The 285,624-nt window shown below is 49.3% G+C and overlaps 2 protein-coding genes across 2 annotated transcripts; both read left to right on the top strand.

Moving 5' to 3' along the window:
- Window positions 1–69,874: 69,874 nt before the first annotated feature.
- Window positions 69,875–223,296, top strand: CTNNBL1 (catenin beta like 1). Its single transcript, XM_040981486.1, has 16 exons — window positions 69,875–69,975; window positions 107,980–108,168; window positions 110,955–111,061; window positions 119,567–119,706; window positions 129,856–129,953; window positions 136,865–136,958; window positions 139,819–139,910; window positions 148,525–148,597; window positions 148,844–148,902; window positions 150,224–150,372; window positions 170,891–171,072; window positions 201,645–201,742; window positions 203,766–203,846; window positions 214,998–215,135; window positions 215,346–215,418; window positions 223,109–223,296. Exons 1-16 carry the CDS (start codon window positions 69,946–69,948, stop codon window positions 223,195–223,197), a joined length of 1,692 nt encoding a protein of 563 aa, XP_040837420.1. The 5' UTR covers window positions 69,875–69,945; the 3' UTR covers window positions 223,198–223,296.
- A 16,223-nt stretch (window positions 223,297–239,519) lies between these two features.
- Window positions 239,520–269,811, top strand: VSTM2L (V-set and transmembrane domain containing 2 like). The gene is made up of 4 exons (XM_040981109.1): window positions 239,520–239,708; window positions 261,899–262,068; window positions 263,124–263,174; window positions 268,580–269,811. Exons 1-4 carry the CDS (start codon window positions 239,588–239,590, stop codon window positions 268,850–268,852), a joined length of 615 nt encoding a protein of 204 aa, XP_040837043.1. The 5' UTR covers window positions 239,520–239,587; the 3' UTR covers window positions 268,853–269,811.
- The last annotated feature ends 15,813 nt before the right edge of the window (window positions 269,812–285,624 follow it).

Below are 285,624 nucleotides of genomic sequence, written 5' to 3'. Positions count from 1 at the left end.
GGTGAGCAGCTAATGCTTTTATCAGCAATGAGTGCCAACCTCAGCAAGGAGCAGCAGAGGTTGGGGATCCTAATGAGGCCCTCCCTGGGGATGCTGGCAGGGGCGAGTCCTGGATGGGTCCCACCCTCCCTCCCTGCTCCCTCTCTGTGCCCAGCCCTGCTCTGGAACTTTGGCTTACAAAGGCAAAGATGAAAGAGGCTGCAGGGACGTGAACTGCATGATCTCACCCTCTAAATGCCCCGTGCTTCCCCAGGGAGCGCCTGTGCCTCTTTGTGTCAGAGATCAAAGTCTGAGCCAGAAGCCCGAGGGCTTGAGCTCCCTGTGCTTTCCCCAGCCTCCTGCCCTCCTTCTGGGCACCTTCTTCCTCCGCTGTTCCATTCCTCCCATTCCCGTCCCCCTCTTTCTCATTTCTCTCATTTCTGAATGTTTCTCTGTGACCATCTTTTCTCCAATGCTCTGATACTGCTTCTTCCCCTGCCCCTTTTGCTCCTTTCCCTCCTTCTGTCTCCTGACCTCAACTCCCTCCTCCCCTCTCTCCCTCACTCCTTCATCATCCTCTAAAGCATCACCGCCTCCAGGAAGCCCTCTCAGACCACCGTCTCCCCAGGCCCAGCCTCTGCCCCTGTGTCTTGAGAGCCCCCTCTCCTGAGTGAATGCACACTGATTGTTGAATACGTGCCTTCCACAAGTCTTGCTTGCTGTTGTCATCTCGAGTCCTGGTATACAGCAGGTGCTCAATAGATGTTCCTGCTGTAACTGCCTTTTTCCTTCTGCCTTGTTTATATCTATCCAGATTGTCTGGTGGTGGGGGTCTCCCAGCCCGAGGCTCCCCTGTGTCTCCCTCCTGCCCCTCACTGTCCCGGGTGGGCCTTGTGGCCACTGTGGATGGGTCTGGGGGATTCAGCTAGCTATCCTGGGACCATCACAGCTTTGGAGTGGGGAGCACATCCTGGAGGTGGCTCCAGAGTCCTAGGCTGGATCCAGAGGTGCCCATTAAATTTTGGTTGATGGAATGAATGACACAGGAGAAGGAGTCAGGATGCTCCCCTACAGTCACCCCTGCTTGGCACACCTGCTGTCTCTGGGCGGATCTACCATCTTGTATATTTCCTTCTCGCTCTGTGAGCTTGACTGAGGGCCACTCCTTGGTGGGAGTGCATTCCAGATGCCGTGGGATGCCTCGGAGGTGACACTGACCACTGGATACTAACAGAATACCTGCTTTTGTGTCTCCACACCAAGGGTACAGGGATTCAGGTGCAGGTGTGGAGGTCTCTGCAGCGAGGACGGGGTATACGAGAGGGGCTGGAGGCTGGGGCTGTTCCATTAGGGGAGCTTGGGGTGGGTAGGAAGAGGCAGCCAATGTTGGAAACAAAATCCATTCCTGTATGACTTGCTGTGTGCCAGGCTCTGTTGCAGGCAGACAAAGTGGACCTCTGCTGCTAGCCTCCAGCACGGCCATTCTACCAGCCATGTGTGCAACAGGTCTACAATGAAAATTTGCTGTGTGCTGGGCATGGTGAAAGGCAGAGCCTGGACAGGAGCAGTGGGCATGAGTCCTGCCAACCCACCAAGCTGGGGCACCACTGCTCGAGCAGTTTGCTTTTGGTCTGACTGAGCAGACAGAATGGCTGCCGAGTTCTGTTTGGTGAAGAGACTGCCCAAGGTCAGGTGCGCTGGGCTGCACTCGCCCAGTCTGCTCTGACGCCAGGGTCTTACTTCCCTGGGCACCTCTCTGTCCTCTGGGGACTTGGAGCGCACCCAGTAGGGTGGGTCAGGGGCTGGGGGTGGAGCGCAGGTCAGCAGGGATTGGGCAGCGGTGCCCAGGCTGGCTGCTGTCTTGTCTCCGCCTCCACAGAGCTGCCCCTGTTTCGAGTCTGATTATCAGTGCCAGATGACTTTTGCATCCATTTGTTGGCCCGGATTTCGATTTTGCATTCAATTTCCTGTCCATTCATGGTGGCTGCAGTGCCTGGGGCATACGAAACTGCGGCAAGCCAGGGGGGTGCAGTTCGGGCATGCCTGACCACACATTGCTGCCATGCCTCCGGAGACCTCTGCAACTGAGGAGCCTGGGATCTGCGGGTTGCCCCGGTGCCGCCACTGCTCTGGCTTTAGCCAGAGTCTGATGGATGGACTTTTGCCCTAAACCTGGACACCTCTGCCTTTCCTGCCCCCTACTCACGAGATGCATCTGTGATGATGAAATGCCCCCCCACTCCCCCACCCCATGCTGGGAAACTAGCCCACACCGGGCTCTGGGTCGTATAAAGGACTTGACCTTCTGCTGGGACCTGCAGCTTGACCATCACCTGCCCGCCCCCAGCCTCCTCTCTCTGGTGCTGTCACTAGGGTAACCTTGCATCTCCCTGGCTCCAGGCCTGGCTGCCCCAAGCCCTGGGCACACTCCCTTGCTGCCCCAGCCTCCTCTCTTAGTGTTCCCTGAGTACCAGCAGCTCCTGATCTTGCATGCCCAACCCGGCACAGGCTGGTCCTCTGCCCACACCACTTGCGCTCATCTTGAGCTCTAGGCAGACGACTGAACCTTCCAGAAATCCTGAGAATGTCGCCAACCACTTATGCCCAGGGTGGCACTTAGCTCCAGATGCCCCTGATTCTCTTGTCACTCACGGCTCCCGCCTGATACCAGGCGTGGGGGTGGCACCAAATTGTTTCTCATTAGGTGTCCCTGCAGAGATATGACAAAAGCATGCAGGGCTCCTGGGTTGAAACTATTGCGCTGAGAGGTGCCAGGAGGTGCCAGAGCTTCACGGCAAACCTGGGCACAAACACCATCTGCGGAGTCTGGTTTTGCCCCTGCATTCCCAGCTCCCGGCCTCAGGGACTTTGGGGGAGCAGGGAGGGTGTGGGCTGGGGAAGGGGGCCCTGACGGGGAGCCATAGATCACACTGGCAGCTGAGGCCGAGAGACGCCAGTGAGCTTTCTTCATGGCTGCAGACAAATGAGGCAGACAGAAAATGGATGGCAACCTTCATAGTGAGAGGCGCAGGGCCCTGGGGCACTGGCCGTCCGATCCTCGCCACCCTGCAGCTCCCCCCTGGTGGTTCTGCCCTTGGTGGGGGTGGAGGAGCAAGCAGCATAGGTGGGGAAAACAGGTGGGGGGGGCAGAGAAGGAAGAGTGGGTGCTACCGCTGTGCGATCAGGGCACAGTCCACCTCCCTCAGGCTTCCACCTTCCCCCCTCCCACAACCCCAGAGTCAGTGAATGACTGGGGGTTCCCCAAAAGCTGGTAGAATCTCAGCTACCCTGAGTCACAGGGGGCCCTATCCAAGGCGAGTTAACCCCTCTCCATCCTCCTGTACTCTGTGGGGACCAGGGACGCCCAGGAAAATGGATGGCACCCTGGCAGGGGTCTCAGTGGCGTGGCCCCAAAGCTGGGCTTTTTTTTTTTTCTTCTCTTGGGAAACTTTGGGATTTGCAGGGGTTGGGGGTGGGAGGAGAGGAGAGGAGAATCCCAGGACCCAGATGTCCTATTTTGCCCAAAACTAATTCGAGTTTTGGGAGAGACAGTGAGAAAGATATTCAACTGTTGATTCACCCAAGTGGCCACAATGGCTGCAGCTAAGCTGATCCGAAAGCAGGAACCGGGAACTTCTTCCTCTTCTTCCATGTGGTTACAGGACCCCAAGGCTTTGGACCATGTTCCACTGCTAGGCCACAAACAGGGAGCTGGATGGGAAGTGGAGCAGCTAGAATAGGAACTGGTGCCCATATGAGGTCTCGGCACTTGGAGGGGGAGGATTAGCCAATTGAGCCATTGTACTGGGCCCATGTGCATGTGTTTGTGTAAGTTGTATGTAAAGTTTCTTAAAACATGGTGCGGTCAAGAGCAGGCCTTCAACCTAATGATTAGGACTGTTGTGTCCCATATCCAAGTACCTGGGATAGGCTCCTAAGGCTTTAGGCCATTCTCCACTGCTTTCCCAGGCTACAAGCAAGGAGCTGGGTGCGAAGCAGGGCCACTGGAACATGAACCGCCAACCCAGACGTTTGGGATCCCAGACATGCAAGGTGAGGACTTTAGCCACTAGGCTACTGCACCAGGCCCAAAGTTGCCCTTCTTTTTTTATTTTTAAAAGATGTGTTATTTATTTTTATTGGAAAGGCAGATATACAGAGAGGAAGACAGACAGAGAAGAAGATCTTCTGTCCATTGAATCACTCCTCAAGCAGCCTCAATGGCCAGAGCTGAGCCAATCTGAAGCCAGGAGCCTCTTCTGGGTCTCCCACCACAGGTGCAGGGTCCCGAGGCTTTGGGCCATCCTCTATTGCTTTCCCAGGCTACAAGCAGGGAGCTGGATGGGAAGTGGGGCTGCTGGGATCAGAACCGGTGCCCACATGGGATCCAGCGCGTGCAAGGTGAGGACTTTAGCCACTAGGCTATTGTACCAGGCCCAATGTTGGCCTTCTTGACCACATACAGTCCTTATGACTGGCCACAGGTCTGGCATAAGGGTAAGGAAAGCAGCTCCAAACAACTGCAGGCTTCGCGTAGTGTCCAGCAGTGAGGATGCAGCACCGGGGGGATGACTCCAGCGTCGCATGATTTCTCTGACACCGTGACTACATGGCTGTCAGAGAACGAAGTTGGAGCCCATGGGACTGGGTTTGGGAGGGCTGTTTGCCCATCCATGCAGGAAGCAATGCGGAACCACCAGAGGTGACAGAGCAGCGGTGCAGCAGGTCACCGCCACATCTTCCAAAGATGAACCTCGCTAATAGATGGGGTGGAGCTGAGAAAGGCAGAGAGTCCCATCAGGAGAGAGCAGCCGGTGAGGCTGCCATTAGGTGACAAGTGATGGGGACAGAGTGGCCCTCTGCTGGGCTGGGCAAACAGAGAACTTCCTGGTGAGAAACGACTAGGGGCAAGACTATTAGCTTTTATCAAAGGGCTGACTGCTCTTAGCAAAGTGTTTAATACGATTTCCTGCTATTAGGGCCCAAACTTGGCCTAGCAAGATATTAATTCTAAAGATAATCATTAGCTGCACGGATGGTGTTCTAATATGTGGCAGTAGGCGAGCTATTGTCATTTTTCCCCGTCTATCTTGATTGCAGGTCACCCAATTAGGGCCCCCTCCAAATGCCCCTTCCTGGAGGCGGTGCGATAAGGCGTAATGTCCCTCCAACAAGCGCTATCGGCTGTGACGGGAGGGCCCTAAATATTAATACAGCTATAATTAGTCCCGTGAAAAGGGGGATCAATCCAGGAGCAGTCCCACCCATGCCGACTGGGAGCCTCTTCTGCTGGGAAAGTGAGAGTTTGCTGTTCCAAATGCCAGGCTGTTCTTTGTTCTGAGAATAGCGACTGCACTGGACCCAGCAGTCGGCACTCTGAATCCGCTGGCGCTATGAGGGCATTGAGTCGGGGCAGGGAGAGAACCTGTGTGGTGGTGTTGTGTGGGGGAGTGGGGGCTTTCCAGAGGGTGGGGACACCTCCATAGTCTTTAATTATGGTCATCGTCAACTTACTAAAGTTAAGGCATTTCAGCATTACGAGGAAGACAAGTGTCCCTTATGGCGACATCTGAACAGGATAGCTGGCTACGCAAAGGGGCTTGGAGAGCTTAGGGGAACCTGGAGCTTTGGCTGTCTACTGTTTGTATGTAAGCATTTTGATTGAAGTATTGCTCACATTTGGTCAAGTATACCCGTTGTTAAGTGCACAGCTCAATGGCTTTTGTGTTCCTATCCACCTGTGTAAGCAGCACCCAGAAACACAGAATGCTTGTACCAATCCCCAGAAGACCCCCTCGTACCAGTCCCAGTCCTTGCCCATGCCCCACCTGGGGAACCCATTCTTCTGATTTCTAACACCATAGACACAGCTTGACCCATTCTTGAGCCTCTTGACGAAGGATTTAACTTCAGTCATTATTATCTCCCCAAATCACAGGTGAGTTACCTGTTCTAGAATGATGGCTGTGGGGGGCTGGCACTGTGGTTCTGCAGATTAAGCTGCAGCCTGTGATGGATGCCGGTTCGAGTCCCAGCTGTTTCACTTCTGACCTATCTTCCTGCTAATGTGCCTGGGAGGGCAAGGGAAGATGGCTCAATGCGGGGCTACTTCTGCTCACGGGAAAGATCCAGACGGAGCTCCAGGCTCCTGGATTTGGCCTGGCCCATCCCTGGCTGCCAGCACCCCTTTCAACTATCTCCTCTGAGAATCTTCCTCCACGGCGGCCAGGGTCACCCCAGTACAAGTGCCCATGAGCTCAGCCTGCTGAGGCCAGGTGCCTGTCGTTCCACCCATTCCTATGGACATTAGCTGGGGTCTCTGCTGCTCATGGGAGCTATGGTGGAGGCCCTCCACAGCTGGGGAGTTGGGCAGCTGCTTCCCAAAGGTGTCAGGCAAGGTGGCAGGATGCGCCATGCACATGCCCTGAGTGAGGAGAGTAGGGATGGTGTGTGGCCCCTCGAGGGGCAGGGGTGCATTCCTCAAAGACAGAGGCCAGAGCATGCTGTCTCGCTGGGGCTCTCTTCCCCACTGCCCCATTCCGTTTACTCCCCTTTTGTGTCTCTTCTTTGTCTTATTCCAAATCAAAGAGCTTGAAAAAAACTGAAGGCTCCTGCAGAGAAGACAACCCTTCACCACCTAGTGAAAACTAGCAGCTGGCTGCCTGTGTGCAACCAGCCCAGCCTGGCAGAAATGGGGACCTCAAGTGTTGGCTCCATGGATGGGCAGAGCTGGGACCAGCACGGATGGAGCACTCATTGCTGTAAAACCCACCACTACTCTGGGGACGCCTTGCATACCCCCACGACTTTCATCCAGGATGTCATCTGGGTCCCCGGGATAATGATTTATTTCTTAAAAAATTATGACACCATTTTCTAGGGTGTACTCCATGAGGGAAACAAAATTCCCCCCCCCCCATGTCGTTTACGGTCAAATGGGTAGGGAAACTGAGGCACACACAGACGTGGAGCCGAACTGGGCCTGGGGAGATGGGGAGGTAGCGGTCCTTTGAATTTAGGAGGAGCCCCAGGGATGAGAGCGACCCCCGGCGACTCAGCAGCCAGCAGCACCAGACCTGCACCGGTTTCAGCCAGTCTGAGGCTGCAGGGCTGCTCCAGTTTGCCCCCTCTCCCCCATCCCTCCTCCCCAATGCCGCGCGTGCAGTGATTGACGCGGTAATTGGCGCGCGTAGGCACGGGGCTAATTGAGGTCGGGCTGTAGATTGCCGCAGCAGCCAGGCGGAGGCGGTGGGCGCGGGGGCTGCTCGCTCCCGCCTCTTCCCTGGCCTGGTGTGAAGGCTGAGCGGCAGTAGAGGGAGTGCACCCCACCCTTTTTCCATGGGGAGCACGTGTTGCAAGGGCAGAGGGTGTGAAGAGGAACCCCTGGGCCCTCCTATTTAACGGGGCTGAGTAGGAGAGAGATTTGTTGGAGCGGGGTGGGGTGGGTACCAAGGACGCCCCTCAATACAGGTGGGACCCATTTGGTGCCTGCACTATGGAAGAAGGGGAGAAGAAAGAGCATAACCCAGGTCTCAGCCACCTGCAGTAGCCAAAGGCCTTAGCAGGCAACTCCTCTGTGAGAGCAGCTCTCATCCATTCATTCAACATTCATTGAGTGACAGTGATGCCCCAGGACCTGGAGATTAAGTGGCTACCTGACTGCCATGATCGGCCTGGAGAAGCCAGCAGCCAGTGGGGAAACAAACGGCCGGCTGTGTAGGTTTGTGCGCAGGTGCTGTGGAGGCAGAGCTGCGGAGAGCTCTATCAGGTGGGTCCTTAGGAAGGGCGCACAGCTGGAGCCCTGCTCCTAAGAACACAGTGAGCATGGGCAGACAAAGAGCAAGGTTCTCCGCCAGTGCCCGCCACGCCGCAGCTCACAGGCTTGGGCTGTGTGTGCCTGTGATGGAGCCGTGTTGGTACACGCGGTCGGACAAGCAGGTAACACTCTGTCGTTTTCAAGCTGAGCGGCTGCTAAGCAGGCAGAAGCAGGTGCAGGAGGGTTATTGCAGCCACTGTTGGGTGGTGATTTTCCAACCTGCTGGGCAGTAGGTGTGGCTTGGCAGGGACCTGGGCAAGAACACTGGGCAGGGCTGAAGGCTGAATGCGGACAACTGGCACCAGAGGAACAGGGCAAGGGGATGAGGTGAGCAGGAGCCATGACCCAACCTTGCAGATGCTGGGTGAGGCTTCCCAGGCTGAAGGAAGCAGGGAATGGGGCTCAGGCGGGGAGACAAAAGACATCTCAAGTTCTCCTGGCAACTTAAGCTCAGTGGGAAGCTTTGGGACAGTAGCTGTTGCCTTCATAGCTTTGCCACCTGTGAAATGGGCAGGTGTGGAAAGGGAAGACAAAGGCAGTGGTTTCCAGCTGGAGCACTCTGTCCCCTCAGCCACCACTCTCCCCGGTGCTCCTTGTAAGGTGCTCCCTCAGGGCTCCTGAGAGACAAGGGGCTCCAAAGCAAGGTTCTCCAGACCCTGAGCCCTCCCTGGACCATCTCCATATTCTCTCGTGCACCTACAAACTCCTGAACATCCTTATTCTGCCTCCCAAAAAGTGTCTCTCGGGATTGTGCCTTGGTTTTCATTAAGCTCCTTGGGGGTGGGACCGCAGCTTTGCCCCTGGACTTCATAGTTGCAGCACACGGAGTAAATGCGTGAAGACCCATGGACTAGAAGGCCAGGAGACATCCTTGGCAGAAGATGGCCATGGAGGTCTTGAAGGGCACAGTGAGAAGAGAGCCTGGCACCTTGCCTGGTTCTGCTTGGCCTTGGCCTTGGCATCCTATCCTCCCTGCTGGCTCCTCTGGCCTGTCCGCACTGTTTGACTGCACCCTTGAGCCAGCTGAATTTCACCTGTGGGTTCAGGTGGGCCGTGACTTCATTCCCCAGGACTCCATCTCCTCCCTGGTAGACTGGTCTGATCTTTGCTTTCTCTTCCCCCACCCGCGCCCTTGGGTGAGGGGTGGGGGTCATGACAGTTAGTTCTCGAAGGTTATCCACACAGAGACAAAGCTCAGGCTGTGGGCAGTGCTCCAGGGTCATCAGTACCGTGACCGGGTATCCAGCAGGGCTGGGAGTTCCTTCTCAAACCTGCCCGAGGTAATTCCCATGCTTGCCAACACTCAGGGTCAGCGGCTATTATAAAAAAAACCAAACCAAAACCTCAAACTAGAAATTCCGAACTGATCTTACAAGTACATATGATAAAGCACGGAATCCCACCTAGTGGGGAGAATTTGCACTCAGTCTGCCTGGGGTCAGTGGCTGTCTGCGGAGGCTCTGTCCCGGTCCATCTCTCCCCGCAACACACCCCTCCCGGAATCTACGCTCCCCATCCTTGCTTCTCCCAGTGCCACCTAAAAAACCTAATATGGGTGATTCTTATAAGAAAATGTGTCTGACAGCTTCAAATCCTGGTGCTTCCTCCACCCCATCCCACCCCATCCCACGGGCTCCTTGCCCGTGTGGGGTTGGGATGACTGACTCACCTTGGGAACACCTGGAGCCAGCCTGCACCAACACAGAGCAGGAGCTAACCCAACCTGAAGTCCGCCTGGACCCATGGCAGACTCTGCCTCTCCCCTTCTCCCTGCCAAGGGGCGGCCCACTATTTTTGTACATTTTTAAATTATATTGTTGACAATCTTTACGTAGTTAATTAGGGCACAAAGGTTCAAGGGCTACAGGAAAGTGGGTAAGACTATCATTTCCACACATTTTTTTTTCTATATCTGGGGTGAAGGGGGAGGTAAAGGGAGAAGCCCCACCCAGTTTCCCACCCACCCCAGGTCTCCGACGTGGGGCATGCGCCGAGGGTCTTGCTCAGGTGGTTTTGATAGTTCAACAGTAATGAATTGCTGCCAATCTCGCCATTCCAAGCATGAAGAAAAAGCTGCAGAATCAATCCACTGATGACATAGTCCATCTTAGAGTCTCTGTTTGCCCTGTTCTTCACTGCCAACATATGGCTTGGGTAGTTGATTGATTTGTTCTGTTGTCTTTTCATGGCTAGGGATCTGAGTCCGGCAGTTCAATTGAGGGGATTCCTAAAGAAACTTTGTCTGAGGTGAACCCAGACCAGATTCTTGTGTATACTTGGTTAGTACAGGGCCCGGCACGGTCCATCACCCCAATCAGCTGGTGGTTGCAATTGCTGGGTCGGTTCTGTTTCCAATCCTGTCTTCCACTGGAACCAATAGGTGCCGCAGTCCAGCCTGATTCTGCCCAGCACACACTTGGCCCTCACATAAACCAGTGAGAGCTGCAGCCTAGTTGTGGAGCGACCCACAATAACCCCCACCAGACCCACCCCCTATCCTGGTTCCCGTGCTTGTCATTATATGCAACAGACTAGTACAGTCTGTCCCACATCCCATTTAGCTCTCATACATGTCAATGGTCATTGAAACCTAGTTCAACCCAACCAACTCCAATATCCAGCCCACATACATGCTATTGGGTGTCTTTCTGTCTAGCCACCCCTGCCCCTGTCCTGGTTTCCATGCCCTCCAGTGGGAGTGGTAACCCAAGAGGGAGGAGCCCACTATTTCCCTACTAAGCCACTCTCACTCCCGGATTATGCACTCTCCAGGTGGTTCTGCAGTTTAACTTGACAGAATTTAGCCCCCAATGCCAGCTTCTGCCAGCTGATGGGCAGCCCACTATTTCTACCTCCACTGGCCTCACAGCCTCCATCTCTCTCTCTCCTTCTCTCTCCCCACTGCTGTAGATTTCCATCACACTCTATTGCGTGTGTCTGTTTTCCTATCTGCCTCTCCAGTTGACTTGCGAGTCCTCAGAGGCTTCTCTGTATCTTGTTGATCGCTCTATCCACGCTCAGCCCCAGCGCAGTACCTGTTACAGAGTGCATGCTAATAAATGTTTGTTGAATGGATGAATGAATTAATTACTTAATACCTGTATCCCCAGGTCCCTGACAGGAAAGACATAGGAACTGGTATTCAAGTCTTTGAATTGTGAGTGACAGATACCCAGCTCATGTAGGTGTAAGTGAAAGAAGGAATGTATTGGCTAGGTTGCCCAAGTGGAATTCAGATATTGCTGGGTCCAGAAACCAGCACAGTCAGCTAATCAGGCTCATTTTCTGTAGCTTCTCTCCCTGTGAGCTCTGCTTCTCTGAAATTCGACCTCATCCTCCACCACCATGTGGCTAGTAGAATTGAAAGACGGCCATGTTTTCCCTCTGGGCCTTGTTGTTTCTCATCTGTAAAATGGAAAGGCGGTTCAAACTTATGACCTCTAGGCATTCTTCATGGCTATGCAGTAAAAGTGGGTGCAAAGCAACATTCCTATTTTTCTAATTAGGAAAACCTGGGACAAGTGATTTATTCAAGGTCACACTGAAATTAGGGTTGGGGCTCATATCTCTGATTTCATGGAAGAGGACAATGTCATTTTGGTCCCCACTTAGATGGGCCCTGATGTTACTGGGGTGCCACGCCTCCTCTATGGCTTCCTACTAGCCTGCTTTCAGGTCAGGTAACTATACTTCCAACACCACAAATCTGAAGATGGGAACATCCACTTCCCCACATGCCAGCTGTGGCCCTGAAAGTCATTCCCCACTGAGTCTCTGCTTTGTCATCTGGAAAAGGGGACAGTAATGACTACAGTGAGTTCTTGCTTCTGGGATGCTGGGAGGATCCTAGCAGGACATGAGAGTGTCTGCCTTAGCACAGCTTTAGCCTGGTGTGATGTAGCAGGTGATGACCTGGGAGCATCCCTTTTGCCTGGGATGCTCGGGTGTTAAGGCTTCAAGCTCACATCCTGGGAGCCTGACCATACATCATCCCCAGTGACGTAGCAGGTATTGACCTGGCCCCATTCACCTGGGATGCTCGGGTGTTAAGGCATCACAGTTCACATCCTGGGAGCCCGATGGTGCAGCATCCCCAGCATGGCTGATGTCACAGGTGTTTTTAGTGGAAACTTGCAGTTTACACTCTCGCTGAGGGAGCCCAGTGAAGGATGTCCTTATGGCACAGGCTCAGAGCTTAGCTCTCCCAGCCAGACTTGCCCAGGGAGCCTCTTCCAGGCCTCAGTGACCATCTGTGAAATGGAGATGATAATCGTGCTTGGGGTCACTTAGGGGCTGTGGCTGAGTGATGGAGAGCACGGGACATGTTAGCCCTTGTGTGGCTGGCAGGACAGAAAAGGCCTCCGAGGCTTCTTTGCAATTTCTGAACTCTTGTTGGTCCCAGCACTACCCTTTAGCTAATCACCTGCACTATTAGCTCTTTAGCATGTTTTGTTTTTGTTTTGAAGGTAACTTGCTTGCAGAAAAAACATGAATAAGGAAACAACACATTGCTTGTTTGATGTATTTGTTATGTTAGTTTATTTATTTTTTAACATCACTTAAAGTAAATTCAAAGCAATTCAAATAAATAACCCTGAGGGGTGTTGTGGCTTTGGCCTGGCCCAGCCTAGCCCTGGCTGTGGTGGCCATTTGGAGAGTGAGCCAGTAGATGGAATATTCTCTCTCTCACTAACTCTCTCCCCTTGGAGACAAAACCAGGTTGGATTCATCTCTGCCCTGACTGTGCACCCAGGAGACTCAGGGCAGCACTGCCCAATTAGAAGAGACTGTTGGGAGTTGAGGCCCAGCACGCTGAGCTAGTCCTGTCTGGATACCAGGAGGGACAAGGCCACTAGGCTGACAACTGATCCTAGGTGATGAAATTGTTCAGTCAGGGCCTCCATCACTACACCAAATACATTTCAGCTGCTAAGAAAGAAGTTCAAGGGCTCACCTGGGTCTGTTGCTTAGCAACAGGAGGCTGTAAATGACATTGCTCCTGACACTTTAAGTAACCCCTCCATGGCAGGCAGAGGATAATGAAGGCAAAAGCAGACAGTGAAACGGAATTAAAAGCCAGACCCAAGAAGGAGCAGGGGCGGGTGCTGGGGCAAATGAGGGCATGCAGTAGGCACTTGTGGGCCTGGGTGTGTAGGAGGCATCTCTGGCTCACTGGATGACTGCGCTGGCCATGGATGCCCAGGGCCAGAAGTCCTAGGCATGTGCCCAGCAAACCATAGGTGTGTGCCCACTGGGTTCTTTGAACAGTGTACTGTGCCTGCAATTCTAGCAGCTACCGCTAGGAGGGCAGCAACTCCCAGGCATAATGCTTCTATTTAGAGATCCCCACAAGCTTGATCAGTCGCCAAGCATCCAGGTGGAACAGGGGTGAGATGGTGAGGGTGTTTGTTAAGCATTGCTTTCATTTTATGAACTCTGGCAATCCTCATAGCAACTATGTGCTTGTGGGGAGATTTCCACGTTGCCCATGGAGGGACTGAAAGCTACTCTTTCAACAATGTTGATTGAGCATCTTCTGTGGGTCAGGCACCCTGACTTCTGTGCTTGTAACAATGGGAAAGACAGACAAGGCCCCCTGCCCTCGTGGGGCTGGCATTCGAGTTGAGGTGATTCATCTGGACAAGAAAAATAAGTGCACATGGTTCCCGCCTAGCATGGTTTGCCTTTGAGTTTTTTGATTTCATGATGGCATGAAGCAGTAGCATTCAGTAGACACCACTGGATTTGGGCAGTGATACAGGGTGTGGTACTTTCTTTTTTAAAAAAGATTTGTTTATTTTTATTGCAAAGTCAGATATACAGAGGAGAGGAGAGACAGAGAGGAAGATCTTCCATCCAATGATTCACTCCCCAATTGACCGCAATGGCGGCCAGTGCTACACTGCGCCAAAGCCAGGAGCCAGGAGCCTCTTCCTGGTCTCCCACACAGGTGCAGGGTCCCAAGGCTTTCGGCTATCCTCGACTGCTTTCCCAGGCCACAAGCAGGGAGCTGGATGGGAAGTGGAGCTGCCAGGATTAGAACCAGTGCCCACATGGGATCCCAGCATGTTTAAGGCTAGGACTTTAGCTGCTAGGCCACACGCCGGGCCCGGGTATAGTACTTGCTTACCATGTCTCACTGTAGACTAATGGGAGGTTTCTTACTTAAAAAAAAAAAAAGATTTATTTTATTTGTATTAGAAAGGCAGGATTACAGAGAAAAAGAAGGATAGAGAAATCTTCCATCTGCTGGTTCACTCTTTGAATTGCCACAACGGCCAGATCTGGGCTGATCCAAAGCTGGAAGCCATGAGCTTCCTCCAGGTATCCCACATGCGTGTAGAGATCCAAGCACTTAGACCATTCTCCGCTGTTTGCCCAGGCCATCAGCTGCGAGCTCATGTAAGTGTGCATGGTGAATACTTATGATAAAAAAAAAATGTTTTGCTGTCTGTGTAAATCTCAAATTGGCATGCATGTGACTGGCACCCCAGCATGGGAGGGACGGCAGAGTCAATCACGTGGTTTACTCTGGTGTTTAAGTGGGGCAGGACTGCGGGGTATCAAAAGGCAGGCCACGACCCAGCAAGGAGCCTGATACAAGTAAATGACCAAGTGACAGATGACAGGATCTTGGGCCAGGGTGGTGGGAGAGACGGGACAGATGAGAGTTCAGTCACCTGTAGTCTGCTGGTGGAGCAGGCAAGGCTGCTCACAGGAGGAGGTGTGGGGATTCAGAGGCCACTTAAAGTGCTGGACTCCAATGGCCAGAAGGATGCGTTCAACACCCAGAGAGCCGAGGATGCTAAGGAAGATGTGTGTCTAGGAAAAAAGAGGGAAGACCAGGGCTTCAGGTCCTAGCATTTTCTCTCTCTTTTTTAGTTTTTATTTATTTAAAAGATGGAGTTGCAGAGAGGGGGAGAGAGAGAGAGAGTATGTGGGCAAACAAGCTTCCCTTCCTTGGTTAGCTTCCCAAATGGCCCTGACAGGACTGGGCCAGGCCAAACCCAGGAGCCAGGAGCTTCTTCCAGGTCTGCCACATGTGTGCAGGGGGTCAAGCACCTGGATCATTGTCTGCTGCTTTCCCAGGCCGTTAGCCTGGAGCAGGAGCAGAAGTGGAGCAGCCAGGACATGAACTTGTGTCCACAGGGGATGCTGGTGCTGCAGGCAGTCACTTAACCTACTGGTCTGAACATCTTCAGTTTGAAATGATGTGAGGCATTTCACAGAGAGGCACTAGAGGGAACAGTATCTCTCTCAAGACTGTGTTTGTCTGGCATCTGCGAAAGTGACTTTGTTTGGAAATAGGGCCTTGGCAAATGCCCTCCCTTTAAGATGAAGTCCCTGTTAGAAGAGGGGAATTTGAATACAGAGAAGTACACAGAGGGACGATGGTGTGAGGACACTCTGGGAAGACAGGAAAAGATCAGGGTAACAGGGGCCGACATGGCATAGCCAGTAGATACACCACCTGCAATGCCAGCATCCTGTGTGGGCACTGGTTTGCATCCCAACTGCTCCACTCCCAGTCCAACTTCTTGTGAATGGCCTGGGGAAGCAGTGAAGAATGTCCCACCCCCATGGGAGACTTGGATGAAGCTCCCGCCTTCAGCCTGACCTAAGCCTGGCTATTGCTGCCATTGGGGAACGAACCAGCAGATGGAAGATCTCTCTGTGTTTCTCTGTATCTGTTACTCTGATTCCGAATGAATAGTTGAATCTGCAGAAAGAGAAAAGATCAGAGTGATGCAGCTGCAGGTGGAGGGCAGAGGACAGGGATGGCCTCTTCTGCAGGGTCCCCAGATGGGACTGACTGTTAGCATCTCCTTCTGGAAGATTCTCAGAGCCCTGGGAGGGTCACTTGCTCTTACTTAAAGCCACCCAGCTGGTGGTCATTGGTTAAGGCAGCCCCAGGAAATCAGCACATGGGGAGAGAGAGGAATGGGAGACACGAAGGTGCAGGTGCTGTTTAAAGCTGTGAACCTGTGTGAGATCAGCAAGTGGGCAAAGCTGATGGAAGAGCCAGGGAGAAAGGGTTTGCAGAGCAGAATGTCCATTTATGTGTTGCCATGCTTGGGGTAAGTGCAATGAGAAACAAGAGATGCGCTCTGATTCGGCAGTCCGCAGGTCACTGAACCCGTGTGCGGCATGGGGGTGGGAGGGAGAGGCCTGATCGGAGGGGGATTCTTGAGAGAGCCTAGAGGAGTCTTCCCCTTCCTCTTTCCTCCTGCCTTGCCCCCCAGCCTGCTCCTTTTCTCTTGCCTTCTCTTTTCCAGGACCAAGAAAGCCTTGGCAGGACTGGAGAGCAAGAGTGTTGCAGGACCAAGGACAAGGTCAACATGGCTCAGGGCACCATTAACATATGAACAGATTCATCCATAGACGATAATAGAGCCAGATTGGGTTTTCCTCCAGTCAGAAACTTGAAGTAATGCTTTGGGCTTGGAGGTGCTGAGAACAACGGACAGTTCTAGGTGGATTTAGGCATTGAGGCAAGTATAGGTTTGCATGTTTTTTGTACTCATATGCACATGGTTATGCATATTGATCTCCTAACTGTGTACGCCCAGAAGCAGTGTCACCCAGCAGCAGTTAGCACAAGTGCCCAGATCTTGGTTTTTAAGTCTTGTCTTCCACTAAAGCAACAAACCATCTAGTTTGAAAGGCCTCCCATTGGCCAGATTTGGACCAAATTGAATCACAAAATGAGTAGCAAGAGTAAGAAAGGAGAACTCCTAGGATAAAACAGAAATCCATTGGCCCCTATTAATTAGAGAAATCCATCAGCCCATATTAATTAGAGATGGCAAAGGTCTTCGTTTGCAGGAATGGCAGCTAATTAACAGAGAAGAGATGATGAGAAGGGACTCTATCTTGGCTACCTTGGTAGTGGTGGCTGCTCTAGGTGGGCCTCATGGTGGAGACGAAGCCTACATCCCCAGGAGAGGTCAAGGAGATGGGCAGGGGCTGAGGGACTGCTACAGACACTAGGAAACTGCAGGCATGATCCCGAGTGGAACCCTAGAGCAGAAAGGAAATGAGACACTGTGAGGCCTGTGGATCGGATGGTGACATTGGCTGCCAGAGGTAGATGGCTGGACTGTGGGCAAATAACAGAGTGCCTTTGTTAGGTAGATGTGCCCAGTATTTAGGGGTAATCATGTCTCTAAATTGCTCTAAGAATTCTAAAGAAAGGTGTGTGTGTGTGTGTGTGTGCGCGCGCTTGTGTACATGTGTATGTGTATGTGTGTGTGTGCATGTGCACCTCGTACACAGAAATAGAATGCTGCAGTGAACTGTTAATTTTGGTGAATGTTGCCCAGGGGTATTTAATTTTTCATGCTGCAGTGGCTGAATCTCATCTGTGTGGGGGGGTGAGGTGGGAGGTGTTTCAGGACCTCCAGGGAAAGCCTGATGCCACAGGTAGTACTTAGCCCTGTGCACACAGCGATTCCTGCTGAGTGTGTAGATGGTGTCAGTCATACACTCTGGTCAAAGGGACGGGTCCTTGCCTGGGCAGGACGGAGCTGGGGGAGCACACAGTCCCATCATACTACTCAGAACAGCATGCAACTCTAAACCTATGAATTGTTTATTTTTCTGGAATTTTCCACTTCATGTTTCAGACTTGCTGGCCACAGGTCGCTGAGAATGTGGAAAGAGAAACGGCAGGCCAGGCTAGGGGGCACGACTGTATTTTTGGAAGCTGGAAGCTGTTTCTAAATGAGAAAGCAAGAATGTGGGAGGGGAGCAACTGGAGACCACAGGCATGGCCTGGTACAGTTCCAGCTGGGGTCCAAGGGCCCATGCTCATCTTGCAAGCTCCTTTTGTCCTAGGCCTGATATAAGCACACAGGAGTGAAAGTAGGTGTCCAGACGCGTGGACAGGGCTGTGCTGTTGCCAGGACAGCCAGTATGAAGGTGGGATGAAGGTGCGATCAGCATTGTCTGCAACAGACTGGGAAATGAGGCCCCGGTTCTTCAGTATAGGGAGTATAGGAAACACAGGAGTGATACCAAGAGAATTTGGGCCATCCTCCACTGTTTTCCCAGGCCACAGGCAGGGAGCTGGATAGCAAGTAGAGCTGCTGGGATTAGAACCAGCACCCATATGAGATCCCAGTGTGTTCAAGGAGAGGACTTTTAGCTGCTAGGCTACTGAGCCGGGCCCTGATTTTTTATTTTAAAATGAGGCTAAGTTGGGGCCAAAGCCAGAACCCAGGAACTCAATCTAGGTTTTCCCATGTAGTCATGACTGTAGCTTCCTAGGGTGTGTCGTGGCAGGAAGCTGCAGTCAGGAGCTAGGGGTGCATGTTGAACCTAAATGCTCCCACACAGGACTCAGCCACTTGGCCAGACGCGCACTCTGAGAAGGTGATTTCTGAAGCGAAACCGGATGGAAGGTGAGAATTATCTAGGCAGAGAGTCAGAGGCCAACATGGCTGACCCTGTGTACTGGTGTCATGACTGAAAACCACAGACTGGGTAATTCCTGAAGGAAGAAGTTTCCTTACGTCTTCCCTGCCCTCCTCTCCCTTCCTTCTCCTCTCCTCTCTTCTCCCCTCTCTTCCTTCCGTCCTTTCTTCCATTCTCTTTTTCTCTTTCTTCCTTCCTTTCAGCAAATATTTATTCGACATTTACCCTGTGGAAGGCCCTGTCCGTGGTATAGCAGCACATCCACTCCCCCATGGTGCTCACCATCCTGAGAGAGGCGAGATTCAAACATGCATTAATATGCAGCTGCAAACAGAGATAAGAACAGTGAAGTAAAGAAGCCAAAAGCAGTGGCTCAGAATAGCAGGAGGCTCAGAGGGAGTGGCCAGGAAAGGCATCTCCAGGGGGAAATGAAGCAGTTAGGCAAGAAGGGGTGAAGAGGCAGAGGGCACAGCGTGAGCAAAGGTCCTGTGGTGGGGAAGTCAGCAGAGAGCTTGGCCAGCTGCAGCCATGGTGCAGCTAGCAAGGTGTGGCCAGGAGTGTGTCAAAAGGAAGTGGCCTTGAACTTGATGTGTACGGTCAAGAAACTCTGCTGGCCTTCTTCCACCCCTCTGGTGACAAATGGACATCGGAGGGCGGAAAAGGAGCCTGGGGGGGGGCTGGATTATCCCTCCATGGGGTGTCCCAAGTGATAAGACTGTGTCCTTGGCCATGTAGTGGATACTTTATGGTGTTTTTCTTCTGTGACTTTGACTTGGCCTTGCTCGGCCCTGTGACTTAGGCGCCACAGCATGTGACTTCTGGACTCGTCATCTTACCTGTTGCAGCTCTGAGCCTTTGCACCTGCTATACTCTCTGTTGCCAGCACATGCCACTGCATTTCTTTGCATTGCAAATTGCTACATATGAACTGTATCTAACAAGCATCCCTTGAGCTCTTACTGTATGCTAGACATGATGCCAAACCAACATGGCAATCTATATTCTAATTATGTCATCCCAATGGCATATATTACCATCTCCACTTAAAATATGACTACACAGAAGCTCAGAAAAGTCAGTTCACTGGTCCACACTTGATCTTAGCCAAAAGGCTGAGAAGTGATTCAGTTCACTGGTCCAAGTTCACACAGCCAGTAGGTAGCAGAGCCAGAGCACAGACACAGGCCGTTGAACTCTTTGGCAACAGGGAAGCAGATCACGTTTGACCACAGGTCTGTGTTCCCAGAGCTGATGTCCATAGGCTCCCTCAGTGCTGCCTCTGCTGGCGAGTGTATGAACTACACTCACCCAACCCACACACATCCTGTTGGCGTGCCAGGCACTGTGAGCAATCTCTTAACAGCCCCAAGAGCTCATCACTTCTCATTTGACCCCATTTTCCTGATGAAGACAACTGAGGCCCAGAAAAGTGAAGAAACCAGCTATGCCATGCATCCTGTAAGAGGGGGAGCTGGGACACAACCCCAGACAGGCCCCAATCTACACCCCTTGGCCACATGGACTCAGTTGCCCCAAACTTCAAAATCTGGCTCAAGAATTACTCCCAGTATTCTAAACTGCTGAAATGACAAAGCCTAGGGGATTCCTGTCCCTTGCCTGCCCATCAGCCCCTATCAGAGAGGCTTCTGGGCTGACAACCCGGACGTCCTGTGGTTTGGAGCAGTCCAAAGCTCAGCTGTTGGCAGCCTTGTCCACCACTCCCCTCCCCTCCTGGGTTTCCTGCTGATGCGCCGACCCCAACCCCCACCCGCTCCTTGGGCCTCAGGCTCTGAATCCAAACAAACACAAAGCCAAATGACTTTCACTTCGTCCCTTCCAACTCGGTGATTTTGGAGGAGAATAAATACTGAAGCCACCGGCATGAATAGAAATTAATATAGAACCATGCTAACTTGCACGGGGATGTTTTTTAAAAAGAAAAAAAATTCTCCATTTAAAATCTCAACACAAATAGACTCGTATAAGGTCAAATGAAAGATAAATGCCTCAGGAAAGCAAAGAAGTCATCATTGGGGCTGAATTCTCTCTCCTAGTTCCTCAGCCTTTCTCTCATTTTTGTCCTCCGCTGAGGTTTCTATCCCTGCCCCCATCTTGGCATCTTTTCTGTCACGTGTTCTTTCTGTCCTTGTGTCCCTCCATGTTCGAGTGGCAGAATGTCAACCTCAGAAAGCAGCGTGACCTTGGTCAAGTCATCTCCCAGCTTTGTGCTTCTCTTTTCCAGCTTTCTCCAAAGAAACCTGAATTCCTTCTTGCAGAGGGACACTGAGCGCAGAAAGATCGTCCTTCATAAAGGCAAATGATGCTTCCAGTCAGCACTAGCCAGTCTCACCCACCCTCATGGTTCAGGCCCGCACAGTGGGCAGAGATCAGGAGCAGGCACCATCTGGTCACTGAGAGATGCCAATGAGTGAACACAGTGAACAGTATTCTGACCTTGATCTCTTTACTCATCGTAAAGAGTGCTTAGGATGACATTGATTTGAAAAAAAAAAAAAGGTGGTGGTAGTGGTGCGGGAGTAGGGGAGCTGAGAAGCATGTAAGGACTGGTGGGTGGGAGGTACGTCACAGGTGCCCTGTTGGATGGGAAAACAATCTCACTACACATTTAAAGAGGAGTTGTGATTGCTAGAAGGAAGAATTCCTTGACAATCAAGGGGGAACAAAATTCTGGGAAGGAGCCCCCCAGCTGGGAGGTATGTGGCTGTGGTCTTTGGCCAGAATGACATTGTTCTTGCCCGAGGGTGCAATAGAAGGCCTGGCTCCACGAATCCTAGTTGGATGACTGATGGAGTGAAGGAGGGTATCTTCTCCCAGAGCCCCCTGGGGTGAGCCTGGACACCATTCCCCCAGAGCCCAGGGCCTCCCCAGGTGCTTATCAGCCACTGACAGGCAGATATTGCTACTCTGTAGTCCCCTCTTGAGGACCAAGTAGGTAGTGGAGGGTAGGGGGCATCTCCTGGGAGGAGCAGGAATGGGGGTGCTTTGTCAAGTAGCACAGGCATCCCTGCTTGGTCATTTGAAGCCTGCTGCTGCTGCCTGGAGGCAGAGGTTGGACTGAAAGAATCACAGTAGCCCAAGTATCGTCTCCTTTCAAGGGTCACTAAGAGAACTGGGAAAGACTGCAACTAACAGCCTTTTGGCCCAGTGAAACGTGTAATTGGGAGTCATGAGTCCTGCTTCCTAAACTTAAACCACAGGAATACCAGGAAGACACCCAGAGCCTTCTCAATAAGAGTGACTGCTCTAGATGCGTCTCACAGATGAGACTGCCTGGGAGGCAGGCTCAAAGATGGAGATGGGTATGCAGGGTGCCTGGCAGGGTGTGCTCTTCGGGCCAACACCTGTGAGTGAGATGGCAAAGGAGAGGGATTGGGCAGAGGGAGAAGTGGAGCTGTGATGTGGCCCCAACAGGATCTTGGATAACCCTATTGATGTTTCTGAAGCTAGGGTGATATTTCACTTGTCCAAAATGGGGGTGTCCCCTTCTCCTGCCATGTCAATCATTCTCTGAATACAGGTTCCCCTGGTAGAGGAGCGACTGTGAGTGAAGCAGCACTTCAGGTGAGGCAGCTTCTACAGGGGATTAGCTACTGCCAAGCTGATGGCTTCCTGCCAATGACACCCCCAACTAACTGGGGAAATAAGTCCTCCCATCCTTTTTTTGAAGATTTATTTTTATTTGAAAGGTATATTTACAGAGAAAAGGAGAGACAGAGAGAAAGATCTTCCATCTGCTGGTTTATTCCCAAAGTGGCCACAAAGGCTGGAACTGAGCTGATCTAAAGCCAGCAGCCAGGAGCTTCTTCCAGGTCACTCCCATGGGTGCAGCATCCCAAGGCTTTGGGACATCCTTTGCTGCTTTCCCAGGCCACAAACAGGGAGCTGACGGGAAGTACAGCAGTTGGGGCACAAACTGGTGCCCATACAGGATCCAGGCCCTTGCAAGGGGAGGATTCAGCCAATTGAGCCATCTCCCCAGGTCCCATCCTTTCATTCTGGAGGGAAGTCTGGGTATATATGTCAACACCCACTAAAGTGTATGATACCCAGGAACATTAATCCTTCTTACAAATCTATAAATTAATTATTATTTGCCAATTGAGAACATTTTAGAGAGTGTATTAACTTGCCTCAAGCCAGGCAACTAGCAACTGCTAGTTTGGGGGCTGATTCTAACGCAGGTCTTCCTAGCTGTTCAAGCATTCCTTATCCAATTCTTGCTTTAGAGTTCCTCATTGCTCCCCTCCCCAATTCTACCTCCTCACCCTGCAGATGGCACTGGATGCCCTCCCTTCTGTGAGGTGCAGAGCCTCTCCATTTGTAAAAGGAGGCTGGATTATGCCTGACCTTCTTAACCAGGGCTCCACAAATCTCATTTAGTAGTATGTGAGTTTTTGGTACAAAGGAACAACGCTTAGGGTTCTCTATATTTTTCTGGGTAGGAGATCAGTGAGATTGTTTATATTCTAGATTGTTTATGACTTTCAATTTTTTTTTTTTTTTTTTGCCACATACCAGGCTTGAGGCTCTAAGGTCTTCTCTAGTACACACCTGCTTTCGGTCTGCATCCGCATCAGGAGCCGATAGACTATGAACAGCACCAAAATCATTCAGAACCGTGGATAGAGCCCTGGCCTGCCACCTTCTGCCACCCATCGACATTTTTTTTTTAAGATTTATTTTGTTGTTGATGTTGTTGGAAAGGCAGATTTACAGAGAGAAGGAGAGACACAGAGAGATCTTTCATTTGTTAATTCTGCCCAAATGGCCACAATGGCTGGAGCACAGCTGTTCTGAACCAGGATCCTCTTCTGGGTCTTCCGCGCGAGTGCAGAGTCTAAAGGTTTTGGGCTATCTTCTACTGCTTTTCCAGGCAATAAGTAGGGCACTGGATGGGAAGTGAAGTAGCTGGGACATGAACTATTGCCCATATGGTATGCCAATGCTGAAAGTGGAGGAATTAGCTTGCTGTGCTACTGCGCCAGTCCCAGTCCCATCAGTTTTGAAATTGACCTAAAGAATGCATGATGGGGCCCCGGCACAGTAGCCTAGTGGCTAAAGTCCTTGCCTTGCATGTGCCAGGATCCCATATGGATGCCAGTTTGTGTCCCAGTTGTTCCACTTCCCTTCCAGCTCCTGCTTGTGGCCTGGGAAAGCAGTAGAGGATGGGCTAAAGTCTTGGGACCCTGCAATCTCATAGGAAGCCTGGAGGAGGCTCCTGGCTCCTGTCTTCAGATTGACTTAGCTCTGGTTGTTGTGGTCCCCGGGGGAGTGAACCAGCAGATGGACGATCTTTTTCTCTGTCTCTCCTCTGTAGATCTGCCTTTCCAACAAAATAAATAAATCTTAAAAAAAAAAAAATAGAATGGATGCTGGGGTCACTCCTGACTGCCCAGAATTAGTGGGCTAGCAAGTCACACTCTGCAGCAGGCACAGGTGGCTATCTCTCCCTGCCCGTTTTTTTTTTTTTTCTGGTGAGAGTCCCAAATGTTGCAATTGTCCTCACAGTGACATTTCCCCCATCCTGGGGGCCTCCCATTTCTCTCCCCCCAACAGTGACGAAGAGGGTATCGGGCCAGGCAGTGGAGTACCCTAGTGACAGATTAGCGCTGCCAACTACCGACACAAAACCATTTGGTGTGGGGAAATGATAGATGCTAACACTCATTTTAAACACAGGCAACTGAATTCCTGCAGACAGGCGCCACGGCTGGAATTTAGGGCACAGCTGCTAGGTTCAGATAAGGTGCAGAATCAGCCCAGCATACCGCGATGTTACTTAATAATGAAAATGTGGTGATTGATGCTGCTGTCTCGAGGATATAACCTCCCCATTTGGAGGTTTTCAGCTCCCAAATCATCCATTTCACCGTCTTTTTCTTTCCTTTTTTTTTTTTTTTTTTTTAAGAAAGGCTGTGTGTGTGTGTGTGTGTGTGTGTGTGTGTGTTGGGAGTGGTGGAAGTTGGATAAAGAGTGGGGGGACATCAGGAAACTCATGATCTTAAAGAATTTGAAAAAGTCCAAAGAGCTCTCTTTGAAAGAATTCAATTCCAGCAGCTTGCCTGGGATAGCAAGTTCAACATGAAAAAGTAGGTTACAGTTACCTCAATATTTTTATGATGGAGGGCTTTGTTTACTGCCCCCTCCTCATGTCTATGATGTCACAAAGAACCAATTGGAGTCTTTGTTGCAAGATTTCAACTTTTGGCTTCATCTGACCTCCAAAAGCCGGGGATCATTTCTCTACTGCCTCTTCAACAGCGCCCCCTGGAGAAAACTTTGGGTTCCACATGTCAAAAACTAAGAAAAGTTAGAGTAGCCAAGCCTACCTCCTTTGTTCACTTAGTAACTCAAGACCGACACCTGGAATTAGCCCCAAATCCCTTTTCCTCACTTCTCATGTCCAGCGCCTCAAACGTGCCATTTACATCTCCCCAAATCATCTTCTCTTGTGTCTTCCTACTTTTATTTTTTAATTCTCACAGCCTCAAAATACAGCCTCACCCTTTCCCCTGCTAAGAGCCTGCTGGAGGCCAGTCTCTGCCAAGTCCATTGCAGCTGTCAGAACTCTCATTCCTGTGCTTAAATTCCACAAGTGGCATTTACCCAAAGCCCTTTGGGACCTGGCCCAGAGCATCCTTCAATGTTCTCCACTCTATTTCTTGGTACTGTATGAAAAAAAGCACGTATTTCTGCCTCCTTGCCTTGGTACATGCTGTCCCGTGTCCCTGTCTCCTGCAGCTTTATCTCTCTGAAAGGCATTCAGTTCTTCAAGATTCTTCTTGAAGATTCAGCGGCTTCCTCCTTTGGAGAAGACTTCCTTACTACCCACCCTGGTTCCTGGTCATGCAAGTTTTTTTCTCCTGGGATTTCTCAGACACGGGTAGTGGCCTCTGAGGACAGGCTTCTGCCACAGATGCACTTGTGGTCCCAGCCACATTCCCACCACCTTTCAACCTGATGACCTTGAGCCAGTCATGTGCCCTCTCGGATGCTCAGCTGCTGCTTCTCTGACAGTGGTACCCCTCTCACTTCAGCTGAGCCCTAAACTGACAGGCCTAAAGCACGGACCCACACCAGAAGGAGCTTAGTTCTCTAGGGTAGCGTGGGGGCGGGGTTGTTAACTTAGAGCCCATGGAAGACTTTGAACATGCTTGTCTCAGATCAGAGTACTGGAAATAGAGTCTGAGAGGGAGTCTCCGTGAGAAATTTATTGAAGGGGCCCGTGAGAAAGCCAGCAAAGGAGAGAGGGAAATGAGGGCCAAGTTTTTCCTGATCCACAGGGGGCTCTGGAGGGTGACCCATACCCCAGAGTTGTAGGCTCATTCTTTATACCCCATTGTTGGTCACCACTCCTGGTAGGCTGCTCCAGGGCTAGGGGAGGATAGGGACCTCAATTCTGCAGGGAAGGGGCAACTATGGTCTGGGGAAGGGGCCTGGCAGGAGGGCCAGCAGGACCCCAAAGGCATGGAGAGCCACTATTCTAGGGCCAGAGAAGTGTTTCTGCATGGGATGAAAGCAGAGCCCAGAGGATGGCCCGAGGTCAAGGTTCACCCAGTGGGTATTTGTAAAGCATCTGCTGTGTTCTGGAGACTTTTATAAACCCTGGAGCTGCTGTAGACACTCTACTGGGACAGATGTCCTGCAAAATGATGTGTCCTGCAAGACAGCCGGCTTAGAAGAAAAGCAGCTGAGTTCTGTGAGGCTGTGTGATAGAAGGATCCATCAACCTGGAGGTTCAGAGGGGCTTCCTGGAGGAAGACACCCTTGGGGGAGGATCTGAAGGAAACACATTAACTGGTGAGAGGGGGGTTGTAATTAGGTAAAGATGGCGAGCATGTGGCTCTCTCTTCCTGTGGGTGGTGTTTTTTAATATTGTTTATTTTTGAAAGGGAGAGAGAGATAGCTCTCATCCACTGGTTCATTCTCCTAGATATCCACACAAAAGCTGCTGCAGGGCTGGGCCAGGCTCAACTCAGGTCTCCCTCGTGGGTGGTGGGTGTGCCTTCGGAGGCAGCTGGGGTCAGGAGTGGAACCAGGACTCCATCACATACTCTTCCACCCCAGATGTGGGTTACCATGGGGCCTCTTAGCCAGACTACTTCCTGTCTCCTCCTGTTTCCTGAAGTCTCACTATGAATGTGACTCGAATTGTTTTCTGCTAAGAGAGTTTGTTGAAGGTCAATGACTGAAAAGGGCTGGCAGCACCGGATGTGTTGGAGAAAAGCCACGCACAGGCAGGACAGACAAGTTGGGCAGCCAAGGAAGGCAGGGGCTTTGAGACAAGGCTGCTGATCTTGCATCTTGCAACTACTGCTTCTCTCTTGCTCAGGCCTCGGAACCTGGCGGAAAGAGGTTTGGCTTGGAGCCACCCATGCCCAGGGTCTGCTTTGCTTTATGCTTGAGGTGGCAGACACCTATACAACATGACTTAAAATCCTACACTCTGCCAATACCACTGGCACCTGCCTTTGAAACCCCAGCTATTAGCATCTCAAAATCTAGGCTGGGCTGAGCGTCTTGTCCCTAGTCCTAGGAGCTCATTCTCCATCTGGCTTCTTCTGACCTTGAACCTGCTCCCATCTAGCTCTTGACCCGGGGTGGAGGGTTGGGGACTGCAGGAGTATTCAACTCCTGGGGATCTCTGCAGCCCCAGCTGTCTGCATGCTTCGTCCTCATCACTGTTACATGAGAAAGTTCTCAAACTCAAGGTGATGGGTCTGCAGATCCTCCCCACCAAGCGATCAGGTGTGGGGGAGTTTCTAAGCACCTGCAACCCAGGCTGAGCCCTTGTCAGCCCTCAGGCTGATAAGGGCCAGGGCTCAGGAACTAGGGGAGCAAAGAGCCCAGGAGGAGGCCCTAAGCCCTCTGACGACCCTTTAAATGCTGCCCAGAAGCCACAGGCTCCTCAGATTGCTCCCAGCGGCTGTCAGACACGCGTCAAGGTCAGGGGTGTGCCTCTGCCCCAGACATTGCAATAATGGCTTCTAATGGACTGTAAACAGGTGAAGTTGCTGCAGAAGATGCTGCCACTGGAACAGAAAAGCTGTTTTTTCCTTAACCCTTACCTGGCTGTTTATGGTGTGGTAACTACTCTCTCACCAAGCATGGCCTGGGCCCAAGACTTCTTGCCTGGCATCTCATACACTCTGGCCAAAGAGAAGGTGACTATAGATGGGGAAACTGAGGCCCAGGGTGAGAAGGGGACTGACTGGGGGGGGGGGCTCTCAGAGCTGTGACAGTGCCCAGCCGGGTCTGGTCGTAAAGCCCCAGTGGCTAACCCCTGCTCTACCTAGTCTGCAGCACACTGTTGATTTCCACTAGGTGCTGGAGCCCATGGGCAGGAGGAGCGTGTGGAGGTTCTAATATATGTTGGTCTGGGGGCAGATCCTAATCTCCCTTTGACTTGCTGTGTGGTCTTAGGTTCCTTCATTAACCTCTCCATTTCCTCATCCTCAAATGGACTTGTGGGATGCCTGAGGGGCCCGAGGGTGGGTGCATGGCACAGAGGTTTCATTGTGGGACAGGACCTCCCCCAGATACCTTGAGCCAATCTGGGGATTCCTGGAAGAGGCAAACTTGATCCTGGGGGTGCTGAGTAAAAAGCAGTGACCCAAGTTCCTGAGCTGGCCCCTTCTAGGGGAGCCCTCAGGGATGTGTCCCCAAGGTCATCTTGTACCCAGCAGGCAGGCAGCAGTCCCTCCCCCTGCCTCAGCCCTAGGCTAAGGGTGGAGGGAAGAGCACCGTGGGGGACCATAAATAAGGCCAACAAGGAGCTGTGAGCCTGGCCATTTCCCGTCACGCTGCTGCTTTTACTGGCACTGCTGCCCATCATGGTGGGGGTAGGGCCTGGCTCCTCTGTAGCCACAGGTCCTGAGCTTATTAAGATGCCAGGCAGGGACTGTTCCAGCTAGGACAGGAGGTGAACTAAGTAGGGCTGGCCCATGGGCCCACCGGTGTGTGTGAGATCTGGCATTGGGAGAGGTTCTGATGGAGGAGCTTGAGGAACTCCTCTGTCTGGACACAGTCCCTCTTGGGTTGCCACTCCCACTGGTGAGACTGAGAACCAGGAATAGGGGTAGGCATGGCTAGACAGAGAGTGGCACCCACTGGCACCAGGGTGGACTGGATTGTGGGGCTGGTTGGATTGAACTAGGCTTCAATGCCCATTGACATGTGCAAGAACTGAATGGGATCTGGGACAGACAGGACTAGTCTGCTGTACATACTGACAAACATGTGAGCCAGGCCAGGGACAGGTATGGTGGGGGTTATTGTGAATCATTCTGACTAGGGTTGCAGCTCACACTGGTTTACATGAAAGCCAAGTGTGTGGTGGGTGGGATCAGGCTGGAATGCAACACACATTGTTTTGCACAGAAGACAGGGCTGGAAACAGAACTCACCCAGCAACTGCAACCACCTGTGTGTGCGTAGGCTGAATTGGGTGATGGACTGTGCCAGACCCTTTATTGGGTGTCTCTGGAGATGCCTCCAATTTAACCACTGGACTCAGAACTCCAAAAATGGAGAAAATTGCAGGTTCCGTGGTCTGATCATGGTGTGCATGTGTCAGAACTGGGCCTCCTCAGTAGCTTAGATGGAGCAGAGGACAGCATATCCAGATGCACATGGAGGATATGGCAGTATGTTGGAGCCTGCAGAGGACACCTGGTACCACAACAGAGGATGGAGGACAGAACAAATGTGCCTCTCATCTTGGGCTGAGTTTTCATCTCAGCTATACAGTTTGCTGCTGTGACCCAGGGCAAGTCGCTTCCCTCCTCTGAGCCTCAGAATTGAGGGTTGCTGCACAGTCAAGAAAATTCTAAGTCCATGCCCCAATGTCCCTATGCCCGTCAGGCAACAGGTGCACAGTGAAGCAGCAGCACCAGCTCTCCTCTGATCCTCAGCTCCCAGGAGAGCTGCTGAGGTTGATGGGCAAGCTCAGGTGTCCCCCAACCACACGGGGCAGGTTCCTGGCTTCATCTCTCTGGAGGCCAGCAGTCTGCAAAAAGAGGGGGAAGTTTTCAGAAGGTGGTTGAGGAGAAATAGAAGGGATATTGGGCCCTGTGTGTAGGGCAGGCCTCTTGGGACAGTCAACTCTGGAAGGCTTGAGTCCCTGCAAGGAAGCTCAGATCCCAAGGAAGGTAAAGGATGCAATGACCAAACCTCAGTTGCTCCCAGGAGCAGACATGAGAGCCCGGGCTCTGCAGGAGTAATGCTTGGCCCCTGAGTTCCTAAGGAGCGTCGGCCCACAAACTCAAGTGCATTGGTGCATTGGCTAGAATCAGACAGAGCCCCAAGTACAAATACAAACAAGACTGGGGAGCTCTAAGAGTGGTGCCAAGACCCAGTGCTGTGCCCCGGCCCCTGCATCTGTTGAAAGCCTCGTCTATGGTGCTACTCCTGAGAAGAAAGATCTTGGTGGGGTAGTCAGGTGATGAGAATGTACTGCCTGTTTCTTACTGCCTGGTAAGAAGTGTGTGGAGGAGGCTGGTGAGATGTGCAGAGAAGTTGGCAGTCTGTAACCCAGGCCAGGCCCGCCCCAGGAGCCAGCCCTGCGGCCACCTCACCCCAATCTTGAACTTGCTGCCTCTTGGAACGCTGGAAAACAAACCTGTATTCCAGTTCAGAAGCTACCCAGCCTGTGTGCTTGGTTACAGCACCTAGACAGAGTTAGTCAATGTCCTGGTTATGAAATTCTAGTTTCGTAAGGCTGGGACCACTAGGCAGGAATGCGCCCTGACTAGAGATGCCTGTAGCCCTTGGGTGCTTGTGGGTGGTGTATGTAACCCAGAGCTCCCTCATCTTTGGAAACAGTCCTGTTCTTGGCAGTGGCTCCCTCTCCTGGTGCTCAGTGTTCCCAGATTGCTCGGAGGGGTGCAGTTTTCTCGGTGTCTCCTGGGAAGCTGACTGTGCCCCAAGCGTGGTGCTTTCTCTAAACATCAGAGTGCTGGGACAAAAGCCAGCACCTGCCTTCATCAGATGGAGTTGGGCCTGGGTGTTGGCAGCGGCACCTTAGCAGACTGGAGGTCGTACTGAGGGCTGGTCCACACCTAGAGAGACCAAGGCAGCGGAGGTAGCAGATGAGTCCATGGCAGAGGGAGGCTGTCTGTGGACCACGTGGGGACCTGTGTGATTGAGTCTGGGATGATACGTGACCGGAACCTGGTGCCCCAGGGCTGTCAGATTCAGGAATTTTCATCCAAGTCAAAGTGGGGTCTCACTGGCTGCCAATGGGGGTCGCTATCTTTGGGACACTGGGGAGCCAGGGGGATGCTCTGCACATGGGAGAATGGTCTTACCAGCAGGTGGGGTCCTTGGTCACTTCCAAACACGTGGGGCCAGGCAGGGAACTGCCTGCCTCCCCCGCCCCACTCGGGGTGCCCCTCCCCTGGGTCCAGCTGCGGGCTGCTGGGCGCTCCCTGGGACGGCTGCAGTACACATCCTTCAGCGTGACATTGGAACATCACTGGGGGAGTGGAGGGTGACGGAGCGCCATCCCAGGCAGTAATGGCTCCAGTGCCGGGAGGAAAATGACATAAATAATATCCCATTAGAGGCACCGAGCTGCTCTGCCGAGCGCCTTGTTTTGCTGGCAACATTATGGGCTTCATAAACAGACTCATTCATTTTCCAGTCTTTGCACTGGCTGAGGTGGGAGGTGCCAGGGAAGGTGACTGGGGGCTGCAGGGGCAGAGGGAGGGGCAGGAGGGGCCCAAGGACTCCAGAGTCTGCTCTTTCAGGCCTCCCCTCACACAGGTGCCTCTCGGATACCAGGCCTGCTGCCCCGTCCCATCTCTGAACTCATGCCTGAACTAACTCCTCCTGCCCCCCTGAACCCCTCCACCTGCAACACTCTCCCCAGTTCACTTCCTTTCAACATACCTCAGCAGCCACCTTCTCTGTGCAGCCTTCCATGATGTCCCATTCTTCTGTCCCTTAGCTCTGGGAAGGCAGACTGGTGACAGCCACATCTGGATCGGAACCCTGGTGACCTTGCATCAAACCCTGTGACCTCTCCAAGCCTGTGTCCCCTTGGGAGCAGCAGGAAGGTCAGCCTCTAACAGCTGGTGCTCAGAAGAGTCTTCTAGAAGTGTGAGATGCGTGAGGTCTCTGTTGTGCCGGATTTTGAAATCCCCAGATAATCATCAAGTCTGAAGTCGGTGCTAAGGCATAAAGGTGGTTTATTCAGGTTAACCTAGGTCTCCCAGCCACCTCCCCCAGCCCAATCACAGGGAGGGGATGTAGGCCCCACCCCTCCTTGGAAGGAGTGGCAAGGTTTTCTTTCATGGGAAGAATGTGGGATGAGACATATTGCTATAAAGCTCTGCAGAAGATACAACCTTCCTTGGATGTGATGGATGAAGAAGGGAAGAATGGAGTTAGGAGTGCTCCACCCGCAGTGAGGGGCAGCCGGGGTGGAAAGAGGAGGCACTCGGGGACACAGAGGTGAATAAAACAAAAATCCAGGTTATTTCTTACTGACATTCTAGCGGGAGAGACAGACAAGGCATGGGCAGGTGCAGGGGTTTAAGTGCTGCTTGGGAAGTGTACATCTCATAACCAACTGACTGGATGGGAGTTCCAGCTCCACTCTTGAATCCAGCTTCCTGCTTATGCACAACTCGTGGGGAATAGGGGATGGCTCTAGTGACTGGGTCCCAGCCACCCATATGGGAGCTCTGGCTCCTGGCTTTGGCCTGGTTCAGTCTGGGTGGTTGTAGGCATGTAGGGAATGAACTGGTATATGGAAGAGCTCTGGCTTTTTTTAAAAAAAAAAAATTATTTATTTTATTTGAAAGGCTGAGCAGTGACTTTAGACCTTCCTGAGGAGTGGGCATGAGAGCTGAGCTTAGCAGCTGGGGGAGAGCCAGCTGGCCATGCAATGGCCTGGGGAGAGAGCGTTCCAGTGGGTGAGGCAGCATATGCAATGCCCCGGAGGTGGGGACAGCAGGGAGGCATGAGTATGGGCAACAGGTATGGCCTGGTAACAGACAAGCAGAGAGAGACCAGCTTTTGCAGATTCCCGGTAAGAAAGTTAGCTTTAATTCTAAGCATTTAATCCTGTTGGCAGGGTTTAGGTGGTGGGCTGGTGGCATTTCCCTGATTCCTGAGGCAATGATTTTTGGGCATGATGCCTGCTTCTATTCCAGGATACGACAGATATGCTGTGTGAGCAAGGGCAGGTCACTTGATCTCTCTGTGCTATCAGATGTCGAGTGTAGGAGCTCAGGAAGGAGGCTGGAGCATCATTCCAGGAAGAGATATGGGTGGCCCACACCAGGTAGAGATGGTGGGGAGACATGGACAGGAATGTGGCAGACTGGGCAGGAGAACTGACAGCGCTAAGCAAGTGGACGTGGAGCAGGAACAGGAGGAGGAGGAGAAAACGAGATTCCCAGGTTTGGCAAAGCCGAACCTCATTTTACAGCTCAGAGAAGTGATGAGTGTGTGGTCACATTGGGAAGAGGAGCCAGCTATCCTGTCTAGAAGACAGTGCCAGTCTTGGACCAATCCTAGGCCTGGGGATGCCACTGCATCTGGCCCTGCCTCCTCCGCATTCCCCCCTCCCCACTGTTGTCTTCCATGCCCCATTCCTTCCTGAAATTTCCTTCCCAATTTCTTCCTAGGATGCTGGAGGTTCAGGCTGCTGCAGGCCCAGCAGGTATGCCTGGGCAAGCTGTCGGTGTGATGAACAGCTTCCCGTGGCCGAGCAGATAACAGAACACATACAGGTCAGGGGGGGCCGTGTAGCCCATCCATCAGAGCTGGGAGCGGGTGGAGGGCCGGCACACCCTGGTGCCTGTTATCTGCCACAAATGTGTTTTTCCCTCAAGGTTAACAGGAAGAGTGACGGCCAGACGCCTGACATCAGCAGGGCGGCTGCTCGTAGGATCTGGCTGGGTACTCCCATCCTCCTTCAGCTCCGGAAGGCTCTTTGCAGAAGTAGGGCTGGCCTCTCTCCCAGCTGTGGGGATGCCAGGAGCCGCCACACCAAAGCTCTTGGGACCTTGAGGGCTGGGTGTCAAAAACAGTCGTTCAGACTTCTCAGTTCCTGGAGGAGGAGCTACCAGCATTCCAGTTCTGTCCTTCCTATACGATCCTTGTCCCCCACTGTGAGGCCAGCAGTGACAGCATCGACCCCCCAGTGGCTGTGAAGGCTGAAGGAGCTCCTCTTGTTAAAAGGACCAAGAACAGGGCTTTGTGCAATGTGCTGTTTGCATTTGCAGCTATGGAGAGTTCTGGAAGTCTGAGTCTTAGAGAAGCAGCACCAAAAAACCTTTGACTCTGCTTAGGGCCAAAGGCTTCAGCATCTTGCTCTTTGGATGGCAGTCCCATTTGCCACAGAAGTGCTGAGGGGTGACATAGTGGGGCTTGATTGTGCATCCCTCCTCCACATCAGTCACACAGGCAGCTGACAGATCCTCAAGCTTATGGCAAGGGTTCTGAAAACAGCATACCAAGCCTGCCTTCCATCTAGATTGGTGACATCCCATGGAGACTTCAGCATCCATTGCATAGCCCCTCATAGCTTTCATAAACCTGCTTATCCAATGGTCCATCCAGTCTGTTCACCTGTGCATCCAGGCATGCATATGCAAACATCCATCCATCTTCCCATCCACCCACCCTTTCAGCCAGCTAGCCATCTATCGATCGATCCAGCATGCATCCATCTATTCATTCAGTTCACCACATCCTCACATTCTTTAATCAAACCACTGTCTATCCACCTGAATCCATGGTTTTGTCTACCCACCCATCCATCCATTCCTCTATTCATCCATCCTTTCATTCTTCCATTGATCCACATTCCCATCGCTCATCTTTTCCCAACCTTTTCCCCCTTCCTTCCTTCTTTCCTTTCTTCCATCATTCCTTCCTCCCTTCCTTCCTCTCTTCCTTCCTTCTTCCCTTCCTCCCTATCCCCTTCCCTTTCTTATTTCTTTTCTCTTCCACCCAACTTTCTGTTCATTCACCCAACACTTAATGAGCATGTACTACATAGAAGGCAACACTGGGCTATAAAAAGGGGTCTTTCTCTCAGCTCTGCCTTTCAAATAAATACGTAAGATATCTATAAGAATTGTCTATATTTCATGTCAGCACTAACTCTGGAGGGTGGGCAGTGGACTTCACTTCAAAGTTGGGACTCATTAATTTATTCATCTACTCACTGCACTTCCATCAGCTTCCTCCATTCCTTGCACATGCCTAGCACACACACGCCTGCCCTGTAGAGAGATTATTTGAACGCAGCACGTTGGATCAGGATACGCCCTGTGTGTTTAGCAGCCCAGAGAGAAGCTGTCTAGGACCATCTGGGAAGGCTTCCAGGAAGAGGTGATGCCAGAGCAGAGTCTGAGAAGTAGACTAAAAGCCAAGAAAGGGTTGGCGGGGGGTGCCTGTCGCCATGGAGGTTCTGAGAGGCAGCCTGGTCTTACTCCCACCTGCTTGGCACCACAGTCATTCTGAAACCTTAAAAGTGATTACCTGGGTGATTAGTCTGGGTGTCTGAGGGCCAGAGAGGAGCATTGGGCTCAGAATCCACTACTTCTGGGGCAAGCTCAGCAGCCCCCTCTCCCAGCATGTGACCTTGAATAACTTGCTCTCCCTCCCCCAGCCTCCAGCTCCCCCTTGGCACAGTGGGGAGAGCAAAGCTTACAGCATGGGGCTGACTTGATGTGCAAGGGCAATGACAGGTGACCAAGTGCATTGTAAACTGCTGGGTGCAGCAAATGCTGGAGAGCTTGATGCACAGGCTGTTTGCCATGTGTCTTTGCCAGCGGGTTTAGCTTACAACTCGGGCAACAAGGACTATAGTCCAAATGATCCTGCCACCTTCTACACCTTATTCCTCTGGCTCCCAAACTCGTGTGGGGCTTCCTGAGGTTTCTTATTAATATGCCAACACCCTGAGAGGTGTTAATCCACATTAGCTAATACCTTAGTTAGTGCTGACACTTTCATTAGCAGTTAACACCTTTAGTCAGCAGCTAACTCCTTAATGGGAGTCAGCTGGCATTCATCTGAGACAAGAACCTTCCAGAATGGGGCCAGGAGGGAAACAAATGTAGGCCCCAGTCTCCCAAGGGTTAACTCCTCAGTTTAGCTTGTTTTTCAAGGTGTAACAGAAAGGGCAATGTTAGCCTGATACATTGAGCCCCTGGCTTGACTGCAATTTCCCTCCTTCCTGCTTCCCCTTTTTGCATGCCCTCGGGGGAGCTTAGGTGTTGCTTAAGCATTGGGAAAGTGCTGGTAGGGGCCAAGCAGACTATATAAGAGCAGTTCGACTTTGAATAAAGGGCTTCACTTCACAAGAATGAGCCACTGTGTGTTGTCTGTTTTGTCTGTCTCATAACCCTAGTCCCTCCGCTCAGCTCGGGGTATGCGGCGATGTGGGCGTTGCCAACAAACAAAAAGGCATGAAGGGGCAAAGAAGGGGACTTAGAGATGAGAGGAGACGGTTTGGGGGAGACACTTCCTCTGGCACTGCTTGGGCAAAGGCAATCTTTCTGCTACATGCCCATACCCCCATCCCTTGGGGGGCAGAGCCCTGAACCCTGCTGTGTTCTCTGACAAGAGGCCTTGGGCAAAATCCTTAACTGTGGAGCCTCAGTGTCCCAATCTGCTTAATGGGACTATTCCACCAAAGCTTTCAGAGTCCCTGTAGCTAACACTGCTTAAGTATGATGAGCTGCTTAAGTATGATGTGTTGTCCGCACAGGGTATATAGCAATCTGCATTTTAATGGCGAGTCTTTTGTAGCCAGCAACTCAAATAAAGGCATGTGGTGCCGACAGACCACCTGCCCTGCTGCCTCCTCTTTTGCTCATGGAGGCTGCCCATCGTGGCCTTCGACAGGACAGGGACATCCAGCTGATGTTCAGGACACACTGCTTACCTGGCAGCACAAAGGACACTGGTTCCTCAAGTTTTGGTTCAGAGGTGGTACTGGCACTTCTGCTCATGTTTCATTGGCCAAAATAAGTCACATGGCCCATTGCCAGTGGTAAGATAGGGAGCAGACTTCTCTGCAGGCAGGCTCCGGGCAAGGGGAGTGGGGTACAGGTATTTCTGAGCAGTAACACAACCTAGTGCAGTATTTATACTCACCTGCGTTAGAGAACCAGTAAAATGTGACAGAGGATGATCAAGCAGATGATTCAGAATGTACAGAGCTTGTGGATTTGGGTAAAGAGATGAGTAAAGCCATTCTTTGCAATGTTTCTGTAATGTTTGAAGATTACTAAGTAGTAGCAGCTGGGTAGGACATGTGGGAAAACAGCTCGGCAGAGAGACATTTGGGAAACCATCCGAGCATGTGTCCTAGGCATGTCATACCTCAGCAGAGGGTGTGTTGGCTGGCAGCTCCCTTCTCAGTAACATTCATTTGCAGCAGGTGGAGCTGCTGCGTGGGACACCTGCATCCTGTGTCTGAGAATCTGGATTCAAGCCCTGACTCTGCTGCCAATCCAGCTCCCTGCTCTCACACACCGTGGGAGGCAGCTGATGGTGGCCCAAGGACTTGGGTCTCTGCCACCAGGTGGGACACCCGGATAGAGTTCCAGGCTCCTGGCTTCAGCCTGGCCCAGTCCCAATTGTTGCAGGTATTTGGGGAGTGAACCAGCAGATGGAAAACTCTCTGTCTCTCTCTGCCTTTCAAATATATAAAAATGCAACACAATATAATTCCACTTAGCAACTGAGCACCCTCTGGGGGTCTGGCCCTGCAGGGCACTGATATCATCACAGGGAATGGTACTGGGCAGACACAGCCCCTCCCTGGCACAGCTCACAGACTATTGGAGGTGGCACAGGGTGAGTGGCCTGGGAGCCCAGCTGGAGTCCTTGGTGGAGAGAGAGGCTGGTTGTCCAGTGACTCCCTCTGGGCAGTCTGGAGGAACCGCCTCGCATATTGGGTTCTAGAAAAAAACCATGTACCTTGTGTCTACCCAGCAGCCTCTGCATGTGAGAGCATGGGAGTAGGGAGCAAACGGGCCAGTCCCAAAATGAACCCCACGTCTCCCTGGAAGGCTCATTGGATGCCAAGATTTGTTATCGTGGGGTTTTGAGAACCAATTATTCTGATATTAAAAACAACAGAAGAATCAGGAAGGGGCACGGGCCAACTTTCTCAGATGACAAAAAAATGCTCATTAACTTGATCACTGTGGTGGTTTCATGGGTGTATAAATTTCAAAACTCATCAAAATGTATGCTTAAAATGAGTGTGTTTTATCATACGTAAATTATATCTCAATAAAGTCTGATTTGCAAAAAAAAAAAAAAAAAAAATTAAAACCCAGCCCTGGGAAATGGTATATGATTTCAGAGGCTCGGAGAGGTTGGGCGACATGCCAGGGAGGGCCTGGTGTGGAGGAGCAGCAAAGATACCCGGATGGACCTGCTCCTGCCCTTGGTGCCATTCACTCTGATTCATGTTGACCCTTTATTTTCATGCAAAAGCGCTTGGAAAGCAACATTGAGAAACAGCATGAAGTTCACTGCAGGCACAAAGAGTCCAGAATCAGAAAGCAATTCACTGGTCCCAGAGTTCTGCCTCCTGCCTCGTTTGCCCCTTGATACATGAGAGGTCCTTGATTTTGACGTTCTGTGACCTCTGACTCCTGGAGAGTCACCTTGGACAATAATGTCTGTTGTCAGCCCCGGCAAGTGTCCTTCATCCTCAGCCATCTTCCTGCCTATCTTGCTGAGGCTCTGTCACCTTGTTCAAGGCCAGGGAAACTTTATTCCACATGGCAAGGGGCCACTTGGAGGGTTTGCCATTGGCCACGAACTTTAGGTGAAGCAAGAAGACTCAGAGAGGTAAGGGACCTGCCCAAGGTCATGGACAGTGGTTTGTCCTATCCAAGATCTGTGGCTGTCTCTCTGCAGAATGGAAGGGGCCGAGCTGTGGGACCCAACCAGGGGGAGTTTGGGGAGGGGGAGGCGAGGTCCCTTCTCATTCTCCTCGCGCCAGGCCCTGCAGGGATGAGGCCCCCTGGGTTCCTGCCGGGTGCCTGCAGACCACATTTTTCTTAATCTAAATTGAAAACTGCTCAACTAGAAAAATCATTTCACTGCTCCATCTCAGAAAGGAAAAGAAGAAGGGAGAAGGGAGGGGCCTGGGGGTGCGGCTCTAAGGGGCTGAGTTCCTGAGAGGCTGGGCACAGAGGGCAGCTGATGTGGGTACTCAGCAGGCACTGAGTGTCTGCTGGCTGCCAGGCAGACCTGGCCTGGGCTCCTGGGGAATCAAGGATGCAGCTTTTGGGGTTGCAGTGAATGAAGCTGCTGCCCGCAGCACCAGCGTAACATAGGAGTGCAAAAATCATACCCTGCCACTCAACTTCTGATCCAGTTCCCTGCTAATGTGCCTGGGAAAGTAGCAGATGACCCAGGTGCTTGCACCCCTGCACTCACATGGGAGACCTGGATGGAATGCCTGGGTCCTGGCTTCAGTCTGATCCGATCCTGGCTGTTGTGGCCATTTGTTGAATGAACCAACTCATGGGAGATCTCCTCTGTCTCTCTCTTTCTGCTTATCTTTTAAATAAATAAATAATTTTGGGGGAACTACTTACTTATTTTAATTGGAAAGGCAGATTCACAGAGAGAAGGAGAGACAGAAAAAGATCTTCCATCTGCTAGTTCATTCCCCAAATGGCTGAAATGGCCAATGCAGAACTGTTCCAAAGCCAGGAGCCAGGAGTTTCATCTGGATCTCCCAAGCAGATACAGGTTCCCAAGGTTATGGGCCATCCTCCACTGCTTTCCCAGACCATAAGCAGGGAGCTGGATGGGAAATGGAGCAATTGACTCATGAGCCATATGGGATGTCAGCCCTTGAAGGTGGAGAATTAACCTACTGAGTCATCACATCAGGCCCATACATTGTTTTAAATGCAGTTCTTGTCCTTAAGAAACTTCTAGTTCTTCCCTTCCCCCTCCTTCCTCCCACCGATTCCCTCAAACAGAACTGGACTTGGATTGAGACCAGAATGGAGAAAAGATTGTTCTCTAGGTAGCACTGTGAAATGTGGCTTTGGCTAGATAGTCAAGGAGGGCCTCCTGAAGGAGGTGCTGGTTCAGCAAAGCTGTGGAGGATACCAAGAGCTACACAGGAAAGGTGGGAACAGGCCAGTGCCTTCAGACCCTGTGACCGCAAGCTTCAGGAAGGCTGTATCTCTTCTGGAAGATTCCTGCTGCATGCCATGTGATAGAGGGTGGTGATGCCAAGCAAGCCTGTCCGAGAGAGCTCCCCAGGTAACCCAATCCCTTCTAGACACCTGCCGTTAACTCGCGAATTTGGGCTTCCAGTTTCTTTCTTTTTCCTTTTAAAATATTTACTTATCTTTACTGGAAAGGCAGGTTTATAGAAAGAAGGAGAGACAGAGAAAAAGATCTTCTATCCACGGATTCACTCCTCAAGTAGCCACAATGACCAGAGCTGAGCCAAACTGAAGCCAGGAGCTAGGAGCTTTCAGGTGTCCCATGCTGGTGCAGGGTCCCAAGGCTTTGGGTTATCCTCTACTGCTTTCCCAAGCCACAAGCAGGGAGATGGATGGGAAGTGGATCAGCTGGGACACAAGCCAGCTCCCATATGGGATCTCGGTGGGTACAGGGTGAGGATTTAGCCTACGCTGTGTCGGGTCCTGGGCTTTCAGTTTCTAACCCTGACTGGGTGGGGAGCAGGGGATGAGTTTAACCCAAACCAGGACTCAAGTCAGCCCCAGCGGGAGGAAAGACTTTCAAGAATACAGAGACAGCCCTGGTTGGGTACCCAAGGTCTCTGACTTCTTTTCCCCACATGGGTGTCGTGGTACCTAACCTCCTGGAGCTGTGAAGATGAAAGCAGACAGGGCACAGAGTCCCTGGCTCCAGAGAGGCTCCCTGTGACCCCTGTGGCCGCTGGGCCTCTTGATCCATCTCTGGCTTTCTCCCTGCACTCCTGTTACTCCTTTTAGCTCCCAGGTCTGGTCTGCTGTGTGTCCTTGGGAGAGTCCCTCCCCGTCTCTGAGCCTACTCTTCCACATCCTGCCAGAAGGCACTGATGAGGCTGCCGGGGACCCCTCTCCCCCTTCCTCTGTTGGTCAGCCCTCCTGGCCCGCATTCCCTCCCCAGACTCATTTTCCAGGTCAGTTCCCTTTAATTAGTGGGGCTCGGAGCCTTTCCCCTCACAAAATGGAAACTGCAGGTTCATCAAAATCCCATTAACCTCCACTCTCTCAGTGGCCCCGCTGGGGTCAGGCCCAGCTCAGGCTGGGGGTGCCACCTCCCAGTGGGCTGGGGTCCAGGTCTGTCTGGGGCTGCAGGAAGGGTGGGGGTGTTGGTTGGCTAGGTCTTGCAGTGGCACCCAGACATGCCTGCGATGGCCACTGCGAGGTCAGAGAAAAGGAGCCTTCGGCACTTTAATTTGAAAACTTGCCAGGGGACCGAGGGACGTGGGGCGGAGGGGGAATGGCTGGCTTCAAATGAATTAATACTTTGCTCGTAGCTGGCAATTTCCTCTGGCTTTCATGTCACCTGGCTCGTTTTCCTTCTTCCGATTTCATTATTTTTTTACTTGCAGGGGGAACACGGTTGGACGCTGTTTCCTCCCTCATTTGCAATCTGGGACTTGACTGAGCCTGGCATTGGGCACATCAAGGCTCCCTGGCTGGCCGTGCTCACCACAGCCAACTCAGGAGGAGGTGAAGGTCACCTGCCAGGTTCTGCGACACCATGGGCAACTTGTGTGGACTTCCTGATTCTCACGTCCTCATGTGCTCTGAGACTAAGACAAAGGGATGTATTCAGTGCCCGACACACACTTTGTAAAACGCAATGGGCGGGGCTGGTGTCGTGGCATAGCATGTAAAGCCACTGCCTGGCAGGCTGGCATCCCTTTGGGCACCGGTTTGTGTCCTATCTGCTCATCTAGCTCTCTGCTAATGCACCAGGGAAAAATAGTGGAAGATATTCCAAGTGTTTGAATCCTGCCCCCACTTTGGAGACCCGGAAAAAGCTTCTGGCTCCCAGCTTCAATCATGTTCAGCCCTGGCTGTTGGAACCATCTGGAGAATGAGTCAGAGGATGGAAGATCTCTCTCAGTCTCTCTCTCTCCCTTTCTGTCTGTGCTCTAGCTTTCAAAATAAGTATTCTTTTTGTTTGTTCGTTTAATAAAAACACAATAGCCATTTCTTACACTGTTTATCACTCACATATTATAAATCCCAACAACCCGCACTAACATTTTATTCAAGAGAATTGAGAACATGTGTCTGTCAAAGGCCTTTGTGCAAATATTCCAGCAGCTTCTTCCATAGCTACCACAGACAAGAAGGCACTCAAACACCTGCCAGCTGGTGAATGGGTCCATAAAACATGGGGCTTCCTGCGGTCCACATATCAGCAGCGAAAGAAACAGACTGTTGACATTCCCAACACGGCGGGATGGCGGACACCATCGGCTCAGAGGACAGCAGCAGCTTCTGGGAGCCTGAACCTGGACATGCCCTGGAAAAGACCAGCTCAGAGACATACTCATCCAGTCAGTGGGTCATGGAGGCCTAAGGCAACTTTTTGGGGAGATGGAAATATTGTCTATCTCAACTGTAATGGTGGAGATGTGGCTGTCTGTGTCTTTCAAAATCTGCTCAGTGTATCCAGTCCTATAGCTCAACGACGTAGTCCTTACCTTGCAAGTACCAGGATCCCATATGGGTGCTGGCTCACGTCCCAGCTGCCACATTTCCCATCCAGCTCCTTGCTTATGACCTGGGAAAAAAGCAGAAGATGACCCCAAAGCCTTGGAATCCTGCACCCATGTGGGAGACCCTGAGGACATTCCTAGCTCCTGGGTTCAAATCAGCTCAGCTCTGGTTGTTGCAGCCGGTTGGGGAGTGAACTAGCAGATGGCAGATCTGTCTCTTTTGCTCTGTGAATCTGTCTTTTCAATAAAATAAAATAAATCCTAAAACAACAATAACAAAGCCACCTAGCCACAGGCTTTGAATGGTGCTGTACGGAGATTGGGGGAATGTTGTACAAACAATGCCTCATCCCATCAGCTGCCCCATCCCTTGTGTCCACCTGACTACCATCACAGGTCAACAATACCAGACCCCCAAAAGCCCTCATTCCCGCTCCAACACCACACCATCAGAGTTCAATGCTATTTTGAGATCTCTCCCCACAGGTTCGTTCATTTGTTTAGTGAAAGACAATTACCCAGAATGTCGTTTGCGTGTGTGTGTGTGTGTGTGTGTGTGTGTGTGTGTGTCTGACTATTAGCTCATTATTAAAGTCATTCTTCAAAACCAAATGTCAGACTGTGCCGCTACTGGAACCAAAGCCTTCTAGGGTCTTCCCCAGAGGCGTTAAGTAGAATCCTGAGTTCTTGCCCTGCCCACCAGAGCCCCACAGCAGGTACCCTAGCAGAACCCCAGGCTCATGCTGACGCATTGCCCTCAGCCATGGGGCCCTCACTTAAGTTCTCCGCAGCCGCCAGCTCCCTGTCCTGGCAGCAGTGTCCATCCCCAGGCCTAGCGTTTCGTGTTCTAAGAGGCCAGGGTGTTTCCTGCTTCCCCTGCTCAGCTGCTTGCCATCTCCATGCCCGTCACCTCCCAGGGGACCCTCTCACCATTCTCATTTGTTGGCTTGCTTAAGGGTCGATTCTCTTTCCTTATGTCTGCCAGGGTAAGGGCTTGATCTAACCCATCTGTGTGACCAAGGTGCTCAGTCCACTGTGTGGCACCTGCATGCTCTTGATACGTGCTGGCTAAATCCAGGGATTCCCTGGATTTAGAAGCTGACTTCTCCCGGAACCAGCACTGTGATTCAGCCAGATAAGCCCCAGCTTCACGTGCAACCATACCATATTGATGCCAGTTTAAGTCTCAGCTGTTCTCCCTCAGATTCAACTCCTTACTAATGCACCTGGGAAAGCAGCAAAGGATGACCCAAGCGCTTGGGTCCCTGCACTCACTGGAAGACTTGAATGAAGCTCAACCCCAGTTAGGGTTATCTAGGAGATGAACCAGTGGAAGACAGACAGATAATCTATCTATCTATCACCTGAAAAGAACGAAAGAAGAAACCCCTCCTAATGAACCCCTTCAGGTCAGTACCACCTGCCTCCAGGGAGAACTTTACTTTTAGTTCTCTCGGAGAAGGTTAACATTGCCTGTTTCCGCACTTCACAGAAATGGGCTCCTTTAGTTTGACCTCCAGCCCTTCACACAAGGCCTGCAGAATCATAAAGTGGCTGCACACAGTGTTTGCTGTAGTGTCCCAGTTGCTGGGTAGTATCCCACTGTGTGGCTGCATGGCCACAGATGACATTGTCCTGTCTGGCCAGTGAGCGGTTTCTAGGTTTGGGCAACTGTCTGGACATTGTCTGGGTAGACATGGGCACTTGTTCCTGGGAGCTGGAATGGTCAAGTCACTGAGCGGGCATGCAGTCAGCCTCCATGCCCAACAGCTCTCCAGAAGGCTGGAGTTCATACATCTTATGAACTCAGTGGCCAGAAGGGCTCCCCTGCCTTGCGGGATAGAGGAGCTCTCTGTGGCCACTCCTGGGCCATGCACTGGGACCCCGAGCCTCGTTGTGCTATTAGCCATCAGGGCAGGAGGAGTGGTAGAGTCAGTGACCATGCAGGTTTTCTTCAGAGAGACAGAGACACTTGCTGAGCCCAGCAAAGTTCAGGCTGCCTTGCATTTCCCACTCCATCTGTCTCGGCTCTTAGGGGCAATTAGCTGACGGGGGGGGGGGTGCGGGGGGGCGGGCAGGGTATGCACATTACTAACCACATCTGGTCTGTCCTGGGGAGCCCTCATTCACCCCAACCCTTGCAGAAGGTGTGCCTGAGTGGAGGCTGGGAAGATCGAAGTATTTCGTTCATTTTCTTTGGTGGGGAGACAGGAACAGCATTAGGTGTTTCTCTGCATGCCTCCAGGGGTGGAAAGCTCAGCCCTGCTTCTGGCTGCCTCTTTATTCTCCCAGTGACTGCCGCCATCACACTGTCCTTTGTTGTAACAGTGTTCACCACAGCCCTCAGTTGAAAATAAGTTCCTGGGCCATTGGAGGGGCCACTGGAGGGTAATTTACATTTTAATCTTGTTCAGTATATAATGGACACACTTCCATGCACAGGAATAGACCCATTGAATCCATGAGGCGGGCCTTCAGCATAGTGGGTCAGACACTGCTTGGGATGCCCGCACTCCATGTCTGGCTTCAAGGCTTTGCTCCACTTGAGATGCAGCCTCCTGCTGATGTGCATCCTTGAGGCAGCAGGCGCTGGCTCAAGTACATGGGTCCCTGCCACCCACCTGGGACACCCAGAGGGATTCCTGGCTCTTGGCTTCAGCTTGGCACAGCTTTGGCTGTTACAAGCAGTTAGCAAATGAATCAGTGGATAGAGGATCTTTCAATGTCTGTCTTTCTGCCTTCCAAATACAATTAAAGCAAAATTTTTAAAAAAACACACATTTTTAAAAAGAAGGCTACCTAGAGACTGGCACACATGTTCTTGTACATGTTGTTTTCAAAGTGTTGATCTAATTTATGTTGTTTATAATGAAGCTTTGAAGGGTGTGTGTGCTCTGTGAGATTCAAGGGGACAGATTCTAAGGGCACATGGGGGTGTTACCTACAGACAAAGGTTCAGCCTGGGATGAAGAGATATGTTCTTCTTTGTTTTAAAAATATTTCATTTTTTTTCCAAAAGACATGTTTATGTAAAACAATTAGGAAGCACAGATAAGCAAAAAGCATCAGAAACAATCACCCTATAGCCAGCGTGGTGGAATAGCAAGGTAATCCTGTGCCTATGGCACCAGCATCCCATATGGTCACTGGTTCCTGTCCCAGCTGCTCCACTTCTGATCCAGCTTCCTGCTAATGTGCCTGGGAAAGCAGCAGAGGATGACTCAAGTTGTTGGGTCCCTACATCCTCATGGGAAACCTGGAAGAAGCTCCTGACTCCTGGCTCCGGATCAACTCAACTCCTGTCATTGTGGTCATTTAACGGAGTGAGCCAGAGGATGAAATTTCTCTCTCTCTCTCTCTCTGTGGTTCTGCCTCTTAAATAAAAATAAGTAAATCTTTTTTTTAAAAAGTAATCACCCTACATTTTGCTTCAAGTTGTTGCTTGTGTGTAGTTGCCGTGGCCTGGGCAAGCAAAAGTCAAGTCTGTGTCATCGTTACCTTCCCAGAATGCAGCTGAAGGGCACTGATGGAGGGATACACGTCGAATGAATACACAATGGGCACATACATGTGGACATTTCTAATTTACAAAAATGGAATCCTATGCTACATATTGCTTTACAGTCTGCCTTTCCTTCATTACTAATATATTACGGGCTTCTTTCCAGTCCAGTAAATACACATTTACATCAGGGAGGTAATAGATACCGCCAGCCTGCAAATAGAATTCAGAGGGTCCGTGAACTCCGAGGGGTAAAAAAATTAGATCCTTATTTTCTCTAACCTCTGGCTGAAATTTCTCATTTGGTTTGACTGAATGTGGGTGCCTTGCTACCGTAGCATTAGCAGTAACCGTGGCTTTCCTACCGTAGCAACGGGAGATATTTTCATATCAAATTACCATTGCCGCAGACACTTCAAAACAGCATGTGTGTTCATCACAACCTTGAAATTACAGTGGCTCTTCCACCTGCCAGGGATCTTGTTAGCACATATGTTGCCGTATCAGAAATTTACCTTTTCCTACCTGTGTTATAAAAGCATTCGCCATCCTGGAACTCTTAAAGAGGCTTATTTGATTTGTTTGAAACCACTCTTCTGAGACAGGAACTGTAGGCCTCACCCAAAAGGTTCATGGCCCAGGGACAATTTGGAAGCCGTGGCCTTTTTACATCATCTCATTTTGTAAACTCTTTAGCTTGCCATATTTTAAATTTACAGAGAACCTGCAGAAAACAGAGCTGAGGATTCCTGAATATTTTTCACTTTGCCTCCTTTAATTTCAGAACATTCCATAGCCAGCTGTTAATACCTGAATAGAGAAAATTCACAAAGATACGATATTGATGCAATCCTATGATGTAATCTTTAGATTTAATTTGAATGCTGCTAGTTTTCCCACAAACGCTCTGCTTGTGGGCCAACCCAAGTCCCTCATCGGCTTCCTGTCATCTGTGGTAATTCCTCAGGTATTTCCTTGTCACTCATGACTTGACCTCTTCGGAAAGTTCTGATCTGTTCATTCCTAGACTACCTATCAACTTTGGGTTATCTGACATTTTGTCACAATTAGATAGAGGCCATTTATTTTTAGTAAGAATAACACAAGAGGAGTATTTTACACATCTCAAGGTGTCATGTTGGGGTACAGGACATGAGTATGTCTTTTTTTATTTTTATCTATGAATTTATTTGACTTACTTGAAAAATAGAGTATGCTCGCACCCGTGTGAAAGATACCTACCATCTCTGTTCACTCTGTAAATTCCTGCAGCAGCTGAGTGTGGGCCAGGTCAGAGACACAAGCCATAACTTCTCTCCAGGTCTCCCCCACAGGTGGCAGAGATTCATGTGCCTGACTCATTGCCCTCTGCCTCTTAGGATGCCCTTTGGCAGAAGGCTGAGGAGCCAGGACTCCCTAAGTCACTGTGGTACAGGATGTGGCTGTCCCTGTTGTTATTCCAAGCCGCCACCTGCTAAGGGATCTTCCTACAATGCAGAGAGTAATTCAGTAGTCTGGGGAGGGTCTTAAGATTCTGCATTTCTGCCAAACTCTTGGGGGATGGAGCCCACACTGAGGACCAAAGAACTGACATCTTGTTTGCCATGCTTCACTTACGTTAGCAGGAGCTTGCACCTCCACCCAGGCTTCCCATACAGTTAGTGGGGGCCCAAGCATTTAGGCCATCTTCCACTGCTTTGCTAAAACATCAGTAGGGTACTGGATCAGAAATGCAGCAGTCACTGCTTGAACTAGTATCCACATGGGATGCTGGTATTTCAGGCAGTGCCTTAACCCTTTACGCTACAGAATCAGCCCCTGTGTGTTTTCTCTTTCTTGACCAGCAATTTAGATTCATTCTAGGCAATAGTGTATATAAAGTCAAATATTTATGTGCCTGTTACATTTTTTTTTCTCATACATGTTAAAAACACCTCTTCAAGCTTGTCCCAATTCTATGACCTCAGACAGCACTGGTCAAAGTTTGTGTGCGAACTTCCCAGGTGCTTGCCATCACATACGAATTGGACACTTTTGATTTGCATCTCATGATTTTGCCCCATTTTTCTCGGCTGCAATTTGGCCAGCAAGTTCTGTCTCTCCCTCTATTATCCTCTCTGATTAACTTAGCTGCACCTGTCAGCCTCTATTCCTGCGAGCGGGTGGAGCAAGGCGTGCATGGAGGAAGCTGTTAAAATACATGAGTCTGACCATGTTCACTCTTTCCTGTCCACAGAGCAGGGGCCAAGTCCCTGGGACGCCTCCCAGCTTTGTACAGCAGGTCTGAGGTTCTTGGTGCTGGACCAGGAAAGCAGTGGGCCGCACCTGCTGGACACTGCTGGGGTCCCTAGGAGTTTCCTCTGGTATGCCTGACATCTTGGACAGCTGGAAACAGGGACTTTCACCTGGATTTTCCAGAGCAGGTGCTCGAGAAGCTGGAGAAAGGCTGACTTACAGACTTGCAATCACCCCTGTGTTTGTTCATTTCCTTCCTTCTGGGACTTGTACAACCTGCCGTGTAACCACCCTGAGCCTCCTGGTGTGCATCCATCGAATGGGTGTCATAGTAACTTTCCACACAAAGCATGGGAGAGCAGAAGAGGTTGGATGGGTCCAGCATGGTAGCCTAGTGGTTAAGGGCCTTGCCTTGCATGCTCTGGAATCCCAGTGGGCACCGGTTCTAATCCTGAAGGCCAAGCTTCCCATCCAGCTCCCTGCTTGTGGCCTGGGAAAGCAGTCGAGAATGGCCCAAAGCTTCCGGACCCTGCACTCATGTGGGATACCTGGAAGAGGCTGCGGGCTCCTGGCTTTGGATTGGCGCAGCTCCGGATGTTTCAGCCACTTGCACAGTGAATCAGCGAATGGAAGATCTTCCTCTCTACCTCTTTTCCTCTGGTTCCAGTCCTTGCTGCTCCACTTCAAGTTCAGTTCCCTGCTTATGGCCTGGGAAGGTAGTGGAGCATGGTACAAGGGCTTGAGCCAGTGCACCCATGTGGGAGACCTGGAAGAAGCTCCTAGTTCCTGGCTTTCTTCTGGCCCAGCCCTGGCTGCTGCAAGCGTTTGTGGGAGTGAACCAGCAGATGGAAGATCTCTCACTCTCTCTGTAACTTTTCCTTTCAAATAAAAACAACATACATATTTTTGAAAGAGGTTGGTTGAGAGTATCTGGGTTGGACTCCAGCTTCCTGCTAAGGCAGGCTTGGCTCCAGGGTTGGCACTGCCTCAACACTCCTAACCAGGGCTGGCAATGGTGGAACAGTGAGCTAAGTAAGCCTCCCCTGGAACACCAGCATCTCGTGTTGCAGAAACAGTTCTGGTCTTGGCTCTGCTTCTGATCCAGCTGCCAGCGATGGTGCTTGAAGAGGCACCAGATGATGATTCAAGTGCTTGAGTCCCAGCCGCTACGCCCGCCCCATGTGGGAGACACAGACTGAGTTTCTGGCTCCAGGTTTCAGCCCGATATGAACTTGACTGCTTGCAGGCATCTCAGGAGTGAACCAATAGATGGAAAAACGTTCTCCACCTTTCAAATAAACAAAAATCTTTATTTTTTTAAAAAGTTAGTCATTGCCATAATTCTCATTAGAGCATTTAGCAAATCTGGCATATCTTCTTCTTCTTTTTTTTTTAACATTTATTTATTTTTATTGGAAAGGCAGATTTACAGAGAGGAGAGAGACAGAGATCTTCCAACTGCTGATTCATTCCCCAAATGCCCACAACAGCCAGAGCTGAACTATTTTGAAGCTGGGAGATTCTTCCATGTCTCCCACGCAGGTACAGGGTCCCAAGGCCCTGGGCCATCCTCGACTGCTTTCCCAGGCTACAGGCAGGGAGCTGGATGGGAAGTGAAGCTGCCCGGACATGAATCAGCACCCGTATGGGATCCTGGCACTTGCAAGAAGAGGATTAACTGATTGAACCATTTTGCCAGCCCTGAAACTGGCATATTTTCATCCTTAACATTCATCTCCTCTCTCTCCTTCCTTCCCTCTCCTCCTTCCCCCTTTCTCCCCTGTTTTCCCACTTTCCCTCCTTCTCACCTGCTTAGCTCCTTGAAAGCGTGAAGCTGAGACAAGTAGCGAAAGCTGAACATGACCGATGGAGCCTGCTGAGGATGGGGAGCCTTTGATTGTTGGGGAGGGGCCTGATCTTTCCTAAGGGAGATCACTGAGAAGCCAGTGAAGGCTGCAGATCCAAGGCGAGGCAGAGAAGGTGGGAAAATCAAGCTTGTCTGTGAGGAGCAGCCCCAATCTGGGCTTTCGCCCTGTCCACAAATCCCAGCCGGAGTGCTCTGCCAGGCGCTATGGCCTCAGCCCACAGCCTAGCGCCTCCAAGTGGCAGTGGGGGCCCCTCATGGTACCTGCTGGCCTCCCCGCAAAGCCACCCCCAGATTTCCAGGGCTTCCATCATCTCACAGGCCGTTCCCGCTGAGAGATGAATGTGTTTACTCCCCGGGCTGGAGATGAACTGAGAGAACCAGTCGTCCATCAGCCCCTGCTTCCCCCACCTCGCCCTGCCCCGCCCTGCATGTCCATTTTCTGGCAAAATATGTCCTCGCCTCCACCAAAGCTGCCTGGAAAATGCTAATTTTCTCTGCGAATTAAAATTTGTTCCCTTGCCCTCGTGTTAATAAAAGCGATGCCTCCAGAAGCAGTGCCACGGTGCAGAAGAGAAAGATCTGACATAATTTCCAAAAGGCCGTCGTCCCTCACTGCACCGCCTTCCGAATGGGGTGGGCCTCACCCCGACCCCTTCCCTGGCTCCCCAACCCCCTGTGGCAGCATTTACATTGTTTAATAACCCCTTATTAATATTCATGAGAAGGGGCGGGTAATAATGGCTGAGCGCACTGCACTAATTCAATTTCCACCCGCCTTGGCGTGTTTACTTAATCACCAAGGGACCCGGGTTACTCAGTACAATTATTTATTCGGAATTAGATCCTGGAGACATCTGGACTGGAAGCAGGCAACAGCAGCAAAAATGGAAATCGAATTCTCTTTGTCCTGTCCTTCCAGCCGCCTCCTCCTGAACGCCTGCCAAGGCTTGGCAGGGCCAGCGGGGGCTGCAAGACAAGCTCAGGGCCTGTCGGGCAGCTCCTGAAGGACCCGGCTTGGGCTAGAGCTGAACGGGCTCCATGTGGCCTGGTCTGTGAAAGAACCTCTCATGGGTGGAGGCCTGGGAAGTGTGGCCAGGCCCTGGGGTGAGGGTCAAGTGAGCTGGCCAGAGTTGGAGTTTCGGGAGATTGCTGGGGGGAACTGGGCCAACCTGGGCATACAGCGATTGTGGAGACACTTGCTGTAAGCCCCATAAAGGTGAGAGGCTAAGCAATGACTGCCCGTCACGAGCCTGGAGTCTGTCACCTCCTCCAGGAAGCCTGCTCTAGTCCCTAATAAGTTGGTGTTAGATACCTTGTCTTACAGCCAGGGCGGGCATGAACCCAGCACCTTACCACTGTGGATGCTTCTGCCAGCATTGCTAGGCTGTTGCCCCCTCTAAGCTGCTAGTCCTGTGGGAGCAGCTTCATTGTCTGAACTGGTCACCCTGGTGGGCGCAGCAGCCAATGACACCCAGCACAGAGACTGACACATCCTCGTCGACTTGCTTGCCTGCTGTCCCCTCACCTGCAAAGGAAGATGTCGGTTTCCACCGATCGAGTCACTCAACACGGAGGAGTCTGTGGTTTCAGTCCTGAGAAGACACAGAGCTTCCCGCTGTAAGGGGTGCAGGTGCAACACCCCATGCCTGACCCTGCAAGAACCATCAGCGTCAGATGTTGTTCTCGCATCTGATTGAGGTAGAGGTGCACAGACCCCAGGCAGGTCCCCGAGGAGCCTGGCAGTCAGAGTGCCTTTCCCAAGGTCACACAGTTCCTGGCATGGCCTCTCAGGAGAGGGATGCTCTTGGCCAGTCATTCAACTTTCCTGAGCCCCAGTTTCCTTCTTTGTAGATGGGAACAAAAATGGTGGTCGTCTATTGAATTTGGAAGGGGGTATTCAAGGAGTTCCCCTAGCAGCTAAGCATAGGAGCTAATTCCTACACCTGATGCTAAGGGAGGAGAGTATGAGGATATTTTATTCGCTTGCTTATTAATCCATGCAACCTGTTTTCATTAGACCCCGGTCAGGTGTCCAATCCAGACAGGGTCTGACCCAGGTAGGCAGCTATTGAGTGACAGAAAAGAAGCAGGAAGGGGAGTTGTGGACACATCTGTAAGTGTCAAGGCCACAAGGGTCCGTGAGAATGGTGGCTTCCAGCTATGCCATGTAGAGAGCAATGACAGGACAGGCTCTGGAGGGGAAGGAGCCAGGGTAGTGCGGGCCTACTGAAGGGATTTTCTGTCTCTGCCAGAGCATCCTTCACTGATACCTGCCCACCCTGACTTCTCTGCATTCAGCAAGCTCCTGCACATCCCACAAAGCCCAGCTCCTGCGAGCCCATTCATTGTCTAGTGTTCTGGTCTCTCCTGGCAAGGCCACAGCCCTTCCCCTATGTTCTCCGGCACATTGTGTTCCCCCTTCCTCATATTCCTAGGGCAGGACAGCCTGCTTGCCTGTCTGCATCCGGATCTCGCCCCTCTGCTGCCTGCCCTAATGCTGCAGGGCCATGGTGGGAGACAGCCAGCATCCTGTGTCTCTCGGTGGCCTTGGGTAGCAGTTCCCATAGTGGCTGTACCTCGTCTGTGTCGTCAGCTCCCTGGGACTCACATGGTTCCGTGTTCCACCCTGGCACCCTGTCTTGAGCTGCCTGCCAGGTCTAATGGTGGTCCCAGGTTCCTGCTGGGAAGCGTCTTCCGGCTTGATTCAATGTTTCCATTGGCATCTCTGCTCTTGCATCTCGTCCCTCGGTCTAGATCCAAGCTCCTTTGCAAATCCTGCTAACCAAGGCACTGCACTCCTAGCTGTGGACTGAGGGTTACAGGTGGGATGGGCTCCAGGTTGGATGCCCAGAGCATGGACACAAAGAAGCTGTCCAGAGGTGAATGAACAAAGCGAAGAATGCTGATTATGTGACCTTCCTGGTCAGGCTGCATTCTGACTTAGCCAGAGGAAGGAGGCCTGAGGGGAAGGAATTTCTCCCTGCTGTTAATAAGTGTTTGAGCATTGAAATAGCAACATGAGGGTCAGTATTGTTAAACCCTTGCTTGCAAAGCTGGTATCCCATAGGAATCCTGGTTTAGTCCTGGCTACTCCACTTTCAGTCCAGTTCCCTGCTGATGCACCTGAGTAGACAATGCAAGATGGCCCAAATGCTCGGGCCCCTGCTATCCATGTGGGAAACCCAGATGGAGCTCTCGGCTCCTGCTTTGGCCTGGCCCATTCTTGGCCATTACAGCTTTTTGGGGAGTGAACCAGTGAATGAAGATTTCTCTCTTTTTCTTGATGTGTGTCTCCCTCTCTTCTGACGCTCTGTCTTTCAAATACAATAGGTCTTTAGAAAATCACAATAAAATAATAGAACAACAACAGCAGCAAGGCCTTAAAAGTGGCTCTCATCCAGGGGCCCTGTGAAACTCCACACCCACACTGGGCGTCCTGCTCTGGGCGGCTCAGTGCTTCTGTGCAGCTGCTGTAGCGTGAGGAGGCAGGGGAGAGAGAGAATGGATTGACAGTGAGAACAAAAGGCAAGGAGGGGCACAAGGGAGAGCAGATGATTCAATCATCACAGACTCATTTAGTGCAGTCCCTACCCTCCCTCCCCGCCTCCAAAGCACCTGGCCCCTCCAGTGCCCAGCCAAGTTTCCTCATTAGACGTTTCTCGTTCCTGGCACTGGGTTGGCAGAGAGTCAAGAGCTGCAGTTCATCTACCTGATGAGGTGAGGGGCAGGGAGGGCGGGCCTGGGGATTCAGAGAGGAGAACGGGCCAGGACAGAGGGATCGCAGGGACATGGTGGGGCCTGTCATAGCTTGAGTTCCCCTGGCAAGCAGAGCCTGAAACAAGGGCTAGAGTATGAGTTCCATGTGGGGCAGGGAGAGGCATGGGCAGTAGGAGCAGGGAACTGGGAGAGCTGGGGCTGCAAGAGGAGGAGGAGGGGAGCTGACCCCGTATCTTGTGCATGGCATAGCTCTGAAGAGTTCACCAGGGAACTGGAGGCTGGGGCAGCAACACACCAACACCAAGATTGAAACAAAAAGCTTATGGTGCCTTACAAAAAACAAAGGATTGTTTTACTGTTTTACTTGAGAGGCAGAGAATCAGAAGCATGCAGAGAGAGAGAAACGAGAGAGACTCCTATCAGCTGGTTTGCCTCCCACATGCCCACAGTGAAGCTAGGGGGTTAAGAATTCAATCCATTGATCTCCCATGTGAGTGGCAGGAAATCAGCTGCTTGCTTGGGTCCTCACTGCTGCCTCGCAGAGCATGCTTTAGCAGGAAGCTGGAGTCAGGGGCAGATCCTGGGATTGAACCCAGCGCTGTGATGTGGGACATAGGCATCTAACAGATGCGTTGACTGCTAGGCCTGCCTCATGCTACCTCCTATTGCTCCAGCCTTGAGCATTGCTGACGAAGGTGAGGGGCGGTCATTCCTTTGCACCTTAGGACTGTGCCTATGTGTTTCCCCCAGGACTTCCCAAACTAGAGGTGGGACCCCAGCCCTGAGCCCAGGAATTGTGTGCCCTGAGCTGGAATGAGGGGAATGGGGACACTGAGAGCCTCTCCCCAACAAGACACCCCCTGCTCCTCTCCAGCCAGAGCCCTCAGGGTCATCCCTTCATTCACTCCTCTGAGCATTTCTGAGTGCCAAGACCTGCGGGAGACACAGGGCAAAGTGTGTGAACGTGACCTCTGACTTCTGACCACATGCTGATTGCATTCAAAATCAGAAGCAGGTGATAAATCAGCAGAAATGGCAATGAACAATGTTCCTTTCAGGCAGTAACTATTTGTTTGTTTGTTTGTTTTTAAGATTTATTTTATTTTTTTAATTGGAAAGGCGGATATATAGAGAGGAGAGACAGAGAGGAAGATCTTCCATCCGATGATTCACTCCCCAAGTGAGCGCAATGGCCGATGCTATGCTGATCCGAAGCCAGGAGCCTCTTCCGGGTCTCCCACACAGGTGCAGGGTCCCAAAGCTTTGGGCCGTCCTCGACTGCTTTCCCGGGCCACAGGCAGGGAGCTGGATGGGAAGCGGGGCCACCGGTATTAGAACCGGTGCCCATATGGGATCCCGGGCATGCAAGGCGAGGACCTTAACCACTGCGCCACCACGCCGGGCCCCAGGCAGTAACTGTTGAGAGTGGGAGTTGGAATGGAGAGGGGGGCAGTGCCACTATGGGGGGGGTCCTGTGGTTAGGGTGGTCTTCAGAATTCAGGGAGGCCAGAAATCTCCACTGAACCCCCATCCAGGCTCCTTGTGGCCCGAGAACACCAAGGCCCTGCAGATCGGAGACATGCTTGCTATGGCCTCCAGACTGGCCCTAGAATATGAATCCTTCCCTGCCCAGATCCCAGCAGGATTCTCCAGACAGGTAAGAACCTGCTGCCTTAGGATTTGGGTCACCTCTCTTACCTCTCTAGGGGCTGCCTGGTCTCAGGACCCCAGCCAGACCCAGAGAGCTGGGATGTATCAGGAGGTAGAAGGCTTACCACTGTGCTCAGATCAGCTGCAAAGCATGAGGCCTCATTACTCTGCAGGCTGGGGGTTGCAGGTGCAAGGGTGCGACCTGGAGGGAGGCAGCTATGGGTACCAGTCTGTGGGCCCCTTCCCCTACATCAGGTACTAAACATGGGGTAGACCACCCCAGCCTCCCTTGCCTTCCCGTGCTGTTTCTTTTTTCTTACTCTCCTGACCCCTCGGTTTCTGACCCCAATTTCTGCTAGGCAACTTTTCCCCAACTGCCAACTATGTGCCAAGTACTGGATAAGGATCTAACAAGCATTGAAGATGGAGATCTCCTAAGTGAGGTTCAGGCTGCCTGGTGACAGAGGGGAGTCAGCAGGCCCCCATGGGGAGCTCTGGAATGCTTCCCACCTGGTGGAGAGCTCCATATCAGGGTAAAACTCTGATGACCATCTGAGCCCGTTGGCTCAGTTGCCAGCTCCAGGCTGCCCTGGCAAGGACACACCTTGAGCCAGGTGGCTCTTAGCAGCTGTAACAGATCTGAGAGCCAAGAACTGGAAGTGTCTGAGTGCTGTCCTCACACCAGATAGCAAGTCCTTCTGTGAAGGGGGCTTGGTCATCTCCCCTCTCTTCACCAACCACAACAGCTATGATCTGATTTGTCCCCTCCAAGACCTATCAGGGTAAGAAAATCCACCTTACAGGTGAGTTCATAGAGTAAGGAGCTTGACCAATGCAGCTTCCAAAAACAAAGTTAGAGTTAGAGCCAAAACTTGGACCTAGGTTTGCCCATGGCCCAGGTTCTACAGTTTGCCTCTCCAAGACAGTCACAGAGGTCCTCTGCACGGGGGTCCACTACTGTGCAAATGATAGCTGGATGGGGAACAGCAGCAGTTGGTTTCTTGGAGTTTCACTGACACAAATAGCCATTGCATCCAGTCTCTTTTCTCCCCATTGCCCTTTTGGAATTCACCCTCCCATCGCTTTTGGTCCCTGGGATCTAAGGAAGGCTCCACTGCCTGTTCCACTTCCTGCTCCAGGAGAAAGCATACTGTTGGACACATGACCTGAGGAGACCCAATCAGAATGTACTCCAGGGCATTTACAGGAACTGGCGGAAGAGAAGAAAGCTGCCACAGTTAGAACTGGAGCTCAAGTTGGGAGCAGTCCTGGAAATGAAGACAGCACTGCACCCAAGAAGCCAGGGGCCTGCACCCACAGCTGGTGCCCCTGGATCCAGCAGAGCCTGCAACACACCTATGCCTGTGTTTCTGAGATACAGGAGCCCATAAATTCTCTTTTTCTGTCTCTTTCAACCAAAAGGTCCCCAACTTACATCCTGTCCTTGAGGAGCTGGTCCTTTTATGGGGTGATGACATTACTCTCACCAGAGTCCTGCAAGGCCAGGGAGCAGGTGTGCATCGCAGGGGAACAAACTGAGGCTTGGTGATACTGGGGACTTGGTTCAGGAGAAGGTGTGTGCCAATGACCCCACTCGGTGCTGCTTCCACAATCAGATGTCCTGTGCATTGGGGCTGTCCTCAGCCCCTGCCCTATGGGCTATCACGGCCTCACCTGTGCTGGCATTGCGGATGGACGTGGCCTGCTCTCTGCTGCCTCCCTTGGGCTGGGCACTGGCATAAGTAAGGGCTGGCTTTGCCCTGGGGCTGCAACTGCACCTCACCTGGCTGCAGACAGCAGGGGCCCAAAGTATTCCTTTAGGTTCTGCATCTTCAAGACCCTGCCTTCCCAGGGGACAGCCCCTTTCCAAGAGGGCAAGAGAAGTCCCCCCAGGGTGAGGGTTGGGGTCCTGGCGGGGACCCCTCCCTGCCAATGCCTTCGCCCAGCCCTGTGGCCCACTGCCGAGGTCCTGTCAGAGGCGTGACAAACAGCTTGTGACGGCTTCTAATGTCAGGGATGATGGAAACAGGGAGGCAACGGCTGAAAGAATGGGTTGGGGACGCTTGTCATAACTTTATTTGTGGGAGGTGAGTTCCTGTCATGCAGGTGATGGATGGCAGCGGGGAGGCACAATACAGACCCTGCCACCGCGTCTCTCCCCTCTCTCAGCCAAATGACTTTGGAGATGAAAAATGACTTTCTTAGAGAAGCAGGGGGAGGGAACCCTCAGGGCGAGGGGGCTGTGTGGTCGGCACCTTGCAACGACTTTTGCATTTTCCTTCCCGAGAGTTGAGTTTTGCTGACTCCAGTTCCCTCCGTCTCTCCTCACCGTCTTTCCAAGAGGATCATTAATAAACATCCCAGACACACTGTTTACATTAATTCTCAAAATGGCCGTAAAAAAGAACGCGCACTTCAGAGCCAGCGCTGTGGTGCAGTGGGTTAAGCCACAGCTTGCAACACCAGATTCCTCTACTACAGAACTGGTTCCATTCCTGGCTGCTCCACTTCCAACCCAGTTCCCTGCACCCGGGAAAGCAGTGGAGGAGGGCCTAAGTCCCTGGGATCCTGAATTCAGCCTGTTCCAGCCCCAGCTGTTGCAGCCACTGGGGTTGTGAATCTGCGGATGAAAGATCTCTTTCTCTTGCTGTCTGGTTCCACTCCAATCCTCTGTAACTGCCTTTCAAATAAATAAAATAAATCTTCAAAACAAAAGTTTGTTTTTTGTAGACAAGGAAACTGAGGCTTGAAGAGGAGAAATAACGTGCCCAAAGCTTCCAGTGAGGAAGTAGAAGACCTGAGATTTGAACCCTGGTCCCAAGTACTCCAAAGCCTGCCCTCACTCTACAACCAGATAAGAAAAGCCACAGTAATAGCATATGCCAAGTTGATTGGAAGTACTGTGAAGAGAGCAATGAACCTGCTGGGAGAAAATTGGGAAAGATTATCCAGAAGAGATGCTATTCAAGCCGATCCTTGAAGGATGAGTGAAATATTAACTGATGGAGAAAAAAGGCCACTATTAGAAAAAGAAGGGCTTAGGCTGATGTTGTGGCATAGCACACTGAGCTGTGATACCAGCATTCCATACGTGCTCCAGTTCAAGTGCTGGCTACTCCACTTCCAATCCAGCTCCCTATTAATGTGCCTGGGAGGGCAGTGAAGGATGGCTCACATGTCTGAGTTCCTGAACCGATGTGGAAAACCCAGAGGAAGCTCCTGGTTCCTTGCTTTGTCCTAACCCAGCCCTAGCCATTTCGATCATTTGGGGGGCAAACCAGTACATAGAAGATTCTCTCTCTCCATCTCTCCCCCTCTGTCTGTAACTCTGCCTTTCACATAAAACTTTTTTTAAAAAAAGATTTATTTATCTTTACTTGTATTAGAAAATCAGATTTACAGAGAGGAGTGACAGAAAGATCCTCCATCTGCTGGTTCACTCCCCAAGTGTCCATGTAAATGACTGGAGACAAGCTATCTGAAACCAGGAGCCAGGAGCCTCCTCCAAGTCTCCCATGTGGATGCAGAGTTTCAAGGCTTGTGCTATGCTCTACTGCTTTCCCAGGCCACAGGCAGGGAGCAGGATGGGAAGTGGAGCTGCTAGGATATGAATGGGTGCCCACATGCATTCCTGACACATGCAAGGCAAGGACTTTAGCCACTAGGCTATCGAGCTGGGCCTCAAATAATTTTTTTAAATTCTTTTTAAAAAGAAAGGGAGATTTTGGGGGATGAAAAAAAGAGAGGATTTGCATACATGTTGGGCAGTCTGTGTTTCCCACAGCAGTCATCGCAGCTTCTCTCCTAAGCAAGCGGATTGGAAACAGGAGCAGGAACACATTTTTCCAAATGAGCTCTGAGGTGTGTTTGCTCAAGGGTTTCTGGAAGATACATTTAAAATAGAAAAGAGAGCAAGAAAGAGATCTCCCATCTGTTAGCTTGCTCCCCACAGGCTTGCGACAGTTGCAACTATGCCAGGCAAACTCAAAATGAGAGCGCTCAATTTGAATCGTCCGCCTGGGTGGTGGCGACCCAACTATTTGGTCTGACCCCTGCTGCCTCCCAGGGTGTCTTCCAGGAAGCTGGAGTTGGGAGAGAAGCTGGGTTTTGGTGTGGGTTTCCTGGGCAGTCTCTTAAACACTATGCCAAACACTTGCCTCAGGAAAACATACTTTTTAATCCCACGAAGAAAACATCTTTCCCCCTTTGCAGGACACAATCGCATCTCTATGCGATGCAGCCATGTGGTGATCTTGTAGATGGGGCTAGCACTGATAAGGATGCTGTAAGAAGACAGAGACGATCTCATTGAACTGCTGAGTTAATGATTCCTGGAGCCACAGCACTTCAGAACTTAAACTCTGGGTTGATGTGTGCTTCTTATTGTTAACCAGCTAAGTTCTCAGTCTCATTTTTGCACCCAGGCATTCTGACTGATACAAGTGGTAACGAGGTTGCCAAGACTCCCAAATACCTCCCTCTCTCCTGTTATCATCCCATTGGGCATTTGGATTAAACACAAACATGTTTGGGAGAACCCCAACATCCAGGCCAACACAGAGGGGGTGTGCTGGGCTCATATCTGCCTTGGTCTGAAATCTGGCTATTGTAACACTTGGCTGTGTGACCCTGGGCAAGTTACCTAACTCCTCCAAGCCTTGGCTCTACCCTTTGTAAGATGGGAATTAGTGGTTGGTAGGATTAAGCAGATACTAAGTAAGTGCAGTGCTAGCACGTTCTTGAAGAACAACAATAAAAAAATAAGGTTTAGAAAGTCTAAGGAGCAAAAGTCAACCAATGGGACGAGGGCAGGTGGTATCCCACCAGAAGCCTGTGTGTTATCTACTGTGCCTCTGGCCTCTAGAAATCAGCTTTCCAGTCAGCACCAAGGCTGGTTTCCAGAGCCCAGGGCTGGCTTTGCAGTCCCCGAGTCTGTGCTCTGCTCCTGGGTGCCGGCTCAGCCAACTGAGGTTAGGAGTTGACTTTGCCTCCTCCCCTCCTGCCCGCCTGCCCTTTCTCCTGTCTCCTGGACAGTATTTCCCTGGGGCTCCCTTTAGCAATTTGCAGAGCGAAGGCACGCGCAGGCAGTTCAAGGGTGGCACAGGCTCAGCGGCTCTGGTATTGTTTTTAATTCAATATTGTGTCCCTGCGCGCCAGCTTCCTTTATTGCATGAGAACAGTGTTATTGGATCCTGCCCTGCAGGAGCAAACGGGGGCTTCCCGCAACGATGGCAGCTGGGTTGTTCTAGAGTCTGATGAGTCAAGGCAGGGCAAGGAGACAGCAGAGAGTTCCAGAAAATCTGGTGGTTACAAGCTGTTCTGCGACATGCACAAAAATATTAACATATGTATTTCTGAACTTTCGCCGTGACCTCCCTTCTCAGGAGGACAGAAGCCCAGGAGGCCGCCTTCGTGCCGCCCTCTCTCTCCCTATGCGTATCTACTGCCTCACTGGGTCCCACCAATTTTTCCTGCTCAGGGCTGTGATCCCACCTGGACAACTGGTCCACCATATTCTCCCCTGGTGCTATCAAACCATTTGCCCTTGTTACAGTCGATCTGATACAGGAATTCCTGAAAGGCTAAAGTAAGGATTCATATGCAATGGGGTTCCTTGGGTGGTGTGATCCCCAGCAAAAACTAAAAAGTAGAGGAGCAGAAGAGCAGCAAGTCAAAGGGTTAGGGGTCTCATGCACATTACGTTGTGGGTAGCTTGGGTGCTGAGTGTGTGAGTATCCACCACACCCCCAAAACTCAGGGAGCCAGGGAACAATGTGTGCCTCTGGGAGTACCCACCTGCGGGAAGGGGAGCTCTCAGTCCCATCAGGGCGATGGAAAGGAATGGCAGAACAGTGTGGGGCAGCTGGGGAGAGGGCCCTATTCTATATCACCTCTGGCAGAGCCCCAGGCAAGCAAAAGGTGCTCCACCTGCTGGAGAAAGTCCTTGGGTAGGGAGCTAGGGCTGTAATGGGAAGTCACTGAGATCACTCAGATGAATGGCTGAGTGTAAAGGGTGGAGCTGACACATGCATTGCCTTAGAGCCCCAGTCGGCTCTGGTCCACGCAGTGGGACAAATCCCCTCCACTCCACCAGCCTGCAGTGGAATGGCTCCTGCCCACCATTGTTTTTTCACCCCACCCTACTCTCCCCATCATTCCTCACCATACCTGGGCAAAAGCACTAAAAAATTAACTACACACACACACAAAATAAAATTAATTACAGGTACTGGACCAGCACAATAGCTCAGCTATTCCTTTGTCTGCAAGGACGGGGAGCCCATATAGGTGCCGACTCATATCCTGGCTGCTTCACTTCCCATCCGACTCTCTGCTTGTGGCCTGGGAAAGCAGTGGAGGATGTCCCAAGTCCTTGAAATCCTGTGGGAGACCAGAAAGAAGCTCCTGGCTTAGGATGGGCTCAACATCTGGACATTGTGGCCATTTGGGGAGTGAATCAGCAGATGGGAGATCTTTCTGTCTCTCCTTCTGTCTATAAATCTGTCATTTGAATAAAAACAAATCTTTAAAAGAAATTGCAGGGGCCGCTGTGTAGTTAAGCTACCTGCAATGCCAGCATCCCATATCAGAACACTGGTTCAAGTCCTAGCTGCTCTGCTTCTGATCCACTTCCTGTTAATGCACCTAGGACAGCAGTGAAAGATGGCCCAAGTCTGTGGGCCTTGTCCTTCAGATGGGGGAGACCAGCTGTATTTCCTGGCTCCCAGCTTCACCCTGGACCAATTCTGGCCATTGCAGCAATTTGGGGAGTGAACCAGTGAAAGGAAGATCTTTCTCCCTGCCTCCCTCCTTCTTTCCTTCTCTTCCTCCCTTCCCTCTCTCTTCCTGCTGCTTCGTCTTTCTAATTAATTAATTTTTAAAAAAAATCACAGTGATTTCCACACCCCCCAACCTCTATGGTTCTCTACTAAGTTTAAAGTTTTTAGAAGGCATATGCTCTCCTGTACTCATTTTTATGTCTTCCATTGCGTCTTCCAGTGCTTGCTACACTGTGGGCATCTGGATGTGGCTGCTCAAGTGAATTCTTTTTTTTTTTTTAAGGACTTTAAAAAGAAATTATTTGAAAGTCGAAGTCAAAAAAAAAAAAAAAGAAGAAGAAGAAAGTCAAAGTCACAGAAAGAGGAAAAATGAGAAGTGAGAAGGAGTTAGTGGGAGAGATCTTTCATCTGCTGATTCATTCCCCACATGGCTGTGATGGTCCAGCCATGGACCAAGGTGAAGTTGAAACCAGGATCCATGATGTTCATCCAGGTCTCCCACATCGGTGGGATCTTCTGCTTCCCTGCACCCCACCTCAAGCAATTAGTAGGGAGCTGGATTGGAAGTGAAGACATGACTCAAATCGATGTCCCTATGGGATGCTGGCATTGCAAGCAGTAGCTTTACCTACTACACCACAAGGCCAGCCCCCATTCAAGTAAATTCTTACACAGACAGCAGGGAATGTGTGTTCACCATTTCTTCTGACAGTGGTGAAGTACCTCGAAACTGTGTCTCTTTTTTTGCGGCACACCAGCATGGAGGGAGAATTAATTTAAAAATGAAGACATGGTTTTATGTGAAATTTTGTATCATCTTATACCAGCCCCCATCATCAAAAGTTTAAACAAGTGCCAAAGTGGGGGAACAGTATCAAAGGCAGGTCAGTCTCTTCATTCCCCCCTCCCACACAGCTGTCCTCCACAGCTGTGTCCGTTTCCACAGTGTGCTGTGCGTGTGTGCTCTGAGGACCGGAGAAGCTGGCCAGGGCGGGGGGAGCACGCTGCTCTCCTCGTACTTGCTAGTTAGCAGCTCCAAACCACCCCGTGGCTTCACCCATCCTGGCCAATAGCATCTGCGGTTGCCATTTGGGGTTGGCTTCGTTTCTATCTCTGTTTCCTGCTGTTCTTTAAGTTCTTCTTTTTTTTCCCCCAGCTACTTACTTTTAATTTATGCTATCTTGCTGTGTTTTATGTATCTTTGTAAATCATCTTAAATCCTTTCTGGAATCTGGTGGTGTTGTAAATAAAAACATGTAACATAAATATAAAAGTAACAAGCACTATAAAAATCCATTCCTAAAATATCAACATTGGTTGTTTATTGTGGAGAAAAATAGGATGATTTGGGGAGAACGAGAAGTGGCTATGGGGCTCAATTGTGCACAATTTTACAAAGCCCCAGGACTGGACATTGTAAATAACAACAACAACAACAAAAAGCCAATAAAGATATAAGTTGATTCTATTATTTGCCTTTATAGGAATTTACATATTCTCATAGCTACTTTCTAACTCTCTTCTGTAATATTTGATCAAGATAGAAATTGAGAAACTATAAATAAGCAAATAGAAATCACTTAGGAGTCACCACGAGAACAGCGCTCAGACAGCATTGCCACTAACAGGCCGTGGCAAGGGCTTTTTGTCCTTTTCTGGGCAGATTTGAAGAGGAAAGACATCCTCAGATCTCCAACAGGGAAAAGAATGAGAGGAGCAGAAGGGGGACAGAAGAGAACGAAGACAAGCAAGAGGAGGAGGGAGCCATGAGAAAAGAATCGCAGAAGTTCTGCATGTACTCCTAAGGGAAGAGACAGGCCTGGGAGAAAACAGGTCTGACTCAAGCATAAGATCCTGTGCAACGCGTTAAGGCGCCACCTGCAACATTGGTATCGCATATGAGCCCTGGTTTGAGTCACAGTTGTTGTAGTTCTGTTCCACTCTCTGCTAATGCAGCTGGGAAAGCATTGGAAGATGCCCCAAGGACCCAGCACGGTGGCCTAGCAGTTAAAGTCCTCGCCTTGAATGCACCGGGATCCCATATGGGCACTGGTTCTAATCCTGCGGCCCTGCTTCCCATTCAGCTCCCTGGGAAAGCAATTGAGGACGCCTCAAAACTTGGGCCCCTGCACCCATGTGGGAGACCCGGAAGAGCTCCTGGCTCCTGTCTTCGGATCAGTGCAGCTCCGGCCGTTGCGGTCATTTGGGGAATGAATCATTGGATGGAAGATCTTCGTCTCTGTCTCTCCTCCTTTCTATATACCTGCCTTTCCAATAAAAATAAGTGAATCTTAAAAAAAAAAAAAATTGCCCATGTGCTTGAGCTCCTGTTAGCCATGCAGGAGACCCAGATGAAGTTCCAGGCTCTTGGTTTGGCATGGTGCAGCCTGGACTGTGGTGGCTATTTGGAGAGTAAACCAATGGACATAAGACAGCTTTATGTCTGTAACTCTACCTCTCAAAGAAATAAAAAAGTCTTTTACAAAATACATACTCAAGGGCCTGGCATGGTATCCTAGCGGCAAAAGTCCTCACCTTGCTTGCGCTAGGATCCCATATGGGTGCCAGTTCATATCCAGCTGCTCCACTTCCCTTCCAGCTTCCTGCTTGTGGCTTGGGAAAGCAGTTGAGGATGGCTGAAAGCCTTGGCACTCCGTATCCATGTGGGCAGCCAGAAGCAGCTGATCCTGGCTTCAGATCAGCTCAGCTGCGGCCATTGTGGCTTCTTATGGAATGAATCCATGGCTGAAAGAGCTTTCTCTCTCTCCTTTAAATCTGATTTTCTAATAAAACTAAATCTTTGAACACATGGGTTCAGGAGCCAAAGGACTTGAGCCATCTTCTGCTGCCTTCCTGGGCCATTATCAGGGAATTAGATCAGAAGTGGAACAGTCAGGAATCGAACCATGTCCATATGGGATGTGGGTGCTGCAGGTGGAAGCTTACACTACTACACCATGGCACTGGCCCTAAGTTTAAAAAATTTTTTTTTTTAATTTATTAGAAAGGGAGATAGAGAGGGAAAGAAAGGGAGAAAGAAAGAGAGAGCTCTTTTATCTCCTGGTTCACTTACCAATTGCTTGCATTGGTTGAGGCTGGGCCTGGGCTGGAACCAGGTGCTGGGAATACAATCTAGATCTCCCATGTAAGTAGTCAGAACCCAATTACTTGAACCATGACTTTGGGCTTCAGAGCCTGCAGGTACATTTACTCTAGCATTCAGTAATCTCCTGTGCCTGGATCACGTGTTGTCATGAGTTAAAGGGGTCACCGAGCTCAGTTCCTGGCTGTGAGCTAGAAATACAAGAAGCCTTGGGTAAGAGTCTCGCCAGCTGCTGTTTGTGAGCCTGTTTCTAAACCCAGTGTCTCCAGCTCAGCTTTCACAACTATTTAAAGACACTAAAGCCAGAGAATCCGTGTCCTTGATTTTGGAAACCAGAGACAGAGGGATCAAAGACTCTTCCTGACTCTGAGAAATTACATTTTGCTCCCCAGAAAACACACATCCCTTTCCACCACTCACTCTGCAACTACCCTCTGCACACAAGCCCTACAATGAGGAGTCAGAATTTCACTGGCAGGGTTGTATATTTCATATCAGCCCAAATTGCCTGATGGGAACTCAGTGACTGTGATAAATATCCTCATTCTTTAAGAAGGTTTTTTTTTTTGGATGATATTTTCATAAAAGCTTTTCCAATAAATAATTTACTGGGGCAATAAAAGCAGGAGAACGTGACTCTGATCTCATCTTGGAACACCTAAGGCTTGACATGAAGCAGTCCGCTGTTATTTAAAAACCTTCGGGGAGGGGTAATTCCATATGATGTCTTTTAGAAAGGCTACAGGGGCAGACACCTGGCTTGGTGGGTAAGTTCCTGCTTAGGATGCCTGTATCCCAGGCAGAAGTGCACAGTTCCAGTCCCAGCTCCTCCACTTTGGATCTAGGAAGGCCAAAGAACATGACTCAAGTAGCTGGGTCTCTGCAGTCTGCGTGAAATGCCGAGACGATGTTCTGGCCTCCAGCCCTAGCTGTGGCAGCTGTCTGAGGAGTGCATCAGCTCACTTCTCTCTTTTTCAAATAAAATGAAAATAAAATTTGAAAGAGTCAACTAAAATAAAAAAAAATTAGGAAGGGGACACTCCAAAACTGACCTCCTGGGTCGTTTCTCTTCTCTGCCACCCTAGGGTGTCATTCCGAAGCCATTGTTGTCACTTCTGCTGGCTGGGGGAAACCAAACACAGATCTTTGCACCTACATTTTTTTTTTATCATTAGCATTTGGGGAGTCACATTTTTAGGATTTAATATGGAAATGTGAAGGCATTGGATAATGTTATGGCTAGGAATGAATGAACCAATCAGTTGGCTGATAACATTATGACCAGGAATCAATGAACCAATCAGTAGGCTGTTAACAGTATGGTCAGTAATGCATGAGCCAGTCCTTCACCTACTACATGTGATGTGGTGACATTAAGCCAACACCTGAAGGGTGAGTGCTCTAAGCCTTACCATGGGGGAGGTTTCTAAAGAGTGATTAATGGATTCCCTCATCAAGATAAGACCGAAATCTCTTAATACAAATACAGTTTTTGAAACCTGCATGATTAGGCATGTCAGGTAACAAAACCTGGTGCCCCTTTAAATCTAAATTTCATAGAAACAACAAAAAGTTTTTAATATGCTATAAATATTAGGTGGCCTAGGGCTGTTGTGGCACAGTGGGCAAAGCCACTGCCTGTGATTCCAGCATCCCAAATGGGTGCTGGTTTGTGTCTCAGCTGCTCCCCTTCTGCCCCAGCTCCCTGCTAATGCACCTGGGAAAAGCAGGAAGGAGGGTCCGAGTGTTTGGGTCCCTGCTATTCATGTGGGAGACCAGAATGAAGCTCTTGGCTTTTGGCTCAGTGCTGGCCGTTGTGGCTTTTGGGGATGTGAACCAGCAGATGGAAGATCTCTTTCTTTGACTCTCTTACTCTCTAACTCTGATTTTCAAATAACTAAATTGATCTTTTAAAAAAAATTACATGGGATGTATTTATGCTAAAAAATCCATTGTTGACCTGAAGTGCAGATTGAACTGGATGTCCTGGACTGTTAGGTGAATCTGCTACCCTATCCATGGTCTTCCAGCGGCCCTCTCTTGCCCACTTACCCTAATTCCTCCACCCACCTACAGCCTATCTACAAGCAACAGCACCCCTCCCACATCTCTGTGCTGTTTTCCTGCCTGGGTCACCATCCTATTCCCATGTCCTCTTGACAAACTCTTCCCACCCTCTCTCCCCTGGTACAGGGCACCTCCTCTGGCCACCCTGCTTTGGCAGGGCACATTTTTCTCTTTCCAGGGTGCTCACCAACCCTGGTTCTCACTGTATTTGGCTTTATAACTCTATCTCTCAAAGCCTGCTTTCTTTAAAAAGCCACAGGGGGTAACAGCTTAAGCTGCTATTTTAGGCACCTACATTTTCTGGTTCAAATCCTAGCTACTCAGCTTCCAATCCAGTTTCCTGCTAATGTACCTGGGAAAGCAGTACAAGATGGCCTTACTACGCATGTGGGAGACTGGATGGAGCTTTATCTCCTGGCTTTGGTTTGGTCCAGTCTCAGACATTGAGGCAATTTGCAGGATAAACCAGCAGATGGAAGATCTCTCTCTGTCAGTCTCTTTTTGTCACTTTGTCTTTCAAATAATAAAAAAAAAATTAATGTATTTATTTTTAAAGTTGTATTTATTTTGATTGGAAAGTCAGATCTACAGAGAGAAGGAGAGACAAAGATCTTCCATCTGCTGGTTCACTCCTCAAGTGGCTTCAATGGCCAGAGCTGAGTTAATCCAAAGCCAGGAGTCAGGAGCTTCTTCCAGGTCTTTCAGGTTAGTGCAAGGTTGCAAGGCTTTGGGCCATCCTCTACTGCTTTCCCAGGCCACAAGTAGGGAGCTGGATGGGAAGTGGAGCAGTGGGAATATCAAGTGGCACACATGGAAGGTGAGGACTTCAGCCACTAGGCCTCACGCCATGCCCTCAAATAGATAAAGCTTTTAAAAATGCATATATAAGATTCAATTTCAGAAAAGGAAAAAGAATAAAGAGTGCCTGCATCCCTCCTGTCTTCTCTCCTGTCCCATCCCTCCTCAACTGCTGCTGATAGTCACATCAAACACTGAGTGTTTTCTAAGCCAGGCACCTTACTAAGTGCTTTGTGTGTAGCCTCACAAGGAAGCCCTCCATTGTTTATGAGACAGATACTGCTGAATGTCCTCTCGCCTACCATGTGATGGGGGGAAGTCGCTTGCCACTGTCACCACCCAAAGCTGAATGCAGCTCCCTCAAAGGCAGGAACCCTGTTTTATAAACAGATCTGTCCTGGGAGCCCAGGACCCCGTCTGGCACTGAGTAGCTCTCGCTAAACACGTATTGGATGAATGAATGACTCTCCAAATTCGAGAAAGTGCAATTTAAAGAGAGAAAGGAGCTGGCCTCAGGGCATACAGCTAGATGTAGCAAAACGTGGACTGGAACCAGAAGTAGCGGTGTGTTTTAAGGTGTTTAACAACCAGCTCTCTGAGAAGGCAACAGCGGCAGCAGTCACCCTAATGGGCAACATTCCCTGATTGATGCAAACACTCATGCCAGTGAGGTGAGGCAGAGAGGAAGATCTTCCATCCCCTGATTCACTCCCCAGTGGCCACCATGTTGGATTTGAACCAATTGGAAGCCTGGAGCTTCTTCTGGGTCTCTCACATGGATACAGGGTCCCAAGGCTTTGGGCCATCTGTGACTGCTTTCCCAGGCCACATGCAGGAAGCTGTATGGGAAGCGGGGCAGCCAGGACACAAACTGGCACCCAAAAGGGATATGGGCGTATTCAAGGTGAGAATTTAGACACTAGGCTACTGTGCCAGGCTCATGCCAGTGATTTCAAACTACCAACCTGATCTTAATCCATCTGCAAGCTTCCTGGACATACAGCCACAGGTTTTTTCCAAGCCTGTGCATCTAAGCTGGTTCCAGCACATCAGACCAGGGTTCATGTCCACGCATTTCATTCTATCCCACATAAGAGAAAGGGCAGCCAAAGCAAACTCAGTTCTAAGCAGACACTGTATAGATGATCCTAAATTACAAACTCAATCACAAAACTCCCAACAGTTTCCAGAATTGTTCCTAAGGCTCCCGAGACCCTGTGAGGCAGGTGTTATCCTGGGCTTTGGAGAGGCATGGAGATTCATGGAAACTAGGATGCACACAGCTCCTGCTGTCACAAAGCCTTCACTCCAGGAAATGGAGTGCAAGATTACAGATCGGAGACAGACTCTGCGGTGGAGACCTAGGAGGAGCCCTCGCTCGCGTGGAGTGGTGTGAGTTGAGGCTGCCACTTTTAGAAGAAAACATTTGAGAACAGAAGGGCAAGAGAGAGCTAGGTGAGGCATAGTGCTACCAGGAGAGGATTCGAGGAATAAAACCAATTTTGGTTTCATTGGAGCTGGTGGAGATGGGATTCTAAACATGAATGTGAAGGGCACGTCTTGCAGCATGAGATACACTGGTGTGCATCAGTTACCACCTGGTGCAAACAGACGCAAGCTCTGAGAACAACCTGGGCCATCAGCTGTGGCTCTGTGGTCACAGCCGCATGCCCCAGACGACGAGCCACCTTTTGGGCTAGCCCCATTCAACGGAAAAACGGTGGGGATAACCCATGAGACCCATAGATGGAATGAAAGATCTTCTAGGCACACTGAAGGAGTCAAAACATATCCCGTTTTTTCACACTTCACTTGACCTAATATATTCTACAATGCTATTTCAACATATCCGTGTCAAGTCTCGGACATCCCGTTTGCATTTTATTGATGCTTAAGGCATCTCAATCAAATCGCCTGGTCCCCTCCAGACGCGTGGGAGTACCCAGGAAGCCCCCCAGCTCACGACCCCACACTTGGGCCACGCGCCATAACCCCAGGTTCCGCCAGCTCCCTGGCTCTCACCGCGCCTTCCTCCTCCGAGTCTCCGCCCCTTTTCCCACCCCCTTCAGGCTCCAGGCGGAAGCAGTAGGCATCGGTGCGGCGCGCTTTACGGTAGCTCTGCCTTTTTACCGCAGTGTGGCGGCTCGCCTGTCTCAAGCGCGTTTACCCTATTGGCTCTGCGGCCCGGCACAGGACGCTTTTCGGCAGTGTGGCTGGAGGAGCGTCTGGGCGGCCCGTGGTGCGGGTTTGAGTGGAGAGAACCGGCGGCTCGAGTGGTACTAGGAGCAGCAACCATGGACGTGGGCGAACTTCTGAGCTACCAGGTATGAGGGCCGGGGAAGAACTGCTGGCTGCTCCTCAGACGGACAGAGATCAGCGAGCTCTCGTCCCTTCCTCTCACATTCTCTCATCTCATTCTGGGCCCCCGCACCCTACCCCCGACTTCTCCTGACACCCGGAGCTCTGACCCCTCATTTCACTTCCCTCCTGCAAACTCGACTGGTCCTTTCCTATTCATCCTCCATGCGTGCTCCCCTTCGCCTCCTCTCAGCCCATGCTGGGACCAGGCTCACCATCCTTCCCTCCCAGCTGCTTTCCCGCCCCCGCCGTGTCGCCGAATCTGTTCTGGGAGCCTCAGTTTTGGTGTCTGTACAGTGGAGACATTGGTGCCGCTTAGGGATCTGGGGAGCGTGCAGGCTGCTATTAGAGCGTGGGAAGCTGTGCTCGCTGCAGCTGTAGGGAGATGCTCGGAGCTCACCCATGGCCTGGGACCCAGGGCACCCTCTTGTTCCCTTTACATGGGATACTTGTCGGGGAAAACGAGAGGCCCACAAGGCCCAGGAAGAGCTGGGGTCCGAGCTCAGGTGTCCTGACTTTAGCCTAAAGTTTCCTTTCCTGTTTGACTCCCTCTGAGGAGGCTGGGAGTGAGAGGCAGTTGAAGGGCACTGCCCGGTGTCTGTGTGGTCTGCAGCCGCTCATTGTTGCTAAGCCCTACAGCTGGGGCTAGTCAGAGTCCAGAGTGCTGTGGGTTTGAGATCGTGCAGGATTCTGAAAACTCAGAAAAAAAAAATGTTTCTGTGGAATTTTATGGTCATGCCAAATGCAGCCACATTAGGTATTGATCACATTGATGGAATGGTCCTGCTTTGAAGAAAGGTGACATACAATACATCTAGAACCAAATGTTACCTGTTTCTGTTGACTTTGTAAAATACTTATTGATTTATTTGAAAGGCAGAGCAGGGGCAAGACCTGTGAAGCTGGACCATAAGACCATCTGGAAAGTGCCAGATCCGGGGCTGTGAGTGGGCCTAGTAGGGAAATTGTGGGTACCCCTCTGATGGGCCAAATGGGATGTGGGACAGACTGGACAAGTCTGCTGCACATACTGGCATGCATAGGAACCCTGGCTGGGGGCAGGCCTGTGTAGGGTGGGCAGGGTTGGGCAGAGAAGCAGCATCCGTTGGTTTGAGTATGAGACGGAACTGGGGACAGAACTGACCAGGTGACTGCAGCCACCAGTGTGTGTGTAGGCTGATGGGTGATGGACTAAACTGGACCCCACCCTGGCTGGCACACACGGGAGTCAGGTTGGGCTCACAGTGTGACCCTCCCAACTTGATCAGAACTCCCAACCGTGGTGAAAATTGCAGGATCTGTGGCCTGGCTGTGTGGAGCGTGTGTCAGTACTGTGTCTTCACAGTTGATTAGGCTTGTACAATGGATTGAATGCCCAGATGCACATGGGGGACATGACAACCAGTTCATTGAAGCCTGCAGAGGACTTCTAGTTCCATGGGCAGCTCTCCTGGTCAAGCTTTGACAGCGAGTATCTGGGTGAAGAGAGACTCTAAGGTGGACTGTGTCAGCAAATGGACCTTGGAAGGCTTTTCTCAACCTTGAAGAATGAAATCAGCAGCATCTCAGAACTATAGAAACCACTGAAACAGTACGCTTAGAGCATGCTCCATCTCGGGCACCCTGGGATAACGTTGGGTGGCCATCCCCTGTCCTTGGGTACTGATGTGGTTGGGCTGCTGGTAGCGGCCCTTCCCCTTCTCTCTCCACTTCCCCCAGATACTAGAAGAAAAAAAGGAGATTGTAGACAGTTATCTCATTCACTTTCTCCCGTTCCTTGACCATCCTCACTGTAATCAGTGGGTCACATGGGCATGCATCCTTTTTTTTTTTAAGATTTATTTTATTTTTATTTTAAAGTTAGATATACAAAGAGGAAGAGAGGCAGGAAAATCTTCTGTCCGATGATTCACTCCCCAAGTGACCCCAACGACCAGAGGTTCTTGCCTTCTGAAAGGCAAGTCTGGTCGGGGAGTCAGGATAGTGGGTACGTAAGCAAGTGAGAAACTCCGGCCCTGAGAAGTGCCTTGCGATGAATTGATCACAGTGCTGGGCAGTTGGAACATGGCTAGTCTGGATTGAAACACAACTGAATTTCAAGGAGTTAGTATGTGAAAAATGAGTTTGAAGTATCTTGGGTTTTATGTTGACCCCATATTGAAATTGGGTTAATGAAAAATGTCATTGGGGCTGGTGTGTGTCATTGCTTGCAGCGCCAGTGTTCTACATTGGTGCATTGGTTCAAGTTGCAGCTGCTCTGCTTCTGAGTGAGTTTCCTGTCCATGTGCCTGGGAAAGCAGTGAACGATGCCCAGAGTATTTGAATCCCTGTCACCCATGTGGGACCCTAGGTTGGAGTTCTGGTTCCCCCTGGTGAGGCCTGACCCAGACCTGGGTGGTTGTGGCCATTTGGAAGTGAATCGGTAAATGGTGGACCACTCTTTCCTTTTCCCTCGCTGCCTTCCAACTAAATAAATAAGCAAGCAAATAAATAAATAAATGCTTTATAAAATTACTAAACTAAATAAACCTGGTGTGGTAGCCTAGTGGCTAAAGTCCTTGCCTTGCATGTGCCAGGATCCCATGTGGGCACTGGTTTGTGTCCTGGCAGTCCTGGTTGCCATCCAGCTCCCTGCTCTGGCCTGAGAAAGCCAGTAGAGGATGGGCCAAAGCCTTGGGACCCTGCACTTGCGTGGGATACCTGGAAGAGGAAGTTCTTGGTCCCTGGCTTTGGATTAGCTTAACTCTGCCTTTCCAATAAAAAAGAATAAAGTCTTTAGAGAAAAATTACTAAACTAAATAACACTTTTAAAAAACTTTTGGGCCTGGCCTGATGGCTCAAAGGTGAATCCTCTTCTTGCAAACACATGGATCCCATATGGGCACTGGTTCATGTCCCTGCCAGTTTCTTGCTTATGGCTTAGGAAAGCAGTTGAGAATAACCCAAAGCCTTAGAACCCTGCGCCCGTGTGGGAGACCCGGCAGAAGCTCCTGGCTCCTGGCTTCAAATGAGTTCAGCTACAACTGATATGGCCATCTGGGGAGTGAACCAGCAGACAGAAGATCTTTCTGTGTCTCCTTCTCCCAATAAATCTGCCCTTCCAATAAAAATAAATCCTAAACAAAACAGACTAACTTTCATGATATATGACTACTGGAAATTTAAAATGAAAAACGAGGCTCGTTTGTGCCTATCTTTTTATTTTTTTGGACAGTAGTGTTATAGGAAATAACCCTTGGGGGTAAGGACAAGATTTATTCCTTTAGATGATATGGTCAAGGGAAGACTGAAGAACTGATGTTAAGGAATGCAGGCTGAGGAGAAGCCAGGCGTGGGTATGAACTGAATGCTGGAGGCAGAGGGCATGGCAAGTGTGTACAGAGGCTGTGTGCAGCCTGGTCGGGACAGATGGGCAATGGAGCAGGACCTGAACGAGCAGGGGACAGCTGGAGACAGAGTCAGAAGTGTGGGTAGAGATGACGGACAATGTTAGCTTCCGTGTAGGCCATGACAGGAAGCTTGCATCGTGTTTAGAGGGATGTTTTAGATGGATTCATTCAGCCCACTTGTTGACAGATGGAAGGCGAATTCCAGTCTGATGAAGGGCGTTACCTGAGGTTGTAGGCCCAGGCAGTGGGAACCACGGTCCTGGGTTCAGCACTGTTTCTGTGGGTTCCTTTCTGCAAGCCCTGCGTCTGCTCCTCCCGCTGCAGAAGATGGTGTGGACAGTCCATCAAATGTGCCCTGCCCCTAGTGTATGCTCATAAGGAACAGAGGAGTTTATGTATGCTAGCACTCTTTGAAAATAGTGACTTTTCATAAGCATGAAAGATTTGTCTATTTTTGTTTATCCCCCAAATGGATCTAACAGCCTGTGCCAGGCCAAGTTCAGGAGGCAAGAACTCTATTCTGTTCTTGTGGATGGCAGGGGTCCAAGCTTTTGGACCAGTTTCCAATGCCTTGTGAGGCACCTTCACAGGGACCTGGGTCAGAAGAGGAACACCTGCCATTTTGATAAAGGATGCGTAATCTGCTGCACCAAAATGTTGGCCCTGAAAAATGCATTACTTATTTGCCTGTTCTCTCAAAATCCTGGTGACAGCCCTATGAGGAAGTAATTTTTTAAAATAAAAATTCACATATCTTTATTAGAAATGCAGATTTACTGAGAGAAGGTATTAACAGAGAGGAAGCTCTTCTATCCACTGGCTCATTCCCCAAAATATCTGCAAAGGCTGGAGCTGAGCCAATCCAAAGCCAGGAGTCAGAAGCCTCCTCTGGGTCTCCCACGTGGGTGCAGGGTCCCAAGGCTTTGGACCATCCTTCACTGCTTTCCCAGGCCACAAGTAGGGAGCTGGATGGGAAGTGAAGCAGTAGGGATACAAACTGGCACAAATGCAAGGTGAGGATTTAACCACTGAACCATTGTGCTGGATGATTTTTTTAAAAACATTTATTTTTATTGGGAAGGCAGATCAGACTTATGAAAAGAAGGAGACGAAGAGGTCTACCATCTGCTGGCTTACTCCCTAAGTGGCCATAGTGGCTGGAGCTGAGTTGATCTGAACCAATCTGAAGCCAGGAGCCTCCTCTGTGTTGGCCACTCGGGTGCAGAGTCCCAAGGCCTTTGGCCATCCTCTGCTGCTTTTCTAGGCCACAATTAGCGGGGTGGAAAGGAAGTAGAGCAGCTCAGACATGAACCAGCAGCCATATGGGATCCTAGAGCGTACAAGATGAGGATTTAGCCATTGAGCCATTGCACTGGCGCAGAAGTTACTGTTTTTAAACTGGCTCGTATTAAAGGGGAGAGAGAAGTACGGAAGTGGGCCCACTTGCAGATGGTTAGCTTAGGGAGGTAGTGGCAAAATCAGGGCACTCAGCTGATCTTTTTTCATAGCTGGAGCTCCTAATCACTTTGCTATCTTGCCGTGTGCCAGATGACGAGCTAAAGTACTTTCAGAATAGTTGTTGCATATAATTCTGCACTTGTACTCTAAGCTAGGGGGCATGCTTAGTCGTTAGAAAAGGGAACTCAGAATAACAGAGTCAAAGCTATGCCCAAAGTCAAATAACAGGAGGAAGCATAGCCAGAACTGGAACACGCTGAGCCTCCGAATGCAGGGTCACACTTTGTTTTCAGATTTTAACACACTTGGCATTGATGTGTAGTACAGGTCAGCCTGGAGCACTTGTTGGTAGGCATCATTCCATAGGGTGGGCTTCAGATGACCACTGGGCTCATGTCTTAGCAGTGTAAGGGGGTAAAGCGGTCTGCTTTGAGCGTGCCCACCCTCGGTCTCCAGGTCGGGATTGTAGAGTCTGCCTTTCTGTGCAGCTCTCAGGTGATGCTGAAGCCGCTGGCCCCAGAGCCAGATGTTAAGATCTGAAGTCTGGAAATATCTACATTCCTTTTAAGATGTTCCCCTGCTAAATGGCCCTTTCTTCTCATGAGCATTGGTTTGTAGATTTTTTTGAGCTTAAGTTCTACTTTTTCCCTGCCATTCAAGATGCCGAGAGCAAATCACTTACTCTTTCTGGGCCTCAGTTTCCTCATAATGCCTAATGAGGGGATTAGCTAAGAAGGTCTCTCTGAGTCGTGTTCCACGTTGGAAATTCAGTGATACTAATTATTTAGGCTAGGGGCTCTTGAGATTCCAAGGGATAAAAAGGGGGAAAAAAAAGCTTGATGTAGTTGAATGTATCTGGGTTGAAAAACCGGGTGGTTTGGGTTTTAATCCCACCTTTATAAGTACTTCTCTGAGTGACTCAGGATAAGTCACTTCCCACCCTCCGTGTGTCTTTTTTGTTAATAACATGTAAAATAGGCTCTAGGACTTATGATTCTTTGGCCTGGGAACAGTAGCCTGGTGGCTAACGTCCTTGCCTTGCACACTCTAGTATCCCATACAGGCACCATTCTGGTCCTGGCGACCCAGTTTACCATATAGTTCCCTGCTTGTGGCCTGGGAAAGCAGTGAAGGATGGTCCAAAGCCTTGTGAACCCATACCCACACAGGAGACCTGGAGGAGGCTCCGGGCTTCTGGCCTTGGATCAGCTCAGCACCGGCTGTTGCGACCACTTGGGGAATGAATCAGTGGATGGAAGAGCTTCCTCTTTGTCTCTCCGCCTCTCTGTATATCTGACTTTCCAATAAAAATAAATAAATCTTTGAGAAAAAAAGAAAAAAAAAACAGACTTACAGTTCTTTCCATTCCTGACATTCTAAGACCATGGTAAATGTGTAGGAAGGAGATCATTAAGTCAAACATGTTTATTAAACATGTTTAACTCTCTTTTTTGGGGGGTGCTTAGTAAATTACACTTTTTGGGGCAACTTAATGGGAAGATTCCAGTTTTCGGCTGCATCCGGGTCTTGTGCTAATAGCATTAGACACCGGGCGCTTGGGAGTGGGCCCTGTATTTTTGACATATGTTAAGTGGTCATTAAAGGAGACAGGCAAATGGCAATGTGGACAGGGGGGCGGCTTGAAGAGGAAGCCATGTTCCCGATATGGAAATGTACTTTTCTGATGCCTTCAGCTGCAGCCAGCTCATCAAGACGGGCCACGTCTCTGTGGCAGAGGCTCCCACGTGAGCTCCAGGGCTCTCTCGTTAAGACTCATTCCGCAGATGTCTGGGGCAAGTTCTTGCCTCTCAAGTTCGGCAATAAAGAATTCACAGTGCAGCGCTGCTCGAGGGAATGACTTACTTTGTGCCTGGGAGAGGTTTTCTTGCCGAGGCAGATTGGGGTCAGAGACCCTTGGTTTTGGCAGTACTGCAGACACCCCCTCTTCTTGCTGCTGGCCAGTGATACTGTCGTATTTCCTGAGGTTGTAGGGGCTTATCAGAATCTTTAACCAGGCTCCTTTCCCACCCTACTCTGTCTGTCTTTTGTAATTAAAGAATTTTAGTGATGATAACGTGATTGGAATGATATTAAAGAAAGTTATTTGAGAACATGAAAACTACTATCCTAACCCAATAAATATTTTTCCTATTCTAAAAATTTATAATTGATGCTTAATTGAATTTACATATTTATGGCATACAGTATAACATAATACATCTAAAGAGGTATAATGATCAAATCAGGATAATTGGCATATCTCGCTGGAAGCACCATTTCTTTGTGTTGGGAACATTCAAAATGCTCTCTACCAGCTATTGTGAAAGAATTAATCATTGTGTATATGTTTTTTTTTTAAAGATTTATTTTTATTATTTTTTTATTGGAAAGGCGGATATACAGAGAGGAGAGACAGAGAGGAAGATCTTCCGTCCGATAATTCACTCCCCAAGTGAGTGCAACGGCCGAAGCCAGGAGCCTCTTCCGGGTCTCCCACGCGGTTGCAGGGTCCCAAAGCTTTGGGCCGTCCTCGGCTGCTTCCCCGGACCACAGGCAGGGAGCTGGAAGGGAAGCGGGGCTGCCGGGGATAGAACCGGCGCCCATGTGGGATCCCGGGCGTGCAAGGCGAGGACCTTAACCACTGCGCCACCGCGCCGGGCCCGTGTATATGTGTTTTAAAGATTTAGTTTATTTATTTGAAAGGCAGAGAGTGTGTGAGAGAAAGAGAGGGGAGAGAGAGAGCTCTTCCACCTGCTGGTGGAGTGCGAAAGCTCACACAGTTGGGTCATCCTCTGCTGCTCTCCCAGGCACATTAGCAGGGAGCCAGATCAGGAGTGGAGCAGCTTAGACTTGCACTGATTCCCATATGGGGCGCTGGCTCTTCAGGAAACAGCTTCACCAGCTGTGACACAGTGCCAGCCCCAGCATTAGTTTTATTGTGAACCATAGCTGTCCTATGTAGAGAACCCTAGAGGCTTTTCCTCTACTCAGCTGCACTCCATACCTATTCCAATATGTTCTGACAGTCCTTATGTATGTTATGTGGCCATAGCCACTGCGTGTATATATTGTTCTGTGGTTAAAAAACAAACAAACAAGCAAACAAACAAACACATTTATTTGAGAGAGAGGGGAGACAGGCAGCTCCCACCTGCTGTTTTGCTGTTCAGATGTTTACAACCCCTTCAATGCAGGTGTTCCACTTTAGTGGCGTAAACTCAGCTGCTTGAGCCACTGCCTGTTGCCTCCCAGAGCATGCAGCAGATGAAGTTGGAGCGGGAGGCTTCACTGCAAGGCAGAATGCCTGTCCTGTGTTGTATGTTTTCAACTTTACGTTGTCAAGAATATTTTCAAAGTTTCTACATAGCCTTTTTAAAAAAAATGTTTAATATTTGCATACTTTTTCTTTAATGATAGTCCTTTTTTGTTACTGTTAAATTGCTTCCTTGTAATTGGATATCTAGGTGGTTTCCATGTTTTTGTTCTTGGAGATAATATTGTAGTGTAGTGAACTTTCCTGTTCCTGTGGTACTTTTTGCCCTCCCATCTGTCATTAGTAATCAAGTGCTGCCTTTCCGGCTGAAGGACTGCTTGCTGTCAAGTTATTAAGGCATGTTCCCTGGCTCTAAAAAAGTCATTTAACCCGAAGAACAAGACAGGCGTTTACACAGTTTCACTGTATAAATAAAAGTATTGTGGCAATGTAATGGAAGAAATGATTGGATATGGCTGGACAAGGGATGTGTTGATGGATATGGATTTGGTTTGGTCATGGAGAAGAAGGGAGGTAACACTGGACTCCTAACCGTGATGAATGAATCGGTGGGTGACGTAGCAGGCTGGGGAGTCCTTGCTCACTGCGGTTAGTCACAGCCAAGGCACACGAGTGAAATGCTCATTGCTTTGAGCAAATGGAGGGGCGTGGCAGGGGATGCCAGGGTCAGCTCAGATGCCGCTAAGTATGCTAAGCACTGCACGTGCGATGTGGAATTAATCCTTTACTGGTCTGCTGTCCTGCCGGCAGTGTGTGTGTATTCCCACTCTCATGCGGTCTTGGGAATACTAATAGTGGTCATGATTTTTTTTTTTTCCATGAATGTAGAAGATATGTTAAATATTAGCTTAACGTTTTTTTAATAAACATTCTTTTCTTGTGTATGTTTATCATTTGTATTTCTTGTTATTTGCCTCTCGAGGTAGTAGTTGCGTGTAGTTGTAACTGAATCCTTTTGTTGTGTTTGTGGCTGTCGAGTGTGTAAGAAACACTGAAAGCCTGGACACTTGTGTCCACTAACTCTGGTGACTTTGGTCTTACCCCAGCCTAGGAATATTACCCTTAGCATGATGTCAGTTTCCAGCATTGTGAGGTAAGCCCTTTTTGCATGACATTGAGCGCTTCTGGAACTGACTTGTTAGGCACGTGTCTAGAAGTAACTGACGAACGGTCGGTCTAGTTGATTCTGCCAGTTCAGGGTGATTTCTGTATCATCTCCTGGGTGACTGTCTCCCTAAGTTACTTTCCTCCCTTTGTCACCTTTTCTTTACCTATCCTTCTGGAAACCAGAAAATACAGTAGATTTGTGTGCTCCCCTGCACCCCTTTCTGCCCAGACTGTAAATCTGAGTTGGGACAGACCAGCAGGTGGCCGTCTGGGGACTGAGTGAACGGGCCAGCGCAGGCGTTCCGGTAGGCGCAGACACTCTGTCCTCTTGGAAAGCCTTCGCCCCACTCTGCTCGCCGGTCGCTTTGCTGGCTTGTGTCTTCTGGGTTTCATGGCAAATCCCTGCAGCTTCTCAATCATTTCCTTTTTCCTTTACCATAATAAAAGCTACATTCATTGTTGTTTCTTTTTATTCCAAATTAATTGTAAAAAGAGATTTGCTTATTTTTGTTGGAAAGTCAGATATACAGAGAAGAGGAGACACAGAGAGGAAGATCCTCTGATGATTCACTCCCCAAATGGCTGCAGCAGCTGAAGCTGCCCTGATCTGAAGCCAGGACCTAGAAGCCTCTTCCAGGTCTCCCACGTGGACAGGATCCCAAGGCTTTGGCCCATCCTCGACTGCTTGCCCAGGCCATAAGCACGGAGCTGAATGGGAAGTGGGGCTGCCAGCAGATGAACTGGAGTACTTATGGGATCCTGGCACATTCAAGGCAAGGACTTTAGCTGCTTGGCTACTGCTCTGGGCCCCCAAATTAATTTTAATCTTAGAGAAAATTTGCAAAAATAGTAGTTTCAATTTACTCCACATCCAGCATCCCCTAAAGGTAACATTTCATACTCATGTAACTATAGTGTAATCATTAAGACAGGAAAGTAACGCTCATATAATCGGAGTAACTAAACTGCACACTTAATTTCCATGTGAAAATGACTCTGTTGCCTCCAGCTTTTTTTTTTTTTTCCTACTAATGGTCTATTTTCTGTTCCAGGATTCTGTCTTGGATCTCACATTTCATTCAGTTGTCATATCTCCTTAGTCTTGCGTTAATAATAATAATTAAAAAAAAAAGTTTGAGAGGCAGAAAGACAGTGAGCTCCCATTGCCAGTTTACTCCTCAAGCACCCCAGGTGGAATTATCTCCCGTGAGAGTGGAAGGAGCCCATGTATTTGAGCCGTCAGTGCCAGTCCTCAAGGCCTGCATGGCCAGGAAGCTGGGGCCAGGATTGAACCTGTGTATTCCTACACAGAACGTGGGATCTTAACTCAAGTCTTAACTTTTAGGCTCAACGCTGACCCAGCTGGAGCACTGCTCATGTGTAGAAGATCAAATGTACTCATGGAAGATTGCTGATTTTTTTTTTTTTTTTTTTTTGCTAATTATTTTCCTTGGATCTCATTATTCTTGATTCTTATCGAATTTGACTCTTTAACCAAATCAAAACCATGGCTTTTTTTTTTTTTTTAAGATTTTACTTATGTATTTATTTATTTATTTATATTGGAAAGCCGGATATACAGACAGGAGGAGACACATAGAGGAAGACTCTCTGTCTGATGATTCACTCCCCAAGTGGCTGCAACAGCTGGAGCTGCGTCGATTCAGAACCAGGAGCCAGGACCTTCCCCTGGGTCTCCCAAGCGGTTGCAGGGTCCCAAGGCTTTGGGCCGTCCTCACCTGCTTTCCTAAGTCACAAGCAGGGAGCTGGATGGGAAATGGTGCCGCTGGGATTAGACCTGGCACCCATATGGAATCCTGGCGCGTTCAAGGCGAGGACCCCAGTTGCTAGGCTATTGCTCCCGGCCCATAGCCATGGCTTTTTATTTTTTTATTATTTTTTTTTTTTTAAAGATTTATTTTTATTATTTTTTATTGGAAAGGCGGATATACAGAGAGGAGAGACAGAGAGGAAGATCTTCCGTCCGATGATTCACTCCCCAAGTGAGCGCAACGGGCCGATACTATGCCGATCCGAAGCCAGGAGCCTCTTCCGGGTCTCCCACGCGGGTGCAGGTTCCCAAAGCTTTGGGCCGTCCTTGACTGCTTTCCCGGGCCACAGGCAGGGAGCTGGAAGGGAAGCGGGGCTGCCGGGATTAGAACCGGCGCCCATATGGGATCCCGGGCGTGCTAGGCGAGGACTTAACCACTTGCGCCACCGCGCCGGGCCCCCCATAGCCATGGCTTTTTAAAAGAACCCATCCACTCCTCTCTTCTGCACCTTTGTCTCTGTGACTGAGGAATGTCTCTGCACCACGTGGCTCTCTTGCTTGCTTCTCGCCTCCCCCTGTGCACAGCCTTGCGTTTGAGTGAGGAGAGTTGCTGCGCTGCAGTCTCGGAAGATGCCTTGGAGCAATTTCTTAAAGATGGAAGAGTTCAGAGGTGGAAGACGCAGGTCTTCCCTAGGTGGAGTACCGTGTGCGCTCGTGGACGGAGGGCTCGCGCCCTGCCCAGGAGTGAAGGTGTTAGGATAGGATTCTGTCCCAGCTCTTCCTGGTGGAATTTGCCTTTTGTGGGAGGCGTCCCATAGATTTGAAGTCCAGGTTCAAGGTATCATGGCTGTTCCAGAGGTGCAAACAGTGGTGGGGGCTGAGGGTAGGTGCAGCTCTGGGATGGGGGACAGGCTCTCAGCAGTTTTTCCCTGTCCTTTCCTATCCCCACAGCCACACTTAACGGGATGGGCTCTGCGGGCTGGGGCTGCTAAGGAGGCTGGTGGATTGTTGACCTTGTAGTGACAGAGTGATCTGACCTCCTGGTGAGTTTGCCTGCGGTAGAGGCCAATAGAGACACTCTTCTCCAGCCTGGAGATGGATGCTGTTGAGTGGCCCTCCGTGGTTCTGGAGGTGAACTTGAGGAAAGAGCCATTCCTCTCTGCAGTGTCTCATTAGATAGCATTGTTTAAATTGGGGGGATTGCGCTCATAACGTGGAACACAATAGAGAGATGTTCCTGTATAAAATTGACCATGTTGGATAGCGTGGGTGGTTCAAAACAGCTTGTCAGCACTGTTGGAGAAAATAATTCAAAGCTTACACCCTCTGAGTGTGCCTGTTAGGTGCCTTTTCATGTTCAGTGCAGTGGATGAACGTGAACTGTGGGTTAAACTGTCTGTGTTTGAATCCCCAGCTCTGCTACTTGCTGGTTGGGTGACCTTGGGTCGGTTAATTAACTTCTTTTAAGCCTCAGGTTTTCATCTTTAACATGGAGATTGTGTAATAGTGTCTATCTCTGCCTTACCACCTTTCAAAGAACCTGCACTTTATTATCTTTTTATGAGACAGTGTGGTAGTGCTGAGTGGTGTAGTGCCTGACACATAGCAAGGAGCTAGCGACTGTTATCTATTCATTTTTATCAGGGATATTGTTACAAATAACACAGACACAAGAGCACAAAAGGATAAGTTTTTCTTGAAAATTTTTAAAGATTTATTTTTAAATTTAATTGAAAAGGCAGATTTACAGTGAGAAGGAGAGACAGAAAGATCTTCCATCTGCTGGTTCACTCCCCAAGTGGCCACAAATGCCTGGAGCTAAGCTGATCCGAAATCAGGAGCCAGTAGTTTCTTCTGGGTCTCCCACATGGGTGCACTGTCCGAAGGCTTTGGGCTGTCCTCAGCTGCTTTCCTAAGTCACAAGCAGGGATACTGATGGGAAGTGGAGCAGTGGGGACACGAACCAGCACTGATATGGGATTCCGGCATGTGCAAGGCGAGGATTTAGCCACTGAACCGTAGTGCCAGGCCCAGTTTTTCTTGTATTCTCTGAAGCTGTCTCAGTGTTCCCAGGGGTGTCGGTCCCTTGGAGGTTTAGCATATACCAAGATAGAATGAGAACAGCTTGTCCTGCACGCTTGCCGTAGTGTACAGATGTTCTCAGGAGGTGAAAGCGCAGCCCTGTCACAGTACAGTCAGCATTCACTGGCCTCTTTAATGATGCCAAGTTCTCAGTGTTAACTCTCTTCTGGTGCCGGGAATCTCATTTGCAAGTTACTCCTGGATTCATCCTTTTCCCTTTGTGACCTGAAGGAAATGGGAAGGTGGAGGGGTAGCGATTGAGGAGGGACTTGCTCTGGGTCTCCTTCAGCTGTAGAGAAAGTGGAAGTAAAAGGTGTAGAAAAATTCTGACAGCACTCTTACTTTCTCCAAGATCAGCCATTTGACTCTGGAGTCTTTCAGTTGAATTGTTCAAAAGCATTTCCTCCCCCAAAAAGTTCTGAGAAAAGTATATCAGTTCAAACTATAGGATGCCAGGTAACACGAACTAGATTCTCTTCATCCTGGAGTTCAGTGAGATGTCCAGGGAGACTCCCATCCCTTAACTCATTTCTGGGTCATCTGTTGCTCGTTTATCTCTGTTGGCTCCTTGGCCTTCGCTTCAGCCAGTGACCCAGCAGTGCCTAAAGTCACATGACCTAATTAGGCAGGTCCTGAAGCCCAAGCTGAGTGTCATTTTCCGTCTCTCTAAAAGCAAGTGCGAGTGACTACTCAGCCACTTGTATTATTCATAGAAGTTATAAAATGGAAAATCAGTATTTTTATTTGAACTCCCCCACCTGCCCAGTTAAGAACATCTGAGTTTACAATTTCTTTTGTATTATAATAGATTGTTTTAAGAACCAGTGCCTGGCGTGGTAGCCTAGTGTCTAAGGTCATTACCTTGCACATGTCGGGATCCCATGTGGGTGTCAGTTCTAATCCCGGCAGCCCCACTTCCCATCCAGCTCTCTGCTTGTGGCCTGGGAAAGCCTTGGGACCCTGTACCCATGTCAGAGACCCAGAAGAGGCTCCTGGGTTCAGATCGGTTCAGCTGTGGCCGTTGCGGCCACTTGGGGAGTGAACATTTGGGCCGAACGTCTTCCTTTCTGTCTCTGCTTCTCTCTGTATATCTGACTTTCCAATTAAAAAAAAATCTTAAAAAAAAATCAGAGAAGAAAACAAAATTGTTAAAAGAAAAAAAAACTTTAAATATTTCTAGGTTAATCTATGTAAATGCAGTCTGTGTGAATTGCCTGTTGACACTCATTAAGATTTCAAAAAGGAAAAATATATATATAATAATAGCAATAACATTTGTAATATTAAAAATTTTCTTTGGAATTCCTTTGATAACTTAGACATTGGCATTTTCATGTATATATATAAAATATACTTACACACATGCACACGTATAGATGAGAAGAATTGTAACCGCTTTGTCACATTATCTTTTTGCCGGTTTCTCTGAACACTCATGCTTCCTTTGGAACAGCTAATAGCTGCTTGGATCCACGACTCGGGAAACTGGAGCATTTCAAGGCTACCTAATTACTTACAGGGAAGCTGCACCGGCGAGCGGAGGCTCCAGGCAGGAGTGAATGTGGGGCAGGGGAAGGGAGACATGCCAGCAAATCAACAGAATGTGGACACTCAGCGATAAAGCAGGACAAGAGAAGGACATTACCATTGATTACTCGGCGGTTGTAGCTGACAGCAGCCCATAATGAGGTTCCTTTTTAAAGGAGGTGGTGCAGGTTATATTGGATTGTGCTAACTCATTTATCTGGTGTCTGGGAAAATGTGGTGTTCCTCATAAACAGAGTTTGCAGCTAGCCAGGGCCTTTAAGGAGGGCAAGGGTTGTGGGAAAGAACCCAGAGGTGGTCTCTTTCCCATTCTGTCTGACAGGGAAGAAAATTGGAACTCAGGGAAGGGACGGCAAGAGTTCTGCTACAGAACCCAGGGTTGGGAAGGAGCTTACCTCTGGATCCCAGTGAGTCAACGACAAAGGGGATTTGAGCATGACCAAAAAAAAAAAAAAAAACCAACCAACCAACAAACAAAAAATGTGTTGTCCATGGTCACAGTTCCTCTCTTCCTCCTGCACGCTTTGTGCTTTTCATCCTTATATCCCATGGTACAGCCGGCTCTCGCTGGGGCATGCAGAGCCAGCCCTCGGTCCCAGCCCACCTGACAGGGCAGCTTGGGCAAACTCTACCTGAGGGGCTTAACGAGTTTCTAGTTCTGTGACTCAACTAGTAGTGTGTGAGTTCTGCATCTCATCTCCCTTGCTGTTGCTTCCTAGTCGTTTATCAGGGATTGACCAAGAACTAGTCTGTTGTTTACTGTTGTTCCTGGGGCTTTGTGACATATGTTCACAAGTCGGGCCGTGAGCCAGCACAGATTTCTGAGTTAGAGTGCATTTCATCGGGATTAACGGTCCATATTGAAGCTGTCGTTCTTTAGCCCTTCTGCATGTGTGCATTAAATGCCTCCTACGTGGTGAGGTCTTACAGTAGGTCCTGGGCCCAGGGTGATACAAGAGGGCAGCCACAGTCCTTGCCTTTATGGAACCTGGAGTAAGGGGGACAGGACAGACAATAACCAAGAAAAGTAAGTGTGAGTAGTAAGAACACCAAAACAAGATCACAAGAGAAAACAGGAAAAAAAATCTCTTCTCTATCTATATATATGGGTAAAAGTAAGAAGTGTGAAAAAGAGGAGCCATGGTTATTTACCTCAGAAAGTTCTAGAAGGCCTCTCTGAGGAAATGACATTTGGGCTGAGATCTATTTGATGAGAAAAATACAGTCACATGAAGAGCTGTGGGAATAGCTGTGTAGGCAGAAGTGAAAAACCAATACAGGAGCCCAGGGGTGGAACGTGGCTCATCCTGCCCGTACCAGGGTGGTTGGAGCTGTGTTGAGACAAGGACAGAGATCCATTGGGTCGGGGTGAGGGGTGAGGGGGACCGTAACATATTGGGAGTCGAGGAAGCCATGAGGGTGTAAGCAGGGTGGTGACCTGAAGGGACGCGGACTGTGGGGGCCATCTGAGCTTGCTTCCCTGTTGTGGGTGTAGCATTCGCCTACAGAGCTACGGTGGTGGGAAGCTGGCTCGCCGCCGGAATAATTGCTTTCCTGCCTAGGTTGTGTTCAGACTCTCCCAGGTCTAAACATTTAGTCTGTGTTTTGGCTTAAGCAAGAAGCAGCTCTCTCCTTGTGCCAGGTTTGGCTCAGGAAGCTGTGGGCACTGTGCCTCATGTTGCGGAGCACCCTGGCCTGGGGTAGGGGGGTGATCGGGGAGGACCCTGGGGTGCTGCAAGTGCCCTTCAGCACCTGGACACGCGGGGGAGCTTTGGAACCTGTCAGCTTAAGATGCCTCTTCGACGCGGCTGCACATGGTCCTGGCAGATGCTACACATTGCTACCCTCTCCGTGACTGGCTTTCTATCACAGTGAATCAGTAAGGGGGCACAGTCATCTCTGGTTACTTCCAGAACATTTTTTCTGGTTGGTAATTTAGGGGCAGATGTCCTTCCTTGCAAGTTGTATAAGTGTTAGCAAATGCCATGCACCGCTCATTTTTACTTTCAAAAATTGAAAGCAGAACTTAAAAAAAAGTCCTTCCCCCTTCCTACAGCTGCTCCCCTGCCCCAGCACCCCAATGCCAGGGAGTAATTGCCTGTCTTTGCTATGTCGGCTGATTATCTGGTGGGAGTTGGGCCATCAGGCTTGTCAGTGTGGCTTGGCAGGGCCTTTTTCTCCTGAGTTAGCACATGGGGCTCTGAATGGGCAGAGGGAGCACAAATTAGGCGCAGTGCAAGCTTATCTGCAGAGGTAACGGATTGCTTTTGACCAGAGGTGCCATGAGGTGGGCACTGCCTGCATTCCCGCTCTCAGCTCTTTGATGTCACCCCTGCTGCTGTTGCCAGCCCTTTTCATCAAGTACAAGGACCTGCTCCACACCACCTGAGCCTGGCTGCCGTCTCCCGTGACACAGGGCCTCAGGCTGCTCAGCCTGTGCTGCTGGTCACCTCCCTGGCTGCCCCTGACCTCTCAGGCACCTGGCACTTCACTCTACAGAATGAGCTTGGGGACAAACAGATTCTGATTCTGCACCCTTTTGAAGATTTCTTCCATCCTCAGGGAACTTACAAGGCCACAGAAGTCCCAGTGGGGGAAAGGAGATGGCAACTGCCTCGGGCTGGCGTGGCTCGAGCCAGCGGTAGTGTGGGAATTCCATAATGAAGATTGCAAATCACTTTCCCTCCTCCTGGAGCCCTGCCCATAATTAGAAGATTAAACATTTTGTTTAAATTAGTAATTCCCCTCCTCCCCTCTTCCAGGTGCTTAAAGCCGCTGTCCAAGGAGCAGGGAGACTAGTTAGCTGTATGCTCTCAGGATGGAGACGGGCTAGCCACCTGCCCTCCAGCTCCCCATCAGAGTTGTGCCTGTGTCTTAATGTAATTAATTGAAAGAACAGCGTTTAGCTGTGCTAATGGCCCTTTGCTGATGGCCCAGTGTAGTGCCCATCCTTTTGCTCAGGGGGTGACACCGAGTCTAACCCAGAGCGGGGGGATGTCAGGAGGTGGGTGTGCAGTTGGGCTCAGAGTGTGGCCTGCACGCTGGAGGCAAGTTCGCCCTTGACTGGACAGCTTGCCTCTGTGTCTGTGGGGGAAGAGGGTCCCCTGCAGGCTCGGGCTGTGCCTCATTTGGAGTGACAAGCAGGTCCACGAGCAGCCCTGACAAATTTTTCAGGAGACAGAAGAGTCTCTGTGTCGCCCTGTCTGTGCCACCCAGCAAGGGTGCTGGCACCAAGCAGCTGGGAAGGCCAATGAAAGCCAGGCCCCACACCATGTGGTTGGGTCTGCCAGAAATCCCAATCCAGAACTTCTTACCCACCCCACCTCAAGGAACCCTGGGAAGTCTAAAATGTTCCCACGCCCAACCTGCTCAAGAGATGCCATGGCTTGGCCAAAAATGGCAGGAGGAAGACGAGGCATCTTCTGGAAGGGGGCGCCAGTGGCTGAAGGCTGCTGAGAAAAGGAAGACCCCGGGGAGAGGGTGCAGCCGAGGGCCGTCTCTCCCCAGCTGTTGGGCTTTGGTTTGCCACCAGCCTCCCACTCTGCCCTTTCTTACTGGAATGACAGGACTGTGAGCCTTGCTTCTCCTTGGACTGTAAATTTCTCAAGGACTGTGACCAGATTTGTGGCCGCCGTAGGATGAGGAATGAATGAATGAATGCATGAGGGATTGGGAGGCTAAAGGTGGCTCTCTTCTAGGTCTCTTTCCATATTCAGGTTATCACCTCCCCAAGGTATACTTTTTTCACCTCTGCTTTGTTGGAGGGGAGTGCTTTAAGCTGTGTTTGTGAATGAAAGTGGCTCTAGTTGAAGGAAACTTTGTATCGGGTGGCACTGGCCTTAAGTCACAGTAGATGATCTTCATTTAAAAAAAAAAAGCAAGCCCCGTTGGATGAGGGGAGTAATTTGAGGTTTGACTAGAGTTTCTTAGAGAGCAGGGCTGTCTCTGACCCTGAAGCAAGGCATCTTTGCCCAAGATCTGCCAGTCTGTGGTGGATCCTGATGGCTGTCCTCCCTCCCTCCCTTAGGCTACAGCCGGAGCTGCCCAAGAACACGCAGGCTTGGTATTATTTTGTGTTGAATGGATCTGTGATATTAATTTCAGTTTGCTGTCATTTCCTCTTTTAACACGTATTGAGTACTTTTGTGTGTGTGTTGGGGGAGGGGGTGTTAGGTACTTCCCCATGTTATCCTGGAACCCCAGGGTGGCTTTCTCCACAAATGAATCTAAGGCAGGAACGGGTGATTTGTTCACTAATGACTACAAACACAGGTGTCTTTTTTTTTTTAAAGATTTATTTATTTATTGGAAAGTCAGATATACAGAGAGGAGGAGAGACAGAGAGGAAGAGATCTTCCATCCGATGATTGACTCCTCAAGTGAGCACAATGGCCGCTGCTGTGCCGATCCGAAGCCAGAATCCAGGAACTTCTTCCGGGTCTCCCACATGGGTGATGCAGGGTTCCAAAGCTTTGGACTGCTTTCCCAGGCCACAAGCAGGGAGCTGGATGGGAAGTGGGCCACCGAGATTAGAATTGATGGCCATATTGGATCCTGGTGTGTGCAAGTTGAGGACCTTAACCACTAGGCTACTGTGCCAAGCCCCCATCAATTTTTTAAGTAGAAAATTCTAGAGCTGCTAGCAGTTTCCTTGCATGTAAGGAGCATTGCTGTAGTAAGCACAGCCACCAGTTAAGGTCATATGACTCCCCAGTCGCATGGTGGTAGTGTGCTGTTCTGGAAAGTGTCAGTTTCTGGCTCAGACTGATTGCAGGTTCGAATCCCATCTTTGCCATTGCCTAGCTCTTGCCCTTGGGCAAGTCGCTCAGTAAGCCCCCAGCCCCCTGCTGTGCTAAGGCCTTCTCTTTTCCAGAAGTCAGGGTTGGTGTTTGACCTGGAAGAACTGCCAGCCAATTAGAAGGATGATGAACTTGCTACGGGAGCAGAATAGGCACACAGCTCTTGGTCACTGTCACATCATTTGGCCAATCACTAGATGAGGAAGCTGCAGGAGGAGACCTGCAGGGTTTTTTTGGAAGCCCATGCCGCTGGGACCCTAAGAAGCCCTGGGTGAAGCTTCTGTCTGGCTTTGCCTGTCCAGGCGCTTCACCTAGCCGGGGCGGGTGCCACCCTGCAGGCCATGGTGTTCCTGGCAGTGCATCTCCCTGTGCTTTTTGTGTTTGCTGGAATCCTCAGGTTTCCAAGTAATTTCTATGGGAGACAAGTGAATAGAATTGATGTCAGGCTGCTTTAGCACAGGTGTTAGGAACGAGATTAAGAGGCTGTTGAGGTGGTACCAGCAGCACTCTGGGCTGCCTCTCTGCAGTCTTTTCTAAATTGACAGTTGATGGGTGGTTTGCTTTGATGACTCTCTCAGAGTTGTCTGAAACAGAGCAGAGAGTCACCCACGGAGGGGGCAACTTGCTAATGAAACTTCGCTCTTTTATCAGGAAGCAAAGCTGTAATAACACATAATGCTGTGTTTGCATCGCGCCGAAAACAGGTGCTTTTGCACTGTTTAAACACTTTAAAAATATGTGTATCTTTTTACTTGAAAGAGTTACAGAGAGAGGGAGAGAGAGCATGTGAGTGAGCCATAGCTTTCATCCGCTGGTTCATTCTCCAAATGGCTGTAACAGCCAGAGCTGGGCCAGTCTGAAGCAGGGAGTCAGGAGCGTCTTCTGGGTCTCTCACGTAAGTACAGGGATCTAAAGCCTTGGGTCAACCTCTGCAGTTTTCCCAGGCTGTTATCAGGGAGCTGAATGGGAAGTGGAGCAGTCCGGACTAGAATCAGTACCCATTTGGCGGGGGGATGAGGGGTGGGGAGGGCGGTGCTGGCACTGCAGGTGGAGGCTTAGTATACTACACCGCACAGGAGCTCCATAAATATTTTTTAAAATGGCTTATCTTATTTATTTGAAAGGCAAATGACAGAGAGGGAAAGACAGAGACTTTCTATCTGTTGGTTCACTGCTCAAATGACTACAATGGCCAGGGGCCAAAGTACCTACTTACCTTCTGCCATCACAGGTGTGCTAGCAGAGAACTGGATTGGAAGTGGAGCACCTGGGACTCCACAAGCAGTACTCTGTTTTGGAATGCTGCTGTCAGAGGTTGTGGCCTAACCTGCTGAGCCACAACTCGTGTCCTTAGACTCGTGTCCTTGTTTAATGACAGTTTTAAGGCTTGTTGTTGTTTTGTTTTTGATACCTTAAGTTCACCTTTAAACGTTCAAATGAAACATTACCTATGGAAGGGAGATAGTTTCAATTATTTTGTATTATTTATTTTGTAAGGTTTTTGTTTATTTGAATGACACAATGACAGAGAGGAAGGAGGGAGGAGGGGAATGAGAGAGAGAATGAATTCTTCCACTCACTGGTTCACTCCCAAGTGCCTGCCACGCAGAAGCCAGGAATTCCGTTTGGATCTTCCACTTGATTGACAGGGACTCATCTGTTGCCGACCGGATGTGTGTTGATACAAAGCTCAGCTGCAAGTGAAGTAGCTGGGACTCAGAGCAGCCACTCCAGTATGGGATTTGAGCATCCTACGCTGCAGATTAACTTGCTGTGTCACAACATGACCTTGTATTCTTTATTTTTGTGTATAAGGACCTTATGTTTTCATCTTATCCTTGGCAGAATTGCTCCCTACCAAGAGAAGAATGCATTTTCCTATCTGGTCTGCTAGATACTTTTGCTGGGAAATTGAGTTTCTTAAAATGTTCTTGACCTGAGCCAGGTATTAGTTTAAAATCACCCTGAAATCAACCTTACAGCTTCCCAGAGAGAGTGAGTGTGGCAACTGTAACAGGGCAGGTAGAGGGGATTTGTAGTGGCCTGCAGGCACCTACTCTGATTTCTGGAGAACTCCATCTGATTGCACTCTTGTGGCCAGCTCATCAGGGCTCTCTCTGTTGGGGGAAATTCTGCTTCCGCTGTGAACTGTGTCATCTAAGAAGAACTCATTGGCTTGCACTGCCTTTAGGGGATGGGAGCATTTTGCTAAGTTTAAGCTTCTATAGATAGTAAAGCCTTTGTGTTGAGGAAAGTAAAGTGTGTCTGTGACAGGAGCAGACATGAGACCATCTCTCTTCGTTGTCTTCGATGGACTCATCAGCAGGCACGTGTGGAGCCATAACAGAAGGTATTCTCAAACCAAGGGTGTATCTCTTCGTGCGTGTGTGTGTGTGTGTGTGTGTGTGTGTGTGTGTGAGAGCATCCAGGTGCTGAGAAGTAAATTATGTAATCACGCTGAGTGTTTAACCAAGTATTGCCCCAAATGAAAGATCTTCCTTGAAATCAAAGTGGCAGCTATTTTATTAATTAGCTGTATGGGTAAGTCCTAAGCTTTAAAAGACAGACTTGTGGTAGCTAAGGAACTGGGCTTTGTGGAGACCGGAAAGGAATGGGTGAGCAGGTGTGGTGAAGGAATTCAGTGCTTAGTCTCTCCTGTCCCAGTTTTCATTCATTCATCCCTGCATCCTTCGTTACTCTCCTTCCCATTTGATGGAAACATTTTGGCTTTTCTCTCTTCTCCCCATCTGCAATTTACACCCTTTCTCCCAACATCCCTTTTGTTTGAAAGACAAATGCAGTTTTGAGTCTTGGCAGTGACCTCAGAGGCAACTTATAGAAAAAGTAATTAAAGATTTCCGTGCCCCATTTTTGCCTTAATGAAATCGTCCAGTGCTGGAGGCAATGTTCTGCTGTCTGCAGGCCCATCAGCAGAATTACGGGTAACAGGTGTGCTAGGTAGCTTGTAGAACCACCACCAGCTCTGCTGGTTACAAAGTGCATCGGGCACCTCCTTGCCTTAGATACTTCAAAAGTATCCAGCCTGGTGTCCTTCTAAATAGTAAGTGTCTTTATGGTCTGTGAGTTTATGGCATGTGAGTGTTGATTTAAAACTATGTACAGAATTTAAAATAGAACTTCCCCATTTTTAAAATTTGTTATTTAATGTTCAGAGATTCAGAATGGACTGGTGTTGATGGCGGGTGACCTGGACCTTACTATGAGTCCTCCAGGTGATCTGGGGGAGGGAGTTCTTACTGAAATAGAAGATACTGAGCTCTCCTGTCAGCTCAGACTGCTCAAGTGGCTAAAGGCAGAGGTGGACAAGCATCAGAAGGGATTTTAGTATTGACTGAGAGATGGTGGCCACAGGGAGGGGTGAGGGAAGGTATGCATGCCATTAGGTGGTGGTTTCTGACACTGGGCACAGAAAGGGGTCTGGAGGCCTTGTCCGTTGCCCCTGCAAAGGTTAGTGGTGGATTTCCAGACCTGTTTCTTTAACTTTAGGCTGAAGTTTTTTCCCTTCTTTCTACCTGTTTATACTCATCCGTTGATTATAGAGTTGGGCTAATATGCTTTGGATCTGAGTTTTATCATGCTTACTTGCGGAATATTACTTGTTGGCACCCTTAGAAAATGCACTGTGCTGTATTTATAACTCAGGGCAGCATAGAATAATAAAACATGTAGCTACGGAGCAGGCGGTGTCCTCCCAGTCACAGTCCCATTCCCAGTGAGTTCATGCAGGCATGTGCTGGTCGTGAGGACGGTTTCTGGCTGGTACACAGGTTTAGCTGTCCACAGGAACTGAGTTATACTGTGTTCCTCATCTCTATCCCTCCCGGGCATCATCGAGGCCCATTCCTTGGTCCCCTTGTTCCCTGCACACACATTGGCCATGGCACCGGCCAGCAGGTGCAGCGATCCTTTGTTCACTTGTCCAGACGGGTTGCTCAGGAGACTGAAAGTGCCTGAGGACAAGAACGTGCCTTTCTGTTTCCCATGTTGCTTTCTGTATCACTGCTGGTATAGGGTGATGCAGGTGCTCAGTAGGTGTTGCCCTGTACGCTCCTTGAGAGCAGTTCCTTTCTCTCTTGGCACTCATAAGTTACTTATCAAGTTAGATTTTTCCTTTTTTATTTTATGTTTAAAACTTACTTGGGAAGCAGAGAGATCTTTCCCCATCCACTGGTTTACTTTCTAAATGCTTGCAAGCGCTAGAGCTGTGCCATGACGAAGCCAGCAGCCAGAAACCCAGACTGGGTCTCCATGGCAGGGACCTAAGTAGTTGAACTATTACCTGCTGCCTTCCGCTGTGTGTGTTAGCAAGAAACTGAACTCAGAAGTGGAGCTGGGACTCAAACTTGGGCATGCGGACATGGGGTGTGGGCATGCCGAACAGCATGTGTGCCGTGGCACCAAACACCGCCCCTCCCTTTTTAAATTTAATAACCCTAGAATATTTTAAAAAGGATCTCATATTATTTGAAATGAGATATCTATGTGGATGAAAAATTTTGTTTCTCCTCCTGCTTTTGTTTATGGCTGATTTAAAAAAACAGATTTGTTTTTATTGGCAAGGCAGATCAGATTTTATGGAGAACCATCTCCTGGTTCACTCCCCAAATGGCTGCAACAGCTGCAGCTGAACTGATCCAAAGAAACCCAGTAGTTTCTTCTGGGTCTCCCATGTGGGTGTAGGTTCCAAGGCTTTGAGCCATCTTCTACTGCTTTCCCAGGCCACAGGCAGGGAGCTAGATGGGAAGTGGAGTAGCTGGGGCACAAACTGGCACCCAAATAGGATCTCTGCACTTGCAAGGTGAGGATTTAGTCTTTGAGCCATTACCCTGGGTCCTATGGCTGAAATTTATACAATTGTAGAATCTTACTAACAGGATGAGTAAAATATTTTTTTTAATGAAAAAAAAAAAAGATGGTAGTAAATGGTATTTTGAAAAGCAGTCCATGAACAATGGACTTCAATTAAGTTCTGTTGAAGCTCAGATAGCAAATACGAGGATCTTAGAAATTAAGGGAATCTGGCTAGAGGGGCCTGTTGACAGCAGCGGGATGTATAAATCAACGTCTCTTGAGATGCCTTGTAGTGAATGGGAGCTTTTCCTGGTCTTGTCCACTTTATTTGGCTCATATGAGTGCTCTTTAAACAGTTTGTTTATAAAAAATATTAGATGGGTTCAACTTTTTTTTTTTCCCCTTTTGGCACAGTTAATGTATCTTTGAACCCCATTTTTCCAGACCTTTGAAGTGCCAGTGCATATGGAGGCTGTGTCTGTTTCTTCCGGATCCACAGCTGGGGATAAGTGCCTGCTGTGAGCACTGTTAGGTGCTGACATGTCTTTCAGGGGCTTGAGTGGGATCCCAGGGTTCCTGCCCCGAGCACTCAGGTCCCCGCTGAGCAGCGAAGCCGGGAGATTCACTCTCGGATGTGTTGTGCTCTGTAAGAGATCGGACACCAGCAGAGGATGCTCAGCTGCTTGCGGGAGTACTTGGAGGTAAGGAGGAGGGGGCATTTGAGCAGGGCTCAGGCCTGAGTAGGAGTTCCACACCTGGAGGGAAGTGGGAGGGCAGGCGCAGCACCACGTGCACTCAACCCATTCCAAGACATCCGAGGGTTACCTCCGGCGCTTACCTTACCACACGCAACACCTAGAGGTAGCGGAGTGTCTGTGTGGATAGAGTACTGATAAGACAGAAGTTTTTCAAGGTCACGTGCTTCTTCAGCGATTCACTCAAACACCGGGCTTTTAGGCTGATTATTCTGCTGCCAGGTGCATATTACTTCCTTTAGAACGGAGATGCTCCGCTGCTCTCACTGTTGGATTGGTGTTTCCTGTTCCCTCCAACACCTAACAGAGTGAGGTTGAGGTTCTATTAGCCCAGTAAATACTTCTAGAATGAATGAATGAATGAATGGTGGTGTTTTTTGTGAGCCTGAGAAAACATACTACGTCTACTAAAATGGAGATGGTTTACTTCCCAATGATTTTTTACAAGTATCTGCCTGCATTCGTTTCAACAGATAAAGAAACCGAATCAACATTCAACTTTCTGGCATGGTTGCAGAATTCATCAGAGAAGATGTCGAAGTAAATCATGGACATTAGAGTATTGTTTGTGCTTCTCCAAAAGAAATCTAAACACCCTTTGGAAGTGAGATGAATACACATTTGGGCTTTAACAAGGAATATGATTTTTTTTTTGAGGGGGAGAGGAAAAATTGATTAAAGAGCATCTGCATGACTAGTGACTTGAATGACACATCACATCCATCTTGCGTGTCAACCAGATTACAGATTTTAAGTGAGATTGTTGAGAACTTTGGCTTTGATGCATTGATACTTTGCTTCCTCGAGGTGGACACTGAGCAAATCACACTCTCCAATCATTACTTGGGTCTCAGTTCTTGTAATTTATTTCTAATTGGGACTAAATAGCAGTCCCATTTTATGTTTTGCAGTGACTTTGCTTTAGGGTTTGAGTTCTTAGTACCTGTTTTTTCCTGCAGTAAAATGGTAGTATGTTGCCATGATTCATTGACATGTTTTGTTTTGAAGCTTTGAAGTCTCACGCATTTGCAAAGGCATGATACATAGTTATATGTGTGAAGATACAATTTTACTCGTACATTTTCATAAAATATGATCATGGTTATCCCTTACACTTGTGTAGCTCTTTCTGGTTGATTGCGAGCCCGCGTGTTAGGTGTTGTGTTTAGTCATCACAACAATCCTTTGATGTGGGTGAAATTTCCTGGCTCTGATGACTTTAGTCTCTAATTATGAACTTGGGCTGATGGCAGTTACAGCTTTAGAGAGTGTGAGCATTTTCAGTTGTGGTGCCTTAAGCAAATTTGCAAGGGAGCCCTGATGTTAACTTTGGCAGGTTTCATGCCTGCAAATATTGATTGAGCCAGAAGTCCTAGTTGTAAAATGTCATCCGTGAATATGCAGCCAGGAAAGGCAAGGGAAAACTCATTACCGCAGCTCATCTGTAACTTCTGGGTCAGGCCGCTCACTACCATCTGGTAAAAATGAATGTTTGAAAACTCCCTTTTATTCTGACAAAAGGTAATCAGGAGAGGTTAACGGCAGATGATTTCTGAGCATTTCAGATTGGTTAGGCCAATTCGTCCACACACATGGGTTTGTGACATTCCATATGTCTAATGATCTCCAGAGGTATTAGAAAGCTTTGCAGTGATGAAATCCCAAAATAATAGGAGGAATTTAATTACGTGTGTTTTGTAATTAAACTGCTCCCCACTTACCTTCCCATTGGAAAGGTTCATTCTGGAAAAGAAAAGGCAGTGGGAAAGGAGCAAATAATTAAGGCTGCTGTCTTGAAATGATTTGCTATTTTTAAAATATGAAAATGAGACTAGACCTGCTTTATGTTTTTTGAAGACTTATTTATCAGGCAGTGATGGAGAAAGGAAAGGAGGATCAAGGAGGGCAGAATGGAAAGAGAGAGGGAGGGGGCGATATGGTGGCTCAACAGGCTAATCCTCTGCCTGTAGCACTAGCATCTCACATGGACACCAGTTCTAGTCCCTGTTGTTCCACTTCCAATCCAGCTCCCTGCTTATGGTGTTGGAAAGCAATGGAGAATGGTTTAAGTCCTTGGCCCCTGCACCCATGCTGGAGACCTGGAAGAAGCTCCTGGCTACTCCTGGCTTCCGATTGGCTCAGCTCTGGCCATTGTGGCCATTTGTGGAGTGAACTAGTGATTGGAAGATCTCTCCTTCTCTCTGTAAATCTTCCTTTCACATAAAAATAAATGAATGTTTAAAAAGGGTGGGGGAGAGAGAAATGAATGTTTAAAAAGGGTGGGGGAGAGAGAAATTGAGAGAGAGATCTTGCATCCAATGGTTCACTATTCAAATAGCCACAACAGCTGGTCCTTGCTGAATCTAGGAGCCTGGAGCTCCATCCAGGTCTGCCACCTGGTTGACAGGGGCCCGAGAGCTTGCCCATCTTGCCCATCATCCACTTGCCTTCCTAGGCACATTATTAGGAAGCTGTATTTGAAATGGAATTTGAGGGTCCGGCCTTGTGGCATAATAAATTAAATCTCTGACTGTAATTCTAGCATCTCGTGTGGGCTTCAGTTCAATGCCTGGCTCTTTTACTTCTGATCCAGCTTCCTGCTAATTTGCCTGGGAAAGGAGTAGGAGATGACCAAAGTGCTTGGGCTCCTGCACCCATGTGGGAGATCCAGAAGAAGCTCTGAGTTCCTGGCTTAGGTTTGGGATGGTTCCAGCCATTGTGGCCATTTAGAAAGTGAACCAGGGGATGGAAAATCTGTCTCTCTTTCTCAATCTGTCCCCCTTTCTGTGTAACTTTGCCTTTCAAATCAATCAGTCAGTTAGTCAGTCAATCTTTAAAAGAAACCTTACTTGAATTGGTGCCTCTGTTGTGGGTTGATGGCATTGCAAATGAGGCTTAACCTACTGTGTCCCAGTGCAAGCTCTACACCTTCTGTTGATTTTAAGGCAAAGGGTTCAAGATCAGTGAGATATGTTTTAAATTCAGTTTCTTCTGTAATTAATGGGCTCTGTGACATGATGCGAAGAGGGAGGAGACAAGAGGGAGTTTAGGGTGAAGTTAAATTTCTAAGGTGTTAGAAAATCCCCAGCTTGTACCTGGTAATTTTTTTTTCTTATAGTTTTATTTATTTTTATTGGAAAGAGAGATTTTCACAGAAAAGGAGAAACAGGGAGTGAGATCCTCTATCCACTTGTTCATTCTCCAAGTGGCTGCAACAGCTGGAGCTGAGCCGATCCAAAGCCAAGAGCTTCTTCCAGGTCTCCCATGCAGATGCAGGGTCCCAAGACTTTAGGCTGTCCTCTACTGCTTTCCCAAGGCCACAGGCAGGGTGCTGGGTGGGAAGTGGAGCAGCCAGAACATGAACCAGTGCCAAATGGGATCCCAGTGCTTGCAGGGGGAGCATTAGTTAAATCAGCCATTTTTCCAGACCCCAGAAATGGTTTAAAAAGGGTGCATGCTTCCTGTTGTGATTTGATTATACTGTGACCAGTGCTGTATGAACAGGGTTCAAGAGGGGGTGATGCACAACTGGAAAAAAAATAAGAAATGAGACAAGATAAAGACTATGAAAGCGAAAGGTCAGAGGGTAGCCCTTTTCTCTGAGGAAGGAAGTGGACCTAGAAGGTTCGCTGCCTCAGGTTTTTGTTGAAATGTTTGTGGAGTCAAATGACAAGTTGATGTGCCACAAACAAATTATGACCCATATTTTAACCAGCCAGTGCTTGGAGATCAGGAAGCCACAGTGTGACCCATGCACAGAAGTCAGGACTGGACAAGGATACTTTAAAGCACATAGCCCTGTGGCCTTGGACCATTGCCAAACTGCAGACTCTTACTTTACCTTGGTCTCGACTTTTGCCCCTTTATGGACTGCTGCCTACCAAGTTTGACCTCGGTTTCCTGCACCCACAGTCTGTGAGCTCAAGATTCCAGACACAGTCTGCCCTGCTCTTCCATATCAAGTCACACTGCTATTTTTTTTTTTTTTTTTTTTTTTACAAACTTTCTATGACAGATAAAATCAAGAATGCCTGAAATCTGACTAGGTCCTATGTTTTGGAATTACTGGAAGAGGGTGTGAATCAAGATGTACACATGCATTTCCTGTAGAAGGAATATATAATCTCTCTGTCTCTCTGCTGTAAATGTGCACATTAGAAACACAAATTCATTGAGAAGGAGTACAGAGTGGATTTTTGTTGTGTATCTTTCCTTCATCACTTGGCACTAAAACATACACTGATGTGGGTGGTTAAATTTTACCCACTGGCCAGGTGAATTGACATCAAAAAGGGATCCTTGTACCCAGATGGTCAAAGCCCTTTCTAACCATGAGTGTTTTTGCTTCAAACAAGTAGATCAGAGAGGAGAGGGGTGGGGGGACTCTTTTTTTGCTATGGGCCAAACTGATCTGCATGTTAGAAACACGGGCCTATGTGTGTTGCTTACATACAGATGTCTGTGTCCAGTTCACACCCAGAAGGTCATCCGTCTCCAGAGGGTAGGTTACTTTCCAAAGCTAAGAAGTACCGTGGCTGTGTTTTTTGTTTGTTTGTTTGTTTTATATAAGAAACTTTTGACTAAAAACCCATTCTCTACGTGGCAAGTCACCTGTTGCCTTTGGGATAGGGATCTCTTGCTGGAGCAGTGATGGGTTAGAAGCCTTTGTCCTGGCTGTCTGCTTGGTGCTCTCCTCTAAAGGAGGAAATGGCTTGTGACCTAACATTTTAATTGGAGCTTTTGTTTACTGGCACTTACATCAGCATCCTCTTATTTCCTCTCCAAGCAATCTTGAGCGAGTATGAAGAAGGGAAAACGCTGTGTTGGGAAATGAGGAGTCTGGTATTCTGGCTCATCTTAGACCCCTTGCCCAGATCTCCTGGGTTTGGCTTTTCCTGTGCAGTAAAGAGGAAGGTGAACAGGATTATCTCAACTCAGATTTCTGAGACTTTGCTATTGTTTGCTGTTTAGGAAACCTCATGTCCCACTTAGAAGATCCTTATTGTAAGTTTCCAAGCTCCTTAGTTCCAGGTGAAGAGGAATTCTTTGGCTTTTCCCACATCCTTGCTAGAATTGAACAGTGTCTTTCTCTTGTTAAGGTGACAGTTTCTTTTCTGGATTACCTCCTTCCTTAGTTTGGCAAGTTGGGCTGTCAAGCCATATTTGGACGTACTCACATTTCCACTATTACTCCTGCTACAAGTGTGCTCTTCAGGTTAATAATTACATTGTATGCTTTCATAATTTATCAAAGTGATACCGTTATTGGCTCTTATAGGGTTCTCTTTCTCTCCCCTTACCCCCACCTCTAAGTCTAATTGAGGTCGTGATAGACCATAAATGCGATAATCTAGGTTGCATGCTCAGAGGAAATGGAGTTGGTTTCATAGTGGAGTTTTAATTTAGGATTCGTTCTGGTGATGTAGCCTCCTCCTATGGTACATTACTTTGAGCCCAATATAACTGTGTGTTCCCACAACCCCTCATTATAGCTACAGCTTTGCATTGCTTTTTAATTAAAAAAAAAAAAAGTGAGAGAGATGAAGAGTGAGAGAGGGAAAAATGAAACCTAAAGCTTAGGTTGGATATTGTCTGGGAATGCAGGGAATATCCTAGGCAGATTGCGTATTTAATTTTTTTAACTCTTTCAAAGCTTCCGTGTAGTGATCTTGATTTATATTTCCAGGGTGATTGATTCCAGGCACACAGTAGGCTTCAGGGTGGTTGGAAATTACTGCCATCCTAGGCGGTGACTTGTCTTGTCTTTCTTTCTTTTTAAGATTTATTCATTTTTATTGGAAAGACAGATTTACAGAGAGAAGGAGAGACAGAGAAAGACCTTCACTCACTGGATCATTCCCCAAGTGGCTGCAACTGCCAGACCTTAGCCTAGCTGAAGCCAGGAGCTTCCTCTGGGTGTAGGGTCCCAATGCTACGGGGCATCCTTTACTGTCTACCCAGGCATCAGGCACAGAACATGAACTAACACCCACTTGGAGTCCCATTACATGCAAGGTGACGATTTAGTCACTGAGCCATCCTGCTGGACCCCAGGCATTGTTTTGAAGCCTGCTATCAGCTCTAAGAGGAACTGGGGGCACTCAGACAGGCTTGGTGAGCGCTCGTCACTCCCCGCATATTGAGAGTAAGGCAGGGAAACTGGAGAATTGTAAAACTGGGGGCAGCGGATGTTGCGGCCCATCAGAAGTTAAGAGTTCATCATTTTTCCCCTTGACTCCTGTGGGCAACAGGAGCAGAGAAATGACTTTATTAAGAACTGTTGCTTTTGTCGTTCCTTCATCTTGAGGGATTCCAGATACCTTTTTGGTACCAAAACGAATTAATCTCCCAAGGTGACTGGCCAGAGTGGCCTAAGCCTCCTGGGATTGGTTGCGGTCCTTGGCAAGGAGAGCTAAGCCTGCGCTGTTGACCTGGCTGACAGTCTGCGTTAGAGTCTGTTTCTGGAACAAGAGCCTCTGGCTCCCCTGTAGTGCAATCAGCTTGACAGCTGCAGGCTTCTTCCGCTACGCACAATTCTTGTTCTGTTTTCTGTAACGAGTCACTCTCGGAGGTGAATATTGCACACATATAATCAAGAAGTTTATTTCTGGGTTAGGTTGTTAGTGCTCTAATATCTAGTGGGGACCTTTCCCAGCCAGGATTTCAGATTTCCAAGAGTCGGGACTTCATTCCTTGTGGCTGGAAAGACCCTTCCATTCTCGAACAGGGACCCCTTAGCTGGAAACCCCCAGACCATGACTACTGGGTAATATCCCCAGGGGCCAGAGTCTCTGGAACAAGATTGGTCTGTTAAGAGTTACCTACCACAAGTGTAAAATAAATGATAGATTCCAAAGATCTGGTATGAAAAAAATAATGTAATGTATCAAATTAGGAACGTATTATGATGTGTTAAACTGAAGAAAATGTGGCAGGTGGCACATTGGTGCTATGGTTAAGGTGCCAGTGGAGATTCCTCTGCCCCATGGCATGAGGCCTGGGTTTGAGTCCTGGTTTCACTTCTGATTTTGACGTCCTGCTCCTGTGCACCCTGGTAGGCAGCAGGTAATGATCTAAGGACTTGGGGCCCTGTTGCCCATGTAGGAGACTGATTGAGTTCCAAGTTCCTGACTGCAGCCTGGCCCAGCCTTAGCTGTTGCTTGAAACAAACCGGCAGATGGAAGACCTCTTTCAGCCTGTCTCTGTCTTCCTCTCTCTCTGCTTCTACCTTTCCAGTAAACACTAATTTTAAAAATACAATTTTGCCAGCCACATTTGAAAAAGAACATATTTGCCGCTTACATTTTGATTGAACATTCTCTCCTGTAGGCTCTTAAGGCTTTAGTTATTTATTTGGAAGGTGGAATTATAAAGAAAGAGAAAGATATCTTACATCCACTAGTTCACTCTCCTAATGGATGTGACAGTCAGAGCTGGACCAGGCTAAAACCAGAAGCCAAGAACTTCATCAGGGTCTCCTGCATGGGTTCAGGGACCCAAGGACTTGAGCCATCCTCCACCGCTTTTCCAGGCTGTAAGCAGGAAGCCAGATTGGAAGTGGAACTGCCAGGATTCTTGCTAACCACCCATTTGGCATGTCAGTGTCATAGGAGGTAGCTCTACTCACTATACCACAGAACTGGCTTGATGTTGTATTTGTCTTTGTCAGGTTCCGCGACCATCAAAGAATGGCCTCAGTCAGCTGTTGGAAAGAGGCCTTTACTGGGGGAAAAGTCCGTTCTCAGGCCTTTCCTTAGGATAATGGAGAGGCAGAGAGAAAGCGGGAGCCACGCGGATGAAAAGGCATGCAGAAACGCGTGCAGGAGGCTTTTATACTCCTCCTGATACGGGAGCCGGTGCTGATCGGAGTCCATCATTGGTCTGCCAGGGTTCCGTTTCCCTGGGGACGTGCCGGATCTACGCCACTTCTGGGTCTGGCCCAAGTGACGAGTGACCAGTGGTGCGTCGGATTGATGCAAACTGAAGCCTTCAGTCTTGTTCTCATACATGTCCAGAATCTAGCATGGTGTTTTATACATAGATAGCAGTTAATAATTATTTATTGACGAAGTTAATCCCAACTATGGTTTATTCAGAGTGGTCAGATCTAAGGAATGAGTAGAAACTTGTCCGTTTGCTAATGTTTGGGTTTAAAAAGGAGAGACTTGAAGATTGAGAAGGGAAGTAAAGAGGAGAAACTCTTTAAAAAACTTTGCCTGGGCTCCCTTTGGAGGCAAAATGTGTCTGGGCCTCTGCACAGGTTTTGCACATGTTGGGGTAGACAGTGGGAGCTGCTGTGCTGTTGCAGAGCCTGTATCAGAGAGTCTTAATGAGCTTGGCCCTGATCCTGAGTTGTTGCAAGCAGAACTGAAGCTGAATGTTGTGTCTGGGGAAGAAGGTTGCAGAGAGTTGGTGGGTGAGGCGCAAGGTTGTATTCTTAAGGATGCTCCTCTAGACTATTCATAAAGGTTAACAAAGCAATTTGTCTCTTAGGAATTCACACTGACCTTGTGTGTCCTTGTGTCCCCAATCAGACCCGACCCTACTGGAACCCCAGGACTGATGATTATTTTGGGAGTTCCCCTAAGCCTTAGAAACCATCAATTGTTGTTGAGCCAATGATTTAATAAATAATATTTTAACAGGGTGTTGCGTGATTTATATGTCCTTAAGGGTCCATGTTCCTGTCTTAAGACGGCAGGTGCACATACCTCCCAGGATCACATTCACCTGTCAGAAGGGGCCAGGGTGTCTGCAAGAGTTAATGAGAAGATCCTGGCATCCCATCGCCAGGGCCTGTGTAGTAGAGCTTCTTTCCAGAGATGGGGTGATAATGAAAGTTGCCCTGAGAACAGTGCCACTCAGAGGTCAAAATGAAACCGGTTCCCTCAACTCTAGAATGTTCGTTTCCAGGAAGCGGATTGGAAGGTGTCTTCCCGACAGACACTGCCAGGTCTGGCGTTTCTTAACTGTGGCAGTATTTAGCTTCCTGCTTTTAATTGCGATCCTCTGCTTTTTCTCTGGGCCCTCAGAGATAAACAATCCAGAAACCACCTTAGCCTGGTAGGGGCCTCAGGAGCTCACATCTTGCCTCTTTGGCTCCTTGGCTCAGCTGCTGCAGCAGGCTCACGCTAATCAGAATCACAGCAGGCCTTGTTTTATGAGCCTGAAAGAATGAATGTTCCCCGAGGGCTGAGGTTCCTACCTGCTGGGGAGCTACAGATTTGTAGTTTGAAACCTGCCCTCCTTGAGGTTGAAGTTCCCTTCCCTTCCCCTTCTCAGGGGAAAACAACCTCCTCCTCTTCCTTGCATTCTGCAGTGACTGACGATGTTGATTTCTTTTTTCCTTCCTTCCTTCCTTTTTTTTTTTTTTAAGATTATGATGATAGTAGATATTTGTAATTTGTGTGCTTGTGGAAATAGGATGTGTTCGCATGAAATTGTAACCTGTCCCAGTTAGACTAGGAAGAGAGTGAAAAATAGCAGGTGGTACCCCAGAAACGAAATTGTCTGACGTGCGTTTTGCAAGCAATGTCATATGCTCAGACTTGCTGAAGCACCTGGTGTGTGGAAGCAGCAGGATGCATGAATATAGATGGGAATGGATTTCCACCGCCGGCACAGTGCAGTGCAGTAGGCAGTCACAAGGTGAGATGTGTAACGTGAATAATAATAAAGATTTGTCTGTTATTACCAAACAACTTAGCAGGCTGGCAGTGAACAGTGGCATTTGCTTCTGTATGGCGCTAATGCACCTCAGAGTGGCACCTAGCACACTGTCTCTTGTATCAGACCAAGGGCAGCCCATGGAAGAACCTAACACAAAGGTTTTGCTGGGGAAGACAGGATCGTGTGTGAATTACTCCACCTTGCTGATTTTTTTTTTGTTTGTTTTTTTGCCATATTGTTAGAGTTGTTCACTTTCAAAGTAGCCTTTTGGAGTTAGCAGGGCAAAGAGTCCTGGCAATCCCCATTTACAGAGGAGATGAAGACAGGAGATAGGTATGCTTAGAGTTGCCAGTGGTAATGGGTTCAGCAGCACAGAGACCTGGGGCTACTTGATTCCTTGTGCGGGGCTCTTCCGCCTCTCCTCTTCAGCCCTCTTCAGCCATGCCCTGTCTCTCTCTAATTTAATGGAGAGCAGTTGGCAGGGACTCCTTTGGGGACAGCAGTATGAAAGGCAGAGTGAAAGCCAGGCAGAGTATGGGGGAAACAGCCTTGAAGTGGGAATCCAGAAGGGCTAGTAATTCTGTTAGCACATGGTGCTAAGGATGCTAATGATTTTGTGACTTTGGGTAAGCCACCTGGACTCTGGATCTTTTCTTTCTGTATTCAAAAATGTTATTTTGAATTGACAGACAGATAATAAGTGTGTATACTTAGGGGATTCGATGTGATGTTTTGGCATGCTTACACTGCAGCATTATTAAATCAGGTTGATTTGAGTCATGTGTCACTACTTGGGACACCTATGGGTGTCACCTATTTTAGGGTTCCTGGTTTGAGTCCTAGCTACTATGCTTTCAGTGGTGATGAATGGCTGTCACCCATGAGGGATACCCAGATGGAGTATTTGCTTGGTGGTTTCAGCCTGGCTTAGCTGTGCCTGGTATAGGCTTTTGGGAAGTGAATCAATGCATGGAAGATGAATCTTTCCTCTGCCTAATGAAAACAAATAAACGGAATTTAAGATTAGATTTAAAAAAATCTGTTGTCTTTCATGCGTGTGTGTAGATGTTTAAAGTCTACTTGTTAACAAGTTTGAGAATTGTGGAGCGTAATGTGATAGTCACTGTTCCGTGCAGTGGCTCGCTGCGGCATGTTCCTCCTGTCTGAAACTTCATACCCTTTCATCAGCATCATCCCTTTCCCATCCACCCGCGGAGCTTCACCGCCCAGCAGCTTCTGGTACCTGTCATTCCACTGTGTACCTGTATGAGCTCAACTTTGTTAGATTCTCCAGATGAGTCAGACCATGCAGTCTCTTTCTGTGCTTGGTTTATTGCACTCAGCATTACGTCCTCCAGAATCAAACATGTTGTCATATGACAGAATGCCCCAATCTTCAAAGCTGAATAGTATTCCATTGTGTATATGGGCCACATTCTCTTTATCCATTTATCTGCAGATGGGATTTCTATGTTCATATTACCTTAGCTGTGACTAGTGCTGAAGTGACCATGGGAATGCAGGTCACTACATTTATTTATTATTTTATTTATTTATTATTTTATTTATTTTTATTGGAAAGGCAGATATACAGAGAGGAGGAGAGACAGAAAGGAAGATCTTCCATCTGATTCATTTCCCAAGCAGCCGCAACAGCCAGAGCTGAGCTGATCCAAAACCAGGAGCCAGGAGCCTCCTCCAGGTCTCCTGTGTGGGTGCAGAGTCCCAAAGCTTTGGGCCGTCCTGGACTGCTTTCCCAGGCCACAGGCAGGAAGATGGATGTAAACTGGGGCTGCTGGGATTAGAACCAGCACCCAGGCGAGGACTTTAACTGCTACGCTATGAGGCCGGACCCCAGGTGCCTCTTTAGCAAGCTGATTTCACTTTCTTTGTGTATAACACACAAGTGGAATTACTGGATCACACAGTGAGTCTGTTTCACTGTCTGTGAGATCTTGTAAGTGTCTTCCATAAGAGCTGTATTAATTTATGCTCCCCACATAATGGCACACTAGGATTCCTTTTTCTCTACACCCACTCCAGTGTGTGTTATCTTTTGTCTTTTTGGTATTAGCCGTTGAAATTCATCTCATTGTGATTTGCATTTCCCTGGTTGTTGGTAATGAAGAGTGTCTTGCATCTGTTGGCCATTGGTGTGTCTTTTTTTTTTTTTTTAAAGATTTACTTAATTTATATTGGAAAGTCATATTTACAGAGAGAAGGAGATACAGAGAGAAAGATCTTTGTCCGCTAATTCACTCCCCAAGTGGCTGCAACAGCCAGAGTTGAGCTGATCTGAAGCCAGCAGCCCGGAGCCTCTTACGGGTCTCCCATGTGGGTCCCAACTGCTTTTCCAGACCACAAGCAAGGAACTGGATGGGAAGTGGGACAGCTGGGGTTAAAACTGGTTCCCAGATGGGATCCCAGTGCAAGCAAGGCGAGGACTCTAGCCGCTAGGTTACTGTACTTGGCACAAGGTATGTCATCTTTTGAGAAATGTCTCTTTGGGTCCTCTGCTGGGCCTTCATTCAGTTCTTCTGTAAAGCAGAATTTGGAGTACTGTAGAGCTGTGGGGGTGACATGGATGATGGTCTGTCTGTGAGCTACTTGTGAGTGACTGGAAAAACAACTTTATGACCTTTCTTAGACATGAATCAAAAACCACACACTAAAGGGTGATGTTGAGGGTTGCATCTTTGTGTATGAGCCCAAGACCCCAGTGACTTTGTTCTTTGTGGTTACTATACACAGCTACTTTCATGAAATGGTAGAAATGCGTGTTAAGATGATTCTGTGGGGCCTGGCACTGTGGCCTAGCGGCTAAAGTCCTCACCTTGAATGCGCTGGGATCCCATATGGTCGCTGGTTCTAATCCTGGTGGCCCCACTTTCCATCCAGCTCCCTGCTTGTGGCCTGGGAAAACAGTCAAGGACAGCCCAAAGCCTTTGGACCCTGCACCTATGTGAGAGACCAGGAAAAGCTCCTGGCTCCTGGTTTTGGATCGGTGCAGTGCTGGCCATTGCAGTTACTTGGGGAGTGAATCATCGGGTGGAAGATCTTCCTCTCTGTATATCAGACATTGCAATAAAAATTAAATAAATCTTAAAAAAAAAAGGATGATTCTGTGAAGCAGGCCCTGATTGCTGTGGCCATGACAGACCCTGTAAGAGTCTGCAGAGGGAGGCAAAGCTTTTCTCCATGTTCTGAGGAAGCAGTGTGCCTTGGTAACTTTTAGGACATTTGCTGTCCATGCCTTTTGGGGTGTCTTTTCTAGCTCTTAACCCCCCTGTGTTTCTCTTCTTTTTTCAGCCCAATAGGGGCACAAAACGTCCCCGGGATGACGAAGAAGAGGAGCTGAAAACCCGTCGGAAACAAGCGGGTCCTCGAGAGCGGGGCCGCTTCCGGGAAGAGGAGCTGACGGTGGCGGAAGAGGCCGATGACGACAAGAAGCGGCTGCTGCAGATTATTGACAGAGATGGGGAGGAGGAGGAGGAAGAGGTAACAGGCAGAGTGGGCGGGCGCTGCTGGGGCTCCCCCAACCGTGTTTTCGTGCAGGGTCACTTGGGGCCACAAACTTGCCACCTCCCTCTGTAAAATGGGGGCTCTGAATTCTCTTCCCATGGCATCTCTGTGAAGGTCACATGGGACGCTCTGCTTACAGCGTGTATGCGTCTCCTTATTTCAAGTCTCAGTGTAGGTGCTGCCTTTCCCAGGAAGTCTCGGCTGTCTCCAAGGTACCCTGGCAAGCCATCCTGTCACCTTGTGTTCCGCATTGTCCTAGCAGTGCATGTCACAGCTGGGAAGCCTTGTTTGTTTATTTCACTTAGGCATTGCCCTTTCTCTCCCCCCAATGTCTCTTGAGGCTGGGGATGGCCCCATAGGTCTGCAACTCTAGGCACCACACTCACATTCAGCGCAATGTCTGGCTCTGAGTCAGTACTTAATAAATATTTATTGAATGCACACATGGATGAAGCTGAGGAGAATGGAGGCGAAATAACAGTGATTAAAAACAAAACAACCTACCTTTGTGTCTTTTCAAGTCCTGAAGCATCAGCCTGTGTGTGATTTTGCTGTGGCATTTTGTTCAAGATTAATTATGGGAATAGATTCTTAAGAGCCAGCTCTTTTTCTGGTTCCCTCAAAGACACGATGCTAAGTTTGGATTCCACAGGCAAGGCTGGAGTGCAAATCTGAGGTGAGACTAACATGGCCCTGTGAGCCACGAAGGCTTTGCTGCATTGTGGCAGCAGCTCCTTCTGCGTTAGGATTTGTACCAGCGCTCGCTTGGGGCCTGCCCCTATATGAGGATGACACTTTGGAAATCCACTGCAGGGGATGAGTCCAAATTTTTTCTTGGAGGGCAGTAGCCTTGACAGGATGGAGACAAACCATGTACAGCGCAAGGTTCCCTGCCCCTCCTCCCCGGCTTCAGCTCCGTCTGTTAACTGTTAATTGGCAGGTGTAATTCCTGTCATATTGCAAGTCTGGTGCTGCCGGATTGCAGTGGCCATTGGTAAGTGGTAGCTTGCCTGGGAGACAGAAACAAAACATGGGACCAACCCCGCAGTTGAGGGACAGAGAAAAAGAGATTGCTTTGCCTGGATGACACACAGAAGGCCACAAGGCCACGAGTTATTTTAGCTTGCTGCCACCAAAGTCCCGTCTGATGAAAAACAAGTGTTGTTTGCCCCCATGGAGTCACGTGTGCTTGTAAAATATTATTGTCCTTTTTGTGCTGCCTCCCCAGCATCCATCTTTCTGAAATCTCCCTCTGTTTTCTGACATTGAACTATTGGAGCGAATGCAGTGGCCGATGACTAAGACTGATAATTCAGTTACACCTCCCCCCCAAGTGCAAGAAGGAAATGAAGGGGGGGCCAGCCAAACCCTGACAGGCTGAGACAGGCTAGTGCAGAAGCGCTAAGAAGGTGAGTGAACTATTAGCCAAGGGAAAGAAAAGCAGTGGCCTTGAAGTTGCTTGAAAGGGATCTAACCTTTTCCTGGAAATGTTGGGTAGTTTTGGTTAAATGCTGGTGGTATGTTTAGTGTTACTTGGAGCAGTGTACCTTAACATCGTTTACCAAACAGCTATGCTTATTTATTTTATTTGAAAAGCATATTTACAGAGAAGGAAAGACAGAGATTTTCTGTCCACTGCTTTACTCCCCAAATGGCTGCAATGGCCAAGGTTGGGCCAGTCCAAAATCAGTAGCGTGGTGCTTCTTCTGGGTCTTCCATGAGGGTGCAAGGGCCCAAACACTTGGGCCGTCCTCTCCTGCTTTCCCAAGCCATTGGTACAGAACTAGATCTTAGGTGGAGCTGTCAGAACTGGAATCCATGCTCACATGGGATGTTGGTGCCACAGGCAGAAGCCTAGCCTATTAATCCACTGTGCCAGCCACACAATGCAATTTTATATATGACCTTTCTTTAGGTATCTCTGTGACCTTGAAAGATACCTGTAGGATTTTTTTTCCACCTCTCCCTCCTCCCCTTCAACAGTTCTTCACTGGGTGTCTTCTGTGTGCCAGGTGCTAGAGAATTAGAGTGAACAGGTGAACACTGGACCAACAACACAAGGTCATTTGCTCTGGCTTGGCACTGGAGAGATGGCATAGGTCAGATCTTACCAAGGCCTTTCCTTGTATAGGGCAGGTGAAGGATGTGTTGGCTCCTACTCAAAGAGCCGAATGGATGAATTGAGGAAAGACTTCATGAGGTGAATGTGGTGAGGGTTTGAAGAATATATTCGGCAAGGTAACACTGCCAAGTAGCTAAATGGTGGTAGTGCTGGGGGCCTGGACCCCCCAAGTTAGAACCCTAACTTAAGTTTTTACCTCATCAGGGGCTAGAGATGTGATAGAGCCCCTCAGGGTCCGGGAGTCGTTGGCATGATGCAAGAAGTATGTCGTACTCCAAATGAATTTTTAAGTATTTTTCACTTAGAGCCCAATAAATGAAAATTGAAATTTAGTAAGAATAACAACCAACATGTGTTGGTGTTTTGAGAATGGTGGGATGGTTCTATGCTTTCTGAAGGATCTGGTTCAGGTTTCCTGTCCAGAGTAGAAACAAAGTTTTGAGGACTGAGTTGTGGTTGGTGACTGCTGAGCCGTGAAGCTGAGAGTGGATAGAGTGCCACAGAGAGGGGTGTCCATCCACTTCCTGAGAGGGGCCACAGCAGAGAGATGGGAATGTAAGAGCCAGGACAAAGATCGCAGTGCCAGTGACTGGGAGATTCCTCATGGACTGACATTGCTGCCTTTGTGTCTTTGTACCAGGAGGAACCACTGGATGAAAGCTCAGTGAAGAAAATGATCCTCACATTTGAAAAGAGATCATACAAAAACCAGGAGTTGCGCATCAAGTTTCCAGACAACCCAGAGAAGTAAGGATCTGTTTTGTTGATACCCTTCTTCCCTCTGCGAAGTTTTGTTTGCTAATTTTGTTCTGTTCACTTTGGTTTCTGTGATCTAGGTTGGGTGTCCCAAGATGACATGGGTGTCCTGGGAAACCACTAGAAGGACCTGCAGGCCTCAAGTCAGTGGTGCTCAGGACATGGTGGGATCAGCAAGGGGGAATGGCAGAGTGGGAGCAGTGACTGGGGAGGTGTGTGTGGAAGCTCCCTGTGTGTGCTCCCACACCTCAGGAAGGGTGCAACAGCCATGCTGCCTGCTGCAGCCCCGAAGGGCATCCATATATGTGCGCAGTGTTTGGTCCATGGAAGCCCGGGTGAGACCCTGAGTGCAGAAGTGTTCCTGAGGACTGTTAGTGCAGTCATTCCGTGCCAGCCACAGCTAGCAGCCTTCCACAGTCCCAGAGGAAAGACAGCCATGCACTGCCGGGGCTGGCAAAACAACTCATCACTTAGGACACTTAAAAAGCCAAGCTCCCAGCTGCCAGCCTTGCAAGGCTTGTTCCTGTAGTTTCCTTTTCAATGCCCTGAGGAGACAGAGCTTGCCAACCATTCATGACAATCTGATTGCTGAGAAAACATCCAGCGTTCTGGGGTTGGAGAAATAGGCACGAGACTCCCTTATGATTTGAGTGGTGTCAGCTCTCTCATCTGTTTAAGGAAGTAGTATCTCCATCACCCTGTTGTGAATACTAAATGGAAACGATGGCAGGCTCAGTACTGGCACATAGTAGGTGCTCAGAAATGATGGTGAGGTGCTGGTGCAATGGCAGCTCAGTGCATTTGAGTGTGTGCCATTCAGTAGCTCTTGAATCCTAACTGAAGGAATTTATCTGTTTACACAGATGTCAATGTTATGACTCTCTCTTTCTGTCCTTGTATTACTCCCTTGCTGGACATACAGATGTAATGAATCTTAATTTGTCCAAGATTCTTAGGAAGTTAAGGGCTGATGGTACAGTCTTTGCAGTTGAATTTTTTTACCAGCAATCATAATGGGCGTGATCGGTTTTTAACCTCTTGGCCATTTGGCTGTTTGTCCTGCTCAGCCTTTAGGGGGTGAACTGTATCTTTCTTGTCTCCGAGTCGCTGTCTGTGCTCAGTGAGCATGAAAGCTCTGACACTGTCCACATCATCCCATCTCATGGCAAGCAGAGATACCGTGTGAGGAAGACATGTGGCGGGGCTGGTAATGCTGGGATTGTAAGAAACCCAGTGTATGTCTTCTTCTGCTTCTTTTTCTTTCTAAGATTTATTTATTTTTATTGGAAAGTCAGATTTACAGATTGAAGGACAGATTTACAGATTGAAGGATCCACTGGTTCACCAACCCCCTGCCCCAAACTGGCCACAATGGCCAGATCTAAGCTAATCAGAAGCCAGGAGCCTCCTGAGGGTCTCACACAGGTGCAGGGTCCCAAGGCTTTGGGCCATTCTTGACTGCTTTCCCAGGCCACAGCAGGGAGCTAGATGGAAAGTGGAGCAGCTGTGACACAAACTGGCACCCATATGGGATCCTGGCGTATGCAAGGCAAGGATTTGAGCCACTAGGCTACTGTACCAGGGCCCACCCAGTGTACTTCTTGGGATACCAGTGTGGCCTTTACCACATGGTAGAAATACTTCTGGCATTTTAAAGCAGTGGGTTTCTGAGGGTTACCTACATTGTGAAGACTTTGGGCACACAGATGCACCTGTGTTACAGTTGTGAACTAGTTTGAAGAAAGTGTTACTTTTTTTTTTTTAATCCTTGATGTTTTCCATCTCATCAAAATTTATATGCCATTTTTTAGGTTTTAAACACGAGCATGAGAACTTTGAAATGAGACAGAAAGCAGTTAGGCAGGTGTGTTGTGTTTTAACCTTGAGTTCTTGAATTCTTATTGGCGCATTGTCTTTCATAATCCTCTAGACCAGCGAGGTGCAATTAAGATGAAAACTGCTGGAGCATATTTGCATGAAATATTCCGGTTGAGATCAGAAGCCTTCACATTTATTTTCCCGTATCTGCTATTGTCATTTTGATCGCATACCTCTCAATGCCTCTCTCTTCATTTGGCTGCATTTCAGACTCAATTGACAATTCTCCTCATGCAGCCTTTGCTGTGCACTGCGTGGCCTTTCTCCCCAGCATCACGTTGAGGAGAGTACGCAGTCTCCCTAGTGAGGAATGGGATAACACTTTGTATTTCTGCAGGGGCAGAATTCTTTAGTGATTCTCAAGTTTTTTCGGTCTCTAGGTCCCTTCACACTCTTAAATTATTGAGTACCCCAAATTGCTTTTCTTAGAAAAATTCTAGAAAACAAGAACATCCATTCAAGGAGCAGGCATTTTGGTCTAGCAGTTGAAAGATGCCACTTGGGATGCCACAGTCCTGTGTCAGAGACCAGGCTTCCTGTGCAAACTCCACTCCTGATTCCAGCTCCTTGCTCTTGCAGACCCTGGGAGGCAGCTGGCGATGGCTTGAGTAGTTGGGTGCCTGCCACCTACAATGAGAGAGTTGGATTGAACTTCTGACTGGGCTATTTCTGGCTGTTGCAGGCACTGGGAGAGTGATCCAGTAGATGGACAGCTCTTTCTCTCATTCCCTACCTTTCTTCTTCCCTCCTCTTCTCCATCTCTGATCTTAAACAAATGGGGTGAGCACTGTGTCCTACCTAGTGAGCTAAGCTGTCACTTGCAATTCCAGCATCCTGTACCAGTGCATCGATTTGAGTCTTGGTTGCTCTGCTTCTGGTCTTGCTTCCTGCTAATGAGTCTAGGAAGCCAGCAGAAAATAGCCCAACTACACATGGATGCCTGCCACACAGGGCAGGGAGTCATTTGGAGTTCAGGCTTCTCCCAGATTTGACCATCTCAGTTGTTTGGGGAGTGAATTAACTGATGATAGAAAATCCTTTTGTCTTTCTGTCTCTCTCTTGCTGTACTTTGCAAATAAATAAATCTTTAAACAAATAAATGTTTTACATTAATAAGAATTCAGAAGTACACATTCATTTGCCATCAGAGTACAAATATTGCCCCATGTCTGAGAGTTTCTGTAAAATAGTTTTGATCTTAGACACCTGTGAAAAAGTCTCTGCCCCCTTACACTATCCCCAGGACCACATCCCAAGAACCGTGAGGATGTGTCATGTCCCTCAGCACTGATTGCTGATTTGGAGATTACATTTAAAACCCATTGGTTTGTGTCGCCTTCCCAGTGTTGTTGAACTTTGCCGGTCTCTTGCTAGTATTTCCTAATATTCAGATCACCCTGCTTGTCTGAAGGAAAATACAAAGGCAGGCTGGGAGGATATACTTTAGTCACATCAGGGTAATCGATGACCCCTTCTTGGCCTGAGTTACTCTTTTAATATGTTGCTCTACTGCTTTTCGGTCACTGTGACCCTTGCTCTGAGCCCTCTTGTGCTGAGGTGTGACAGATGCCTGGAGACAGCCCCTCTGCCAGCCGTGGTGTGCGCTTTCAATAAGTAGGCAGCACTTGGTCAGCAGAAACGGAAGAAAACTCCTCTTAGTTGTGTACCTACTTTTAAGTATACGTTTTCTCTTTTAGTCCTCATTATTATAGCTTGTTTGGGAAAATAATGAAATCAAGGTTTAGAGATCATTTAGTATTCTGTGTTCCTGTATTCCAGTGGCATGTCTCTTCGGCTGTCCTGGGTGTCCCTGCATTGAGTTGTGTGCTGTAGCTTGTTTGTATTTGTGCTTGGCTAGTTGCCGCATGCGGCCAAAAATGGGGATTATTCGGTTACCTGTTACATCCTTAGCACTTGCAGGAACACTGAGGAGGTGCCCAATAAGAGCTTGTTGTCATGCTGTCCATGGTCACACAGCCAGGGACGGTGTGACTGAGGGTATGGCTCAGTCCATTCAGGTCCATGTCTTTCCTAAGATGTCTTGTTCATCATGTGTCCCTGGACCTGGTAATATTTCTCTGGCATTTGTCTGTGGGCAGCTTGACTTTCTACTTGTTTATTTTGTTCTGATAATTTTCTATTTGGACTAAGGCCACATATTTGGAAGAACCTCAAATTTGGAATTGAGAGAGACAATGCGTTGTTCACTCTAATTTTTATGTTTTTTTTTTTAAGATTTATTATTTTTATTGGAAAGTCAGATTAATAGAAAGAAAAACAGAGAGACAGATCTTCATTACGCTGGTTCATCCCTCAAGTGGTCACAGCAGCTGGAGTTAAGCTGAAGCCAGGAGCCAGGAAGTTCTTCCAGGTCTCACATTTGGATGCAGCGTCCCAAGGCTTTCGGCCATCCTCCACTGCTTTCTCAGGTCACAGGCAGGGAGTCGAGTGGGAGGACGGGGCAGCCAGAATTAGAACCAGCACCCATATGGGATCCTGGCATACACAAGGCGAGAACTTTAGCCACTAGGCTACTGTGCCAGGCCTGTTTTTGTTTTGTTTTGTTTTCCTTGTAGTCATGCTTTATCAGTTACCCTCCAACTTTCCAAAGGAACTTATTCTTTTATTTGGCAGTTCTAACTCTTGAAGATTTCAATTCAGAATGGGGAAGAACATTAGCAAATTCACATTTGAGGGAATATATAGAGTTTTTATAACCTGGACTGTTTCCCTGAGTAGTGTTCATGTCTCTAGTAAAGGATGGCTCTTCTAACAGATGTCACAAGTTTTAAGTTCATCTGGTCAGCACAGTCACTGTGTTGTCTTCCTGTAAGCAGCCAAAAGCCGCAGTCACATTTTGTGGCAGCTCCTTTCCTCTGCCCCTTCATTTGGCAGGCCTCTGCTGAGTGTCTGTGGTGGACCAGGGCATGTGCCAGGGGCAGGGGGTCTAGAGATGAATGAGAACAATCTTGAGATTCTGATTGGTATTGCCGTGCCGGCGACTAAACCCTCCCGGTCCCTCATATGCACGTGCTCTTAGGAAAGTCTGTCTTTCCAGCCCCATGCATTTGTACTTGACTTTCTGGTTCAGTGCAGTTTTCCGTGTAGATGCCAGTTAATTTTCTTCCAGTTAGAGTTGGCACATTATTATTGCCTGGAGCTCCTGAATTGATTCCATCAGCTGCTATGTTTGGTGTCTCTTTAAGCTTTGCATTATGTGACATTTGCTAAGTTTTCCTTTTGCATATCTTCACCCAAGACATTGATCAAAGAAATAAATAAAAATAAGAGCAAAATAGTTTATCTACACTGGCGTGAGCCCAGGGCCTTGCAGGATGTCGTCGGCGCTCTCTAAGCTGACTCTCATTCACTGATTATCACCAAATCCCCACATCTTGTCCTTGCACTCAATGTGATTTTGTTTAGTACAGTCTAGTGCCCCTCTCTTTTGCCAGTGCTTCTAAGTGAACTGTAAAAATCTTCTCTCGGGTTACTCTCCAGAAATCCAGTTGTTTATATATATAAAAAAAAGTGCACGTGGAGCTTTGCTGATTATCGAGTGCAGATATGATGTGGATCAGCGGTATCACGGAACATGCGACTCTGTCCACGCCAGCCCTGCTGTGTCACGATGCCGATTTACCTTCCGCACATTAGGAGATGGGGCATTTGGACTCTTCCCGAGCAATATCTTTGCAACCACAGAGGAAGGAAAGCACAGTGAAGAGTCTTGCTAAAAATAATGATATTTACTTTGAGTAATAGTAAGCGCCAAGGACTAGGAAAAGCAGAGTAACAACGGGGTGTTCTGTGTTAGCACACCCAAAACCTTGTACACAGCTGTAACAACACGGAAATATTGTCTTGGCTCAGGAGTTTGTGGACCCATTCAAATTTAATTTTTCAATAAAATGGAGTGAAAAGCCCAGAAATAGATTAAGTTACACATTAATATTTAGTGTGTGACCAGGTGACATTTTTCAAACTTGTACGGAAAGGATGGGTTATGATATTGGAGCAACCATTTGCAAAGCAGTAAGTTAGATCTTTGCCCTATATCATATGCTAAAATAAGCTTCAGATCCATTAAACATTTAAATATTAAGACATTTGAAAACATAAATAAACCTGGAAATACATTTGACCTTAGTATAGAAAAGACTTTACTCTGGATACATGTGAAGTGGAGTTCATAAAGGCAAAAATTTGACTACTTGCAAAGCACAATGTACACATTAAGGAGTGAATGCTTTTGTCTGGTTTTATTTGTTCTGCAACAGATTTTCTTAATATAGAGAACATTAATAAATAAGAACCCTGATTTTAAAAAAAGTGGACAGAGGCTGCTACAAGTAGTAAACATTGAAACAATTTTAACTATCAAAAATAATGGTCTGTCAATGTGGTGCAGTGGATTCAGTCACTACTTGCCATGCCACCATCTTATATTGGAGCACCAGTTCCAAGTCCTGGCTGCTCCACTTCCAATCCACGGCCTGCTGACTCTTGGGAAAGCAGCAGAGGATGGCCCAAGCAGTGGATCCCTGCTACCTGTGTGCAAGACCAGGATGAAGTTTCAAAGCTGCTGGCTTCAACCTGGCCCAAACCTGACCATTCGGGAAATGAATCAGTGGATAGAAAATGTACCTATCTGTCAGTCTCTAAACATAGATAAAATCTCCCCCTCCCTTTCTCCTTCCCTTCCTCCCTTTGTCTCTTTTTCTTTGTCACTCTACCTTTTAAAAATTGTTTTCAAAGATTTATTTGAAAGTTTTAATTCCCATCTGGATTGGAATTGGAGATTTAAAAAAGTTAGCACTGTGGGGTGGGTGGGAAACTGGGGGTGGCTTCTCCCTCAATGTCCCCCTTTACCTCGGATACAGGAGGGAAACCATGTGCAAACAATGGTGTTGCCCACTTCCCTGTAGCCCTTGAACCTTTTTACCCCGGTTGACTAGGTAAAGATTGTCAAAATATAATAATAATAATAATATAATATATATATATATATATATACAAAGTTAGCTCTGTGAAGAGGCTAAGGGAAGCCATTACACTGGAGTGACTTTTCTGGCAGAATATACAACTTTGACTTGGCACTTGCCTCCCTGGGAATGTATCCCTAAGGCATAATTATGAATGCATGCATCTAAGTGTCATTTGTCATAGGAGAAAGATTAGGGACCATCTGAATATCTGACAACAGAATGTTTAAGTAAATTAGAATACAGCTACACAATGGAAATCTATGTGGATCTTTATAATGTGTGATTTCAGACAGGAGGTTCTGAGAAATGAAAGCTCCTTTGCATGCCCTGTGATCGAACGGTGGTTTCTGAAACGCTGCTGAGCAGGATTCAGAAGCTGTGTCTGGGCGCAGCAGGGAGGAGTGCCATGGTCAGGAAGCAGAGACTGACTGCACTGTGCTCGGTGGTGGCTTCCTGTCATGGAAGAATGTTTCATGAGGCAAGAGATTGTTTGGTCTGTGTTAATGATGAGCATAGGACTGCATGCTACATAGGCTTAACTTTTGCAGGGTAGTGGGAGGAGGAAGGCCAAGTATCGAGCAGTTCGACTTAACCATTTGTAATGAATAGAATTTCTGTTTACTTTTTTGAGGGCTTATTTCCCTTTTCTCCCCCCACCCCAGGTTGCTACAAAATATTTTATAATCAGAGAAGAAAAATAGGTCTATGTAACTGAACGTAGGAATGCAGAACATCAGAAGTCAGGGATATTGTCTAAAAATAGGCAAGTTTTAAAGAATTACAGTGCCTGGATTGTGTTCTTCAGAAAGGCCCAGATTTCTGGAGTGGTGGCAACTGTGGGGCCTTAGCCTCTTAGCTAACGATGCTGTGTGATTTCCATAGTGTCTGCTTAGGCTGCATTCATTTGTGTTCCCAGTTAAGAACGTGTCTGCGTATATGAGACCCAAGATGTAGTTCCTGTCTGTGGGGTTACGTTCCAGAAGAGAAGTTAGTGACAGCGGTAGCGTAGTGTTCAAGCAGTGAGATCAGAGACTCATGTGACGCTTTTACTGTGTTGGATACTGTTCTGGCTAGGCTTTATGTTTTTCCTCATTGAATCTTCCCAGTATCCCTGTGAGACAGGTGACATTATCATCCCCATTTATCGATGAAGAGGCTGAGCATAGAGAGGTTGAAATGGCTAGGTGGGTTCCAACTCAGGCAGTCTGGCCTTTTTTGGGTAAGGGGAATGATGGGGCATTGATCTCACATGTGAAGGGAGACCCTCTTTGGATTAGCAGGAGAGCTGTGGTCAGGGCAGCTGAGTGAATTGCCACACGGAGGGGTCAGGGTACCTAATCCCTAGATCAGTTAACGCCACAGCGACGCGTTGGGAGCCTCTAAAAGGCAGCTTATGACTGCAAGAGTGAGGGGAACTCTGTAATGAGATCTGAATCCAAGATTGATTTTTGTAATGAGGAAATCGATTTCCCGAGGAAATGGTGTGACAGTATGCTGTTTGGATGAGTATACTTCTTGGTTGGTCTGGCGTGGATGCTTTGACAGATTTTCTCTGTTGCTGTTTGCTTCCCTGTGCTGATCCAGCCCCCCTCTGCTTTTTTTGTTTGTTTGTTTGTTTTTTTCTTTCTAGGTTCATGGAATCTGAGCTGGACCTAAATGACATCATTCAGGAGATGCACGTGGTAGCCACCATGCCAGACCTGTACCACCTTCTTGTGGAGCTGAACGCCGTGCAGTCGCTGCTCGGGCTGCTGGGACACGATAATACAGATATCCTTTCCGATCTGTCTGCTGCAGCAGGAAGGCTGACGTGCTGGGGAGGTGCTGTTTACTCTCCGCTCCTGTCTGCCTCTGCTGATGTGTGCTGTCACGTCTGCTGTTCTATTTCCATTCTAATTATCTCCCATCTTGAAATGCACTCTGCTCTTTACTCATTCGAAAATCAGGTTTTTATCTTTTAACAGATCTTGGGCAATCCTTAATTGTCCTATTTGCTCTTAACAGTACTTGAATTCATCTTGATGTTTCTGTTCATATGTTAGCAGCATTAATTTTCGGACTCTGGCTTTGGAGGCCTTTATATAGAGGTAAGGGCAGGCAGATTGGAATCTGTTGATCTAGACATCATTCTGCTAACAGATGGCCTGGTGGAGGTGAGACCGGGGGAGGCAGCGAACCACTGTAGACAGCACCTTGGGATGTCTAGGAGGACATGGAGTTTACTTTAGCCAGTTCCTTACCAAAGACTGGTGTGCAATAAGCAGCATTTAGTATTTGTTGAATGATCGGTCATTGGACCTGAACAGGTGATCCAGGTTTGACCTCTAGCTTGGGGTGCTCCTCCCTCCCTTGGAGTTCCCACCTGCAAAAGTGCAGTTAGTGACTTCAGCTTCTCCATCCTGTCGAGAAAATCAGAGGAGTCATGTGAGTGCCAGGTGCAGACCCTGATGCCTGATAGGCACTTAGCAGATGCCCCTGGTAACTCTGGATCATGACTTCCCCAAACCATTTTCTGCATTGTCTCCCTTTTTATGCGTGCAGTCGCCTTCCTGTAAAAGGGTTCTGTGCCTGCGGACAGGGTTATGTGCATTAAACCAGATTCCTTTCCCATGGTTGTTCTGTTGGAATCCTGCTCTCCGAAGGTAAGAGACAAACGTCGTCAGTCTGCCTGAGTGATATTCATGGGGACTCTGCTGCTGTTTCCTGTTATTTTCATCTTTCTGGTAATCTCTCCTGAGAGCATGTCTGACTAGGTTCTTCCTGCCTGATAATTCTCCTAGAAATAAATCAGGGAATAATTCTAATACAGCCCTCTTGAAGGGCAATCTGAAGACATTTCCGATGCTTCGTGGAACATTAGATGGAATTAAGAATCGCTCTGTCAGGCTGCAGACTGATGACTGACCATGTTTGCCAGGGTTTGCTGTGGAGTTCTGGGCTGCGTGAGAACCTTCATCAGTTAGCTCACTTCTGAGTGAGCTGCGCCCCAGACCCCGGGGTTCGTTCAGCAGGCATACTGTGGGTGTTTCTGATACTTCAGGCATGGTGGGGCTTGGTCCAGAAGAACCAACCACAAACTGACCTGGAAGCCCAGGCAGTGTGAGGGAGTAACCATCAAGTGATTAGGCAGTCTAGGCTGCTGTAACAAGATTACGTGGCAGGTGGCTGATCAGCAACTGATACTTCATATTGTCCAGTTTCAAGACCCTGGGAATTTCTGCACCTGGTGAGGGACTGGGTCTTGGTTTAGAGTTGGCCGTTTCTTCTTGTGTCCTCAGATGATGAGGGGAGGGAAAGAGCAAGCTTGGTCTGTTTTCTAAGGCTACTGATGCTCCCCAGGGGACTTTACCTTCTCGGAAAGCCTGACTTCGAAATGCCTTTATACTGGGGCTCTGATTCACCACTGGAAGCTGGGGGCTGGGTGGAAAGGTTCTCTCTAGCAGGGATTTACCATCAGACTATTCCCATTCAGGGTTTTAAGTGACCGTCACAGATCGAGTGAGTTGGAGTTCTCCCCGTAACTTCACATTTCCATTGTTCACCAATAGAAGAGTAAATTTCAAAATCCACTATGATGCTAGTGATGACTTAGCCTAGTATCTTATCTGCTTAGTGGCAAGTCTGAGAGCAGATGGGGGAGAGCGAAATGTCGTGGTTGCTGCTGGTACTCCAGGTCCTTTGTTCTTTGGTACTTCTTAAATCTCTGGAATTCCACTGCATCCCCGACAGAGCTGCAGAGCCATGGTCACCCGGTAGGCCGCATAGTAATACAACAGTTACCTATTTTGTTTCTGGAAACACCCGTCCTGCTATTTCTTTTCTTTTTTCTTTTTTTTAACTCAAAATAGTAGCTCTCCCTCAAGACACCGACATTTTGCAGATTTCACCAGGCTGGCTCCTACTGGGGAGAAGACTGACACAAGAAAACACAATTCAACACAGGCGTGCTTGGGGCAGGCAAGGGCACAGATGTTGCGAGTTGTAAAGTTCTGGTCCTTAACAGAAGAAAACAAGTGCTCCCCGTAATACATTTGACAGATGGCCGCTTCCCTCCTGTTTTCCCCGAATGGAAAGGTTTTCCTCCCTCCCCGCAAGTTGTGTGCCAACCTTCACCCTGCTGCCCTGATGATATTTTTTAACATCTGATTTTTTTATTATGCCCTGCATCATGTTCAAAGCAAATTTTTAAATTTTTCTTAATTACCATAATTTTAATTAGGGTAAATGTCCTGTTCCGCAAAATGCAGTTTTGCTTGAGAAGTGACTCTCGGCGAGGGCACTTGCACCTGACCTAGCCTCTCTCAGATGCAACCTTGATCTTCTTGCCATGCTGAACTGTGCTTCATGTCTTACCTGTGATCTATAATGGAAATATTTCTTCAGGAAACGGTTGTTAGCAATTTACTGTTGTACAGCTGTAACTGTCCAGAACACCTTACCATGAATAAACAATTTCACGGCCGTCTTGTCTTAAATTTTTCATCTTTTTTTTTGTTGTTTTGTTTTAACTCTTCATTTATCACCCAAGACCATACATGGCTGGTTATGTGCCCAGCAAGCACAGGTCATCTTTGTTTTGTCCTTTTCTGAGAAAACATAAACTAAGGTGGCAGGGAGGGATTTTAATTGGATCACAGGCTGGTTCCTTGTAACCTTAAGAGGCAGAGGATGTGAGAAACAGCTTGTGCCTGATCCTCTCAGCCGTGAGGCGCTGCTTCTGAGTTGACGCTGGCGCTCTGCATCGCTGCCACCAGCGAGAGCTGTCAGCGCTTTGTACCCTTCCGCCCCCAGAGAGGCTGGAGTGTAGCCCCCCACCCGCCCTTGCCCGACTGACTGCTGACTGCGGGTAGAATTCTGGTCCGGGAAAGTGCACCCCTGGGGATAGGGCCTGGGAGGGTGAGGGGCCCACCCCTCACCCAACCTCACAGACTTATCTCCAAATGCATTTGGAAGGAGCATAAGGTGAAATTCACAGCTGCTGCTATTTCAAAATATGGCTCTTAAAATAATTTTCCCTCTGCATCCTTGAAATGTGTTTTGAGAACCCCTTTTTTTGTGTGTATGAACCTTTTGGAGTGTCTTTTAAAAAGTAAAAACAAAGGCACATTGAAATATACTTTCTTGAGGTGTTGTTAAAAAAAAATAATAATTTTAATATTTAAGCCAAGGAGAGAGCTGTAGCTCATCAACCTTTGTGCTACCAACAACAAAGTCACCATAGCACCAAGTTTCCTGCGTGTACGTGTGGTTTGTGTGCATTTCCCAGTGATTGGGGTCAGCTCCAGTGTGTCCCTGGCATTGACTGGTCCCTCTTGCTGGAAATGTGTTGTGCCATTTGAGAAACTGAGAAGTAATAACTGGTTGAGAAGAAGGACACTGAAACCCCTCCTTACCTTGGCAGGTGGGGTATTATGCTGAGGAAATGCCACCAGAACTCTAAGATGGGGTCACCTCTGGCTGGCATAGGTGACCTCTTGATGGGCATGAAGATTTGTTTTCATGGTCTTGACTTTGGCAATGGAAATTGCTGTTCTTCATATGCTAAAACTGTTATGGGCTTGGTGGTTATTAAAAAAAATGCTATCATGATATCAGGTTCGTGTTCATGGCTTTATTAAAAAAAAAAAAAAAAGATAATCTTGATTCTTGCTGCCCAGCTAAGTATGCTAGTCTTTAGTAATAATAGTCATCTGAACCCAATTTATTGAGTCTGCTTTCTCTCCACCCCTTTTTGATTCAGAAAAATAGGTCTCATTGTAATGTTAAGACATGGGTACAGTGGGTTGCATACTAATGTGCAAGAACGGAGAAACGTGTTAGTGACGGAGTTGATTCTCCTTGCTGCTGAAGGGGCAGCTCTTGTGTGGAGTAGTTTTAGGGAGTGGTCATGAGCACCGCTTTCTGGTGTTGGGCTATTTTCTCAGATTATGGAAAGCCGGGGGGGATTTGCAGAGTTGTCCGGTTGGATTTGGAGAAGGATCAATGTGGGAATTTGGAAAGTGAGGAGTAGACAGGATTTTTTTTAACTTGAGCAATTTGGGCTTGAGAATGCTAAAGTGGAACAAACTGAGATGTACCGTGTTATCCTAGGAAGTGTGTACAATAGTCGCTGTGTCTTGTGTTACAGACCCAGTGTTAATGAACAAGAATAGGGCTGGGAAGGTTTTGAACCTCCTCAGGGGCTTTTTCTAATTGGACTGGGAGGGAGTTGGTTACTGCTGCTCCATTGCGTTCCTTCCAGCAGTGTCTAACAAGACTTGCATATCTTAAGCTGTTATTTTGCTGGGAGCAACTCTCATCTTGATATTTCCAGAATGGAAATTACATTTATGGGACTTTACTTCTTTTTCTGATTTCTCCTATTATTTCCTTGATAGTGTATATTGATAAGCCAACTCCCTCACTACTCCCCTTTCCCCCCAATCTGTTAAATATGCTCTGGAGAAAGGCAGGTTAAGTTAAAACAAAAAATCCAAAAGAGCAGTTAGAAAAAGGACCTGTCAGTGTGGCCTGTGATTGCTTTCCTGGGTTTTAGGTGAAGTTCATGCCCCTGGGAGGGTGGGGTGCCTGTTGTCCGTTTTGGACCTTCTTCCTATGGCGTAGCATTCAGCAGGTACAAAGTCAAATGTTCAGTATCTGTATTTGCCCTTTTATGTTGGTTTGATCTAGGATTGGGATAAAATTGAAGTCCCAGTTCATTCTAAGTAGCTTTGTGCCAGCTGTTTTGAAAGGAGAAAAAGACTGTTTTGTCTATGTTTTTAAAATTCATCTGCATTAATTGAGCCATATTTGATCACGTTGCTAGTTGAGGGATAAAGGAGAAAAGTTTTTTTAAAAATTCAATTAAATCAGTTACATTCTCTGACTGTACTGGTTCATTTTCTTAAGAAACCCTTCTTAAAATTACTTAAAATAACACCTTCTGTTTAATGTATCTTGTTCCCTTCACTGTTGTGTTTTTGTTTTTGTTTTAATAACTTTGGTCCTTGTGGACACATTTCATTGGAGATTAATGAGATTAACATTCAGTTTCTGTACCAAGCCTCAAAGCAGGATCAGGACAAGAAACAAACATCCAACATCCAAAAATAGGAGTGAACAGCACTGTGTCCATGAGCCATCGTGCTCTGTACCCAGCCTGTCTTTTCTACTCCCTGATGATTGTGCTAGCTTATTGCCCCAGTAGTGGACAGGGACAGAGGGAGTGAGTGGGGTGGCCTTACTACTCGACATGACAAAATAGGCTATCAAAAACTGTGTTTTAGTAATTCGTAGAAAGACAGGTTCTCTGTTTTCCCATTATACCCGGACGGGAGAGCCTTTTACCTTGTGAAATGAAATTGTAACTACAGTGGAAAAACCTATCACCCATGCTCAGAATCTGCCTGCAAAGCAATGTGGGATGGGTGGCCATCCATGCTAGGTTTTTTTCATCAGGACTGAACATTCGCCTGTCTCTCTTTGGGTTCCATTCTCATTCCTCTTTCGGGTCTTCAGGTGACCCCATGTCTTCTGGGTCAAGTTGCATTACCCAGGAGTTGATGATAACAATTATGGACTCATTACTGCCTGGTTGAAGGCTTTTTTGTGAAAGTTGGGGATTTATGTAAAATTGGTTAAGGTAGGATAGATGTTTATCAGAACCAGTAGGTAGCTGATTTCTTATTGCTGAGCTGTGGCAGAAAAATGGGAAAGGTGAATAGCCCATGGAACATTCTAAGAAATGACTTTTCTTGGTAGAAGTTAGATATGTACCCTGTTCTTGTATGAAATGACCACCATTGTTAACTTTTTTCCCCCCCTTTTATTTTTTTTATTAAGGTTGCTAGGTCTAATGTGACACATTGATGAGCTTAGAGTTAAGATTGATCAGAAAGCTGTGCTGTTTGGCCCACAGGGCAGTAGAGGCTGGGAAGGGGCTTGATCAGTCGGCATGTGTGCAGTACAGCTGTATGCTGTATAATGCAGTATAGAAAGAAAACTTGATTCTTCAACCCACTATGACCCAAAAAGGGAGGGTGATGTTATTGTTAGCTTACATCTTTGGCTTTGGAGGCTTTTCGAAAACCAAAGGCAGAAGTGAGGTCTCTGGGGATTCTTGATTGGCAATCTGTATTGTGGTGTTTCGTGTCTTCTGAGTGTTTTAATTTACCTGGCCTTTGACACACTTGACTTCTGTTATTTCTCATGGATGCTCGGTGAGATAGACTGATAAGAGACCATTACCCCATTTCACAGATGAGAAAAGTAAGCTATTATGAGATAAATGCACTTGTGCCAGTGCATTCTCTATGTTGTGCGACAAAGCTGGACTTCCCAACCCCAAGCTCGCTCTGACCCTGTATGGAATGCTCTTTCAGATAAATAGATTCTCCCCTCCCTACACATGAAGTTGTGTCCCATTAAACCCATCATTAAGCTGGAAATACTGTAAGTCAAAAATGCATTTACTACACCTAAGCTACCACACGTGGTGCCAGTACGGTGTGGTGTGGTGTCAGCTGTTTTGCCCTCTGGTCTCATGGCTGTTGGGGTGCTGTGGACCAGCGTCTCTTCGCCAGCCCAGAAAAAGATCAAAATCCAGAGTATAATTATTTCTGCATGTGTACTGTTTTTGCACAGTGATGAAGCCGAAACATTTGAAGTTGGAAGCCATCTGTACACTACTTGTCTGTTGAGACTATTTAATTAATTATCACATGCAAGTTAGTGAGTGTTTAACCATGCATGGTGCTATTCAAGGGATATAATATAACATTTATTGCATGCCTAATTCACACCCTTTTCCTGTAGACATCTGACTACAGTGGATGGATAAGAATAGATGAGATGTGTTGTGCATATTAAGTAAGCATGTGAATGGATTATAAGGTTTTACATCTCCTATTCAAGAGATTGCACATGGGGATTTCTTTTAAAAAAAGAGGATGAAAAGGAAGTATCAGCATTTTTTTCTTTTTAGGGATTTTAATAGTTTATTGAAGAAGTATAAGATAGTTTTCTTTTTTTAATTTGATTAGTTCATTATTGTTTGAAGGAGAGGAAGAGAGAGGGATCTTTCATGATATCTGCTAGTTTACTCCTCCTGTGCCTGTAATAGGTGGAACTAGGCCAGCATGAAGCTGGCAGCCAGGGACTCCACAGAGATTTGAGGTCAGCTGCTTAGTATAAGCAACTCAACTACTTGAACCTTTTCGCCTTCTACCTGCCAGGGAGTGCCTTGACAGGATGCTGGAGTTAGGAGCAGAGTCCAGCTTGGGACCCAGTCAGGGGCTCCAATATGGGATGTAGGGTTCCCTTCGGGCTTTTGAACTGCCTTGTCCAATACCTGTTCTAGGGCAGCTCCTTTGTTGTCTGTGATTGTGGCAGTATCCAAAGCTAGAACTCAACTGTGACTAGCCTTTTTTTAACCCTGTGTGTATTCTGTGCATCAGTATGAGATGTAGTGACAAAATGCTATCATTAGAATCCAGTGGATGTAATATTTTCCTTATCTTTTAGGTAACTTTTACTGTGGCTTTGAGTTTTCTTACCTATAAGATGATCATCACCCTTGACCTTGAAATACCATAAAAACTTAGTAGCATGGCATCTGGTGTGGCAGTGACTTTGAAAAATGGTAGATAGGAGGCCAGAGTTGTGGCACAACGGGCCTAGTAGCTGTTTGCAATGCTGGCATTCATACTAGAGTGCCAGTTTAAGTACTGGCTGGTCAGCTTTTGATCCAGCTCCCTGCCAATGTGCCTAGGAAGGTAGCTTCCCTGCCTGTCACATGGGAAGTCTGAGTGGAGTTCCTGATGGCAGGATTCAACCTGGTTCAGACCTGGCTGTTGTAGCGCTCTCTCTCTCTCTCTCTCTCTCTCTGTCTGTCTCTCTCTCTCTCTCTGTCTCTGTCTCTCTTTCTCTTTCCCTCTCTCCTACCATGTCCTATCATGTTGCCTTTCAAACAAATCTTTTTAAAAAATGTTGGCTTTATGATGGTGACTGTTTGAATCTTTAAAGATCTACTCCTTCCTAGGGATTAGTTGGTATCTTGGTTGATACATTTTTTTAATTCAGTCTCATAATTTGTGTTTTGACTTGCTTTTATATAAAAATCTCTGTTTATTTTGTTAATGAAGACTACAAATATGAAGGATTTTTGTCCAAGGACTTCTTTACACACACACACACATATATAATCTTACAGCACTCTCATATTTTGGATAAATATCTTTACAAGTGGAAGAGTGGGACAGGCACTCAGCTTGCATCCCATTTCAGGGTGCCTAGGTCTGAATACTAGCTCTGCACCCTGTCCATCTTCCTGCTGAGGTGTGCCCAGGGATTTAGCAGGTGATGGCTCAAGTGTTTGGGTTCCTGCTACCCACGGACGAGACCTGGATTGAGTCCAGGCTTCTGAGCATTTTTGATGGGAGTGCCCCTCTCCCTCGCCCATTCCCACTCCTAACTTCCTTCCTTCCTTTCCCTTTCTCTCCCTCCCTATAAATAAATATTTTAAAAAGAAAGAATAAGGCATGGAAAGCTTATTTACTTATTCATGATGGTCAGCTTGTCAGTTTGAGATGAGTAAGTGGAATCTTTGAGTAATTTTTCTTGCAGCAAAAGACATTCGTAAAGTACGCAGAGCATCAGTTAGTAAGCCCTGACACTCTGGCTAGTATGTCTGCATCTTTCACATTTGTTTGGGGCTTGTGAAACTGCCCTGGTTGTGGTGCCCGTCTCTGCTGGATTCCATTGTTTTTGGTCGTTTTGGTCTTCCTTCTTTCGGCCAGCCTCCCAACCTTCTCCCAATTGCCGCTCATAGCACATTTAGCACATACTGTGCATAATAGTGTTAGCTTATTCTTCCAAACAGCATTTTCTTTCTTTAGTTACAGTTTTTCTCCCCACTCCACCTCTCCTTTTCAAATGCCTTTGCACACTGCAGTCCCTTTTTTTCAGTCGGTGGTTTTGCTTCCTAGCCTGCCCGCTGCCTCCCTTCTGACTGGTCACCTTCCACCTGCCATTCTAACTTCCTAGCGTGGTTTTATTGCTCTCCTTCAGCAGCAGTGCAATTCACGCTGCTGTCCGTGTTCCTCGCTTGGTACAAGATTCCGGATAAGGAAAGAGAAGTGAGATTGTTTGCCTTCCAGTTTGCAAATATCACTGCGAATCTTGCGTGTGTGTGTGTGTGTGTCTGTGTGTGCACATACTCATGTGTGCATGAAAGAAGGATTACAGGATTCCAGATAAGGAGAGAGAGGTGTGGTTGGTTGGTTGTCTTCCAGTTTGCAAATATCAGTCCTTTTCTCTCCCTGTGCTGCCTTTATCACGTGCTTCTCCATCTCTCCTATTTTCCTTTGGTTTTCTTTCCTTTACTCTAGCTGCTTGTTGCACCCAAGATGGCATTTGAGGACAGGGAGGCTGCGGGCTGTAGCACAGTCTCATGGTGATCGTTCCCTCCATGTCTTTAGCCAATTTGGTCACGCTCTGCTCTCTGAGGACTCCTTGGTGGGCACCAGCCACATCGTCTCCAGAATCATCCCTGGCTGCGGTCACAGATGAACCGTACCAGGCAGCAGCGTTCTCCTGAGTTTGAAAGAATTTAAATTGGGAGTGAGGGTTAAGGGTGATATAACCACTCTTTCCTCTCCAGGGATCCATTTTAAAAGTTTTGAAATTGATGAGAATGCAGAGAACATACAGAATAAGTTGTGAGAAAGGCAGCCAAAGAAGGAGACCGAGCAAATCTCCCAGCAGCATTTAGTTGAATACCTGCTGTGGAGGCAAGCGTGTAGCAGAGATGTTAATAAAACCAGAGTGTATTAAAAAGAAGTGGTGATAAAGCAGTTGACGAGGAAAGAGAAGGCAAGCAAAGGCTCACATGAAATGTCAGTAGGATGATGGTGTGTACGTGATGCCCTTAACATGTTGCACATGTGTCCATTGCTGTGGTCGACTTGCTTCAGGAGCTCACAGACATAGACACCCTCCACGAGAGTGAAGAGGGAGCAGAAGTCCTCATCGACGCCCTGGTAAGTTGCGCAGCCATCCCCTGCCCAGCTCCCGCCCTCATTGCTGGAGTTTTAGAGATTTGTGTCAGTATGGCGGCAGCACCACGACCATCTGAGTGACATCAAGTTGGCATCAGTAAGAACTTAAGAAGGTGAGAGCAGGACTGGGTGAGGGGAGTAAGGAAGTCGAGCTGTGCCCTGTGGGTGCCTTGGTCTTGGGAACTGTGTCTGGTGAGTGCTGTGGATGCCTCACACTGATGAATTACCCGCGCCAGCCAGGCCGTTTCTCATTCTGGTCCTCAGCTTGTCCTCAGAGAGCTGTCATGGCTGTTACTGCCAGCTACATCAGTGAAGCCAGAGCTTCAGGAGGTAGCATGGGGTACCCGTGGCCACGCTGCTGGGGCCTCGTGTGTTCCCTTCTCCTCCATGTTCTCGTTGTGCTCACCCTTGAGCATGCTGCTCCTGAGCATTCCAGGATGTTGGTTTGCTCTTTTGGACTTGATAATGGCAAGTTTTGTTACTGTGATCACTGATTTTGCAGGCTGATCCTCAGAGGCTGCCCAGGACCAGACTAGGCTGGCTCCCTGCCTGCGTAAGAGCGGGCCATTTGCTTGCTGCATTCCCTTTGCTGAGCCCAGGTTCTTGCCAGGCGTTGAAATCTCAGCCGTTGTTCCAGGCAGCAGCCGATCCAAAGGCCTCAGCATGTAGGGGGAGACCCAGAGGCCCAAGGCATCCTTGTGCTGAGCCATACAACAGCCAGTCATGTGACTACAGAGACAAGGGTTGCACCTGCTGCTCCTGCCACACTGATCTCACTGCATCCAGCAGAAAAGGTGCCACAGCCAGCCAGGGGCAGCAGCGGGTCTAGTCTTATCCAGCACTGTACAACCACCCCTGGAACTCTGTCCATGCCCCAAGCAGCCTTCCTCCTCCAGGCTCCAGGGACTGACCTTCCCATTCTAGTGTCTCCTCTGTCTTTTCTTAGATGTTCCTAAGGACTGGTTATGATGTAGTTTGCAGATTCAGGTTGCCGCAGCTGCTTGTGGCTGAAGCCCCTCAGGTGCTGGTTAGGCTACTTTCTGAGTCAAAGAATGAAACTGGGCCCCCAATGGTTCAGAGACCCCGTTGCTACATTGCCTAGGCCTCAGCCTTTCTGTAATGGTCCTGCACCCCACACCTGCCCCCGTGTCGTGCCTGCTGCCAGTGTTTGGTGTGATTGAGGACTTGTAAACCCACTGCCTATGAAGAACTGTCTCACCGAGGGACTGGGCGCCTGCCTGCAGGGCTCCGTGTGACTGAGAAGGATGCAGACTTCTGTGGCTGTTTTGCTCCTGAGTTCTAGAGTGAACTGCCACTTGAGTGAAGTCTGGGCCTTTTATTCTCTCTCTGAACCACCGTGCAGGGTGGAAGGGCTGCTGTCAGGGCTGTCTTGGTTTTGAGGAGCATCCCGGGGATGGGAGAGGCGCTCAGGTGGCACTTGCTCCAGCACCGTGTCCCCGCCATGTCATTGTGCGGTCTTACCTTCCAGAGGTTAATTACATTGGCCCCGGATGTACCTTCCTGCCTGCTCCTCGGGCTGATTTTAATTACCGCCCCTCGCCTCTGTGAATAGAGAAGATGAGAAGGAACGGCTAGCCTGGCAGCTGCGAGTAAGACGCACCAAGGAACAGCAGCATGCACAAAAGCCCCTTTTGTGTTTTCCGTGTTGCTGAACCCACCAACAAAAGCTGAATCTTGCAGATTTTATTGTTTGTTTGGAAAGAAGCAGTTCTTTCCCAGCCTGGGGAGCCATTAGGAATAGCTGCAGTAGAGGGTTTTCTGTTTGTTTAGTTTTTATTGTTATTATTGTTACATTATTTTTAAGATTTTGACTCTTACAGCTTTATCCTGGTGGGACTGACATGAATCACAAACACTGAAAATTTCCAGGCTCCTGTGCTTGTTTGCAGCTAGTCCAAAGCCATCAGTAAATATCAGAGAGAACTGGCAGGTGGTCTTCCATCTATTTTCTTCTGTTCTTATACACCATTTGGGAAGAAAGTTAATTGTTCTATTACATGGGTTGCGTTGTCTGTGTCATTTTAATCCGGGACAGGTGTCAGGGACCGGGAAGCGCACGAGCAGAGGCTGAAGGGCAGGTGGCAGTGCATACCGTGGTGTGCGCCCTGCAGTTATTGCCTTGTTCCCTCTCCCTGTTGGAAGTCCCAGGCAATAGGATCACACATGCGTAGGGAGAGAAAGTGCTGGCCCAGCAGCCGTGGGGATCTGTGGGGCTTTTTAATTTGGTTCAGATCCACTGCTGTGACTTAGGCAAAGAGCAGGTATCTGTGCGTTGTAACAAGTTGGTTTGGTAAGTTGGAAAAAAAAAAGACTCTGCTGATAAGCCATAGAGATGAGGGCAGGTGGCCTTGATGGCCATCCACCTGTCAGACTCTATTCACCCTAGGGCAGTGAATAAAAGCTGTTGTTTTCCTCCTTGCTGCTCCCAGCTGGGTTCTGGGCAGTCCTATGTCCTTGCTCACACTTTGCCTTGGCCCTGCATCCTTGCTCACACTCAACCTTATACTTGGCAGGCCTTGCTTCTCCAGGACTGCCCAGAATGTTCCTTCTCTTCCTTTCAAGCCTTGCTGAACCCTGGTCTCGTCTCTCGAGTTTTGTCAGCCTTGTCATCTTGGCAGGATTTGTACATCCTGGCCCCTGCTGTGTTGGATTGTGAACAGCTGCTCATAACGTGGTGTAGTCAGAGCTCGGTCACCTGCCAGCTGTGTGTCCCTGGGGAAGCCACCTGACCTCTCTGGACTGTATTTCGTGCTCTGTGAAGTGGAGGGCACATCAGGCAGTGCCTGTGTCATGGCATCAAAGTGGGACATGGGCAAGACATTTCATGCATCACTGGCAGACTAAGCCCCCGGTGACTCTTCACCATCCTTGCTGTAAAGGAATCATGCCTGGCAGACAATCAAACTTAGTAAAGGTCAAGTTAGAGTTACATATATCATCTGCCACACAGATGTCTGTGAACATTTAAGTTCTACAACCGTTGTTTTTAGTTCATGAAATGTTTCAGAAAACCTTTTTGTACAAACAATAAAAGCAGACAAGCAAACCCCCTCCCCCCAAAATTTGGATGACATAGACCTAAATATTACATTGTGAGGACAGAGTTTAGTTTAAAAAAAAAAAGTGCGGCAGGTGACGGGGGAGACATCAGCACCAACCCCATGAGGCAGAAGGCTAACTGGCGGTGAGGACCACAAGCCTTCTGTGCAGCCCAGCAGGTGCCGTGACCTCGGTTGGGGCATGGTCAGGAAGGACTACAGGGCCCCAGGCGGCAACCACGGCCCTGAGAATGTATGAAGGTATGACTGGGCCATGGAGTTTCCCAGAATGACTGGGAGGTACTGTTGTGAAGAGATTCATAGAGGCAGCTTCATGTGGAGAGCCAGGAGACCACTCTGTGTCCCCGTTTTGGCCCTCAGCCAACCCTGCTTGCCTTTAGTTCCAAACACCTGACTTGTTGGGATTGAGCCAGGCTGGGAGAATTTGGGCAGCTGAAGTGAGCTGGGCCTTTGCAGAGCACTGTCATGTCGGAGGCAAAGGTGGGAAAGCTCTCTGGCTGAACTTGATGGAAAGACCTTTGTAACAGCTGTGTGGAAAAAAGGTTTGAGTTGGGGCGAGATTGGAAGGTGAACGTTTACTAGCTAGAATTGAACAGTCCTGAGGATTTTTTTGTCCATTAAAAAAATATACACACACACACATATATATAATTTATTCAAAAAGCAGAGTTGTAAGAGATGAAGAATGACAGAAAGGTCTCCCCCTCACTGGTTCACTTCTGAAATGACTGTAATGGCCAGGGCTGTGCCAGGGCAAAGCCAGAAACCAGGAGCTTCAGCTAGGTCTCTGACATGGGTGGCCCTACAAGCACTGCTTCGCCAGGGACATTAGCAGGGAGCTAGATTCGAAGTGGAACAGCCAAGATTGAGCCAGTGCTCATTTGTGTTGGTGTTGCAGGCAATAGTTTCATTCATTATGCCATACTGCCGGCCCCAGGGCTGAGTTGTGTGTTCAGTGGGTATTAGGTGATGTTTTTATGAAATGGCTCAAGTCCTCATAGGTAGAAGCACTCCAACCCAACTCTTGAGAAAATGTATTACAGACAATACCCAATACTGAGGAGAAAATGAACTCTCCTGCAAGTTGTCTTAGCTCTCTCGTTTACTTCCTTCTCTACTTTGGTGCCATCTCCTTTGGTCAAGTGGAAGGAGGAGTCTGATCATGGCCTTGCCCTCATCTTTGGAAAACCTATTGGAATATTGTCTGGGAGACCTAACAAGTAGAAATGACCACTGACTTATCAGAAAATGTCAGACCCAGAACAGTGCTGATTTCCAAGGCTAGTGTTGTTCTGGCTGATGCTTTAATCCCTGAACGGGAGTTGTTTTTGGTTTTAGGCTTAGTCACAAGTCCAAAAACAGGGAGGTAGACCCAACGGGTTAGAGGGTGGAGGACAGAATGCTAATTTGTGCTTCTTATGAGGACATACCCAGAGCTACGCATAATAAAAAAATATTTTTTGAAGGCTTTCTAAGCTAAATGTATTTTGACTGCTTTTGGCCCTCCTGCAATCAGATAAAATTGCATTTAACCCAGCTAAACATAAGGTTTCACACTTTGCACGCTTAAAAGGCTTCCTGTTAGAAGTTAGATTTCCATAGCAAGAAGAAAGATTTTCCCCCAGCCAGATGCCCATTATCCATAACCATTCAGCTCTAGGGTTTAAACTCGCTGCTGACTGCCGCCACCCCCAGCACTTTGCAGACAACTGTGCAGGGAAATATAACTAAGAATCAAGGAAGAGGGAAGAAAAGGCGGGGGAAGCTGTGGCATGGGGAATGGTCGGAGCTGGGGAAGTGCTTTGCAGAAGTGACAGGCATTGTGATGCTGGGGGTGGGGGGAGGCTGCAGGGCCTGCTGCCTCGGGGGCTCACAGAGATTATAAGTCAATCAGAATGGGTTAGGGAAAAACAAACTGTGACATGGCTCTCACTTTCCCTGCAGATGTTTTTCTGTTTTCTCTCACATACCCAAATTGTCCAATTAATTAAGGAAAACATGGCAGTGGATTTCTTCCATGAAGCTCTTGCTGGCTGTGTGATTTGGGAGCAGGAAGGGGAGGAGTAGGAGTAGCTGCTGCTAGTGTGTTGATGCACTTCCAAGTCTGGCACCTTTGTCCTCTCTAGCAGTCACCCCAGGTGGCACTTCCCACCAGGGCCCCACAGGAGGACCCCAAAGGATTGAGGTCATTTGTGATCCAGATACTGCACATGTGTCAGTAATCCCACCTTGCACCACATCCAGATGTTTATCTTTTAGCCTCCCAGAGGTGCATTAAGAGGCTGTTTCCCAGGCCTGTCCCTCTTGCCACTGCTTCTATCCTCAGCTTGGTCTGAATGGTGCCCCTCGAGTGCCTGCCCCACCAAATCCTCCTCAGCAGGTGTCAATTGAATGTGATCATTTTCATTTTCATTTTCTTCTCTGTCCTTTTTTTTTTTTTCTTCCCTAGTGGAAGGAAAAAAAAGCATAACGGAGAAGAGTTGACTTGCAGAATTGAGCACCTCTGTCACCACTTTTGTAACAGTGGCCAGGCTAATGAGCCTTTCAAACCATGATTTTCTCACCTATCTAGAAGCTGTGAGGATCACATGAGCCAGCTGTAGTACCTGAAACAGGTGTTTTCCTCTGTTAAATCCAGCACAATGTGCTGTGTATACAACAGTAACCTCGAAGGGGATGCTGAGATGAACAAGGTGAGATGCTTGCCTTTAGGGTACCTGGCTTTCTCTTGACCTTACCAGCAGTCATCAGGTGTCAGAGGAATCAAGGGCCAGATGCAAATGCCCAACTTGGTGCTTTTGAGCAACTGCCCTGAACCAGATGCACGGTGAGGTTTGTGCCCTGCATTTATTTCACCTTTATAGCTTGCCTGTTTCCCGTCTGAGAGGGAGGATACACTGACCTTTATCTTCAGACAGAGGCTGCTTCCTGGAACTCTGTTGCCAGATGGACAGGATAGGTGGTATTTCTCAGGGCTCCAAACCAGGTGTTTCCTCTGTGAACTCCTTTCTTGTGCCTTAGGGTGGTCCAAGGGCAGTCTCCCAAAGCCCCCTGAAGGTGGCACAGGAGGGAGGTGGCACCCGAGAAGAAGAAGAACTACAAGTACTACACTCCTGATCCCCCAGTAGCTTGGAGTCTTGGCTAAGTCACCCAACCTCTCAAATGACAACTATTTACTGTGGCTATTGGAAGTATTCTGTCTGCCTCAGAAACATTTCCTGAGTCAAATAAAACAGTAACAACAAAAAAGCAGTCACTGTTTTATAAGGTGCTTTGTCATGTTAATGTTCTTTTTAAGAAGAAGCTAAAATAGTGTTAGAAGTAGTAGTTTCATAGAAGTTCAGCCTGGAGAGTTAGGGTTGGTCAAAATATTGAGATTAGTAGAGCCGGTAAACGTTCCAGCTGAGGCTGTCTGGGATGCTGTGGTCTAGAACCATGTTTGGGCTTGAGTGAACTGTTAACCTGGTATGTGATGGCTTTTGTGTCAGGCATTTAATACCACCGACAAGGGGAAAGAGCACCAGGCTGGGTTCCAGAAGGTCTGGCTTCAAGCGCTGGTGCTGCCCCTCGGTGACTCTGCCATCTTTGTGTCTGTGCTCTTTGCATTTCACCGTACTTAGGTTCACGTGGGGAGGAGAGCTGGCCTGTTCATGGACTTGAAGTCTGTGAAGGCTCATAAGAGATCCTGGGGTGAAGACTGCTGTTACTGCCCGTTGTTTATGCAGTGGAGATGCGAATCTGGGGATGGGAACGTTTGTGAGGGCTCTTTAGTGACCCTTGACCCTCCCTCCTCTAACCTCCCTCTCTCTGCAGGTGGATGGGCAAGTGGTGGCACTACTGGTGCAGAATCTGGAGCGGCTGGATGAGTCTGTGAGAGAGGAGGCCGACGGCGTCCACAACACTCTGGGTGAGGGGAAGGGCACCCATCACCCCCCCCCCCCGAGATTCTCAGTGCATGGCTTAGAGCTCGATGTTCGTGCCCCTTCTTCCTTCCCGATGGAGTCACCAGCAGGAGTGGTTTCATTCCTGCGGCTCCAGTTTCCCTTTTCCAAAATGAAGACCCTTGTATAAATTTCATATCCCTGCAGCTTTGGGTTCAGCTTGCAGGCAATAAAGGCACAGATCTACTAAGTAGGTAGCCTTTCTAAAAGAAGGCTGGTAGCTCCTTGCAGCAGACACTTGCATTCAGAAGTTGGAGTGAAATCTGTATTTTTTTTTCCTTTGGAAAGTGAAAAATCCTTACATCGTTATCTATTGGTTTTTCTTATCACTTTGCTTTCAGAGCTACAAAGTTTGGACAACTGTGTGCCTTTACAGGACTTTTTCTTTGAGAAAGAGTGTTTCTCTCTATATGTATAAATTGCTATGTGAGCTCATAATCAAAATATCGCTGTTAACATGACTACCCGTACATCACATGTTCATTGAAGTGGATTCCCGTTGAGTCTCTCTCCTCTTCCCTCTCGGACTCAATTCCCCCTGGTTTTTGCTGCCGGAAAGGTGCCAAGCCAAGAGCCTATTAGAAATGTGCTATTGGGTAGTTGTCTATTGTTGCACCCTGTCCCATGGGCTCTCTGAGCAGAACCTGAGAAGTGGGCAAGGTCCTGTGGGCACCAACCTTTTCCCATGATGAGTTTTGCTTGAAGCTCCTTTGTGTTTACTGTAAGACACCTCAGGTAACTCCTGGCTCTCTCCCATGAGGATGTTCATAAAGAGGGGGAAAGATGGGCACCTGGGAGTCAGGGAAGAGGAAACAGAAGTGTCTGTAACTTGAGGGTCAGCTCTGATCTAGAACAACAGTGCGCCATCACTGTCAATCTGGTGCTGGATTTTGGTGAATCAAAAGCTCATCAAAAGTCTTCACTGACTGCCAGTGTCATGGACAATCACCAGCCTGGCCATTTAGAGAGAACTGTCTGGCCTCAGCCTAGGCACCTATGAACAGTGCAGGAGATGCCTCCATTGTTGAGTGCCTGATCTTCATCAGGCACCTTATGCTGGCACTGGCATAGGTTATGAAGAATTATGATTAGCCATGGTACTGAGCCTTAAGGGCAGGTGGATGACCAGGTCCGGAACAGAAAAGGGACAGTGTCAGTGACAGATGGTATAGTAGACATCAGTGAAAAGCACTGTGGGAGTGAAGAGGAATAATCTCTTAAGTTGTTGGAACTTAAGGGAACCAGCTAGGACTAAATTTTAAAGGCAGGTGCATTTTGACAGGGGAAATAGACAGGCTCTAAGACAGATGACTGTCGTTTGCCAGATCATGAGTGGACATGGACTTTGGGAAAAGATTAGAAATGTCATGATGTAATGGGGATTGGGTCTGGAGGAGCTTGTTTGTTCAAATGGGGGAAGGTTTTGTAAACCACAGCAAGAAACTTGGGATTTCCTCCAGTGGGTGATAAGAAGCAAGCATAGGAGATTGGAATAAATAAGTTGATTTTTCCTAGAAGATCTGGAAAGCCATTGAGGATATTGTGCTGATCTTCATCACTCTGGGGTCTCATTGCTGCTCTCTTTCCACAGCTTTATTCTCCCACTCCTCAAGGGGCTGCCCACTCCTTCTTGAAGTTGCATTGATGAGGCCAGTGGTAGGCAAAGCAGGGAGGGAGAAGACAGGAGCTGCGGCAACTTCGGCAGCCTCTCCTCCTTCACACTGCACACTTGGCATGCTCTGGGCCTTGTGTGCAGTGAACACAGAGCTCTATCTGCTGTACGACAGCAGCTTTCTCTGAGATGTGGAGTGCAGGGGACCTTTGGGGGGAATGAGAGCTCTGGAGGCGTAAAGGCCTGCAAGTCAAAGTTACAGGGAGAGGGGAGACATGAAGAGTAGGAGAGAGATCTTCATTTGCTAGATCACTCTCCAAATGGTCAACAGCCAGATCTGTGCCAGTCCAAAGCTAGGAAACCAGGAACCTCTCAGGTCTCCCAGGTGGGCACAGGGGCCCAAGGATATGAGCCATCCTCCGCTGCTCTCCGAAGGCATAAGCAAAGAGCTGGATTGGAAGTCAGGCAGCCGGGACTCTCACCAGTGCCCACAGGGGAGGCTGGTGCCGATGGCTTTTTTTTTGATTGGGGGTTAGATGGTCTTCTTTCTGTTATCACAGTGATTCAGTTGCTTCATTTCAATATTTATTTCCTCAAATCTGAAGAGCCCTTTGTTGGACATAGCAGTGGCAGTTATATATACATCCTAGCACCTGGCAGCTCTCTGTGGCAGCATTGCCTTTCCCTTTCTGTAATTAAAATGGTCAGGCCAGCCTAAGTTGCCATGTCCTTGTTCCCACAAGATGCAGAGAAGAACTGAGGATGAGTGAATCAGGCTGGGAAGAGACTCTGAATTGACCATCCCCTGATTGGTTCCTTCTGCTGCAGCCCATCTTCCCATTGCTGTAGTTAGAGGCCTCTGGGACTCCGCTAATGCTGGGAGCTGAGCAGGCCCGCTCAAGCAGAGAGCCACCTTTCTGTGGGTTCTGCTCCAGTGCCAGTGCCATTAGTGCTGGAAATCAATCATTTATCGCTTTTATGAATGTCATCATTTTCACTTACAACCTTTGCTTGTAGCCTAACACGAAAGGAAAAAAAAAAAAAACAAATCATAGCAACTTCCCAGTTCATCTAAAAATGACGACACAGTGCCTGGCTGGGTGCAATGCAGGGAAGTGGGGAAAGGATTGAAGTGCCTGTCTTGGGAGGTGAGCTTGGTGCAGCCCTCCTGGAGCTGCCCTCCCCACTGACCACTGTCTATCTCCCCGCTTCAGCTATCGTGGAGAACATGGCTGAGTTCCGGCCCGAGATGTGCACAGAGGCTGCGCAACAGGGGCTTCTGCAGTGGCTGTTGAAGAGACTGAAGGTAAGCCTGGCCCTGTGGACAGCAGCCCTGACCCCAGCCCCGGGCCTGCTTGCTGCTCATCCCAGGGCAATGGGATCTTATCTCCTTTTGTTTACTTCTCCTTTTTTGTTTTAAAAGAGGAGCCTTTCTTTTATTTAGTTATTTGATTTTTTTAGAGAGAAAGATCTTTCATCTACTGAAGCTGGAATCAGGAGCCAGGACTTGAGCCCAAGTACTTTATTGGTGTGTTAACCACTGTGCTATGCACGCACACCAAGGAAAGCCTTGAGAAGTAGCTTTAGGGCCCTGCATGATGGTGCAGTGGTTAAGGTCCTCGCCTTGCACGCCCGGGATCCCATATGGGTGCCGGTTCTAATCCTGGCAGCCCCGCTTCCCATCCAGCTCCCTGCTTGTGGCCTGGGAAAGCAGTCGAGGACAGCCCAAAGCTTTGGGACCCTGTACCCGTGTGGGAGACCCGGAAGAGGCTCCTGGCTTTGGATCAGCATAGCATTGGCCGTTGCGCTCACTTGGGGAGTGAATCTTCGGACGGGAGTTCTTCCTCTCTGTCTCACCTCTCTGTATATCCACCTTTCCAGTAAAAAAAAAATCTTAAAAAAAAAAAAAAAAAAAAGAAAAGTAGCTTTAGTACCTTTGAAAATAATACAAGCATGATAGAATACAGTCACAGGATACAGAATGCGTAAAAAGGAAGGTAGAGGGCCCAGCACAGTAGCTAATAGGGCTGAAAGTTCTCGCCTTGCATGTGCCAGGATCCCATATGGGTGCCAGTTTGTGTCCCGGCAGCTCCACTTTCCTTTCAACTCCCTCCTTGTGGCCTGGGAAGGCAGTCAAGGACGGCCCAAAGCCTTGGGACCCTGCACCCACGTGGAACACCTGGAGGAAGTTTCTGGCTTCTGGCTTAGGATCTGCTCAGCTTTGACTATTGTGGCTGCTTGGGGAGTGAACCAGTGGACGGAAGATCTTTCTCTCTTTCTCTGCTTCTCTCTATAAGTCTAATTTTCCAATAAAAATAAATGAACCTTTTTTTTTTTAAGAAAGGAAAGTAGCATTCACCTCTCCTGATCCCCTCTAGTCCCAGAGGCAGTTCCTGTTAGCAAGATGATGTCTATTATTCCAGAATCAGAATCTTATGTACAAATATAGGAGAAAGTATGTGTTTTTCAGAGATGTACACTATTTTTTTAAGCAGGTAGATTTTTTCCACTGTCCTAATGGTTGCGCAGTTATCCCCTATACATAAACACCCAAATTTACTCAATACTTGCTGTATTTATAGGATTTTTACTGTTTTACCAGTGCTGCAGTGACTATCCTCATATATACATAGTTTTTTAAATTATTATTTTATGTGTTTATAAGGCAGGAGCAAACAGCTATGTCCTGGTCTCAGATGCCAAGTGTACTATTCTTTGCTTGCGCACTTGTCTCGGCTTGTCTGTAAGATAAATTCCTGGCAATGGAATTGATCCATTACCATGGTTCTGTTGAATTGTTCCCTCTCTTTCTTAGCTTAGTGTTTTTGATCATCTTTTAAACAATGACTGCTGTCCTACAGAGTAAAGGGGAAGAGGCAAGAGCTTCTTAAAAGAGGTTTGACCACAGATATGGTAGGAGGCCATTTGGAGCTGCTGTGTGCTACTGCAATGATCATTGGGCAGGCAAGGATTCTACTTTTTGCTGAGAAGGAGGGACACATTTGTAGGGGGAGTGCTTCTCTGGGCAGTCATGGCCTTCCTGTACTTCACTGCCAAGGGACAACCTTCACCTTTTCCCTCTCACAGTCTAGAACTTCCCCAATCCTACTTGTTATTAGCCATATTTTTATATGTGATAGATGATTACCTTAATATAACATCAGTATACCCTTAATATTATATGTTAATAATTATTTGTCCAGAGTAAATTTGTGACATGCCCTTATATCATACTGACATGAAGAGACGCAGTTATACCAGCTGACACACATGTGCCTGGCAGAGTTCAGTGGACTGTGCCTCCCCCAAAATGCCACCCTGACTTTGCTTTTAGCCTGAACTCAGCAGGTGGTTAATTGATGCCTTGTCATCCTTCCTACTTCCTTTGCCTTCATTGAACTCTAGATGTCCTTTGGGTTTAGAGCTACACTTGTTTTCCCCATGTAATTCCCCTTGCTACTCCCTAAACTCAGTTTCTTCTTTTTTCAATAGTCATTTTTATTCTCCAACTGAATGAGCAGTGGAGGAGTGAAAAATGAAACACAAAGGGATGGAGTGGATGGCAGGTACCCCAGTAGTTAATGGCATAGCCACAGGTTGGGACCCTAAGCTTAAAATATAAAAAATAACTCAATAATCATTGTGTCTGTGAGGTCAGGCCAATTTTTTTCTCAATTACATTAGAGCCATCTAGAAAGTAAGACTCGTTAGCCTTTCACAAGGTTTTGAAACTTTCCAGTTTGCTTTGTTTTTCTCTGGATTAGTAACAAAAGAAGGGAAATTGAGACCTTTGGCTCTGTGGCTTGGATTCCATTACCCTTATGATAGTGATACAGGGGCCTGTTTGATAGTCTGGCAAGCAATGGACTCTGCCCTTGCAGGCACAGTGTTTGTGTAATCCTCCAGGCATAAATAGCCATGTCACTATCTCTCAAACCGTTTGGAAAGGTTTCAGGGTGTATAAGCATTAAGATGCTATTTGGTGATTTTTCTAGTCCACAAGTTCCTTTAGAGATATCTTGTGCTGCTGAGAACATGAATGAAAATCTTGCTTAGGGGTGAAGTCAGCAAGAAGGAACATCTTTGAGAGCAATGCCTTGCTCTTAATTTCTCACAATCTGGGGAAGCACTTTGTGCAAAGGATCACCACAGTGAGAATCATGAGGCATCAGAGTTGCATGCTGGACTCAGACCCTGACATTTCCTCTTTGGCTGTGTATCTGGGAAGTATTCCCTGGACTAGTGGGCTACTGTTTTTTCAACCACATTCCCTGACCTTCCAGAGTCCTGGGCTTATAGTGAGGGTCCACTGAGGTGATCCTTTTCAGTGGTTATGGTTTGTCTGCCGTGCATTCCAGATCTGGCTTTGTGTTAAAATCCACTGGCTGCACTTTAGTAAGTTTGGATTCTGGTTCTACCCCACACCTATTCAGCCTCCCTGTCTCTGGTCTGTCTGAGAAAAATTCCACCCATGCTTCTAAGGTACAGCCACTGCTCAGTTCCCCCATCTTGAACTGTGAAGCTTGTTGTCCATTTTCATTCAAGAACCTGTCTGCAGGGATGCTAGGGCCTCTCCTTCACCTTCTCTGCCTGTCACCTGACCCAGTCTGACCTTTCCAATTCTAATGTTTGAGACATTGGCCTTTAGTAACTTTATGTAATCTATTTTATCTACCCTACTTTGCAGAGGTCAAAGTTATTTTGACCTCTGGGCCTGGCTTGGCTCTACTCCTTGGCTGTAACAGAACCCATTTCTTCTTTCTGTGTTCTAAATGATACACAACCTTCACGAGACAGCTTACAGCCCTACTCCTCACACATCCTTCATCATCTTTAGAACTGAAAGGAAAGTTATTGGTTCTTTCATAGATAAAAAATGAAAAGTTTGAACTATGGAAATGAAGTGCCTTGTCTAAACCCATTTGAGTGTAGCTAATGAGAGAAGGAACTAAGATAAAGACTCGTCTCCAGGATTTTCTTCATGTGTCCTTTATTATTTTTTTATTTTTAAATATTTTATTTTGAAATGTAGAGTTATATAGAGAGAGGGAGAGCCAGAGAGCCCACTACCATCTGCCGGTTCACTTGCCAGATGGTTGCAGTGGCCAGCACTAGGCTAGGTCGAAGCCAGGAGCTTCATATGGATTTTCCATGTGGGTAGCAGGGACCCAAACACTTGAATCATGCTCCACTGCTTTTTCCAGGCCCTTAGCAAGGAGTGGAGCAGCGAGGACACAAACTGGTACCCTGTAAGATGCTGGTTTCACAGGCAGCAGCTTTACTGGCTGTGCCACAGTTCTGGTCCCTTCGTACATCCTTCTGCAGCACTGCTTGCCTCTGGTCTTCACTGCACTCTTTCTTTCCTCTGTTTCGTTCTTTCTTAGTTATTCTCTTAGGAGAGATGATAGATCTGGGTCCTACTGCGAGCCTGTAACTTGAGACTCCCACGCTAGTACAGCCTCTTCCCTTGGTCGGCAAAGGGGTAATCTCATCACAGGGCTGACTCTGATGTTGCCATGTATGCTTATTTTCTTCCTCCAGATAGCTTTAAATTCTGAAGAGCAAAGACTGGATCTCTGTCATATTGGCATCTCCTCCCTAGTTGTTCTTAAAATGTGGTTCCCAGCTCAGGAGCCTTGGCATCACCTAGCAACTTATTCAAAATGCAAATCCCTGGGTCCGCGTGGACCCTCCCGAGTCTGTGAGACTGACGAGCGAGCCCAGCAATCTGTTCTAACAAGTCTTCCTCATGGTTCTGATTGAAGCTGAAGTCTGAGAACCAAGGCTCCTGGGTGCTGATGTCTAGACTGCTTTTTCCAAGCCTTGCTGTCTTACTGATCCTCTCATGTTTATGCAGCCTTCGGTGCCTGATTCTTGAAGTGAGTGACACTTTGGTGACAGGCATTTGGTCTCGAATTTTTCTTATGCACTCAACCTAACCCTGGATAGAGATATACAAGATTTGTTTTTTTTCGTACTCAAAGCCTCACTAATTGCTTCTATTGAGGATAAAACTCACTGCAGGTAACTGGAGTGTTACCATTACATGGGTGAGCAGGTAAGCAGGTGACAGTGATGTGAGGGAACACTGCCTCACATTCCACTTTTTTTTTAAATGGAGAATATTATCTTATTAGGATATTATGTACTATTAAAAACAGCAAAATAATGTAGAAATTTTCTTTTCTGAAGAAATAAAGTTATATTTTCCTTTGTTTCCCAGTTTAAAAAATTCTTTACAAGTTTTAGTGTGAGTTAATTAATGGAGGGAGAATCGGCCAAATTATACCACACGTTCAACTGTTTGGCACTAATGAGTTCCTGAATGCATTAATGAATGGAGAAGTCATCGCATATTCAGTGTATGAGTTAATGAATGGAGGACTGGCTAGGTTATACCACATGGACAACTGGCTGAGGCTAAAGTCCTTAGCCTCCTAGGACCAGGGGTTGCGATTTTGCCATGCACAATCTGCTCTGACAGTTTTGTACAGGGCTGTAGCTGTGTCTCAGCCTGCCCTGTGTGTTCCAGGGGCCGGAGGTGAGCTGCAGATAGAACCTACAGCTTCTGGCTGCGGGTGGTAGCATAATTGTTTTGTACTCTCCAGCAAAACAGCGGCTCCCCAAAAGGTGAAGTTTAATTTTATTCAAGGCTGCCACATGCTGAGTCCAAACCTAGGCTTGAGTCTGTAATTACTGTGACGGCTGAAAAACTGGGATGGTCAGGTCCCCACGATGAAGAAAGCCCTGCGAGCCCCAGTCCCGCTGCTTACCTTTGCAAGATTCAGGGGCCCACAGCTGCTGAAGGGATTCTCTCTCCTTTTGACTGGATGGTGCTGTCACTTGGCAGTATGGTGCCAAGCAATTTCTGGCTGAGTTTTAAACAGAAATAACATTTCCAGGATCGGTTTTGTCTTTGATTATAGACATAAAAGATTAGTTCCTACCTGCCTTGCCAGCCTAGCTTCTTGGATGTCTGTCCCACCGAATTAAAATATGTGGTCATTGTCCCACTGATCATCACTAAGCCTCCCCACCCCCGGCAGTGCAGGGCTGACGTGTTGCCTGCTTGTCACCTGCAGCTGCCCTGCCCTCCTCACCCCTGCCACCGTCGGCAGCTGAGGAAAGAATCCCAGAGAAAGAAAAATGTCTTCCTCAAGCCACGGGGGCAGGGCTGGGAGAACCTTTGAGGGTCAGTGCCCGGGTGCCTGTGAGTGTCCCAGAGCTCTGTGGCCACACCCATCTGGTTTGCTCATTAGATGCCGCCTTTGTGCCAGTTTTCGACAGGGTTTACACCTTAAGCAAAAAGTGACAATTATGAATTAATACTGTTGCTGTTTTTGCTTTGAGTAAATTAGGAACTCTATGGGGTCATACAGCAAGCCGTGGGGATTTCTTAGGGGTGCAGAGAAGTCTCAGTGGAGAGGGGCTCAGCTGTGGGGTGTCTGTTCTGTGTAAGTACGCCAGTTGTCTGACTGCAGTCACTGCAGGGAAGGATGGTATTGATCAGCACCGGGCATAAGAGAAAGCGGTTAGTGCAGCACAGTCATCTGACCAAGTCATTAGTATACAGGCATTACCTACTGTGTATTAGGTACTTTCATACTGCCTTGTTTATTTTCTTGATAGCTCACTGAAGAAGTGTGTGTGTGTGTGTGTGTGGTTTTGTTTTTATTTGGTTTGGTTTTTGTGTTTCCACTTTGCAAGGAAGAAGATACCAAGAGGTGTAAAGTCACAGATTCCGATTGCTGGCTCAGGGTGCTCCCAGCGTCACAGTGCATTGTTTGTTTTACAGTGCTCTCCCTACCCCATGCTGAAAAGTACCTAACAGCCCAGCTTCTTCAAGCTTTTAGGTCCCAACATGGTATATTTACACCCTAACAGTTTAGTGGCTGATTGAAAAAAAAAAATACACATAAATCTTAACTAGCATACCTATTTTCTGATGGATGTGTGCATCTTGAGGGGGACTGCACAACTCCTCAAACCTTGAAATCAGATCATATACTGCTCATTCCTATTACATATTGATTGTTCTCAAAACCTTGCTCCACAAGCATGTGATGTCATCAAAAAGAGATGCACCCGGAGCTAGTAGTTGGTACGGTAGTCAGCAGGTGTCAGGTGTTGGTGTGAGTTCCGAGTGGTTCCCCAGCTGCCTTGGCCCCGCAGGGTGTGGGAGCTACAGAGTTGGTGTGGCATCGGTAGTAATGTGCTCAGGAATCAAGCTCAGGTCTGATTCCCAGATCCATGATTTCTTTGTGTGTGTGTGTGGATTTTTTGTTTTTCCTTCACTTGTACTGTTTACTGAAACTAATTTGAACTCAGTGTAACATTTTAAAGTGTCCTAATAGTGGACAAGATCTAATTCATTTGTTTGCTTCTGTGTGGAATTCTGTGTTTCTGGCACATAGCAAGTGCCCAGTAAGTATTTACAGAAAGAAAGAGAAGAACTCTCCCCTCCCCCACAGTGGAGACAGGCGCTTATAAAGCCAAACAAAAGACAGGAGGCACTGGAACCAAAAAGCTCATGGCTGCTGGAGCCTCACGTCTTGGCTTCTCCCCATGAAGGGCATGTTATTTCACACACATTTGGCCCTTGAAAAGCTTCAGATGCGTTGGTGTGGTTTAAATCATTTAACATTTCCTAGTCACATTTGGTACATAAATAATTGAACACGAGGTTTTATTAGCAAGTTCTTGTTTCGGGTAGACACTCACCCTTTGGCATTCCACTTTTGTGTCTTAAATTCCTTTCTCTTAAAGTGAAATTCACCACATTGTGGTGAAGCCCCTGCAGTGTGTGGTCCTGCATCTCGTGAAACAAGGCCTCGAGCTTGCCCGGGGACCATGCCTTGCAGTCAGCGCATGTAAGACCTGGCATTTACAGATCTTTTAACCTCAGATGGGTCATACCTGGTCAGCCGCCTGCAATCCTGCGGGACTCACTCAGTCTTGACACGAAAGACGTGCACTGAAATGTTGCAGAGCACAGCTTGATTAGGCACCACACTCTCCTGTTAAGTACAAAATCAATGTCCAAACAGAACTGTGAATGGCGCCAAGGTGATAGAAGTGTTAGTTCCAAGATAAACACTTGCTATGTCCTTTCCAGGTACAGACATTATTTGTCATTTCAGGAGCCGGGTTGGTAGCAAAGGCCACTGCTGATTAATAATCGCTGTCCATGTGCCTGCATTTTAAGAATCACAGGTGCTAAAAATAAAAACATAGTGATGAGGCTCACTTCTGTCCAAGCACGGTGTCCAAGGGCCACTGTTCATGGTGAGCCACGCAGGCCCCTCAGCAGAAGCAGTGCTGTGGATGGCCATGACAGAGCGTCTGTGCGGGACACAGGTCCCCTCCGGAACACCAAGGAACAGAGCACACAGCGGGGAAAGAATTGTGGGTAGTAATTTGGGTGTTAAAATATTAACACATTTTTGCATATTTAATGTGGTTTCCTTTTTAAATAGTAGGCAGATTACGGCATACAGGCAGATAGGTTTATGATTTCTTATTAAATTTTAAGCATTAAAAAAATCCAAAAGGAACTACTTTGTAGAAATGCATTCAGAAATGGCTTTCTTTTCGCTTATCTTATGTCAGCTAATGTTCCACGCAACAGTCTACCTTCTGAATGAAGCTTTAGGAGTCTTAGTCTTTAAAAAAGAGTTCAGAACACCTCACAGTTCATTTGCCTTGAGGATGAGACACACCTACATCTCTGAACTAAAAACAGGCAGTCTGGGAAGGCTTCAAGGCAGAGGTGATATCCATTAGAGAGAACTGTTGTCTCCACCTTTCCTTTCTGACTTATGCTTTCCTTTAAATCAGTTCCTGCCACTTATGAAAGATTTGACCTGGGAAAGGAAGCCAAACCTATAATGGTTTTTCTCAATTCTTGGATTTCCCTATAGGCAAAGATGCCCTTCGACGCCAACAAACTCTACTGCAGTGAAGTGCTAGCCATCCTGCTCCAGGACAATGACGGTGAGGCTCCCTGTCTGTGTTGATATTCCACTAGGATAGGAGCTGGGCTTGTTGCACATCATGACAGCAAGCTGTTTGCCTTTGGCATCCCCTAGCTTCCCCTCTCTCGCTCTCTCTGCAGCTTTTGTACTCTGTCAGGCCGTATTGATTTTGCTTGCTGATGTATCAGTGTTAGACGGCTGTAAAATCTGACAGTTAGCTTCATTTTTTTCTCTCTCTCTCTTCCTCTGTTTTTCCCCCTTTTAGAAAACAGGGAATTGCTCGGGGAGCTGGATGGAATCGATGTGCTTCTTCAGCAGTTATCTGTGAGTAATTCTTACATGTCCTGTTTGCCATGGAGATGCACGGGCCACTTTCAATGATGGGGTGGAGTCAGACAAGACACGAAGGGATGGGCCAAGGGATGGGGGTACCTGGAGCTCGTCGGCAGGGTGGAAGTAGCCTCCTTGTCCTGCTTGTCCTGATCACTTGCCCTTTGGTGACCAGGTGTCACTGTGTCCGTGACATTGACTGTCCCTATGTTCCAGAGGAAATGTACCCCTTGGGCCAGGAATCCCAAATGACTTTCACTTGACCCAGGTCAGAAAGCCATGGGGTAGAGGTCACAGGAGGAGGGTAGGGAAGTCCCAGGCATTGGCATCTGGAACGAGAACTGAGAAACTGCCATTTGCAGAAAAATAGAAATCCAGCTGAAATGTTCTGCTGTTGGCATGCTGAAAACACTGAATATTTCTTCTAACAAAACTCATCTGTGTTATTCCAAAAACAGGACTAAAAAGACACCATTTGGATGCAATCTTTAGAGTGTTGGGAGCGTCAAAGATGTCAGTTTGCAGACGGCTTCCGTCTGGGTGCCAGCAGCCATAGCGGGTTGGCCTCCACCCCAAGAATAGAGCTGGGAAATGTGAATGCTTCCAGTTCTAAGAAGTCATCCACCTCCTCTAAGTTGCTGGATTAGCTCAGTCACCTGGAGGGGTGTGCCTGTGCAGCTAAATGGCTTCCTCCTCCTGTGGCACACTCTGCAGGCGGAGAGAAAGTATCTGCTCTAAGCCCTTCCCGTGTAGTTCAATGGCCCTCTCGTTAGGAACCTTCCCCTTCCTGGGCCACAGCTTGCCCCTCTGTATTGCAGCTGCTTTTAGAAGGGAAGGAAATGACCTGTGCTGGGGTAGACGAATGAGGGCGTTGAGTGCAGCTGGCCAAGTTGTTTCTTGGCCTGGTGGATCATTTCAGGGGTGCTCGCTTCTCCCACTTTAGCTATTTGTGTAGTGAAGGAATTTTCTGCACTTGAACTGTATTTCATAGTCAGAATATTTCATTTGGTTTGCTGTTGCTTTTGAAAAACCCTCTTGCCTGGAATTCTCAGTCTCTTGTGGACCCAGTGGTCTGCTGTGTATTTTATTCGGCTCAGTGAACTGGTACTTAATACCTATGAGGCAGAAAGCCCACTTTCCTCAGAATCCAACCTGATGCACACTCCGTTAGGTGACCCGCCGTTCTCCCTGGCAGGGAGATCCCAGAAGGCAGGCTTTGGCGGTTGTTGGCTGGTGGCTATAAAGACATTCGCTGATGGCCCCATGATTTTGTGTGTGTGTGTGTGTGTGTGTGTGTGTGGTCTTTCCCTGACAGGTATTTAAAAGACACAATCCCAGCACAGCTGAGGAGCAGGAGATGATGGAGAACCTGTTTGATTCACTCTGCTCCTGCCTCATGCTCAGTTCCAACCGGGAGCGCTTCCTCAAGGGCGAGGGACTACAGCTCATGAACCTCATGCTCAGGTGTGTTCCTCCTTTCCGGGTCCCGGATGCAGGGAATGCAGGGGCTGGGGGTGTGGTCTTCCCTAAAGCCAGAGTAGCTGAACTAAAAATCGATTTTGGTCTGTTCTACCCCGTTGTTGCATCAGTTGGTGTTACAACTACTTCCTTGAAGTATCGTTTTACTCTGTCTCTTATACTGTTGTTTTTGGGGGGAATCTAGCCATTAATTTCTAAATTTACACTGTGTTGATTTCCAAATTTAGCTCAGTTTTCTGTAGATACGTGATGGGCCTGTCTGTGCCACATGTTTGCTGATATTTTTGCTATTGACAGGATGCCATTCATGTTTTTCACTTAATACATTTAATGAGTTGTACATATGTTATATGCCCAATATGGAAAATATGAAATGTGCAAGATAGTTCCAGAAGTTTTGTTTATAGCACTTTCTTTGTATATCTCTTCTTATGCTCTAATTCCTTAGAGAGTGTATAATGCTAATTTCACGGTTACTTCACAGCATCCTCAAGTTGGAAGCAAAAGGGAGAGGTAGCTTATATAAATAGCTTTTTTGAGAAATCTGCCTAGCAGAGAGAAGAGATACATGTGGGTGGGGGTGAGCAGGCATGCCCAGGGTGTAGGATCAAGGGGTAGCCTGTTTTTTTTGTTTTTTTTTTTTTCTTTATCAGTTGAGATATAGTAGAGCCTGTTTGCATGCTTCTAAACATACCCCAATCATCCTGGAACTGGTCGTTACGTAACTGAGTCAGTGTCTACTGTCCTGAAATTTCTATTTATGTACAATTGTATGACTGAAAACTGTTTAACTGAGATATTTCTTCCGGAGGTTTTTTTTTTTTTTTTCCTCCCATTAATTCGATAGACATTTACCAAATGTAATTTAGAATGCAGACAGGCAGAACTGTGGTTGAAACATTGATAAGGTTGTGTGTTGCGTGCTAGGCTTACACAGAAATAAGTAAGACAAAATTCCTGCTTCCTGAAGCTAACAAGAAAACAAACAAACCAACAAAAGAGCGCTATCATCCAAACACAGCCTGTCTTGGCATGTGTATTCTCTTCCAGCCTTCTTTCCTGTAATTGTTTTCTTGTTTGGAACACCTTTCTAGGCCTTCCCATGCCTTGCACCTGATTTTCTGTTCTGTTCCTTTGGAAGTTGAACACGCTGTCCCCCAGCACTGTGATGTGTCTTCATGAGTTTTCAGTATACACAAAGTGGGCTCAAGGAGACAGTAACTTATACAGGATGCTTCTCTCTTTGGTTTGAGGTTATTTTTTAGTGTTCTGCTATTAAGATAAATTCTAACTGGATATTTTTTGGGTTCAAGGTAACTTTAGGATCACCACAGAGCACACTAAAGAATCTCCTTGTCAAAGTCGTTGGGGGCTAGGAGCCCCAGTGAACTCCTTGTCTGTCCAGTGTATAGGAGAGCATGGATTGGTCAAAGGTCTTCCTTTGAGGAATTAACTTTTTTTTTTTAAAGATTTATTTTTATTGGAAAGTCAGACATACAGAGAGGAGGAAAGACAGGGAGGAAGATCTTCCGTCCAATGATTCACTCCCCAAGTGAGCGCAATGGCCGATGCTATGCCGATCCGAAGCCAGGATCCAGGAACATCTTCCGGGTGTCCCACACAGGTGCAGAGTCCCAATGCTTTGGGCTGTCCTCGACTGCTTTCCTAGGCCACAAGCAGGGAGCTGGATGGGAAGTGGAGCTGCCAGGATTAGAACTGGCACCCATATGAGATCCTGGCGCGTTCAAGGTGAGGACTTTAGCCGCTAGGCCATGCCGCTGGGCCCAAGGAATTAACTTTTAGAAACAAATTCTTTTGTAAAGTGCAGAGAGAAATGGAAAATTCTTCAGAGGCCTTTAGCATTTATCTGGTTTTTGTTAGCTTTTCTCTCTCTCTCTTTTGTTTATTTCCTTTGCCCTTCTGATTGCCTGGCCTTTTGTTGAAAAGAGCCACCTTCTCTCAAACAAGTAGCAAATAAAGAAGCTCCATGTGGGGTGAATTTCTGTGGCATGGTGGGTTAAGCCATCACTTGGGGTGCTGATGATTCAAATTGATGACTCAGGTGCTTAGGCCCCCGCCACCCATATTGGAGTCCCAGAAAGTCTGGGCTTCCTGGCTGTGGCTTGGGCCAGCCTTGCCTATTTCAAAGGAGTAACCTAGGAAATGGAAGATCTCTCACTCATTATCTTTTTTCTCCCCTTCTCTCCCACTCTGCCTTTTATGCTGATTAAAAAAAAAAATCAATAAATGAACATAGAAAAGAAGATGTATTTGTTCTCCTAATCTTAAAACTACGCCCTGCAGGGACTTTTCCTTAATCCTCTTTAAAGGTCTCAGCTGCCAGTACCTTTGGATGGTTGAGTGCAAATATGAAGTGATGTATTCCTGTAACATATGGCTTGTTAATGTGTAGCAGTGGGGAGCTGAATAAATAACCAGAAATATGGATTATTCAAGCAGGAATGCTGAGATTCCGGCGGCTAATTAAGGAAGAACACCAAAAGGCCGAGAGACCGTGTCTCTCTAGGATCTCCCAACTTTTCATCTGTGAGTGCTGAAGTTACTGGGAAATTCTTTCCTTTGCATTAATTAGCTATATTCGCAGATTCAGCACTTCCTTTTTTCTCCTTTGCATGTTCTTTATTCTCTGCTATTTTTCTTTTTCAGACTCCCAAATGTAAAGTTTAATTGGGAGGGAATTTTTCCCCCTCCCTACTGTATGCACCTTTCTTAATCTTGTAGTAAGACCTGCCAAGTTGCTGTCTCTCCAGAGAGACTCCACTTAAGGCTGGGAAGCTGTACCATGTGAAATTCAGAAAACTTCCTATGGTCCTATCAGCCCCCAAGCATGAATCCCAACTTTGTGGTCCGGCCATTTGTCGGCTGTGAGATGCCCGTTCACGGGGGTGGCGGGTGTGGGGTGGGTGGACGTTCCCCAGGACTAAGGGAAACGTGGATGTGGAACAGGGCGCTCTCACCTCCTTGCTCTGGATATTTGGTAGCTATTTTAACCACTCTAACTTCCCGACTTTTTTTTTCACCTGGGGGAGAAAAAAAAGGTGGTAGTACTGCCATATATTCAGGCATTTTGAGGGAGTTGGGCTGTATAGTGTCTGATGCAATACTGCAACAACGCAACACAGAGAAGGTACCTTGTTAGGTCAGTGTGTGAAGCATGAGGCTGATGCAGTGATGTACTGCACGGAATTGGTACCTTGCAGATATTCAGGGCCCCATGCGGGAAGTGGACCCTATTGAAGAGCAGTGGTTACTTTTGCTTATTGAAAGGTTATATGACTTGCTTATCATGCCTGATAAGGAAAGATCACAAACAAGAATCATTTATATACAAACAGGACATTTCTTTCTCATACAAAAATATATACATTGTACTGGTCCATTTACTCTTTATCAGCTTTATTGAGACTTGATGTGTGTACAGTAAAATGTGCCCATTTTGAGTATACAGTTTTAGTTCGAGTTCATGTCCACACCTTTGTCTGCACTGTTTTCTTGAAGATCCAGGGTAGCACTTTGCAGAGGAAGGCACATGTGGACAGGGATTTCTTTTGGGTGGTAGCTACTATAGAAAGGTTAAGAGGAACATTTCTAATAACATATTGTAACTCATTATATCACCAAGTATTTTAACAAGTTATCAGTATGGAAAATTAATTAGTGATCTATTCACATTTTTTTTTTTGTAATTCACAAAATTCTTTGTATTTTACATTGTATCTCAACCTACATGCCAAATTTTTAGGTTCTGTAAAATTTACAGTTGGAAAAGTGAATTTCCATGGCCACATTTCTGCAAACATACTTACATTTTCCAATGGCTGAACCGAGCATCATATTTTAAATTTAATAGATTTATTCAAATTATGCAAATTCCTTGATTGTGGTAACCACATTTTGGTTACTCTACACATTTTAGTTGCTGGATAGCATCGGTGAGAGAACTGACTTTACCTCAATGCAAAGAACTTTCAAATCCACATACATTATTTATATTCTGCTCTTCCATAAGTCCTCTTAATCCCCTTTGCCATGAACTCTCTCCCATCCATTGGCCCCAGTCAACCCCCGTGGTTCTAAAATTTCATATAGATAGAATCACATGGAATGTTTTGTGTCATGCTCATTCAACAGATTGTTTTTAAGATTCATTTTGCGTAATTTTCTGTTTTGGTGGTTTTCTGTCATATCTCTACATTTGTTTATTCACCTGTTCTGCACATTTGGATGGCTTCCAGTTTTTTGTCATTATGTATAAAGCCACTAAAAATCTTTAGAAAAACATGTTTTCATTTCTCGTTGGGAAGAAAGCCTAGGAGTGGAATAACTGGAACATCTTGTGGATGTATGTTGACTGTTAGAAACCATCAGACTGTTTTCCAAAGTGATCATATCATATTGCTAGCAGCAAACAAGTGAGCTCCAGGCGCCCTCTTCACCTCTCGGCGTTTGAGTGAACGTGGGTAGTGGTTTCTGTCTGCACTTACCTGTTGTGGGTGACTATCTTTGCATGCACATTACAACCTTTCTTCCCTTTTTTGTTGAAGTCTAGGTGGGAAGTTTTTAACCATTCTTTATTCTAGATACGATTCTTTGTCAGACATACGGCTTGAAAATATTGTACTCCTAATCTGTGCCTTACCTTTTCCTTTTTTGGCAGTGTCTTTTAAAGAGGGGTGGGGGGGAATCCCCAGTGCCTATAAAACTGTATCATATAATACAATGTTAATAACAATTAAAAAAAAAACTACAAAATCTAAAAAAAAAAAGAGTAAATCTTTCTCTCTGCTGAAATCCAAATTCAACATTTTTTTCCCATATGAATTGTGCTTTTGCTATTGCATATAAACTGTATTCACCTGACCCAGAATTTTAAAGAGTATCTTCTATGTTTTTCTTTTTGATGTTTTCATTTTAGGCTTTATACTAATAGGTTCATTTTTAACTTTTGCTAGATGGTGGGAAACGTGAATTGGAGTTCTTGGTGTATTTATTTATGTATTGACTTATTTTTTGCATATACATGCCCAGTGCTGGCACCAGTTATTGCATTGACTGCCCATGTTCCATTACACTGCTTTTACACCTTCATCAGAAATCAATTGGTCTTGTGCGAGTGTGTGGGGGTCCATTCCCTTGCTCTCTGTTCAGTTCCATTGATCTATGTGTCTGTCTTTCCCAGTGCCATACTGTCTGGATTATTACAACTCAATAAAGCTACAAGTGAAGGCTTGAAATCATGTAATCTAAGTCCTCTGGCTTTGCTCATCTTTTTCAAGATTGTTGAACTATATTAGTTCCTTAGCGGTTTTTTTTTTTTTCTTCCTGGTCTTTCCATATAAATTTTAGAATCGGCTTGTCTGTTCCTACAAAAACCCTGCTTAGAATTTTGATGAGGATTGTGTTGATCGTAGAGATTATTTTAGGGGAGAATTGAGTCTTTGAAATAGTCTTTAGATCCATACCATGACATCGCTCTCTATTGTCTCAAGTCCTTGATTCCTGTCGTCACTGATAAAATTTTTAGACAGTTTTGTGTTTTATATTGTTGTAGACATGTCAATTTGATACAGACTTCCAAGTCTATTAAAATAAGTTATCCTTATATTCTTATACTTTTTTTTTCCATATCCTCTTTTCATTTTCTAATCTTTATGCTTCTTTTATAATTCCTGTTGTTAAGAGTATCTTCAGATGTCTGCTTTTTTGCTCCAGCTTGTTAGAGGTAGCTGGAATTTTTGTTTTGGGAGTGTGGAGTATCTTTTTATAGAAAGCCAACTCAAATTTATTTTTATTAAAATCTTAACAAAAATTAACTCCCAAGCTTAAAAAAAATTTTTTTTGAAGGTTAACAATTTCCTGTAGTATTGCTTAGCTTCATTACATATTTTCAAATATTTAGAACTTGTGTTCTGCTTCTCTTAACAGAAAATAGGCAAAACAACCACTTTTCTGAATTTGAGATTTTATTTGTGGTCTTCTACATAGCTAGTTTTTGTATCTGTTCCATGGAATGTTATTGCAAGTTGGGTTTCTTGGATAGAAAACAGCATTGGGTTACTAAATCACTTTTATAAATATTTATATATTGAGCTATTCTGTATTCTCTAAGCACCTCCACTTTTTGACTAATTTGTTTAAGCTTACTATAATTTTGGATGTAGAGTTCCCTTTTTTTAAGATTTATTTTTTTCGAGCCCGGCGGCGTGGCCTAGCGGCTAAAGTCCTTGCCTTGAACGCCCGGGATCCCATATGGGCGCCGGTTCTAATCCCGGCAGCTCCACTTTCCATCCAGCTCCCTGCTTGTGGCCTGGGAAAGCAGTCGAGGACGGCCCAAAGCTTAGGGACCCTGCACTCCTGTGGGAGACCCGGGAGATGTTCCTTGATCCTGGCTTCAGACTGGCATAGCATCGGCCATTGCGCTGACTTGGGGAGTGAATCACCGGATGGAAGATCTTCCTCTCTGTCTCTCCTCCTCTCTGTATCTCTGACTTTCCAATAAATAAGTAAATCTTAAAAAAAAAAAAAAAGAAATTTTGTGTTTATTATATTCTAGCTTGCTTGTTCAGCAAGGACATGTTACTTTCATCCTAATCTTCAATTGTGTATTATTTTAACATTGAGCATCCCTTCTTTTTTCTTGGCATGAGCTTGTGTTGAATTCTTTGATTCTGTAATTCATCAATTGTATTCCCTCTCATCCACTATTTTATTTCTTTGTGTCATTTTGGATAAGAGTATCTAAGTATTTAGGTTAATTCTAGTGTAAGAGTTTATGAGTATAGGAATTTCATGTAATTTTATTACAATTAATTTATGGCTGTCCTTTTGCCATGTACTTTGTTGTTTTTGTTGTCCTTATGATTTTCTTGATGCTTTTGTTTTGTTTTACTTTTTTTCTTTGGTGCAAGTTTGGAAAATGCTTCCTAGTTCTTTTCTGTTAGTGATTATCTTTATTTTTTGAAAGCTGAGGTTTTGTGTCCTGTTATCATGTCAGATAGTCCAAAGTCCCTTCATGATCGGGCCTATGCCTAATACTCCTACTGTCTCTGCCACCTCTTCTCAGCTGTCCTCTAGGCCAAAGCATTCCATACATTTCATGGACCTGAACTGTGAGATTGAAGAGCAAGGACCTGGTCATCTTTCTCTTTGCATCCTCTGCACCTGGCCACAGCTGTTGGTAAAATCTGAGAAACATTTTTGCTGTTTGGAATCATTGTCTTACAAACTTCCTGGTGAATTCCACAGATAGACCCAAAGAGGAGTGACTTATCCAATCCTCCAATCCTATTTTTCTCTTGATGTTTCTTAATGCATGAAGGACGCTTGGGACCCTTGTCCTCAAGCTGGGGAGGGATTACGTCAGAGACAGCTCTGCTCTGGAGCTCACTTCCTGTTGGACTTGTGCCCTCCCTGGTCTTCAGAGCAGAAGACAACATGCCTGTCAGCACTGGACACTTGGTTCTGCCGGTACCATCCTCCCAGGTACCACACGTTATGTTTTAGGTATTCATTGCTTAGAACCTTTCTGCTCCACTTCTCAGAACCCAGTGTGGATCTGTCATCCATCGAGCTTTCGTCTGTGCCCTGACCTCACAGGCGTTTCCTGACTAGTTTATCTGTCACCCAGTGTTAGTGTAGTTGTGCGGTGGCTTTTTTTAATTCCTCTGTTCAGTGTCTGGATTTCACAGTGCTTGACAGAATCAATATGGAAAAAAAAGCTAGTTTTGGGTTTTTTTTTCCCCCGCTCTCTGTCAATGAACAGATGAAGACATCTTGGAAAAGAAGAAAAAGTGGTTGAGGTGGTGTTTAAAAGTGAATCCATGCTGTGGAAAAAGCAGTAGGTGCTGTCCTGAGGCATCGGAAGTGGGGAGGCTGTGGGGGTTGGAGTGGTGTATTTTTATCATTTAGCGTATTCATAAGGACAGAGAAAAAGTGAGTGGGGAGGGCAGAAGCTGTGGGGTCCTGCAGAAATATACCCTGTAAGGAAGGGTCAGAGCCTTCCTTGTGTATGGAGTATGGGTCTTGGTGTGCCAGGTAGCTCTGCCCAAACTTTTCACTTTCAGTTGAAATAGGGTACAGAGAGGGTATTTGCATGGTCTGTGGAGAACAGCAGATCAATCTAGACAAGCCATGTGTGTGGTTTTTAAGATTTATTTTATTTTGCGTTGGAAAATCAGATCTACAGAGGAGGAGAGACAGAGAGAAAGATCTTCCATCCATTGATTCACTCCCCAAGCAGCCACAATGGCTGGAACTAAGCTGATCCAAAGCCAGAGTCTCCGCCGTATCTCCCACGTGGGTGCTGTGCCCCAAGGTTTGGGGCTGTCTTCAACTGCTTTCCCATGCTTACAAGCAGAGAGCTGAATGGAAAGTGAGGTTGCCAGGATTAGAAGTGTCACCTATATGGGATCCCGGTGCTTGCAAAGGCAAGTACTTTAGCTGCTAGGCTGCCGTGCTAGGCCCAAGTCATGTGTTTTAAAGAAATATTTAGAGAGAGAGATACAAATATCTTCCACTTGCTGGTTTATACCCCACCTGGTTGTGATGACTGAGGCTGGGCCAGGCCAAAGCCAGGAACTTATCTATAAATCTGTCCAGGTTTCCCATGTGAATGACAAACCCAAGTATTTTGGGCCATCTTCTATAGGGAAGGAACTGACTGGAAATGAAGCAACCAAAACTCAAACTGGTGCTCATATGGGATGCCGACGTTGCAGACAGTGACTCAACCTGAGATGCCATAGTACCAGGCTCCCTCCAAGTGGTATTTTTATAAGCAAGGATGTTTGAAAGGAAAAGCAGAGTCACAACTTATTGGCAGTTTAACAAAGTGATCAGATTCAGGGGATTCCATCCACTGAAATAAGACTAACATACAACCCCCAAGGTGGTGCTTCTAGAATTTGTCAAGGAGCGGGGTGGAGCTCTGACCGTGCCCCCATGAGCCCTCCATGGAGGCGAGTTTGCCACATCCACATGCTTGTTTTTGGATGTCTCTCTTCGGGAAGGTGGTTGCTGTGAGCGGAAGAATCCAGTACATCCAGTTTAATTACAGCCTGCACACCAGATCATTTGCCTCTTGCCACCACAATGTACCTGGTAGCAGTTTGTCCTTGTATTGAAACAGTTCAGTGTGCTTTAAGAAGCGTTGAAGCCAGTGAGAGACAGAAGAATTACATTGTCAGTTTCCTTGAAGATGTTGACATGAAGCTTATTACTTGGGCTGTAAAACCCTGTTGCAGTCAGAAAGAGAAGGCCCCTGTGGTCCCCAGGGACGTGTACAACGGCAGCCGTGGGTTGTGGAGTAGGAATACAGTGAACCCATCTCAGTTATTAACTGTACAGGCAAAGAAAGGAAGGGAAGCATACGGAGTCACGTCTAGCCCAGAAATCACCATTTTCTTTCCTTTCTTTTTTGCCTCTGAGACTTTTCCATAAGGTTTTGCCCAAGCCAGAGAAAAGTATACCTGACAAAGGAAACCAATAAGATGGCAAGAGTGGAGAAGGTGTCAAGGACGTCTTCCCAGGCCCGATTCCTGACCGGGAAGTACAGCAGAGCACACAGGCTGAAAGGGCAGCCCAGGGGACTCGGACTGCCCTCCGTTTGTCCTCTTGTTTTATTGCAGCTGAGTCCTGTTCTGGGGATCACGTTTTTATTCTTAGGCTCCTTCATAGCTTCTCAAGAGTTAGAATGTTCTAACCTCGTGTCTCTCTCTGAGATTTATTTATTTGAAAAGCAGAGTCTGACAGAGATTGCGATCTTTCTTCTGTTGGTTTACTCCCCAAATACTTGTAGCAGCCAGGGCTGGGCTAGGCTGAAGCCAAAAACCTGGAATGCCATCCTTCAAGTGCAGGGGCGAAATAACAGTGCCAGCCGTGGAGGAGCCAGCTGCGCCTCCGGGTGGGGCATGTGCACAGCTTCCATGCCAGGCTGCACACACAGATCTTGCTTGTTGTTGTTAGTCCAAAAACAGACATTTCCTTTTCCCCCAAGCTGAATATTACTGTTCTCTCTTAGATGGATAATGGTAGTTTGCACCTGTTCTCTCGGAACCAGACAAACGCTTCAGAAGCACCATGTAATCCTTCCAACAGCCCTCCAGGCTGACGTTACCACTTCATAACCAGGGAAAGTGCTGTGTCAGGGAAGGCAGATGAACCTGAATCAAGATTCCCTGGCAGAAAATGGGGTAGGACCTGTCTGAGACCTTCCATCATGCTTGCTAGCTAGTCATCTTCCCTGTAGTTACAATGCCCATATTTAAAGCATTGGATTTGATCAAGGTTTTTCAATATAGATAGACCTGTTGTGTCTTCACCATCAGCACAAAATTGAACACACCTTTGGTACAGAATCTCACCAAAATAAACTTCCATTTCTCCCTCCAGGGTTTCTTTGCAGCCATTGCCATATGTTAACTATGTTCTAAATTGCTTTGTGTTTTATTGTTGTTGTTGTTGTTTAGATGGTTAATTATCCTTTAAAAAGAATCAAAAATAGAATTTATAAATGATCCCTTTTTAAGACTATTTATTTATTTGAAAAGCAGAGAAAGACCTTCTATCCATTTGTTCACTCCCTGGAACTCTGTCATATTCTTCGACTGAAAACAAGAACCCAAGCACTGGGGCCCTCTTCAACAGCCTTTCCAGATATGTTAGCAGGGAATTGGATCAGGAGTAGCATAGATGGGACTTGAACCAGAATTCCAGTATGGTATTCCAGGGCCACAGATGGAGGCTTCAACCTGTTGTGACGCACACCAGCCCCAAAACCTGTCTTTTTGTATGCACCACGTATTTGCTGCTGCATCCGCTCTTCATTCCTTTGTGCAGATTCGCATTTCCATCTGCTATCGGTTTCCTCTGCCCGAATGACTTCTGTTAACATCTGTAGTGCTGGTCTATTGGCAATGGTTCTGTCAGCTTTTGTGTGTTTGAAACAGGACTGCCTTCATCTTGAAAGGCATTTTTAACAGATACGTGTAGCTTTTTAGGTTGGAAAGTTGTTTATTTTCTTTCAATACTCTTGCCTCAGCTGCCTTCTGGCTTGCTTGGTTCCAAGTGAGTCTGTTGCCCTTTTCCTTTTTTAAAAAAGGGTTACGAATTTATTTTGAAAGTCATAGTTACAGAGAGAGGAAGGGACACACACAGAGAGATTTTCCAACTACTAGTTCAGTCTGCAGTTGGCTAAAGCAACCCAGCACTGGGCCAGGCTGAAGACAAAGAGCCAGGAGCTCCATCTAGGCCTCTTACATAGTGGTATGACCCCAAACACAGGCCATCCTTCGCTGCTTTTCCCAGGCCACCAAAGGGAGCTGGATTGAAAGTGAACCAGCTGGGATACCAACTGGTACCCATATGGGATGCTGGCTTCACAGGCAACAACTTTACCTGCTATGCCATGATGCCAGCTTCTGTCACCATTTTCGTATCACTCATGTGTCTGTAATTTGTCCCTCATTTTCTGTTTTTATGATTTTCTCTTTATCATTGGTTTTCAGTAGTATAATTTATAGTGTGCCTTGAAGTAGTTTTTCCTATGTTTCATATGTTTGAGATTCGTTGACCAGCTTGAGCCTGTGTGTTTATTGTTTTCCATCAGAGGTGGACAGTTGTCAATCATGGTACTTTTCTTTTTTTAAAGATTTATTTTTTTTTATTATTTTTTCATTGGAAAGGCAGATATACAGAGAGGAGAGACAGAGAGGAAGATCTTCCGTCCGATGATTCACTCCCCAAGTGAGCGCAACGGGCCGATACTATGCCAATCCGAAGCCAGGAGCCTCTTCCGGGTCTCCCACGCGGGTGCAGGGTCCCAAAGCTTTGGGCCGTCCTCGAGTGCTTTCCCAGGCCACAGGCAGGGAGCTGGAAGGGAAGCGGGGCTGCCGGGATTAGAACCGGCGCCCATATGGGATCCCGGGCGTGCGAGGCGAGGACCTTTAACCACTTGCGCCACCGCGCCGGGCCCCATGGTACTTTTCAAATACATATTTTGTTTCCATCTACCTTTCAGGGACTATAATTGCATGTATGTAATGATCTTTTATAGGTAAATTATATAATGTTAATTTGATTCTGTAGACATTAAGCTATTTGCAATTATTCACCCATAGTCAACTGATGGTCTTTGCCAGTCTTTGTTTCTTTCAGTGTTTTATTTTGGGTTGTTAGTATGGTCATGTCTTCAGGTTCACTTGATTTCTTCTGTAGTGTGTAGTCTGTAGTGAATCTCAACCACACATATTGTACTATACTTCATCTTTAATTCTGTCTTCTGTGTTTACTAATGATTTTGCTATTCTTTTTGAAAAATGTTTATTTTCATCTACTTGAAAGAGTAACAGAGAAGGACACACGCATGCGGAAAGAGAGATCTCCACAATAGGCTGGGTCAGACTGAAGCTCCATCCAGGTCTCATGTGCGTGACAAGGGCCCAAGTACTTAGCCATCACCCGCTGTCTTCCCAGGCACATTAGCAGGAAACTGAATTGGAAGTGGGAGAGGTGGGACTTGGACACTCTGATATGGAGTGCTGCCATCCTGAGTGGTGGTTTAACCTCTTATACTGCATGTCCACCCCAATCTTTCTCCTTTGTAAATCATCTCTCTCACCTTTTTAAAGTGCCTGGCAATTTCTAAAAATGTATATACTAGTTTCTCATTGAAATTCAAATGTTACAAGTTTTATCTTGTTAAATGTATCCATATAAATATTCTCAATAAGCAGGATATGAACTTGGAAATAGTTTGGTCTTATTGAGACTTAGTGTTAGACTCTCTTAGGCCAGGCCAGGCCAGCCTTTAGTGTGTGACTGCTTTTCCCTCATTACTGAAGCAGCACTGTTCCTAGTGCTCAGCCTTGTGCCCTATGGTTGAACAGGGATTTTCCGCTATAACTGACAGGAACATGGATTATCCTTTGCTTTCATGAACTGTAGGGTTGCTTCCTTCTCCCAGAGGTTCCATTCTGAAGCCTTGGTGAGTTTTCTTAAGCATTTGTGACCAGAGAGGATTTCTGCAGCTCACTGTGCTGCGCTCGGTCCGTGAACACAGCTGCCCTGCATTCTCCCAGCCCTGCCTCCTCCCCGCTTTAAGGTCTAGAGACTGCAAGGGACAGTTAGGCTCCTGGCATGTGTGTGGGCCTCTCTCAGAACTCTCCTGGGCCGCCAGAAGTCAGATGTCTGAAAACTATTATTTTGTATATTTTGTCCACTTATTCCCCAGCTGGCTTCTATGAGAGCAACATTAATCCATTTTGCTACTCCATTTTGGCCCAGAGTGGAAGTCTAGTCGGATAGTATACTTCAAGTCACATTTCCTTCCTTCCTTGCTTTCTTTTTTTCATGGCCAGTAGGTAGTAATGCAATTAATTTTTGTACTGAACTTGTATGAAGCAACTTTTCCATATTCTATCTCGATCATCAGCCAAGTTTGATTGTAACAACAACATCAAATCTCAAGGACATTCAGTGACAAGCGTTTTTTTGTCTGTGTGACACCTGCAGCACTCACTGTCAGTGGCTCTGCTCTATGCCTTCCTTATTCTGAAGTTTAAGCTCAAAGTACAATGCTTAATGGGACATGCATCTCTAATGGCAGAGGAGAAAGGCTACATGTTGCAATAAATCTTACAATTTTTCCTCTGAAGATGGTTCTGGCACACTTGGGTTTTATTGACTGTGGAACATCACATGGCCCAGCCTGGAGGTCTGTAGCGAGAGGAGGACCCATCTGAGAAGCAATGCATTTAGCTCTCACAAGCTCATGGGACCTGACTGTGCCCATCTTCTCGCAAACCCACATTGAGCCACACCATGTTGGTAACTTGACATCAGGCAGGGTCCTATTGATCTCACTGTCTAATTCACAGAAATGCTGCATCTTGTGGAGCCACCTTTTATTATGGGTCCACTAAAGGAAGTGAGCTTCATCATTTGCCTTACAAAACAAATGGAAATCATCTCATGGCATTATCCAGATTTCTTGCCAGGATTAGTTCTTTGAAGAATCCCTGCCACGGTTTTATTTCTTTAATTCCTCGATCAGAGTGAGGAATTACAGGATTCTTTCACTTACCCTTCAGAGAAGTTTCTGCAGGGTTTCTGTTCTTTCCCATAATTTTTCTTTGCCTTCTTAGGATGTTATTCACATGATTGAGTCAGTTACTTCCCATAGATTTAATGATTCTTTTCCATGTTCACCCCATTGCTGAGCTCATTTAGTCCAACCCAGACATCACTGCCGTGGCCCAGAGGTACCCCTGTGCTGAAGTGCCCCTTTATCCTTGTCTGTCCGGCAGAGATGTCCGTGGAAGCTCCTGTGGTCCTCCTCTCCCTTGGGAGGCCTCCCTGCCTCATGCTTAGTCCCACTGTGCTTCACCTTCATCTCCACCGCAGGTCTCAGCTTTCTCAGCATGCCCATTGCCTGCACATCTGGATTCCCCTCTGGACCAAGCTCCTCAGAAGCTTAAGCTGCACCTTGTCCCTTGAATTCAACTGGCACCTTATAAATATTTGTCCTTATAAATATTTGATGAAAAACAAATGAACTGCAAAACTCATAGTCAGGATCCGTGTTTATTGCAAAAGTGTTTTTTGCATGATAAAGGAAAAATGGCTAATTTAAACATTTCCTCCCACCACCTGAAGGCTGTCTAGAGGGGGAGAACAAAAGGGGGTGCCTCCCCCAGGCTGCCCACCAGCACCCAGTTGCACAGGAGCTGATGTGGGTCACATGATTCCCGGCATGATCGACAACCCGATGAACCCAGACAAGACTAAGACAAACTACTTGTCCTCCACTAGAATAAATATTTCAAATAAAGTCAACCTCAGAAAGTCAGGCCAAGCAGCTATTGATCGCTGAAAGCCTGAACTTAAGCCCAATGAATATTCGAAAGTTCACCTCGATGCAGCTTACCTAAATGGTGATCAATATGCAATTACTGCCCCCTTTAAACATGTCTTAGGCTGCCTACCTGAAAACAGGTTTTACTTTCAAAATCTTTTGTTTGCTGAATTTGCTTAGGCAGGGAAAAAAGAGACTTTACTAAACCAGAGTCCTTGACCTTTAGTATTTGAAACAATTCTGTGTTGGTTGTGAAATGATTTGAATGTATGCTGAGTGGTAAACCAAAGGCGCCTGTGGAATGACCGTCATCCATTTCAAGAGGCCTTTTCCACATTGACTCAACAATGAGGCTATTGTATCTGTTTCCTAATTTCTGCTCGTATGATTATCTGCCCTTGTCATAACCTTTGTAAATCAGGCTTGAAAAGTAGAGTGCTGACTGCCAGCCACAGTGAAAACAAAGGTATTCTATGTCTTGTGTCCTGATAGAATCCCATCTAGATTTTAAAAAACCTTTTCCTACTGAATTTGGAACCTTGTTTACCCTGCTCCTGATAGTCAAAAATTCCATTTTTTTCTCTAGTATGCATTTTCCATGCCCCTGCCCTAGTCAGACTCTTGCACCATTTCTCACTCTTTTGCCGTGGTCTCCTGACTGTCCTCTCTACCTCTCCCCAGCTCTGTCACTCTTGTCTGTCATACAGCTGCCATTTTAAACCTTCTAAAACATATCCAGCAGGGACCTCCCTACACCACCCGTGCCTCTCAGGATCTGCATCTGGTGCCAGATGGGACCACGTATGTGCCAATGTCTTCAGTCCTCTTCCACCACTGATGCTCACAAGTATCTGATTGCCCAAATGGTACCTTGCCTTGCCTGCCATTGCCACCAGTGTGTCATTGTTCTCTCCTCTCTGCCTGGCAAATTATCAGACTCAGTTCTAATGTCACCTGCTATGCAATACCTTTTCTGATTTCTTGCAAATTAAGTTAATTATCTCTATCTCTCACTTCCTTAGACTTGATTTCTATTGTTTCAGACTTTTGAGATTTTTTTCTTCCTGTTCTTAAATTGTTTAAAGACAACGACCTTATACTTAATTCCTAACAGCTGGCATAATACCTTCTGCAAAATGCATATTCCCAGTGATGACCTTTTATTGTCATTATCATTACAATTATTTTATTATCATTGTAAGCTCAGTAATGGGGTTAAAGATCACTTGTGAGTGTCAGTTGCTTTGATTCCACAGCAAGAATAAAAGTAGAAATATTCATTATACACCTTTTTGATCCTTTAAGATTGGCACCAATCAAGCTAGCCAGTTATCTGTTTGCCCAGGACTAAAGAGTTTCCCAAGGCCTGGTATTTTGAGTGTCAGGTACACCAAGATGGTCTAGTGCAAAGGCGCTGTCATATATATATATATATTTATACACACACACACACATATACACAAACTATATATTTTTACACACAAAAAATGTGTACATACATAAGTGTATATGTACACAAAACTATATATATACATATATATGTATATGTGTCTTATATATAATATATATAACTCATGCATAGGTTTTTCATGGTGTACAGAGTTATTTGCTCCTGGAATCCAAATTCTAGTTAAATGCCTTATGGTGGCCTGCAGGACTAGATATGTGGACTGATGTAGCCCATGCTTTGCTCTCCGTCTAAACTAGAAACACTCTATCTACTCTTTGGTATACTTCCAGCTGACAGCCTTCTGCCTATTCTTAAAAAGAAATAGAGAGGGAGAGAGATTGAATGAAAGGCAAAATGAAAGAGATCCATCTGCTGATTTATACAGAGCTGGGCCAGGCCAAAGCCAGAGGCATGGAGCTTCAGGTACGTCTCCCACGTGGGTGGCAGTGAGCAAGTACTTGGGCTGTCTTGCCTCCCCGGGAACATGAGCAGGAATTTGTATCAGAAGCAGAGCAGTCGAAGTTACAACTGGAATTCTGATACAGAATCCTGGCCCTTCCTGTTTGTTCTTGTCTGTGCCAGCTCATATGTACCATGAGGCCTGTGTGCTGGCTGTTCCTGATGACCAGTTCATACTGTCACTCAAATCTCAACATGTTACCCTCTTACCCTTACTAACCTAAACTAAAGACACCCACCAATCCTTTCACATCACTTTATTTCCTTGGTCCTTAATATTGTCAGGTGTCTTCATTGTTTACCGAGAACTAATCTGAAAGATGCCCAGTAAATATTTGAAGATTAATTAATACATGAAGGAAAATTAAATGCTGGCTTAAGACTTTTCCATCTCACATTGATTTGGTCTCCCTGATAGATTTAGCATTTTTGGAAAGCAGAATCTATGTCTGTTACCTCTTTCTCCTATCGCAGTGCTAAATAGACACTCAGTAAAGACTATGTCTTGCCTTAGTTGCTTGGCTTAGCAGCTATAAGAGGAAATAAAACTGACTTACTGTTTCTGCCTAATAGAATATTAAAGGAAATAGTGGAGGGTGGTAGAATACTACCTAGGTAGTATTGGGTACTTCTTTTGCAGGAATTCTAGAGAAGTACCCACAGAAGTACCTGGCAGGGCAGAGTTGTTACAAGACCTCTGACTTTGAGGAAGAAAACATACTTTTATTTTTCTTGAAAATAGTCTACATTTTCTAATTCTGAAAAGTACAACATGCTCATTTTAGGAAAATGAAAGATACTGAAAAGTAGAAAAGGGCCTAGTAGGATGTGTTTAGCCAAATCCAACACCCTATTGTGACCAAAGTACTCTAACTGGCAATGGGAGGAAATATCACCTGAACCCCAGAGTGGCTCCTGTGCTCAGTGGTGGGGACCAGGATGCCTGCCCCCCTCCCTTCCATTCAACAGCAATAAGACCGGAATGTCTGCTCTCACTGCTTCTCTCTGGGATTGTACAGGAAGTTCTAGCCAAGGCAATTAGGCAATAAAATGAAATGAAAGGCATCCAGACTAGAAAGAAGTAAAACTGTTTGTTTTGCAGATAACATGATCATCTACATAGAAAATATTAAGGAATCCACAAGAAATTGTTAGAACTAGTGAACCAGATTAGCAGTGTTGCAGAATATAAGATGAATATGTAAAAGTCAGTTGTGTTTTTATGTATTTGCAGTGAACAATTCAAAAAATAAAACTAAGGAAACCATTCTATTTATAGTGTCAGCAAGCTTCAAAGCGTTCATGGAAATGTGGAATTAAAAGATAATGTGCATTGTCTGTGAGCGTTTTGAAACCCCTCAAAGTATCAAGAATAAAATACCTAGGAAAGAATCTAACAAAAGAAATGTAAATTTTATGCTCTGAAAACTGTAAAGCATGGTTGAAATGTATTAAAGAAGGTCTAAATAAATGGAAAAACACTGCCTGCTCCTAGGTTGGAAACCTGATGTCTTTAAGAAGCCAGTGTTCCTCCATTGTGATCAATTAACTCTACACAGTCCTTAGCAGAAGCCCAGCTAACTTTGTTTTAAATGGACAAACCAATCCCAGAAATCATGTGGAATTGCAAGGGACCCAGAATTCTTGCAAAAGAACAAAATGGAAGGATTCCCAACTTCAAAAACTTACTGCACAGCAGTAATAATAATAATTATTATATATATCTCACTCACAGTGGATATTTTTGAAAATCCAGAAATAAAACCAAGTATCTGAGGCCAAATGAGTTTCAACAAGGGTGCCAAGATCATTGAATAAGAGAAGAATAGTCTCCAATAAATGATGCTGAGACATCCAGTTGGATATCCATGTGCAGAAGAATGAAGTTAGACCTTAGTTCACATCACACACAAAATGAACTCAGAATGCGTAAAAGGCCTAAATGTAAGAACTGCAACTCTTAGAAGAAAACGTGGGACATGATAGTGGATTTGGTACTGATTTCTTAGAGATAGTCCTGAAAGCACATCCAGCAAAAAAAAAAAGTTTGTCAAAATTAAAAACTTAGGCCTCACGGGATATTATGAAGAAAGTGAAAAGACACCTCCAGAATGGAAGGTGATAGTTGCAGATTGCATTTTTGTTGAGTGGCTGGTATCCAGAATAAATGAAGAGCTCTTGCAACTCAATACATCACAATTATCCCAATTTTTAAGACAGCACAGTGTCTGAATAGATAGTTCTCCTAAGAAGATAGATAAATGGCAAACAAGAACATGAAGAGATGCTTGTAGTCATTAGCCATCAAAAACATGCAAATGAAAATCACAGTGAGGTTTCACTTCACGCCCAATGGGATGTGTAGAACCAAAAAGTCAGATGATAGTGATGGCAAGAACATGGGGGAAAAATCGGAGCCCTCCACATCGCTGGTGGCGATGTAAAATGGTACAGCCACCTTGGAAAGCTGTCTGACAGCCCTTCACAGGTTAAACAGAGTCACCATGTGGCGCAGCAGTGTCACCCTTGGCAGACATCTACCCAAGAGAAATCAAAACATGTCCACACAACAGCTTGTGCATCCATTTTATAGGAGCATTACTCAGTTATAGCCAAAAGGTAGAAATAACCCAGTTGTCCACAGGCAAATGGGTAGACAGATTGTGACACATCCATGCAGTACGCTGTGACTTAGTCCTGAACTGGAGTAAAGTATTACTGCATGCTGCCATGAGGATGTGCCTTCCATATGCGAGAAGCCAGGCACAGGAGACCACGTGTTGTATGATGCCGTTTACCTGAAATGTCTAGAGTAGGCAGCTCCATAGGCAGCGCCGGAATCAGTGGTTGCTAAGGTTGGGGTAAGTTGGAGGTGATAGCAGAGGGATGCATTGTTTCTTTCTAGAGTGAAGCAGGTGTGCTATTATCACCTATGATGCTCACACATGTCTAGGAATATGCTATACTCCACTGAGTTGTATGTTTTAAATGGGTGAATTGTGCATGTGAATTATATCTCAAACTTAAAAAAAAAATAAAGAATGCCTTAGATGGGAGATTATGGTTTTTAAAACGTTTCTTTTGAGTAGTATTATTATTTGTTAATTTGAGAAGCAGAGATGTAGAGACAGATATACAGAGAGGTATATACAGAGAGAGAGAGAGAGTGTGTGCACGGGCGCGTGCTCTCCTACCATGGGTTCAATCCCCAGCAGCCTGGGCCAGGTTAGCTCCCAAGCCAGTACTTGGAAGTTCTTTCTGGATCTTCCATATGGTTGGCAGGATTTCATTGCCTTGAATATCACCACCACCATCTACCAGAGTCTGCACTGGCAAGAAGCTAGCTTGCCTCTTCACTTGAAAGCTACACACCCATCCCAGTTCCTTCCCAGTCTTTTAAAATATTTATTTTTCGCGTAACTGTTGTAATGCTTCCTCTAGCATGTTGAATGTCACCTTTTGTGTTTGTCATTCTGACCAGAAGAATTTGTCGACCCTATTACAGACTCTCGTAATTGTTAGCAAGCATATAATATTCCAATTAAATATACCCTCAAGTAGTTATTTCCTCCGTAGTAGGCATTTAAGTTGTTTTTCCCCCTCCTGTATGGTGAGCACTGTAGCAAATTAGGTTTAGTTTTTTGGTTTTTGGGGGTTTTTTTTTAATGTTTTTTTCTCTTTAAACACTAAGACTTCCCACACGAAACTGCGTTTGTTTGCAGGGAAAAGAAGATCTCTCGGAGCAGTGCATTGAAAGTGCTAGACCATGCCATGATTGGGCCTGAGGGCACCGACAACTGCCACAAATTTGTCGACATCCTTGGCTTGCGAACCATCTTCCCCCTCTTCATGAAATCTCCCAGGAAGATCAAGAAAGTAGGAACCACTGAGAAGGAGCACGAAGGTAAGGCTTGCTGGAGGAGTTGGCCTAATTTAGGCGTGGCAGGAGAGAGGGCCGAGAGACGGCCGCTTGACCAGCCTCTGCCATGCTCTGAGGGAGCAGATACCCAAAGGAAGTTCTTGCTATCCTTTCCTTGTCCATCTACTGGTTTCCCACCCTGCGGAAAGCCACCCTGAGGCCCCAGGGTACTGCTGGCTGCCTGTGCTTGTGGCCATCCTGGTGGTCCCATTTCTTTGTGGCCTGTTAATAATCCTATGTGTGAAGCGTTTGTTTCCTTCGAGGTAATTTGTGGCAAGGTGTCTCTCTGATGGAAGACCCTTTTGAAAAGAGTAATGAGGTGGCAACACATGTCACCTCCAGAATGGCGCTTTCATGTATTTCTGTATTAAAGTATGATTCAGGCAACATCAGGAATTGCCGAAATAAACCATTTACAGCCCAGGCGCCCCTTTTTTTATGTTTCTCCTCCCCACTGGTACACACTCCCAGCAAAATGCTGCCATGAATTGTGACGCTGTAACCAGAGTAGTTACTGCCACACCAGTCTGGTCCTGCTATTGTCTGACGACCTGCTCCGTCCACCCACACCCGCCACTAACAGCCGCAGTGCAATCTGGAAGGCTGGGGATTGATGAATGTTGACAGGTCTGCTGGAGGACTCTCGCGCTAGGGGAAATTTACATGGTGGAATGGTTATTCTAAGGGGTGAGAAGGACACAGGTCAGGGAGAGGAGGAGGACTGAGCTGATGGCCACCCACTTTGCCAGTCTCATCACAAGGAACGGTCGTCTTGTGGCGTGGGGGATGCGTCTCCTCGGTGATTGGTAGACTTGGCAACTGTAATCTGCAGGATCTTTTGCATGGCTCACCCTCCTGGGTGAAAGTTTGAGAGCTTCTTTCTGTGCCTTCTGGAATCAACCTGGCTGAGTATCTTGCAACTTGGATTGGCTAAAGGGAGAGTGGTGTGACCTGTCTCCAGCGGTGGTCACTTCTGCAAACGCTGTCTCAGATCAAATTAACTCAGCAGAGAGTCTGGCAGTGCAAAAACCAGGGGCTGGAGAGCTGAGAACAAGTAGTAGTAGACTTCCATTTTATTTAGCTCAAGATACTGACCACACACGAGCTGTGAGCTTGCCAAAGCCTCTTGTGGGTCTCTGCTTCCTTCCCCAGTGTAATTCAGCCAAATGAAATCAGGGCATCTTGGAGGTCCAGAAGGTAAAATTATGCCGTCACGGTTCATTGACACCCCAGCACATCCCTTGCATCGCTGAATTATTTAAGATCTGATTTAGGCCTCGGGGCCTGTGGAGTCAATGGCGGTTTCCTCGATTTTGTGGATGAGGAAGTCAGCTGAGAAAGGCACCAACTGTGGTTCTGCTGCTAATTAGCCGTGTGACTTTTGATCTCTCTCCAGCGCCCCCAGCTTCACTCCTTTGTACTGCATTACCCTTCTGGTCAGTAGAAGAGAGCTGGACTGGGGAGGTAGAAGCTCTGATGTCTAGACCTAGAGGCTGTGAGTCCCTGGCCCCTGTTGCCAAGGTTGTGCTGTGAGCCTGCACTGTGACTAACCGGCAGCTTCTGCCGGACCCTTGGTGCTGTGTGTTGAGCTTGAAGAGAAATGGTCCCCTAGCAGATTCTTGCTCTGTGTGTGTAGTACTGAGAAGAGGAAGTGACAGATTTAATGAGCAGCTGTTTTGCTTCTGAACAATGTGCCCGGTGGCATGCTGGCAACAGTACATTGCCTATGGAGCACCCACATTAGGAGTCTGATGACTTTGTGTTAGTGAGGGCAATGGCTTGATAACAGCTCCTGGAAGGCATGTTTGCACTGTAGTGACTGCTAAGGACGAGCTCTACTTTCTGACTGTACCAGCACCCAAATAGCAGAGCAGAACCCCAAGAAAAATGTGCCCTGCCATCGCTGCCAACTGCTGCTGCTCCTGGTGAATCAACCCTCAGGCCCAAGTGCTGGGCTGGGGATGGAGGTGGGGCGAGGCATGCTGGGCAAGGTTTCTTAGACCTGCCCCATCCTCTGAGTAGGTCCTGTGCTCTCAGCGGCTCTCTGTGTGCTGGCCCTTCTGATAGAAATGCACTAGGTTGGTGCCGAGCCAGTGCACAGGAGCCTTGGCAGTCAGGGTATGCATCAGCAGGAAGTTGGAGTCAGGAGCTGGAGCTGAGCACTGAGCCTGGCGCTTCTCTATGGGATGCAGGCATCTTAACTGCTAGGGTGGAACTAATGAAGTGGACTGTTGGTCCCAGGACTTTGCCTTCACTGGCCTTGAGATTATAGACTCAGGACCTCATCACCTGTGGCTCCTGCTGCCTAGCATGCACAGCCACTGTCAGTTGCCTGTATGAATGAAGAGCAGCTTCCTCAAACTATGCTCCTTGGGAAGACATGTGGGTTCAGAACTCCTCTGCACCCCATGAAGCAGAAATCAATGCAGTTAAATGGACTCAGGTTAATGGTTGATAACCATATCGTGGAGTGAAAAGTCTTTCCCCAAGTTGGTTTGGAATCAGAGATAAGCAGGTTGCTGGCCATAATTTTGACTTGTTCACGTTGACAGGGAGATCATGGCAGAAAATCCCTTGAGAACCACATTGTGTGCAAAACTTCTAATTGGTAAAATCACCCTTTGCTGTGCTGCTTTGCATAGTCCAACTTCTGTGTACACACCAAAGGCTGGGAATCTGCTTGCCAGGCCAGAGCCCAACTGCTCCCCTTCCTATCTGGTCAAGACTCAGAGCTGCCCATACATCCTGGTTGGCCTCTGTACGTCCATCCCAGTCCAGTCCAGTCTGTCTCATGTCTACTCCCTGTCACCTCTCACGACCCCAGGTTCCTGTGGAAGTAGCTAATGGATTAGCTGCATAGCTAACCCTGTAAACTTGGGTACATTACCACTGCTAAATCTCAGCTCCCACATCTGTGAAACAGTGAGAGAAGGGTCTGCCATACAGGGTGGTTGTGAGCGAGAGTCTGAGAAGATAGCATCTGAATGTTCAGCATGGGCCCCCGGATATATAGAGACTTCTGAAATTTTAGTTCTCACAGCAGCAAATCTGCCTCTACTTCTGCTCCCCCGGCCTTCTGAGGGGTGAGGGAAGAGGCCAGACGGGGACTGCCCACACCTTGACTGCATGAGGGCTGGAAGAGTCTGCAGGGGTCCAGAGATGACTGACAGTGAGCAAACCCATTCTTACTGAGAATATCAAGAGCCATAACCTGCTGCATAGTGGGGTGGGCTGAGCAGCTGTGCTCCCAAAACCAACAGGAGGGGTCTGGAGAAGAGAACCGCTTGATTAAAGGTGGCCCTGGGGCTAGAGTGGAGAGGGGAAAGAGCAAAAATCACCCTTAAACCTAGAATTGCTGGTAATTTAGTTCCTCTCTCCAGAGTTGGGGTGGAGAAGGAAAAGAATTAGTGTAATTGAAATCCATTCAGGTTTGCATAATAAAGCCTTCAGAATAGATCAGGGTAGGCCCTTCGCTTGGGGGATGGGATGGAAAGAAATGATTTGCCCATGGGTGCAGTGGCTGCCTCCTTGGTTTCAGAAAGAACAGCAGAGAGTCTGTATTGTCGCCTGGGTGTTAGCTGCTACAGAAAAGGTGGCTAGGAGAAGAGAGCTGGGAATCCAGAAATGGCATCTGACCTTTACTTCTTGTCTCCTTCTGAAATTCTTATTAAAATAGGTCCAATTTTCCTTGGATTGCCTCATTAGGTAGGTGAGTTATTGAGTTTGTAGCAGTTCTAGTTAATTGCACTGTTTTAACATGGTCCCCCTGGAGGCTGTTACGAGCTTCAAGGGAGGGAGCTACCAAGCAATGTGTAGGTACGCAGTGTGCATGTTAGGAAGGCGCACACATTCTTATCACCAGTGACAGCAGTTGATAGCAGGTCAGTTCTTTAAAGAATAGTTTTCTGTCATCGGCTAAGAATTCTCAGCGATTCTGGTGGATGCGACGTGTCGGGGAGCATGGTGTTGCCTCGTGCTTTTTCAGGCTCCTAGCAGTAGGGTTGTAAGCCAGAGCTCCCAGGCCACCTTAGGGGCTATAAAGAAACACCGTTGAGGTCTCTGGTGGGTGGTGGTAATGCTATGGCCTTGTCTGGAGTCCATGTTTATTGGGGCTCCTGCTGCATTCCCATGTAACAGGCCCTACCCAAGACAGGGTCTGTGAGGACAGCATAAGGTGAAACTTCTGTGCTGGGGGACTGTGCTTTTCTGGCCTCCTCCAAATCTTCTTCCTCTGCCCGCACCCTCTTGTGTGCATTTTCTTCAAGACTACAATGTCTAGCAAGGTTCTTTTTTTTTTTTTTTTTTTGTCCCCCTCCTCATACTCTGTTAGCTTTAACCTCCATCTCTACCACTACTGTCCCCAATTTTTCACCTGAGGTTTCTCATAACCTGCACACAAGTCTAGCATAGATCCACCCTCAGCTTGTCCAAAACCATAGCTGTTTCTTCAAAGCCTCCAGTTTTTTCTGCTTCCCTTCTTCCAGACATTGAAGCCTCTTGCTTAGCACTCATGCTTCCTGCCTCACTGATCAGAAGTCCCATGAATTCACCTTGGAAAAGTCTCTTGGCTTGGTCCTCTCCATTGTCACTGTCTCTGCCCTCATCACCGTTTCCCAGCTTCTCCAGAGCCTTAATCTGTCTTACCTGGTCTCTGAATTCCCATGCCCTCTTTTGATGTCCCAAAGCCAGTGCCCAGGGCTTTGAGAGAGACACTCCCAGCCTGCAGCAAATTTATACTTTCAGGAAAGAGAAACTGTACCACAGAAAATGTACCAGCAATTCTATAAACAGACCAGACAAGAGTACTTCATTGTAAAAATGTGAACAAGAGATTGAGAGTGCTCAGAGAAGGTGACATTTTTGATGAAAAGGAGATGCTACAGGTTGAAATAAAGGACCTGGAACTTGGCCAGCCAGGTCGTTCGGGACTGCCCCTATTCAAGCATGTGTGGGCATGGCTTTATGCAGCTGATGGGAGCTACACCTGACAGCATCCCTGTGAGGCTGATGGTAGTTATGGTTCTGAAGATGGGGAAGTTGGGAGACTGGATGTCTTGGCTTGAGCTCATGGGGTACTGAGTAAGAGGACTTCCCATCCTCCATTAGTTTCTCTTGACAAATCTCAGTTCACAAAGTCATTGCCATTGGTATCTTCTCCTCTGGGTCCAATCAAGCCTGCTGCTTGCTGGACTGCTGCTATAGTCAAAAGCACTTGCCATGGTTGTAATTTTGGTGCTTTGATACCTCCTTATCTTTGCAAACTACCATGTTACTTAGGTGCACATTGTAAAATGACTTGGTGAAATTGTTTGTCATTGGGTATTTCTGCCTATCATAGTGCTGGGTGCATGACAGATACTCAGTACATGTCGGGCGAATCAAAGAATGAATGTATTTAACATCTGTGTACCCTGTATATTGGCTGCCACCGAGATGAGAGCACATGCTGACAGGAGCATTGCAGGATTCAGGGTGTCCTCCTTACCCAAAGTATGACTCAACAATGAGCCACTCTGCCTCTGCCCCCACAGTAGTGTTCAATGCATCTTTGTTTCTTTGTAAAAATAAGACTCATTCCTACCCTCATTGGTAATCGTGAAAATCAAATGAGCTGACTTATGCCAAATTTAATGCAGTGTGGGATGCTGATACATGCTAAGTTAGTACAGATCATTGTTTTAATGCTGACCTCAGTCGCCACACACCATGATACAGGTTTACCCTAGAAGTTGTGGAAGCCCAGAGATTCTTGAAAGGCTTAAGAGAAGAAAAGACATATTAGTGTTCCTGGAAGGCCAGTGAGGGCAGTGGCACTTAAGGGCAACACCTGCAGATTAGATGAAATAATATAGATCTTGGACCCAACATGGTAACCTAGCAGCTAAAGTCTTCGCCTTGCATGTGCTGGTATCCCATATGGACACCATTTCTGATCCCAGCAGCCACACTTCCCATCCAGCTCCTTACTTGTGGCCTGGGAAAGCAGTCAGATGGCCCAAAGCCTTGGGACGCTGCACCTATATGGGAGAACTAGAAGAGGCTCTGGGCTCCTGACTTCAAATTGGTACAGTTCCAGTCGTTGCAACTGCTTGGGAAGTGAATCATGGGATAGAAGATCTTCCTCCCTGTCTCTCCTCCTCTCTGTATATCTGATTTTGCAATAGAAATAAATAAGTCTTAAGGAAAAAAGAAAGAATACAGATCAGGTGGTTAGCATTGTGATTCTTCCGTTAATACCCAGGGCTGGAATGAGGCTAGGTTTCCAATATGTATTCCTGATCTTTCCTTGCTGGTAATTTTGGAAGAAGGCAAATGTTGAAGAAATGCTTGTCCCCGCTTAAGCTGTCAGTTTGGATTTGGGCCCTAACTGAGAGTCCCACTGGGGGTCTAAATTAAAAGCCAACCTCCCCCTCCCAACCCAGGGGCTATGCTCTTCCTCTAAATTGCCTCTAAACAGAGAATCTTAATTTTCTCTCCCCATTTTTATATTCCCCAAGATTGAAAATCCCAGAGTTGGTTATAGTGGTCGGCCCCACAGTGACAGAAGAGTGAACGGTGTTTTAAGAAGGGCATCACACCATGTACTGACAGGCACTTTGTGTTAAACAAGGCTGACAGTGTTGTGCTGGTTTTTGTTGCTCTTTGGAAACCTTATAATTGAACCGTTTCTGGATCAGTTCCTTTTCACTCCCTCTAGCTGCTTGTCTCATTCGTGACCTTGGATGACAAAGCATGGGGGCGCCGAAATAAACAATGTGTTTGGATTTGGGACTCCCCTTGTCAGGCCAAATTGGCCCCTCTGGTTTAGTGATCAGTTCAGGTCGGAGGAGGGAGTTAGCTACCCACAGGTCTCAAGACTCCAGGTCCCCCCAGTGGGGCCGAGCACCGCTCTTGACTATAGAGGAGGTGGGACACTGAACAGAGGTGGATGGTTGCTGCTTTTGTGGGAAGCACTCTTCTCGGGGAGGAGGTGGGACAGACTCCTGACCAGCTCCCAGCTATTGGACTTCCAACTAACATGCTTTGGGCTTTACAGGCATCCACACTTCATGGACTAGCCATTTTCTCTCTCTCTCTCTTTTTTTTTTTTTTTTTTACAAATGAGCCTCAGAGATTTGTCAGTTACCAAAATCCTTCTAGAAGGTTAGTGATGCAGAATGTATGCCTAGGTTTGCTTCTGAAGCTCCTGGCAACACCGAGATGGCCCCTGTTGGTGATCCAGAGACGGCACAGCACCGTGGAAGGAGGATTGTCTTTCTGGGCAGAGAGATCTCATTTCAAATCCCAACTCTTCCCACAAACTAGCTGGTGGCCTCGGGCAAGTTATTTCTTCTCTCCAGACCTTGAATTTCCTCCTCAATCAAACAGGCCTGATAGAACCTTTCTCTGAATGCTGTGCAATGAATAATGATCACAACTATCCTGCATGGCCTCCAGCACATAGACACTGAATAAATGGTAGCATAGGTTACTGCCTGTCAGCCTCCTTGCAAAAACAGCCATCCCTACATCTCCCAGTTTTTATGTTTACATGTGGGATGCTAACTTTGGTGGGTGTGAAGCCCACCTGGCACCAGGACTGTGTATGTGATCCAAACAAGAGCTACCAGAAATGGTACAACCTCTGTTTATCATGGTGGTCTGTTAACCTGGCCCCTGGGTTGTGATGTCAGCGATGCCAACCCTTGTTAAAATTTGTCACCTCGAACGAGGTGCCTACCTGACCTTTTGTTCCCATGTGACGCTCTCATTTTCAACTGCCCTCACAGAAGGTCAGATTTGAGGATAGGAGTCCCACGGGTGGTCCATGAGACCTGGTTCATTCTTTCATTAAACAAGCATCCGATCCCTGCTTTGTTGCAGGCTCAGAGTTATAAATGAATGGAAGGTGAATAAGCATACAGCCCAGCTAGCGAACTACAGAAACCTGCATTTATAGTACAAGGGGAAAAAAACAGAGGGTAAGTGAGCTCCCAGCCCAGCTTGGGACCTAGCTACAGAAACCTGCATTCCTATTACAAGGCACAGAGGTAGATGGAAATGTGAGGCACTGTGGGAACAGCAAGGAGGGCTCCTGGTCTGACCTGAGTGGTGAAAGAACAAACGTGGATTACATACAGCCTTGCTTTAGAGATGTGGCCCTGGAGCCAGACCTTCAGTAAGAGTTAGGCAGGTGGAGAATGTTGAGTGGAGAAGGCCGTACAGATAAAACAGAAATTAGGAGGGTGGACTGTAGTGAGCCTGAAACCTAGCCGCTCATCAGCATCATCTAGGATCCTGCTGAAAACTGTCAGTCTTTGGCACATGGTCTCAGAATTTCCCATTCCACCAGCCTGCATAAATTGGGTCTGGATTTTTACTAAGCTTCCCAGGAGTGTCCTCCGGGACCAGTCTGGCACCAGTCCTTGGTGACTAGAGCTTGGAGTGTGAGATTAGATGGTTAAAGCAAAGCCAGACCCAGAAGGACCCTGCAGAGTTGTTGTGAGGCTTAATTAACTGAGTTAATCAATGGACAGTGCTTAGGACAGTACTGGTTCCTAGCAAGCATTCGTCAGATGTGCGTAGGCATTGCTGTTAGGATGGTTATTTTATTGTTACACTAAAATGGCTCTTTCTTGTCCCCTTTCCCCCAATTTTTATAAGCCAGAGGTCTAGTACTAGTTCAATGATTTTGACTTTCAGCTAATTTAGCACAAATGTAATGTTGGTTTTGAGGGCTTGGGTGGGCAAGATGAAGGAGAAACATTTATCACTCCTATTTTTCTTTTGCATTTTTCATTTTACCAGGTAGAATCTTGGTCCTTAGTGGCAACATTAGCAGAATTCTTATTGTGGAAATAGAATTTTTCTCTGATGCATTTGTTATTTTGTCAATAGGACTCTGTTAGTTTTCATTTATAATCTTGATTAAATTTTATAGGAGTAGTTTAGTGTGCAATTATCTCTTTTGTAAGAAGTAAAACAAATACCAGCAGTATAGAAGCAACAGTGGAAAAATAGCCATGCCCCTTTAGGTTATTTCCCTCACATTTTCAAGTAAAGCTCATATAAGGAAATAACTTAGGAACTGGGCAGCAATTACCACGAGCTCTGTTTTATTAAAATTCAGCACGGCAGCTCTACTAGAATGTGCTTCCTAATGCTACCATTTGTGAGCTCACCTTCCAAGAGCATGCTCCCTGCACCTACCACCCCCAGAGACCTAAGATCACCTCTGCCAAAAAAAAAAAAAAGATCACCTCTGCCAGGATCTCCTTCTGACCACCCTGCTACTGGATGAAGGTCCTGTCCAGTTGGCACCATTAACTTACAACTTTGGGTTTAAAGGTCTGCATGAGTTGGGGATCCCAATCATGTTCAGACCATAGCAGGCTCCAAACATCTCTGTAACAGGCTCTGGATACTATTTGTCAGCCAGTGCGGGGACTACTGGCCAAGGCATATAAAGCACAAACCTCACTCAGTGTCCTTCTTGCTTTCTCTCTCTCTGCCCAAGAGAAGTTTCTCACCATGGTGAATCTTTGGGTGAGACTTGGCTACACACAACTTCAGTGCTTTTTTATGAATATAAACAAAATAAAATAACATGGAAGATTCAAAAATAACATTAAAGGCTAGAAGGAAAGTGAAAAGGCACCCCCAGCCTGTCTTCCCCACCCTGCAAACCACCACCTGTAGATGATTCCTGAGAACAGCAGACCCCTTGGGGGTTATTGGGTGTGGGGGGGGCAGGGTTATCTATGTGGAATCATGATGCACTTGGTATTTTGCATCTTCTCTTTTTTGCTCGCTGTGTCCTAGGCATCATTGTCAGAGACAGGCCTTTTAATGGAGTAGGTCCCTGGACCATATTCTCAGCAGGCAGCATCCATTTCCAGTGAAATGATGAGGTCACCACAGCGGTTGCAAGCTAGGTAGCTGAGCTGTGCTGGGGCTGTGCTGGCTCTCCCATGTCCTAAGAGTGTGCGGAGTCCGGGGCTGGCTTCAGGATGGTAAGGGCACAGCTTGGGGCCTGAAGGCTAATGCCATCAAGTTCATTTGGTTAATGCAGCATTAGAAGGAGAAGTTTTCTAATGGAAATTTTCTTTTTTGTAATTTTTAGTGAATTTCAGTGTGTTAGTTGTGTAGGCACCTGACAAAAGATGTAATGGTGGGAGGGGATAAACTGACAATCAGCATGCAGACATTTCCCAGTTTCCAGAGAGCGCAGTCCCATGTGTGAGATGGTGGCGAGCATCAACCCTCCTGGACCCTGCTCAGACTGGCTGAGGTGTTTCTGTGCAGCCTCCTGCAGTGTGCTGGGCAAATGCTCTGTGCATGGAATCATGTTACAGTTCTGCTTGTTTGTTTCTTTAATGGTAAGATGTGTTTGGCTCGCTTTTGTAGCCAGATTGATTTTGCTTGTGGGTGTCCAGATGCTGATGAGCTGTAATTAGCATAAGGAGGAGGTTGGAAAGATGTTGAACATTCTTTCCAGGTAGTCAAACAAAGGAGCCCCCTGAACAGAGATTTTTTTTCCCCCCAGATATGGGATTTGAGAAAAGCAGCCCTTTTGTCAGTGAGATGCCATCTGTTACAGAGTGTGTGTGTTTGTGGTGGGCACCATGGGCCACCACTGGGGATGCAGCTGAAGAGCCAGGTTGTGAGCAGGGCACAGGGGTGACTTTGTGCAGCCAAGCACCTCCCCATGAGAACATCTCCAGGAGCGTCCTGGAGGAAAGGAGCACTAAGCTGGCTGGTAGCCTGGCCTTTTTGTTGAAGCTTTAGCTTGGGACCTGGGACTTGGGCCTTGGGCCTTGGGCAAACCATTGACTCCCTCTGAGCCTCCTGTTTCCTCACCCATAGGATGCAGCTGGTGATGTTTTGTGGTGGCTGGGTGAGACTGTGTGTAATGAATGTGCTTTGTCTGCTCTGAAGTTCCGCACCTGTTAGCACAGGGCCCGCGTGGCTGCTCTGACCAGTCCGTGCCTGCTTGCCTCTCCCACAAACCTTGCTCTTTTCATTTCTGTCACTTATCTTCCCGGTTCCACGCTCCAAAATAAAAGGAAAATGGTTGTTAATCCATTCCCTCTTTGCTGCAGGGTTACTGTAAAATAAATTAGGCATATCGTTTTGATAATCACTAAAAAAATAATGCCTACAGTGTTCCTGAATGTATTGATTACTAGTAAATCGTGTCTGTGTTAAATATGCCTGCTGGCTGGCAAACTTCTGAATAGCAGTGTTTGTTGGCCTAGGCAACAGGCTGATTTTTCCTAAGCATGTGTCTGCCAGTCCAAGGGTACTGTGGCTGATGACAGTAACAGTGGTGCCTCACAGTTCTAGTGGGTTCGAGGTGTCGTTGTCTCTAACTTCAGCTCTCCTTTAGGGCGTCCTTAGCCTGTTTTATTACTGAGGAAACAGCCCCAAAGAAGTTCAGCATACCCACCACTTACATGAACACCTGCCAGCATAAAGCACCTGTTCTTGATACTGTGCTTCAATCTCTGAAAATAAAAGTTAAGTGGCTAAATTGACACAGCAATAATCGTGAAACATTAGCTGTTGTTTTAATAGGAAAATTTGGGGTTGACATTGTGACATAGCGGGTTGAGCTGCCTACAAGGCTGACATCCCATAGGAGAGCACCACTTCCAATTCCACTGCTTCCGATGCAACTCCCTGCTAGTGTGCTTGAGAAAACAGCAGAAGATAGTCTAAGTGCTTCAGCCCCTGCACCCATGGGGAAGACCTGTATAGAAGTCCAGGGCTCCTCCCCTGGCCTCTGCCTGGCCCAGCTCCAGCCACTGTGGCATGTGGGGAGTGAATCAGCAGATGGAAGATCAGTCTCCTCTCTGTGTATCTCCTTTTCAGTTAAGTCTTAATTAATTGATTAATTAATTAAAATAGAAAAATATATGATACTAGCCAGACAGGCAGAAAAGCTGCCCTATCATATTTTTTTGATATTTCATAATGTGAAGTGTGGTTTTTTTCAATCACTTGGTTCTTGATTCATGATGAACTATTCTGTGGTAGATTTTTCTTTTAAAAAAAATTAGTAAAATTTGTTTTTTTATGTTTTTGAAAGAGTAACAGAGAAAGGAGGAGAAAAAGAGAGAATCTTCAATCCACTAGTTCACTTCCCAGTTGCCCTCAATGGCAGGAGCCGGGCCAGGCTGAAGCCAGGATCCCAGAGCTTCTTCAGGTCTCTCATGTGTCAGGGCCCAAGGACTTGAGCCATCTGCTGCTGCTGCTGTTTTCCCAGGCACATTAGCAGGGAGCTGGATCAGAAGTGGAGCAGCCGGCTCTTGAACTGGTGCCCGTGTAGGATGCCAGTGCTTAGGGAGAGGCTTAACATATTATGCCACAACACTGTAATAACATGTTTTTGTATATGTATGTATTTCATATGAGGTTAGATGTGTTTTTCGAGGCTGTTGGCTTGGCATGGGTCTCAAGAACAGTGTCCTGGGGAAAGCATTCATAGCCCGGCTCCTACCACCTGGTTGCCCTTGGGCACCTTCATGGCTGCGTGGACTCCAGAGGCCTCGTTTGCAGCAGCACTTCTCAGAGTTGGGTGTGCCAAGAGATCACCCAGGGCTCTCACGTGTTAAGGAGGACTGAGGGGAAACTGCGAGTGTGGCCTTCCTGCCAGGTCCCTGGCTATGCAGACTCCCTGTCCTCAGGCCTCTCTGAGAGTGGCAGAGATCTGTAAGTGGGGCAGTGAGTGCTGCCTCGCAGATTTGGTACAGTGTGTAGTAAACGCTTAACCTATGCCAGCCTTTCCCTGTCTTTCACACATACCCGGGAGTCCTTTGGAGATGGCCTTGATTTTATTTAAGAAGCAGATCTGGAAATATCTACTCCCAGCATGCCTTATCTCTGACAAAAGTCCCCAGCGACAGAAAGCGTTTGGAAAGTAATGAGCTCCGGATTAAGCTTGAAGATGAAAGACGCCCATGTCTGAAGGCACCCTGATAACTTAGAAGGAGCGTCTTGCAGAGTTAAGTCGGGACTAGGAGTCGCTGAGGAAGTGTCTGAGCACCTCTGCCTGGAAGGCAGCACAAAGGAAAGCTCAGCTGGCCTCCTCCTCGGGTGCGCTCTCTCTCCCGCCCTGCAGCCAATATTTATCGAACACCTAATAAAGTCAGGCCAAGTGCTGGGTCCTGGGAGATAGAGAGGAACACTTGAGCCTTGCCCCGGAGTCACACACCTTTCTGTAGGGACGCAAGTGGCAAAAAATAATTACATTGCCAAGAGTAAGAGGTACACTGGCAGTTGGAAGCCCTGAAGGAAAAAGTGGCCTTCCAGGTTGCCTGAGGAGAATCTTGGAAATCTTCCCTGAAATGATTAGGGAGATTGAAAGTGAGTAGGAGTTCCCCAAGTGGACAAGAAATGGAGATGCTTAAAGGCAGGAGGGATCTTGTAGGCAAAGCCCCAGGAGTGAGGTGGGATGCTGGAGAGGCGAGCATCCCAGTGCTGTGGTCTTGTGGCTAAACCAAGAGGAGGAAGATCAGAATACAGAAGCCCTGCCCTATTGTGGAGAGAAAGGTTATTCTAAGGAAAGAAGTCAAGGGCAAAGCTTAAACCCAACTCCCCAGTCAGGGCACTGGTTAGGTAAGAGGGCGCTGGCGTGGTGGAACACTGGCAAGGCGAGTTCTGATTGAATGGGCTTAGATTCGGACTGAGCTAGGGTCTCCTGAGAGCAGGCATGTTGAAGGGTCTATGAGACTCAGTGTAAGATGGAGGAGCTTGCAAGAAAAGAATGAGAAAACGTAGCAAAAAACATTTTGTGTTTGGAGAATCAGGGAACACAGTGAAGGTAGCAGTCAGACCTGACAAAGGAACAATCCTTTGAGCCTATGCAAACTGCAACACACTGCTGACCATCTTTGACAAGACTTAACAGAGGTCATTGTTAAGGGTAGAGAACCTGGAGGAGGAGAGCCTTCTGAATCAGCCAGAGCAGATACCCTGGCCACAGTGTCGTGGTTCCTGTGTATACCTGGCACTTGAGAAACAAGGCCAAGGGCACCGCTGTCACATGTCGTCGTCTTGCTTGGCCACCGTTCATTGGTGTTTGATGCTGTCCTTGATGCTGGTTGACCAGCTTCTCTGCCCTGCTGCTCCCTGTGATCCCCCTTCAGGGTCCCGTCTTCCATCTCCTGGGGGCAAACCTGTTGACATCAGTGATGAATGGCTTAGTAACAGATACCTTTGGAGTTTGATTTTCTTCTAACTCCTCCCAACCCGCCGGTTCCCTGCAGTTCCTTTCTAGGTGGTTATTGCCTGCCTTCTTGCCGGCTCTCTGTTGGAAGCCTGGCCTCTCTGCAGTCTACCCTTCATTCCTCCCACAGGCCAGGAGGACACAGGTTAACTGCCTCCGGTGGCCCTGAGTCATGGGTCTGGTCACCCTGCTGCTGCCCTCAAAGCCTTCCTAACACAGGTCTAGGAGAAAATCTCGACTCGTCTGTGTGACCCAGAAGATCTACCTGCCTGGCTGTCTCTGACTCATTGTTTGCCCTTTGGCCCTGTTCCCAACCAGTCTGAGCCCTTGCATTTGCTCCTTGTGTTGTTCTTGGCTCACCTGTACATCTTGACATTTAATGCTTTATTTCACAGGTGCCCATTTACCCTGCCTCTGTAAAAGTGATTATCTGTCCTTTTCAACTCTCCCTGCCCCTTCCTCCCAGAAGCCACCCCAGATTGTCTGCTTGTATTCCAAGGCAGGTCCCTGCCTTGTGCTCCCAGCAGCACCCTGGGTGCCTTACCTGTTTGTATTCAGTTGTGGCCTGTTCCAGGCAAGGGACAGTCTTAGCCTTAGGAGTAGGGCAAGCAGGAATCCCTTTTATCTTTTATAGCTCTTTAAGTGGCCTCAATCAGAAGGATAAAACACTTCTTTTCCCCTCTCTCATAGAAATCTTCAAAGACACAGAGATAGAGAAAATTATATACAGAACCCTTGTGTACCTAGCTTCTGTGATTAACATTTTGCCAATCTTGTTTTGTCCCTGCCCCTCTTTTCGTGTTCTTGGAACATTTTAAGGCAACCTTAGATACAGCTCTTGTACTTGTTAACTCCTATGTGCAATTTTTTAGTTTACCAAATCCATAATTGACGTGAACAGGAGCTTTGAATTTTGGCGTTTCCCTATGAGGAATATGTTTGTGACCATTAGAATCCATCAGTAGTTGAGCCTCTTAGCATTAGATGTCAGAAATGGCTTAGCTCAGGGTTTCCCAGCCTTGACACCATCGATCGTCCCCGGAGGCTGTCGTGTGTATTGTTAGGTGCTCAGTAGCATCTGGGGCTTCATCCCACTGGAGGCCTTATAGTAGTTCCAGTCGTAACAAGCAACATGTCTGAAGGTTCCCTACCCCTAGACACACACACACACCACTGAGAACCACTGCAGGAGAAGTTGATCAGTATTGAGATCTGGAAGGACTGCTAAAACACAGGGTTGGGGAAACTGAGTCCCAGAAAAGGGGTTGCCTTGCTGATGATTTTGGGTTTCTAGGTGCCATGCTGGAGCATAAAATCTGTTTCTGCTCCCTGTGCCAGGGTGATGCTCTAGAGTCCCAATGGGGTACCGTACTATACAGGAAGCTCACCAGTCAGCTAGACAGAGTCCTGGGGCACTGCCCCCAGCAGACACCTAACATTTCCCGTTTGCTGCTGTGCCTCCCCTGGCTGCTCATGGTCCCTTTACCAAATCGTTATGACAAAACTGGGGAATTCCTCTTGGGAACGCATCATGGATTCCGTAGTGGTGGACAAGTAGGCTTTGTTTCCCAGAAATTACTTTGAAGTCAGCTTTTGCCAGGAACCCATTTGTTTTTGGGTAAAGCAAAGGGACATTGGAGTTTGGAGTTTATAGTTGTGTTCAGAATGGGCTCTCTGCTTATTCCTCACAGCACAGTTAGTTAAGCAGCATCCTGGAGCACTGGGTGCTAATAAATCTGGCTCACCAATGGAAAGGCAAATTTGGGGCAATGAAAGTGAAGCTGTGTGTGGGTGTCATCCGTCAGGGGGTGGTTCTTCTAAGCTCTGAAGACTTGAGTGAAACCCATTACTGCTGTGGACTTGATGTTTTCTTCATCTGTAAAATGGGGAGACCAGTTCATCGCCAGAGTGGTCTTAAGTAGTAAGTGTAAGAAACACCTAGTATTTGGTCTCCAGCACAGGCCACAGGCCACTCTTAAGAAAGACCCATTGGGAAAGACACATAGATCTCATGGGCCCTGGATCTTTTATTTGTGTAACTGCATGGTGGTCACACTTGGGTATATGGAAAGATGAGCACGGGAGAAAATGATGGAGACCAAGGACCCAATATATTTACCAACATGAACCAAACAAGGATTAGTCTTCATTAGCATGAACCAACTTCCTTTCCCCCTTCCCGTCCTGAGTCTGAGTGCTGCTAGTCTATAATACCATTGCATGGGCACACTGGAGATGCCTCTGTGATTTTCCAGGCATTTGTGTGTGAGAGAGAGATTGTAGGAGGGTTTAGTTTGTTAGTCTCAGATGAAACATGAAAGAACTCTGAGAGTGCAGCCCTGAAATTCCTTGTGTCCTCGCGCTGTGCTGCACGCCTGGCTGAAGGGAAGAAGGGTTAGAAAGTCAGACTTCAAGAAAATGAACAGAAGGCCACCGTGGGTCTGCAGGCAGCTCCTGCCGCTTTCTGTAGAGAGCAGCCAAAGCCCCAGAGCCCGGAGGAGGTGTGTGTAGAGCTGCGCAGGCGGCGCGGCTGCTGCAGCTGAAAGGGAACTTGCTGCTTAATGTGGAAAGAACAGGAGGAGGAGGAGACAGTGGCCGTTTGAAGAGCACAGAGGCAGGACTGCTGAAAAAGATGAAAGTCATGAAGAGGTGGGTTGCGATGGTTCCCAAAAGGCCCTGGAAACAGGCTCCCCAGCCTCCTCCAAGCCGAGTCTCCCATCTAGCATAGGCACCCAGCAAAGCCTTGAGAATGTGGAAAACATCCCCCTTGCTCCAGGGCTGGCATGATCAGCTCTGCCACCCAGGCAGGTAGATATTTGGAGAATGGCATGGTGGTAGGAGAGCAGGGATGGCTCTGAGGAGGAGAAGGTGAGGGAAATCCAGCCTTCAGGCCTCACCAGGCCAAAGCAAGGCAGGCTCTGACAGCCCCTGCTCCACTCTCCCAGCCATGGAGATCCCTGGGTGCTAGACGTTGAAAGGAACTTGACACAAGAGAAAGCACAGCGATGCAGGCTGCTTGTCTCATTTTAGAACCTGAAGCTCATGTATGTGTTTCATTGGTGGGAATAGGAAGAAGCCTGGTAGCTCTACATGTTCAAACCCCAAAAGAGCATCTGGACCATGGTCAGCTGAATTGAATGGAGAGGCAGTGTCCTAATGGTAGTGTGGTAGGAACTAATGGTAGTGTGGTAGTGTACCCGCCTCCAAATCCCTGGAAGCTCTGGGGCACAGGGATCCATGCCAGGTGCTGAGCCCACACACCTATTCCTGCCATTACAAGTAGGCAGGTCCACTTTCCCAATAGCCTCAGTAATCCAACCAGATTCTTCAGAGTCCACACATGATCGTGGGAATGAGTTCTAAGCATGGCTGAGGCAGCAGTGGAGTGAGAAGGTGGGAATGTGTCCTGTGACCAGCCACAGCTTTTGGGCCTGGACCTCTCCCCACTGGAACACATGACCAGCATTGCTAGAACATGCCAAAGCTCTCAGGAATAAGAAATAGCAACAGTTTGAACAAAATAGAACACCAGGGGGATTTCTTCCCCTCACAGGGAGACCCCAGCACAGAGGTCTGCAGGACCAGCCTGGCAGCTTCCCAGCATCATCCAGAGCCTGGGCTGCTCTTGTCACTCGGCTCTGCCATCCCAAGCACGGAGCCAGGGATGGTCTTTGCTTTTGAATGCACCCAAAGCACCCATAAAGGTGCCGGCCTCCATTTTCAAGATTGCCTCGTGCTCCCAGATGGCCACTAGAGCTCCAGTTATTACAGCTATTTTCCAAACAGTAGGAAGGCAAAAAGGGGTAGAGGGAAGGGCAGAGAAGTGTGTCCCCACCTGGAAGACAGTCCAGCCTAAGTCTCTGATCCAGAGGTAGGTACATAGTCAGACTAAGCTGGAAGGAAAGGAATTACTGATTTGGGGTGGGTTGGTTGGTTGGTTGGTTAGTTGGTTAATCTGATCCTATTGCCTCTTCAATAAAACAGGTTCCATTTCTGGGAGAAGAACAGATATTGGGCAGGTAACTGGCAGTGACATCCAGCGCAGCTGCTGTCACTAGACTTCCAGATCAACTCTATTGAGCAGTGTTTGGCTTTTAAGGCTCTGAAACCCAGTTCATTCCTCATAGTGCACCACAGAACCAGTACCATCCCCCAGTGCACACGCAGCCCCAAGAGTGACGAGGTCCCCAACAAAGCACGGAAAAGACAACATAGAATGCCAGTTAGCTGCCCCAGCAGACTTTACTGCACGCACGTGGCAGTTACTAAAGGCCTCATGGGTCTCTCCTTCAGCTCTGCAGAGATCTGGGCCTTTACCTGATAAATGAGCACTCAGCCAAGGAAATGATGTGCTCAGCTCTAGCCTTGGGAGGGAGTGTCAGACGCCACAGTCATCCTGACACTTTCCTGCAGAGTTCTTGGGAGAAAAGTGCTGTAGCACAGACGTGTCCTGAGCGCAGGACCCACATCTCCCACAGACACAGAGCTATATAACAGCAGAGGTACCACTTCAACACTTTTTTTTTTAAGATTTACTTGTATTGGAATCAGATATATAGAGGGGAGAAGATAAAAAGAGAAAGATATTCTATCTTACAATGGCTGAGAGCTGAGCCAATCCAAAGTTGGGAGCCAGGAGTTTCCTCCAGATATCCCATGTGAATGCAGGGTCCCGAGGCCTTGGGCCATCTTCCACTGCTTTCCTAGGCCACAAGCAGGGAGCTGGAAGGGAAGTAGAGCAGCTGGAATTCAAACTGGCACTCATATGGGATCCCTGCTCATGCAAGGTGAGGACTTTAGCCACTACACTATAGCGCTGCACCCCTTCAATACTTCTTAATCCAAAGTGCTGCTAGAACATTCTGCAAAAAAACTTCCATGGGAACTGTGAAGCTAAATGGGTCAACCAAAGGCAACTTCTGCTTTGTACCCAGTAGGTGCTTCGACAGTGCGTATGCAGAGGCTCATCACAGGCGGAAAATGAAAATAATAGGCTAATTTTGGCTGTACTTCTGGTTAAATGAATTTCAATGGAAAGGGCATTCAAACAGCAGACATATAAGAACTGCTATTTGGAAAAATAGTCTTTAACATTCTCATTGCTGATGTTCCAAGTTCAGGTCTTTTTTTTAATTTGTTTTAAGATTTATTTTATTTTTCTTTGAACGACAAAATTGCAGAGAGGAAAGGTAAAGATCCTTCATCCACTGGTTCATTCTGCAAATGGCCAGAGTTGAGCCAGTCCATAGCCAAAAGCTTCTTCTAGGTCTCCCACATGGGTGTAGTGTCCCAAAGACTTGAGCCATCCTCTGCTGCTTTCCCAAGCCACAATCAGGAAGCTGGGTTGGAAACAGAACAACTGGGGCATGAACCAATGCCCTTATGGGATGCTGGTGCCACACACAGAAGATTAACCTATGCCATGGCACCAACCCCTAACTTCTTTAAAGAAATTTTCCAAATATACAGAAAAGGTGAAAGAACTCTACAGTAACTACTGAGGTATCTAACACCTTAGTTCTACAGTTAACATTGTGCTGTGTTTGTGTTCTTTCTCTCCTCCATCTGTTTTGCTTTGTTTTGTTTGATGCAGGAACTAGTGTAATATTTTACTCTTAAATACTTTAGTATGCATGTCATTAATCTAGTGATTATTGCAGAGTATTGCAGAGTATTTTACAGTTTAGATAAAACTGCAGAGTGTACAAGGTTTCAATGTACCATTTGGTGAATTTAGACAGCCTCTTTCAAGATACAGAATGTAGGCCATCATCCCAGAATGTTTCTTCATGCCCCTTTGGAGTCATATCCCTCCCATATCTCACCAGAAGGCTCCACTTTTCTGGATTATCTCAATAGATCAAGTTCGCCTCGTCTAGAGCCTCCTGTTGGTGGACTTACACACTACGTGTTCATTAGGTGTAAGACTGTATCGTTTGGTATATTCCTAGTGTGATTTCTTCAGGATTGTTGCATCAGTAGTTTGTCTCCTTTTTATTGCTGAGTTATAGTCCATCGTGTGGATGTATTTTCCCATTCTTCCTGGTGACAGGCTGTTTCCGGTTTTTGACCATGGTGAATAGAGCTCCATGAACATACAGGCTTTTTTGTGGTCTCATAGGTAGGTAAATACATTGAAGTGAAATTGCTGGGGCACTTGCTGACTGTTGACATCTTTTTTGAGAATCTTTTGAGTTGGTCAGGGGACCATATAGATGACCTAGATCACCTCTCATTTTACAGACAAGGATGCAGAGACTCAAGAGTCATTTTTGGAGTTCTTTTGGGGACAGCAGTGTAAGAGGTCACCTTCCCACCTCCTTCTAGGCTTTAGCTCATTCTGGAAGTTCCACCACATGAAACCTTCTAGTGATTTTAAGTGCATTACAGTGAAGTTAAAGCATATGCCTGTGGACTTTTAGAGAAGATGATCAAGTTCTATTATGGGTGACAACATGAGGTAAATCTCTTTTCCTCAGTGAGTCTCTAGTTTTCTTATCTGTAAAATGGGAAGACTAATAAAATGAGTCTTATAGGATCATCATGCAGAGTAAGCGATTAAGAACTAACGCATTCACAGTACACATTGACACGAAGTAGGTGTATAATTCATGTTTACTGTTGAAGTCCCTGCTGTCTAACTCTGATGCAGGCCACATATCCAATATGCAGCAAACGTTTGTGACGAATGGGAATGTACGTATTTTGTGCATGTGTTAAAAGAGGATATATATAGGTGCCCACACAGATCCATCTGTCCTGAGAAGAGTGTTTGATTGGATTCTCATCAGTATTCGGCTGGAGTGGCTGAGAGCACAAGCATGACTCTTCTCGGGTTGCCACATCCCCTGCTAGGCAGATGTCCATTATAATGAAATGTAAAAGGGGGAAAAAAAATAATAATAAAGGCAGAGGAGTGTGATGTTATGGCTTGATTTGACAGGGCCTCCTGCTACTTCAGCTGCCGGTGCCATGCGTGGAGCAGATTAATCTGTATTCCAGCCACCACTGCTGAAGTCAAGATCGATCTAATTAGGGTATTTGAAACCTCCTAAGTCCTACCAGAAACCAGGATGTCTGTCCAGCGGAGGGAGCAGAAAGGAGCTGGGCAGCCAGGTTCTGCAGTAAAAGAGATGGTTGTAATTTTAGAAGTGGTAACACAACATTGCTGTGTGATTTCCTTAAAACAAAAGAGCTAATGGCTTTAGAGGTTCCAAGGAAATAAAGGCAGCTCCGCAGCATGGCCTTGAATTTTGAAGTGGCCCTGTAAGATCTTGCCAAGATGGCAGGGAGGGGGTAGCACTGATGGTTCACCTATAGGGCCCATTTCCACCCTAAGCGTAGGCCTCTGGCTGACCTGTTGTGGATGCGTGCCTTGACCGTTCTGGCTGCTGGAAGGCAGATACAGGCTCCATAGCTGAGTGGGCAGAGCCAATAGCCTGGATGGGTCAGTGTTTAAATGCCAAGCTGTCAGGACAGGGTTAGGGTCTGCTTTACCTCGTCAAGCATTCATGTTTATCTACAATCTGCACCCCACCTTCCCAGCCTTACCACCTTTCATCCTCTCTTCCTGCCTGTCGCTCCAGTCTTGTCCCAGTTCTTTGTCAGTTCCCCATGTTTAAGCTCCTCTGCTTCCTGCTGGTCCATCTGGATGGCTGGAGCATCCCCACTACCATTGTCTCTGCTCTTTGAACCTGCTCCCCAAGGCTTTGCTCCAGTGCCTACTTCCCTCCAGTCTGCCCAGCTTGCCCTCCCTGGAAAGTGTACTGTCATTGGTTTTGCATTCATTCTGTAATGTGATTTTACTTTAAATTTTATTTTTACTGATGAGAGATGTAAAGAATACCTATCTCCCACATAGTATTTTACTTCCAAAATGCCCACAACAGTGAGGGCTGAGCCAGGGCAAAGCAAGCAGCCAGGTGTTCCATCCAGGTTTCCCATGTGGGTGACAGGGACTGAAATAATTGGACCATTCATCTGCTGCCTTCTCAGGCACAGGAACATGAAACTAAATCAGACATGGAAAAGCCAGGGCTTGAACCAGTACTCATAGAAGGGATGTGGGCATCCAAAGCAGCAGCTTATTGTTCCTTTTTAATAACTACTGTAATATCATTAACACAAAAAAATGGTATGTATCTAGGGATTTCCCCTTGATGCTTTCATTTGCATTCCGCAGTGATAGCTATGCCTAAGCTTGCTAACACACCCTTCACTTCCTATCCTTACCATTCTCTGCCATGGGATTTTGGACTTCACAGACCAGAAGCACCTGGGAAGCAGGATCAGTGTCTGATCATCTCTGTCCCCAAACACAGGCACTTGGGGTTTGTAGAATTTCTTCAGCTACTTTATGAATGAATGAACGAACCTTTGCCTATGGTTCCTAGAGGCCTTCCCCTGCAGCCCAGCCCTGGTTGCTAGCATCCCATCATCTGTTCTGGTGAACATAGTCTTTCTCTGCCCCACCAGACTCAGACTTTTAACAGATATCCCAGCAGGACACCTCCCAACTCAGAAGCCCCCTCAGTGCAAGGACAAGGAGGTCACTTTTAGGAATGGCTGCTGTGCTCTGTGCCTCCTCCCTATTCCCACCACCACTTCCCACTTCAGGACACTTGTTAGGATGGACAGTCTTGCATTTCTCCCTGACTGTCAGTTGTGATCCAAGGCTGTGCTTCCAGAAATAAAGGTGCCCATAGAACTCCAGATCCTGGCTTCTGTCCATGTGCCAAACTGGCCACCAAAGACGTGAGACTATAAGCTTTGTGACCATTTGCTTGCCAACCAAACATACTGCTTCCAGCTCTACTTCTCCTCAGAAGTCTCTAAGGACAGGTATGCCTTTTGTCTCAATTCTGACCCTCCAACCTCCTAAGCGTGTAGTTCTCCTTCCCTGGGCTCACCCTTCTGCTCCTGCAGCTGCACGGGCCGTTGTCCTGTGTGCTGGGCATATTCCAGGCCTGCCAGTCAACTTTGTATCCCTTTGTAGTTTCCCCCATCACCCTTGCCCAGCAGCTAAGGAGCTTCCCTGGAGTGGAGAGTCCTCCGTGGCCTGGTGCATAGTAGGCATTCAGAATTTGGAGTAAAACAATGGCTGACACATGTACCACTTCATTCTTTGTCATTGTACTGCAGATCCCATGTTATCTTGCCAGTTCTTACAGCAAGATCAAAAGGCAAATGATTACCACAGCCAAGTACATTTATTTCTATTAAAAGGTAGGACCATCTCTTCTTAGATGTGCAACTCACTTGTAAATAGCCATTCTCCACTTCGGAGCTGTCTGCAGGTCTCCCAGAATCTTGTATTACGTAGCTATAGAGGCAGCCACACACATGCACTTACTTTTAATTTATTGTGGGATTAGAGAGTCTAAGTGAAGTTGGCCTCACTCCACTTTAGGGTTAGAACAAATCCCAAGATATAGAAAATAGCCCTACCAGCTGAGAAAGTCAAGTGATTTGCTTCCTGTTTTTCTCTGCCGGGGCTGGTTAGGATGACCCAGGCAGCCACGTGATCAGGACACAGTATGGAGGGAGTGAGCCAGTGAGCCACATGTGACAGGTGCAAGCTTGCCTTGCGCGTTTTCAATACAGCAGCTCTCAAAATACTGACTGTGCAGAGATCTCATCTGACGCAATGGATTTCACAGCCTCATAACACAAAGAAATAAACAGATACGCACGCGCCAGGGCCATACTGTAACCAGACAGTGAGTGCCAGTGGCAAGATTTTTTAAGTGCATGTCTGTCTGAGCCAGACACCCCACAGGCGGTTGATTCATTTATGCACCAGGTTACCTGCAGGAACAAACCCCAGGCATGGGTGCTGTACGTCCTTGTGCATCTTTCTCAGCAGTGTGTGAATACACAGGTTCTCACTGAATGGTCATTGCAATTCAGACCCTGCATATTTGTTAAGATTAAGGGTGCAGGGTGCTAGGTCTTGTCACACTTTACAAAAATGGGAGTGGCTGGCGCAGTGTTTTTGTGCCATTCCAGAAAGATTTTCACCTGGAGTACCCACCTGCTCAAGGGTTCTAACCCAGGATCCATCACTAGGAGGTGAGAACACTGTAACACTTGGTGGAAAGAATGCTTTCATGCCTGTATCTGGGATGAGATGAGATGCCTGAGAGTTCCTCACATTCTCAAGTGTTGTCATGGAGTCAGAGGGACAAATACCACACATCCGGGTCAGCACAGCCCATGGGCATGTTTTTAACCCGAGGCAGATTGCATCCCTCCTCAGGAATATTGCTCCTCTACCCGGGATCCCAGAGGAGGAGAACCAAAGACCTCTCACTCTTCTGCCAGCTCTGAAAATTGTAGTGCTCAGATCACCCCTGAAAAGCAAACATGTATGCCGCACATGTGTACACAGGAGTCTAAGACATTGCTAATCACCCTAGAGAAGCCCTGAGGAGGCATGAGCTGGAGGGAGGCTGGTCCGGAGCCACCCTGCCAGGCAGTCTCAGTAATTGGTGCCTGGGACTGCAGAGTTGTCTGACTGCTGAGCAGGGCGCCCAGCAGGCAGGGACTCCCACGGGCACAGCTTCAATGCTGCCTCTCACATTCAGCTGAGCCGCTTCGCTCCCTGCCTCCCAAGTGATTTGAAAATGTAGATGTGCTTGGCCTCCTCCGGGTGCAGTGTGTGGGTGTGTGTGGATGTGGGCCCTGGCCCTGCCTCTGCCTCGAAGGGACACAGTTCTCTGCAGTGGGAAGCAGCGTGTCCACACAGTGTGTGTTGACAGCTCCACGGCCATCCTTTACCTCCATTGTGTCCTGTCGGAATGACAGAGCAGCTCAGCGGCGCTGGCCAGCAGATAAACCTGTTATCTGCTCCACTCTGTGTGCCGGCAGCTCTCCCCATCAACTTGGTGTGTGAAAAATTGACACCACCTTGGGCTGAAATCTGTTCTTAAGGAAGCTACATTTATTAGTAGTTAATGAAACTCGTGTGTGTGTGTGTGTGTGTGTGTGTGTGTGTAAAACTTGGGGTGGCTGAAGTGTTTCCCTGTGTAGCAGGAAGCAGTGACCTGTAACAGGCCAAACAGGGAAGCAGGAGGTAGTTCCAGGTCAACAATCTTCCTGAAATCTCAACTAGGTAAACGCCATTGGTTCTTAGTGTAACACTGCAACCAATCAAGGTAACTCCTGCTCCAAGCTGGGATGAACTGTGGAAGTGAATACTAATATAATGTGGTCCCACTAAACACAAATTCCCTTTCCTCTTGATGTCTTTTTCTGTAGCCCCTCCCTGCCCACCCCCCTAATGCCTCCTCTTAGGTATAAAAAGAATCCTCTCTCACAACTTCCTCATCCATCTGAATCTGAGTTTAAAAGGGAAAATGAAAAGTTTTGGTTCAGTATCATTGGAATTGCCTGAAACCCAAGGACTCTACTTAGAAATTGCTTCTAGAAGGACTAATTCAGTAAACTGAAGGAGAGGGACTGTTAACTCGTATCTTACTCCATATGGCCTTCTGCTTCCTTTCACTCTCGTTAAAACTTAACTTCTGGGCCTGGCAGCGTGGCCTAGTGGCTAAAGTCCTCGCCTTGAACGCACTGGTTCTAATCCCGGCAGCTCCAATTCCCATCCAGCTCCTTGCTTGTGGCCTGGGAAAGCAGTCAAGGACAGCCCAAAGCTTTGGGACCCTACACCACCTGTGTGGGATACCCGGAAGAGGTTCCTGGTCCCCAGCTTCAAATTGGCGTAGCACCGGCCATTGCGGTCACTTGGGGATTGAATCATCAGATGAAAGATCTTCCTCTATGTTTCTCCTCCTCTCTGTATATCTGCCTTTCCAATAAAAATAAATAAATCTTTAAAAAAAAAAAACTTCTTAGAAAGTCACATTTGCGTGGTGCCTGTCTTCCTGCGTAGTGAGCCCTCCAGGAGGTGTATTTTCAGGCATGTCGTTGCTACTCTATCATTTTCGTGCTTTAACAGCGTGATGATCGCCTGTTCCATGAAAGGAGTATCACATGATAGAAAGAGCTTCCAGTTTGCAGTCAGACAGCCTGGGTTCCTGTCTAAGCTCCTATCACTTATTTCAACCCATGGCCCTAAGTTGCTCGTTAGCCTCTCTGAGCCCTGGCTTCCACATTTAGAAAACAGAATAGAAGATGCAATGAGGAAATCAGGTACAAAGACCCCTACTGTCACAGAGAAACAATAGAAACGTTGAGCATTATTATTATACCCTGCTTACCTTTGAGTAGGAATGTGAAGCAGCTTTCGGCAGAAACATTATGGTGGTACTATAATCTCGGCTTTAATTAAGAATTCATCCAAAGACACATGTCAGATTAGGGGAAGTACATGAAAAGAGAGAATATCCTTAATTTCAAAGACCTCTTAGGAATTCATTTGGGTAAAGGGTAAGGTCTCACATCTCAGAGCAAAAGTAATGCAGTTGGGCCCGGCGAGGTGGCGCAAGTGGTTAAGTCCTCGCCTTGCACGCCCAGGATCCCATATGGGCGCTGGTTCTAATCCCGGCAGCCCGTTCTCCAGCTCCCGCCTGTGGTGGGGAAAGCAGTCGAGGACAGCCAAATCTTTGGGACCTGCACGTCGGGAGACCCGGAAGAGGGTCCTGGCATCTGGATTGGCATAGCATCGGCGTTGTGGTCCTGGGAAGTGGAATCATCGAACGGAAGCATCTTCCTTCTGTATTTTCCTGTTGTATATCCGCCTTTCCAATAAAAAATAATAAAAAAATAAATCTTAAAAAAAAAAACCAAAAGTAATGCAATTGATCAATAAGCATGGAGAGGTAGTCAACATTGTTAGTGAATTTGAGCTGAAGGATGCTCAGGTAGCTGATAAGATGTTACTGGTGAGGATGTTTTCAGAAGAGCTGAGCGATTGAATCAGTAGGCTGAGTAAAGAGGGTTGCCACCCTGTCCCATTCTACCCCCCACAGTGCAAGTGGGCATCACCCTGGTCCCCTGAGGGGCTCAAAGAGAGCAAAGAGGAGGAGGAGGGAGGACAAATGTGTTCCTTTGCAGAGGGGCGGTATGTCTAACTTCTCCCCTTCCCCACCACCCTGACCTCACGCTCCTGACAGTGTTTCTGCTTCACAACTCAGCCCAGGACTAGAACCAGTGGCTCACCTGATCCTGGGGCTTTTGACCTTAGATATGGCTTTGCTGAACCTTCAACTTGCAGACAGGTCCTAGGACTCCACACCCTCCAAAGTCACATTAGCCAGTCCCTCATACTCTGTGTCTTTCTCTGTGTCTGCATGCATGGACATCCCTCCGGGTTCACAGGGAGAGCATGTCATTTGGATCTGTGCGCATCCTCCCATAAGCTTTAAGTCAACTCTAGCTTACTTCCAGGATCTAATGGTAGATAGTGGTTAGACTGCATTGTTTAGGAAATGATGACAAGGGGGAGGTCTGTGCGCATTCAGGGACGGTAGTTTGTTTCCGAGTATTTCTGATTTTTGCTTAGTTGAAGCTGCAGGTACAGAAATCACAGACATGGAGGGTCATCCAGGGTGTATTGGTTCTCTCTCTCTGAGAAATAGTTGGTATATACTGGTAATTTTCCTTGGGAGAAAGAAACAGGGTCATGGGAGAATTATGAGAAAAGAAAAAGGTGAAGGTAGTGCTCAGTAAGAATTTACTGAGTGCATTTTCTACTTTTCTCCTATTGTTTGTTTGTTTTAACCAGGTACATCTGTTGCTTTTATTTCAAAATCCGTTGGTAGAAGGTGGAGGCAATCATTAATAAAGGAGTGGAAAGTGTTTCTCATAATTGGGCTTGAATTCATCTTTGAGCTTCCTAATAGCCAATGCAAGGAGGGGTCCTGGATAAGAAAGTATGAAAATCATACCAGGAAAGAAAAACGTTTTTCTGTATGATCCTAAACAGGAATGGAAACTGGTTGAGGAGATTAGGTTTATGCGCCTGGTCCTCTGTCTAGTCACGATTCCCATGCACCTCTGGTTCAGTTTTGCTTACTGCTCCCTCCAAGATGGAAAGTTGACGCACCCACATTCTGCCTGGAATGTTCTGTCTCTTCTCTACCTGGTTGTCAGCTCTGGATCGTCTTTCTTTTTCTTTCTTTCTTTTTTTTTTTTTTTTTTATGTTTTTATTGGAAAGGCAGATATACAGAGAGGAGAGAGACAGAGAGGAAGATCTTCGTCCTATGTTCACTACCAAGTGAGAGAACAGCCAATGCTATGCAATCCGAAGCCAGGAGCTCTTCGTTCACCTGCGGGGTGCAGGGTCAAGCTTTGGGCGTCCTTGACTGTTCCCAGGCCACGGTGGGATGCTGGAAGGGAAGCGGGGCTGCCGGATAGAAAACCGCGGCCATTATGGATCGGCATGTGCAAGGCGAGGACTTAACCACTTGCGCCACCGCGCTGGGCCCTGGATCGTCTTTCTGTTTGTTACCCTCCATGGGATCCTTTCAGGTTGAGTGTTTGTCCACAAGCTTTTACTGGGTGGAGAGCACTGGCTATGAATGAGCAAGAATGCTTAATAGTCCATAGTTGAGTTCTGCCTCTTCCATCAGTTAGCTCTGTGAACAGATGGGTTCCCCCGGGTCTCAGGGTCCCATCTATCCAGTGAGAGATTCGGTTCAGATAACCGATAAGGACTCCTGCTCTGAAGGTTTTTTTCCTCCTCTGTGGTTTGTCAGATTGTCATATCCATACCTGGAGCTTGTTTCCAGCTGTCGTGCCAAATCAATCCAAGAAGTTTTTAAGCTGACCTTTTACAACTGCCTGTCGCACATCTGTTCTCCAAGTGAGGACATCAGAGCCATATCCTGTTTGCTTAGCCTGAGAGTCCAGAGCCAAATATTGTCTCCTGCTCTGCTGTCTTGAATCTGTCCTTGACATACACAAAGGTCAGAGGACTCTCCCTCTGAGAACCCACAGCAACATTAGCATGGTGGCTCAATGGCCAAATCCTTGCCTTACAAGCCCTGGGATCCCATATGGGTGCCGGTTTGTGTCCCAACCGCTCCACTTCCCATCCAGCTCTCTGCTTGTGGCCTGAGAAAGCAGTGGAGAATGGTACAAAACCTTGGAGTACCGAACCTGTATGGGAGACCCAGAGGAAGCTCCTGGCTTCAGATTGTCTCAACTCTTGCCATTGTGGCCACTTGGGGAGTGAATCAGCAGATGGAGGATCTTTCTGTCTCTTCTTCTATCCATAAATCTGATTGTCTTTCCAATAAAAATAAATAAATTTTTTAATGAGCCAAGTGCAATAGCCTAGATGCTAAAGTCCTCACCTTGCACACCCAGGACCCCATACAGGCACAAGTTTGTGTCCTGGCTACTCCACTCTCCATCCAGCTCCCTACTTGTGGCCTGGGAAAGCCTTTGGACTCTTCACCCATGCGAGAGACCTGGAAAAAGCTCCTGGCTCCTGGCTTTGGATGGCTCAGCTCTAGCCATTATGACCACTTGGGGAGTGAGCCAACAGACAGAAGACCTTTCTGTCTCCCTTCTCTCCATAAATCTGATCTGCCTTTCCAATAAAATTAAATAAGCCTTTATTTAAAAAAAAAAAAAAGGTGCTGCTCCAACTTCAAGGAGAACGTGTGTTGGCTGTGCTGAGAGCCTTTTATTTCAAAATAGGTTTTGTCATTTCTCCACAAGTGGGTTTCTGTTGCCTCTCTCTCAAGGTCATCTTTTTTGATTCTTAAAAAAAATTCTTTGCACAGAAAAGAATCTCTTTATGACTGAAGCCTGTAACATACCCTTTCATTACCCTCTTTCTCCAAGAGTAGAACAGTGTTAGTTAGCAGTAGCCACTGGGTTATGTGGACCCGAAAAGCATCATCATTGCTGCTGTCTTGGTGTGCCGGCAGTGCATCCTTCTGTAACCTAGGGCTGAGAAAACGCCGAGACCCCATCATGCATCTTGTTGCATCCCAGCGTATTTACCTGCTGAAAGTTGTAAGGAATTGGGGAACATGGTAGAACCTGTCCTGTGCATCATTTGCTCGTGTCATGGCTGGTGTCCTATTATCATTCACAGACTGTTTCTGTAAGTGGAGAATTAGCATGAGTTTCTGTTGCGAACAATAGAAAATCAATTAATCCCAGGCCGAATGGAAATGCACGCTTGATTTTGATTCACTTTGCTCTAGCTGTCCTCAAGGACCCCATGCGTTTGGACAACGTCCCCGTGTCACGAACGGAGATTGGCGCAGTTTTCCAATGACACCGTTTAGGTTCTTGTCTCCTAAATCAATAGCAGCTGTCACAGAAGGCCTGCGTATTCCTTCTCCTGTAGAGCCAGAGCAGGCTTGACGCAAGGTAATCATTACTGCTCTGATCTCAGCATGTTCCCTTCTCTCCTCCCCAACCCAGAGCACGTCTGCTCAATTCTGGCCTCGCTCCTGCGGAACCTTCGAGGGCAGCAACGAACCCGGCTTCTGAATAAATTCACTGAAAATGACAGCGAGAAGGTGGGTGATGGGGACCATCAGGAGGGACACCACGACCAGCAAGGCAGCTCACATTCTTCAGCTGTTGCCCTCCAAGGGATTCTGGGTTGATTGCAGCTGCCCTAAGACGTCTTCCCATGCACCCAGGAACCAGTTGCTTTGGACTCGGCAGTTCCTCTTGGTTATTCTGTCCCCCATGCCTTTTCCCTGGGAGGGGTAGCAGCATCTTAGGGTAATGTCAGTAGGTTCTCTGGGAAGAGTTGACACCTAGCAAGGGTGGACTGGCTGTAAAGGGATTTCGATTGAGTGATTGGGGGTGGCGATGTACAGCAGAGCCAAATAATTGGGAACACTGGCTTTGAGGTGGGACACCTAGAGCCGAACCTGCTTTTGCTATTTTCCATATGCATGCTATTCTTTCCCTGACTAAAATGGAGACATTAATACCCATCAAAACCATTAATACTCAATGATGTTGAAATTAGGACGGTGAGAAGGAAACCATAGCACCTGTCCTGGGTGGTCAGAGGAAGCTGCAAAGATACGTGAAGAAGATTGGATGATTGTTTGCTATGACATCTGGCTCGCCTGACCATTAGATTTTAAGAGGAGTGGCCATTTTGTATGTGATGGGTGTGGAGTGCACAGTACAGTAGCTGCCTATCATGTCATATGTGTCCTCACTGTAGTCTCTGTTCTAGCCTGTGTTATTCCCATTCTCAGATGAGGAAGCGAGGCACAGGGGCTCACCACTAGTGCGTAGCAGAGCTGCAATCTGAACTCCCAGTCCAGGAAATCTGTATATTTGTTCTTATTAGACAAGAGTTGCATAAAATTAAGTCTCACCGCCCCCTTTTTAACCTGCACTGGTTTTCTTCTTGCTTGTATCCCAGGTAGAACTGAAGCTTTGCCCTAGTCCAGAGAGAGGTTAAAGACCATAACTCTGAGCCATCTCTAACTGCTGTCCCCAGCAAAGCTTGGTGCAGCTTTAGGACGCAAACATCAGGAGCAATCGTGTCTCCCTGGCGATACCACTTAGCAAGTGTGTTTCACTTTCCTCATTTTTAAAATGGAGTATTGCTCTCTCACTTCTCTGCCTACCTGCTCACGTTTTGGGTTTCTTTCTCTCTCTCTCTCTCAAGACTTAAGGAATTAACACACATGAAAATCCTTTGCAAACTGAACTGTGTAAGGTTGTACAGTCATCACTGGGAACCAGAGGATTCTGGGTACAATCTTCTCGGGCTATGCATTGCTATATTGAAGCATCAAGTCCAGTGAACCAATCTCAGCTCCCGGGCAAGGGAAAAAAATGCCTAGTTGCCAGCAGCCAGGGTGGCGCCAGCCTGGTCGAAGGGCAGGTCAGAAGGCTGAGTTGGCCTCCCAGTTTCCTCAGTCTGGGAAGTCTTAGGGGGAGATGAGACTTGGTTCACACCCAGCGAGCCTTTCTCGGGCCATGTGTGCAGCATGGCTGTGTGAGCTCGGTACTCTCGGTTCTCACTAGGCAGCAGCCAGGGCCTTTTTTCAAGCTGCTGAAGGACTTTTTCTCATTACACCCTCTTCCACCTCAAAAGCAACGAAAAAGATTTTGCTCGGGTATTTTTTAAAAAAAGATCAGCTCTGGGGCAGAATCTGAACATGAAAGGTTTCAGTTTGAAGGAAGAAATTCCTATCAAGTTCCAAGTGAATATCAAGTGTGTGGCTTCAAGCTCCTTCCCTGTGCAAGAAGGATCTTGAATTTTTATATCTTTCTTTGTTTTGAACAACTTGGGTCCCTGAGAGGCCCAGAAGGGCTGGAAAGGCATCTGCTGTTCTGGGGAAGGGTGTCTTTGGGCTGCATCCATCAATCCCAAGTACTTGCTTTAATCTGCCCCAGCTCTGTGCTCATTGGTGCCGTATCCCTGAGCACAGCACCCCTCCAGTGTCCGAGTGGCAGAGCGGGTCTCCATCACAGGGCATGGCAACCAGGGGCATGGCTGTCCTTCTCTTGCCTTGCCTTAATAGCCTTTTCTTCTCACCAAGGCCTGTGAAATTTCTCTTTCAGGTTGACAGGCTCATGGAGTTGCATTTTAAATATTTGGGCGCCGTGCAAGTGGCCGACAAAAAGATCGAAGGTGAAAAACACGTATGTATCCCTGCCTCCCTTTTGCCAGCGATCAGTTTGTACCCCATGAAAGTTCCTTGTGTACCTCCTGTCTCCACACCCCAGTAGGTAAGGGCAGAGGGGCCATCTGGTACCCTGTGCCATCTAACGTGCCATAAGAGCAGAACAGGCAGTGGCCGACCAGTCTCCCAGGAGGGAGGATATGTGGTCTTGACCCCGGTTTGACCTGGGAATTTTGGATGGGTCCCCCAAGGACTCTTGTCTGAGCTTCTCAAAAATCTGATCCAAGAGCAGAGCTGTGACTGGGTGCCACAGTGACAAGGTGTGTCTTGGTACCCGTACTGGCCAGCTTCTGTAGTCCAAGGGAGGCATCTCAAGAAAGGGTAGCCGCAGAGCGTCGAGCTGGAAGGAAACCAAGTTGTTGCGAAAAACAGGCTCCCTTCTCAAGTGGGAGCTGGATACAGAGTGGGCATGCGCAGTACCTATTTGTTCCAACTGGTTGACCCTCGCCCGCTGATGCTGATGCTAAGGGAAGCGAAAGATGCTAGGTGTTGCTGCTTGAGGAGCTGTGGTGCCTACCTCCTGCATTTTTCTCCTTCTCACTTCCCACCCTGTCCCCTGGCTTTGCTGGCATCCAGGGCCTGCTCACCATCACCCCTTAATCAGAGTGTGTTCCATGTCTGCTGTCTGATGCCTGATTTGTATTCTGTCCCCTACAAGACACTCCTCAGCCTTTGGTCACATTTCAAAATGCTCCGTTTCTTGCCTTTCTCCAAGTCCGTGGGAGGCCTCATTTGCTCATGACCATGATTTGCCAGGTCACTTCATTTTCTTTCCAGCCTTCTCGTCTTAAAGAGACAGTTGAGGTCTAGAGCCTCTGAGGTACCCGTTGCAGCAGCCCCTGTCCAGGCGGGGCTGTGGGCCTCAGGCAGTAGGGGAGGACAGAGCACAGGCTCCAGCTGCTGCCTGGGCCACATTCCCCATCCCCTGCCCCATTCACAGAATCTCGTTTCCTTTGCGAACAGCAGAACAGTGGTAGTCATGGATTTCACTCTCACGATTTCCCTGTGATGTCTAAACCCAGTGAGTCCTCAGCTGTTTGTTGATTGATTGAATTGATTGGCGGGGACTTTCTGCTTTCATAGGGCGATTCTGCAGCAAGATAAAAGGCAGAGACTCCGTTTGGACGCTGGCCTTCAAACACTAGTGTGCCGCATGCACCCAGGTTTCCCACAGCCCTCCCCACTTTGTTTTGTTCTTTAATTAAGCCTGCACTGTTCATCTTTTCTTCCCTATGTTGTGATCCGTGAATGATGGACATGTAGTGGCTGGAGTCTTTCCTCTCTTATCCAAATAGTAATTAGGAACCGGTTGGAATTCCCCTAGACTTTGGTAAGGGAATGGCCATGAGGCAATTACAGCCCCAGCAGATCCACAATGGTGTCTGCTGGAGATCCCAAGGGGGGGGGGAAATGAGCACCCCAGAGGCAGGGGATCTGGGGTTCTCACCCAGGTGCTGCAGTGGAGGCGCTGCTTGTTGCATCCGCAGCGTCTCAGCTCTGAGTCGGCGTTAGCCAAGACGGTCCCTCAGGGGCCCTTGAGGTCCGCTGAACAAGCCCTGGTAACTGCTCTCTTCTGACACCAGAAAGGATTAAAGGCACAGTGAGACACTGACCCATGACTGAATGGCCTGCTGGATAGAGGAGTGTCAGGTGAGAGAGACTCCCCACACGCCAGGCAGAGTCCCTGGGCTACAGTTCCGAGCTCACTGATTGTGCACCGTCCAGCTGACTCTCTTAAGCTTTGGCTTACTGCTCTGTAAAATGGGAGGAGCAGCACTGTTGTTTGGCACAGAGTACATAAAGCACCTTGCTCAGCAAGGAAAAACTTCAGTGCTTCTAGATTTCCCTAGCTTTCTTTGAAATTCTTGCTATAACTCCATACTTGTTATTTGAGTTTGTTTGTCTGGAGGCAGAGGCAAAACACACAGGCAGAAAGAGCTCACGTTTTCTGATTTGCTCCCCCAAATGCACACAATGGCCAGGACTGGGTTGGGTCTGAAGTCAGAAGCTGGGACTTGATCCACATCTCTCATGTGGGTAACGGGCACCTAATTGCTTGAACCATCACCACTGCCCCCAGAGTAAGTCCTGGCAGAAAGCTGGGGTCAGGAACCAGAGCCAGGACTCCAACCCAGATGGAATGGTGAGACAGCACACTAGCTGCCAGGCTAGGTCTTCTCAGGTAACCATACAGAAAGCTGGGCCACTCTTAGCCACTCCTCTTTGCCAGATGCCCCAGAAGGAGCTGCCCCAGCAGAACAGAGCCTTGGTACCTCTCTTGGAGGTAAAGCTTAGATGCCCAAGTAAGTGATTACAACTTGGCATCCCAGACATCTTTGTGTGAGGCTGTGTGGTAGTTTTGGCCTGCTTCCCACAAGATTATTTGTTCCCGTCATTGGAGAGTGTATGAAATTGATTCACCCTGATGGAGAGTCAGAGCTGCAGCCGCCTCCCCCATCCTCCATCCCCCATCCCCTGCCCCAGCTTGCAGAGCTGCCTTGTGCCATGGCACTGGGACCCTGCCGTTCCCTGACAAACAGCTGTCTCCGTGATGCCAAGGCTGTTTTGCCAAGCACTGGCAAACGCTCCAAGGCCATTAGTGTTCCGCAGCCTCAGAGGCACTCAGAGAGCCAGAGTGGCAGGGGTAAGGGCATGTTCGTGAGCAGCATCTGCTGCCAGCCCTCAGGCTCCATGCCCAGTAGGTGAGGGCACCCTGAGATGTACAGTGACTTAATACAACACAACCTCCTCACCTTTGTTCGTGCCGAATAGTCTGTGTCCTCCCTGCATCTCATCTCCATCCAGTGTGAACGTCCTACACCAGTCAAAATCTCAGAACATCATTGTTGACTTGAACTAGATGCTTCTTCCTCCAGCATTTTGATAAGTCAGTGTCAGATCAAGAACAAATTAAGTGTGTGTCTCACAAACTTCCCAAGTCTACCACCAGGAAACCCTTAGGTTATGTGGCCAGATGGCGACACTCTTGCTGTCTCGGAGCCTCCACTTCCCTGTAACTTCAGACTTCCCTGGACACCGGTCAAGTGTCCAGGGTTCGCAGTTGACCAAGAGTCACTAGAGAGAGAAGATCTGATCATTAGGCAAATGTTGATCCAGCGCCTGCTCTGTGCAGGCATTGGGCCAGTGCTGGCAGCGGTTAGCACTGGAAACAACAGCGAGGAGTGGGGGTCCCAAGAGCAGGGCTGTGGCTGTCACTCCCAGAGCAAGGGACATCAGCCCAGCAGTGCCAGGGTGTTCAGCGGCCACCGCTGGTGCAGGCCCTCCCCTCCCTGCAGCTGCCTGCCAACCTGTAATTACTTTGTTCATTTGTTTACTCCCTGTCTCTGGGACCACAATCTTTCGTGTTCATCATCTTCTCGGGGCTACGTGCCCGACATTCAGTAAATGAAGAGCTACCACTCAGTAGCTAAACTCATGTGCCTCCCCGGGAGTTAAGTCAGAGGCTCACCGAGGGCTTTCCACATGGTTCCTTCACTCTTCATTCCTAGCCTGGGCTTGTCCACGAACAGCCCCATTGCAGGAAGTACTCCATTCCAGCTCAGGAGGCTCCGTAGCATAGCCGCCACAGTATTCAGTAAGGAAAACTAGCCCTACTGGAAGAGTCTACAAGTCAGACACTTTGATAACATGAGATTCCAGGGTGACAGCATGCGGGGTTGCACCCTAGGGACCCAGCTTAGCAAGATTTGACCTGAACTTTTACAGGGCAAGCATTGCTTACAGCTGTTGTATATAACCCAGGTGCTGTCTCAGCACATCTCCCCTGGCTCCCAGACAACTACATGTCCAGAAAATACCAAGGTCCCCGTGTGGAGAAGATGGCCAGACCTCTCACTGGCTTTTTGTGAGCTGTGTCAGTTTAGTGTGCCCAGCGTGCCTGGCTCCCGGCTGCCAGGAGTGAGACATAATTACATAGGTGCTGGCAGGGCTTTCAGCAAGAGGGAGGAGAGCAAGCCTGGAGAGAGGGTTTCCGTTTTTAGTTTCTGGGAAAATTGCACTCAGCAGGTTGATTCAATAAAGTGTTCCCACCACATACTTTGCACCGTAATGACTTACAAATTGCATGCTAATTTTGCCACAGTTAAATCATTCCAGGCTTTATCCTGGAAAGAAAAAGATGGACTCTGTAATGAAACAGTGTCCCCAGGACTTGACATCTTAAACTCTGCTGTTTCCCTGGCATTTGAAACTCACCTAGAGGGCTGTGGGAACAGGGGTACAGTGCGAGAATGGGCACGGGAGGCACATGACCCTCAAGTGCCAGGTGAGGGTGTGACCATTAGATCAGGGTGTGGCTACTACAAGCATGAGGCTCTGGTTGGCCCTTCAGCGAGCTGCGCCCAACGCTTCTGGGCCAGTACATTTACTGAAACACAGTAATGGTGCGGTTTCCCTCTCCTCCCTCTCTCTTTTCGACACCTGCTGTTTCCAGCAGGGACCCACCCCGCCTCCACTGCTGCCTCCCCACACTTTCCCAGCCTCTGCCACTTGCCCTCCTAGTGCAGTCTGGCCTTATTAGTAGATGGGGCCAAGCACAGGCTCTAGCCCACCCACCTCACAGGCCTGTGACCAGGACTGGTGGGAGGGGACTATGTGCCAGTACCTCCCAAAGCTCTGTAGACTCATAGTCCACGGCCACCTGCCCACCCCCCACAGGCTTTTCTGACTCACCCGGGGTCAGATCCAGCTGTTGGCCCTGGCCCAGTATAATCTCTTTCCTCACATTCACACATTTGACCATGTAGGAAGCTCTGCCACATACCTGCTGGTGGCTGCTCCCTCCACCTGTCCCCGGCCCTCTCCTCTGCACCCGTGTTCTACTCTAGGACCCTGTCACCTTACCTGGCCAGCTCATCTCCTGCCTCTCAGTTTATGCCTTCCAGTTCACTTCCAACACAGCAACCAGAGATTTTTCCAAGATGAAAATCCACTTCTGCCACTTCCCCACAATAGGGAACACAACAGGCACAGGCGTTTCCGGATGCGATCCACACCCCGTCTCTGATCTCACTGGTTTGGCCCCTGCCTGCTGCTCCTAGATGCTTCTCCAAGTCCCCCGGGATATACAGATTTTCTCCCACCCCCAACCCCACACACAGCAGCCATGCTTCCCTGAACTTGTGCTTGCTCGAGCTTCCCAGACATCGGCCCACTGCTGTTTTCTCAGCCGGGAATAGCTCCCTGTGCCGTCTCCCACGGCCCTCTCCTGCAGCCGTCTGACTGCTCTGTATCCTTTAGGGTCTTAGCTCACAGATGAGTCAGCAAACTCCCCTGAGTGTGTGCCATGGTGCCGGCATGCACTTCCTGTTTCCCTGTTCCCGCAGAACACTCTCTCTGATGCGATCTGGAGCCCTTCCATGTGCCCCAGCACACCCCCTGCAGCAAATCAGGCATTAGCCTTGAATGTGGCCTAAGGGGGGAAAATGCCATCTTTTTGCTGACACGGAGAGCCCTCTAAAACAGATTGCTTGTTTCCTTGAGCTATGGAAGTGAACACACATTCAGGGTCAGGTTTGAGTGAGCCTCAGTCCAATGTCTACCATGAGCCTGTGAGCTTAACAGAATGTCCTCCCTCTAGCCTGGGCCTCCTGGCTGGTGTGGAACTAGCAATAGATTTCACCTCCCGATGGTCTTGGGAGGAAAAGTGAGAAACCCATGATGATGGTTAGTGTGGCGCCTGTCGGAGCTCAGGGAGTCCCACTCTTGTGAATGCTGTTTTTAGCTCCAGCTCATGCCAGAATGAAGGGACTGATGACAAAGGCCTTGGACTTGGAACTCCATTTCCAATCAGGTCTCTGGTTGGAGACCTGAGAAATCTGCAGTGGTATTTGCTGCACGTATCCAGCACAGGGATGTATCAAGCAGGTGAGGCTCCTGCAGCTGCTCCATGCTGCGGATGGCGGAGAATCACCCCCACCCTCCTTCCTGTCTTGTCTCACACACTGCCCACCTCACGTGGCAATCTCTGCAACCTAGTGAGCTACATGCACTGTACTTAATTAATCCTATGTGAAGAGCTCTTTATCTCCCTACCCAAGTCTGTAAAAGGGCCCATCCAGGTGCCCACAGAGCCCTGGGGTCCATCACAGGGAAGGTCATGGGTGGACAGGGAAGTGTTCTGGCATCAGGACTGACCACCACTGCTGCTGAGGTGGTGGGGCGCCTCCAGCCCAAAGCTTTCCTCCAAGTGGCCTCAGTCCAAGTCTGTCCAATGAACTTCTGAAGAGTGTTTTTTGAGTGCACCAGGTCAAGAAGAGAGGTGAGGCCCACCCATGCCCCATCCTGCCCTGGAGCTGGCCTTGCTGACTAATGTCAGAGGACCTTCCTGTGGACCCCAGCCTGGCTGCCCTGCCCTTGGCAGCCTTGCTCAAGAGCCCCACTGGCCCTACCCAGTGGAGTGCAGACTCCTGCCCAAGCAAAGAAAACAAGGCCACAAAAGTATAAACAGTTGCCCTGCAGGCACTCGTAAGTGAGACCAGGACTGGGGTTTAACCTGTTTGCCCAGTATCCCGTCCCACTGTGTCAAAGTAGCTAGCTTGTACATTGACATGTCACAGCTGAGACTGCATCTAGTGTCTAACTTATATGCTGTTTGAGCCCCATGAGCAAGTCTCAAGGAAAGCGAGAAGGCCAGGTGCCTCTTTAGTACATGGTGTTTGTGACCTGTTAGTTTGGTATTCGTGAGCTATGGAGGCTGTGTTCTCTGTGTGAGCCAGTGGGCTATGCCTTGTTGTCTGGTCCTGGTGAGTTGGGCAACTCCATTTCTTCCCGAGTGATGCTGGCATGTAACCATCAGGGTTCTATATCAGGCTCCTCCCAGTCTTTAAGGACCTTTTGTGAGGAATAAGCTGGAGAGAAGCATGTGATGAATTTATTTTGAAAATTAGAATTACAGAATAGAGAGAGAAACAGAGTCTTCCATCTACTCGTTCACTCCCCAGATGGCCTTAACAGCCAAGGCAAGCCAGCTTAATGGCAAGAGCCAGGAGCTTCCTCCAGGTCTCCCACATGGGTGACAGGGGCCCAAACACTTGCACCATCTTCCACCATTTTTCCCAGGTCAACAGCAAAGATCTAGATTGGAAGTGGAGTAGCCAGGACTTAAACCAGCACCCATAGAGGTTTGCAGGTGCCACAGGCAGCAAATTCACCTACTATACCACAATGCTGGTCCTGTGGTGAATTTTTGTAATACTCCGAACTTTTACGTCATTTCTCCAAAGACTGAATCCTCGCAGGATGATCATGAGCCATCTTGCCATTTCCCACACCCTTCGAAGCTCTCGCTGTGTTACATTCCACTTCATCACATACAGGTGTCAAAGGAGCCATATCAAGTCCGAGTCTGCAGACCAATTTTTATCTTGCATCTTGGAAACAGAGAAAAAGGAGGCAGCAATTCATTAATCCACTTGTAGTAAATTGATGCCACCAGAACATGGCCAGACAGAGGTAGAGAATAAATGTGACGGGCCTTCTCCTTTGAAAATGGACCAAAGCTTCAGATGACACCTGCACGGGCTGTGCTCAGACTGTCTCCCTTGCTTATGTGTCATCAGCATGATAGATCATCTCCCTGCTTCTTTTATTTCCCCTTAAACACCAAGTACACATTTGTGCTCAGCTTCCCTCCCCCGAATTGGTCCGGCAGTAAATATTCCAAACCACTGAGTTGTAACGGGCCAGATAAGGGGCTGTCCTGACAGCAGGCAGCCTCGCTGTGGGCTAGTTTCTATGGCGCTTCTAAAACTGTCAGGGCAGAAACTCTGTCTTCAGAGGCCAATCTTCGTTTCATCTTCACGCGTGTCCCGCGCAGCGACGGCGACGTGCGCCTTTCCAGGAGATGAGCTATAGTCGTATCTCAGATCTGCACTTGAAAATTTCACTTTCAAATCATGTGGCTGTGTGTCTAAAAGTGGAATGTGGAACCAAACCTTGTCAGAAAAGTTCTGAGGCAAGAGGCCAAAGAGGAAGGAAAGGAGTTTGACAGGGCCTTCCTGAGCCCATGCTTTCTCCAAGACAATAGCGAGAAACTGGAGGGCGCCACATGTAACCTGGCTCTTCAAAGGCAATCAGACTACAGCGCAAAGTGTGAAGAAGGGAAGAACCACCAGGGGCACCTCTGACCTAATTAGAGAAACTTCATTTCAGCCAGCTCCCGTCTAGAGCCTCTCCTTTACTGCTGTTTGTCCTTTTGTTCCCCGACTGCTTTGAGAGGTGCAGCAATGAACAGGGTTAGCATGGGAAAATCACAGCATTGGGACCCTTAGGCTGCCTGAGCCCAATTTTTTCATCCGAAGCAGGGTAGTGTGGGAGATGGGTAAGAATGATGAGGGTGAAGGGTGCTGCTGGACGTGGTCGGTGCAGCATAAGCCCTGGATGCCATGAGGGACTCTTCCGTGGACAGGTGAAGGGCACCTTCCCAGTGCCTCCTATGATGTTTTGGATGTGATCCGCCACCAGCTGGCCCCTCCCTTTGCAACGTTCCCATCAGAGATGCTGACATTACACCGCTGCTTTCGCCACTCTGGCCAAGTTGGCTTCTCCGTGTCTATGCCCACACTGTTCTCTGCTTGCAAGGTGCCTCCAGGCCTATCAGATGCCTGCACATCCCTGCTCAGTCATCACACTTGCTCTGAGGAGCCTGACTTCCGTCCTCCTTCTCCTATCTTCCCACAGCCCCAGGGTGCTATGAGAGGTCCTTCATCACAACCATCCTTACTTGCATTGGTTAAGCTCATTATGTATGCTGTAAGCAACCTGAGTGTGTAGAACATTTTATACTTCTCTGCTGTCCCAGCAACTCACCTACTATGCCTGGCACAGTGGCATATCAGGGAGGTCTTTATAGGGTGGATGAAAGTATGAATGGATGAATGAACAAGCTCCACCTCTCCTTGCCTCATCTCTCCGTGTTCCTGTCTCCTCTTTTCCTCTTGACCTAACGTTGGCCTACACTGTTGCCCTGACCTTCCTGTGGGTTGAAGGCTGAGCCAACATGTCCATCACAGTGCTGCTTATATTTCTTTTTCCTGACGTTTATCAGTGTAGTGCTGAGCAGCCTTTGCAGTCCTTAGTCGCTCACTAGAAACCCTTGAACCTCTGCCTGCAGTTTTTCTCACCCCTATTTAGCAAATGCTTTCCAAGAGCCTACTCAGCAGCAACAGGTGCTGTGTGAGGTGCTGTCTCGGGTATTGAAATGAGAGCAGCCTGCAGCTGGATCAGCTGGTGCTGGGATGCAGGCAAAGAGCCAGGCTGTGGCAGGTATAAGATCCAAAATGTTATATCTGTTTGAGGGTTACAGGGAATATTTTGTGATCTGTGTGTAAGAGACTGAGGGTATGGGGCAGGGGTAAGGAGGCTCCAAAGAGTGAAGGCAGACTTGTCTGTGTGGACTCGTGAACGGTGGAAGGCAGGGGTCTTTTCCTAAGACCCAGGGTAACCCAGAGACTGCCCCCTTGGGGCACCCACTCTGTCATCTGTACCCTTGGAGAGCCTTGGATCCTCACCCAAGGTCACTTCTTCCCAGGACACCCTAACATTTCATCCCACCCTGGTCAACACCTGCTTTCTCGTCATTTCCCGGTATGACCTCCACAGACAGCAATCTCTTGGGTGATGAAGACCAGAGCGCACCCTCCCCCTCTCCCATCCTTCACACTCTGGGCATCATAGAAGCGTTTTCTGCGTCTGAGCAAGTTCAGAGTCCTTTTGCTTCCTCACACCCAGCTGCTGAACACCGAGGAGTCCCCGAGTGCGAAGTTATAGTGATGAGTAAATGAGACACTAAAAGAGGCCTTGCCGTCCTCGAGCCCCATGGACATCAGTCCAGTGCCCCGTGACTAGTTCATGAGCATTAACACTATTACCAGATGACCAAGGAATTTGCTACTAAATGAAGCTAGGAATGAGTGGTGGGGAGGTGCCTGGTAAGGCCAGGCCCGGCCTGGCTATGCACAGCCCTCACCATGCCTAGTGGACAAGGGCCCTTAGGAGTGAGATGAAAAGTAGCTTCTCGTTGCTGGCGGCTGGCCCCCTGGGCAATTGTGCTGCGCGTTGTCTGCGTCTCAATAGTCCCTGCAGGGTTCTTGTTGCAGATTGATGACCACAGCCTCAAGGCCCTCCAGTCTGGGAGAATGGAGAGCAGGGTCCCAAAGGCTCTGTCAGTGACAGGAGTCTGAGTCGTCAGAAGGAAGAGAGGCCGTAAAACTGCCAGCAGGATTAAGAAATGGTTGTTGTCATCAGAAACATGGGCAAACAGCACGAGGCCCCTTCCCAGTCCCCTCTCCAGAGCGTGCATGGCCCCAAACAAGAGAGGTCTTTGGTCTCCCCCTGCTGCTGCTGGAAGCTGTGCCAGGGTCTGAAGACAACAAATCCAGGCCCTGTCTTCATGGTGATCACATCTACCCTGGTGCAGTAAAGACTGCCTGGGGAGAGAGGTGACGGTCAGGGATGTCTAGCCAACACACACCCAGCTTGGAAAAAAGCAAGTGTTAGCCTTAAACAGTTGGCAGAGGCATGAAAGTAGGGGCTGCTTCAGACCAATGTGGGCTCAAGTGATGGCTCGGGGGCCCTAGAGGGAAGGCAGCAGGGAAGGCCCTGTGCCCAGGAAAAGAACTGCTCAGGAAAGGGATTCATAACCCCCTGGATTGGTGCAGAAGCTTGGGGGCATCAAAAGCATCCTCAGATGGATCAGAGGGGAGTTTTGTGTGACTCTGAAGGCTCTAGATGCCATTAAGTTGTACACCTGTAACAGGTGGGTCATATCGCAATGTATGGGAGTTGTATGGGGGCCCTTGGCTTAGGTTTTTAGCTCAGTTATGCATGTGATCTCATTTGGCACTGACTCAGCAGATGGAAGAAATGGGCTTTCACTTGACTTCCTGGGACCAGTGTAGTCCGTTAAGAGGAGCACCTGAAAGACAGCCTGTAGTAGCAAGAGGGACAGGCAGAACAAGAGGAAGAGGTTTTCTCCTGCTACTGCCATTGTCACTGTGCTTTTGTGGTGGCATGGCCAAGCCGGAGGCACATTCCCTGCTTCCCCCAGTAGATTGTGCAGGCTTGATCCCAAATGTTCCTTTGTGCCTAGGACATGGTCCGGCGTGGCGAGATCATCGACAATGACGTAGATGACGAGTTGTACCTGCGACGCCTGGATGCCGGGCTCTTTGTCCTACAGCACATCTGCTACATCATGGCTGAGATCTGCAATGCCAACGTCCCCCAGGTAGGAGGGGCTTCCCTTGCACAGGCCACACCCTCCCTGCCTTCCTTCGCTGCACCTGCTCTGGTGCAGGCTCTGCATGGGAGGCAGGGATAGAGCTCCCCCTGTGGGACTTCTTTTCTAGGTCCAGGATGGGACCAAGATGCTATGTTCTGGTGTCTGTTGAGATAAACAATCTCTTTCCCTTCCCTCCCTGCTCTGTCCCTCCCTCAGATCCGCCAGAGGGTCCACCAGATCCTAAACATGCGAGGGAGCTCCATCAAGATTGTCAGGCACATCATCAAGGGTGAGTTGAGAGACCTTATGCCTGGGGCTCTGGGGACTTGTGCAGGGCTGAGCTTCCACTATCAGGATCCCTGGGGTTTGATGCCCAGGGTTCACTGTGCTGCAGACTTAGCTGCTGTCACTTCACTGTGTGTCCGGGTCCTCTTTGTTAGATCTGCCTCACCAGTTCCAGAACCTAAACACCCAGCCAACAGAAGCTCTGGGACTCAGGGAGATTTGTTATTTTTTTTTTTTAAAAAGGCATAGCAAGTGCTCCAATTCCAAACCTGTGTAAAGTGGAAGAAAATTGCTTGCTTTGGGAAAGCAGAAATGTGATGAGCAGTAGCTGGGACTGTACAAGACAGAAAGTGGTGAACTGGAGACAGGATAGTGCAGGCAGCCCTGGAAGTAGCCTCAGCGGCGTGCTGACCCAGGAGGAGGGGCTTCAGGTATTACGGGAGGTACTGTCTACAGGGTTGTGTCTTGTGCTCACTTGCTGAGGGTCCACCTGACCCAGCTGGAGTGGCTCTGGAGAGACCTCCAGTGAGCAAGCCTCAGGGACTTTTTGGGAAGCACAGACCAGCACACAAGATGAGCTGGGCCCGTGTTGAACTTTCCCATCCTGGGAGTGCCAGAATTCCGGTGGGCTGGGTGGCCAAACACACAGACCCGTTTTTCTGTCTCCAGCCCTTGCTGTGTCCGTTTCTGAGATGGAGGGTGGGGGCTGAAGGGCTCAGAGGAGAGCAGCTGCAATGAAGGCAGAGAAATGCCAGGGTCCAGCACTGACTCCAGCAAGATCCCACTCGCTCTGTGGCCCCACAAAACAGGCAGGAGGTTTACTGAGACCATGGCTAGGAGAGGCCCACCCTTAGCAAGTCCTCATTGAGTGTTAGTTGGGATGAGCAGTGTGAAGACAAGGGTGGCCTGGCTGCCATCCTGTGGGATGCTGGAGAGAGTGGGACCAGGGCAGTTCAGAGAAGGGACAGTGTGAGTAAAGGTATTACAAGTGACTCCCCCACCACCCCCTGCCAACCCCAGCAGCCAGGAACTATACTGTGCACTCTCACTCTAGATGGGCACTGCAGCCTTGGCATCCCTTCCAGAGAGCAGGGAGGGGTGAGGGTACCTGTGGGCAAGCTCCTACCAGCCCTGGACATCCCTGCCCCTTCCCAGTGTTGCACTCGCATGAATCACTGCCCAGCGACCTTCCGCCCCCTCCCCAAGGAGTGCCAGGCAGTGCCAGCCTCCAAACAGCATTTACTTTTTCCACCCACGTGTTCAATTAGAACTTGCCATGGCTTTCAGCTCCACTGCCTCACTTTTGTCCCTGTACCTCCATTGCTGTAATCAAAACAGAGTTCTCCCGCGAGGGAAGTGGTTTCCAGAGGCGCTGTCACATCGTAGGTGGATGTTTTTCTCCCTCAAACCCCAGCTCGTATGCCTTCGGTGATTGTGGATTTTCCCTGGTTGTGAACCCGCCTGTGTCTCCCTCCAGTCCTGCTTGATTCCCCAGTGCCTGTCCAGACACTGGGCGCCCAGTGGGTGCTGAATTGGTGCTGGCTGCTTGAGAGGACGAGAGCAAATTGACAACAGCACTGACCGCCCTCACCCCCTCTGCCCCTCCCGACACCAGCTCCACATAGACCCTCAGGGGGTCATTTCTCTCCTGGTCACCATTCTCAGCCAGGCCCACCAACCCCACCTCCCAACTCCACCTCACATCCATCTTCTTCCCCCATCTGCTGTTTCATAACCCCTGTTGATTGCCTTGCAAGCCCTTATTGCGATCTGTAATTGTTTTTATTTATGCGCTTGTTTACTCCTTTTCTATGTCTGATACATTAAAATGGAAGCTGCATGGTTTGGGGACAATGTCTGCCTTGGTCCCCATGTCTACCTGGTGGAGCAAGGCCAGGCTTCCAATGGGAACCCAATAAATATTTCAGACAGTGTAGAGTTAAACATTGCTCTCATAGTATTCAACTTGGCAGCCACCTACTGAGCTCATGGTACTGAGGACAGAGCGGCACAGCCCCTGCCCTCATGCACGTAGTAGTCTTCTAGGGGATACGGATGTGGAAATGACAGCGTAGGAAAGCGCCCACCCCAGGACTCGCTGCCCCCTGGGAGGAGCTCCTAGCCTTGGAGGGAGAGAGACCTGAGACCATCCATCCACAGATGATAAGTGCCACCTTGTCTGGGAGCCTTGGTCCCCAACTCCGGCTCTGTTGAGAGAATGTGGGGTGTCCCCGCCGCAGGGCAGGCCAGGGTGCTGGCTAAGTGCTAGCAGAGTGTTGCTAGATAGGGTTCAGGCATTTGGGGTACATGTCCCTTTGTTAGCAGCTCCTCGAGATGGGGAACAAGAAAATTATGGGGTGTAAGGCTTCATCAGCGTGGAGAGGAGAGTGAAGGCTGAGAAAATGGGTGTCACCACTGACATCAGGGATGTCCCAGCATGGACCAGGAAAACACATCCTGTCCAGATGGAGGCCCCAGAAAGACTGTCCCTATGTGCTGGCCACCACTCAGGCAGGGAGGCCCCTACAGCCACCCCTGTGAACAGCCCCCACAGTGAGGACCCTAGGAGGCCTCTGGGGATGGAGGGACCCTTCTACTCAGCCCTCCTCCTAGAAGGTGGCCTGCTCCCTTCTTCAAAATACTGGGGATGGGGGGAAGCCTCGCATGCCAACCAGTTCCCTAGTCTGTCCCCTTTGATTTTAATTTTGTTTTTTGGTTTAGTTTGGTTCCTTTTTTTTTTTTTTTTTTTACATACTAATTAGATGCAGACTTTTTTTCTTTGATTTTTATGGCCTACATATTTCCTAAGTTTTGCTGGCAGGATGACAGCTGATGGGTCCCTCGAGGTCTCAGGAAAACGCTGATGAGGCCAGCCCAGCAGGGGACTCGCCCGTTATTCTTCAGGCCCCTGTCTCAGGATTTGCCTCCCTCCTTTTTGTTGAGGGTGCCAAGAGAGCTGGGAATAATTGATGGCTCATTAAAGTCCCTCCTCCTGCAGACTGCTTACTCGGTGTTCCAAAGTCCAGCTTCCCCCAGAACAGGCAGTCACCCAGCCTGCAGCTGTGCGCACCTCTTAGGGGACAGAGGGCTAAGGACCCAGGGCACCACATGGAGGGGGCAGACCACATGCTCTGCAGGGACGGCAGCCATCCCCTGCCTTGTATCAGGGCATGCTTCTGTTAATCGGGGCTGAGTGCTGGCTGGTGTTCCAGGCATCTTCATGCTGGTTCCGAAAACCCAGGCGCCCAGTGGGTACCACAGTAATGCATGGAACGTGTCCTTTGTGCCAGGCTCTGAGACTTGCTGAGGTGACAGCAAGTTGTGTAAGTGACTGATGGAGTTGGAAACCAGATGCAAACTCCTGAGAATTCTGAGACACGCTTAGGCCCCCTACCCCCAGAGGCACCTGCAGTCCTCTCTCGTGCCCCAAGGCAGTGGGAAGGCAGCATCAGGCGGGTGGTGTGCAACGGAAGGAAGGGGAGACAGTGAGTTCTAGGATGCGAAGGGTCCTGAAGGGTTGGGGAGGCTGCACGGAGATGCAGCTTGTTTTTTCACTTTTCAAAATGGTGGTAAAATATACCCAACAGGAAACACAGTTCAGCCATCACAACTTCCCCACTATTCCCCAACCCAAAGCTGCAGGCCCACACCCGGTAAACCCTTGCTTCCCAGCAGCCTCCATTCCACCTCCCATCTCCTTAGCCTCGATGATGGAGTGAGGAGGAGAGGCTTCTGGGAAGCATGTGGGGACTGCCCTCGGCCGGTGAGAGTATCCTCCCTGGGTGCAAGATGGCAGAGGCATTGTGACCCAGGAATGCCTCTCGGTGTACAAAATCAACTGGGGATTTACAGGCAGAGCTCCGGTGACTCCCAAATGTTCTGGTCCATGGAGAAAGTTGTCAGAAAACCCCCTCAGAGGCCAGGGAGCCCCCCAAGGCTGTCCGAGAAGGAGCATAGGAGATTCCGGGCCCAGAGCTCTTCCTGTGGGTGAAGGGGCTCCCAGACCTTGCATGTCCCTGGATGTTTATGGCTTGGAACCCCCTCTCAGAAGCTCAGTAAACATGTTTCCGTACTAACATGGGCTCAGTGACCCAGACTTTACCTCTGTGAGTCCAGAGCTTTAGAAGCTGATAGAATAACATCTTGCTATGTGCCCTTATTTAATATTTTATTTTTTGAAGATGTATTTATTGATATATTTATTGGTGTAACTGAAAGTCAGAGTTACAGGGAGAGATAACAGAGACAGATCTTCCATCCACTGGTTCACTGCCCAGGTGGCCACAGCAGCTAGGGCTGGGCCAGGCCAACAAGAGTCAAGCGCTTCATCCTATGTGGAGGAGCTCATAGGCCATCTTGTACTGCTCTTCCCCAGTCCATTAGCAGGGAGCTGGATTGGAAGTGGAATAGCCAGAAGTCATGCCCTAGGGGATGCCAGAATTGCAGACAGTGGCTTTACTCACTGTGCCACAACACTGGCCCTAGGATTTCTTTTGATGACATGTCAGTGTGTGTGTATGAGAGACTTGGACCTGACCATTATCACTGTGGCCCCTGAGTGTTTGGAGTCAGGAAAGAGAAGGCTGTGTGTTAGCACTGTGGCCAGCTGCCTCCATGGGCTTGGGACCATTATAGGGACACTCTGGGTTTCAGCAAGGCTCAGGATCATTGACCCCCATCGCCCAAGAGGGCGACCCTGAATCCTTGCCAAGGATAGCATGGTGCTGGGCATAAAGTGCTTACATGGTGCCTAGCCCTAGTAGGTGCTTGGTAACTGCTCTCCATCCTGGCTGTTGTACTTAGTGCTTGCGCTAACCCAGAAATAAGTACAGTGGAGATGCAGCACTCTACATTAACTCTGGACCCCTGTGACTGGCCCAGGACCCAGCACCCAGGCCGAACACCTAAGGGCCCTGAAGGGCCCATGGTATTGGTGTTGTGACCGGCCCTGTTAGCATCATGAGTGAAGGGTGGGGCCTGACTCCTTCAGGTGGGTTTCATTTGAGTGGCACCTTGGGTGACTTTGTGGCCTGCAGCCCAGCCAAGTGTTCTCCTAGAGATGCAGCCTTTAGTCTCCAAGTTCACTGTCGCCATCATTAAGGAATCTGTTCAGCCTCCCCGGCCACAGTCTCGTGGTCTCCTGTGCATCTCCAGGGTCTGCAGAGAAATGCCCGTGCTCCTCTAACCCTGCCCCTCAGCCTCCCGTATTTGTTAAAGGGTGAGCGTTCAGGGCTTCAGGGCTGGGGGTCTGAACTTGGCAGAGGACGCTCGTCCAAGTCCCTGTCCTGGAAAGGCAGCCTCGACACCACCACTGCCACCCCCCAACATAAACAGAACAGCTTGTATGCCGTGTCTGAACAGTAAAACTGCTGTCTAAAGTTTGCTTTAATATTTATGTGTTCAGCACTGCCGCCTGGGCTCAAGCTCCATCAAAGCTTTTATTGTGAGAGTGTTTGGAAATTCAGGCGACGGAGAGGAGGGAACTGCTGTGTGCGCCATCACCCTCTCTCCAAAGCCCCCTAGCCTCTCCCCCATTCCACCCCACCCCACCATCTTTCTCCTCCGCTGCCCCTCTCCCCCACCCCTCCATCCAGCCTCTGCTTCTGCACTCTCTTCCTCTCTGCCAAGAGAACTCTTTCCCAAGCCCTCTGAGAGGACTGTGTTCAATATTTATAAGCCACGGCTGGGCTGCACTAACCAGCAGTAGCTGGCGCCACAAGACTTGCTCCGCCAGACATGGAGTACGTCGGGGTAGGACTGGAGGCGGGGGGACCACAGTGCACTGTTCATAGAATGCAGATGGCAGTGGAAGAGCATGAGGCCCCATCACCGGAGCTCTCTGTAAGCCCACCTCTGTGGTGCACTGGGCGTGCCAGTCAATCTTCTGGCCCGTTGGGGTTGTGGTGCCAGCTCTGATGTCACTGGAGATAAGTGAGTGGCCCCACCCATCCTCCATACACGTGTCTGTCCTGGCCACAGAGGCCTTCCCCCCGACAGCCTCCTCTTTTGCAAGGTCTTGTTCCTCTGCAGGCCTGGGCAATTTCCCCCAAGGAGGGATGGATGATACCGGGTAAGAATGACACCATGGCTGACCTGTCCCGCCCCAAGGACTAGTCAGCTGCCCATTTTTCCCATTCACATGTGCTCTGATGTCTGAATTCCCACCTTCATGAACTGCTCTACTTCCCTGTCAGCCTCCTCTTCTTCATCCGTGAGCGGGGCGGGGATGTGTGTGGCCACGTGATTGTGTGAGAAGGCACAGAGTTCTGGCTGGCAGTGCCTGTAGCCTGGAGAGTAAGCTCCTCCCTGGGGTCATATCCACACTCTCTGTGCGTGGAAACCAGGCCTTCTGTCCAAAGAACCAGTCACCCAACTTTGTGGTGTCTCCCCAGCAGACACATGCCCAGCAGTGGGTGCCCGTGTACTATGGTGGCTGCATGAGCCCTAAGGCCTTGGCTAGCTGACTGGGCAACAGGATCAATACAGAATTGTGTGTCCCTGGGAAATAATGAGGTCTCTCCAAGGACTGTGTGCCTCAAAGGATGGTCCTGGGTCTCTGCTCCCTCCCTACTATCTCAAGAAGATAGTAGCAGGGTTGGGTATTGGTTCCATGCGTTAAGACCCTGGGCTTCTCAGCCATGCCTCCAGGGTTATTCCGTGTCTAGTGGCCGCTTTCCCTCTCCTGGGGCAGCAGCACGTCACTCGCATGTGAGTGAGAGTTGGCACTACGCACAGCTCCTGGTCCCCGCACATGGGGCTCCCTGCAAGGGCTGTCGCGGGAGGCTGTCCCCGGCTGTCGCGTTGGAGGTGATGGATGGGCCCAGCTGAAGAAAGGAAGGTTTCTGGGGGAGATGCACAGCTGGCACACGCGTACGTCTCCCATCCCATTTCCAGCTCACATTCAGAATGATAGAGTGAAAGAAGAAAGAGCAAGAACGGACAGGGGCAAGATGGTGTCCCCAGCCCTGGGATTGAGGGGTGCACAGCTCCTTCTCCCTCCTGCCCCTACCACAGCCCCTCTTCTGGGCTGGGTTTGCACACATCCTCAAGTAACCAAGAACTTCCCACCCAAGCAAGACTTCTTCCCGTCTGTGCCCCAGGGAGAGTTCAAGGCCTAGAAGTGGCGACAACAGCCGTCCAGCCAGCCATCCACTCCCTGGCCCACTCCCCATGTTGCACTGCCAAGCTGGCAGCCTGCCGGACTCCATTGGGAATTCCCTAAGAATAGGGCCAAACTCAGCCTCCAGCCAGCTCTCAGGCAGGTGGAGACTGGCCAGAGCCTTTCTCACCAACATCTCACAAGACAGCCTTGCACATTGTCGTGGGGACTCTACCATCCTGGAGCTGAGAAAGGCAGGTTGGAGGTCCCCCTCCCCCATATGGGTGGCAGCAGAGACCATCAGAGGGCATCAGACCCACTCTCTGTGAATCACTGGCCCAGTAGAAGGAGGCCTGCCCAGGGGGATCTACTTAGTGCCTGCCTGCTGCGGTAACAAAAGACCCCATGCCTCCAAGTGCTGCAGGCCAGGATGCCCAGCATCACTACGGCCTGCGAGGCCCTGTGTGGTCTGGACCACGGAGCGCTGCAGCAGCATGCACCTTACTGGGGCTGGGCATGGGAAGAGCCTGAAGTGGCCCAGCCCCAGGGAACCCGTGCCTCCAACACAGCCTAACCCTGTCCTTCTCCCCCACAGAGTACGCGGAGAACATCGGCGACGGTAGGAGCTCCGAGTTCCGCGAGAGCGAGCAGAAGCGCATCCTGGGCTTGCTGGAGAACTTCTAGAGCCGGGGAACTGCCCCTGCTGGCAGCCCCGGCTGCCCTCCCCAGAGCCAGTTTTCCCCCAGTGTCCTTGGCTTTTGGACAGAATAAAGCTAGTTTTGGAATCCCTGGCCTGGCATCCTTGGTCACAGAGCCCCATACCCCTGTGACAGGGCTTGGGGTTCACCCACGTAGGCCTGTGGTGGGCTTGTCACAGCTGAGGTTTAGTTCGCGCTTCAATGACAGCGACAGGGCCTGTGAATCAGTCAGGTGCTCAAGCCCTGCAGCGCTTGTTACCCTCAATTTCTAGAAGAGTCAGCAGAGGCCACAGAGTGGCAGAGCCTGGGTTCAAAGCCAGGGCTGTGCTGGGCACTCCTGCTGCGCCGAACTGCCTTCTGTGTGGGGCACAGCGGCAATCACCATACCAGGCTCCCACCTCCCACCCACCCCCCTGTCCGTCAATGGCTTGATGGATTCACAAAGCACAGAGCATGCAGTGTCGTGGACTTCTGAGCTAAGACTGGAACTCTTAGACTTTACTGGTTCCCAGGAAGCTAATGCAGACAGAAGTTCATGACTGAGCACGAACCTGAGCCGTGCAGTGTCCCTGTTCAGTTTCGACCCCCGAGGCCCCCCTCCGTCTCTGGAGGCAAAGCCCTGCCTGACTGTTCTCGGTGCGGTCTTACTGAAGCCCAGCCTCCTCACAAGCCAGCACAGGAGGACAGGGTGCAGACAGTTCCAGGCCATGCAAGCCCTTACCACCAAGGTTGCTCCTCTTGGGGACTCAGCTGTCATTTTTCCAATGAGGAAGGGGTGGCTGGGGATGACTTGGTGGCTGTCAGTGCTCTGAGGACTTAGCTCCAGCAGCAGAGCACGGAGCAGAGAGAAGAGAGCAGCCCCTGTTCTTCGAACATCCTGCTCCCCAAAGCTGCCAAGGACGCTTCTGTACAAGTGATTGCCCACCTCACCCTCCCTGAGGCACGGGCCTAGCTGTGGTGTCTGCTCACTATGGTGCTGTCTACCTCCCATGGTGCCCCACCCCTCTGGGTGGACTTTCTAGCCTCCCACTGAAGACTACCCCTCTACCATGTCCCATGACCCCAGACTTAACCCTCAATGATACACAAGCTCTACCTCGTGACCTTTCCCCAGAGCTGAGTGGCACCAGAGCATCGTACCCAGAAGGGCAGGATTCCTTTCTCTCTGAAACTCAGCAAGCAGACAGCCCCTCAGCAGTGCCGGCCAGCATTGCTTCCCCTGACTCCACTCCCCACTTGCTGCTCTGCTCACAGTGGCCCGCACGCCTGAATTCCAGGCCGTGTCTAATTTAGAGAGATTTGCATGCAGGCTGCGCGCCTGCTGTATCTGGGGGGAAATGCATTGTCAGGGAAGCTGCAAGGCGTCCTTCAGTCCCCACCGTGGCACCCGTGCCAGGTGGCATCTTCTGCCGTTACAGGGAGTGCCAATTTAGTGTCAACGGGGAGACAGACTCGCTTCCTGAAGGCAGGGCTTCTTGATTAGACTCTCTTCCCCAACAGTGGTGCTAAGAACAGAACCCCATTTTCCTAGCTGTCTCGTTCTGTGGCACACACGGGAAGTGGCTGGCCTCACAGCAGTGGGTCTTCGTTATCTGGGCCAGCGAAAATGGCGTGTTCCTGCAATCACCTTTCTCTTGATTACGTAGCGTGTGCTCTTAGAAAAAGCTCCAGTAGGCACATACAGGTGGAGGACGGTACACAAACCCTCCGTCCACCAGCATCCCTCCTCCCTAAAGGAGCCATCGCTAATGAGCTGAAGCAAGAGTCGCAGGTGTGCTCGGGGCGGGGGTGGTGGAAATTTTGTATTAAGACAGGTGCCCTCTGGTCTGCACCCTGCATCTCCCTCTGAATCGTCCAAGCACACGGCACGGCCCCCAGTGCTTCTGACACCTGAGCTGTATCGTAAGACTGCCCTACAAGGTGGTGAATCGCACAAACGGGCACTGAGGCGGCTCCCCCATCACGGGCCATCACAAGGCTGTCACGCACATTAGTTCACACTCCTGTGAGCTGCAGTTCTAAGCAGAGCAGCTGAGCCATACAGCAGCTGCCTTTCTCATTGACATACATGTGGCCACGCTGCCCCCTGTCCATCGTCGGCAAACCCAGTGTCACTGCCCAGAGGGAAGGCCCGAGCTCCAGCCTCTGCAGGTGAGCAGATGTGTCCGCTCAGTCACGCCTCTGTGTCTCCCAGGGAGTGAGGGAAGAAGGCAGTGTGGGCGTACAGAGCTTGCCATCCAAACAGCCAAGGGCTGTGCCTGTTTAACCCCCATTCCTGAAGTGTGAGTGATCGCATCGGTCACCCACCCATTTCACAGATGGAGACAGTCCGTAGTTTACAGAGTGACACAGCTAGGAGGAGGGGCACTTGAACAAGCCCTGCTGCTTAACCTACACTATTCCCTACCTCCCTCCCTACCAGCACAAGGGGCTTGGCTGCAGCCAGGGAAATGGGAATAGAACATGCTGGAAGCAGAATGAGGTCATGAGGCCTTTCTGCAACCTGCCGATCACAGCCCCCAGGGATCGACTCCCAGGATGGCAGGCAGCCCCACCCAGGAAATCCCAGGATGCATGGGTGGCAGGGACCTGACTACTTGGGCCATCCCCTGCTGCCTTCCAGGGTACACATGAGCAGGAGCTGGACTGTGAGTGAAGGCAGGACCATAGTCCAGGCACCCCGGTGTGGCTGCAACAACCTGAGGACATCTTCAGCACTGCGTCACAGTACCTGTCCCAGCATGGAGGCACGGAGAGCCTGGGCCGACGGGGAATCAGGTGCAAGAAGGGAGAGCGGGCTGGGGACCAGGGACTCCCCGCACTGTGCTGGAGTTTAAGGGACCCGACCTGAAACCCCACCCCAGCTCTAAGGACTGGGAGAACCTTGCTGGCCCAGCAGGAGTCAGGTGGTGCCGGGAGACTGCAGCCCAGTATATAAATATCTTTAATGAATAAATAGAAGTGCTTTTAGGGCTAGCAGAGTCATATCATTTCCACCTGCCATAAAATTTCATTAGAAGCAAGCGCTGCAGGGGAGAGGAACGGCGGCAATAAATCTGCACACCCACCCTCAGCCCTGCCTCCACCATGGGCAGCCTCAGCCCTACTCCTGGGAGAGCCCAGGCCCAGGGCAGTCCTTTACCTGACCCCCACGCCTTCCAGGAGACAGCAGTGGCCAAGAATGGGGCCCAGGGGAGTCCTCCGCACTGAAAACCAGGGGCCTCAGTCTCCTGGACTGAGAAATGGGCAAGCACCGCAGACCCTGTCCCAGCCGAGGTAGAGGGAGAACTGGGCAGACAAGCTGCTCAGAGCATCTGATTTTTCAAGGGAGAAACCAGGGGTTCCTAGAGAGCGGATGACTGACCTCAGACCACCCGCGATGGGGACTTCAGCCCTTCTTAAGTGTCAGTGTGACGGCTGAATCCCTTAAGCACTGACTGGATGCCTGGCTTGTCTCATCCTCTCCACAGGCCCCACCTTGTGGAATCCTGAGTGTCCCAGTCCATTTTACACAAGAGAGTCCCAAAGCACGGAGAGAGAGAGAAGAAGGATCCAGCCACCTGTCATTTAGGGGCAGTCTCCACACTGGTGGCAGCTGCCTGCTGGTTTTCTCAGGCATGGTGGAGCCAGCGGTGTGTTCTTTTGACTTCAGGGGGTCCCCCAGCAGTCCTCTTGGGTGCAGGCCGCTAGAAGCAAGCACTGCTGTCCCTGGTCCTTTCCAGCATCCCTGGAGCACAGTCCAAGGTCACCCTGTTCAGCCCTGTGTTGTCACATCAGAATTGCAGTGCAAAGAAATCGAGGGATTTGCCCAAGGTCACACACCTGTGCCACTGGATTCCGAGAATAGGTCCCTCCCAGACATACGTGCCGCCCCTACTCCAGGGTGCAGGCCGGGAAGCCTGGCCAAATGGTCAGACCCAGCTGGTAGTGTAGCTGAGCCCATGGTAATCAGCTCAGCTCGTTAAGTAGCCATGACAGGACATGGCCTAGGCCAGCTGCCTTCCCACCCTACCCCGCTTCAGCCCTCCTGGGAGCAAGCCACAGATTAGGGCTCCTGCGGTAGCTGCCGCAAGCAAAAGCCTCCCTGTAACTCGGGGAGATTAACAGATGCACAGGGCTGGCTTCACCAACCAGCCAGGGAACCCAACTGCTGTGGCCACCTCCAGGCTGGCCATGAAAATCCACTTGGGCAGTGGCCACAGGGCAAAAGGCTAGCCTGGCTACTCCCCCACTGGGGGGTCCCTCCTCATTGGGGTGCAAGAGAATGACTGGGCTGCTGCTCTCTGGCTCTCTAATGATGACGGAAAGTCATTATAATTCAGAGAGCAAGTGCAATATTGGTGGGGGGCAGACAAAGCTAGCAGGAGGTGGGGAGCCCAGCACAGCCCAGCTGCACCTGGGCACATAGCCCTGCAATGTCATCGTCCCCCACAGAGGACAGCACATTATTAGTGTTATTAATTATCATTAATCTAATTAAATGGTCATTACAATTAAGAACACAGCGATAAAAACGCCGCCTTGGACTTCAGTGCATCTTCTCTGGCATCGAGGTGAGTGATGTCGCCTGGGCTCATCCTGTGCACACAGTAGATGCTCAGCCCAAGTTCAAAGTCACAGCTCCGAGATCACAAACTCCAGCTCCTCTCTCCTTGACAGCTGGACAGACTGAGGCCCCCGGCTCAAGGTGGGGAAGCCTGACTCCATGCCTGCCACATCCCAGCTCGCTCCATCCCTAACAGCCTTTTGTTCAATCCAGGACAAAACAGCTGTCAGAGGCAGCCATCCTGTTTCTGCTTAAACAAGACCAATTCTATAGGAACAGGGCAGGCGGCATCCTGGACACCTAATTACACAGCCTGGAAGGAGGAACATGTGTGGGGAGAGAGAAATCTGAACACACTGGTCAGTCAGGGAGCCACGACCCCATTGCTGTCACCAGCACTGCCTGCTCTCCCAGGCCTCTGGAGACTTGTCACCCCCAGGCCAAGGCTCCCACCCCTACCTGCCTTCCAGCCCACACTGATGCCTGCGGAATGGCCTCCCAGTGCCATCCCAGCAACCAGTGGGTTCAAGCCACTTAGCCACAGTACCCACCCCATTGCATACCCTCAGCCCACTGCCCTTCCACACTGGGCTCAGGGCCTATCCAGGCAGGTTGGACTTGGGCAGTGTTGGCCATTGATGGCCATGTCACCCCTCACTGTATAAATGTTGTTCTGGGTTGTCCAGCACTTGAGCAGGTTGAGGGGTTGGTCTTGTGGCACGGGCACAGTATGCCACTGCCTGCCTGCACAGCAATCTCTCCAATTGAATATAAATTCAAGTCTCAGCTGCTCTGCTTCCAATCCAGCTCCCTGCTAATACACCTGGGAAAGCAGTGGACAAGTGTGGGAGACCTGGATGGAGTTCCTGGCTCCTGGCTTAGGCTTAATCCAGCCATGCCTGTTGTAGCCATTTGGGGAGTGACTGAGCAGATGGGATTTCTCTCTCTCTCTCTCTCTCTCCTATCAGTCTGCCTTTCAATAAAATAAAATAAATATTTAAAAAGAAAGAAGGAGGCAGGCTGAGTTGCCTGTTCATAAGGGGCACTCGCCTAAAGAGGTGGGAAAAGCAGAGGACACGCTAGGGAGGGCTGGGCAGGGGACGAGCACAGAAAGGCCCCTGCAAAGCTGAGCAGGAACTGGACACAGACTGCTGGGGCCCAGGGCACTGAGCCCTGGCCCCTGCCTGTCACCATCCTCAACCCTCCTTTAGAAAGAGCAGGAGGCCCTGGACTCCCATGCTGGGCAGAACTGGTGGACCCTGTACAGCACCCCGAGAGCGGGTCCCCAGGAGCTAGCCCCTCATCCATAGCACAGGCTGCTGCGTGTTTTCTTGTCTCTGATTGTAAACAGATTTGACTAAAGAGGTAAATTAGAAGTTAATTAGAGAGAACATGATTGATGAGGCAGTTTCCTGAGATTGGGAAGCGTAGAAAGGATAGGGTGCCCTGTGTGGAGGCGAGGGCTGGGGGAGTAGGGATTCACAGACAGTGGCTCCGTAGGGGGTGGGTTGCCCAGCCCACCGAAGTGCCAGCTGCAGGCTGGCTACTTGCCCAGGCTCCAGGGCCAAAGCCTGTGGATCCCAGGCAACATGCCATGTGGCCCTGTGATTTGAGGCCAGAGGACACTGGGCATGGGGTGCAGGAGGCAGCCTGTCCTGGGTGTGGCCCAAGCCTTCACCTGGATGTAGAGGCGAGCCTGGGGAAGGCCCTGCTGGCCTGTGCATTTTCTCAAACCCTGCATCTCCATTTCCCAGGTTGAACAACCAAGATTCCAGGGCAGAACCCACTCACCAAGCCACCCCACTGCTACAAGCGGAGCTCAGGGACCCTGGGGAGCTGGGTGCCAGACTGGGAGCTGCTCATTGGTCCAACCCCAGCAGTACTCTCTCGACACCCATGCACACCTCCAGCAATGGAGAGCTCACTTCCTCCCGGGGAAGCAGTACAACTGCAACCAAGAGAAGTCTGTCTAACCTAACTCCCCTCAGCCCCACCTCTGCCTGCCCTCCATGTGCCCCCAGAGGAAGGAGGAGCCTTAGAAATCACCCTAGGGACCAAAGCTGTGGAGTAGCTGACAAAGCCGCAGCCTGCTTCATGGGTGCCAGTTGGAGTTCTAGTTGCTCCACTTTTGATCCAGCTTCCTGCTAATATGCCTGGGGAAGCAGCAAAGAATGGCTCAAGGTGAGGAAATTGTGGCCCAGAGAGGGCAAGAGACATGACCAAGGCCACACAGGACTAGGAGCCAAGCTCTGTTGCAGCACAACCCCGAGCGGTCAGCCAGGAGCAGATGTAGGAAGGGTCCTTGGCCCTGGATGTTCTGTGGCTCCAGAGCTGCCTGCGCGTCAGCAGCCACGTGGGGGCATCAAGGCTCTGGGTTCAGGGACTGCTGCTGATGGTGAGCCATGCCCACTTCTGCTCCCTTAGGAGGTGGCGAGGTCCAAAAGACCCCATGCTCTACATTTGGGGTCCTGCTGTGGGGTGGTTTATTGGCTTTGGCGAGTCCCATGAATGACTGGAACAGACTCGGCCCTTTGCCTTATAAGCACCTGGCATTACTGTCCAGCTCCTGCCAGCAGCTCGCTTAAGACCTGTCAGGAACTGGGACCTTCAGATGATGCCTTGGCACTGCCAGGACCCATGGCAAGAGAGCTCGACCCCTTCCCAGAGCCAGAAGGTCGCCCCTAACCGTGTCTGAAATTCCACATTAGAATGTGGTTCCTTTGATTTAAAGCTGCAGTCCTGGTTTAATTTTATATTTATTAATTTGTATCAGTTTGAAAGAGCAGAAAGACAAAGAGATAGACATCAAAGTAGGTTTTCTATTCGCTGCCTAATGCCAAATGCCTGAGCACCCCCGGTACAGGCTTTCCAGGGCTTTTGCTTCAAGGAGGGAAAATATTAGCCTGGGGCACCAGAGTCTGTGCTGGAACCCTCTGCACCTCGTCTGGGCCACCACCTTCTCCTCATCTCCTCCCACCATACAGGACTGAGCTAGGGAGGCTCTTGGGTCCTAATCAAGCTTATTTGAAAGTCAGAAAGACTGAGTGGGGGTGTGCAGGGACACACACACATACACAGAGGCCAAGAGAGAATGATCTTCCATCTGCTGGCTCACTCTGCCCATGGATGCAACTGCCAGGGCTGGGCAAGCTGAAGCCAGAAGTCAGAGGCTTCATGTGGGTCTCCCACTGGCTAGTAGGAACCCAGACTCTTGACAGTCCCAACTGCCCTGTCCCTGCAGACAGTAGGAGATGGCAGCGGTAGGTCAAGCAACTGGGTCCTGGCAACCCTACGTGGGAGATCTGTGCTGAGCGCTCTGTGAAGTCACAAGCGAAAGCCAGAAAGCAGCACCGTTGGAGCTGCCCTGGCTGTGTGTGCCCCGTGCACGAGCTGTCTGGACACCACAAGCAGCTGCCCATCAGGCACAGCACTGCTCTGGTCTCAGGCGCCTTGGATATAGAGCCAGGATGTTGGTGACACAGCCTCCATCCTCCTTCTGAGGCTGCCAGCAGGAAACTCCCCAAGATGCCCAGCTCTGTGATGGGCACGGGGCCAGAGCAGGAAGTGCCCATTGCTATTAAGAATCCAGAAGATCCAGGCCAGATCCTGGCTCTGCCAGTCCAGCTGTCACATCTTGGGCACCTCCCTAAGCCTCAGAAAAACAGGGGTGTACATGCCAGCCCTCTTGTGAGAGAACACGCTGTGCCCTTGGCCCGTCACCTGGCATCGCTTTGCCTTCAGCAAACACTGGCTGTAGGTCCTGGCGATGCAGAAGCCACTGGGATTACCAGGGTTGGAGCATCCTGCCTCCCCCAGCTGATGGTGCTGAGGGGCTATGATGTGCCCTCCCTGTGATAGCAAAGGGCACAGCAGCCCAAGCAAGTTTCACAAACCCCATGCATGCATTTACCCATCACCTCAGGAGCATGTGCACTAGAACAGGTCCTTCCCATGTGGCGTTTACAGAGCATGAGGGAAACGAGGGTAAGCGGAGAAATACTATGCTGTGCAGCGGGCTGGGGCCTTTGGTAAGAAAAATTTTAAAATGTCAGGGGCTTTCAAGGGCCTGGGTGCCAGGATCTTGGAGGAGTGGCCAGGGGACCCGGGTGGCCAGAGCAGGTAAGGTTAGGATTGAGGACAGCTGTTGACTTTGGGATCCCTGGAGCAGCTCCAGTGTGGAGCATACATTGGGCACTGCAGACACAAGGGGCTGCTAGTAAAAAGGAAAAGAGTAAGAGGTCACAGGCACTGGGATACCCAGGACACAGACGAGCAACCCAGTAGACCACGAATGGGAGGGTCACGGAGTTCAGTTCTCAGGCCCAGAGGCTCGACCTAGCCATGATATGTGGATGCCATATTGGGGAGAGGAGGCGGCCATCCAGGGACAAGGATTAAGGGGTGCCCGGGTCTGGCCTCACACATAGCAGAGGCCACATGCTCCCATATGCTCCACCTTCCAAGGATGACTCCTTTGCATCCGCTTTGCAGACAAGGAGATGGAGACGCCAGAGGCTTTCGTGGCTGGCCCAGAGCCACCTGGGATGTTTCTGGCTGAGCTGAGTCTTAGCAGGTGGTTGGGAAGTGCCCTTCAGAGGGAATAGCTACTGCCCCAGGAGGAGTTGGCCTCCCCAGATTGGATGCATTCCTATAGCAAAACCCAGGCTGTGGGGTGTGCTGGTCAAGGTAGGGGCTGTGTCCGGCCTGGAGGACAGTGTGGGACAGGAGGGACCCTGTGTCTATCCTTCTGGAGGCTCACTGTCTGGGAGGAGCCACAGACACCAGACAGACACAAACTGATGACAGATGTAGTGGCTGTCACTTCTGTTGCTGCTGTGCCACAACTGGACCGGGGCAGGACGCAGGAAAGACACGAGAGGTGGACTAGACAGCAGTGAGCCCAGGCCCCAACCCAGGGCTCTGATCAGATGCAGCTGCTGTGTGACCTCAGCTTGGCCACCTCACCTCTCTACCCCAGGGGCCACAGCTGTTAGATGGTGTGAACAGTTCTGTGCTTTTCATGGGAAATGAATTAAACAAATGTGGGGTTTTTAAAGAAATATTTTATTCATTTGAAAGGCAGCATAAAAGAGGGAGAGAGATCTCCCATCCATTGGTTCACTCCCCAGATGGCTGCAACTGCTGGGGTTGGGCTAGAGTAAAGCTGGGAACTTTGAATTCCACCTGGGTTTTGCATGAGGGTGGCAGGAACTCAAGCCCTTAAGCCACACCTTCCATTACCTTCTCAGATGCTTTCTGAGGGAGCTGGCCTTCCCTTCGAGGGCTCCGCTCTGCACTGTCTGTTATGGCAGTCCTGAGCTGTATGCGAGCACTGGGCCTCAGGAAGGAAGCTGGACTATGTAGAGCTGGGCCACTGGTGTGAAACACACAGCAGATTATGGTGACTTGGGATGTAAAGCAGAAGGCAGAACAATGCATTACTAGTGTGTCCTGTGGAGTTTAGTGTGCTGACTGCGACACCACTTAGAGTGGCAGGCATCTCCTACCAGAGGGCCCGAGCTCAAGTCCTGGGTCTGCTTCCAACCCCAGCTTCCTGTGAATGGGTGCCCTGGGAGGCACCAGGTCATGGCTCAAGTACTGAGCCCCTGCTGTTCACTGGTTGAGTTTTAGCCTGGCCCAGCACTAACGTTGCAGACATTTGAGATAGAAGCTCTCTGTCTTACCCTCTCCTTTTCTCTTTGCCTTTCAGATAAAGTAAAAATAAATCAAAATAGAAAAACACGGGACTGGGAGTGGCAGTATGACATAGTGAAGTAAGCCAGCAACCCTTATGTGGATCAACTCAAGTCCTGGTGACTACTCCACTTCCAATCCAGCTCCCTGCCAATGCACTGGGAAAGCAGCAGAAGTGGCCCATCCCAATGTACACCCAAAAGTTGCCCAGCACCACATCAATTCCAGGAGCCTCCAGTTGCACGTCTGGGAAGAAGGGAAAACCAGAGAGCTCAGAGAGGGGAGGTAACTTGCTCCCAGGTCACACAGGAAGGCAAGGAGTGGCTGAGCCAGTCTGGAAGCCCAACCCTCTCTCCTGATGCTGGGCCTATTTCTACACTGAGCTCCCATTTCTTCTTACATACCCGAGGCAGTCAGGCAGTGGGCACAGTATTTCACTGTAATGATGGGACAGCCAGGGCCACCCCTGCGATGGGGCAGGAGCCTTGATGGCAATTAGTGGAGCCATAAGTCTTCTGCTTTATCCAAATCTTGGGCAGTAATTTAGGAAATTTAATTAAAAGGGGGAGGGGAAGAGAAATGGGGATACCCGCACTCCCAGCCTCCTGTCTTAATGAGTGAAATACAGGCCGTGAAAGAAAGTGCTGTCTGCGACACAGCTCCGATGTTTTATCGCCAAGTTTTATTCGCTGATGTAAACGCAATCGCTGGAAACTTGAGCTCTATTAATGCACATATTTCTCACATCCGGAGCCCTGCTGTCCCCTGCTTCTCCTTCTGGGCTGGCTCGCCCACCTCCCTGGGGAGGACAGCTGGGCTTTCAGGCCACGTCTACGCGCAGGCTGGGTTTCCCTGCCGGTTTCATACCCTCCCATGGCAGATAAGACTTTAATAGAATTCCATTGCTCTGTGGAGCTCAGTAATGCATTTTGGACAAATTAGGTGGCTCCGTATGAAAACCATTGTTACCCCTTACAAATGGGGCCCCTTGAAGCCAGTGACCGTGGGGTCTCTGATAAGCGCGCACGCAAGCTCGTGCCACATGGTACTGGCGTGTTAAAAGCCGCAGCTGCAGCTCATTGTTAGGGTCTCACACATTTAAGTAGTTTCTCCATGAATCTGGCGGCTTAGGTATTTCGGCCCCCGTTCCCCCCGCCCTTGGCATTGATAGATTAGCAAAAGGAAACCATTTAGACGGCACTCTATAGGGCCCCGGCCCACACGGTGAATGATTTCCAATGCCTGGTTTAATTTATTTTTAAATGAAATTTGTTATTGATTCTGGATTAAAAGGACAAATCTTACGGCTGTTACCACTGACAGAGGCATGGTGATCAAGTGACACCTTTCAAGAAGGGAGGGAGAGTGGCCACCCCACGTGAAGGAAGGCTGGCCATGCTTAACTCAGACACAAGACACAATAATGCATTCTGCTTGAATTGCGGGGGGGCACTTCTGAAAAAGATTTATTTATTCATTTGAACAGCCGAGCGGTATGGAAAGAGACAGACAGGCAAAGAGAGCTTCCGTCTGTTGATTCACTCCTCAAATGGTTACAATGGCCAGGACTGGTCCAGGCCAAAGGCAGGAACCTGGAACTCCATCCTCAGCTCTCATGTAGATGTCAGGGGTCCCAGTACTTGGATCATCATGTGCTGCCTTGGCAGGTGCATTATCAGGGAGCTGGATAAAGAGAGCAGAAAGCATGCAGGACCCTAACTGGCATTCCATGGTGGACGCAGGCATTGGAAGTGCCTCTGCAATACCATCCTTTCGGGAAGCATTTTAAAAAGGTCATTTTGGGGGATTGGCATCCTGGCGTAGCCAGTAAAGCACCACCTCCTTTGGGTACTTGGTAGAACCCTGGACACTGCACATCTGTTCCAGCTCCCTGCTGATGACTTGGGAAAGCAGCAGAAAATGGTCCAAGGGCTTGGACCAACTGTCATTTATGTGGGAGACCTAGAGGAAGCTCTTGGATTCTGGCTTCAGCCTATTTTCTCCACCCCCCCCCTTCTCTCTCTTTCCAACTGTTATTTTCAACTAAATCTTTTTTAAAAATCATATTTGGGTGTGGGCACTTGGTGCCTGGTTTGAGTCCCAGCTCCTCCACTTCCAATCTAGTTTCCCACAAGGGGTCCACAGGAAGGCAGTAGGTGACACCTCGAGTTCTGGGTCCCTGGCATACACATGAGACTCAGATTGAGTTCCAAGCTCCTGACTTTGGCCTGGCCCAGTCCTGGCTGCTGTGGGCAAGTGGGCACTTCCAGTGGATGAAAGAAAGATCTGTCTTTCAAATAGAATGAAAATGAGTAAGTAAACATTTTTGAAAAATGGTTTTCTCAACCACAGGCTTGGCATGATGTCACCTTCCGAGTCTCATTTGTGTAATGGAAATAGCAGAGATGTTTGCCTCCAGGCATCCACGTGATTGCCAGATGCTTGTTTAGGGAACTCCAGGGGATAGGAGGCCGACTGTCTCTCAGAGCAAGCCCAAAGTCCAGGAAGTGATAAAAGTCACCCACCATCATTAGGAGGCTGTTTCCTGGCATGTGCTCTGGTTACCTTCTGCCTCACCTGGGCTCTCAGCTTCCATACCGCCTGCCATTCGCTGCAAGACAGAAGTGGCACAGTGGGTGGGACGTGGTTTGGTGATTCGTCCTTTTGCATCCAACTGGGCTACCTCCCTGTGCAGCCCTGTACACTTGACTCCACGTCTCTGAGCTCCTGCTTCCTCTTCTGTAACAAGAGGATGATGCTATTGGCCTCAGGTGTTGCAGGGGTTCAATGACCAGATGAGATGGTGGCCGCCGCGGCAACTGAAAATGCAGCAGGTGGGACAGCTGGGGGCGGCGGGGGCGGGTGTAGAGCCCTAAATTGAACTTGGGTTCCTCATGGTTAGCTGTGTGACTCAGAGGAAGTCACTTACCCTCTCTGGGTCTTACTTTCTAAGCTGGAAAGTGGGCTGGTATCACCAGAGATACACATGTATTATACCTGGGAGTATGTCTCTGCTCCACCACTGGCTTGCTGTGTGCCTCTGGGCAGGACACCTCACCTTTCTGAGCCTCTTCTTTATCTGCAGACCAACAGCAGCAGCAAGCATAGTTAACAACACAGATCTGATATTTTCTATGTATTAGGCACTGTTTTAAGCACTTTCTGTGTAGCAACTCTTACACTCCTCGGAGTCACATTATGAGTATGACTGTCCTTATTGTACACATGAAGAAACTAGCAGGAGGCTAGCAGAAGACTAGGAGCTGGCAGGATGCGAAACTCGAGAGTGTGACTCTGGAGCTCAAATTTACAATCACACTCTGCTATCCCATGGCCTGGTTGTTCCGAGGATGAAGCAGGATAATTACATTTGTAGCACAATGCTAGGTCTACAGCCAGGAGTCAATAGAGGCTTGGAGAATAGGAGAATGTAGCAGGCATTGCCTACTCTGGATAACTCAGACTGGGCCTTGGCCAATGAAGGATTCAGGGGAAAGCAGACCTGCAAGTGTAAGGGAAGCCCTGGGAAGGGCCACGACATCGTGACACTAAGGCACGATGCTCAGGGAGGGAACAATGGCTGGAGCAGAGAGTGGGTGCAGGAAGAGGGACCAACACTGTGAATGTCAGGGAGAGGAGTCGGGGCTTCTCAGAGAAGCACAGGCCATTGGAGGGGTTTTGACAAGAGCTGATCTGGCATAAGACTTCTCAAAGCCATGCAGTGCCTGGAGGTCTGTGCTTGAAGGAACCTCAGAAGTTACTACATCTAGCCTTGCTCCCAATGTGGCAAGGGAAGATTCTTGAAGGTCAGCCAGGTCAGTGGCAGAGCAGCCCTGTGCTCCACCCCAGACCTTCCTCTCCCTGGCAGTCTCTTTTGTACTTCTCTATCCTGAACCCTTGTCCCTGCCACACTCACTCCATCCTATGGTTTAAGAGAAGAAAGTGCTGTATTTGAGCCCTGATTTCCCTTACTACAGCCTTCTAAGAGGCCTGCAGCTAGGGCTTGCTGGGGCCACACAAGCTCAGAGTCTCAGCTCTGCCTCTCCTTAATGGGAGCGACGGTGGCCGTTTCACTGGGAGTGAGGCACCAGTGAATTAATGATAAAATGCTTGCTAAGGTCCAAGACCCCTGACCAACTTGGAATAACCTCAATATCACTGCTGTGCATGAAGAATGAAAAAAAAATAATAATAATAAAGCCAGTTAGATTCCAACAGGTTCAGCCTGGGAGGGATCTGTCGCGGTGCTGAAGGAAGCTACTCGCTGGACCTGCTGGCGCTGTCCGCGGTGCTAAGAACCTGCTCTTGGAAGTGCGTGTCTCTTCTGGGCTCTCCTCAGTTCTGGCGATCAGGCGCCCCATCCGGTGTGCTGCTGGACAGTGAGGGTGCAAAGGCAGAGTAAAAACAGCAAAGGAGGAGCGGCCATTGGTGTTGCAGCTAAGACGCTGCATCCCGGATTGGAGGGCCTGAGTTCCAGTGTCTCTGCTGCTCCCAATTCCAGCCTTCTGGGAAGTAGCAGGCGACAGTTCAAGCACTTGAGTTCTTGCTATCCAGAAGGGAAGCCCACATTGTGTTCCAGGCTCCTGGCTTTGGCCTGACCCAGCCCTGACTGCTGCTAGAGAGTGAATCGGTGAATTTGCTTTCTCTCTCTCCTCTCTAAAGATGGGACGGGAGGTGGGGCAGAGAACAGTATGCCCCTTGGACTCTAACCTCATTCTAAAACTTGGGGCACTATTTATCATGCCAGATACCAGATCTACCCGTGGGCTTCAGTGGGGGATGGGGAGGAAGCTGGGGTGGGGATGTTTGTCCACGCTGCACAGAGCAGGCTCCTGGAGCACTGTAGTCCGAGGTACCAGAAAGCAGGGTGTCTGCTGGCAACGTCTGCATTCTAGTGCTGAAACCACAGCTGACAAAGGAGGCGTGCCAGAAGCTAAACCTGAGGGGACTGCAAGGGAGGATAGCAGGCGGGACCTGCCCCAGGGCCAGGGCACCTTGGGACATGAGACCCCCCAGACACACTAATCCTCTGGTTGAGGTGTTTCCTGGTCTGATTCAGGTCAGCCCTTCTGTGTTCACTGAGGGTCGTCCACACAGCCCTGGTGAGAACAATTAGGGAAAGACTCGCAGAATCTCGTTGGATTCCTGCTCTGGGATGGGAATGGCTCCATTCCCTTCTATCCCCCCTCTCCCCTTCCACTCACACGGATTCCTTGTAGGCTCACGAGTCCAGGAGGGGAGCTCTGCAGTCCAGAAGGGGGTGATCCGACCCCCTGTGCAGAGCCAAGCTTCTCCTGGCCCCGCCAGCAGGCTGGCCTCCATCCCATTATGCAGACGGGAAAACAGAGAGGAACAACAACCGCGCCGCTTACTGAACTCGGGCCACATAAGCACTGTCGTGCGCTGCGCTGTGCGAAAGCCTTTCCACGCCCCCTGGAGGAGGCTTCTATTGTCCCCATTCCTCAGACGAAGACCTTGAGGTTCAGACCGGCAGAGTCACACACGGGGATCCCCCAACTATGACCCTCACTTACAAGACACGCCCTCCGCCCTCTGAAATCAGACACAGCCTTGATTGGCAAAGTTGAGGCTGCCCTCGGGGCGTGCCGAGCGCGACAGCAGGTGCATTGCGTTTTGCCCTGCAGGGGAGTATGCGACCGTGAGCCGATCGGGTTAAGCAGGCTTCGTGTGAAGCCGATACTTGGGGTGGCCTCCTCCAGCCTACGCTGCCCCACCCCCCAGCTCTCGGGCGGTGGAAAGTTGCGGGTACCGCTTTAAAAAAATCCCAGCCTGGGCAAAAACTTTGATGATAAATCAAGCGGCGGATCCCTCCGCCGCCGCCTGCTCCGGGCGGGCGGGTGCGTCGGCGCGAGCGGCGTGGCCTTCCGCCGAGAGGAAGAGTCCCGCAGTCGGCGGCGCGACCGGCGGGGTGTGCGCTCGCTGCCCGCTGCCCGCTGCCCGCAGCCGGGGCCGGGCCGGATCGGGCCGAGGGCCGGCCAGCGCAGCCGCGCCGGGGCCGCGCACCAGGGCCAGGCGGCGCCGGAGGCCCGGCAGCCAGGCCGCCCCCGGGGCGCGGGCGCTGCGGTGTGCCAAGCCCCCATGTGAGCCGGCGGTGCCCCCGGCCCGAGCGCGCACCATGGGGGCCCCGCTCGCCGGGGCGCTGGGCGCCCTTCACTACCTGGCACTTTTCCTGCAACTCGGAGGCGCCACGCGAGCCGCCGGTCGCGCGCCCTGGGACAACCACGTCTCCGGCCACGGTGAGTTCGGTCGCCGCCCCCACGGACTTGCCCACCCCACCCTACCCCACCCGCCGCCGCGCCGCTCCAACTTGGCCACCCCGCGGCTCCAGCTCTGGCCTTAGCGGGGCGACTCGGGGCTCCCCCTGTTGGGGCTGGGGACCCGCCCCCCGACACCCCAGCCAAGCCAGTGGAGGAGGGGGTGCCCCGGACGCACCCTGCTTCCCGCGTCGTGAGAAGCCCCCGGTCCGTGTTCTCTCTCTCTCTCTCTCTCTCTCTCTCTCTCTCTCTCTCTCTCATTCTCTCTCTCACCCACCACACACTGCCTCGGCTGCAGCCCCCACCACAGCCACCATTCGCTGCTGCTTTATCAGCCTCACAACTCCTACCGTCGCCCCCACACACGCCTCAGGTCTCCCTCCTCACTCGGCAGTACTCACGCTTGTGCCCACTGCACACACGCGTGAGGCAGAGCCATAGATTTACACAGTCACTTGTGAACACACTTTGCCCACCCCTCTCTGCCCATCTGTGGGTTTAACCCCACAGCTGCCCTCACCTCCTCCCTCCCTTCTTTCCTAGCCCTGCCCCTGAGGCCACTGACAAGAACCCTTCTTGGAGACAGTGGCCTGGGGCTGTAGCTTCCCCTGCTGGGGAGGGAGTCTCCAGGGGTGCCACTCCAAGGCCCTGGGATATTGGGGTGCTGTTTCCAGCTGCAGGTGGGGCTTGTGGGAGGAATGTCACCTCTGCGAGGGGTGGGGGAACAGAAAACCTGTGCCACTTCTCTGTAGCATCTCTCCCTCCCACTCCACCCCGCGCCCCCAGGCCCTAACCCCTGCCCCAAAGGCTGAACTGTGGCGCTGTGAGCCAGCACCCATTCCCAGCTCAGGGCTGCCTGCCTGTCAGTTGTACCTTACCCCAAAGCAGCCTAACTTGGCAACAGAGTTGGATTAGCTGAGACTGGCAGCTGGGGGGGGGGGGCTCCTCCTGTCCCTGTGATGGGCTCTGCAAACCCTAAGGCCCCCTGTTCCAGCTGGGTCCTCCCTGCCCGGGGTTCCCAGCTTGTCAGTGTGCTGGGTGCCAAGGCTACAGGGATCCTGAGTGTTTGATGCCAACAGAATGAGTGAGGAGTGTGTGACAAATGACCAAGGAGGTTTGCTGGGGCGTAACGAGTGGGTGGCACTGGCCCAAGGGAGAAAGAGGCTTCCAACGCCACCCTTGGGTCTCTGTGTTTGGGGTACACCCTCTGCCTTGCTGCTTTGGGAACTGTCCTGTACCTCCATGTCCCTTACCTCATCTCTCCCGCGACACGCTGGGTGTGTTGAGGAGTGACAGGGGAGAGGTTCCTTTGATCCTCAACTCAGAGTTGGGGAAACTGAGGCGCCCAGAGATAAAGGGAGTTGCCCAAGGTCACACAGGGAGTAAATGGCTGCGCCAGGACAGGCGCCGGGATCTGTGGGCAAAGACAGTGCTTTTCTCAAGCTATTTCTCTCTTGTTAGTGTCCCTCCCATGCAAAGAAAACCGGGAATTCCTCCCTGCTCCTCCTCTTCTGCCCTGCCATCCGTGCTCAGCTGCTTGGCACACTCGGAAGTCGCGCTAGGAGGCTTCTTCAGGGAAGGACTTCCCCTGAGCTGGCATCGTCCCTGAGAGGTGCAAGACCTGAGGCTCGGCACCCTGCAGTCACCCTGTCCCTGGGGCAGCAGACCTTGGGGGACTTGGGTGCACCCTGTCGCTCCCCAGGAAGCAGAGACTGCTTTCTTTGTGACAGTCCCTGCGTGCCCCCTGGTGCCAGGTCCATGGAGGGGGCACGGCTGTGCCTTCCCCATGGGCACACTGGAAAGGCATGACCACCAAGGCCCAGGAGAGGGGCTGGACGGAACGGAATTCTGACTTATCATCCAGATTCCCTGTGTGACCCAGAGCAAAGATGAATCCATAATCTCTGGGCTCCCCTCTGTCCCTTAAGAAAGGAGAAGGCTGGACTACCCTGCCAGCTTCAAGCTGCCTTTGCCTGACATTGCTGGGTTCAGAGTCACCAAGCCAGGGCTGCCGGGAGGGCCCCCTGCCTCTGCCCCTGTGCCGGGCCAAGTGCCTGCCACCACAGGAAGGGTTTGGAGCCACTCACTTAATCACAAAGAGAAACTGTTATTAATGATAGTGAGACACGGCGAATAAGTGGGTCATGTCTAATAAGCCATTTGTGTTCAGGAGGAGAATACCAATTTGATAAAAGCTGTGTGTGCTGAAAAAGCTCCGAAATTGCTGTTTAGCAGATTGGAGCCTGATCGTTTCATTATTCCTGGGCTCCGCACATCCTCAGCTGATTCGGAAAATGTGGCCTGCTCGGGAAGGTTTCTCTGTGTCTGGGTGTGTGTGGGGTGGGGGTGTGGCATGCAGGAAACAGGAGCTCCTGGGGAAGGGCCCTGCAGATGACCCCAGCCGCTTACTGGCTGCTCACCGCCTCTGCTCCAGCTCCAAGCATCTCAGCCCAGCCACGCCGCTGCCTCCGTCACCAAGGTAGCCCTTTCTGCTTGCCCGCCCCTGGGGGACTGGTCATAGGGAAAGCCCACTCAGATGGGTCGTTCAGGAAGGGTATGGGTCTCATATTCTCCTACTTGGAGGAGGACTTTTTCAAGGTGTGAGGAATGGATGGGCAGTGAGTGGTGCTTGGTGTCCCAGGAGGCTCCAGGAACTGGGCTGCGCGGTGGCGAGAGGGTCTGCACACGGTATGCGCTACATCACAGGCAGTAGGTTAGCTTACTGTCAGGAGCACGGCAGAGATGGGAGTGGAAGGGAAGGGAACTGACATTTATGAAATGCCTGCTGTTTACCTATGCCCCAGGCCCGGGCTCAGTCCCTCGGGCTTGCACCACTCATGGTGTGGACTGTGTAAGGAAAGTACGGAGTATATAGGGAGCTGGCGCCCTTAGCATGGCAGTGCAGCTGGCAGTTCAGATGAGCCTGGAGATAGGTTCGCCCAGTGACCTGACCCTGCCTCTCTCCCTTCCTTCTGTCCAGGGGACCCACAAAGCCCTGGGGGTCCCACCAAGGGGGCACCAGCAGCTTATAAAGTGACAACATCTTGTTGGGCAAGCATCATGGGCAAGTTAGGAGCAGATTGCTGGACCCAGCTCCTTAGCCGGTGCTCTGTCCAGGTCTGGGCCAGGAGGCAAGGTCTTTTGTGAGGAGCTTTGGTGCAGGTTCCCACTGCTACTTTGGAGCTCCCCCAACCCTGGAATTTGTAACAACACAGCCCTCAGGGTCCCCCAGGCCTACTGACGCGGGGTGGGGGACTCCTGATGGGACTTGGAGTATACCTTTTAGTAAGCAGCTTGTTACAGGAGGGGTGAGGGCAGGCCATCATCTTAGGGCCAGGGGCTGCCTTCTTTTTAGTTTGCCCTGGATGGCGAGGTCCAGATTGGGGCAGGTGGTGTATTGGAGCTCCAGAAAACCTCCTGCTGCAGCTAGCACACATGCATACGTGCACGCACACACACACACACACACACACACACACACACACGCACGCACACACCAGGCCAACACCTTCAATTATTAATACACCCCAATGCAGACAAAGACCCTGGCTTGGCCAGGCGCCTCTGTCCATTGAGTGATTCACTCTCCTAAGATTCTGCCTGGGGTGTGTGGCCAGGAGCGAGCAGTGGGGTGCTGGGAGGAGGGGCACTGGGCCACTTGGCAAGCAGTCTGTACACTGAAAAATGACTCCGATGGTCCTGTGTTCTTCACAGAACTGTTAGTATCTTGCCATCAATAAGCCACTGCTTTGGTGCCTGGAAGACGGGAAAATTGAGTCCCTCTGCCTGAGGTTGTGATGGTGAAATGCCTTGGGTTTGGTCTCAGTCTGCCACAATACTCAGTCCATTCTGCCTATAAAACACTCTGCCTGGGACTGGGGGATGGTCCCTGCTCCTGTGGGGAGCTGGCCTGTCCTTGTCCACCTGCTGGCTTCCCCAAGTGTTTCTCACCAGTTGGTTTTGACATTGTGCCCATCGGTGGCAGTTCCCATGGAGTCATCCCCAGGCAAGGGAAACCGCAGGCGGCCAGCTGGATATAGGGTATTCGGCTGCCTGCCACTGTGACGGGAAGGGTGACAAATTCTCCGAGGGGCAAAGGAGGAAGCTAGGTGTGGGAGCCAGGTGAGTGTCCCTGCTGTCCTCCCCAACACCGGGGCAGGAGGCGGAGCCTGGGGAATGACTGGAGTCCTCACTGCTAGACTGCCCAGGGCACAGGGGACTCACCTCAAGCTGCCCTGGAGGCTGCTGCTTGGCTTGTAGGAGCACATGGTCTAACTTGGTGCAGGCAGAAGAGCCAGTCTGCGGACAGATGTATACTGGGTGTCATGGAAGGACCTCAAATGGTCTCACTTGATTCTTACAGGAACCTCAGGAAGGGCCCCTTTCCCAGGTCTGGGAATAAACAAAGAAAAGGAGACCTGGGGAAGGAGGCTCCCTGGCTGACCCCCAGCCACACACTTGCCGGGAACTGGAGCCTATGTTCAAACCCAAGAATCTTGGCTCCAGAGCTGTGTTTCTGATTCTCTGATCCCAGGAAGGAGGGGGAGGTACGGGGTCACACAGGAAGGGAGGGGGGCTGGGCCTCGAGACCTGGTCTCATGGCACAAAGCCTGATGAGCCCATACTCTGTGCCTAGAATGATGCGCAGCAGTGGGTGTGGCCTGCAGGGCAGAGTCCTGCACAGTGAGAAGGCACTGGGCAGCCAGATAAGGGCAGGAGGCAGAAGGAAGAATGGCAAAGTGGCCTGAGACAGGCCCCAGGCAGGTGCTTCGTCATGGCTGGGCCTCTAGGGACGCGACCACTATTGACAGGGTCATGGGGAGAGCCTCAGAACCTGGGCACAGGGGTCAGATTTTCTAGCATCCATGACCCTGCAGTGCCCAGTCTGAGCAGTAGCACGGAGTGCAGAAATGAGTGACCAGGAGGACCAGGCAGGGGTCAAATGCCTAAACTTTTGTTTATTCCAAGTGAATATATTTTAAGTATCAAATCTTTTCACTACAAATCATTTCTGATAAACACACACAGGACCGGAGTCCCTTCTTGTTCCTTGTTATCACAGCAAGGGGGTCCAGGCATGGACAAGGCTGACATCACCTTGCCATGGATGGCCTAGCACATTGGGGTGCACATGAGACTGTGTAGCCATGGGGGTAATGGGGTTCGAGGGCCATACCCACCTTCCCCAACCCCAGGAAGTCTCTTCCAGCAGAAAAAAGGAAGCAACCTGTCCCTGCACCAGTTGGTGACCGTGGGACCCCAGAGTGGCTTACCTGATACGTGCTATTTTGGGGAGCCTGAGTAGGGTGGGTTAGGAACCCGAGAGAGCTGAGTTCTTCCAGGCTTTCCCCCCTCTCCCACCTTTAGCAAGAGCAGCTCCTCCATGGGAGCAGAGCTTGGGCAGAAGCCAAGAAACCTCTTCCATGCTAACAGTATGCACTTGCTGTATGCGCTGGGTGAATAGAAGCAGCACATCAGTGCTATGTCTTTGCAGCCAGGATTGCTTATGACATGACTGGGGGCAGGGAGGTGGTGATAAGAAACCACTAAGGATGTGCCCCTTAGTGGCGCGGAGGCATGCTCAGTGAGTGGAAACGTCTGGCCCTGGAGGCGTGCTGGTCACTGGAGCCCCCCTTCCTCCTTCCCCAGGCTCCCTTCTGGGAGCTGCCGGCCAAGTAGGGGCAGCTGCCATGTGTTGGGAACTCCAGCATTGATTCCTTCCTGAATTGAACAAATAGCCACTGAGCACCTGCCAGGTGGCGGCCTGTGAGAGCCCCTAGAGACACATACGGAAGAAGGCGTTCTCAGAGCAGGTCAGGGAGACGGACAACTCGGCCCTTTAGGAGCAAGTGGGAGTAAACCAGGCAGGGGTGATGTCCAAACCAAGGCACTGGGCCCAGGCATGGGGGGTACCCAGATGTGAGCTGTGCCCCACAGTGATGGTGTGTGAGCTGTTCAGGGGACATGGCAGGGATGCAGGCCTCCTCTGTCCCCTGTGCTGTGTTGTGACCTCAGCTCAGAGTTCAAGGGGGAAGGGTATTGCCCCTCTTCCCTCCGCCTCTCCCTTTCTTGCTGGATGGCTTATTGAATTCCTGGTTCCCTCTGACCCCGTTTCGCCTGAGCTCAGAGCGGCTCCAGGTCTTCAGCCCTCCCAAACCCCGCCTCTTGTCCTATTACTAAGCAGGTGAGGCAGGGGCCAAGGGAAATCATGCATTCCAGCCAACACATGTGGGTGTGGGAGCTTTGTCTCTGGCACTTCCCTTTTCTCATTTCATCCCCACTCTGCCTGTGGGAAGAGCGCACCCATTCTGCAGGTGGAGACACCGAGTTTGGGGACAGGGGCGTATTGCATGATTTGCCGGAGGATGCCCAGATGTCAGAGGGTGAGGCTGGACTTGAGCCCAGCTGTGAGTCCCCAGGCCTGAGTTGCTGCCCCTGCCTGCTGCCCTGGACCCCTGCAGGGGCCGCTGCCTTGCTTGGGGTTGGCATGCTGTCTTGCTTAAGTTCTTGTGGAGGTTGTGATGCCTAGAAAACATGGCCTTGAGTCTGATCTGCTGGGCCTACGCCCGGCACCATCAGGGTGGGAGTGTGGGAGTGAGATGGGACACCAGGCACACGTGTGGGATCTCTGCCTGGGTTTTCTGTGGAAGGAACGGTTCCTGCCTGGTTGGGAACCTGAGTGGTCCTTTCTCTGCCTGGACTTGAAGCAAGGTTAGTGCCCTGTGGCCTTTGCCTCAGTGCCAGCCTCCCCAGTCCCTCCCTGCTGGTACCCTTGGGAAGTATGGAAGCATCTGAAAGGTGAGATCAGAGTGGGAGCCGGGAGAGGGACCTGGCCCAACGCTCTCAGACCCACAGTGCCCGTCTGTGGCCAGCGCTGTGCCCAGACCCCTGCCCTTGGATCTTTCTCTGCCTACATCATCTACCCCTCCAGATCTTTCTCTTGCTTTTTTTTTTTTTTTTTTGCTCTCAGCCTTTCTCTCCATCTTTCTTTGTCCCTCTCTGTGGCTGAGGCATCCATCTTCCTGTCTGTTGGCTCTCCTCCTCACCCTCCCCGTGTCCCTGCTTACACCTGATGACGCCCCAGGACCACGCATGCATGTTCTGTGCTTCGTGGCAGAGAGCAGGTCCTCAGTAAATACCAGCTGCGTGAGTGAGTGGCCACACGGGCAGTGGGAGGGGACACAAGCTCACAGGGACTGGAGGCTGCATGTGTAAATAATAGACCCATCCTTTGCAAAGCTGCCCTTGGCTTTGCCCACAGGATCCCAGGGTCTGTGAGAGCCCCGAGCCTCTCTCTGGTCTCCACCGGTGAGGGAACTGAGGCTGGGAGGAGTCTGTGCTGACCCTCGGACATGGGCAAGTCCCACTGAGCTGAGCACAGATCCCGGCATCCTTCCCTTCGCTGTAGAGCTTGGAGAATCAGGAATATGGCTCCATGCTCCTCTCCCACCTGATGAGTGTCTCCAGGGTCAGGGCAGAGAAGGAAGACCCAAAAAGGGTCCTAGCTTGCAGGGCGCAGACAGGCGAGCCAGCTGAAGTGGTTACTGTGGCCTGGTACAATCAAGGGAGTCTTCCTGGGGGAGGGAGACTTCTGGGTCTGTGTGCAGAATATGCCAGAGCTTGCAAGGAGGACTCCAGAGCCCAGTAGGGAGCCATGCCTGACTGCCTGGGGCTGGCAGGGCTCCCCTTGGGAGAGAGTTCTGAGCACAGTATGTGGTGTGTTTATGCTGGTGCTGCATGGTGCAGCTGTGGGAAGGGGCTGCTCCAGCAGGAACTGGAAGGCCAAAGGGGCTGCCACTGCAGGGAGGGGCTGCCTTTAGAAGGGGGTTGTGGGGTTTCAGCCTGGCTGAGTTTGCAAGCTCACAAGGTGCCCCCGTGGCTGAGGCATCCAAGGATGTTGGCAACACAGAGTTGGAAGGGGGTGGGAGTTAGATGTGTGTGTGCACACATACAGGTGCCGGTATGACTGCACATGGGTGCATGTGTTCTTCACCCTTTCTGGCCCTGAAACTCCAAGCTGCTCCCTCCACCTGGCCTACCCCCTGCTCCCTCACGCTCCCTCTCCTCTTGGGTCACACAGCCTTATCAGGTGCCTCAGCACGAACTCAGGAGCTTCCACCAGGCTGGTCTTCCAGGACTGGAAACTGAGGCTTGGAGAGGTGGGGGGCAGGGGCTAGGGCCCCACACCTAGTTCAAAGCAAAGTTGGTCCTCGCTCCCCAGGGCCGGCACTTGAAGGGTGTCTCCTGAACTCCCGGATGGGGGGGGCGGGTCTCGCCTGAATCCCTAGTTCTCAGAATCCCGCTTGCTTCCCAGCGGGGCGGGCAGCTGGCGGAGGCAGGGGCAGGCTGCGAGCAGACGGCAGGGTGTCTGCTTTGCTTTGTGAGGTTTAAAAAAAATCATTTCCGGCCTCGGAGGCAGCAGCAATTACGGCCGACTCACTGGGGAGCTGTTTGCCGCCTGTCATCGGCCCGGGAAAGGGTCCCTAATGGAGGCCGGGCGGCCAGAGCGCGTGGTCCTGGAAATCACACTCAAAACAAAGCTGCACTGATGGCCTCCTGCCGGGGGAGGAGCAGGCCGGCTGCTGGCACCCTCCCCTCCCCCGGAGTGGCTGGATGGGGATGGCCCCGGGGCTGTCGACCCCAGGGAGGTACCAAGCCCCATCCCTGTTCCGGATGTCTTCTGGCTCAGTGCCTTTTGAGCACCATTGCCTCCCAAGCAGAGGGTACGAGAGGTCCTGGGTGGGGCAGAACCTCTTCAGCTAGGGCGCTGTGGTTTCTAGGGTTGCTCCTATGCTTGAAGAGCTTCAAGGCTAGTCGTACCTGCAGAGAAGAGGGTTGGGAGCCATGCAGAGGGAGGAGTAGGAGCAAGATGCTCCAGGGAGATGTAGAGAGAGCAGCTAGATTCCATCATAGACTGCAGACACGGGTACTGTGATCCTGCAGGAGCCCCACATGACCCATTTTGCAGATGAGAAGACCAAGGCTCTTCTCATATGCTCCCCATCAAGTGCACAAGGATTTCCATGTAGGTCACTGGAGACATTTGTGCTGCAAGGCCAGGTATCCCCTTCAGCAGGGAAGGGGCAGGTGCTAGAGCTATGCAGGTGCTGGCAGGACCAGTCAGCTGGCCTGGGCTGGGGTTGGAGGCTGGCACCCTCTGCAGGGAGCACAGGGATATCTGCCCACAATCTCCTGCTCCCTCTCTGCTGCCCTCTGAGACTCCTGGCCCTCCTGGCTCCCCCCGGAGTGCCTCCCCACCTCCATTTGTCCTCCTCTTCTGTGGATCTGGATGGCTCCTTCTTGGGCCTCTGGGGCTGCTGCCCCCGCCCCCTGCCAACTGCGCCCCAGTATGGCAGCATGAATGGGCCCTGCCCGGTCAGACGCTCAGCTCTTGGCACCCCACTCAGGCTGTCACAGCCTTAGCAGCCCTGAATGCAAGGGGCTGCCCACTGGCTCTGCAGTGTGTGCAGGGATGGGCAGAGCTGGTGCCCAGACATCGTTGTGCCTGCATTCCCTGGTTGGTCTCCGGCTCGCCACGCCAGCCCCTGCCCTGTCCCTGCTCCCTGCAGGCTTCCATGCTTGACTTTCTCCCTCCCACCCCTAGACCAGAAGTGGGGGAAGAGGAGGTAGGAATTCCACTGGGAAAACCGCTTAACTCTCACATCCTGCGAGCACCAAGATCCTGTGGGCCTCCTTAGATCTCCCCAAATCTGTGATTCTGCCATTGTCTCTCTCAACACACACCAGTGGCCTTGGAGGTGCTCTCCCCCTCCCATCTTCCCACTCCCCACAAGGGACCTGCATTGCCTCCTGGGGCCTCCATAGGGAGAGGAGGCCAGTGGCTGCTCCCCAGGTGGTTTGTGAGTATTAGCAGGACATTTTATTGTGTTTAAGAAGCACCTGTGTGGTGCCCTAGTTGCTAAAGTCCTTGTGTTGCATGTGCCAGGATCCCATATAGGCACTAGTTCTAATCCCAGCAGCCCTGCTTCCCATCCAGTTCCCTGCTTCTGGCCTGGGAAAGCAGTCGAGGACAGCCCTAAGCCTTGGGATCCTGCACCTGTGCGGATACCTGGAAAGAAGCTCCTGGCTCCTGGCTTTGGATCGGCTCAGTTCTGGCCATTATGGCCACTTGGGGAGTGAATCGACATATGGAAGACCTTCCTCTCTGTCTCTCCCCGTCTCTGTATATCTGACTTTCCAACAAAAGAAGCACCTCCATGACAGGAGCTATAGCTATAGCAGGTGAGCTTCGAAAACTCTGTGAAGCAGAGGAAGCCCTTGAATTCCACAGGAACAGGCCAGAGTGGCAGAGATGCACAATGCAGATTCCAGATTGCAGGAGCAGGAATTGGGGGGTTGAGAGAGGGGGACAGCACTGAGCTACTGCTGCATAGAGACCTCAGCTCTGTGGGTAGATGATGAAAGCAGGGCCAGGCAAGGACGGGGGCCACACGGCATGGGGGATGCACTGATATGTTCCTGATTAAGGTTTATTTGAAAGGTGGGGTGACGGGTCACAGAGGGCGAGAGATAACACTTCCATCTACCTGTTAACACCCCAGATGGTCACAATAGGCAGCTGGGCCAGATCTGAGTCTGAAACTCCACCCAGGTGTCCCACGTGCTTGCAGGGGACTGCTTTCCCAGATGCATTACAGGGAACTGGGTCAGAATGACAGGAACAGCCAGGACCCAAACTGACATCCATGTGGAATGCCTGTACTATAGCCATTCCTATAGTGTTACAGATACAAACACACTAACCTCTGGAACAAACCTTGCTATTAATGTCACCATTTTTCAGTAGAGGAGGCTTGGCACAGCATTAGCAGCCACTGACCATTTATGACCAGCACCCAAACATGTTAGTGATTTTACCTTTTTTACTAGGTGGAGTGCCCTTTCTCCCAACTGGCCAGGGCTGGGCATATACCCCACCTGGGTGAGTCTCTGCTTGTTAGGTCAGATGCTGAGCCACGAAGTACAGGGATTTGGTATAGTGGTTAAGATGCTATCTGGACGTTCACATCCAGTAATGGAAGGCCTGGGTTCAAGTCCTGGCTCCCCTCCCCAGTCCAGCTCCCCGATGATGCATACCTGGGAGGTAGCAGGTAATGGCTCAAGAACCTGGGCCCTAGCCACCCACACAAGAGACCTGTTCGGAGCTCCTGGCAACTGACTTTGACCTGGGCCAGCCTTGGATATTGTGGGCACTTGGTGGGATGAATCAATGGATAGCTGTGTGCACTGCTTCTCTCGCTGCCAAATAAAGGAATACAGTCCAGCAATGCGTGGCTCCCCCAAGTGGCCACTGTGAAGCAATGTCCTGCACATTGCAACAGGCTTTGCACCTGCCGTAGTTCCTTTAGGACCCCCGGAGAAGCCTTTTACCAATGATGACTCGGGTGCGAAGTGCAGCTCAGAGAAGTGAAGTCGCTCACAGAAAGCCACACAGCAATTCAGGAGAAAGCTGCAACTTGTATCGTCACCTGCACATCTTGGACCTCCCCCTCCCCCAGCCTCTGCCTTCCTCTGGCTCCCCCCACCGTCCACCCACCCCACTTCAGCTGCACATCCACACTTTCTGTACCCAGCGCAGGCTCAGAGGATCCAGCGTAGGTGCAGAATGAAGCAAGGCCTGGATTGAACCAGATCAGACCAGAGGCCCTTGCCCTGGGGTGTTCGCCTCCTCCAGCATTGAGCCAGGATCTACATACAGGGCAACTTTCCCTTGATGGCTCCTGTGTCATTCACAGTTAACCCATCCCATATACAGGTCCAGGATACCTTCACGTTTGAATGTGAAAATCACATCCCTACTGTGCTCTTCTGGGGCGCAGTGGAACCTCGGGAAGCTGCTCTCCCATTTTGGCAAGGGGGTCACTCTTCCCTTGGTTTACTCCTCCTCCATGTATGTCCTGGGCTCTCTTTGTTTCACTAGTAGCTGTGGGTCTCCAGCTCAGGCAAGGCCAGGGGAGCCTTAGGGGGAAGTTGTGAGTCAGGCTGGAAGACTGGCAGGTAGCTGGCAGGTAGGTCCCCATAGCAAAGCCAGGGGAAGGAAGGGGCTGGCCAGGAGTTGGGCATGGGACCACTGGCCATCAGAAGTCTGTGTGCCAAGCCCCTTCTGACTGATCCCAGGGAAGGGCAACCTGATGATGCTCCGACTTTAACGCCCACCCCTCGCAGGTCTCCTTTGTCAAGGAGAGAAGGAGATTGAAGCTTGGGCCCTTCCCTAGCCAGAATTTACGAATGCTGCTTGGTTTTCATGCTGTTTATTTCTACAGTTACCCTCTATTTATGGCAAGTGATGCTGATTTTCCGTTTATGGCAGTCATAAAAAAAAATCTCCGTTTAAGCTGAATTTATTTAAGTAAAAAAGGGAAAGCTGCTCTGAAAATTCATATTGGGTAAATAATACTACGGGTGGCGGCACCTAGGCTCCTATAGAACCAGGTCCCCGAAAGTTGTACGTGGGACCCCTCACTCCAGTGTGTTCCGTCCCGTCCTAGGCTCCTGCACAAACGCTGGGTGGCTGTCACGTCCATGCATAACCCTTTCCTTCGAAGCCCTCCCTGGCTGTCCGGGGAGACATGGCCTCTTTCCTCAGCATCACTCAGAACCTGCCCCTCCTCCCAGAGATCTCAGATGCTGTTTATCCTGCGTGACTAGGGTGGTGTGAGTGCAGGACACTTTGATTCTTGGCTGTGTGACTAGTGTACACCCTGAGCAACCGGATGTGGCAATGCAGACTGGGTTCCCTACACTGCTGGGACAGCAGTCGCTGATGTGTGGGCCCATCCTCCTGCACCCCCTCAGGTGGGGGTGGAGCCTGGTGCGCAGCTGGCTTGGGGCGGTGACATCAGAGTGGATCTCTTTCCCTTCTCCTGGCAGCTGGGGGCGGAGGGGAGGACTGGAATCCTTGGTGCCCACCCAGGCAGGCAGCTCGACCCCAGGATACACTGGGGCTCCTTCAGCTTTGTGACAGCGCGCTCTCCTGCCTGCCTCTCGCAGACAGGAGAGCTTGTCCGCTTTGCCTGCCTGTTGTAAATGGAGACACCCTCGCTCCTACTTGCAGCAAGCAGCCTGCCGGGGTCCAAGGGCTGCCCAGAAGGAACAAAGAAGAGCCTCACACTTCCTATGGCCCATCCGGGGGCAGGGGAGCTGAGTGGGGCGGAGAGAGGGCTCTGCTGCCTGCAGCCAGCCTTCCCTCCTGATGCAGGAATCTCCAGTCTGACCGGTCTTTCCATTTCAGAGAATTTCTAGGTGGGGAGCAGGGGCCTTGTAAAATTCAGGAGCATCCCTTTGCTAGTGAGAGCCCCTGCTGTTTTCCCTGTTCCAGCAGGGAGCGGAGGGGCTCTGTGCTGCCATCCATGCCGTGACCCACCCCGAGTTGAGCTAGGCAGAGAGCAACCTTCCAGGGAGCTGAAGCAGGGAGGGGCTTAGAGAAGTTTAGGGGTAACACCCGCCAATGTCTCTTTTTGCTGTGTGTCTGCAAGCCCTGACTCTCGCTCTCTGAGTTTGGGGACTTCCTCTGGAGTGAGGTTTGGTCTGCAGAGCCCAGAGGGCAGGAGAAGTCTCCTGCATTCAGTTTCAAGGCAGTGGATTTGACCTGGCAGCCCTGGGCAGACTCTGAGTTTGGGTTCCCAAAGCTGCTGGAAAGCATTTGAGGGGCTGTGGATAGCCTTTGCTCTGTCTCCATCACGGGGGTTTGGGGAGGAATCTTGGGCTATGGAGTTTAAAGGCCTGAGCTGAAATCCCAGCTCCCACTTCAGCTTGCTGTGTGGCCCGTGACACAGCTGCCCACGCCTTAGTTTCCCTTCTGGAGGAAGGGTTGGCAACCCTGGTCCTGCAGGATTCATGTGGGGGCTCCTACAGGGTGGCCCGGTCTGGCCTGTGGATGGCAAGTGTTGGGGGAGTGCGTGTGGAGCAGCCACAGCCCCTCCTGACTCTCTTGCGTTCCTTGTGTTGTCCCAGTTCGTTGTGGTTTACAGGGCGACCTGAGGGACCTGTCCCAGTCTACGTGTCTGACTGTCTGGCTGGATATGCCCTGGGTTGGGCCCACGTGGGTCGGGTGGGCTTGGGCAGCTGCTGATCATGACGATGTAAGACCCGCCTGCTTGTTTGTGTCTGCTTTGGGCCTGTTTGCGTCTCCATTCCTGCTCTGGGGGCACAGCCCCACCCATGGCTGCCAGAATTCAAGTCCTGCGGGTACCCAGTAGAAGTGGAGCGAATCAACAACTAGGTCAATACATTATCTCCTAGCTCCTGGCTTCTTCCCGTGCCGTTTCCAGCTCAAGTCCTCTGGCTTTAAACACTTCCTTTCTTATTTCATTCACTCAACACCTGTCTGGCCCCCACCTGTGCGTCATGAGGAGCTGGCCTACACTGGACAGCTGTCACTACCAGCTGAAGGCTGGGGAGAGAAGAGAGCTGAGTCCCTTCGGGGGCACAGAAGAGAATGCCCACCTGGCATGGGGCAGGAAGCCACCTGTATGCAGGCCCCACAAGGGGAACATAAGGAAGTGGCCAGACCTGCAGGCTTTGCACGCCCTACCCAGGATCTTATCCTTGGCCGCAGGGGCTGGCAGTGTAGAGCCGGGGGTGTGGGGGTCTTCCTGCATCTGCTGTCACCAGGGCCGGCATCAAGACAGCAGTGTTCTCTGCGCCCTGCTGTGTGCCCGGCATTAAACCAGCTGCCAGGGTACAGCAGCAAAGAGGGAAGCCTGCCTTTAATGTGCTCACATTCCAGTTGGGAGACGGACCTTGAGCGAGATAAATCAACAAAAATGCAAAAAGCAAGTGATCAGCAGTGAGGACAACAGTGAGCGGGCAGAGGGATAAAGAGAAGGAAGGGGACAGGGAAGAGCTCACTCCACGACGGCTGAGTGAGGCCTGAAGGAGGAGTGGACAAGCCCCGTGGACCTCGGGGACACGGGGTGACATTCCAGGCACACAGCAGAAAGTGTTTGTGGTGTCAAATCCATTGCTATGGGCCCAGCACAGTAGCCTAGTGACTAAAAGTCCTCACCTTGCATGCTCCAGTATACACGTGGGCAATGGTTCATATCTTGGCTGCTCCACTTCCCTACCAGCGCCCTGCTTGTGGCCTAGGAAAGCAGTAGAGATTGGCCTTAGGATCCTGCATCAGCATGGGAGATCCAGAAGAAGCTCCTGGCTCCTGGCTTTGGATCAGCTCAGTTCCAGCCATTGTGACTATTTGGGGAGTGAGCCAGCAGATGCAAGATCTTCTCTGTCTCTCCTTCTCTGAAAATCGACTTTCCAATAGAAGTAAATAAATCATTAAAAAAAAAAAAAAAAACTACTGCTTTGCGCCAGGGAAACCATTGGAAGATTTTTTTTTTAATGCTACTAAATGCCTGTAATGTTTACTTATTGCTACGCCCACGTTCAAGTGTGAAGACCCATGGCATTGGGCCCCTGCAGGGCCTCACGCAGGCATCACCAGTTAGTCTTCATTGTTCCCATGGATGGTGGGGACGGTGACCCCACTCTCACCTGCTCCTTCCGGCCCCTGGTGACTGCCGTGTGCCCTCTGCCCCTGTGCACCTGACGGCCACAGGCTCTCGCAGGAGCCCAGTCCTGCAGCACTCATGTCTCTGCAGGCGCACAGCAAATCCCTCCTGGTCCCACACTGTCAAGGTCCATCATCGCTGGAGCCCAAGCAGGAGTCCTTCCTTTTCGAGGCTGCAGAATTCTCCACTATGCATTGGCCAAACTTTGCTTGTCTGTGGGTCCTCAGCGATTTGGGGCAGGGGTGTCTGTGCAAAGTGGGAACCAGGCTAGGGGAACAGTAAGACCACTTGATTCTCTTGGCCCCTGCCCTGCTGCCTCCCTTCTGAGAGTGGCTTTCCTGATGAGGAACTGGCCCTGCCACCAGTCCCCACAGAGAGCCCTGGTTGGTTGTTTTTTTTTTTAATTTTAAAAATTATATTTGAAAAGCAGACTTACAGAGATGGGGAGACACAGAGAGAAGGATCTCCCATATGCTGGTTCACTCCCTAAATGACCATAACGGCCAGAGCCAGGGCCTGGTGCTTCTTCTGGATCTCCCACAGGGACCCAGGCACTTGGACCATTCTCTGCTGATTTTTGAAGCCATAAGCAGAGAGCTGGATCAGAAGTGGAGCAGCTGGGACTCGAACGAGAACCCACGTGGGGATGCCAGGCAGAGGCTTCATGTGCTGCACCACAGTGCCCGCCCTGCCCTTGATCTGGCAGAGACTGACAGAGAATGAGGGATGCCGGCTCTCCCAGCTTCCCGCAGCAGGCAGCCTCCCACTAGAGATGTGAAGATTGGAAAAGCAGGGAGGGAAAGGAGATGTAGGAGTGGAGCTGAGGGTCTGGGAGGGGCAGGTGCAGGGAGGAGCCAGGCTGGGAGACTGAGGGGGCTGGGGCTGGGCAGGGGCTGGGCTGGGGCTGCAGCTGTCAGGCCTGTGGAAGTCCTGCTGGCTTCGGAGGCGGGGGCGGGGGGGTGGCGGCAGAGCCCTGGAGGCTGGAGAGGAGGAGCAGGCGCTGGACTGATGGATGAGAGGCCCCAGGATCCAGGCATGACCGACATGCAGATGTGGCGCCCACTGCGTAAGCTGAGGAGGCAATAAGGAAGCATCTTTAAAAATCTCTCTGGAGTGCTTGAGTTCAAGTCTAAGATGGTACACTCCCCATCCAGCTCGCTGCTAACATGCCTAGGAAGGCAGTGGAAGATGGCTCAAGGGGTTGGGCCCGTGCACCCACATGGGAGACCAGGATGGAATTCTTGGCTCTTGGTTTTAGTTTGGCTCAGCCCTGTCACTGGCATTTAAACAGTGAACCAGTGGGTAGATTGTGTGTGTGTGTGTGTGTGTGTGTGTGTGTGTGTGTGTGTGTGTGTGTGTGTGTGTGTGTGTCTGCCTTCCAAGTAAATACATAAATCTTTTTCAGAAGTCTTTCTGGGGAGGACAGGATCGCTGAGCTGGAAGATGCAAGCAAGGAAGGAGTGCTATTGACTGAGCACGCTGAGCGTGTGCAGGAAGGAGGTGTGGCCCACTTCCTGGGTCCCTTTCATTGCCCCCTCATCCTCCCCTTTTTCAGATACACTGGGTTTCCCAGGAAGTAGGAGAGGCCTAACTGGATGGAGCCCAGGCTGGCTGGGAGGCAAAAGCCTTACTGTGTGTGTGTGTCCCCATGCCTGGGAGGGGGGGGGGCAGGAGGACCCTGGTCTGGTCTGCAGGTCACCACCCACCTATCCCAGAAGTTGGACCCAGTGGCTCTGCCCAGGACCGCAGAGCTGATGCCCAGGGGGTAATTACGCCATCGTTCTTCTAATTAAAAGCAGAAGAGAAGAAGGTATGGCATCCAATCAAGCCCCTTTGGCTTCCCCAGTGGAATCCTAATTTGTGGAGTGGGTTTAATTGTTTTTCCAGGGAGGCCAGCCCAGCTCACTCGGGCCCTGGGGCTGGAGAGGATGACAGCGTCCTTCTCCAAGTCTCTAATGACTCCCAGCCCCCTGGGGAATGACTGCACGCAGGCTGCTGGTTCAGGGACTGTGGGGGAATTCTCCTGAGCCTGGCAGTGGATGCTAACTTGGACATGGGGCAGGGGCAGGACCAGGATGGAGGCTGTGCAGGGGTGGTTTTCATTGGGTCAGAGAGAGGAGTGCTCTGCTGTAGACTCCAGAATTTGACTTCAGCTTAACTGTGGATTTCCTCTGTGGCAGAATGGGGCCAGCGATGGTCACCCCTGCTTGGCCAGAGCACGAGGAAATGGGGGTTAAGAGTTGAATTCCATGGCTGGTGCCAGGCAGGCAGCCTGGGTTTCTTAGAGATGATGATGATGATTGTCTCATCATCATCAACCTCGTCATTGTCATCACAACCATCGAAACACGCACCTGTGCCCTTGCAGCTCTGGGGGTTGAAGTGGCGATCTCACTCACTCGGCTGAGTTGGGTGGGTGAGGTAGGGCTGTCCACTTGCAGTGCAGAAGAGAGGAACTGAGCCCCGTGGGTCCTGGCAGGTGAGAAGGATGCAGGAGGTGGCATCTCTGGCTGAGCTGGGCCTGGTCCTTCAGACCACATCCCAATGGGGGCTCGCAGACTTGTGGTTCCTGGTTGCAGCTGCTGGGCAGACCTGGGTTCAGGGGCAACTTGGTATGACCATGCCTGTACCTTGCCTTCCCCATCTGTCAGGCAGCTGTAGATTTAAGAGTATCTGAGACGGGCAGGCAGCAGGTGCTCAGCATATAAAGTGGAATTTATTAAGACACAAAGCTCTCTGACCTGCCTCCTTCCCATCTTGGCTCCCACGCTTTCTGTTGCCAGGTGCACATAGCTCCACTATCCTTCAAGGTTTGGCTTATGTGCCACCTCCTCTCTGAAGCCTTCCCAGATTCTTCCCTTCCCCAGATGTAGAAGGCTCTGGGCCGCTGGAGCTCTCAGAACCAGCAGGGTTAACCTCCTTGGTCCAGAGGAGCACTCTGAGGCCCCAAGAGATGAGCAGTTCTCCCAAGGTCACACAGCAGGTCTGGATTCTCCCCCTTCAGGCCAGGTCTGCCGTTAAAGGGCTGCCTTTTCACCTGTGCAGGCTTCTAGGGAGAGACCTTGGACAGGGCTGTGTGGGGCGGAGCCTGGACAGGCCCTTCTGCTAGTTATGAATGGGAACACATCAAGTGACCCCAGTCCCAGTTTCCTGCTTGCCCTGTGTCCCCTAAATTAGAGCTAGTGGGATCCTCAGGGGAGCTCTCCACCGCAAGTCTCTGTTGGAGCCTGAAACAGCAGGGGCTTCCTGGGACAGGAGCCCCACAATGGGGTGGAGGGAGAGCCTAACCATTCTGGCTCCCAAAGTCCCAGCTCTGAACAAAGACCCTCCCTGCCCTGTAGGGTGGAAGTGGTGGTGGGGTACAACACCTCTTGCAGGAAGTCTTCCTGGATTGCCTGGGCCTGTCTAGGTCTTAGCACTCGGTGTGAAGCAGATTGTCCTGCCTGCCCCAGGACCCACGTGGGGACTATTCCTTGTGAAAAAAAAAAAAAAAGTTTTGTGAATGAAAAGGATCCCAATCTCCTGGGAAGAGTTTGGACTCAGGTTCAAGTTTTGACTCTGCTGTGCCGGGCCACAGGGGACCAAAGCAGCCCTTTACCACCTGCTAGGATGACCGCCTCGGTGGCCCCAAGCCCTGGGGGTGTGGCTGGCCTAGATGGAGGTGTTCTGTGAGCATGTGAAAGCCACTCCTGATTCAGAGACTCCGCGCAAAAAAGAATGTAAGATGTCTCATTAGTGCTGCTTAGTACATGGTGAAATAATAATTTTTTTATATCGTGGGTTAAAAATGCATTATTAAGATTAGTCTTACCAGGTTTTTCTTCTCACTCTGTCTCATGCGACAACCAGAGGATGGAATGTTCTGTGGTGCCTCTGGGCAGCATTGCTCCGTTTCTGATTCTGCTGGCCATGCCACGAGAAGCCCCCACCTGGGCTTCCTGTGCGGAATGGCCGCATCAGGCTCCAGGGTTCTGTTCTCTTAGGGGTTGGGAGGCCCTGGCAGAGACTTGGGGTTAGACCTCACTGAGCCCTGCCTGCTGGGACAGCTGGAACCAGATCCTGCGTCTACCGATTCCCCACCCCAGCCTTCACTAGGAGTGCAAGGAGCGGGTGGGTCCCGGGGCCGGGTGTCCAGGCAACCTTGGACCTGTGGGCAGAGCAGGGACAGAAGGAGGCTGGGCTTCTCCACAGGTCATCTGGCAGAGCCTCTACCAGGACAGCCCTAGTCCCCCCCCCCCCGCCATTCCTGGCACCCGCATGAACTGCTCCCCATGTTCTGTTGCCAGGCGTGGTCCTGGGAAGGACTGGGGTGCAGTCTTGAGCCCCCTCTCTGGTCTGGCCCCTGCCTGGCTCAGCCATCCAGGGCTGAAGAGGGCCCAGAAAGGCCTGGCCCCTGGCTCAGGGCGGGCATTCTCTGGTTTTGATGGCTCAGGCAGTGGCACTAGGGGGTCTGGCCATGTCTGTGCCACTGTCTCAGATCCAGCAAGGGGACTTTTCCTTCTCCCACTTCTCTTTCTCTCTCTCTCTTTTAAGATTTATTTGTTTTTATTTTAAAGGCAGATAAGATTTACAGAGAGAAGGAGAGACAGAAAGATCTTCTGTCTGCTGACTCACTCCACAATTAGCTGCAATGGCCTGAGTTGAACTGATCAGAAGCCAGGAGCCAGAAGCTTCTTCCTGGTCTCCCACACAAGTCCCACACTTGGACTATCCTCTACTGCTTTCCCAGGCCACAGCAAAGAGCTGGAGGGAAGTGGAGCAGCAGGGGTGCGAACTGGCTCCCATATAAGATCCCGGTGTGTGCAGGGCAAAGATTCAGCCACTGAGCCATCATGCCGGGCCCTCCAACTTCTCTTGGCACAGGTGCTCGGCAGAGGGATAGGCACCAAGGCAGAACCTGGCATCAGGGGCAAGGAACCATGGCTCCCTCCAACTGCTTCTCCATGGCCCTGCTGCATTTTGCAACACAGGTGTCAGAGAAGGCTTTAAGGGTTGAGGTCCCTTGGCACTAGCCCCTCTTCACTGCTGCCCATCATCTCTATTCATACCTGCAACCATCCATTTAGCCACAAAGCACTTCTCGTGGGCTTGTCCTCTGCCGAGGCTGTTCTGGTTACTGGGAACCTGTCAATGGACCGGACAGGCACCCATCATCTCTTGACTCCAGGAAGGGCAGGCAGACAGCACGCCGATGGGTATGTTACATATGCCATGACCTACACATGGCTGTTCCCATTGACACGCACATGAGTTAAACTGAAATGGAATCAGAAACTCGGGTCCATGTCAAGTGTTCAGCAGGTATATGCGACCACTGCATTGGCTCAGTCCTTGTCCCATCTCATCCCAAAATGGTCTGTGTCAGTTCTGACCATGTTGGAAAGGAGGGGTGACTTAGGGTGCTGGGTTTTGGGAAGGGATGCAGAGTCCATGAGGTGGTTAGGATAAGCCTGGGGAGGTCCCGTGGGACAATGTGCAAACTTTGATCTTGGGGTCGGGGGTGCTTCACACTTTCTGGGGCCCAGACACTTGCTGTTTGGTGGAGGCTCCATGTGGGGCCCCCGCTCCAAGCTGATCAGTAAGGGCAGAGAGCCTGGAGGAGCTTCCCCAGTGCCCAGCAACCAGAACCCTGAGGCTGTTGGGGCAAGAGGATGAGACAGGGAAGAGGCCATCTCCCTGCCCTGGACAGTGCTCTCCATCTTGTCCTGACTGAACTGAGCAGAGACAGATGGAGGCGAGAAGGAACCCCTGGGGTCAATATGTTGCCCTTCTGCCCACCTGGTTGAGAGCAGAAGGGAGTGGAAGGGGCTAACAGTTCCTGAGTGACCTGTGCACCTGCTGTTTCCAGTGAGGGAAGCGGAGTGGCGTCAGCTCTCTTGCCAAGAGAGGAACATTAGGAAGAAGACTAAAACAGAACAAGCTGGGGAGGGGCTGGTCCAGAGGAAGTAGGGCCTTGTGTTTTTGTGTTACCTGGTGATATGATGGAGCAACAGATGGGGTGGGGCTTCTGTGTTGGGTCTTAGGGACACTGGAAATTGGGGGTACCCTGAGAGGGCAGGGACCTCTGCTTACTTTGTACCCACTCTCAAAGTGGTGGCAAATGGTGGACACTATGGCCATACACAAGGCCTAGGTGGATCAAAGGGGTCTGCTCACAGATCAGACCGGAAACTGATTGGGGCAAGAGGGTCTGAAGCTTCACCTGGCAGGACCCGGGCAGGAGTCCAAGTTCTCCACTGGGTACAGTGGGAGGGCTCTGGGCAGGGGAAGGAGCAGGTGCAATCAAGCTTGATCAAGATGCTGCACAGGTCTGGGAATAACCGAGTGATGGAGGATGGGGGATTCTTGGGCATTGGGCTAGAAGAATCTAGAAGTGATGAAATTGGCAGCCCCCCTCCCTGGCCTCCTAGCTTCTGTCACCCCCCGCAGAGGCCCAGCTGTTTTTGTGGCATCCAGAGCCCAAGATCTCTTGCCAGCTGCTACTGGCCTATCTCCCCAGGTGCGCGTCTGGACCCAGGCCAGCACCACCTGCCCCGCCCCTCCCTCTAACCCTTTGGCTGGCCCCGCTGCTTGCACCTCCCTGACCCTGACGCCTGCTTTGCTGACTGTGGGACAACTGCTCCTTTGTCTCCTGCACAGCCCTGTTCACAGAGACGCCCCACGACATGACAGCACGGACAGGCGAGGATGTGGAGCTGGCTTGCTCCTTCCGGGGCAGCGGCTCCCCCTCCTACTCGCTGGAGATCCAGTGGTGGTACGTGCGGAGCCATCGCGACTGGACCGACAAGCAAGCGTGGGCCTCCAACCAGGTACTGCCCTGGGAGACGCTGAGGGGCTGTGAGCTGTGTGTGCGTCCTGCCTGTGTGTACCACACCCCTGCCCGCTGTCTGTGCCTGCAGCTCGTACTAAGGGTTTATTCCACACACAGTAGAGCCTGCAGCTGCTGGCAGAACAAACAAGAGGAGTTAGGAGCCAACCCAAAACTGACAAGGTGTCGGGGGGTAAACCCACCAGCTCCCTCGTCCCTCCGCTGGTGTGACTGAGGAGTGTTCTGCTCCCTTTCCCAGCCATGTCCAGCACGGAGAGGGACCGAGCTCCAGCTGCCTGCAGTGGGAACTGCTGGGTAAACAAACGCCTCCCATGCCCAGCTTCCCACCCTTCCTGTCTCTTTCCATTACATTTTCCTGAGGCCACCTCCCCGGTAATCTACTCACACCTGACATTGTCTCTAAGTTGATTTGGAGGCACTCCATCTAAAATACATGGAATATGCAAGCACTTGCATACCCACCTTTCGGGCATCTGTGAACACAGGTAGGTACACACATTCACATACACACTGCACCAGGCTGCTACATGCCCTCCGTGCTTAGGAGCAAGCCACTGGCACACACAAGGACACTGTGGCCTGTCCAGCTCCTGGAGGTGGCCTCACAGGACTCCGATCCTCTGATGGCTGCAGAGAGAGGTGCAGGTGTTTGCAGCTGCAAGGTCAGCTTGCAGGAGCATAGTATGTGGGCTGGGCCCCAACAGTACCCATCCCAAGCATACATTCATGGTCATGTGCATGAATGCTGGCAGCACACAGCAGCTTTACAGACATGCCTCCAGGGGACAAATCCAGTAAGCTCTTAGATTTTCACCGGCTCACACACCTACAGTTGTGTTTCCTTGTGTCTATTTTAGCTTCTTTTGTCCTGACCCCGGCCCCACTGTCCTCTGAGTAGACACAGAGAGCTGAGGGGTCCAATTCCAGGCTCCTGTCCCCAGTGGCACCGTTTATAGTCTTCCTTGGCCCCACCCCCACTCTTACTGTGCTAACACCTTGTCTCTGCTCTGTCTCTCCCCTTCACTCTCCCACCAGCTAAAGGCATCTCAGCAGGAGGACACAGGGAAGGACGCCACCAAAATAAGTGTGAGTATTTTTTTTTAAGATTTATTTTTATTGGAAAGCTAGATTTACACAGAGAAAGAAAAATAGATCTTTCATCTGCCGGTTCACTCCCAAATGGCCGCAATGGCCCAGAGTTGAGCTAATCCAAACCCAGGAACCAGGAGCTTCTTTTGGGTCTCCCATGCAGGTGTGGATCCCAAGGTTTGGGGCCATTTTTCTGCTGTGTAACCAGACCACAAGCAGGCAACTGGATGAGAAGTAGAGCAGCCGGGACATGAACCAGCGCCCATAGGGGATAAAGGCAGAAGGAGGTAGAAGATTAGGCAGTTTTGACAATGTCTGCCTTGCTGGACTTTAATGGAGAATACAGCAGAAACTTAAAAACAAAAAATGAGGAAGGGGGCAGGAGATTTGGTCAATCCAGGTCAGTAGGGAGCTTGGGTCAGGAGATGGAGGAGAAGAAAAGGGGAAAGGAGGAGAAGAAAAGGGGAAGGGGAAATGATGACCTGGCCTCCAGGGGGAGATGGGGACTCCAGGATGGGCTAGGCCACTGAGAGCTTGGCTCTATGGGACGGGCGCAGTACTCACCCATCCCACAGATGGGGCACGAAGGGGCCAGGAGTCAGACACTTGCCAGAGGTCACCCCAAGACCAAGTGGGGTTACTGAGGTCTTGGTCTCTGGGCGGCACCAGAGCTTGGGTGAGTTCAGGGACTTTTGGGGTGGGAGTACCCATAGCCAGCCCTCAGGGAGGCAGGAGGTGGGAGCAGGCTGGATTTGTGCATGGGGCTGTATCAGCCAGGCGCAAGGCTACAGTGAACTGCTGGTAAAAGCAGGTGCCCTTGGGAGCACAGGGTGTGTGTGTGTGTGTGTGTGTGTGTGTGTGTGTGTGTGTGTGTGTGTGTGTGTGTGTGTTGTGTTTGGTTCTTTCAAGTTGTTTCAAGGATTTGTGAGTGAACTCAGGAACCCAGGGCCAGTTAGACACAGGCATACAGCAGAACCAATCCAGAGATTGTGGTATAGAGATAGGGTACCAGGGGACCTGGGGTTGCAGACTTAGGAATCAGAGGAGCAGAGTGAAGGCTCCTACGACTGCTCCTGCAAGAGCAGGGAGGAGGCAAGAACAGAGGCCCACCTTCTCAGCATCACTGGTGCTGTGTAGCTTGTGATGCAGGTGGGGGTCTGGCCACATAAGCTGTGTCCAGCTCCAGGCAGCTACCAGTCCACTTGAAATGAACATGGTCTGCAAATCATACCAGGTCTAAAGTTCCATCACTTGCCCAAACACCCACTGGGTAAGCTCTGGTAGGAAGAGACATGCATACATTCACATGCATACACACACACACACACACACACACACACACATGTCTTCATCCCAACTCCCTGCTGTGATTTTGTTTGGGGTTTAAGGAGTAGCTCAGACTAAGAACGATCTAATTGGCTTACAGGATTAGAAGTCTGGGCTGCTGGGCTCCTTGCAAGGGGATGTGCACGTGCTAGTTAGTTACAGAAACTCATATGTCCGTGTGATTGCATCGTCATCGCTCCCCCACCAGGTGCACCTGCTATTCCGGCACCAGCCAGGGCACTGGTGGAGGAGGGGACATATTAGGAAATGTTCAGGCCCAGGCCCAGCTCCTCCTGCAGACAGCACCCCATGAAGGACTGCTCTCAGAGACAGATGCACCTGTGAGTGGAGACCTGGGCTCCTGCAGGCTGGCGAAAAGGCTCAGCTTCTCTTCCAGGCCATCTCCCCCTTCTAATGTACCAAAGCATGTCATCACAGCCTCCATTATAGGAAGGGTTGAGCACACATCCATTTTACAGGTGGGGCAGCCAGGCTACCCCTGCTCTCCTCCCCCTCCCAACCCCGGCAGCCTGTCTGCTCCTTGCTATTTCCCACCTGCAAGCCCTGACACAGACCAGTCCTTCTGCATCAGAACCAGCTCCCCTTTCTCTCATTTCAGAGCTCAGCTCTGGGAGTCTGCCCTGCAGGCTGTGCTCAGCCAGTGTCCATAGCCTCTCCCTGTGGCTGATTGCCCACTTGTGTGTCGGCTTCATGCCTTCCTGCCCCTGAGGTGGGGGCTGGGACTGTACCTGGTCAGTCCACTGTTAACATCTCCAGAGCCCAGCACAGAGCCTGGCACCAAGTAGATGCCCAGTAAATATTTTTTCAAGTGACTGTCATATGCACATGGACCCAGACCAAGTCACAGACATGTGTGTGCACGGGTGATGCCACTAGACATCATGGACCTTGGGGGATCCAAGCTGTGTATCCACAGGGGGCAGCTGAACAGGCAGCATCTCCATGGTGATTAGGGTGCTCACTCTAACTGCTGGGTCCTAATTTGATCTGAAAAACATGGTGTGGATCTGACCGTGCATTCTGCAGGCTGAGCAGTGAGCAGACCTAGGAACCCGCGAGTCTCCACTTCATGGTGAGGAAGTGCTAAGGGCTTCCAGGAGTCTAGTCCCAGGAGGGCTCTGTGAGCCCTCAAATCAAGTCCGGGTCTCACACTGACCTTGCTTGGGAAGGTCTGCCTCAGAGTCTTTGTCCTGCAGCCAGTAGGAGCCATGGGGTCGGCACTTGGCAGCCTCCCTACATCTGCCTTTCCTCTGGGAGCTGCTGGCTGAGGCTAACAGAAAAATGCTTTGGAAACTGTAGAATGCCATGGACACAGCTTTGTAAGTGACAGACAGTGCTCTGTGGCTCATCTGGAAACTTGCAAACCTGTTTGTGAACCCTCAGGTGCCTATCCCAGCACAAGGGCAAGTTAGTGTGGGGAAGGGCTCAGAGCCACGTGGAGGAGTCGTTTGTGTGGAGAGCATGGGTGTCTGGGATAATAATGATAAAAATAATAATGCTGAAATAGAGCAGCTAGCATTTACTGAGCCCTCATTGTGTCAGGAGCCATGAGGAGCACTTTCCAGGAATCAGCTACATAACGTGGGTCTGGGGGAGGTGCATAAAACCCATGATCACCATGATAGACAGAAAAGTTACAGCTGTGATCAGTAAGAGGCGTGCTGCTTAGAGGAGACTCAAGTTGGCCTGGGGGCCAGGTGGGCTTCCTGGAGGAGATGCTGTCTGCCATGAGGGTTTTTCATGGGGACATATGACAGCTGTGTGACTGTTGTAGAGGAAGGGTGGGGAAGTGCGGGGAAGAGGCTGGACTCACAACCTGATGAGAGGCCAGGGCCAGTGCAGGGGAGGCCAGTGCTGGGGAACGAGGAAAAGGGGCCGCAGGGAAGATCCACGGGAGTCCCCCGTGGGCTGTGCTGCAGAGGGAAGAAAATTGAGACAGTGACCCGGACAGGCAGACAAGGCTGTCTGAGACCTAGACTGTCTAGAAAACCCCTGCTTTGAGCTCTGGATGCACAGAGGGACAGGAGGGCTGCTGTTGGGGAGCTGCAGGGCAGGGTCTGACCTGGGACAGGGACCATGTGACCCCCACTCAGGGGGCTGCACAACAGCCAAGAGGCCACCATAGTGCCACCAATCTTCTTGGCAGGGCTGGGAGGAAAGAGCTGGCCCCAGGGCATCCCTGCAGTGCCTGGAAGGGGCCGGGAGGGAGGCAGCTGCGCTTGGCTGTAGCAAGGACTTGGCCTTGTCTCTTTCAGCATAATTAGGTGCTTAATTGCACTGCGCAGGCCTGTCGATGCCCGTGCCCAGGTGATTATGATTTACAGTCAGGCTGCCCTAGGACTCCCTCCACGTGGCCTCTCCAGCTGCACTGCAGGACTAGCTCGAGGGTTGCCTGTGTGGTCCCTAAGCCGCCAAGTACACACACAGAACCCTGGATGCTCCCGCCACCCCGAGGGGCAGGACCAGCTGGTACAGCCCCCACAGGATGAGGTTTGGGGCTGCCCTTGCATAAGACACAGGAGGGGGTTGGAGGTGGGGAATGGGACAGAACTGTGATTCTGTATTCCCCCAAGGTGCGGCAAAGGTCTGGTGTCTGTCACCAGCTAGATGGCCTTGGGAAAATCCTTTCACCTCTCCAAACCTCAGTTTTCCTGCTCGCACAGTGGGTGTCCTGGCTGTGCCTCCTCATGGGGTTGTTTGTGGCTGCGGTAAAACCACGAGGCACCTGCCCGTTGCCCCACAGTGAGGGTGAGAGTGGAGGGACCCCACTCTGCTGTGCTGTTCTGTGCCAGTCTGTAGATGGTGCACAGAGGGGCAGGCCCTGGGGCCTCAATGCACCTGTTTTTTCAGCCTTTGTGTGGCATCTCCATTAGACACGCAGGTGTTGCTGGGGTCTAGCTGGTCTATAGCTGTATGCCCTGCAGCCTGTGGGGCTCACAAAACATCTTTTGAATGAATGGATGATTCTGGCCTCTCCCACCCACCCACAGCAGAAAGCTGAGGTTGGGGTACAGGTGATGGGAGGGGTAGAGCTGGTCCCAGCACCCCTCCAGGCTCCCTGTTCCCCTCCTCCTCTCCTAACGGAAGGAACTCTTACTCTTAAAGCCACATCTATGTGCTGGAAAGTCATGGCCTCAGTGGCCCCAAGGGAGTGGAGTGGACTTGGGTGGAGCTGGGCCACACAGCGCCCCCTCCCCACACGCGCTGCTCCTAGGGCCGGGCATTAGTGCCCCATTAGCACCTTGTAGGGCTGACAAATGAAGGATAATTAATATCCATGAGGGAAACAGATGTGAGGTGATTCACTCCCGCTGTGCACTTGCTACAGCGTCGCCCGCCCGCCCGCCTCGCCCGAGAGAGTGGCAGAACTGGCAGGAAGGCATGGGCTGCAGCCGGGTCTGGCACTGGAGAGGGTGTGCCTGCCAGGAGCCTAATGGGCTCTCTCTGTTTATAAAAATCTCCCTGTCACCTATTTATTTGAGAGATAGGCACACAGACAGATATCTCACCTGCTAGTTCATCCCCCAAATGCCTGCTATGCAATGACCAGGGATGGCTGCAGCCAGGAGCCCAGAACTCAACCCCGTCTTCCAGGAGCTTGATTTCTTGAGCTGTCACCTGCTGTCTTCCAGGGTCCACTTCAGGGGGAAGCTGGAGGTGGGAGCTGGAGCTGGGACACAGACGCCAGCTCCTGTCATATGGCATAGATACGTGTATCCTAATCCGTATCTAAACTGCTGAGCCAAAGGCTGCCCCAGCCCCAATTCGTAAACTTCTGCACACAGAAGAGAGTATTTATGAACAGAGAGCGTTGTGCAAGGAGATGGCTTCCTGAGCCTCCCCCCAGTTCACTCTCACTGCTGTGCCATATTCCATGGCATGGTCCCATCACTGCTGACGCTCCGTTCTGTTGACGGATGCTCAAGTAGCCTCTCGTCTGTCTGCTGTGCAACTCTGGCTCCTGAAGGCATCCAGGGGTGTTCCTCTGCCAGACGCACACTCTTCTGTCCATTGCCCAGGTGGACAGGTCACACTGTCTTTCTGTTGCCCCCCAGGTGGTCAAGGTCGTGGGCAGCAACATCTCCCACAAGCTGCGCCTGTCCCGGGTGAAGCCCACAGACGAAGGCACCTATGAGTGCCGTGTCATCGACTTCAGTGATGGCAAGGCCCGGCATCACAAGGTCAAGGCCTACCTGCGGGTGCAGCCAGGCGAGAACTCGGTCCTGCACCTGCCTGAAGCCCCTCCTGCCGCGCCCGCCCCACCGCCCCCAAAGCCGGGCAAGGAGCTAAGAAAGCGCTCGGTGGACCAGGAGGCCTGTAGCCTCTAGCCTGACACCTGCCCCACCCCGCCTCGCCCCATCCTGGAGTGCAAGAGGCGCTGCTGGACCGTGGGGACGGGGCTGTCTGCGGCCAGCCAGCCACTTCCCTAGCCCCCAGGCTGCCCTCCGCGCCCTCCATCCTTGCTCAGCATGTAAGCTCCCACCCCTTCCCCCACCCTTCCCAGCCCTGCAGGGACCTGGTTCAGCTGGGAGGAGGTGGTCCTGGGCTCCCGGGAGCAGCCACTCTGGATGCTGGCAAGGTGAGGCAGGGGGTGGGGACCATACCGGAGCCCTGGATGCCCGCCTCCTTCTGCTGCCAGCTTCCGTGGAGTCCCATGTTTTGCTTTACCTGCTTGTCTCCTGTCCTGTCCTGAGCTGCCGCTGTCACCACCGGAGCCTCCCAGCCAAGCCCCCTCCTTCCTGAGGTTTCCCGTTCTGATCTGGGAGTGACCCCTCCCTGTATTTGGACTTGAATTTTCTGAGCAGAGCTAGGGCCCCTCCCTGGGTGGAGAGCTGGGGACGGTAGCCCCTTAGCAGGGTCGCTCACAGGGGTCCTGGGAGGGGAGCCCCATGTGCCACTGCCTCCGGCCGGGTTGTCCTGCTCGGCCTGACAGCTTGCTCTCAGACCCTCTCCTCCCCTCCTGCCCCAGGGAGAGGGGAACCAGGCATCTCTGACCCTCCCCTGCCAGCTCCATGCAGAGATTTGCACCAGCAGGACCCCTGCGAGGGTCTCTGAGGCTCCCTTAGGAGCCCCCTCTGCCAGCCCTCTTGGGACCCGTGCCCAGCACCCTGGAGGGGCTGGGGCTGTTGGGAGTCCAGAGCTCCCCAGAGCTGCCCGTCTACCAGTTCCCCTCCATTCCCCTTGAGGGACACCTGCCCCTACTGACTTGTAAATATTTCTTTGGGGCTCAAACCTCTGGCCAGCCTCTCGAGGATGGAGTGGGGCCTGGGGTAGAGGGAGGGCTTTGCCTAGGGGGAAGAGGGTATCCCTGTACAAATGATCCAATCGTGACTACCAGCCAACCTGAATAAAGTGGTTTAAAAACCCTCCAGGCAGTATTTTCTTCCGGGGCATGGGCAGGTGGGGAAGGGCTCAGCCCACACCTGGGCCAGCTGGACCTGGGACGGGTGGGGTGGGCAGAGGGGAGAGGGCACAGGAAAACCAGCTACGTGCAGGTCCTCTCCCATTACCAGGCACACTGCAATGCTAACTGAGCAACACAAAGGAATGCCGTTCTGACCTGGGCTCCAGGAGTGGGCAACCTTCATTCTGCCAGAAGCCATTTGGAGACTTATCATGTGCGGACCTTACAGAAACATCAACTTAAAAATTCACCTGCTATCGATTGGTTGAATTGTGGTCCTGCCTCTGGTCACCTTGCCATGATCACACCAGATGATGTCATGAGCCTCTCGCAGCCTGGATGGTTCCCCCACCCCCACCCCGCACTCCTGGATCTGTGCTGAATGACAGCAGGCAGACACAAGAAGCCACCCACCATGTGATTGTGTTTGCATGAAATGCCCAGAATAGGCCAACTCCAGAGAAACCCGAAGAAGGGTGGTCTGAGGAGGGGAGTGACTGCTCATTGGTGTCGCTTGTTGCTGAAGGGTGTGGTCTGAAATTGATAGCAGTGATGATCACACAGCTAACAGATAACCTGTTCACCAGAACATATTGAGTGTGTGCTTAGAGGGTGCTGCACGGGGTGTGGATCACACACTCAATAAAGCTGTTCCAAGAAACACAGTAGCAGGCACCTGGTGGTATGTGACTGTTAGATGAAAGTTGCAGTCCCCCTTGTCCTTGACCTCAGGACATAGCTGGGGTTAGTGGCTTGAGCAGGTGTGAGGGATGGAGATGTTAAACCTGAGGTTGGGGGAAGGCTGTGACAAGCAGAAAACCCAGGCCCTGCCCGCAAAGGCTCAGAAAAACCTTGGTGCCTCTCCCAGTTCATTGAAAGCTGCTTCTCCCTTTGTGCCCAGGATGGCAATAACCCCAGGTACAGGGAGCACTGGCTGTGGGTGTTCAGGCCCCTCTAGACTATTGGACACCCCGTTGCCAGGCTCTGCAGCTAGCTAGTGACCCTGAGGGGTTAGTGTGTAGTCACAGCACAGGAACATGTTCTGAGGTGTTGTCGTGGGAAGGTCCTGGGGGGTGCTGAGCCAGGCTGGCAGGTGGTGCTGCGGTCAGCGGTGTAGTCTGTGAGTGCCCCAGGTGCTGCTGGCCTGGTGTGGTGCTGTGTTGTATGCTCGACTGTCTACTGTGAGTAGGAGTGTATTCTAGTAAATGGGTGAGCCAGTAATAGAGTCGTTCACTATGATCAGCTCAGATGGGCTGTGTGGAACCGTGCTACATGTTTACACAACAGTCGGCTCACTCCAGCACCAGCGTAAGGTGTAACAGGTGGCACCACACCCTGTGATGGCTGCAGCGTCACTAGGTGATGGGGATAGTTCGCTCTGCTTTAATCTTGTTCACTTTGAAATCTTTATTTCTTTATTTGAAAGGAAGAGAAAGAGAGGTCTTTTATCCACACCTTCATTCCCCAAATGTTTGCCTCAACAGCTAAGGGCCAGGCCAGGCCCAAGCCAAGAGCCAGGAACTCCTTCTGGGTCTCCCATGTGAGCGGCATGGATCCATTGACTTGAATTATCATCTCATGCTCCCAGGCACATTAGTAGGGCCACAAAGTTCACATCCCACATTCTATTATAATATATATATATATTAAAGATTTATTTCATTTATTGGAGAGGCAGTTGGAGAGAGCTTGTATCACCCATTGGTTTACTTTTCAGATGACCACATCTACCAGGACTGGGCTTGGCTGAAGCCAGGAGCTTCATCTGAGTCTCCCACATGAGTGCCAGGGCCCATGTCCTTGGATTATCTCCTGTTGCTTTCCCAGGTGAATTAGCAGGGAGCTGGATTAGAAGAGGAGCAGTTAGGACTTGAACTATTACTCACATAGTACAGGTGGTGCTTATCCTGCTGTGCCACAGCACCGTACTTTCCTGCAGCCGCTATTATTTTATGAAATCATCGTCATTTTATGTATGAAGTCCATGGTCAGCTGAACCATCTCCATTTGGTGCATGACTATCTTGGCAATGGTTCTACATGGCTTTTTTTTCTAAGGGGTGTAGAATATTCCATTCTCATTCTCATGTGATTAAGAATAGAGTTGCAGGGAATTTCTAGGTTACAAATCAGTATATACAGTTGTAAATGTGCCTGGAGGGCAGAGATCCAGTTCAGAGTGCCAGGTCCAAGAGCTTGTACGTTTTTCATTTTGGTGCCCATTACCAGATGCTTCTGCAGGACAATGAGGACCAATTCATACTCCTACAAACTGTGAGGGCATGCCTCTGACCCCCAACTGCCTGGGTCTCCCCAGCTGCAGAAGTTGATCCTGCTTCTGTCTGTTGGGTAAAATCAGCTCTTAGAGTGGTCCCATCTGCATTTCTTTTACCAGGAAGCTGAGTGCCTTTTTGCTTGTTTAAGAACCATTTATGCCCCCTTTTCTGTGAACTGACAGCTCATAATTTTTGCCGATTTTTCTATTGGCTTGTTGGTTGTCATCCTATTGATTTATGGGGACTCTGTCTGAGAAGAATTACAAATGTTTTGCTCAGCCTTTTTATTTTTTGTCTTCTGACTTCGCTTTTGCTCTTTTTTTCCCCTCCCTGCCAGGTTAAAAATGTATTCACTAAGTGGTTTTTATCTGTTCATCCTTTTTAATCTCATCATACTTGTGTTATTTTTTATTTATCAAACTATAAATTTGACCTTTCAGGAATGTAAGTTGCTTTACGGTATGAGATGAGGCCATAATTTAAGGTTTTTTTTTTTCCAATATTTTAATTTTTTTTACATCTTGTCTCAGAGCTATTTCTCTCCCCCACTGATTTGATATGCCTCCATTACTAGATTCCAAATTGCGCTTCTTTGTTGTGACCACTTCTCAGCTCTCTTTTCTATTCCTCAATTTCATTTCTGGTCACTCCCGTGCATTTTAATTATTATAGTTTTACAATGTACTTTAATAGGTCCTAAGGCTGTTCTCTACTCCTCTGTCCAATTTTTGGCTCCAGAAATTGCCTGAATTACTCTTTGTTATTCTACAGGAACTAGAATAGTCTTACCGAATTACAAAAAAATCAATTTTTACTGACTGACAATCATACTAAAGTCACAAAACCACACAGCAAAAGAGTTAAACATGTATGACAGTATCTTTCTGTGTCAACACTCCCCACCCTGATATGCTGTCTCGTTTTAAGACTTTTCAAGTTCTTTGCTCCAGCATATCTAAAAAACAAAACAAACAAAAACCTAGATATTGTATGTATGAATGCATAGATACGTGCTGTGTGGATAGACAAAGTTAGTAAGTTTGAAATATAGAAAAAATTCTTTGTACCATCAAGATAATAGGTACCTAGGTGTCATTTGCCCAATTCAACTTTCACGTGTGCCTAAGAGGGTTTATAATATAATGGTGAAGGCAGAAAGAATATTTAGAAACTTTCTCCTTACGATCATGCGGAGTGGCTTGGATGAATTCCTGAACATTCGCTGGTGTCACTGGGAGAAACAGTCCCACCAGTCCACACAAAGGATGGGTTCCGATGGGTGATGTGCAGCCAAAGCGAGATTTTACCAATAATCTTGGCTTTTTAAGGATGTATTTGTTTTACTGGAAAGGCAGATCTAGAGAGAAAGAGTTTTAGAAAGAGCCTCTGCCCGCTGGTTCACTCCCCAAGTGGCTACAACCGTCAGAGTTAAGCCGATCTGAAGCCAGGAGCCTCTTCCGGTCTCCCACTTTGGGTTTAAGGTCCCAAAACCCCAGGCTATTCTCCACGGCCCTCCCAAGCCACAAGAAAGAAGCTGAATGGGAAATGAAGCAGCTAGAACTCAAACCGAATACTCACATGGATTGTGTCCGGCCCTGATTTTTAACAATCTTGTGAGATCAGGTGAGTTGGCCCAACAAGGGTGCTTCATAGTTACTCTGGATTTGCCAGCATACAGGTCTCTCCCCCAGTTTCTTACTGGCTGTTCCCTCCTGGGATATAATCTTGTCTGTACTTGCTTTTGCTGTTTTGGCCACACCTGTCATCATGCTTGCCTGAGAATTTTTCAGGTGCAGGTAACTGAACCACTAGGCTAGTTCGTGGCTTGTAACTTCCCACACATCTGCAGCCTGTATATTAGCTGGTTACCCACACATAATTAAACAGCTGATTTTGACAATGAAGCAAATATTTATTTCTCACAATTACTGTAATGACATCTTTTCTTCTTTTTGTCTTCTGATTTCTCACAGTTTGGTTCCTGTATCTTATTTATTTTGGGTAATTTTTATTCAATTGAGAGGCAGGTTGAGAGGCACGGAATGCTCTTCTGCTGATAAACTTCCGGAACACCTGCAAGGTGGGACTGGTTAGGTCCGAGCTCGGAACTTGCTCTCCCACGTGGGTGGCAGGAACCTAATTACCCGTCCTCACCGGGCTTAACATGTACTTTGAATCCTGGTATTTACAAATATTTATTATTGAATTTTTAAAAGATTTATTTTATTTTTATTAAAAGTCAGATATACAGAGAGGAGGAGAGACAGAGAGGAAGATCTTCTGTCCAATGATTCATTCCCCAAGCGGCCGCAACAGCCAGAGCTGCTCCCATCCGAAGCCAGGAGCCCACAACCTCCTCCAGGTCTCCCACGCGGGTACAGGGTCCCAAGGCTTTGGGTCGTCCTCCACTGCTTTCCCAGGCCACAAGCAGGGAGCTGGACGGGAAGCGGGGGCCCCTGGGATTAGAACCAGCACCCATATGGGATCCTGAGGGGCGCATGCAAGGCGAGGACTTCAGTCACTAGGCTACCGCACAGGGCCCTATTGTCGAATTTTGATGGCTTGTATTTTGCTTGACTCCTCCCCGACAAGCAAATGAGACTCGGAAGATCATCTTCCTCTTGAACTCTATGCGTTCTTGCCTCTAATGGTGTTACCTCCAAAGCAATGTGAAATGAAATGCCTGCTAGAGGACATCTTTGTCTTGTTTTTTTTACCTTTAATGCCAATGTTTTCTTGGCTTCCAGTGTCAGCTTTTGAGCAAAGATCGTCTCCTGTGAACTTTTCGGAGGCGCAAGCCTTGTTACCGAGGCACTCAGTACCTCCACCTGGATGTGATTTCAAGCCAGCGCCTTCCACACCAGGAGGTGCCAACAATGTGCCTTAGAGGAAAAATGCTCTGAACTGACACACACTAAGGCAGCCGAAAAGTCTACACCACCAGGGGGAAGGGAACAACTGGCCCAAGGGCAGGATAATGCATGAGACACTGGTCTGGCCCTGCCAAGGCAGCTGCAGGCTAAAGTTTAAGTTAATGATTGTGTATGGCCTGTGAACGGTGTTACACATCTCCAAATGTCCCTTGGCAGAAAAATCTTCCCCAAACCCTGATGGCCTCTGGGTTCTGAGCGACATAGGTTCAAATCCCAGCCTCACTCCCTCTAGGAGTGTCCATATAGTTTTATAGTCACTTCCTCCCTCTGAATCTCAAAGTTTCCTTGAAAAACACAAATGGGCCCTGTGAGCATAGCACGCAGCACTGGCTCTCATTTGCCAGCTTGGGCTGGGCTAGAGGATGGGGCAGGGCCTGGGAATCTGCACTACTGCTCTGCATGCTAAAGTTGGTGATGCTTTGGGTTGTAACTTACGCACCACAAGTTGTCTGAAAAGACAGATGCCAAGCTGAGAGCTGGAGCCAGTTCTGGGAAGCAGGCTAGGCAGAGGAGCCCGATCCAGGGAGGCTGACTCTTTGTTAAAGGGCAAGTATTCTATCTGTGACTTGAAACAGATACAAATATTGAAAGAAAATCAATCAGGAAACAAAAGTAAATAAAATGGGGAGATGAGAGCTCGCCAAGGTTGGCAGGAATCCTAGGAGGAGCACCATCTGGCGACTGAATCCCCGTGGGAACGTCTCTTCCTCCTGGGAAGAGGGGCCGTCTCCAACTGGAGGCAGCCCAGGCGATCTGGATCCAGCATGGAGCTGACCCTGGGGCCATGCACCCCCTTCTCCTGTACCCTCTCCCCAGGGCTGCCTTCTTACTTGACTCAGTCCTGGTTCTGGACGGGTTTTTACATTCATTTCCAACTGCTTGTCCCAGCTAAGACTAGTGGTGAGAACCAGCCTGTAGGGGCCCTACTCAAACCCTCTCCAAGGCTCCTAGGGCATATACATAGCTCATGCATGGGAAATGAAATATGTGCAGTCTCTCTGCCATAGAGGTGGAATACAGTCTTGCCTTCTATTGTGAACACAATGCACAAGACAAAGAACATCTCGGTGCTTGTGCAACGTTGTGGCTGCTAGAAATTCCAGCTGTCTCCCAGCAGTCATTCCAGGGACTGGGAGTGCCGTTCACACTCACTACTGTGTTGTAATGATGCTTGTTACTAACTCTGCTGCTAGGTGCTGCTCCTCGTGGACTAAATAAAGGACCACGCTGGCTCCCATAACATGCTTCAAGATACTTATTTTGAGAACGGCATTTAAATGATGTTGGCTCCCTTTGAAATTCTGTCATTTTACTCTAGGTAGTGAGAGTTTGTCCACAGGCTGTACCTTATTGCTGAGAGCCCCGTGGCAGAGAAGAGGTTCATGGACCCCGGCTTGGGAAGTGTGCCAGGAGTAGGGGATGGCCAATGGGCTGTGAGAGAACACGTGCTGGAAGGAACACGGTGCTCCTGCTGGGAAGCTCTTGTCTCTAAGAAAAAAAGAGAGAAGCAGAGATGGACTCCTCTCTCTTTGGGTTCACCCCAGTCAAGGCTGGGCCAGGAATGAGGTCTCCCTGGAGATCTGCTCCTTGAGTCATCACTGCCATTAGCAGGGAGCTAGAAGGAGGAGTGGAAGCCAGGGCTCCAACCCAAGCACTCCAACATGGGATGTGGACGTGGCATCTCCGCCACAGCACCAACCGCCTCTTTCCAACTCTTCAAAGGAAGTGAAAGGAAGACAAACTGGATCTGCAGACACTCATGGGGAATGTGGTGCACAAATTTCTGTTTTCTTTTTTTTAAAGATATTTTTGAGAGAGAGAGAAAGAGAATATCTTCCATTTGCTGATTTGTTTCATTTCCTGAAAGGCCACAACGGCCAGGATGAAGCCACGAGTCCAGGAGCCAGGAAATCCGTCCAGGTCTCCTATGCATGTGACAGGGACTCAAGACCTTGGGCCATCATCCTCTGCCTTCCCAGGTACAATGTAGGAGGTTGCATCAGAACTGGAGCAGTTGACTTAAGCCAGCTCTCTGATATAGGATGTTTGTGTCACCAGTGGCAGCTTAACTTGCTGTGCCACAACATCAGCCCCTGCATGGATTTCAAAACTTTTTTTTTGTGCACCAAAATACACATTTTTTTTTTCATTTATTTTTTCCACAAACTTTTTGGAATGCTCTTGGACTTTGTTTTTGTGTTCCTTGGTGTCCAAGCTGTGAGGTGGGAATTCTTCTGCCCCTGGCATCCTTGAGTACAGTGGCTGACCTGCTTGAGATGGAGATGACTCAGGGTCGAACCTGGGTTTCTGAGGACACAGGTGACCTGGCCCACCTGTCACTCGATCCCTCACAGCCTGGGCCACAGGTCAGCTGTCTGCTGCTTGCAGCCAGGAACACCTTATCTAGTCCAGCATGCTTTTACTCCCTCTTGTTTTCCAGGCTTGGTCCTCACTAACACCAAGGGGACTGAGAACTAAAGCAGCTCTGTCTTCCATTGAGACTTAGATCTTTCCCAGACAGGACTTCAGATTCTTGAATGAGACTCAAGTGGCATATCATTGACCCCTACTTCCTGTCCATGTCAGCGGCTCTCAGGAGTCCACACACTTCAGAATCATGCTGATGTTAGTTAATATTACTGATGTGAAATGCAACCTCCTGGACCTCTCTCAAGACATTCTGTTTGGTGCGACTTGTGGTGAGGCCTTATTTCCACACTATTCTGATGCTGCTAAGTCTTGGGACTGCAGTTGGAGAATCACTTGTCTAGGTCCCTTGGTGTTTTGGTGCAGCAGGCTAAGGTGCCACTTGTAATGCCAACCATCCCACGTTAGAGTGCTGGTTCTGCTTTTAATCCATCTCCCTTGTAAAGCTCCTGGGAAGGCAGCCCGAGTACTTGGACCTTTGCCATGCATGTGGGAGAACAGGTTAGAGTTACAGGCTCCTATCTTTGGTCTGGCCCAGCCATTTGGGAAGTCAGCCAGCAGACTGAAAAATCTCTTTATCCATTTCCCTCTTTGTTCCTTTACTTTCCAAATAAATAAATCAATCTTACACACACACACACACACACACACACACACACACACAATGCGTTTCCCCCCAGTGAAACACAACTGAGGGTAAGCATGACTCAGAAGTGTCACCTCCCTCAGTATCAACAGCCTGTTCCTGTGGTCCCAGCCAGTTACAAACTCACATTCTCATACTGTTGAAGCCCACGTCGTCACTTGTTTCATGCCCATGGCTCTCAAACGCTTTCCCTGTTCTATAAATGGGAAGGATCCCTGTTAAGTGCCTAGCGGATACTGAGTGATTGCGTGAGTTTTAGATTGTAATCCGCACAACAACTCTTGAAACAGGCAATGATTTATTTCTGGGGACACTGATGCCCAGAGAAATAAAGGGAAAAATCCAGTTGGTGACTCAATGAGGGGCCCGGGATGGAAGTCCAGGTGGTAAGACACTGGTGCGGCTTAGCAGTCTCTAGGAATCAACTTCCCTTTAGAACTCAAGACACTTCTACCCAATTGTCCTTCATCCAGTTCATGCTTCCTTGTCCATGATGTCATCACGTGTAATTTTTTGTCAAAGGACCAGGTTTCTTGAACCTCCACTTCACCTTTATCTATACCTCACCCCGCGCCCAACCCCAAACAAGCAGCCCAGGCTTGCTGAGTTGCGTTTGATGTCTGAGAGTGTTAACTATGCACATGCATATTTGAATAGAGTCATCGTTATGGCTGTATCTACGGAAACATTCCAATTTAATATGCAAATGCAGCAAAGTGATTTAGGATGCACCGGGCTTTTGTTGTTCTAGTTGCAGTTATGTTGATTTAGCCCATAGCTTTATGGTTAATAATTCAGTAAGCAACCTTATTTTTAAATATCCCTTTGTCTTCCTGGCCTGTCCTTTTCTATATTAAGGGGCTTAGGCCTACATGAAGATTCTGTTTAATGGACAATGAATCCTTGAATAAGTACAGCTACCAAAGAACTCCATCTAAACAATGGGGAAGCTTTTATATTCTTATTTTTAAATCTTCTTTATAGAAGTCCTGTATTTATCATCAATGTAATGACCCACTTTATCTCTGGTAGTACTTTTTGCATTCTAATCTATTGTACCTGATATTAGCCTTGTCAGGTCACTTTTGCTGGATTATTATTTACCCAGGATATGTTTTTCTCTCTTCTCAACATTTGATGTCATTGTTTTGCATCTATTTCATACCCAGCTCATAGAAAAATGTGTATGTCACAGCTGGTGGTCTTTGTCTTAATAGGTAAGTCTGGTCCATTTACATTTATTGGGATTATTGATCTTTTGGGACCCATTTTCTATCATCTTATTGCATGTGTGTATTTTCAATTACCATGAGATTTTTGAAGAGGGCAGGGAGGACATATGGCTAATTTTTTTCTTTATTCACTTTTGAAGAATAAATTTTGTTTTTCACCACCCTTTTTTCCTTTCAGATGTGGATACCACAAATCACATTCCTTTAAGAGGTTTTATTTTATTGCAAAGTCAGATATACAGAGAGGAAGACCTTCCGTCCGATGATTTACTCTCCAAGTGGCTGTAACGGCCAGAGCTGCGCCGATCTGAAGCCAGGAGCCTCTTCCAGGTCTCCCATGGGGGTACTGGGCCCCAAGGCTTTGGGCCGTCCTCGACTTATTTCCCAGGCCACAAGCAGGGAGCTGGATGGGAAGTGGGGGCTGCTGGGATATGAACTGGCGCCCATATGGGATCCTGGCGCACTCAAGGTGAAGACTTTAGTCGCTAGCCCACCACGCCGGGCCATCATCATCTCTAAAACACTGTATCATTGCATCCTCAGTCTATCCTTGCATTGCTGTTATAAGTACAGAAAAATGTTTCAGTCTGCTAGCCATGTCTCTAGCTATTCTGTTCCGTCTTCTGTTTCTTCAGCTCTCTGTGTAGCTTTCAATTTCCTGAATTACCTAGGAATCTCTTTTAATTCACCAATTGTCTCTCCAATGTGCATCTTTTTTTTTTTTTTTTTTTTTTAACCTTCTTGCCAGATGCCTTTGGAGCAGTGTTCTCTAAGCCTTCCCAGCTTTCGGGGAAGGTTCTGTTTTCTGCCCTGTGTCTTTCTGGGCAGGAGCCCCTGGCCTGACACCCTCTGGCGTGCATTGGTCACCGTTCTTCTTGCTGGAACCTTAGTTTAGCCGTCACTGTGACAACCACAGCTTTCAGCAGATTTGCTATTTGAACCTTCTTCATCTCATTCCTGAACATTCTGTTCCTTATTTATTTCATGACCCTAAAACATAACAGAGCAGAATCTGTCATCTTGACTCTCCTTTCTCAAACTTCCCTCCTCTTGACTGCTCTGGGCCAGCCCATTTTGGGCTGACACAGGTTTTCTTCCAGGCTTTTCGGCCGTGTTTCTGGTGGGCACTGGATGGTAGCTGAAGAAGGCTGCTACCGAGCTGCCTGCACATGGAAAGCATGGGTGGTCTTCTTCCCAGGGATGGGGTTAGCCCCTAAAGACATCTTCTATGACCGCCACATCTTGCCCACAGGCCACCCAAAGGACACACAGGTCACCCAGCCCCTTTGCTGGTGGTGTGTGGCAAGAAGGAAGAAGGCTGCCCTGGGTTGGGTTTGAGGATTGCTCATAGCTGAATTCACTTCAGTGATAGTTTAATTTACTTTTAGGGTTTCTAATAATTTCTTTGTTCCATGCAAACAATTAATTCTGTCCACTTTCATTAACCTTTCTTGGGCCCCTGACCTTACCTTAAAGTCATTTCCAGAAAATGCCCCGTTATCTGCACATATCACAAGTTTATTCCTTTGTTAGTTGGTTTTGTTGGCTTTCTTCCCAGCATCAGCCACAGGCTTCTTTTGGAGAGTTTTTCTTTCTTCCACTTCTCCAAATCCAGCCCTCAGGACCCCAGGCACACACGAGGGCCCCTGTCAGCAGTTCAGGGTCCCATCTTTGGGGATGTCAGCAATGTCACAGATGCAGTTGACAAGCAAGAGTTGCTGGACTTGAATTCTAGTCGCCAGACCTGAGTTTGCATCTTCTTGTTACCTGTAACATCATTTCCTGGCAGGAATCAGATACTAGACTTCCATCTTTAAAAAACTCTTGAGGGGCTGGTGTGGTGGTTTAATGGGCTAATCCTCTGCCTCCAAGTGTGGCATCCCAAATGGGCACTGGTTCATGTCCTGGCTGCTCTTTTTCCCATCTAGTTCCCTGCTTGTGGCCTGGGAAAGCTGCAGAGGACAGCCCAAAGCCTTGGGATCCTGCACCAGCATGGGAGACTCAGGAGAAGTGCCTGGCTTCAGATAGGCTCAACTTGTTGGAGCCATTTAGGGAGTGAACTAGCAGATAAAACATCTTTCTCTGTCTCTCCTTCTCTCCATAAATCTGATTGCCTTTCCAATAAAACGAAATACTTTGTATGTATATATAAAAAAGAACTCTTGAGGGGCGTTTGGTAGAGGGATCCATATTTGCTTGAGACACCTGTGTCCTTACCAGAGGGCCTGGGTTCAAGTCCTTTCTCTGCTCCTGGTTCCAGCTTCCTGCTAACGTACATCCTGGGAGGCGACGGGTGATGGCACAGGGAGAGTTGGGCAGAGGTCCATGCCGCTGGCATGGGCCTGGCACAGCCTCAGTTGCTGTAGGCGTGTGATGAGTAAACCAGTAGATGGGAAATTTGGCTCTCTGTTTCCCTCTGTCTCTTTCTGTTGGCCTTTCAAATCAACAAAAGCAAAATAAATAGTAATACCCCTCCCCCCACCCCCCAAAAAAAAGAAAAAGAAAAGAACTTGTGAGACATCCATTTGTTCTGCAGGGCTTGATTTCCAGGCCAGGCTGCTTGATGCCATAGCAGCCACCTGGCTGGCCTTCAGACTTCATATCTCCTTGCCTTGCCCTTGTTTTTCTGTTGCTTTCTCTGTTCCAAGCTGTTCTCTGCTTTCTCTGTAGAAGCTGTTCGTGCTTCTGAGTATGGGTTTTGTGTGTTTCAAAAAAGAAGTATTTCTTACTACTTGTGCATACACTGGGGTTCTTCCTTATTAATTCTTTTAAAATTTTTAATTAATTTGTTTTATTTTTATTACTTTTTAAATCAAGTTAATTACTTTTTATTAATTCTTCTTCATTAATTCATGGACTTTACTTTCCAAAATATTTATTTATTTGCAAGACAAAGAGTTCTCAACCACTAATTCCTTCCCCAAATTCTTGGACAGCCTCTGTTGGGACAGAAGCTGGGAGCAGAGAGCTCCGTGCAGGTGTCCTGTGTGCATGCAAAGAGCCCGGTCATTGCAGCCCAGTTACTGGAGCCATCACCTAGTGCCTCCCAGGAGGCTGGAGTCAGCAGCAGAGCTGGGACGGAAGCCCAGGTCCTCCAGGAGTGCAGGCTTTTCAGCCACAAGGCCAACTGCCCACCCCAACCCTGTTATTTTGTGTATCAATGTTATTGAAGTATGATTTATATACAGTAATATTGCCAACTTAAGTTCCAATTTGACAAGTTTTTATAAATACGTAGTCACGTGACCACCTTGACAATGAAGACAGAACTGTTGTCTTCACGCCCAAAGCTTCCGTGCTACATGCACTCCATTCCCTTCTCTCAGCCCAGCCCCTGGAAATGACCAATCTGCTTTCAGCCCACAGCTTGCAGTTCCCTAACATGAAAGCCACCAGTGTGTGTTCTTGTGTCTAGCCTCTTCCCCTCAGCTTGTTGATGCTGCTTCTATCCACAGTTCCTTTCTTTTTGAGTCATCATCTGCATATTCATTCTCCTATGGATAGACACTGAACCTGCTCTTTATGTGGATCTCTATGGATGCACCTGCTCTGAGCATCCCACGTACTGCACTCTATGTGACGCTGTGTGCATTTCTGCTGGGTAAACACCTGAGAGTGTGGTCACTGGGCCATTGGTAAATAGATGTTAAACTTTTTCAGAAACTTCTAGGCTGTTTGTCAAAGCAGCTATTCCATTTTGCATCCCCATCTGCAATGTATGAGAGTTTTTGTTGAGGAGCTGAGATTATCTTTGAAGCCTAAACTGGATGCTGTTGTCACTGGAGGGAACTGTAAAAATGCTTCAGAATGATAGACCAGGAATGATAATGAGGGCTTCAAGTGGCCTGGCTCCTGCCATATCCCCAAGGCCTGGCACCCACTCAATAAGTGAATGAATGAATAAAAGAGTCATTTCTGGCAGACATTAGCAGTTTAAAAAGGCTGGGCCAAAGTTGGGACCCCTGCATCTTACTGAATCAGTGGACCTTTGGGAGGCCTCATTTTCTTTTTCCTCCAGTGTTCACAGGTGCTTTGCTTTTGAACTCGTTGGCCTGCTTGCCCACTGCCATGGTATGTCCTGACTCATAGTCTGTGGTTCTTCACAGCACATGGTCTCTTTCTCTCAGGATACAGCCTACCATTGTGTACCACTTTGGCTTAACTACGGGAGCCAAAGTTTCGTCATATGGCCACTTTGAGATGCAAGGGGACCTAGGAAATGTGGCCCTTATTCTGACCAGATGGATGCCTAGATTAAGTAACAGGGTCCAGCAGTTTATACCCCGTGTGCATGGGGCACTCAGTCGAACTGGAAAATCCTGAATTACCCTATCCAGGGGGCCAGGGAGCTGGGCCTTCTAGACTCCAACTTCCATCAGTCATCTGCTGAGAGTTGTTGCTCCCAACTGCTGCTTAATTTGCCAGGACTTCCAGCTGGCCAGGTGAGGTGCCAGAAGGACTTTCTCACCTGCATCAGGCAAAGAAGACAAACGTGGAACAGCTGGGAGGTAACTGGAGCACACTGGAGTGGTTGGTCACAGGGATGTGGGCAAGGCGTTCGATAGTGCCTGCCTCAAAGGATGAAGGTCAGTATCCTCAACTTCCAGCTCTTAGCACATGTACACACACATACACACACAAACTCACACACAGAATCACAGTGACACACACACACCCCTCATTACAGTCACACTCTTCATCACACATACATATCCATCATCCCCATTAAACACATACCCCCATCATCCCTCATCACACACACACCCATCGTACACACCCCCATCTCACACACATCTGCCCCATCAGTCACACTCTCCATCACACAGTCATATCACTCACAGCCACACATCCCTCATCAGTCACATTCTTCATCATACACACACACGTCCTCATCTCTACACACCTCTCACGCTAGCCTCTTTCCTTCCCCTTCGCGGCGTCCTGCTTCCTCTCAGCATGGACTTTTATGTACCATGTTGTCGTCCCCATCACTCTGCTGTTCTTCCTCTTTATTTTTCAGGTAGCAACATTCGACACGTTCTTCAGATCTTGGCTCGAATGTACCTTCTTTGTGGTAGCCTCCTTTAAGGGACATCCCACCCCAGAACCAAGTGCCGCTGTCGTACCATGTCCCACTTCCATCCTTGTAGTGTCATGTTATATTTGTGAGATGAGTTGATTAAAGTTGTCTTCACCATCAAAGTGTGAGGCAGGGATCTCACTTTTTGCTCACAGTGACACACAGTAGTTGCTCAAGAAATGCTACCTTGAATGAACAAATGAATGAATGAATGAATGAATGCCAGTGTGATGTACTAAGGCCCCAGTAGCCAGGCAGGGACTTCAGCAGGAAAAGATGCATGGCAGAAGAGGAGGCTAATTAGCAATTCATTAGGATTCATTTTCAGGTTTATCCTCAATGTTAATCGCTTGTTTGTTTAAAAGAGGAAGTTCTGCACTCATTAACTCCATTAGTTACTGAAAATCTTTCCAGGGAAATCTGGCCTCCCACACTGGGGTATTAACATAAGGACTGCACTCCCCTTCCCATTTGTGCAGACTGACCAGCAGTCAGCCTAGCAGGATGCCACCAACTGAAACACCCCGGGGTAGGACACTCCTCTTGCATGTCAGTAGGACCTCAGGAACCTGCCTCTTTAGCTCTCTGAGCTCAGTTTGTGCTCCTGTAAAATGGGCATGATAAAACGAGCTGGGAAGCTATGTGGCTTGGAGTATCAGCTCACACTTTGGTACCATCCGCTCTGACAGAGTGTATAGGGTTTAATGACAAAGTGTAGTCGCCTAGCAAATGTGATCACCGTGACTCGAGCTCTGGTGGCTCTTGTTTGCCAACAGGCTCCTCTATTCTTAATAAGCAGCCCGTGGTGGAGGGGGTCTCAGACCCTGCTCTGCTCCCCCTCGCCCTGCTTTAGTCGTCCAGTTCTCATGGCAAGACAAACCAGGTAGCCATTGTCACCTGCATTTGTGGAAACTGAGGCTTAGAGAGGCAGGGAGGTCGTCCAGGACCTTCACTCTTCTCCAGGCTCAGCTGTCCCAGGAAGCTGCCACCAATCCTCTCCCACTTGGTGCACTCTCAGTGGGTCTGTCCTTCCCGGGTCTCGCTTGCCCTGTTGTTCCCAGAGAGCTGGCACTCTGCAGCAATGCAAGACCTACCCCTGTAGG

This window comes from Ochotona curzoniae, unplaced genomic scaffold (assembly GCF_017591425.1).
Source record: "Ochotona curzoniae isolate NIBS_2020 unplaced genomic scaffold, NIBS_Ocur_1.0 contig_3520, whole genome shotgun sequence".
NCBI classification, from domain to species: Eukaryota; Metazoa; Chordata; class Mammalia; order Lagomorpha; family Ochotonidae; genus Ochotona; species Ochotona curzoniae.
The sequence above is the reverse complement of the archived record's forward strand: the minus strand, read 5'-3'. Positions and strand labels throughout refer to the sequence as shown.

What these genes read in the sequence shown, in the direction of transcription:
- CTNNBL1 (XM_040981486.1), top strand. Translation starts at nt 69,946, where the DNA reads ATGGACGTGGGCGAACTTCTGAGCTACCAG. An exon ending in TGCTTCTTCAGCAGTTATCT is followed by an intron (nt 148,903 to 150,223) that starts GTGAGTAATTCT and finishes TTTCCCTGACAG; the next exon opens with GTATTTAAAAGACACAATCC. An exon ending in CTCATGAACCTCATGCTCAG is followed by an intron (nt 150,373 to 170,890) that starts GTGTGTTCCTCC and finishes GTTTGTTTGCAG; the next exon opens with GGAAAAGAAGATCTCTCGGA.
- VSTM2L (XM_040981109.1), top strand. Translation starts at nt 239,588, where the DNA reads ATGGGGGCCCCGCTCGCCGGGGCGCTGGGCGCCCTTCACTACCTGGCA. An exon ending in CAACCACGTCTCCGGCCACG is followed by an intron (nt 239,709 to 261,898) that starts GTGAGTTCGGTC and finishes TCTCCTGCACAG; the next exon opens with CCCTGTTCACAGAGACGCCC. An exon ending in AAGCGTGGGCCTCCAACCAG is followed by an intron (nt 262,069 to 263,123) that starts GTACTGCCCTGG and finishes CTCTCCCACCAG; the next exon opens with CTAAAGGCATCTCAGCAGGA.